Source organism: Nyctereutes procyonoides, unplaced genomic scaffold (genome assembly GCF_905146905.1).
Source record: "Nyctereutes procyonoides isolate TBG_1078 unplaced genomic scaffold, NYPRO_anot_genome, whole genome shotgun sequence".
NCBI lineage: Eukaryota > Metazoa > Chordata > Mammalia > Carnivora > Canidae > Nyctereutes > Nyctereutes procyonoides.
Window position 1 is genome coordinate 2113693 of NW_026575142.1, and position 288358 is coordinate 2402050.

Below are 288358 nucleotides of genomic sequence, written 5' to 3' on the forward strand. Positions count from 1 at the left end.
TTGATCTTTTTCTATGATTTTTAAAAAAATCCAGATATTTAAAACCACATAGACTAAGCATTCAAACATTTGAATATCCCTTCTTCATGTTACCTAAATGTTTTGACTCCTTAGAGCAGGAAAATTAGGAGGAAGAAATAATGGGACTAAAATGAACCAAGCAGAAATTTTTCCTTTGGGTAGATTTTGAGAAACAGCTGATAGGCATTTGAATGAATATTTGTACTTTTCAAAACAGTGGACAATCTCCAATATCCATTCTAAAATTGGAATAGTGATTTCCTACTACCTTGCCTCCAATCTTCCAATGTGGTTAATCTTGAGAGGTCATTCGGAGATCAAGAGTCCTCTGTTAGTGTAGCTGTAAAATGTACAGCAACTCCCACCAAATTTCCCAAGCTTGCTTTGGTGGGATGCGTGTTTCCTAGTTGCAGAATCCAACATAATACCCTTATAAACACAGCGGTTCTGCTGAGTAACCAAACTTAAACTCTCAAAACAAAGCATTTCTATTAAAATAACTTGTTTGGCACATCATTAGGGTTGTACTATTATTAGTTCCAGGCAAACAGATGTCTTCCTGGATGAAATCCAAGCCAGGCATCTTTTCTTTCTTTCTTTTTTTTTTTTTTTTTTCGGCAAGTGGATGATATGCTAAATTATACTTTTTCTAGCTCAATAAGCTTTTAGCATTAGGAAGAGCTACAATCTTGCAATTCCATTTGACTTGAATTTCTAATCTATTTTATAGTACGTATTATAGCAATTTGATTCCTTACAAAAGCAAGATAGTCAATTCCGTGTTTTCTAAAAATGTAGATACACTGGTCAATGACATAAAAACATCCAAGACCAAAATACTTGTAATTTTAAGAGCATCAACAATATCCATTCTTTTACAAAAGAAAAATATGTGTTAATATTATTACTGAAATATCCATAGTAAAAAATAAATAAAAATAAAAAATAAAAAAAAAAGAAATATCCATAGTAATGTCAAATATTAAAGCATCCTTCAATAGCACCACTATCTGAAAGGGACTTTAAAATGTACTAAACACTTATACCAGAATTCTTTCTTATACTATAAAAAATGAAAATTCCCTTTTTTCTTTTCCCATTTAAGTACATGTTTTAGCAATGTTTTCCATAGTAAAAGTAATTTAAAAATTTAAGAACCATTGCAGAGACAACTACTTTTCCCATTATACATTTTCACCTTCTTCCTTTTGGTAATAGAGTGCCCAGAACACCTTGTTACCCAGGTAGATCCCATAATTACCAGCTTCCCCTAACACCACAAATGGTCCTATGCCTGTGTTCTGGCCAAGGGGACATGATCAGAAGTGATGAGTGGTGCTTCCGGATCATTTCTTTAAATAGTAGTTGCTCTCTCTTTTCTTTTCTTCTTCAATATCCCCTTGCCCCCTTCCTGGGGACTGCTACCAATGAGCTAGCGTTGGCAGTTGGGAATAAGAGTCAACAAAATAGAAGGAACCTCAAATTCTGACTGACCTTAAAAGCCAAGTTCTTATATTTAATTCTTTATTATAGCTGTTTAGCCTATTTGGTGCATGAGTTTTTATGATGTGGTTGGTTAACCAGCACAATATAAAATGCAAAAAGATTTCAGATGTCACATCATCGTGTCTGGTGACATTCTGGGGGGGATTTTCAATCCGCGTGGTTCAGGAAGGGAACACCTCTTCACCGATCTTTTCTACAGAGACACAAAAACTCAAGATCTGATCACGCAGAGTACGGCGCTGTGCTAACCATTGAGCAGGCTTCATGACTGGATACGTGGCCTGTGTCAGGCCCATAAAACCCTCCCCAGCTTCTTTTGTTAAAACTATCAGCAGAAAGATCCATCTTCTCCTTCAGAGTTTAAAAGCACTAAGTACTAAGCAAGTTTGGATTATTGATGTGCTCTTGGCCACCCAAGTGGGAAAATCTGCTTAGAAATAAATGCAACACTAAGAAAACAAAGCCAAGAGCAGAAGAAAAAGGGGGAATCTTGATGATATTGTTTAAGTTCCTGCATCCGGCTGTGCTAAAGCTACATGCCTCCTGGGCCTCCCACTTTTCTGGGCCGATAAATTCCCACTTATCATTAAAACTAAAGTTGGATTTTTATAATTTGCAGTTAAACAACTCTAGTCATAGCTGTTAATTGTAGTCATTTTAATTGACAGAAAATATCAAGACTTTTAATCTAAAAGTAGTTCTTAAAAATAAATAAATAAATAAAAGTAGTTCTTAACTTCAAAGTCATTCCCACGTTCCCAAGAACACCAGTTGGAGGTTGTTGCTAGTCTTCTTATTTTACATGATCATTCTGGCTTTTTAAAAGCTAAATCTGTGACATTTTCAAACCGGTGACACCAGGTCTAATTTGCGGTTCTAGCCTGTTCTCTGTGCTGTCATCCAGACATATAAATACTCTTTAACACATATTGCCATAAACCAATAACGATGATATATATAAAATATAATTTAATAATGCTATCGTTTGAATCATATTTTTTTTGGTAACGTGCAGCCCCTCTATCCCTCATTTTAGGTAATGAAAGAGATAGGAGATTTATTTGGAAGAGAATTTTCAAACGGAATTATATAAAAAATATGTAACCGGAACCTATTTTTGCTCTCATCTATATGGAGTGAACAAATAATATATAAGTTCAAATCGGCTTTACTGCAAACTCGCAGCACCAATTAGCTCCACTAAGTCGAGGCTCAGGTCTTGGTTTCCTCCAATCACTGACAGCTCATTCAACAGAAAGTATGTGAGCTCCCTATGCCAGGCAGTTCTCCAGGCCTCAGAACACTGCGTGGAAGGAAAGTCAAGTTCTTATCTCTGAAGTGGTGAACTGAGTTCTCCTACCTGAGTGAATCTCCTTAGCCCTCCTGACGGGAGGGTTCTCTTCAGGATTCATCCAGTCACAGTCAACGTGGGCTTGAATGCCTTTCTAAATCATGAATCCTGAGGGAGAACTAGCGCTCAAGCGGGCAACACATTTATCAAAATAATGGGAACAACGCTGAGGAAGAACCAGAGTTACAGACAGTTGGCCTCATTGGACTACTCGGATCACCTGAGGTCTCTGCTGCTAGGGTCTACTTAAAACCTTCAAGCGTAGGGACGTTAACCCCATTATGTCACTATTTATCCAGTCCAGCATAACATTCACACCCTTTACTGACCTCTTCTTTCCTCTGATACTACCCAACGCTCCAATGCTCCTGTCTTTCTGAATGCTTTCCTTTATGCACTCCGGAATTCGCCTTTATTGTTTTGTTTTGTTTTTAATCAGTTTACGTACGTAACAACAAATACTATTTGTGGTGGAAGGCATTAATGAGCATGGATCTAATTCTTTGTTGTTGTTTCACTGAGCAAAATTGTTGCACAACTGTAAAATGGGACAGAAGGGAATGGGAAGTTTCGGTATTAGCAATATAAATCAACTATTTGTCCTCTTTTCAAGTTCGTGCCCAAAAATTACATGGTGACCTATTATCAAAAGTATATTTTAATGATCTGTTAGCTGCTTCAATTGTTTTGAAAGCAAAGAATTAGAAATGCCTTATCTTTCAAATGAATTTTTGAGCCATTAAAGACGTTCACTTTCTTATCATCAATACAACTTTTCCTTTAGTTTGGTGTCCCAGGGACTTTCACACCATGAGGGGAGGAACACCAGATTGGATGTGAGATATGATTTTGTTTTCTAAAATGAGAGAGGTATGGTTACAAAAGGAAAGTGGGGGAGGAAAAACAAGCATGGAGTTTTAACTGAAGGTCTCAGGCCAGTTAATATTAGGAAACAGTAAGTATGGGAGTTGAGTAGGTGGACATTGAATCTCTTAAAATTCTAAGCCCGTGAACTTTGCAAAGTCTTTGTGGACTTCAAGAGTGTATATATTAGTTTGAAGATTGTTGATCCACTGCCCCATAAAGTCCCACCCTTAAGTCAGATGACTTTAGCAAATACTGAGTGACATATTCTCTTCTTTTTTTTTTTAATATCAATAGTGCATCAAAATATAGTCCACAGTCTATATCCATTAACTTTACTTTCTTACCTCCTATTTATTTCTCAATCATACAATAAGTATAAATAGTAACTCATCCACATAACTCCACTGAACTAGCCCATGTAAGAGTCACAATTTCCTAATTTATAAATCCATCTCCTTCTTTTACTGCTCAAATGGCGGGACTTATTTGCAATATTTGACCTTGGTGACCACTCCATTTTTCTTGAAATTCACTACTCTCTGAGCCTGCTGCTTTATTTCTGCTTTTCCAGTCTGTTTTCCAAGACCCTGTTATATTGTTGGTCCTAAAATATTATTCAGCAATGTTTCTGTTCTTTCTCTCCTCATTGGAACAACTCCACCTGGATGGTCTAGGCCACCCCTCTGACCCCTCCTACATCATAACTTCTGTATCTCCAGCTCAATGTTTCCCACCACATGCATGCGTTTTACAGCCAGTGCTTGTCAGACAGCTTCGCTTTGCTATCTGCTACACTGTCTCGAAATGGTAAAACCTGAACTCATTGTCTTTCCAGCCAAACTTGTACTTCTTCCTGGAGTCTCAAATTTTAATGAACATCACCACTAAGCCTTCTAAAGGTATAGGAAACCCAGAGTCCTTCTCAGTTCTTCACACTTCACTTCCATGAGTGAACAAGTCTTATTGACCAAATCTCTTACACACATACCTTCTCAATTCACATCTGTTCATTGATCCTTTTAACAAATATTTAATATACACGTATTATGTTCCAGATACTATTCTAATCATAATGAGCAGAATGTAGAGCTAGACCTATTCCTTGTATTTTTAGATATGTGTGTGTGCATATACACATAAATATGCATATATGTGTACATATCCTCCACTTTAGATTTGTAACATAAAATTTCTTCATACTAAATTTCTAAAACATTATTTGCCAAAAAACAAATCATAAAAAAGATCAATGAAACCAGGAGCTGATTCTTTGAAAAAATTAATGAAATTGATAAACCCCTAGCCAGACTTATCAAAAGAGAAAGGACCCAAAGAAATAAAATCACAAATGAGAGAGGAGAAATCACAACCAACACCAGAGATATAAAAAATTATAAGAGAATATTATGAAAAACCATATATCAACAAATTGTACAATCTAGAAGAAATGGACAAATTTGGTGGTAAAAACCACCAAACCGAAATAGGAAGAAATAGAAAACTTAAGTAGATTGATAACCAGCAAAGAAATTGAGTCAGTTATCAAAAATCTCCCAACAAACAAAAGTCCAGGACCACATAGCTTCATAGAAGAATTCTAGCGAACATTTAAAGAAGAGTAAATACCTATTCTTCTCAAACTATTCCAAAAAAATAGAAATGGAGGGGAAACTTCCAAATTCATTCTGTGAGGCCAACATCACTGTAACTAACACCAAAGCCAGACAAAGACTCCACTAAAAAAGAGAATCACAGGCCAATATCCATGATGAACATGGATACAAAAATTCTCAAATACCAGCAAATCAAACCCAATAATACATTAAAAGAATCATTCAACACGACCAAGTGAGATTTATTTCTAGCCTGCAAGTGTGGTTAAATATTTGCAAATCGATCACCGTGATACACCACACTAATAAAAGACTGGACAAGAACCATATGATCCTTTTAATAGATGCAGAAAAAGCATTTGACAAAGTACAACATCCATTCAGGATAAAAGCTCTCAACAAAGAAGGGTTGGAGGGAACATACCTCAACATAATAAACACCATACATTAAAAAATACCCACAGTTAATATCATCCTCAATGGGGAAAAACAGAACTGTTCTTCTATGGTCAGGAATAAGATAGGAATGTTCACTCTCACCACTGTTACTTAACATGGAACTGGAAGTCCTTAGCCTCAGCCATCAGACAACAAAAAAGAAATAAAAGGCATCCAAATTGGCAAGGAAGAAGTCAAACTTTCACTATTTGCAGGTGACGTGATTCTCTATAAAGAAAATCTGAAAGAATCAGAGAAAGACAATCATCATATGGTTTCACTTATGGAATATAAGAAATATAAGGGATTATAAGGGGAAGGAGGGGAACTGAGTGGGAAAATTAGAGAGGGAGACAGACCATGAGAGACTCCTAACTCCGGGAAAACCCTAGAGACTCCACTAAAAAGTTGCTAGAACTGATACAGGAATTCAGTAAAGTCACAAGATACAAAATCGATATACAGAAACCTGTTGCATTTCTGTACACCAAAAATGAAGCAGGCGAAAAATCAAGGAATCAATCCCATTTATGACTGCACTAAAACCATAAAATACCTAGGAATAAACCTAACCAAAGAGGTAAAAGTTCTGTACTCTGAAAGCTATAAAACATGAAAGAAATTGAGGATGACACTAGGAAATGGAAAGATATTCCGTGCCCATTAATTAGAAGAACAAATATTGTTAAAATGTCTATACCATCCAAAACAATCTACACATTTAGGGCAATCCCTATCAAAATACCATCAGCATTTTTCGCAGAACTAGAACAAACAATCCTAAAATTTGTATAGAACCACAAAAGACCTTGAATACCCAAAACAACCTTGGAAGAAAAAAGCAAAGCTAGACACATTGCAATTCCAGACTTCAAGCTGTATTACAAAGGGATCAAGACAGTGTGGTACTGACCCAAAATCAGACACATAGATCAATGGAACAGAATAGAGAACCCAGAAACGGACCCGCAATTATATGGGCAATTAATTGTCAACAAAGCAGGAAAGAATATCCGATGGAAAAAGAGTGTTTTCAACAAACAATACTGGGAAAACTGGAGAGCAACATGCCAAAGAGTGAAACTAGCCCGCCTTCTTACACCACACATAAAATACATTCAAAATGGATGAAAGACCTAAGTGTGAGACAGGAAACCATCCAAATCCTAGAGGACAACCCAGGCAGTAACCTCTTTAATGTCAGTGTAGCCACTTCTCACTAGACAGGTCTCCTGAGGCAAGGGGAGCAAGAGCAAAAATAAACTACTGGGACTTCATCAAGATAAACACTTCTGCACGGGGAAAGAAACAGTCAACAAAACTAAAAGGCAACCTATGGAATGAGGGAAGATATTTGCAAATGAAATATCTGATAAAGGAATAGTATCCAAAATATAAAAAGAACTTATAAAACTCAATAAAACACATAACCCAGTTAAAAAAAAATGGGCCAAAGATGTGAATAGACATTTTTCCAAAGAAGAATCCGGATGGTGAACAGACAAATGAAAAGATGGTCCACATCACTCATCACCAGGGAAATACAAATCAGAACCACAGTGAGATATCCCCTCGCACCTGTCGGAATGGCTATAATTACCAACACCGGAAATAGCAGATGTTGTGGAGGATGTGGAGAAAAGAGAACTGTCCTACACTGGTTTGGGAAGGCAAACTGATGCAGCCACTCCAGAAAATAGTATGGAGTTTCCTCAAAAAGTTAAAAATAGAGCCACCCTCCAATCCAGCAATTGCCTTACTGAGTGTTTACTGATTTGAAGGGTTACAGTCGCCGTGATGTTTGTAGCAGCATTATCAGCAATAGTCAAATTATAGAAAGAGCCCAAATGTCCATCAACAGATGAATGGATAAAGGAGACGTGATATATATATATACATATTATACACACACACATATATATGCTTTATATATATATATATTTTACTCAGCCATAAAAAGAAAATGAAACCTTGCTATTTGCCACCATGTGGATGGAGCCAGGGCGTATTATGCAAGTGAAATAAGTCAGTCAGAGAAAGACAAATACCATATGATTTCACTCATATGTGGAATTTAAGAAACAAAACAGATGAATATGGAGGGAACAAAAGAGAGGCGAACTGAGAAACAGACTCTTACGAAGGGAGAACAAACTGATGGTTACTGGAGGGGAGGTGGGCGGGGGGGAGGCTAGATGGGTGACGGGGATCGAGGCGGGCACTGTGGGGGCACTGGGTGCTGTAGGTAAGTGATGAATCACTAAATCTACCCCCTGAAGCCACCATATCGCTATGTGGTAACCAACTGGAATTTAGGTAAACACTTCGGGAAAAAAAAAAAAAATTTGCCAAAAAACATTAACAGTTTTATTAAGCAAAAAGGTAAGATTTGGGCATCCTAAGGAAAACAGGAGTCATATTCACGAATGTTCACCTTTCTGGCCTGTGAAGCCCTCACCCACCACATGTTTTCACTGTTTAGTAGAAGGTGAAGCTGATGTCCTCATGAGCCAAGGTGGCGCCCACACAAGGCTAAAGCCTCTGACGCTTCGCTGGGCCGTCAGAGAGGGAGAAATAAGTTAAAAGAATCTAATTTATGAATTACCCAACGCGTTGTCTTAACAAGAAAGCTTAGCCGTCCACACGGCCTGAGCTGGGCCGTCATTGCTCATATTATCCTCCAAAGCCAGTTCATAACCCAGATAACTGGAGGGGGAGGCCCTATACTCTTGGTCTTTCTGTGGGCCCAGCATCTTCACTTAGTGAAGGCCAGAGACTGAAAACCCCAGATCAGGGCAGCAAACAGCCCCACTGCTGAGGCTCCCCCTGATGGTTTTCTCCTGTTCCCTCCCGAGCTCGGGGATTTCGGCAGCTGCTGACTGTGAGCAGGTCCTACAGGGAGCATTTGGGGGGACAGCGGCTCCTGTAAGGCCCCGGAGCTCCCAGGATGGAACCTGGGTCGCCGGGCCTCCTCCTAGGGGAGGTCAGAGGGCACAGGGCCAGCCGGGACCTAACCAGTCCACGTCGGCCAGCACCATCCAGTCCACGGGGTCGGCCTGACACCTAGTGGAGGGACCTGCGACCCGGGCTGCCAGGCTCTCCGGAGACTCAGCAACCCCCTGCAGGCTCCGAGGTCGCCCCAAGAAGCCACAGCCTGGGGGCCCCGTGCAGAGAGGTCTCCTGAGGGCCCTCCGAGGCTCTTAGATCTCAGGTAGGGAAACTTGAGCAAACTATGAAAATGAAATTGCTTAGACCTAAGCGCTGGAGTTTGTTTTTATTTGGCTCCAAGGTTTTTTGTTGTTTTTGTTTTGTTTTACATACCAAACACGTTTTAAACTTTTTATTTGCATATCTCGAGACTGCGTGTTCCTGTAATTTAAATTATATGAAGGAAACCACGGCCCCCTGACTGCCTGCCTGGTGCAGCCGCCCCCGGGGAGGGGTGCGGGGCGGGGGGGGGGGGGGTGGGCGGCTGGGTGTCGTCATCCCTCCCAGGCCCCGGGGGGCGGGGGGCAGCTGGGTGTCGTCATCCCTCCTAGGACCCGGGGGGGACAGCTGGGTGTCCGTCATCCCTCCCAGGCCCCGGGGGGGGGCAGCTGGGTGTCCGTCATCCCTCCTAGGACCCGGGGGGGACAGCTGGGTGTCCGTCATCCCTCCCAGGCCCCGGGACGGGGGCAGCTGGGTGTCGTCATCCCTCCTAGGACCCGGGGGTGGGGCAGCTGGGTGTCCGTCATCCCTCCCAGGCCCCGGGGGGGAAGGGGGGAGGGCGATGGGGGACCTTGGGGCCGCTGGAATAAGGGAAAGGCCGGAGGGCGGGAAACCCCGGGGGCAGGTCCGAGGGCGTCAGGACCTGGACGGGTCCCACTTGGTCGCAGGTGCCCCAGGCCCCCCCACGCCCCCCCACAGTCCTGGCCCCTCGGGAGCCCCCCCCTCCACAATGTGGCCCCCTGGAGTCTCTAAGGCCTGGCTGGAAGGGTTTGCCGGTGCGCTTCCCGGGTTTGGTGACCGGGCTTGCAGACACCTGCCCAGTCGTGGTCACCAGGAGGGCCCGCAGCAGAGGGACCAGAGAGCCCGAGGGGTGGGCGGCTCAGCTCCTGGCAGCCTGCACCTGCCTTAGGAAACAGGTGCCTGGGGCGGGGGGGGGGGGGGGAGCCTCCGCCTTTGACCCAGGGCGTGACCCCAGGATCCGGACCGAGTCCCACGTCGAGGTCCCTGCATGGAGCCTGCTTCTCCCTCTGCCTGGGTCTCTGCCTTTCTGTGTCTCTGTCTCTCTCTCCCTGTCTCTCTTTCTCTGTGTCTCATGAACAAATAAGTAAATCTTAAAAAAAAAAAAAGAGACAAATGCCCAACGGCCACCAAAAAGAGACTCACTGAAGCCAATTCAAGCAAGAAGATTTAGTGTAGTGACTGTTAAAAGAGAAACTGAGGCAGGCTACCTGAACCCAGCAGCACCAAGCCCGGGAGCTGGGGGCCTCTACTCCGGGCGCCAGGAGGACAGGCACTCCGAGGGCACAGAAGCAAGGACTGTGAGTGGCTATAGCTGGGCCAACCCTATTGGGCAAAGCCTCGTTGGCTCCGATGGGCTCCTCTGAGGCCTCCTTTTCTCCGAGCTGAAGGCACGGCCTTTGCCTGAGGTTCTGGTTGGTGTCTGGCCTTGTTGTCCAACTACTGTGACCTGAGTGGGCGGGGAGTGACAAGAACCTGGAAGAAGGGCCCCTAATGGGGGTGGCCCTCTGCGATGCTGGGGCTGGACAGTAAGAGACTCGACGTAGCTCTGAAGACTTGGCAGCAGGATTGCCCCAGGCCCTCCCCTCATTCCCTGCCGTCGGTGTGACCGTGCAGCACCTTGCAGATCTGCTTATTACCATCCTCTCCAGAAACTTCCCTCTGAGTATTAGCTCAGTTTCTAAAAAGGGGAAGAAGCCTGGACCACCTTCATGAGCCAGGCCAGTGTCCGCTCTGCCCAACAGCTGTAAATAAGGGTGCGGTGACCTATGCTCCCTCCATTCACTGGACACCCCAGTCACTGCAGGGTAGGCACGGATGTGCAGTAAAGCCCTCACTCCTTCTTTTTGCCTTACTTCTGCTAATACTGCCTAGAGATACCCAGAACTGCACGGTGGAGTTCTAGACCTAGTGGAGGAAACAACTTTGGAGACCAAAAGATGGGATAGTATCCACAGGACTATTTGCTCCAGGGCATCATCCCACATTGGGATTTTCCACATGGCTTAGGTCGAAGCACCATGGGGTTTTTTTGCTGACTATGAAAACATGCACACACACAACATTTTCATTCATTTTGCTTAGAAATGTAATATTTTTCTATTTTTTAATATTCTTATGGCTTTACTCTGAGAATGTCAGGTGTTGTCATTTGTTACAAAGGTAATTTCCAATAATATACTCATATTATAGATGAGATGAATTCAGTTCCTACTATGCAGTAAAGAATGGTGCCAAGATGACATCAGAAAAATTACCATCTGGAGGGTAAAGAGAAGAAACAGGCTGACTGTATTTTCCAAGTCAATAATGAAACAATTAAGACAAAACAACATACTTTTAAAATATTAATTTTTTTCATTTACATGGACCCTGTGAAATATTTAGCCTGGTGATATTACAGCCCATGAGGTCCACAAGAAATATTCTCTAATGAGTAAGATATTTATATTTACACATCAAATATTCAAAAGTTTTGTGTATGTTTACAGAACTCTCAAAATACTTTCATGTTGATTTTCTTTTAGTACGACAACTAAGGTAGTATTCCCATTCTCCTATTTATAGGAAAGATTCGTGCGCGCTACTGAAAATTGTATAAGAGATCTCATATTAGACATAGGTTCCATCAGCAAGTGAATAGTGAGAGGCAACTAGTTCAAATAAGCTTTAAAACAACATTAGTCTGCGTAATTACGGACTCTAAGAAAGGTAAAATGTCCCTCAGAGGATATTTAGGATAATCTTTCATTTCTGCAAGCAAACCTGCAGCGCTCGTAGAATGTGCCAATTCAGCATGCCTTTAAGCGTCTTCTGTGATGAGAATCTTCCAACATCACCAAAGATGCTTTCATTCTTGGACAGCGGAACTCGCCCAAATGTTCCTTCTTCATTGAGCCAGTGCGCCTAACGCATCAAGCCCCCTTGGATGGTGTAGATCAAAGTGATACCTTTTCACACGCGTGCCTTTTAAAAGTACTCCTTCTTAGTGTTCCAAGACCCTCTCCTAAGATGTGGTGCCTGCAGGCTTCCAGATGCAGCTAGTAACTGAAACTAAAGCAGCTAACGCTTTTGACCCCCTTACAGCATAAAGATTAAGTAAATGCAAAACGGTGCAAGAAAATCTGGAACACGGGTCTGCACTATTTGCAGAGAACTATACTAGAGGAGCCGGGGGGACGTACCACGTAGACTATACTGCTGACCAAGGACCTGGTCGATGGCTCTAACTCCGACTGCACGAGTTGCAGCAACAGCAGGGAGAACAAAACGATCTCAAAAACAGCTGCGTCGGAAGACCAGAAACAAGGAAAGCGCACCAGATATGTTATGAGTGGCATTGCCGTAGAGTTTCTTCCTTTAACATCAAGGTTCTTTGACGCCACGGGGAACAGACTTAGAAAGGAGCGTGGACCACACTGGGGAAAGCCCCTACACATTATTTTACAAAACATGAAGAAAAAAAAAGCCACAGAGAGAAGTGCCCAAGTGGTACTGACCACGGTTTTAGCTTCTTCCTTCACTGCTCCTGTATCATGGGACCATGACACCCCCCCCCCCACTGGCCTACAATGATAACAGGAGGATTCTAACAAATCCAAGCAGATACCGAGGCAAAACAAGACAATTCCATTTGTTCCCTGCTTGAGGCAAATACTAAGACTACAAGAAATTACCACCATCAAGGATGAATAAAAAGAAGAGGGCAACTTAGAAAAGATTCTGTAAGAACAGTAAAAAAAAAAGGCACACCTTTCAAGAGGTGGACAAAGGACACGCTTTTAAGAAAGACATTTAAACCTGGAGAGAGAAATGGACATCCACATCCATGAGGCCCAAAAGACCTCAAGTAGTTTGAATCAGATAGGGCTAACCTGAAGCACATTATAATTAAATTTTGACAGTTTTGACAATTCAAAGAAAGAATTTTAAGAGCAGTAAGAGAAAAGATAGAAGCTGTATACAAGAAAAACTCCCATAAAACTAGTGGATTTCTCAACAGAAAGTTTTCAGACCAGGAGAGAATGGGATGACATATTCAAAATACTGGAAGAAAATAGCTGTCAACCAAGATTTCCAAACCTGGTAAAGCTGTCCTTCAGAAGCAGGAATAAAGACTTGCCTGAGCAAACAAAAACTGAGGGAATTCATTACCACCAGACTGCCTTATGGAAAATGCTAAAGAGGGTTCTTCCTTACAGGAATGCTGAAGACAGTTCTTTGAGTGGAAGTAAAAGAATTCTAATTGACATCATAAAAACTCAAAAAAGTAGCATAAATCTCACCGATCATAGTAAATATACAGTCATAGCAATATGGTACCATATTGCGTATTACCATAGCAATATGGCAATAGTGATGCATAATTCATTTACAATTCTATTTTAAAAAGAAAACAAATCATAACTACAATAATCTGTTATTAGTTACACAATAAAAACATGTCGATTGTAATAGCAAAAACCTAAAATGTGTGGGGGAGGAGAGGTAAAACTATAGTTTACAGATTCTATTGAAGTTAAATTGTTACAGTTTAAAAATAAGGTGCTATAAGTTGAGATATGCTCTGTAAGCCTTATCAACCACAAGGAAAAAACCCTGTAGTAATTATACAAAAGAACACGATAAAGAAGTCACAGTATGCTAATACCAAAAGACATCAAAACACACCAAAAAAGACAGCAGAAACATGGAAAAATAGATCTACTGAACAAACAGAAAACGATTAACAAAATGGTAATAGTAAATTCCTACCTATCAATAATTAAAGACAAACTAATTAAATTCTCTAGTTAGAGGATAATAGAATGGCTGAATGGATAAAAAGAAAATACAACAAGATACTGCCCTTAAAAAACTCACTTTAGGTGTGGGTGGCTCAGTCAGTTAGGCATCTGACTCGATCTCAGCTCAGGTCTTGATGTCAGGGTCATGAGTTCAAGCCCAGCATTTATTAAAAAAAAATATATATATATATATATATATATATATATATATATATACACTCACTTAGCCTTAAAGACATATAGACTGAGAGTGAAGGATGGAAAAAGACACTTCAGACAAATGGTAATTTTTTTAAAAAAAGCAATGGAAGCTAGGTTTATAGCAGATAAAATAGAATTCAATCTAAAAATGGTAAAAAAAAAACAAAAACAAAACCAAGTCACTATATAATGATAAATGGGTAAATATATCAAAAAGATAAAACAGTTCAAAATATGCACCCAACATCAGAGCACCTAGATATATAAATAAAAAATTAACAGAGCTAGGGATGCCTGGGTGGCTCAGTAGTTGAGCTTCTGCCTTCGGCTCAGGGCGTGACCCCGGGGCCCTGGGATCGAGTCCCACATCGGGCTCCCTGCAAGGAGCCTGCTTCTCCCTCTGCCTGTGTCTCTGCCTCTCTCTCTGTATCTCTCTTGAATAAATAAATAAAATCTTTTTTAAAAAATTAACAGAACTAAAAGGAGTAATAAATAATAATACAATATAGGTGAGGATTTTGTATCCCATGCTCAACAATAGATAGTTCATCCAGAGAATCAATAAGGAAATAGTGGATTTGAACAACACCATAGACCAAATGGCCCTAACCAACATATACAGAGCACTCTAACCCAAAATGGCATAATACATATTCTTCTCAAGAGCACATGGAAGATTTTCTAGGATGCTAGGTCTGTTTTCTAGGATATTTCTAGGCTATGTTAGGCCACAAAACAAGTCTTGGAAAATTCAAGAAGATTGAAATCATACCAAGTGTCTTCTCTGAACACAATGGCATGAAACTAGAAATCAATAAGAAGAGGACAACTGGAAAATTCACGAACTCATGAAAATTAAAAAATAATCTCCTGAACAACCAAAGGATCAAAAAATAAAGAAGAAATATAAAAGTTTCTTGAAACAAAAATGAAAACACAACATACTAGGACTTATGGGATGTAGCAAAAGCAGTTCTAAGAGGGAGGCTCAAGGCAACAAATGACTATATTAAGAAGCAAGAGAGATTCTAAATAAACAACCTAATTGTTTGTCTTAATGAACTAGGAAAAGGAAAACGACATGAGTCCAAAGTTATCAGGAGAAAGGAAATAATAATAGAGAAAAAAATAAGTGAAATAGAGAACAGAAGAATAGAAAAGATTACCCAAACCAAGAGTTGGTTTTTCGAAAAGACAAACAAAATTGACAAACCGTTAGCTAGACTAAACAAGGCAAAAAGACAAAGGACCCAAGTGCCAAATCAGCAAAATTGTAAATGAAAAAGGGGACATTGCAATTGATACCACAGAAATTCAAAGGATCCCAAGAGGCCAACAAATCATACAACCCAGAATAAATGGAGAAGTTCTTAGAAACACAACTTACCAAGACTGACTCAGGAAGAAATAGAAAATCTGGGTAGAATTGGTACTATCACTACAGAAAATCCTCAGTCAGTACGGAGAATCCTCGAAAAATTAAAAGTAGAACTACCATGTGATTCAGCAATTCCACTTCTGGGAATACATCCAAAGGTGACAAAAACACTAAATTGAAAAATGCACTTTTGTGTTAATAGCATTATTTATAATAGCCAAGACATGGAAACAACCTGAGTATTCACTGATAGATGAATGAAAGAGGTTGAGGGATACAGATACAGACTATTATTCAGCCACAAACTAACAAAAAACACAAAGAAATCCTCTCATTTGTGACAACATGAATGGATGGAACTGGAAGGCATTACGCTAAGTGAAAAAGTCACACAAAAGGAAAAATACTGTATGATCTCACTTGTATGTGGAATCTTAAAAAATAAATATATATCAGACCTCAGACCTGTGGTTACCAGAAATGGGGAGGTAGGTGGATAGGAAATTGGAGGACGGTGGTCAAAAGGTACAAACTTCCAGCTGTCAGTCAGTACTAGGGATATGACGTACAACATGATGATGACAGCAAACACTGCTATATGATACATAGGACAGCTGTTGAGAGAGTAAACCCTAAGAACTCTCATCACAAAGAGAAAACATTTTTTCCCTTTTTTTCTTTTTTTTTCTTTTCCTTTTACTGTGTCTATTTAAGAAGATGGATGTTTGCTGAATTATTATTGTGGTTATTATTTCAGAGTGGACATAAATCAAATCATCATGCCATATGCCTTAAACTTATATAGTCAGGTATGTCAGTTATGCTTCAGTGAAACTTGGAAAAGTAGAGCTCTGCCAGAAAGAAAAAGAAAAATGTTGAGGGGGGTAAAAATGATGATGGGCAGCCCGGGTGGCTCAGCAGTTTAGCGCCTGCCTTCAGCCCAGGACGTGATCCTGGAGTCCCAGGATCGAGTCCCACGTCAGGCTCCCTGCGTGGAGCCTGCTTCTCCCTCGGCCTGTGTCTCTGCCTCTCTATCTGTGTCTGTCATGAATAAATAAATAAATAATGATGAAAGAGTAAATAATATATAAGAATGACCAAAATCAAGCAAATAAAACCAGATACAAAATGTAGATGATTGGTATTCTTTAAAAAGAATCTGAAGCGATGGAACAGAAACAGTAATGTCATGGACTAAGATACTGGGTTGATCAAGTGCCAAAAATATTAATGAAAAACAACTCACGAAATGGTCCTGGTTGAAGTCTTAACTACAAAGATTTGTTGTTGTTAATGTCACCAACACATAGAGAATAAAAATTTAAATTCAGGATTATGCCTTCGATATCACAGATCACCTACAGGATATATAGCAATATGTTTTTAAAAATATAGCAATATTGGGATCCCTGGGTGGCGCAGTGGTTTGGCGCCTGCCTTTGGCCCAGGGCGCGATCCTGGAGACCCGGGATCGAGTCCCACATCGGGCTCCCGGTGCATGGAGCCTGCTTCTCCCTCTGCCTATGTGTCTGCCTCTCTCTCTCTCTCTGTGACTATCATAAATAAATAAAAATTAAAAAAAAATAGCAATATTTTTAGAGTTAAAGAAGAAAGATTTTTATCTAAGTATTTTATAGCCAGCCAAACTGTCATTCACCTGTGAAAACAATTTTAAGATAATTAACGTTATTCAAGACTACATTTCATTCACATTGTCTTCCTGCAAAAAGTATTCAAGAAATTATTCAAACCAATCAAAGAATGAATCAACTACATAAAGAAAACAGAGAAGCTATGTTATAAAAGGACAGGTGTTGATTAATAGGAACCATTTAAGCATAAAATTAAACAAAAAAAATAATAACATAAAATTAAAATGACCCTGACTTTTCTGATACATGTCCTCTAGTTCCTCTCTCATTCATTAATCACGCATGAGCCATATGCCGAGTCCTACTTAGCTTGATATAAATGCAAACAAAAAATCGATGCTTACCTAATTTTTGCCTCTTTGTATCTATTTTTTTATTATTCTGCAAACAGCATTTCTCATTCTCTTTAGTATTCTGAAATTTATTAACTACATATCCAAGCATGGCAATAATTGCAATTAATTTCACCCTGTAACATCCGATAAGCTCTTTCCGCTTGAGGTACATATCCCTTTGTCGAGGGAACTTTTTTTGTTGACAATAATTTTTAAAAACAAGAAGCTCTTTCCAATTCTTTCTCCTTTTAGCTGGCCATCCATTTTGACCTCCCTCTCTTAGCCATTTTTCACCCGTCCAGTTTTTGGGTTTTTTTAACCATCTTTCCATAGTTCCCAGGTTTTTCTTTCTTTTGGCCTCTAGATTGTAACACATTACCAGCTTCTGCCCAGACCTGAAAAGCAAAAGCGGAGCTCTTGAGACCATGAAGCCCAGTTAAAAATTCCAGGTATGAAGTTCTTTGGTTTTCTGCAACCACAGTGGAGGCACTGAGGTCTGGTCCCTAGCTTCTTGGGTGACTCAGAGGTATTTCCACTGGAAAAAAAAAAAAATCTCATGGTATGAATGAGCAATTTTCCTGAGTGCCTCACCTTAGTACATGGTCAAAGCCTGGTTTCTGTGGTCTTAGTGAACATTCTGCAAGCCTCCTTATGTCCTGTAGTAGATGACTTTATATTTGGATCCAGCCAGAATGATTCTCTTGTCCAACCCTGTGCTAGCACATAACAAGGGATAAAACTTTCACGTTCATGTTTTTACTTATTCCCCCTAAGACGGTCAGTCAGCACTCTCCATTCATATTTGTTCCTCTAACAGTTTCTGGAAATTTGCCAATGGCCGCATATGCACCTGCTAGTGGCCCCGTATATTCATTTTCTATTGATATTTTAAAAATTCCCACAAACAGTGACTTAAGACAACACTCATTATGAGGGCACAGTTCCGTAGGTCAGAGGTCGAGGCGGGCCCAGCCGTGCTCTCTGGTCCAGGTATTACGAGACCCAAGTCCAGAAGTCAGCAGGACATACTCTTAGCCGGAAGCTCCAAGGAAGGATCAGATTTCAACCTGACTCGTGTTGCTGGCAACATCCGATTCCCTGCTTCAGGTGTACCCCATTACCTTTCTGGTGTCAGCCAGAGGCCACTTTGCTCCTCCCGAGGCCCCCAGCCTCCCTTACAGGTGGCCTCCTGCACCCTCAGTGCCAGCAAGGAAACTGTGTGCTTCGTTCTGGGTCTGTCCCCCTGCCCGAGCCAGAGACACTGCTGTGATCTTACAGGAGTCGTGTGTGTAGCTCAGGACGCCCCGACTGACCTCAACAGCGGGCCACGGCCTCAAGCACATCAGCAGAGACCCGGGGCCGCCCTTGGGTTTGCTTCTGTCGCCTGGACACTGCTGAGTCTCCGCGACCCCAGCCAGACTCCGGGGTGCGGCCTGCGGCCCTGGGCCGTGGACACACACTCCTCTCCGCAGAAGCAGCCCCCTGACCCGTGTGGTCCCTCTGTGCGCCTCCGGGAACACTGGGCCGAAGGCCGGGGCTCCCAGGAAGCTGCACCGCCCTGACGCCCTTCCCGAAGCAAACATCCGGAGCCACACGCCTTCCCTGGGTGCCCTCGGTCCTCCCAAACCCGCCTCAGTGTTTCAGTCCGTGCCTGCACCTGCTGCCACCCTCACGCGGCCCGGTGCACCCTGTTGTGAGCAGCGCGACTTCCTGCACCCACCTCTGTGCACCGTCTTCCCACACCCCGCAGCCTTGTCTCCCACAGTCCAGTGACCCGGCATTCCAGGCCCCACTTTTTCTCTCTTAACCTAGGAACTTAAGATTGATTGATAAAATGTATTGATTCCAGTCTTTTATGGCTAAACTGTCTTGCCGAAGGGACCACAACTTAGTTCATGAAACTCCAGGCTTAGCAATGACTCCTTTCCCGTGCTCACCGCCTCCCTCGTCTCTGGGGCAATATGCTTCCCACTGTGACTTGGAAGGGAGCACAACAAGCTGAAGGGAGAAATGTAATTCCCTGATTTAGTATTTGCAAATATTACTCATGTCACACAGTCTCAAGAGATGAAGCAAACATATGGGACAGTCACCTGGCTATAAAAACGTCTGAAAGTCTCAACTGACAGACATAAAAACAAACGTCTTACATCTAGACTGAAGTTCTGTCTAACAGTCTGTGCTTTCTCTTTTTAACCTCCGTGAACGCATGAATATTCCGACTTTTATCATCCCCCAAAACGGAATTTGTGAGCCTGCGTCTAGCTTCCATAAAGCCTCGTGTGCTTTAAACATGTGGCCTTCCCGGAAATGACGCCTCGCACTTACCCGGGAGCAAGCCTCGTCTAATGACAGTAAGTGAGCGTTAACAGGTCTAACAATTATTTGCTATTGTTCACCTCTTCAAGGCTGATTCTTTATATATGCTCCACATGTACAGAATGTATAGGGGAATATATATTTTTTATATATGCAGAGAGAGGGAATGACAGTTGAGTGAAATGCTTTACTCCGAAACCCAACTCGTGGTATAAAAAGTGGAGACTGTCAGTCATTTATCTGGATTTTTTTTACGATTCAAAGTATGGATGAACTAAGTGAATTCAGTTTATGATTTCTGTGGGTCTGAATATGAGGGTATCCGCGGATGTACGGTGTTTTGCTGCAACACCCGGTGCCGGAGAGCTCACGGTGGCCGGGTCGCGGCCCTAGTCCGCTCGGCGCCCGTCGTGGGCGCGGGAAGGTGGAGCCGGCAGGTAAGTGGGCGCCTTGGACCCCGCGGAAGGCGCCGGCCCGGTCCGCAGCCCCGTTGGCCGCCGCCCCCCCGCCCCCCCCCGCCTCCCCTGCCTCCCCATGTGGGCGCCCCTGGGGTCCAACCACGCTCGGCGGTGACCCGTCTCGGTTTCTCGGAAAGGCCGCGGGGGCCCCGGAGCGGCGCCCGACAGGCGTCCCCGAGGCCGCGGTCACAGGCCCTGGGCCGGCTCAGCCCCGCGGTCCGGGGCAGGTTGTTGCCCGCAGCGGAGGTCCGGGTGCGCACGACGCCCAACAGCCCCCGACACGCGGCCTAGATGCACCTCGCGCCGCAGCCTCGGACCCCGGGACCTGGGCTCCTGCGGGGGTGGGGCGGGGGGCAGGGGCACGCGGGCGGCACCGGGAGCACCTGGGCACGGCCCAGTGGGAGGGGTGCTGACGGCGGGGGCGGGGGGAGGCCGAGGGAGGGGTGCTGACGGCGGGGGCGGGGGGGAGGCCACGGGGGAGGGGGAGGCCGAGGGAGGGGTGCTGACGGCGGGGGCGGGGGGGAGGCCACGGGGGAGGGGGAGGCCGAGGGAGGGGTGCTGACGGCGGGGGCGGGGGGGAGGCCGAGGGAGGGGTGCTGACGGCGGGGGCGGGGGGGAGGCCACGGGGGAGGGGGAGGCCGAGGGAGGGGTGCTGACGGCGGGGGCGGGGGGGAGGCCACGGGGGAGGGGGAGGCCGAGGGAGGGGTGCTGACGGCGGGGGCGGGGGGGAGGCCGAGGGAGGGGTGCTGACGGCGGGGGCGGGGGGGAGGCCACGGGGGAGGGGGAGGCCGAGGGAGGGGTGCTGACGGCGGGGGCGGGGGGGAGGCCGAGGGAGGGGTGCTGACGGCGGGGGCGGGAGGGAGGCCGAGGGTGGGGTGCTGGCGGCGGGGGCAGGGGGGAGGCCGCGGGGCAGGGAGAGGCCGAGGGAGAGGTGCTGGCGGCGGGGGCGGGGGGGGGACGCCGATGCTGGCGGCGGGGGCGGGGGGGGGGAGGCCGAGGGTGGGGTGCTGGCGGCGGGGGCAGGGGGGAGGCCGCAGGGGAGAGAGAGGCCGAGGGAGGGGTGCTGACGGCGGGGGCAGGGGGGAGGCCGCGGGGGAGGGAGAGGCCGAGGGTGGGGTGCTGGCGGCGGGGGCGGGGGGGGAGGCCGCGGGGGGCGGGGGAGGCCGAGGGTGGGGTGCTGGCGGCGGGGGCGGGGGGGAGGTCGCGGGGGAGGGGGAGGCCGAGGGAGGGGTGCTGGCGGCGGGGGCGGGGGGGGAGGCCGCGGGGGGCGGGGGAGGCCGAGGGTCGGGTGCTGGCGGCGGGGGGCGGGGGGGAGGCCGAGGGTGGGGTGCTGGCGGCGGGGGCGGGGGGGAGTACGTGGGGGCGGGGGGAGGCCTCGGTGGGGGGAGGAGGGAGGCCGCGGCGTCCCGGGTCCCTAGAGACAGGTGTGGGGGGGAACCCTGACACGGTGGGGTGCGTTGGCCGCGGAGGGGAGGCGGCGGAGGGGGCGGCGTCGGCGGCGGTGGGGGCCTTGGCGTCCCGGCCCCTGGAGACAGGTGTGCGGCGCCCTGACGCGGGGGGGCGGGGACTCGGCTGCCCTCACCTGGCCGCGGGCGGTCGTCAGGGAGACGCGGGCCGCGGGCCGCGGGCAGCGGGCGGGGCCGTGTGGGCGGCGGGATGCTGCGGCCGCGGGGCTGCGGGGGCCGCTCCCGGGAGCTGGTGGGCGGGCGCCAGGACCTGGCCCTGCGCGGCGGCCTCTACCTCCTGCGGCAGATGGGCCCCACCGGCTTCCTGCTCCGGGAGGAGGAGCCCGAGCGCGGGGACTTCCGAGTAATCACCCCTCCTCCTCGCCTCCGGTCCCCCTGGCCCCCCGCGACCCTCCTGACCCCCCGACCCTCCTGGCTCCCAGATTCTCCCGACCCCTCGGAGCCCCCTGGCCCTTCTGACCCCCCTGCCGCCCTGGCCCTCTTGACCTACCCCCCACCCTCCTGACCTTCCTGACCCCGCTGACCCCCCTGGCCCCCCTTGCCCCCCGGCCGTCCTGGGCCCGCAGGGGACCCGACCACCCTCGGGATCCCTGCGGATTCTCGCTGCCACACGCACGCCCTGCGACTGCGAGCTCCAGCCTCTCAACACGCGCAGATGGCACAGGGATATAGTATGTGTTAGACAGGAACGAAAAGTTTCGTGTTTGGAGGTCAGGATTCCAAATTGCGTCAACTCTTGTAAGATCACGGCCCTCGCCTGATCTTTAGGCTTGAAAATATGAGACGTTTTATTTAAATATAGGGTTTGTGTTGGCCCGGTCTTGGGTCCTCACGTACCTGTGACTTACTAAATAAATAAAATGGGTTTTTCTTTCTCTTTAGTTACTCTAAAACTCCAAGAAGATCCTTTGAAAGTGCTGTTTAGATGACAATGCCTTGGGAAGGCCTTAATAAAAATCATTTTTAATTTTTCTGAAAGACAACAGATATTTTATATCTGCATATCCCACTCTTGCCCCTCAAATGTCAGCCAGGTGTTGACTTGAAAAATTTTAATTCAGTGTCCTGCATCTTAAGCACCGAATACAAATTACTAGCCTGTGCTTATTTAAGATATCCTTTTTTTTTTCCCTTTTACGTTGTCCTTCATAACACTTACTGTAGTTAGTAATTTGTTTTAGTCAATATACACTTGGTGAGTAAAATTATTCTTCTCAAGTAAAATTATATGCCGACTTAAATGTGGAAAACAAAAATCCAAGATGAGCTACTGTATGAAAGATCTTTAGCTCCCCTGCAAGGCAGAGGGAATTTTCAGTAAGAAATGTATAGATTTTTTTTTTTTTTTTTTTTTTAGCTTTCAAAAAGTGAGTGTAGGTCACCTAAAAACAGTCTTAGCTGATGATGTGGATCATTAACCCGGACAAAGAATATGAAGAGGCTGGTGTTAAGATGTCTCCATACACTATACACTATATGCAACTTTTGGAGTCACCTAAACTAAATTACCTCTTGAAAATCTCTTTTAATTCTATTATCTATTAAATTAGTTTTATTCTAACTCTAAAAATTAGCTCAAGAGGGTTTTTTTTAAGTATGCATTTTTCTTTTAAAGGTTTTTTTAGGAAATCCTCATGTTTGTAACTGTTCCACATTTCTGAAAGGAGGGGAACTTTGTAAGCATATATGCTGGTAAGTAACTGTTATAAAGGTCGGCCTCAAGGGGACTTCTTGCAATATTGCCTTTTTTGTGATTTGAGTACCAGATTAAAGAAATTTGACGTTGGGGGATCCCTGGGTGGCGCAGCGGTTTGGCGCCTGCATTTGGCCCAAGGCGCGATCCTGGAGACCCGGGATCGAATCCCACGTCGGGCTCCGGTGCATGGAGCCTGCTTCTCCCTCTGCCTGTGTCTCTGCCTCTCTCTCTCTCTCTGTGACTATCATAAAAAAAAAAAAAATTAAAAAGAAATTTGATGTTGGGAGAATATTAAGGTAAAATGGCTGTAGTTTTTCAGTATATTTTGCAGTATTTTATTTCATCTTGAAAATTAAGTAAGGTCTAACTTGAGAAACATACGACCACCTCTGCAACTTTTGAATGTTTATGTTTTTATTAAGAAAAAAAAATCACTTCTGAGGGTCTCATTATGTACATACAAATGTGAAATCTAACTAGAAAAAAGAAAAACCTCCCTGATTCACATCACTACTGATACTTATGTTCTGAATATAGGATTTCTATTTGCGGTCAGTTAAAAATAAATACCTTCATACATTTTAATTTTTATTCTAACTGATGCATTGTTTGTTTTCTTTGTAAATACAGTACAACAAATGACTTAAAACAAAAAATCCATTTTGATTTTTTCATTATGATGTATTTTAACGTATTATTTTTGTTTTCGATAAGCATTTACTATGATTCTTTCAAGATGGTAGTAGGACTCCACTGAAGATTACTTCCGACGAACCTGAAATTTCTCCTCTAGTCTGAGAGACTATTTGTAGAGGAATCCTAGGAATGGAAATTTAAAGACTCTTTCCACTTAGTGTTTGGAAATAATTTGGAATTTTCTCCACGTTTTTCATTCTTTCAACTCATTTTGTTTTATTCACCTATATGTACACAAACAAATCATGAAATATACTTCTATAGAAAGTCTGATTGATCTTTGAGAGTAAAACAAATCAAACAAAAAATTGAGAGGAAAGTGAATCCCACATTTGGAATGCTTTTTTTTATAGGTTAAAAAAAAAAAACAAAGCAAAAAGATGTGTATCTGTCATTTCCAAAACTTTTATTTACCTGGTTTTTGTTGTTTTGGTTTGATCAGTTTCTATCCAGCATTGCTAACATAATTTGCTTTAGTTAGCATAGAAGATATAAAATATGAGCCTTTCAAAACTTGCGGTTTGGTTTTATTATTAAAAATAATTACATTTCTTAAAATAGGTGTTTTTTTCTTTTGTTTCTTTTTTTTTTTTTTTTTTTTTTTTTTTTTTTTTTTTAGTGCTAGCTTCCTCAGGGCAAAGACCTTCTGTTCCCCTTTTTTATAATGTAACTCATTTTTTATAATACATTAATCAAACTAAATGGAAATATAATTCAAGTCCTTAATATACTAAATATATTTAATATATTTAATAATTTTAAATGTATTTCTCACTTTAAAAAAAAGCCATAGTCCATTTTAATTGGTGATATTTTAAGTATTTTTTTTGTCATATGTTAAAGTGCTATATGTAGGAAAGCAGTCACTTGGTACTCTCCAGAAAATTACTCCATTTTCGGGCATAAGAAACTTCTAGGGAAGTTGAAAGGAAGTACTATGAATACCTCAATTCCCTCACTAGCCTAACTCTGTGAACATCTGTATTTCCTAAAGAAATACATGGACTGACTGGCAAATCTCTTTATTATAAATGTTTTTTATGTTCATTCATCACACTTTTTTCACAATGCTTACTTTAAAACACATATTTAACTATTATTTTTGTCTGAGTTTTTTATTTTAATTTCAGTATAGTTAACATATTTGCCTACTATCATAACAAAATCGGTAAGTGTTAAGTTTATTTATAACACTGTCAGCAATATAAATTCTATAATGCTGTCCCTATCCTAAAATTAAAACAAAATACATCTTTTTAGGTTCTGTCAGAAATAAATGTTTTTGTTTGTTTGTTTTTTGCCTGTGAATATTAGGGTCTTGTTGAAAAAATTCAAGCTTCCAAGGAATCATGAATGTAAGTTGTGTTTTTTTCTTTTATTATTTTGAAGTTAACATTGTTAGTAATTTTTTGTTTGGACATATTCTAAATTTAAAAATTATTTTCCTAAACAATCTGACAAACTATCTATAGCTCAATTTGTTACATTTAAGACTTGGAACAATTTTCTTCCTTAACAAACAAATGTTAACTTTATCATTTCAAATTCAGTAGGACTTTTAAAAAGGGTGAAACAATGACTATTCAGAAGGCAAAATTTCCCTCATGCGTTCTAAGCAAAGATTCACAGTGGTTTCTATATTTTAAATTATTTTAATTACAGGAAAAATAAGAAATGTATTTTTTTAGGTCCCATCAATAGACAGTTGACATGGCACATAATTTCATTAAAAAAATGTCTACTGACTGAAACTTGTATGCAAATATATATATGTAAATCTTTTTAAAAATATATAGGTATACATATTTTAAGGATAAAATATTTTTATGACAGTACTTAAATTGAGTTTAGAGTCAGGCATATAGCTGTGTGACTTTAAGTTCTGGGGTCTATCAAAATTAAAAGAGAAAAATAATTTTGTTGCAGGTCATCTGGATTTGCAGATTTTATAAAAAAAGATATTGTCACGATGGAAGGGTTCCTCTAGTCATGTGGTTATTTGGCCTACAATAAACCCATCTAAAAATTGCAATGACATTTTAAAATTTATCAACAAATGTTTATGATATTCATAAAGATTAAAATGATAATAAGTGTTCAATTTTTTTTTAGTTCTAAGAGTATTGGTTTTATTTAGCCAAGTTCAATTCCCCTCAACTATCATATAAGAATAATTACAATAAACCTTTAAAAGTTGTACTAGATAATAAATTAATGTCAGTGTTTCACAGAACTTTATTTTTACTCTTCTCTCACTTGACACACTTTCTGAGGAATGTCTCCCATTTTCCACATCTGCTGTTTCCTTTGTACCAGTGATTTCAGCATCTTATCAACCGAGAGGTATTTCCAGCTGCCTTCGGGGCAGATCCATTTTAAAGGTTCTAAAGGTTGATATTTAAATATCAAATTTCTTCCCATTTGTGCTCCCATCTTGTACTCCCTACCCCATGTATTGGCTTTGCTGCTTCTTTAGTCTCCAAAACCAGAAAGGAGGGGACTTTTCCTGCCCCAGTTTCTTCCTTTGTATCTCTGGTCGTGCCACGAATCCCGTTCACGTTGTATCTCGCCTTCTTCCCCACGGGGCTCTCATCTCTCCATCCTCTTTCTTGCTTTTCTCCAACCCTCAGGAGCTCTTCATAGTGCTGCTAGCAGCCTCCTCCTCTTCAGGGCCTGCACTTCAGGGCTTCCTCCTTCACATTGTAGACAAAAGGTTCTTTCTGAAGTGTCCCTTCATTCTCTACTTCATCCTCTCTCCCAACCCCTTCATACACCATGATTAGGTTCTATGGTATATACATATTGTTTTCTTCTCTATTTCTTCATTTTATCCACCTGAAGTTAAATGTTTACATCCTCTCCAAGTCTTATTTGTTCTCCCCACTGTTGTACAAATCATTTCCGCAAGCGTCTATGCTAGTGCTGTCCAACAGAAACATCATGCAAGCCACATATGTAATTTCCTAGCAGCTGCATTAACAAAAAAAAATAGCAAGAAAAAGGGAAATTTAATTTCAATCATATATGTTAATTTAATTCAATACATCAGAACATTATCACATCAAGAGGTGATGAATATAAAAATTATGCAGTATTTTGTAGGCTGTCCTCAAAGTCTAGCAGGTATTTTATACTTACAGAGCATCTCATCTCAGACGCTACATTTTCATTGGAAATATTCAATCTGCACTTAGATTTCAAAAAATAATCAGTTGGTGAAAAGATTCATATGACACCCAAATTGTTGCAAGTATAAATTTTTTAGTGACTGTTATCAGTTGTCAGTTTCAATTTAATGAAGCAAAATTAAAAATTTAGTTTTTCAGCCACGTGAGCCACATGTCAAGTGCTCAGTAGCCACATGTGGCTGGTGGTTGGCCAGTTAGACAGTGCCCCTCTGTACCACCAAAGTCGATGAATATTCACTGTACTGTGCATTAACCAAGAGCCTCTGTTTGGTCCTTTATATAAATCAAAACCTATGAATACTAACATTTCTGGGTGTTACTATTTACAAAAACTAGCAATTTGATATGGATCAACATAATATTTAACATTGTGTTACCCTTTGTACTTCTTGAGGACAGAAACCATGTTTTGTTCCATAAATATGAGTCTATCATAGTAGGGAATTTTTTTTAATGTTCAATCCTTTATATTCATTTTGAAAAATGATGCTTCCTACTAAAATAAAAGATCTTCCATGTCTCCTATATTTTAAAGAAGTTTTAGTCAACTTTGAGAAAATCCTATTTGCACACCTTAAAATTTATCATGTAAATGAAAGCTAGAACAAACATCCATGAAAATTTAAAGAAAGCTATAAACAGTTATTCATTAGGATTATGTGATGTATGTACATAATGGAGGAGATGGTTACTAGTGATGAGGGAAGATTGTTCTGTTTTGTTTTGTTTTGTTTCGTTTGGGAAGAGTGTTTTGAATATCATTCCCAGATTCTTCTAAAACACATCAGAAAACAAATATTTGGACCCTAGTGTTGCGTATCAAAAATATGACTTATTTTTGAAGACTTACAAAGATGATTATGCAGGAATTGTATTACAAAGATACCAGGTTTTGAGCATTGGACATTTCTTTTTTCTTATCACCCAACAAATGTTTTTAAGGAAAACCTACATTTATCAACCTACTAGTTCCTTCTAAATACAATGTCTGCTTTTTGATAGTTTACTTTTTAACAGAGAGCTGAGGGACAAATAACTAAGAGCCAGAAACTTCTCCTCCTCTTCATTTTATAAATGTTGGCATAGAAAGACTTTTAGTTTATCCAGCTCCCCTCTCCCCTTTATAAGGGGAATTCTGAAAGGTCCACTGCTAACAGCAGACAGAATGCAACATATAAACCAGACTTTTTGAGCTCCTCTCTTCTCACTTTCCTTTATTTCTTGTCTAGTAAATACCATCTGTTCCTTTTTTAATAAAATATTTAGATAAAGTAAAAACCACATTTAAGGGAATTTTTTTAAATTCCCACTGCAAAGATACCATAAACTTTTATGCTTTCTTATTTCCTTTTTGAGTTTATATTTATGCAAACCCAATACTCCACGGGCACCTTGACTTCTGCTTTTTTATCAAACACTGTTACTTTGTAAACATTTTCAATGCTGTGTAATCTATGTAATTAAAGTCATCGATGGCTAACATTATTCCACAGAATATAGTAAATCATAATTAGCTAACATTCTTCTACCGCTAGTAATTTAGTTTATTTCTAACTACTGTTATATTCCTGGTACATGAAGCTGTCTCTTCCTTCAATTATTTCTTTAGCCCAAAATCTCATGAATTGGGTTTTAGAGTAGAAGTATTGATATTTTTAAGTCTGCCGCCCATATGTATTGCCAAATCGATCTTTAAAATACTTTTAGTAATTTGCAATTTGAGCAGTGTATCAATTTTCTGCTAGTTTTGCTTTGGAATTCATGTGTTAGGTACATATTATTACTTAACCATAGTGTGAAAGGCATGAAAAGAACACTTAAGTCCCCAAAGAAAATAACTTAAAAATACACAGAAATACTCTGAAACATTAATAATATTTCCATAGTTTTAGAAACAAAAAAAGAGGCTAGCTTACAAAACACGAAAAAATGCCAGATAGAAGGTCCATGATAATCGGTAAATTTGCATAAGAAAATAGTTTCCATTCTCCCTTGTATCTAACACACCCTTAGAAGATCTAGAATGCCGTCATATGACTTTTCTAAATATGAGAAACATAACATTTCATTTATTTGTCATTACTTATTCAGTAGCAATATTCATTCTGTGTCTGTGCCTCATTCTTATTTCAACTCACTTGTCTTTGATGTTTAATGAAATTGAACATCTTCCATAAGGTTAGCTGTCTTGCTCTTCTTTATAAAGGAATGTTCTTTCCTAGTCTCATACATTGATTTTTCCAAATTGATCTCCGAAGAGTTTGTTTCTCCCTTGTATCTTCCAATTCGTATTACACCACATAGGACAGCTTCTGGCCAGCTCCTTTTATGAACTCCTATATTCAGTAATTCTGCTGCCCTAGAAAATCTCTATTCCCAAAAGCACAATTTTTGTTCTTTTTCCTCCCCATGTTTTTTTTTTTTTTGTAGAGAGCAGATATTGCTCTGTCTGTGACAAATAGCCATCATCCCCCAACGTAATGGTTAATTACAGTATGTTACCCTCTTACATTCCACCTGCCACCCCACCGCATGCAAAGAACAGAGATTTCTGTACTGAAACGTATCTATGGTGTTTTCAGTATTTTTAGTGTCTAATCAGGAGTCTTTCCAGAAAAATGAAGCTTTTCATGACCTTGTGAATGTTTTAAAAATTTATTAAAGGATGTTCTAGATATAATACAGGGTGTATAACAGGAGTAAAATTCAGGGTACCAAAAACAGACGGCATTTAAATTATGGCATGTTACGGAGAGAGAAAAGGAAAAGAGCCTGGGATGGGCCAGGGAATGAAGAATCTAAGATGCCCTGGTCAAAACCATATGTATTATTAGAAAATAATTTCCTATAAGGACAGCAAGATGGAGAAAATTCATAACTCAAAGGATGCATATCCCCAGGTTATAAGCAACATAGTTCATAATAGATTGTCCTGAGGAATACTGACCCAATCTGTGAAAGATGTGGCTACCAAGATCCTCTGACAGACCCTCTCCCCTCTTAAACCAGGACGGGAGAGTCGGCACCACCAGCTGAGTCTTGCTCTCCCATTATCCATCTATTCTTTACTCATCCAGCAGATACTAATTGTACTGACTTCCCAAATATCCCTGTTTCCCCTTTCTGCATTTGTGCCTGTTTTTGTTTTTGTTTTTGTTTGTTTGTTTTGTTTTGTTTTTAATTCTATGTTGTAAGTATTTGTTTATGGAGAAGTTGAACAGGTCAGATTGTAAGATCATGACACCGATCCAAGGAGGAACACGATCATGTAATCAGTGTAAAACCTTTATAACCCTATATTTGCACTCTTTCCAGTCACAAGGGGAAAAAAAAGATAACTTTCATTCTTCTTACAAATGACTCTTTCCTGCCCTTTTGGTTCAGAATAAATACAAAAAGTGGTAAATGTAGGTATAAAAATTCAATCACAACTGTCTTTCTGATATTTGGACAAAAAGTTCTAACTTTCAGCATAATTTGTTACATTTCTGTATCTCCAGTTTCGCCACCGAATTTTAATACTTTGGAATTTTTCACTAGCTGCTTTGCGGTTAGGTCTCGTGGAGAGAGAAATCAGTGACTTGCTCCAAGGAATACATCGAGTTCAAACTCCCCAAAAAAGAACAAATGGCGAAGCTGTGCACATTGAGGAAGACGGGTACATCAAACAGAAGGAAATTGGCTCAGATGATATCTGCTCTATTTGTCAAGAGTTACTTTTAGAGAAAAAGCTTCCTGTCACATTTTGCAGGTGACATGTTTCTTTCTTTCTCTATTTTATTGAAGTATAATTAAAATACTGCGTTTATATTGGTTTCAGGTATACAATGTAACGATTCAGTAATTCTGTACATTACTTAGTGCTCATCAAGGTAAGTGTACTCCTAACCCTATTTCCCCCGTTCCGCCGCTCACGTCCCTTCTGACAGCAACCCTGACGATTTCTGATCTTGACCATCTCCCTGTCCCTGTGTGTCTGTCACCCATGTGTGTGACTGCTTTGGAAAAATGTCTATTCAGATCCTCTGACCATTTTTAATCAGATTATTTGGGGGCTTTTTGGTGTTGAATTGCATAAGTTCTTTATATATTTTGGATATTAACCCTTATCAGATAAAGCCCTTGCAGATATCTTCTCCCCTTCCGTAGGGCGCCTTTCGGTTTTGTTAATTGTTTCCTCTGCTGTGCAAAAAGCGTTTAATTTTTAGGTAACCTCAATAGCTTAATTTTGCTTTTGCTTCCCTTGGCTGAGGAGACAAATCTAGAAAAATGGTTCTATGGATGATGTCAAAGAAATTACTGTCTGTGTTTCTTTGGGGATTTTTATGGTTTCAAGATCTCACATTTAGGCCTTTAATCCATTTTGAGTTGATTTTTGTAAGAAAGGGGTCCAGTTTCATTCTCCTGCCTATAGCCGTCTAGTTTTCCCGGCACCATTCATTGAAAAACGGTCTTTTCCTCGTTGTCTATTGTTGCCTCTTTTGTCGTAGATTAATCGGTCATCTGTGTATGGGTTTCTCTCTGGGCCCTCTCTTCTGTTCTGCTGATCTGTGTGTCTGTTTCTGTGCCAGTGCCGCACTGTGCGGATTACTACAGCTTTAGTGTGTATCTTCAGATTTGCAATTGTGATACTCCCAGCTCTGTCTTACTTTCTCAAGTTTGCTTTGGCTATTTAGGATATTTTGTGGTTCCATACAAATTTTAGGATTATTTGTTCTAGTTCTGTGAAAAACGTTGCTTGTATTCTGATAGAAATTATATTCACTCTGTAGGTTGCTTGGAGTCGTCTGGACGTTTTAACAGTATTGATTTTTTTCAATCCTAGAACACGGACTCTCTTTCCACTTGTCGTGCCATCTTCAATTTCTTTCATCAGGGTTTTATAGTTTTCAGAGTACAAGTCTTTCACCTCCTTGGTTAAATTTATTCCTAAGTATTTTGTTCTTTTTGATGCCATTCTAAATGGGACTGTTTTCTTAATTTCTCTGTCTGCTACTTCGTTATCAGTGTAGAGAAATGCAGCAGATTTCCATATGTTGATCTTGTATCCCGTGACCTTACTGAATTTATTTATTAGCTCTAGTATTCTTTGCTGGAGTCTGTAAGGTTCTCTATGTATAGTATTATGTCATCTGCAAATACTGAATGTACTATTTCCTCCTTACCCACTTGAACGTCGTGTATTTATTTTTAGTCTGACGGCTGAGGCGAGGACTCTCAGTAATGTGTTGAATAAAATTGGTGAGAGTGGACATTCTTGTCTTGTTCCTGATCTTAGAGGAAAAGCGTTTAGTTTTTCACTATTGAGTATGATTTTAGTGTGAGTTTTTCATATATGGCCTTTAGCATATTGAGAAATTATTCCCTCTAAACCTATTCTGTTGAGAGTTTTTATCATGAATCGATGTTGTACTTTGTCAAATGCTTTTCCTGCATCTATTGAGATCACTTTCTTTGGTCCTAACTCTTGCTAATCTGATACGTCTTGTTGATTGATTTATGAATATTGAACCACACTTATATCCCTGGAATCAATCCCATTTGTTCATGGTGAGTCATTTTTTAATGTATTGTTTGATTTGGTTTGCTAATTATTTTTAAAAGATACTATTTATTTATTCATGAGAGGCACAGAGAGAGAGGCAGAGACACAGGCAGGGGGGAACCAGGCTCCATGCAGGGAGCCCGATGTGGGACTCGATCCCAGGACCCTGGGGTCACTCCTTGAGCCAAAGGCAGACGCTCAACCACTGAGCCACCCAGGCGTCCCAGGTTTGCTAATATTTTGATGAGAATTTTTACATCTATGTTCATCAGAAAGATTGGCCTATACATTTTGTTTTGTAGTATCTTTATCTGGTTTTGGTCCCAGGATAATGCTGGCCTAGTAGAATGAATTTGGAAGCTTCCCTTCCTCTTCTCTCTTTTGGAATAATTTGAGAAGAATAGATATTCTTTAATTATTTGGTAGAATTCACCTGTGAAGCCATCTGGTCCTGGACTTTTGTTGGGAGTTTTTTCATTACTGATTCAATTTCCTTGCTACTCATTGGTCTGTTCAAATTTTCTATTTCTTATTGGAAGTAGATTCAGTTTGGGAAAGTGTTATGTTTCTAGGAATTTATCCATTTCTTCTACATTGCCCAATTTGTTGGTATACAATTTTTCATAATATTATCTTTTAATTCTTTGTGTTTCTGTGGCATTGGTTGTTATTTTTCCTTCTCCATTTCTGATTTTATATATTCGAGGCCTCTCTCACTTTTTCTTGATGAGTCTGGTGAAAAGTTTATCAATTTTATTGATCCTTTCAAATAACCAGCTCCTGGTTTCATTGATCTATTATAATGTCTGAGGAGGGGGTTTTTTGTATCTTTTCCATTTATTTCTTCTTTAAATCTTTATTATTTCCTTCCCTTTACTAGATTTGGGTTTTGTTCTTTTTCTAGCCCCTTTAGCTATAAGGTTATGTTGTTTGTTAGAGATCTTCCTTGCTTCTTTTTTTTTTCTTCCTTGCTTCTTGAGGTATGTCTGTATTGCTATAAATTTCCCTCTTTGATCAGCTTTTGCTGCATCCCAAAGATTTTAGACCATTGTGATTTCATTTTCATTTGTCTTCACACATTTTTTATTTCTTCTTTTATATTTTGATTAACCCACCCATTGTTTAGTAGCATGTTATTTAGCCTCCATTTATTTGTGTTTTTTTTCTGATTTTTTTTCTTCTGTTTGATTTCTAATTTCATACCGTTATGGTCAGAAAACATGCATGATATGATTCCAATCTTTTTGAATTTATTGAGACGTGTTTGTGGCCTAACATGCAATCTATTCTGGAGATTATTCCATGTGTACTTGAAAAGATTGTATATTCTACTGTTTTGGGATGGAATGTTCTGAGTATCTATTAAGTCCATCTGACCCAACGTGTTGTTGAAAGCCACTATTTCCTTGTTGATTTTCCATCTGGCTGATTCATCCATTGATGTAAATGGGATATTAATATCCTCTACTATTATTGTATTACTGTCAATTTCTTCTTTTATGTCTGTTAATAGTTCCTCTATGTAGTTAGGTGCTCACATGTGAGTACACAAACATTTACAGCTGTTATATCCTCTTGTTGAATTGTTCCCTATATATATATGTAATGTCCTTGTTTTTCTCTTGTTACAGTCGTTGTTTTAAAGCCCATTTTGTCCAATGTAAGTATGGCTACTCTGACTTTCTTTTCACTTTCATTTGCATGGTAAGTGGTTTTCCGTCTCTTCATTTTCAATCTCCATATGTCTTTAAGTCTGAGGTGAGTCCCTTGAAGGTGGCATATAGATGAGTTGGTATTTTTTATCAATCCACTCACCCTGCCTTTTGATTGGAACATTTAGTTCATTTACATTTAAAGTAATTATTGATATTTAGGTACTCATTGTAATTTTGTTACTTGTTTTATGCTTGTTTTTGTAGTTCTTCTCCATTCCTTCCTTCTCTTGCTCTCTTCTGGTGTGGTTTGATGGCTTCCTTTTGTGTCATGCTTGGATTCCTTTCTCTTTATTTTTTTTATATAATTTAATAGCTTTTTTTAAATGTATGATTGCTATTAGGTTCATATATAACATCATGCATATAAAAGTCTATATAACGGGCACCTGGGTGGCTCAGTCGGTTAAGTGTCTGCCTTCAACTCAGGTCATGATCCCAGGGTCCTGGGATGGACCCCCTCTTTGGGTTTGCTGCTCAGGGGGGAATTTGCCTCTTCCTCTCCCTCTGCCTCTGCCCCAATCATGCTATCTCACTCACCCTCACTCATGCACTCTCTCTCATAAATAAAATAAGTAAATAAATAATATTTTTTTAAAGTCTATATAAAAGTATATATTAGGGCTTCCTGGGTGGCTCAACAGTTGAACGTCTGCCTTCAGCTCAGGGCATGATCCCAGGGTCCTGGGATCCAGTCCCACATTGGGCTCCCTGCATGGAGCCTGCTTCTCCCTCTGCCTGTGTCTCTGCCTCTGTCTCTTTCTGTCTCTCTCTGTCTCTGTCTCTCTCTCTGTCTCATGAATAAATTTTTAAAAATCTTAAAAAAATAAAAGTATATATAAGTTGGTCACTTAAGTTTGAACCCATCTAAAAGCACTACTAGGCTTGTAGTTGGGAAGTATTAGTGGTCACACTGGATGCCTGCCCTCATCCTATCTGTTGGGACTGCAGTCACACTGAACTCAGGGCACTCTCCTGTGTTGTCACTTGAAAGACTTTCATGGGTGGATGGGGCCAGAAGTCAGACCTCATGCCTGCCCCCAGTCTGCGAGCCAGCACTGCAGTTGCACTGACTGGCAGGGTGGTGTCTAAGCTGCCTGCTGTAAGGTTTGGCTGCTGAGACTGTGGGTACACTGGTGTGTGTAGTTAGCTGCCTCTCTCCCCAGGGTAGGCATCACTTTGCAATGGTGCTGGTCCCTGCTGGGACTGCTTGCAGAGTGTGTTAGACCAGGAGCTACTTTGGTGGGACACCTGCTAAGTGGGGCAAGTTGGTTGGTCTGATTCCACAGGATAATGTGGGGGCAGGAAGCACTGTGATAGCAAAATAGGTGGAGAGTGTGTATGCTGGTTCCTGCAGGCATCCAGCTATCTAGCCTCTGGGATGGGGGAAGATAGAAATGGTGCCCACTAGCTCTTTTGTTCTTGGAGAAGTCTCCTAGTGATCCTTACTCCTCTGAGGCACATTCTGAAATTAGTAAATCAATCTCCTTCATGATAACCCGGTGCTTTTCAAACTGCTGCTTTTTTGCTGTATTTTGGCGGAGGCTGGGTTTTTGTTATGCTGGCTCTTTAAGGGTGGAGGGTCAGTTTCCTATCACCCTGTTGCTCTCCTGGAGCTAAGCCCCGCTGATGTAAAAACTGGTAAGCCCTACTGGTTTTCAAAGCCAATTGTGGGGACTCCTCTTCCCCACAGGTTCCCTGTGCCTTGGGTGCCTAGGGTGGGGGCCCATCCTGCCAGTTGTCCATGCTTGTGGTGTCCCTCGTATTTGTAGTTAGTCTCCCCAGGGGTTTAGTTCCTGAGCCTATCTCTGCTCCTCTTACACTTTTCGATGTTAAATTCCCTCCGCAATTAACTGTGAAAAGCCCGTTCTGCCCATGTTCCAGGTGACAGTTAACTGCACTTAGGTGGCTCTTGTGTCTGTGAGTGTCTGTTAGTCAGGGCAAGGTGAGCTCAAGATTCTATTTTGCCATCTTCTCAACCTTCTACATGTTTTTCCTTTGGATATTTGAAGCTTATGAAAAAAATTCTAATTCAATAAGTTTGTAATTGATTCTTCTAAGACATGTTGATAAACAAAAGAAAGCTTTACCTATTGCTTATTATTTAATTGTCCTTCTTTTGTTTCCTAACATAGCCATTGTAGAAGGTCCTGTTCTTACTTGAAACATTTCTGGGCTACATTATAAAGGGTGAAAATTAAAGCCTAACTCCACTGCACTCCTCTCTCTACCTTAAGTTATTAAAGTAGGATAATTTTCACATTTTTGTTTTATACACATGAATAAATGTCATGGCTTAGACCAGTTACAAAGAGTTTTCTGTTAGTAAAGACAGTACTTTAATATTATAAAAATTCTTTTCGGTTTCTCAAAATTCTATCTTTAAATATAAATAATTGAAATTTTTACCTATACAAACATTTGTTAAGAGTGTCATATTCATACTATTCTTTGAGGCACTATAAAGTTGGACTTGGATATTTGGGTAACTATTTACTATTGAACTTTTCATTTTCTTACTCCTGATTATTTGTCAAAATTTTCATTCATGTAGTTTTTCACATGGCTGCTTCTACTGCATATTTTTAAGTTGCTGACTATTTTCCAAAATATTATTTCTCTCAGTAGATATTTGTCAGGTACTACTACATACTGTGTGATTTCTAGGAAAATAAGGTAATACCCCAATCTCAATGATGCTTTTTATTTAAAAAAACAATAATTATTGCTATAATTTTCCTTTTGTTAAGATTATATTTGTTGTCACTTTAAAAATGAAAAATATTGGGGTGCCTGGCTGGTTCAGTCAATGGAGCATGCAATTTTTGATCTTAGAGTTGTGGGTCCAAGCCCTGCAATGGGTGTAGAGATTACTTAAAGAATAAAATCTTAAAAAAAATGACAAATATTTTGATGATGCAGAATTGTTTACCACCATTTCATCAGAATGGGGGAGAGTTTGTTAGGAATCCTAATGCATTAAATTAAAGATGATAGATTGGGTAGGTAGATAAGATAGTGGTTATGTGTATAATCAAGCTTTATTTGGAAAATCGGTTCAGAATCTATTTTTATGGGAAATAATGATAGCACTGAAAGTTTTACTTATGTAAATATATATATATATATATATATATATATATATATATATATATAACTTTGATGTATACAAATGGTAAATTCAAATTCTATTTCTGACAGGTTTGGCTGTGGCAATAGCATCCATATAAAATGCATGAAGATCCTGGCTAACTATCAGGATCCAATTTCAGATACTTCCATGTTGAAATGTCCTCTGTGTAGGAAAGAGTTTGCACCATTAAAACTTGTTTTAGAAGAATTCAAAAACTCTAGCAACCTTGTGACTGCAGCTGAAAGAGAGCGACTGGATAAACACCTTGGAATTCCCTGTAATAACTGTAAACAATTTCCAATTGAGGGGAAATGTTACAAGTAAGTGTCATCAGTAAAATTATAAACATGTATTCTGACCTTTTTTTAACTTTAGGAAACTTGGAGCACCAGGGTATTAGTCATTGAGACGGCCTCTTTCCTTCAGTGTGTGTGTATATATATAGTATGTTTGCCTTACATGATGGTTACTTATTTAGGATTTCCAAACTGGTGATTTATGTCAGCCCAGTACCTCCAAAATTCTGATTGTTTTGTTTCTTCGCTTACCCAAAGACATTGGCTTTGTACTCCAGCGTAGATTGAGAGTCTGAAGTAGCATCCTGCCCTGGAAGCTCTGGACACAGGCCTGTTGCTGTGGCCTAAATGAGTTTCCAAATTCAGAAGCCTCAACTTCCAGACCTCTCAACTTCTATGACTTTCTTTGAACCATCAACTGCCAAAAGCTGGATTGAACTGGAGGGATATTGACTAGATGGACTGAATATTTAATCAAGTTTCACAAACTCAAAACTGCAATGAGTTCATGCTTTTTTCTTTAATCCTATGCCTCAACAACAATAAGATAAATATTAGAGAAAACAATTTTTGTTACTTTTTAAAGTAATCCCCAAACTTTCCCCCAGTTGCCATACTAAAACAGCAATTAATTGCTATGCTTGGGAGATTGCATTTTAATTAAAATTTTAGCTTAACTGTATGTTAAGAAAACATATTCTTTTTTTTTTCAGTCTTCCTAGAAAAATACATTAAGATGAGCCCAATAATATATTTTTTTAGAACCCTCTCATAAAACCAAAAAGCTGTTTTTATCACTCTCATCAGCAAATGATAACTCTTCTGCTCTGAAGTGTTTTAGTTCTCTGTTTTCTCTATGTGTCATGTGGGATAAAGTCAGCTGGACCACTATAAGTAAAAGTCTTTATTGGAAAATGAGTGCAAAGGAGCATTTTAAATTGAGGAAGAAAGGAAGAATTTTGTAGAGGTTTGGCAGATGTTCAGCTGAAGTCAGGAATGTTGGTTAAATAGAGTTCTTGACAAAGAAAGGACTTGATCTTCAGTTTTAGCAGCCATTGTTTTTAAGAGATATGGATTCCAACAGTAAGGAGCTAAGATAACATGTGGAAGAGGGATTGGGAGGAACAGCTGTGGGGGATAAGGGCAAGAAGTGGCCATGGTGCAAATTTCTCCAAATGGTGCAAATTTCGTCCTCATTGTTGCCTATTCCTCAAATGATCAGTGTGTGGCTTTAGTAGATTATTTCAAGTTTCTTTTAAGTCTTTTGTTGATGGCAGTGCACTCCACCATCACTCTGAGCTTTCTGACTGCCCTTTGTGTCTTAGTGGATGATTCTTCTTACTACCTCTTGCTCAGGAAGAAAAATTTTTCTGTAACTTTCTAGGCTCTTCTTGTTAGTCTGTTACTGTAACTGACATAAAACAGATTAATAGCAGAAAAAAATTAAATTTGTTCCTGTGGGAGCCTCCCATTGACAGGAGAGGTTCAGTTTAGGCTTATAAGCCATCCGGAGCTAGAAGGGGATAGAGGTCTGAGGCTTCAAAGGGAAAGAAGACTATGGGAAGATGGAAAGAGCCAATGTCTGCCATGCAGAAACAATGGAACACAGGGGAATTTGAACAAACAGGTCCTGCTGAGCTCCCTCCAGCTTTCTACAGCGAGCACACACTTTGCAGTTCTCTCTACTGAAAGCTCTCTTTCTGCTAAATTCATTTAGCAGTTGAAGGGGAGGCAAAAAAGCTCCTCCTGAGTCTTTTGGGCCTTGATTACTTCAGCTCAAAATAATCCACATGCCAAGTGGCACATTCTGGGGAGAATCGTTCCAAACTCAGGCTTTCTCCACTGTTTTGCTCTCTGCCCACTGCTCTACACCCTCCTTTGAGAATAACTTCTCCTCTCTAAGTTTAGCTCACAATTATTTACCTCTATATCAGTCTTTTTTACAAATTAAAGAGTGTATTTCAACATCTGTGACTTCACCCTCATTGCATTCCCTCAAATACTGACATTTAGTCATTAGACTGAAAAACTATTCCTAGTAGTTTTAGGAATGGATTGAGTAGGAGACAAACTAGAAAGCTTTTCAGTTCCTTCTTCATTAGAGTTTCACAATAGAGCTAGTTATCTTTTAAGTAGCTAATTTCACTATATATATATATATATATATATATATATATATATATAAAATATAGACACACTTAATTTTTTTTCTTGCCTAGCAAAATTTGGTGTATCAAATAAACTGCACCACTGCTATGATCAATTGATGAGGATTTCTAAGAACTTTCATGGACATATAAATAGTAATAATAAATAAATTCGTGCTTGTGCCTGTAAGATATCTGAAGGATATATTTTCCCAAATTTCTCATGGCAATAGTTTTCTAAATCTCTGATAACTTGAGTAAGAAAATAAGCTCATTTGATTACTGTTCAGAATATGATTTGTCTCATGAATATTGCTGCAAGTAAATTAAAATTATCTGCTTGTTGCAAAATATTTATAAATGTAAGTTCTAGATAGAGCTTTTGTGGAAAGTGACGTTTCTGTTTATCAGCTTAAGAACTTTTTATACATACACCTTTTTTACATGTTGTGAACAAAGAGAGGGAATTTAATTCCTGTTTTCAAGAAGTATTCTGCTAAGTATAATTCTTGCATCCATGAAACAATTGGAAAACACTGGATAATCAAATGATACAATATCTAATAGGTTACAAATCCTACAGGAATTTAGAGAAAGAAATAAAAGGAAAGCTGAGGTAATAGGGGGAACACATCCCAAAGGGGATGCATGGTAGGCAAAATAATGCCCTCCCAAATATGTCGTCTGCATTCTTATCCTCAGAACCTATATATTAGGTTACGTGTCATAGAGAAACTAAGATTGCAGGTGCAAATAAGGTTGCTAAACACTTGACCTTGAAATAAAGGGATTATTCTTGATTATCTGGGCCCCGTGTAATCACAAGGGTTCTTAAACGTGGAAAGGAGGCAGAAAGAGAGTCAGAGGGAAATGTGACTTTGGAAGAAAGGCCCGAGACCAAGCATTCCTTGCTTTGAAGATGGAGGAAAAGGCCACGAGCTGAGCCCAGGAAGGTAGATGGCCTCTAGAACATGGAAAAGGCGAGGGAACGGATCCCCTCTAGAGCCTCCAGAAATGAATACAATCCTGCAGACCCCTGGATTTTAGCCCCTTGAGACCCGTGTTAGACTTTTATCCTACAACTCTAAGATAATAAAGTTGTTTAAGCTGCTAAATGTGTTATGATTTGTTACTGTAGCAGTAGGAAGCCAAGATGGGTGAGATAAAATGGGCCTTGTCCTATTTGCCTAGTTCCCAGGAAATTCTGGCAGGAATTGTTCACCAAAACCACCAAAATGACTGGATTCTTTTTCTTGTCTATGTCTTGGTCTTCTGTGTTTGTAGGTGTACCAGATGCATAGAGTATCACTTATGCCAGGAATGTTTTAATGGCTGCTGCCACCTTTCTCACCCATTTGCATTTCGTGAGGTACCGTATCCATCTTGAATTTTATATGGCGCTTGTGTTTGTGCTGTCGGAAATCTAAGTAAAATCAATCTAAGAATAGGTAACACTTTCAGTAGAGCTGATTGTTTTTTTAATAAAAACCTAAGACCATATTTTTACAAGAATTCTTTTCCATAGGAATGTACAAGGCAACCAGTTCTCACATTGGTAGGTTATAAAACTAACACAGTAACAAAATCTGGTGATATTATACATAAATCAGGAATTATAGCCACTAAGCTGGAAAAGTCATCCAAAGAAAAAAAAAAACCTCAGTGTTTCAAATTGATATAACTTATTGACAACCACTTGTGGTTTTAAAATTTCTGACATCAACAACAATGAAATTTTATTACAATCATTTGAACTGTATACTTAGAAGTTAGTATCTCCTGTTGCTGAGATACTATCTATTTATTACACAAGATGAAACATCCACAATTACCATTGTTGATTAACATTTTTACCTTAAAAGTAAAGTTACAGTAGCTGTGCAATCGTATATTAGACTCACTAATAACTTGTAAATTTTTAATATTGAAAAAGGTATATTTTCAAATGAGTCTTTGTTATTTGCACTATGTTGTTGATTTGCAACTGATTTTAATGCACGAAATTAAAATTTCCGTGATTTGCAAAGTAACACCAATTTTTACCTATTACAGAAGAGAAATCAAAGATGGAGATCACTAGAAAAAAGATCAGATGAAATTGTAAAATGTGTCAATATTAAAAATGAGATAGAAGAAAAGATGCCACATTTTCAAGGAAAGGAAGGGTGAGATTCTCAGTCAAGCTTACATTTCATTTATGATATGAGGCATTTAAATAATTTTTCAGTTTGAATAAGTTTTATTCTTTCCTTTATTCAGTAAGTATGAATCATCTGCTGAGTAACATTATTATACAAGCAAAGATGAAAGCTCTAGAGTCAGATTGCCTGGATCCAGATCTTGTACAAATTGGCTACAAGTGACCTTTGGGCTCATTACTTCACTTCTCTCTGCCACATTTTTTTCATCTTTAAAATGTGAATAATTATAAAACCAGACTCATAGGAAGTTTGTGAATATAAAATGAGTTAATACACACAGCAAATATTCAAATAACGTTGTCTATTATTATTAATCCTATCAGAGATTCTACTAGGTGTTAGGGATATAGTAGTTCCCTCGGTAAATAAATGGTTGTCTAAATGAATGAAAATTCAAACTGACATAAGTTATTTTTAAAAAGTGCAGGGGGATCTGATATTTGCTCTGAAGTGATTGACCTCTAGGGGAAGGCAGTCTTGTTCCTCATGCCCCCACTGTTTCGCCCTCATGGAGGAAGAATGCTGAGCAGATTGGTTGTATTTCACGACACTGACGGGGCTGTTTATTAGTGGATAGGCCTCCAGATTCTTTTGTCATATTATTTATTAAAGAAAATTAAATATGCTGTGTATTATTAGCCTATTAGGTACACTATAAAACATATACAAAAAAGATCATTTTGAAAGGATGGGATAAAATTAATCTTTAAAAAAATAATTTCAGGGATCCCTGGGTGGCGCAGCGGTTTGGCGCCTGCCCTTGGCCCAGGGCGCGATCCTGGAGACCCGGGATCGAATCCCACATCGGGCTCCCGGTGCATGGAGCCTGCTTCTCTCTCTGCCTGTGTCTCTGCCTCTCTCTCTCTGTGACTATCATAAATAAATAAAAAATTTAAAAAAAAATAATTTCAGTGAGTTATCCAAATAAAAACTGTGCTTGTTCTCGGAGCATAAAATACATCGTGGGTGTATAATAAGCCTATGCCAAGGCTCTCCATCTCCATTTCTTCTGGCTCTGGCTAGGTATCACACCAACCCACGAGAGCGACAAACTCTGTATAACTAAAGGTTTTGAAGAATTTATAGGTGAAAGCGAGAGAACATTAGGGTAGAAGAGAAAAGCATTCTAGGCAGAGAAAGAATAAATAAAAGATAATTTCAAGATAAAGTATGGTTACCACCTTAAATAATAAAAATATACAGTTTTTTTTTGGGGGGGGGTCGACAATTAGACGACCTTGGTAAAAGCAACCGTTGTAGTGTGATGGAAGTATATCTGTAGAGTGATAAGAAATATAAACGTTTCTGAAAAATATAAGCATGCCTTGTTTTATTGTGCTTGACTTTATTATACTTTACAGATATGCATTTTTTTACAAACCAGGGGTTTGTGATAACCCATATCAAGCAGGTATATCGGTGCCATTTTTCCAACGGCATTTGCTCACTACATGTCTCTGTTAACATATTTTGGTAATTCTTGCAATATTTCAAACTTTCTCAGATAGTTATATTTGTTATGGCGATCTGGGATCCGTAATCCTTGACATTACTATTGTAATGTTGTTCTCGTGCCTGCGAATACAACATCCATTCTTCACCCTGTGAATTAATGAGTAATTTTGACTTCAAGTCTTATTATTTAAGAAATACATTTAAGTAAACCTTTAGTTCTGGGAGAGTTAACATACAGCGTTAGCTATGTTAGTTTCAGGTGTACAATAGTCTACGCTGAGCGCTGAGCCTTACGTGGGGCTGGATCTCATGACCCTGAGATCATGACCCAAGCAGAAAACCAAGAGTCTGAGGCTCAACCGACTGAGCCACCCAGGCACCTCCTACCCATTTTCTAATTAAATTATTTGATTTTGGAGGATCCCTGGGTGGCTCAGCAGTTTAGTGCCTGCCTTTGGCCCAGGGCGTGATCCTGGAGCCCCGAGATCAAGTCCCACGTTGGGCTCCCTGCATGGAGCCTGCTTCTCCTTCCACCTATGTCTCTGCCTCTCTCTCTCTTTCTATGTCTATCATGAATAAATAAATAAAATCTTTAAAAAAGTTATTTGTGTTGAGTTGTATAAGTTCTTTACATATTTTGGATACTAACCATTAATCAGATAAGTTATTTGCTTATAACTTGCAATATTTGCAATATTCTCTTCCATTCAGTAGGTTGTCTTTAGTTTTGTTGGTTGTTTACTTTGCTGTGTAGAAGCTTCCTACTTTGCTGTAGTCCTAATAGTTTATTCTTGCTTTTGTTTCTCTTGCTTTGAGAGACATATCTAGAGGGGCCCCTAAGTGGCTCAGGCAGTTAAGCATCCAGACTCTTGATTTTGGCTCAGGTCATGATCTCAAGGTCACAAGACTGAGCCCTGCAGTGGGCTCCACGCTGAGCACAAGTCTACTGGAAGTTCTCTCTCCCTCTCCCTCTGCTTCCCCCTCCCTTGTGCTCACTCTCCCTCAAATAAATAAATAAATCTTTAAAAAGAGAGAGAAACATATCTAGAAAAAATGTTGTTACAGCCAGTGTCTGAGAAATTACTGCTTATACTCTCTTCTAGCAGTTTTATGGTTTCAGGTCTCACATTTAGGTCTTTAATCCACTTTGAGTTGACTTTTGTGCATGGTGTAAGAGAGTGGTCCAGTTTCATTCTGTTGCATGTCGCTGTTCACTTACCCAAACACCGTTTATTGAACAGCCTTGTTTCCAGTGCATATTCTTGCCTCTTTTGTCGAAGATTAATTGGCCATATATGTGTCGGTTTATGTCCAGACTTTCTATTCTGTTCCATTGATCTAATATGTCTATTTTTCCGCCAGTACCATACTGTTTTGATTACCACAGCTTTGTAAGGCAGCTTGAAATCTGGAATTGTGATACCTTTAGCTCCTTTTTCAAGATTGCTTTTGCTATTCAGGGTCTTTTGTGGTTCCATTCCAATTTTAGGACTGTTTGTTCCAGTTCTGTGGAAAATGATGTAGGTATTTGTATAGCTCTATAAAAATCTAGAAAAATGCATTAAATCTGTAGATTGCTTTGAGTAGTGTGGACATTTTAACAATATTTGTTATTTCGTGAGCATAAAATGTCCTTCCATTTGTTGTGTCATCTTCAATATCTTTCATCAATGTTTTCTAGTTTTCACCCCCTGGTTAAGTTTATTCCTAGGTATTTTGTTCTTTTTGGTGCTGTTGTAAATGGGATTGTTCTTAATTTTTCTTTCTGCTGCTTGTTATTAGTATGTAGAAATACAATGGATTTCTAAATGATTTTATATCCTATAATCTTACTGAATTCATTTATCAGTTCTAGTAGTTTTTGGTGTAGACTTTAGGGTTTTCTGTATATAGTTATGTCATCCGCAAATAGTGAAACTTTTACTTCTTCCTTACTCATTTGGATGCCTTTTATTTGTTTTGCTTATCAGATTGCTGTGGCTGGGACCCTCAGTACTCTGGTGAATAAAGGTGGTGAGAGTGAACATCCCTGTCTTGTTCCTGACCTAAAGGGAAAAGTGCACAGTTTTTCACCATCGCGTTTGATGTTAGCTGTAGGTTTTTCATATATGACCTTTATTATGTTGAGATATGTTTCCTCTAAACCTACTTTGGTGAGAGTTTTTATCATAAATGGGTGTTGTACTTCGTCAAATGCTTTTTCTATATATATTGAAATGATCATATGATTCTTATCCTTCATCTTGTTGATGTGGTGTCTGATGTTGATTGACTTGCAAATACTGAACCACTCTTGCATCCCAGTAATAAATTCCACCTGATCATGTTGAATAATCTTTGTAATGTATTGTTGTAAGTGGTTTGCTAATATTTTGTTGAGGATTTTTGCATCCATGTTCATCAGGGATATTGGTCTGTAGTGTTTTTTTGTAGTGACACTGTCTGGTTTTGGTATGTGATTGATTCTGGAGAATGTTCCATGTGCACTTGAAAAGATGTGTATTCTGCTCTTTTAGGATGAAATGTTCTGATTATATCTATTAGATCCATGTGACTCAACGTGTTATTCAAAGCCACCGTTTCCTTGTTGATTTTCTGTTTGGATTATCTATCTGTTGATGTAAGTGAGATGTTAAAGTCCCCTACTATTGTATTACTACCAATTATTTCCTTTATGTTTGTTATTGGCTGCTCACGTTAGATTCATAAATGTTTATAATTGTCATATATATTTTTGGATTGTTCCCTTTATGATCATATAGTATCCTTTGTCTCTTGTCACAGTCTTTGTTTTAAAATCTATTTTGTCTGATAAAAGTGTTGCCTTCTTTTCACTTCCATTTGCATGATAAATGTTTTTCCATCCTTCATTTTCACTCTGCCTGTGTTTTAGGTCTGAAATGAGTCTCTAGTAGGCAGCACATAGTTCTTGCTTTATATTATCCATTCCATCACCTTATGTCTTGATTGGAGCATTGAGTCCATTTACATGGAAAGTAATTATTGAGAGTGTATATTGCTGTTTTTTAACTAGTTTTATGGTTGTTTTGTAGTCTTTCTCTGTTCCTTTGTAATCTTGCTCTCTCCTCTCACAGTTTGCTGGCTTTCTTTAGTGATATCCTTGGATTCCAACCCCTTTATTGTTTGCATATCTATTACCAGTGTTTGATTTGTGGTTACCATTAGGTTTATATATAACATCTTGTGCATGTAGCCGTCTATATTAAGGTGATGATTACTTAAGTTTCAACCTATTCTAAATGCACTAAATTTTTACCCCTCTCCCCTCTGCATTTTAGGTGTATGATGTCATACTTTACATCCTTTTATTTTGTGAATTCCTTGACTGATATTTATAGATATACTTAAATTTACTGCTTTTGTGCTTCCTACTTTTATTACTCCTGCTTATGGCCTTTCCTTTTTACTCAAGGAATTCCCTTAAGCATTTCCTGTAGATCTAGTTTAGTGATGATGAATTCTTTTAACTTTTGTTTGGGAAACTCTTTATCTCTCCTTCTATTCTGAATGATACCTTACTGGATGGAGTATTCTTGGCTATAGATTTTTTTCTTTTACCACTTTGAATACATTATGCCCCTCACTGCAGTGCCTGGTTTGGGACCTGGCCCTTCCCCTCCCCACACTAATGGCATTTCTTCCTCCTGCAGACAGTCTCACAGGTCAATTTGGCTCCCAACTTGCATCTCTGCCCTCCCTACCCTCTTTGATGTAGTCTTCTCTCATTTAGCTGTTGAGAATCTGTTCTGCAAGTCTTCAGGTCATTTTCTGGGTTATTTAATCTGCTGTCAGTGTACCTAGGTGTAGACATGGAATTCAGTGAGCCTGGGATACTCCTGCTCTGCCACGTTCCCTGGAAGTGGAAATACATTTTGTAAGGCTATGGTTGTCATAATGAATCTTCTAGTGGATCTGGGCAAAGTAAATTAAAACTCTTCTGGAAAAAACTTCACCATTCTAGATGCTATTAAGAACATTATTCAAGGGATCCCTGGGTGGCGCAGCGGTTTGGCGCCTGCCTTTGGCCCAGGGCGCGATCCTGGAGACCCGGGATCGAATCCCATGTCGGGCTCCCGGTGCATGGAGCCTGCTTCTCCCTCTGCCTGTGTCTCTGCCTCTCTCTCTCTCTGTATGACTATCGTAAATAAAATAAAAAATAAAAATAAATAAAAATAAAAAAAATTAAAAAAAAGAACATTATTCAAAAAAAACATTATTCATGGAACAGGTCATAATATTAATATTAACAAGAGTTAGGAAGAAGTTGATTCCAACCCTCAGGAATGAGGGATTCAATATTTCAGTGAAGGAAGTAACTGCAGATGTGTTGAAAACAGCAAAAAAAACTAGAATTAGAGGTGGGCCCTGAAGATTGACTGAATTGCTGTAATCTCATGATAAAACTTTAATGGATGAGGAGTTGCTGCTTATGAATCAGCAAAGAAAGTGGTTTCTTGAGATGGAATCTACTCCTGGTGGTGAAGATGATGTGAAGATTGTTGGAATGACAGCAATGGATTTAGAATATTACATCAACTTAGTTAATTAAAGTAGCCGCAGGGTCTAAGAGAATTGACAAATTTTGGGATGCCTGGGTGGCTCAGTCAGTTGAGTGCTTGATTTTGGCTCAGGTCATGATTTCAAGGTCATGAGATTAAACCCCATGTCAGGCTCTGAGCTCAGCCAGGAGTCTGCTTGAGATTTTCTCTCTCTCTTTCTCCTTGTGCCCCTCCCCCTACTCACACACACACAGACACACACACACACTCTCTCTCTCTCTTTCCCTCTCTCTCTCTGAAATAAATAAGTAAATCCTTTTCTTAGAAAAAGATTATTGACAAATTTGAAGGAAGTTCTTCTTTGGGTAAAATGCAACCAAAGAGCATCGCATCCTATAGAAAGGAAGCATCAATTGATGAGACAAGCTTTGTTGTTGTCTTATTTTAAGGAATTGCCACAGCCATCCCAGCCTTCACCAACCAATACCTTGATTAGTCAACAGTCATTAACATTAAGGCAAGACCAGCAAAATATTACAACTCACTGAAAGCTCAAGTAATGTTAGCATTTTTACTACCTGCATTTTTAACAATAAGGTATTTTTAGTTAAAGCATGTACATTGCTTTTTCAGACATAATGTTTTTGCATGCTTAATAGACTACAGTATAATGCAAATATGACTTTTATTTGCCCTGGGAAACCAAAACATTCACTTGACTAGCTTTATTGTGGTACTCACTTTATTGTGGTGGTCTGGAGCCAAGCCCACGATATCTCCGAGGTATTCCTGTATTTGAACTTTGCTCTCAATGACTTTTGAATGATAGGAATGTGTCTAAGCTTTAATCAAGTTTTGTTTTTTGTTTTTTGTTTTTTTCAAGTTTTGTTTTTAAATATTTGTTTTATCTGCTTTATTAGTTGTTAATGGCATCAAATAGCAGTTAATTTACATTAATCTCAATTTGGTTAGTTGCTACTTATGGTACAAAAATAGGGTTGGTAATTCTAGAGTAACATTAACATAGTCTAACAATACTCAAGTAGTAAGCATATACTCTAAGGGAAAATGAGTTTCCTCCTAGATTCTCATCTACCAATTTATCACAGTAGCCCGGAGTATCTAATGTGGCTTACCATGCACCAAATGGCATCATGAATTGGGTTGTATTTTTCTAAACACAAGGCGGAAGTGTTGGGTCAGACTGAAATAATTTGAGTATATGGTTCTCATTAAAATATTGTTCTTGTTTCATAGACATTAAAAACTACAAATAAAAAAATTTCAGTTTAGTATTTTTATTTGAAATGACTAAATTTTGTTATTTATGAAGTTGGTATTGAAATTGGATCCATCTTGTTCAGCATCAATACAATAGATTTTTTTAACTTCATAATGTATGAGATTTATTACCTTCAGTTCAAGAAAATATTGAATTCATTTACATTATTTATATGGCGGTTATTTACCTGTGCTATTGATTACTTCCTGATCGATAATCATGTATAAATATTCATGTCTTTCTGCTCATTTTCATTCAGCCCAGTTTACACACCAAAACAAGTGGTGAAGTCACTGCCTCTCTTACTAATTACAAAGAATAGTAAGATGCTTGCTCCAGGCTATCAGTGTCGACTCTGTTTGAAGGCATTTCGTCTCGGTCAACATACAAGATTACTACCATGTACTCACAAGGTAGCAGTCACATCATTTTAGTTTGACTTTCCTTGTAGGGCCAGTTTTTGTGAATTAATTGACAATTTAAGTGTCTCTTTTCACTTTTTATTTGTGTTATGTGCAGAGATGTTCATATTGAAGAGTGTGTATAGTAGAGCTGCAGCAGAGACCATTGAGAAGGCAGCTCTGTCCCTTATGGATGGATTTCTATGGATTAGGACTCATTTCTGTATACTCTATCCAGGAAAGACAAAATAGCGCTTCAGATTAGATTATCTACCTTATCTACTTTAGTTACCCACAGAAAGAAAAAGCTTGCAGAATAATAAGGTGTTTTTGTGACTCTTTGGATGAAACAGAAATGTTTAATTTGACATAATTATTATTTCAAGTGAATTCACTGAAATTAAAGTCTAATGTTGTTCAATGACTATTGGTAACCAGGTTTTTTCTGAAATAAAGTTACTTTAAATAAGTATTTATAGCTCTAGAGTCACCTTTACTTAAAATGTCTGATAGTTTGCTTTCTTCCCAAGAATGTGATTTGTTATTTTACACCTTACCATCATCAGATCCGTTTCCAACTCTAGTTGGTTGTGACTATTTTTGTCATTTAATAAATTTAATTCATTAGAAAGGAACAGTGAAATTAATGGCTTGAATAAGTAATGGGATTTAATGAGGTTACAAAAATGATGTCCATAAAAGCCTTTCCATTTTAAGGTTGAAAATGGAGATCAGTCCATAACCCATTCCATTTTTCTCTTCAAATTGTTTCCATAAAACTTGATAAATTATAATTATCTTCCATTCTTGCTAAATAGTTTTAATAGTAACACAATAATGAAACTGGGAGAAACTTGCATAGATAATACACATCATAAACAAGATAATTGTATCTCTGATTAATTTATAACCTTTTTTTAAGTTTCATAGGAAATGTATTGACAATTGGTTATTCTACAAGTGCAACTCATGCCCTATTGATGGACAAGTTATATATAACCCTTTAATCTGGAAAGATACAGCAGTAAATGGACACGCACATCAGTCCACTTCAAACGCAAGCATCACTCATCTGTCAAAACAGGAAGAACCAGAACTTTTTATTCCTGGTACTGGATTAGGCTTAAAACAAAATAGACTTGGAATTTTACCAAGCATACCTCAGTGTAATTCTGGAAAACTGGATACACCTGAAAGTTCAGCAAATACCTATCAGAATATAACAATAGATGATCAATTCTCTATCAAATCAGATGATTCAAACTCAAGGAAATTAATCTATGAATATAAAATTAGCCAACATTTTCCCAGGTATCTTCAAGATTTACCAACTAGAACTGTTGGAAAAATGTCATCTCAAACATTTCTTCCTTCTATTGCTCACAAGAATATGGTATGTTCCACTGGAATGGAAAGCCCATGTATCAGTGAAAAACACTACGCTGGTCAAAGCCAGAAGATGGCCAGAGACTGTAAACGTATTAACCACAATCCAAAGAAGACTCTTGGTACTAGAATAAAAGAAGAGAAGAAGAGATAAAGTACTTTCCTCCCAGAAGATTTAAATCTTGATGTCAGTTGGGGTACAACCAAGATTAGTTCGCCTAAAAGATACAATAATTGCATGGGAAAAATTAGACAAAAATGTAGTAATCTGTCAAGAAGGCCCGAATCTCATCCTTTAAAGACAAAAAGTCCTGAGCTATCTTTAATATTGGAAGGAATTCAGTTATGAAGATGTATTTTTATTAACATCAGAAAATATTTGAATATTGAACGTAAAAGTGCTTCATTTGTAGAATATAAATACTGTATACTCTTGACAAATGTACATAGACTTCTTTGTCATCATTTTACCTACTTGTCTATAAATTACTAACTACTCTAAAAGAAATGACCACATTCTTTATAAGCCTTTAAGCATTAGGTGTTTTGATGAGTATATTCAGGATGTTGTTAATTATGAATAATTTTTAGAAATTTTATTTCATATTGATTAAAATAATTATTTTTACTTAAATTAAGGAAATAGATTTTCCTTGCATTGAGCCACTGTTTTTAAATATTCCACTTGATAACATTTAATATAGAAGAATTCTTTTCAAGATCTTGTATATTTTTTGCATCTTCTTGTATTAATATTCACCATAAACCTATAAGAAAATCCAGAGGGTAGTTGTCTTTTTCACTTTATTTCTCTAAAGGTATTGCTTATACATGAAATGAAAATAAAGTATTTTATAATGCTATAAGTTATGCCACATTTAGAATGGTTTCGCTGATTTTAAAAAACATAGAAGTACCACCAAATTTCTACTATTTGTACTATTTTTGAAACCTGAATACAATTACTTAATCCCCCCCCTTAAAATATATTTGAGGGCAAGGACCTCATTGTCTAGTTCACTGCTGTATGGTCGACATACAGTGCTTGACAAACATGGGAATTCTATATTTGTTGAACTACTGAATCATGAAGACAAGTGGCCACATAGGAGGGAGGCAAAATGAAAAAAATACGTGGTATTAGTAGAAAACCAAAGAAAGAAAATGTCTTCAACTAGGTCAGGTGAGATCAAGACTGAAGAATGCAATTTTGCTTTAGCAATGAGGAGAATAGTCGTAACCTCAGCTAGGAGAGTTCAGTGGAGTGGTGGGAGCCAAGTCTAGGTCGATTGCATTGGAGAGAAAATGGCAGGTGAGCACATGGAAACAGGGAGTATGTACAACTCAGCACAAGAGATTACGAAGGAAAGAAAAGTAACTGGAAGACATTCAGGGTTTATTTTTTATTTTTTATTTTTTTTAAAGCTGAGACTTGAACCCTTTTATATGTCACTAAAAATACAGCCTGTGTGTGTGATAATTGATATCAGGCAGATAGTGCTGCTGATCATTGGTAATAACAGAAGGGCCAGAGCGTAGGTGTCAGGAGCCTACAGTAGGATGGAGGGACAGATCCACTATAACAAGGGAGGTCGCCGTCTAAGTCAGCAGACAGTGAGTAAAAAAGAAAGAGATTTGAGGTCACTGGAAAAGGACCCAAGACACTGTCTTCTGAAGGGAAATGGCAAGTTAAACTAGTGAAACATGATGGCAATTCAGGCCATTTTAAAGTCCTTTTAAGTTTGGGGGCTACGGATCTATGTAATGTTACCAATCTGACTCATTCGGATGATGTTTAGCTGCAAAAACAGACTCTTACGTGCCACAGTAGAGAAGATGGAGCATTACATTCATCATGGTTGCAGCTCTGGGGGGCAGTCACAATTAAAGGAAAATGAACATGCCAAGTTTGGAGCCTCAACAAGGGAGAGATCGAAGACTCAAAATAGACTCAAAATCTGAACAAATTAGAAAAGATTTATAGGAAAAGTCTGACTCTAAGGCAGGATGAAGGAGTAAATGAATCAGAAGACCAAGATTGGCCAAACAGGAGCAGCAGGCAGGCAAGCTGCAAAAATAGGAAGTTGGGGTCAGAGAAAGTAGTACCTGAATAAGAGATTTCAGAGGGGGGAGGCTTCAGAGAGGTTCCGGATAGGTGGGTGGAATGGCAGAGGGAACCGACGAGAATGAAACGTGAGGGGAAGCGAGAGGCGATGGAATAACTGGGTCAGACATGGACAGTAGCATCATTCTTCCTAAGAGGGCTGGGGAGGGAAGGAAGTGTGTAGGTCCATTGCCAAACATCCTCCACGGTGGTGTCTAGAAGGTCTAAGAGGAAGGGGAAGGAAAGGAGAGGCAACAAAGGAAAGGAGGTGACCAAAAAATGGAAATTAGAGGCGCAGTGAACAGGTCATTTCAAAGACTGAGTTTCGGCTGCTGCTTGGCTGTGGCCAGGTGGCTGCGGCCTCCAGCCGAGGCCGCTCCTCACCTCAGCCTCTCCGTGGCAGGGGGCCAGGGTCCTGGCAGCAAAGGCAGACAGTGAGGTGAGTCTTCGTCGCGGGGAGGCTGCCGGGCGGTGGGCTGCCCACTGGTGTAGGGTCACCACAGCTCGGGGGTCGGGGGACGTGGCTGGAGGCTTGAGCCAAAGGAGGCCGGAGGCTGGTGGGGCTTGAACCCTTTGTCCATGTCCCCCAGCGCTTCAGCAGAGGCACAGTGTGCAATAGCTGAATGCTTGGAAATCCTGGGTTTTATCTAAATGAGGAAAATAAAGTGTAAAGGGCTTGCACGTCTCACCCAAGGTGGGAAGCCAAAACAACAGAAATCCACATTTTCTTGCTCCTAGTCTGACGCGAGAACGCAGTGCTGCTCCTTCTGACTCTTTCCCTGAATTTCGCTCAGCTCCCCATTGAGGGAGTATTATATCATCCCATTTTAAGCCTTTTTTTTTTTTTTTTTTTTCTGATTCTGGCCAGAGAATGCCTTCTGGAGCTTGTAGAGGCAGAAGGTTGTTCTTACCAGTGGAGTGTAGCTGCAGAGCTGGTGTTACACTGAGCAAACACCTTCGTGAGTACGATGCTGACTAATCACCACTCATGTAATGTGTTGCTTGTACACATGGTAATAAATATTTTATTCAAAGCAGGCATTGTGATGAAATATTCAGAGGTAGGCATTTGCAGGAACATTTTCAAAGGCGATTAGAAGATTAAAAGCTGATGAACTGTTTTCTAAGTGATGTCTACTGGGAAACAAGTTCTACTTCTAACACGCTCCTTGAGGAGGAGGACCGATTTTCTTTAGGTTAAAAGGTCATGACGGTTGGATGAGTGAATGCTCTCTCTGGGGCAGAGGCAGCATTTTTCAAGTCGGAGATGGAAACATTGATTAGTGGAAGACAGTTTGGCCTATCAGAGGAGTGTAAGTCACTGGGGAGGCTCTCGTGCTTGAAAGTTGGATTTCAGCTCGTGAATAAATTGTACTGCTTTGCGGCCATCTGTTCCATCCTGGAGCACACGCGTCACACGTATGCTTGTTCAAACGTTTGAGATCCTGAGAGTAAGGATTTGTGCTTAAATAGTGCTTCAGACACAACTCTAACTTAGTAAAGATAGACTAGTATGTTATTCTTAGTACAAAGGAGCAAAGTAGCAAAGGACACTTAAATATTTTAAGCAGTTGCTTTTATTTAAAAAAATGTCACAATGGACCAGAAGTATGTTTCAGTGATATTTCAGTAATATCTGGATAAGACTAGCACAGTATTCTGACAAAATTTCCTCTTTCAAAAAATACCATCAGGAGCTCCCAGCTGGCTCAGACAGTAGCTCTTTGGGTTGTGAACAAGCCCCACGTTGGGTGTAGCGATTACTTAAAAAAAAAATTAAGATTAAAATTAAAAAATAAAGAAAAATAGATAATATGAATTGAAACTTTTGGAGAAATATGTGCAAGCTAGACATAATAAAATAGATCTTTTTTATACTTTATAAAACCACTAAAATACGGCAAAGTTAATTTTCCAAAGTTTCACACACCCATGTAACTGATTATTTAAAATAAGAATAACAATTTCCTCATTAGTTTTTCATTATTATGGATAATCGATGATTTTGAAATGCTTTAATTCTAGTGTTGGCTTCAGCAGCACGTATATAAAAGGCTAAAATTCTAGATGTTCATTACACAAGAAAAAATAAGACTCTAATGGTCATGGTTATTAACCACAAAATTTCTAAAAATAAGTTATTTTGAAGAAAAATCAAAATTATTAAAATACTTTGATCCTGATTATTTCAATATATTTCGTACTATTAAATATATAATTTTAAATAACATAATGAGGGGTGCCTGGGTGGTGTGGTTGGCTGAGAGCCGACTCCTAGTTTTGGCTCAGTTATCTCAGGGTCCTAATCTCAGGGTCGTAGGATCAAGCCCCAGGCAGCACTCCACACTCAGCACAGAGTCTGCTTAAGACTCTCTCCCTCTCCCTCTCCCCCTCACCTGCTTGCCAGCTCGCTCGCTCTCTCTCTCTCTCATATAAATAAGCCTAAATTAAAAAAGTAAAATAAAATAAATAAGGAAACCACATTAAATGTGGCGTAAATTTTGAAATTAAAAATACAGTACTAGCACTGATTTACATTATTTTCTTAATAAAAATTTTCTTTTAACCAATATAATTTTCAAAAATCCCTTTTCCTAATTTTACTATAGACTGTAGAGGGCTAAGAAATCATGTACGAGAAATAAGACAAGAATATAATAATGATAATTCTCAAATGTAATATGTATGACCTTCAATGTATTATTTTTGACAATAGGAAGCTTTAAAATATGTTATTTTATATTGTTACCAGGATTAAAATTCACTCAAATTCCTTCTGGATAATATTTTATATGATGTTAAAAGAATTTAACGGGCACCTGGGTGGCTCAGTGGGTGAGCATCTGCCTTTAGCTCAGGTCCTGATCCTGGGGTCCTGGGAGGGAGCCCCTCATTGGGCCCCCTGCTCCATGAGGAGCCTGCTTCTCCCTCTCCCTCTGCTCCTCCCCCTGCTTGTGCTCTCCCTCTGTCAAATGAATAAATACAATCTTAAAAAGTATTTCAAAATTAAATCTGAAGTGCATCATATCTACATGTATCCTTTAGCTTTCCAAATGCCTTTGTCATTTCAAAGGATGATATAAAAACCACAGTACCTTACTCCCTAGAAAATAGTCATAGAATTGAATGAGAGCATTACCTAATCTAATGAAAAAGAATATTTTCTAGAGAAAAAAAAATGACCAAAAGAATATGAAAGAATGTATCTTTAATGTTCTATATGAGAATTTATACAAGTTTTTAATAATTTTTTAAAAGAACCTATCTGAGAGAGAGAGAGCACACAAGCAGAGGGAAGGGGCAGCTGGAGAGGGAGACACATAGTCCCCACCAAGCAGGGAGCCCTGGGCAGGGCTCCACCCCAGGACCCTGGGATCATGACCCAAGCCAACAGCAGATGCTTAACCGACTGAGCCACCCCGATGCCCCCGGCTATATAATTCCCAGTAGATCTCCTCACAATGTACTAAAGACTGACTTTTTTTTTAGTTTTATTGAAGTATAATTAAATGAAACTGTACTTGAATGCGCACATCATGGGGATTTGATACATGCACACATGGTGAAAGGATCCCTCCTATCCAGTCTGCAAGTTCTAGTCTCTGAGCGAATTTCAGTTCCGTAAGACAGCGCTACCAACTAGAGTCGCCGTCCCATGTCATCCTTGACGAACCTCCACACTCTTTTCCATACTGGTTGCACCAACTTCCAAGCCCAGCGTGACCCAGTCTAGTGTTGGTCCCCACCCCCCATCCTCACCGATGCTTGTTATCTTTTGTCTTTTTTTCTTTTTCTTTTCTTTTTTCAGTGTAGCTGCACATGTTAAGTACGACTCAGTGACTTGACAAGTGTATTCATTATGCTGTGCTTGCCCCACGTCGAGCTACCGTCTGTCCCGTCCCATCGCTGTTACAATATCATTGACCGTTCCCCATATGCTCTGCTTGTTGTTCCTGTGACTTACTCATTCCATACCTGGAGGCCTGTGTCTCCCTTTCCTCTTCATTTCACCCAACTCGCCCCTGACCTTCCTCTCAGTTCATTCTCTGTATTTACAGTCCTGATTCTGCGTTTTCTGTGTTCATTTTAGATTCCATTGAGGAGTGGAATCACATGGTATTTGTCTTTCTCCGTCTGACTTACTTCTCTTGCCATGATACCCTCTAGGTCCACCCATGTTGTCCCAAATGGAATGATCTCACCCTTTTTGGTGGCGTGTATATTCCGTCGTGTACGTATACCACATTCCCTTCTCCATTCATCTATCGGTGGACATGTCAGCTGCTCTCCTGTCTTGGCGACAGCAAATCATACTACAATAAACATAAGGAAGGGTGTGTATATCCTTTCGAGTTACTGTTTTCACCTTCCTGACGCAAATACTCAAGAGTAGAATTATTGGATTATTCTTCTCCACAGTCGCTGTACCAACCCACGTTCCTACCGGCAGTGCACGTGGCTTCCTCTTCTCCACATCCTCACCGACACTTGTTGTTTGTCTTCTTGATTTTAGCCACTGTGACAGCTGTGAAGTGATATTGCAGTTTTGATTTGCATTTCCCTGATGATTAGGGATATTGAGCGTCTTTCCATGTGTGTCAACCATGACTTCTTTGAAGAAATGTCTATTCAGGTCTTCGGCCTGTTATTTAATCAATTATTTGATTGTTGGGGTTTTATTTTGGGGAAGGTTGGGGCTTTTTTTGGTGTTGAATTATATAAGTACCTTATATATTTTGGATATTAACCCCCTCTTTGGATATACTATTTGCAAATATCTCTCCCATTGAACAGGTTGCCTTTTGGTTTTGTTGATGGTTTTCTCCACGGTGCAAAAGCTTTTAGTTTTGGTATAGTCTCAATATTTTATTTTTGCTTTTCTTTCCATTGACAGAGAGGATATATCTAGAAAAAAGTTGCTAAGGTCAAAGTCAAAGAAATTACTGCCTATATTTTCTTCTGGGATTTTTATGTTTTCAGGTCTCACATTAAAGTCTTGAATCCATTTTGAATTTATTCCTGTATATGGTGTAAGAAAGTGATTCTGTTTTATTCTTTTGCAAGTAGATGTCCAGTTTTTCCAACACCTATTTGTTGAAGAGACTGTCTTTTCCCCATTGTATACCTTACCTCCTTTGTCACAGATTGACCATATAAATTTAGGTTTATTTCTGGGCTCTCTATTCTGTTCCACTGATTTGTATTTATTTATATTTATATTTTTTATTTTATTTTAGGGAGAAAAAGTGTGCACAAGCCGGGGGAGGGGCAGAGTGAGGGAAGAGGGGAGAAGCGGCCTCCCTGCTGTGGAACCTGATGCAAAACCTGATGCAAGCTCAATCTCATGACCCTGAGATCACAACCTGAACTGAAATCAAGAGTTAGATGCTTAGGAACACCTGGGTGGCTCAGAGATTAAGTGTCTGCCTTCAGCTCAGGGCATGATCCTGGAGTCCCAGGATCGAGTCCCACATCGGGCTCCCTGCAAGGAGCCTGTTTTTCCCTCTGCCTAGGTCTCTGCTTCTCTCTCTTTCTCTGTCTCTCATGAATAAATAAATAAAATCTTTAAAGAAAAAAAAAAGAGTTGGATGCTTAGCTGACTGAGCCACCCAGGGGCCTCCTTGTAGACTTTTTAATATTAATTCCTTCGATCCTAGAGTGTGGAATATCTTTCCATTTGTGTCATCTTCAATTTCCTTCACTGGTGTTTTAAGATTTTCAGAGTACATCTTTTTGCTGTTTACTCCTAGGTATTTTATTCTTTTGGGTTCAACTGTAAATGGACTTTTTTTTCTAATTTCTTTGCCATTTCATTATTAGCGTATAGAAAAACAGCTCATTTCTGTGTACTGATTTTGTATCCTGCAACTTTGCTGAATTTACTTATTACTTCAGAAGGGGTGTGTGTGTGTGTGTGTGTGTGTGTGTGTACTCTCTAGGGTTTTCTATGTATAGTACCATGCCGTCTGTGAATGGTGACAGCTTAACATCTTCCTTACCAGTGTGGATACCTTCATATTTCTTTTTCTTGTCTGATCAATGTGGCTAGGGGTTCTAATACGTTGAATAAGAGTTGCAAGAGTGGGCATTTTTGTCTTGTTCCTGATCTTAGAGGAAACACTCTCAGTTTTTCACCAATGACTATGATGTTAGCTGTGGCTTTTTTACATATGTTACCTTGAGGTATGTTCCTTCTAAACCCACTTTGTAGAGAGTTTTTATCCTAAACTGGTTATGAACTTCATCAAATGCTTTTTCTATATCTATTGAAAAAATATGATTTTTATCTTTTGTTCATGTGATGTATCACATTGACTTATTTGCAAATATTGAACCATTCTGGCATCCCCAGAATAATCCCCTTTTGATCACGGTGAATGACATTTTTAATGTATTTTTGAATGCAGTTTGCTAATATTTCATTGAGGATTTTTGCATCTATGTTCATCAGGGATAATCATATTTTTAAATAAATATTTACTAATATAGTACGATTAATACTATTAGGAATTACTGCAGGGCAATTAAGCAAATTGACCTGGATCAATTCACAAAAGAAGATGACATACCTAAGGTCACATGAATTGATTCTTGTCACCATTACATGTCAAACAGTTTTGACCTTTGTTACTAAAGGGAAACCAACTGACATTGAGTCGAGGTAGATCACGCACGACGTTAGGAAGTTCAATATGCTGGAGTCTGGGGAACAGGTTGGGAAAAAATACAAGAGGTGAGAACACCAGTGAGGAGAGTGTTGCCATAGCCCAGGTGAGGCGAGAGTCAAGGTACAACATGGCGCAATTAGCAAGCCCAGGCACTGGCTTCGGAGCAACTTTAGTTCCGATGCTGGCTCTACCACTTAGCAGCCATGTAGCTGTGAGGGGTTCGCTTCTATTTTCTCAGGGTCAATTTTCATTATTATAATGACCTTCTTTTCTGTTATCACTTTCTCCTAGAATCTCTAAGTATAACCCTCTCAGCTTCCTTCTAGTTTCCATTTGCATGAATAGCTATTTCCATCGTGATGCTTTTAGTCTGTGCGTTCCGTTGACCTATGTATTGGTGTCTGGGCCAGCACCTGCTGTTTTGATTACTCTAGCTCTATGATATAGCCGAAGTCAGGAAGTTGGTGCCTCCTGCTTTGGTTTTCTTTCTCAGGATTTTGTCGATTCTGTCTGGATGATCTTTCCATTATTGAGAATGAGCTGTTAAAATTCATATTGTGGTATCACTATTTACTTCTCCTTCCAGATGTGAGTTTTTGCTTTATATGCTTAGGTGCTTTGTTGTTGGGTGCATAAGTATTGACAATTGCCATTTCTTTTTGTTAGTTTGACCCTTTTATCATTATAAAATGATTTTGTCTCTTTTTACCACTTAAAGTCTATTTTGTCTGATGTAAGAGTACTACCCCTGCCTTTCACTGAATGTCATTTGCTTGAAATATCTTTTTCCATCCCTTTGCTCTCAGTCTATGAGTATCTTTAAGCCGAAAGTGAGTCTGTCGTTAAGCAGCATATGGTTGGATCTTATGTGTAATCCATTCTGCCGTTCTCTATCTTTTGGCTGGAAAATTAAATCTACTAAAGTATAAAGTATTTTATACTTTATATTAGCAAACTGATACATGTGGACTTGCTGTCGCCATTTTGTCAATTGTTTTCTGGTTGGTTTGTATATCCATTGTTATGTTATTGTTTTGGTCCTGCGGTCTCTTTTAGATCTGGTGTCTTTTACTGTTGGTATGCTTTAGCTTGTTTTGTTCTTTTGTGTAATTTTTACAGGTTCTTTCTTTGTGTTTTTTGTGAGGACTGTATGAAATAGCTTAAAATTGCAACACCCTATTTTAAACTGATAAATTCAGTATAATTCCTAAACTTTACACTTTTGCTTCTCTTCCAGCTCACATTTTAGGTTGTTGATGTTACAGTTTGCATTTTTTTTTAAGATTTTATTTATTTATTCATGAGAGACACACAGAGAGAGAGTGGCAGAGACACAGGCAGAGAGAGAACATGGGACTCGATCCCAGGCCTCCAGGATCACACCCTGGGCTGAAGGCGGCGCTAAACCACTGAGCCACCCGGGCTGCCCTAGAGTTTGCATATTTTTTATATCGTGTAATAACAGATTATTGTAGTTATGGTTCTTTTTACTACGTTTGTTCCTTCACTTTTAACCTAGTTTCAAGTGGACTGCATACCACCATTATAAATTATAGGATCCAGTTTTGACTATATATTTACCATTATCGTAAGTTTTACATTACTTAAGTTTTTGTGATGTGACTTAGCATACATACTTTTATTTCCATTCCAAGAAGTTCTTTTAGCATTTCTTATAAGGCAGGTCTAGTGATACAAACTTCAGCTTTTGTTTGTTCAAGAAAGTCTTTATCTCAGGGCACCTGACTGGCTCAGTTGGAGGAGTATGCAGTTCTTGATCCCAGGGTGGTAAGTGCAATCTCCATGTTGGGTATAGAGGTTACTAAAAACAAATTAAAAAATTTTTAAAAAAAGAAAGCCTTGACCTCTGGACAACTTTAATGTGTATAGAATCTATATTGATAGGTTTTTTTCTTTAATATTTTGAATATATCATCCCAATCTCTCCTGGACTGAAACATTTCTGTTGAGGAACACCCAATTGTCTTATGTGGGTTTCCTTGTATATAATTCCTTTTTTTCCTCTTCCTACTTTCAAAACCCTTTCTTTGTCTTTGTCTTGACAATTTAATTATAATGTCTCAGTGTAATCTTATGTGAGTAGAATGTATTTAGGGTCCTTTTTGCTTCATGAAACTAGATGTCCATTTCATTCCATGTTAGTGAGGTTTTCAGCTTTAAGTATATATTTCTGTTCCTTTCTCTTCTCCTGGAATTCACATAATGTGGTTATTCTTTTGATTTTGTGCCATACATCTTATAGGCTTTCTTCACTCTTTTTCGTTCTTCTTTCTTTCTGCTTCTCTGACTAGATAATTTCAAATGTCTTCTAGATTATTGATTCTTCTGCATGATGAGTCCTCATGTGAAGCTCTCTGTTTAATTTTTCTTTCCAATCATTGTATTTTTCAGCTCTAGGATGTTTGTGTTTCTTTGTTTTTGATCCTGTTTCTTTGTTGAAATCATTCTGTTCATGCATTGTTTTCCTAATTCTGTTTAGTAGTCTGATTGTTCTTATAGTTCAATAAACTTCTTTAAAAGGATTATTCTAAATCTTTTGGCAGTTCACAGATCTTCATTTCTTTAGGGTCAATTATTGGAGCTTTATTAGTTCCCTTTGGTGCTGTCATGTTTCCCAGATATTTCATGATCCTTGATTCCTTAAATTAGTATCTGCATATGTATGTAGTCTTCTCATCTAGACTTTACAAGTTCACCTTGGCAGAGACAGTTCATCAGTCAGTTCAGTGTGGGTTTCTGGGTAAGTCTGCTGATGATGTCCTTGGTCAGGTGGAGCTTGCTAATCTTGGTGTTTTGCAGACCAAGGTAACTGCCCAAGTTCTGAGGTTGGAGGAGTAATACTGGCCTAGAACAGTTGGCTAGGACCTGTAGCTTGGTTCCAGCCTATGTGAGGCTACAGCATGCGTTTGGTGGTTGCTTTGGTTCCTCGATCAGGCTTACTAGCTGGTTAGATTTGGTACTTTACTCAGCAGCAGGGTTCGGTTATGAATTGGTTTTCTCGCCTTGGCTGGGCAGCAGAATGTACCTCGGTCTGCACAAATCTGGGAAGGGTGACCCAAATCTGGCAAGACTGTCTACTGAATCCCTTGGCCATATGGGGCCATCAGTTTTGCTCAGAAGGGGAAAGCCATGGGCTGGGCTCTATTCAAGTACCACTTGAATGGAAGGCTAATATAGGCTACAATATAAGGCTGTTAGGGCGGCTGTACGGCTTCCCCAGGGCTCTGATGGGTTCCCTGGCCGAGGTACCGATAGCTATATTCAGCAATGGGTGGTGCTGTGAATTATTTTCGCTGCCTAAGCACAGTGGGAGGACCAGCTCCAAGGCCAGTAAGGCTATTTGTGGCCTTGACTCGTGCCACCCTGTGTCCTAAGTTCCCTGGCCAGAGTCACTGGTTTTGCTCTGCAGACAATCGTCTCTGCTTGCTGGACTCAATTCAAGCATTGCTGGCATTCTGGACGGGCTTTTTGGTTGGGTGGGGCTAAAAATTTCATTGAGCATTGGGTGGGAATATGAATTTTGTTTCCCACCTGGGTGGGGTTGGGGAATCCTCCATGCCTGCCACTGGCTTTATTGGTGATCAGCTCTGCCTACGCTGTTTGGGGTTTGCTTGGCTGTGCTGCTTCCAAATGTTCCTGCCAGACTTTCTGGTGGGTCAAGCTAGGAGCTTTCCTCAGCAATATGTGAAGGTTTGACACAGCTTCCCTGTGGGTGCTGGGGGACTAGGCTATGGGACCAGCAAAACCCTTTAGTTGAGGACCAGAATCAGAGGACGGTCCTCTTCTCCGACTGTGCTACTGACATGGGGCTGCCAACAAGCAAATCTGCTGGTTACAAGTACTGCATGGGTGCCGCAGGTAGGAACTCAGTCTACCAAGATCTGAGTGCTGGCTACTGCAAGCCCCTTCCCCTTCTCCATCACAATCATATTCCTAATTTTAAAGCCCTGTGGGTTCTTCTGTAATCCTTGTGGGGGAGACCAGAATCGGGGCTCCCAAGAAGTAAGCAACAATGCTGAAGGAGGTGGTTGTCCACCTGGACTCTCTTTTCTCAGGGGAGCTCTCTCAGGGTGTTGCTGCACCCTCCTGGGTAGAAGGCAATATAGTCAGCGTGTAGCCACTCCCCTTACCCTTCCAATGCAGGCTGCCTTGGTCTTTGTGCTACAGGGAGGTGCTTCAGCTTCACCCTGTGTTCTAGGATTCTCTTGGTGGTACCTTGTCTATGAATAGTTATTAGTTGTTCTTGTGAGGGTGGATGAAGCCAGGAACAACCCGTGTTCCCATCTTGGTGACAACACTTTCCTGTTGAGGATTTCTGTATCTATGTTCATTAGGGATATTGACCTGTATTTCCTTTCTCGTAGGATCCTTCTCTGTTTTTTGCATGAGGGTAATGCAGGCCTAGTAAAATGAGTTTGGAAGTATTTCTTCCTCTTCTATTTTTTTGTAAGAGTCTGAGATGGATTGGCTTTGTTTCTTCTTTGAATGTTTGGAAAAATTCACCTGTGAAACTGTCTGGTCCTGGACTTTTGTTTGTTCAGAGGTTTTCAATTATTGATTCAGTCTCATTACTGGAAATCAGTCTGTTCAGATTTTCTACTTTTTTCATGATTCAGTCTTAGTAGGTTTTATGTTTCTAATAATTTATCCATCTCTTTTAGGTGGCCCAGTTAGTTCAGTCTCTTATGCTCCATTGTATTTCTATGTTAGCAGCTATAAATTCTCTTCTTTGATTGCTAATTTTATTTATTTCAGTCATATCTCTTTTTTTATCTGGTAAGAGTAGCTAAAAATTTTTCTATTTTGTTTACCTATTGAAAAATCCAGCTCTTAGTTTTATTTATTGTTTCTAATGTCTTCTTAGTCTATTTCCTCTCTGATATTTGTTGATTCCTTCCTTCTACTAACATCAGGCTTAGTTTGGTCTTCTTCTAGTTCTTTGAGGTGTGAAGTTAAGTTGTTTATTTGAAATGTTTCTTGCTTCTTAAGGTAGGCATTTATCACTATGAACTTTGCTCTTAGAATCGCGTTTGCTGGATCTGCTAAGTTTTGGTATGTTGCTTTTCCATTTTCATTTCTCTCAAGATATTTTTTAAATTTCTCATTTGATTTTTCCTTGGCATATTGCTTGTTCAGTAGCATGTTGTTTAATAGCTACATATTTATGAGTTTTCCAGTTTTTTCATGTCATTTCTAGTTTCATACCACTATTGTCAGAAAAGATGATTGATATTATTTCAATCTTCTTAAATAACAAAATGCATGTGACCTAACATATGCTCTATCGTGGAGAATGTTCCATGTGTGTTTGAGAAGAATGTATGTCCTGCTCCTATTGAATAGAATGTTCTGTAAATGTCTGTTAAGTCCATCTAGTCTAATACGTCATTTAAGTCCAATGTTTTCTCACCAATCGTTTCTTTGGATGAAATCTTCATTGATAAAACTGAGATTGAAGTTCCCCACTATAATTGTATTGCCATTTTTCCCTCCCAGTGTATTAATATTTGTTTAATATATTTAGGTTTTCCTGTGTTGTTGCACAAATGTTTTTGAATATTATATACTCTTATTGGATTGGCATCTTTATCATTGTATATTGGCCTTCTTTGTCTCATAACAATTTCTGGCTGGTAGTATATTGTGGAGAGGTACAGAGATTTACCATATACCTCTTGCCCCCATGCATGCATAGCTCCTCCAATTATCAACATCACTCACCAGAATGGAACCTATTTTATCAAGATGATCCTATATTGACATATCATAATCGTCCAAAGTCCACAAATCACCAAAACCCATAAAAATGAAATTTAGGGCTAATTCTTGGTATTGTATATCTGTGGATTTGGACAAAATTAATAATATATATCCTTCATTATAACATCATATAGAATATTTTCACTGTACCAAATGTCTTCTGTGCTCTGCATTTTTACCCTCCTCACCATAACTGCTCTCCAAGGTTTTGCCTTTTCTAGAATGTCATATTTTTGGAATCACACAGTATGCAGCCTCTTCAGATTGACATCTCACTTAGTAATATGCACTTAAGGTCTTTTTATGGCTTGATAGGTCCTTCTTTTTAGCTTTAAATAATATCCCACTATCCATTTTATCCATTCACCTGCAGAAGCCATGTAGGACATCTTGGTTGCTTCCCAAACTTCCTCTTTATACAAGATGACATTTCCAAGAACTATTTTAATTATAAAATGGGTTATTTGTGGTTACTTTGTTTCTCTTAATTTTATAAATTTTTTGCCATGGTTAGACCCTTTCTATGGATTCTGAAGGGTTTTTTTTTTAGAGATTTTATTTATTCATGAGAAATACACAGAGAGAGAGGCAGAGACACAGGTGGAGGGAGAAACAGGCTCCCTTCCCGGAGCCCCATGAGGGACTCGATCCCGGGATCCCAGGATCACGACCTGAGCCAAAGGCAGATGCTCAGCCACTGAGCCACCCAGGTGCCCTAAATTCTGAAGGTTTAAAGAGTTTCTCTTCTACAAATATTATTCCATTGAAGATCTATTCTTTTTCTTTTGAAAAGGCACCTCAAATCAGACAAAATATTTTTTTTTCCAAAAATATTTTTATTCAATTTATCACACCTGGGTTCTAGGCTTTTGACACTTAGAGTCCAAGAGACTGTGTGTGTATATGTGCGTGTACACAGGTATGTATCTTTTGAAAACTTTACTTTGAGCTTTTAGGAAATTGTTAGTTTCAAGAAGTAAATGAGTAACTACAGAAACAATTCAAAGTTGATATAATTATTCAGAAAACTAATTACTCACTATGTTTTTGAATTTCTGCTCCAAGGGACAGAGAAGGTCCTCATCCTCCAGAAGCTTAATATCTAAGGTGGATAAGTAGACAACCTAGGTAATTTTAAACATGAAAATGAACAAAAAAATAGGATCAGAATCATAAGGTGGAAGCATCTAAGGATTAGGGTCAGAAGCCAACTCAGATGGGGTAAGAGAAGGTCTAAGGAATTCAGCAGAGACCTTTTTATAAGATTCATTTATTTATTTATTTCAGAGAGAGAGAAAGCACATGCATGGGTGTGCATGGGTGTGCAGAGGGAGAGGGAGAGAGCGAGCCCTCCAGCAGACTCCCCGCTGAGCACACAGCCGGAGCAGGGCCCCATCCCAGGCCCCTGCGACCATGACCTGAGCTGAAATCAAGAGTCGGCGGCTCAGTCGACGGAGCCACCCAGGCGCCCCTCTGCAGAGACCAATGTTCCAAAGAGAGAAAGGCAAATGCAATATTCCAAAGCCAGAAACATCTTAGAAATTTCAAGGAATTAGAAAGGGCGACGGGGGGGTGGGGAGTGTGGACAACCGTGAATTTAAAATACACTGTTCCGGCGTGAGGAGCAGTAGTAGGAAGAAAGGTTTTTACACGGGCAAAGGGGAGGACGGAGCACAGAAGCGCAGCACCTTTTCCAGGTAGTTGATGAGGTTCCCGTAACATGTAGTTCAGATCCTCAAAGATTTTACTTATCAGAGGTGAGTATTGGAGTTGTGCTTCTCAAGACGCCGGGGGGCTCGGGGGTTGAGCACCTGCCTTGGGCTCAGGGCGTGACCCCAGGGTCCCGGGATCGAGTCCCACGTCGGGCTCCCCGCAGGGAGCCTGCTTCTCCCTCTGCCTGGGTCTCTGCCTCTCTCTCTGGGTCTCTCATGAATAAGTAAATAAAATCTTAAAAAAAAAAAAGAGTTGTGCTTCTCAAACTGCATTGCTTACACATCACCTGGGAGATCTTATTAAAATGCAAAGAGGAAGTAAGTGTGTCTGGGAGCAGCACTGAAGGGCCTGCAGTTCACGGTCACAGGCGCTACTGATGCTGCAGGTCTGGGGGCCACATTACGTCGGAGGAGCGTGAGCTGTTCCGTCTCTGAACCCTGCTCATTGTCGAAATCACCCGTATCTGCTGGTAACTGTGTTTTGTTGTGGACATGGACTCGCCTACTTGGAATTTCCGATAAGGGGACCCAAGAATGTGACGACAAAGACAGAAGTCCCTGGGTGGGCCAGCCACAAAGCTTGCAGCGGACTGACGAGCTGCCACAGGCCGGGGAGCAGCGTCGGTGACAGGAAGGTGTGCTGCACAGACCAAGGCTAGAGGCGTCCGTGGGTGACGGGCTGCGTCGCCGTGTGGACTGGGCCGGATATCCTCCGGCAGCAGTCAGCCAAGGATTACTTTCCAACGGGACGCTACAAGGCCCTTCCAGCTGCACCAACAACCAGGTTGACGTGAGGCAGGTTCACGGGAGAAGACAAGATGTGATGGTGTGCGTGGGGGCCTGTGCACGCGTGGCAGCTCCAGGCAGTCAGGCAGAGCAGGGCGTACGGTCCTGGACTAAGGAGAGCGGCCTGGGGGCCTGGGGCTCAGGGGCAAGGGGTGCACCTCACAAGGTGACAAGAGCAGATGTCCGGTAGGGAGGTGTCCGTCCTGCCACACAGATGGATCACTCGGGGAAGAGGTGTTTCTGTGCCCAGCCCCCCTCCGGGGACAGCCCTCCAAACTAGCTGCCTCTGTGGGGTCAGGGGAGGGACACAAGTTTCTCTTGAGCCCACGAGGCCTCAACCGCCTTCAGCTCAGTATTTCTGTGAAGATGAAGGGCAGCCCGTTGGGGTCTTGCTGATGACAGTTACAACCCGATCCACCGTCCATGTCCTCCACTGCGGACATCCCCAAGCTTTGCCAGTGACCCTCCCATTCCCACCCAACGTACTGGAAGGAAAACCAGTCAAGTCTCCACCAGCACAGAAGGCGAGGTGGGGGGACGACTCGCTCCACAACCCCCACCCCCACCCCCACCCTTTCTGGGGTGTGCTTCCCGGTCCTCCTCTTATATTAACAGGATCCGGGGACTGGGGGGGGGAAGTCAGCACCAATTCTGCCAGAGGGCAGGGCCGCGGCTGAGCATGCTTAAGGCACGGACGGACTTGAGCTTCCGGGCTAGCAGGGAAGCTCCTATATTGCCATATATTCTCTTAGAAGTTTAGAAATATATGCAAAATATGAGTAAAGACATCAAGAAAAAAATTCTCAAGGAGTATTTTCTTTTTTTCTGAAGAAAATCATGTCATTAAAAATACTTTAAAATTGTATGACTTACACTTCAGATTAATAAAAATTTAGGAAAAAAAAAAAAGGACTGGGTTGAGGGAATGTCAAAAATTACCCGGGTCTCCCTGATTCCGGAGCCGCTGGATAACAGGCCCACAGAAGCATCCCCTGGATGCCTTCCTCACGGCTCTGGTCCAGCCGTCCTGGAGAGCGGAGCCATTCCTGGGGTTCTGGGAGGCTGAGCTGCTCCATCCCGGCAACCCCCCTGCATGAGATCCATCGATAGATAATGTGTAACTTGGACAGGCTGCGCTTAGGCCAACGGGCTTGAGCAGTGGGTCGCAGAAGGGGCCACGGAGCCCCCCTCAGGCGGCCTACCTCAATCCACCGGGGGCCCTAAGCAGCCAAAGGGCTACTGGGCAGGCTCCCCCAAAAAGGAGAGCTTCCACATGTAGCCCTATGTCCCCAGCTTCTCCCTTTAGGAACAGCCCTGGCCCCTGCCCCCCTGCACACAGCCTCTCCCCCACTGCCCGCCACTCCCCTGCAGGTTATCCCACTAAATTTTATCTCCTTTGGTCGGCCTGCGGTGAATTCCTTCAAGGCCTGTGCCACCCGTTCCCACTCGATGGTCACCCTCTATTTGGGGCCCCCCACCCGATCAAGAGACACCCCCCATTTGGGCACCACGTAATCGACTCACAGGATGATATCAGGCTGTGACAGGGGTCCAGGGGTCCCATAGCTTTGAGCACTGTGGAACCATCACCCCCGTGGTCCCATTCACCTCTACCACGTCGTTAGAATAGGGCTGGCTACCTGTGTTTCTACCTGGGACCCCTTCACCTGTTCCCCCCCTCCCAACCCCATGCCCTCTGGCTACCAGAACTTGATTCTCTGATCTGTCTCTGTTTTGTTTGTTTTTTAGGTTCCAAGTGGGAGTGCAACTGCACAGCCTTCGTCCTCCCCCCGCCCCGGGGTGAAAACTCAGCAGAACGCCCTGAGGGGTCCCACGTGTTGTCACAAACGGCAACACGTGCTTCTGTTTCGTGACTCATCTCCCTCCATGTGTGTACGGACGTCTCTAGCCATTCGTCTAGCGATGGACACGTTGCTCTCAAACCACGGCCGTTGGAAAAATGCTACGAAGAACATGGGCTCCATGTATGGGTTGAATTAGTGTTTTCATGTTCATTGAATAAATATCCAAAAGTAGATTTCCGGGATTATATGGTATAAGTATAAGGTTAGATTGGGATTTTTCTTGTTCCTTGAGGTAGGCCTCTATCACTATAAACTTCCCTTTTACGAACTGCTACTGTTGATTCTTTCAAGTGTTTTTTTTTTTTCATTTCAGTTGTGTTCAACTCTGATTGCTCCTTTTTAAATATATTTTCTCTTTGTTGAAGTTCTCACTGAATTCCTCCACTCTCCTCTCCAGTCCAGTGAGCCTAGTTATGATCATCACTTTAAACTATTTATCAGACATATTTCTTATCTCTATTTCATTTAGTTACTTTTCTCATGTTTTATCTTATTCTTTCATTTGTAGCATATTCCTCTGTCTCATTTTGCTTGTTGTTTCTATGAAATAAGTAAAATAGCTACTTCTCCTAAACTTGAAGGAATAGTTTTCTGGATAGTCATCCCCTGTGTATACTACATGCACCTGGTGACTTTGGCTGGCTGGCTGGAACTGTGGCTGGTGTGGACTGGGGCCCAGAGTACTTCATGCTGGGGGTGCCCTTGTAGGATGGCTGGAGCTGAAGTGGACATGCCTCAGGTGATCCTGAGGCTCTTCTCATAAAGAACGCCCCGTCAGGACAGCAAAAGCTGAATTGGGTATAAGCCAGAGGGTCCTGAGGTGATCCACACAGGGTATCCTGGCAGAGAGACTGGAGCCAAGCTGGCATGCAGGCCAGGGGGCCACAGAGTGCTCCGTGCAGGGGTTGCTCTGGCAGGGTAGCTGGAGCCTAGGTGGGACACCAGCCAGGGGGTCCTTGGGTGCCCTATGCAGGCAAGACAGCTGCAGTGGAAGTGGCTAGGGCAGGGCAGGGTGTTCCAGAGTGCTCTGTGCCAAGGGTGCCTCGGCACAGCAGCTAGAGCCAAGGTGGAGCGCAGGCCAGGGTATCCCAAAGTGCTCCATGCAGGGTGTGCGCTGGTGGGACAGCTGGACCAGAGAAGGGCACAGGTTGTGCAAGAAGCACCCTGGCAGGGTAGCTGGATCTGAAGCAGGCATGAGCTAGGTCTCAGAGCACTCTGCACTGGGGGTGCCCTACGAGCCGAAGTAGAGCGGGCCTGGAGTATTTCAGGTGCTTTGCCCGCGTCACCTTGGTAAGACGGCTGGAGCTACAGTGAGCACTGACCAAGGGCGTCCCAGGAAGTGTCCTGTTGAAGTACCTTGGTGGGATGGCTGGGGCTGGTACGGGCTGGTGCCCGGAGCTCACTGAGGCAGTAGGCCAGCCAGGGCCCCAGGCCCCTGCTCCTGTCCATGTCATCAAGGAGAAGAAATGTAAACTGTGGTGTCTCCAACCCCTCCAACCTGGAAAGAGTTCCAGCAGCTCCCTTATCGTTTGGGGGGGGGGGGGTTCTGGGACATGGTTCCCTTCCTTGCTGTGTCTTTGTCTCTCTTGCCGTCCTCTATCTCTGTGCGGTCTCTCTAGCTTTTGTTGTTCAGAAGCAGTCCAGTCAGCCCTCAGTCCTCCTTCAGGAGGATTTCTCTCCAAGTAAGTGTAGGTTTGGTGTGTTCATGGAGGAGGTGAGTTAATTTACCTTCCAAGATGGAAGCCCACTTCTATCTTGGAGGGGAACCCACATCTTCTATCTTTTATTTTTTTTTCTATCTTTTAATTTTGTGTGTCTCATGTATTCTTTAACTATCATACTTTTTAAACTTTACCAATTTGTCTCTTACCCTTCATACTGGTTTTATAAGTGGTTGATCTACTACCTTTGTTTATTTACCTTAATAAAACTTAATATATTTTATTATTAATCAGCGCCTTTTCTTTTTAGCTTAGCTTTATCATTTTTTGCAAAGCTTGTTTAGTGGTGAAGACCTCCTTTGGCTTTTGCTTGTCTGGAAAACTCTTAATCTCTCCTTCAATTCTGAATGATAGCCTTGCCTGGGTAGAGACTTTTCCGCTGGCAGTTGTTCCCTGTCAGCACTCTGAATATGTCATCTCTCCCTTCTGGCCTATACATTTTCTGCTGGGACATACACTGACACCCTTATGAAAATTCTCTTAGCCATATGTTGCTTACCTCTTATTCCTTTTAAGATTTCCTCTATCCTTTACTTTTACCATTTTAACTATAACGTGTTTCATCATGTTTCTCTTTGGGTCCATCTTGTTTGGAACTCTCTGGGCTTCCTGGACCTGGATGTCTGTCTCCTTCCCCAGATCAGGAGAGTTTCCAGGCATTATTTCTTCACATAATTTTGCTGGCCCTTTTTCTCTCTCCCTTTTGGGACATCTATAATGTGAATGTTATTTCCCCTTGATGTTGTCACAGAGGGTCTTTAATGCATCCTCACTTCTTTTAATTCTTTTTTTTTTTTTCAGTTTGCTGTTCTGTCTGGGTGTTTTCCATCGCTTTGCCTGCCAGTTTGTCGGTTTGTGCTTCTATTTCATCTGTTCTGCTGCCGTACCCCTCTACTGTATTTTTCAGTCCGGTTATGACTTCTGTTTGGTATTTTCTTATATTTTCTATCTCTTTGTTGAAGTTCTTGCTGTGTCCATCCAGTTCTTCTCCCAAGATCAGTGAGCATTTTTATGACCACTACTTTAAATCCTTTATCACACAGGTTGCTTATTTCCAATTCATTAAGATCTTTTTCTGGGGGTGTGTCATGTACTTTGGTTTGGAGCATATTCCTCTGTCTCCCCATTTTGCCTGTTTCTCTGTCTATACTATTCGGCAAAATGGCTACCCTCTCTTAGCCTTTAAAGAGTGGTCTTGTGCCAAAGCTGTCGCATGTGGGCCAGAAGTACAATCTCCCTTGGTCACCAGAGCCAGGCATCGCGTGGGCATCCCCATGTGTTGCATGGTGGGGCTCAGGATGCTCATCCAGCTCACTTAGGGCACAGGGTAGGCCGACCATGCCCTGGTGCTAGCAGGTTAGAGGGAGGAGAGCACCAAAAATTATGCCCTTTGGTTCTGTCACCAGCAGGTTAAAACAAGATTGTAAAAATGGTATCTTCCAGAACTTCTGTCCCTGGATAAAGTCCCTGAAGATTCCTGCCTCTCCAGCAGCTGTTTTAAAATTAGTAAGTGGGTCTCCCTTGCTTATGGCTTAGATACTTTTCAATCTGTTGCTTTTGTGGCTGGATCTCAGGGAAAATGAATTCATGTACCACCCTTACAAGGGTGGGATTTCTGTACCCTAGAGGTCTATGATTCTCCTGATTTTTATTGCCTGGATTTTCTTTTTTTTTTTTAAGATTTTATTTATTTATTCATGAGAATACACAGAGAGGAGAGAGAGAGAGAGAGAGAGAGAGAGAGAGGCAGAGACACAGGCAGAGGGAGAAGCAGGCTCCATGCAGGGAGCCTGACGTGGGACTCGATCCCAGGTCTCCAGGATCATGCCCTGGGCTGAAGGTGGTGCTAAACTGCTGAGCCACCCGAGGTGCCCTGCCTGGATTTTCAATACCAGACATTTTGGGGTCTCATCCTTCCAATACCAGCTCAGCGAGTTGGGTTGCCTAGTGTGGGAAATAGTCCCTTCACTCCTCAAAAGAGAACTACACATTTTGGGGATCCTTCCCAGTTGTGGGGTAGCTACGTCAGCAGTGGGGTCCAGAGCAAGGTCATGTCTTTGCCTCTTTTATTCTTCTTAGTGCATCTCTTGTCTTTTGTTGTGAATATATTGAATTGTTGTAAATACATTGTTCATCTAATTCTCTAGTTCCTCCTTTTCAGAGGAAAAGTATACTATCATTTCCTTACAAGCCGTTAAGTTTGTTGTGTTCCTGAGAAGAGGTAAGTTCAGGATCATCCTACACCACCATCTTGGATCCCTTCCTCCCTAATTTTACTGGTCCTCTTTTTTTATCCAAAACCTGGTGATCCTAATGAAAAAGCACAACAATAATGGCTGTAATAATTCAGTTATCAAAGGCAGCCTTCAAATGCCAGTTAGTTTGCAGTGCTGATCATGAGTTCTTAAATAGAGATACATTTGGTTAACAAGGTTGAAACATAAAAGCAACCCCTTATCACTTAAATTCATCAAATTTAGTGTCAAAAAACAATAATATTTGCCTAGCCTGTGTTTTTCCTCTATACCACCTTATTGAAGTTTTCCATCAGCCATGTAAGGGAGGTACATGAGAAATCTAGATGCCCCACTACTCCTTATAATTCAGAGTAGCTAAAAGAAAAGGACTGATCTCCCCCACTCATCCCAATAATCAGTAATAAACCTAAATGAAAACAAATAGTAACAATAAATTATCTATTAAAGTCCATGTTAATAATTAAGCATTTCTGTATCCAATGGACAAAAATATCTGGATATTGGGGTAAATTTAAGCTGAATAAGTATACTTTTTAAAAATGTTTTCCATGTAAAACAAAAACCTATTTTTCTAGACTAAAATATATAACTATGTAAAATAAAAATTATTCCGAGCTATTTATTCCATGTTGTTTAGCAGCCACAATTACGCTTTTCAACATTGTATGTAAGAAAGGTTTTTTAAGCTTTTCAAGTGGAATAAGCCCAGAGACTCCTGGGAATGTAATTATCTGGTTTGTTTTGAATCAGACTGTGTACAGTTAGTCTAGTGTTTTAATAAGGTCTCTAAGGATTAGAATCAGTCAACATATGAATTATGAAACTTCTAGTCAATCTGAAGTACAGAAAAAAAGGCTAAATAATGTAGGAAATTGGGTGTCCCTACAGGACTGTGATATGTTATTTACAAGTGAGTATAGGTTTGAAAACTAGGAAATGTAAAATTCAATCAGGAAAGGTCACTGAAGGGAAAAAAATATCATATACTTCTCAACTTGTAAACTTTCCCAACAGAAGCAGATAGGTATTTATCTACTAAAGTTGAAAGAAGTGTTATTGCAGTTTTGACAAACCCAGGTAACTTTAAAATGTGATCTCTAAGTTTATCTAATTTAAAAAGAAAATTATCACCATTCTCTGCCTAAGAAATTGGCCATATATATTTTAGTGAAAATTTTTTTCCATCATTTGCAACTTTTGGTATTTCACATTTTAAATTGATTATAATCAATGTATTTATTTCTAGATGACTTTTTTCTAATCAAACTCTGAAAATGTTTTTATTTTTAAAAAAAAACCCAGTTGGACAGAAGTCCACAGACCCAAAATAAAGGAAAAAGAGAAGAAAGTCAAGGAAATAATTTATTTTGATGGAGCAAACAAATCCAAATTTAAGATAATAGAAGAGTTCTCAAAAGAATTTAACCCCACAGTTGATTCAGAGAGAGCTTATGATAGAATTAATCTATCTCCCTGGAAACTGTACTAGAGAAATCTACCTATAAAAAGGCCAAAGTGATTTTGAGAATCCTTGATAAAGCAGCACTGTGGTATAGTTTTAACTAGTGCTATATCAACAGCATGTAGTTTAGGGAAAGGTCTTTAATTAGCTGATAAGTAAATCGCTTCTGATAAATTCATTTAAAAATCTAGCTCCATCCGACTATCTTTCCTATAGTTCTTACCTATTAGTCTTCCCCTATTAATTTCCCTTCTGAGATGAGAATGTGATGACTGGCTCATGAACATCATCTGTTTGGCAACCATGTTTCTGATCGTGATTTTTGAAACCTATTTTCTATTATAATCAGTTCCATGTGAGCTTGGATGAGTCCAGAAACTACATTATTTCTGTTAAGACTCTAGGCTATCCGAGTGGGAGACCAGGCCCTGGAACAGAAGTAGCCACGCAGCCTGGCTTCCATTCTACAGGGATCCAAATGGGAGTGTCTATCTCAAACAACAGTGCTGGGGTCATAATCTGCACTGTATCTGTAAGTGGATTCAGGGCCCAATTCCCATTAGAACTAACCACAGATATTTCTACTACCATATTAATTTATGTAAATTATACAAAATGTCTGAAAACACAGCAGCCAAGCTAATGGCTCTAAAAAGTATCCTAGGGGTGCTTGGCTGGCTCAGTCGGTAGAGCATGCAACTCTTGATCTCAGGGTTTTAAGTTCAAGTGCACATTGGGTATAGAGATTACTTGAAAATAAAAAAATATGGGCACGTGGGTGATTCTACTGGCTGTGTCTGACTCTTGATCTCGGCACAGGTCTTGATCTCAGGGTTGTGAGTTCAAGCCCTGTGTCTGGGCTCCACCTTGGGCATGGAGCTTACTTAAAAAATAAATAAAATTAAAGTAAATTAATAAGAGGTATTCTAAAAGCCCAAAATACAAACTGCCTGAACTTGAGTATGGTTCAATTAGGTGAGCAGAAGGGCTCTTGAAGGAGATCTAGCACTCTAAGTGTGAACAGCCTTTGTGTGATTATATTGTGTTAGGTTTAAAGTCCAAATACTTTAAGTGGAGGTGGGGAGAGGATATTGTATCATTTTCTCACTCAGGTATTTTGAGTACCACAATTTTATTTTACATTCTATCACATTATCTTAACAAGTCTTTTCATTGAATGGAAAAATAATTTGTCTATACTCAGCTTTAACAGTAAAAACGTGAACTTTGGAGAATATGAAATACAAAGAGAAATCAAGTTTATTATATAAACAAAGGGTATGCAAATAATATTTATTTTGCCACCGGGAGTGTAATAATGGAAAAAGTAATCATTGATTATTTATTAGATTAAATGACAGTTTAGGCAGGAATTTTTTTGTAGTTTACCCAAAATTAAAGAATATATTAAGGGGATGCCTGGGCGGCGGAGTTGGTTGAATGTCCGACTCTTGGTTTCCACTTGAGTTGTGTTCTCAGGGTCATGGAATCAAGACCGGAGTCAGGCTCCATGCTCAGCATGGGGTCTCCTTGGGATTGTCTCTCCCTCTCTCTATGCCCCTCCCTCCCCTCTAAAATAAGTAAAAAAAAAAAAAAAAAAGCATCAAGGACATTTTTAGATTTATTATCTTTAATGAACTATGTTTAACATTTTACAAATCTTCAGATTGTTACAGTTTTCAGCAGTGAATATAGTAATAATGGCAATAAATACAGTGAAATGTGAGATTCCTCTGTTGAAATACAAAAGATAGAAATACTTAAAAACAAGAGGGCAATACGTCAACTTAGGGTCTGAGATGGAAATCAGCATGGTCAAATTCTTTTCGGTGCCAATACATGGGTGAACGCGGGACTCATTCCCTACAAGTGAATACGAACTTTGAGCTTCACCTTTGTGGGAAGTTTTGAGGGACAGTATTTGACCCACGGATTCCTAAAATTCTGTATGTATTGATATCAGAGGATCCAAACACTGAAAGTGATCTGAAAATGATTGCCAAAGCAAAGAAGTGCTTTTATTCCTCAACATTTGTGACCTTCGTGGTATACTGCATATTATAAAAGGGTGTAAACCCTATTCAACTGCATAAATGCCATAAAAATTGATTTTATAAAGTCTCAAGATCATAATATGTATTCAAAAATACATATAGCTGTGCTTTAGTAAACGAATCCATCAGTTAATTGAGGGATAATTTTGCTTTTAAGATATATCCAAAGTATATACAAAGGATCCACAAATGTTAACAATTTGTGATCAAAATTCCCAAGAGTTACATTTGCAAAAAACTGTTGGTTTTCCATTTAAAAATTTAAGAAAGTTGTGAATACCGTAGGCTTATTATTACTTGGGTTAAGAAAAAGTAGATGGCTTCAGCTTTTTAACAGGAAATTTGTGAACTACTCACAAACGAGAAGTTACACATTTTTGATCATTAGAAAAGGTAAATTGCCGATACTTCCCCATTGAGAACAGAATGTGCAGCGTATAAAAGAAAGTAAGATTTTATCCTGAAACCAAAAAAATTTCTAGCAAAGACCCTGGGGATACATCTTCTCGTTTCCTTTATAGGAGAATGAGTACGTGGCATAGTTGAACGGTATACCCTTCTATCGTGTGTATTCCATTACCGAGCTAAAAGGTGGAACAGTTTTATTTAAAGGAAAATATAAACTTAATATATCGAAGTACAACATTTTACTCTATAGTTTCTAGCTTCATTCCACCATAATTCATCAATATAAACTGGATCCAAAAAAAAAAAAGCAACCCACAAGCGTTACCTGCATGCAAAATTCATTGTTCCAACATGAAATGCGAGGTCTGTATTTTTTAATGAACAAAAACTGCACATCCGCTTAATTTGGCCAACAGAAAGAAAACGCACATTAAAGAAAGATGCAATCATATCCTTCCGATAAAGCAAGTCTGTATCAAAGGCACTTCAGCAGAGCACTAACTCCATAACCTTTTCCAAGTCATCGTCGTGTATGCCTCTTTTAATGCCTCTTTCTGTACACAAATAAGAAACCTCCTCCTCAAAAAACTAAACCTAGGTATTACCCCAAATATTTCTCTCTTCTACGGATCGGGTAAAATATGGCAAACTTTTACCTAGGTTTTTAGGTTCTTTGGGTTAATACAGAAAGGAGTATGATCTGACAGATTTGGTGTTATAGGAAAAACTGAAGTAATTCTAGGAAAAAACTGGCTGAAGTCTACTATCCTGGGGGGGGGGGGAAGCTGTTGTCTTTCATGGACTATCCAGGTGTAATTTGACTAATGCTAATAGGACCGACGTTGATTCTCTCAACTTGTTGATGCGCCTTGGTTGTCTATGTTGAACGAACACGGGTTCCCATGTTGAATAGAAGAAGATGAGAAAGAAAGTCATTTAGTTTTACTTTTCCTCCCAAGGAAAGGGGAAGCTGCTTCAGATATTTGCCTTCATGGACATTTTAAGAAAAATGGGATGAGTTGATTTTAATTAACAAAGAGCTTTATTTTTAGGACGTATGAATGATGACTCAGAGTTGAAGACAATTATAATTAAAAACAGCTGTTGAGTGTGTATTCATTCTGAATCCTTTGCTACGATGAAAAGGACATGAATATATTACTTCTAAAACTAGAAAGAAATTTGCAAATGCTAAAAGTGATTTTAAAAAGACTTTTTTTAAAGATTTTATTTATTTATTCATGAGAGATGCAGCGGGGGAGGGAGAGAGAGAGAGAGAGAGAGAGAGAGAGAGAGAGAGAGGCAGAGACACAGGCAGAGGGAGAAGCAGGCTCCATGCCGGGAGCCCGACGCGGGACTCGATCCTGGGACTCCAGGATCACGCCCTGGGCCGAAGGCAGATGCTCAACTGCTGAGCCACCCGGGCATCCTTAAAAAAGACTTTTACTTCTCCATTAAACTGAAACATTTTCTAAAACATCTTTTATGAACGTCAAGAGAAAAACATCTGGATACATACCTAATATTCTGAAGGTGTTTTTGAGTCTCAGGGAAATAGAATTTCTTTTCCTGCTTGTCGACATTAAAAAAAATAATAAATGTTTATTTCCTTTAGTTTCACATATTTTGTTAATAAACTGAAAGGTCTTAATGAACACAAAAGTATTAACTTTTAAATGAAGTTTAAAAGTCTTTAAACAAGTGAACTGGGGGTGGGGGGAGGAATAGAAAAAAATATCTTAAAGCTAATTTTAGCCTACATGTACCAGTGACTGTTAAATTCAAAATTCAAGATACGGTGTTTGATTGTTTTTTTGTTTTTTGTTTTTTTCAGATTGATAAAAGTTTTCCTTGACGGCTAAGCTCATTTCACTATAGAAGCAGGGAAAAAAAGAAAATTCAGGATGACTTATATGTAACAAGTTAACCCCTTATCATTTATTCTGTGAAGTCATATCCCAAACAACCAAAGAGCTGGTATTTCCCTCTCTGACAACCGAGTTGCTTCTTGCCCATCTTGCAGGAGTTAAGATTCGTTTGGGGGGTGACACACATGCTGTTCACACAAAGGAGGGAATCGTGGTTGGCCTTTACATTCTAGGGCAACATCAATTCAAAACACGTGTGGTTACTTCCACCTGCAGGCAGAGGAGCACACGGGGCAGTGTTTTACGGCGACGCTGCCCGGAGCGCAGCTGCGGTCCCGAAGGGTCCGCGGGGGCAGCATCGAGGCAGAGGCCACCTTGGGAGTACACGCTTCACGGTTATTCTTAAGAGAGGGCTACGTTGGCTACGTAAGCAACATCTTCAGAGAACTAACGTCTTGAAACTATTTTACATTTTGAACTCCTGGATCCTTCCAATTCACCCCGCAAAAATAAACAAACAGGCCAGAAAAAGCATCCCTTGGTATCTCCGTCTGTCATCAGTGAACTGCCAGTTTAGTATTTACTCCCCTTGAGACGTGTCCAGGGCCCACGGGATGGCTCAGCCTCCACGTCCTCGGAGGCTCACCCAGCAATGTGCAGGAAGCGAGACCAAGCGAGGCGGCAGGGACACGGCCACCCTCGCGACGGGCTAATTTATGGGAATCAGGGGGCGTTCCTCTCGCCTCTTCCAGATGTTAGTCTTGCTGTCTCTTTTGGCTAGTGCTGGTCTGCCCCTTCTTCTGGTGGGAGATATACTGGCCTCAAGGTCTTCGACGGTGCTTCTCCTTCCCGGAGACTCCTCCCCGGGGTGTTCCAGGATGGCTCCACTCCCTGCATCGAGGATGTGCCTTAACGCTGGGTCCTCGGGGGAACACACGGTAGTCCCACTCTCACTACTGCTCAGGTCTAAATCTTCTAAGTAAAGGATCTTAGGCTGATGCATGCTCTTGATGAAAGTCTTCTCCCTCTCGAGCTTTCTGCTTGAGTGGTGCTCATTCATGTCCACCCCAGAGTCCAAACTCGTGTCGTTGCTCTGGGCTCTCTTGCCCTTTTTCAGGTCTATAAAGGAATGTCTCACTTGTGCGACCGGTTTTCCATCGAGAGACACAAACCACGCTCTGGGATGCGGGGACGGCTTTCCCCTGGACAGCTCCAGGAGGGTCTGCTCCGAGATCCCCTGCAGCTCTGATGAGAAGGGAGTCATCACAACAGCCTCGTTCAGCGTTCCAGGAACAGAAACAGATTCGAGTAAGCTGCTGGAATACCGGCTCCAGTCGGAAGTCTGGGATGGCAAGCTCTGCTGGCCTTCCAGGGGGATATTTTCTTCCCTGGCGTCTGGGGGCTGTGCATGAGAATGCACCGGCATTTTGGGTAACGTCTGTGTGAAACTCTCCCTACTGACCGGTTCCATCAACTGGCCATAGACCAGCTGTCCCTTTCGTGGCAAAGTGGCTGACTTGGCCGTAGGTAACTGCTCGGGAGTGGCGAAAAGGTCCGACGTTTGAAGGATGGCAATGGGTTGGCTGTAGATATGCATAAGCTGTTCGGGGATGTGGGAATGTCCATATCCCTCTTCCTTACCTGTGAGATACCGCTTTTCCTCTTGAGCCTCACCTAGAGATGAAGCCAGATTGCTGTTAATATGTCTTGGCTGTTTGGACCCTACGCTGGGCTCCAAAGACTGTGCTGGGCTCCTCGAGTAACTGTTTGGATTGGCGGATAGAAATGAAACATCCTCATTGTAGATCTTAAAATTGTCCCGAGTCTTTACCGTGGAAACTCTTTCTTCCGCTTCTGCCTTCGATGGTTCCTTTTTCTGAGGGCTATAGGAGTTGTTTTTGGCATTAAATAACTGTGACTTGTCCTCAGCTTTTAACGCGACTTTGACCGAACTGATGTGATTTATGTGTGTTGTTGAAGTTGTCTGGTCTCTCTTGAGTACTTCGAGTTTAGTGATATTTCTTTCTCTTTTCTGTGGAGTACCACACTTATCCCTAGAGTAGAAGAGGTGGCAAAAAGTGTTTAAAACTTATGATCTAGAAGATTCATTTTTTTTTTAAGAATGTCAAGATACGTGTGTATATAGGCAATGCCACTGTTGAGTCTATCCACTTTTATTTCAATCTACATATTGAAAAGATCCAAGTACTGACTTTCATAGACTTTGTGATTCCCAGAACACACAGACATGATGCTGTAATTGGATAGTTTTCTGTGTTTATACATATTAGTATTTTTCTTACCTGCAATAACAAAGAAGTACAGCAAAGAATCCAATGACAATGACGATTGTTCCTCCTAATATGGCTGTGAGAAACACCGTGTGGTAAGCAGTTATGTCCCTTGAGTCTCCATTTATACCTGAACCTAAATGGTTCAATATAAACAAATGGAGAAAATACATTATTTTAGATCAAATTTTCAACCGGGTCCTATTCTGGGAAAGGCGTATGTGTACGCAGTTGTGTTTGGTGGTTCCCATCCCAATGGCGGGCTTCCCTATGGGTGGAACTATGTTCCCTACGTTTTGGGCTTCATCAGTTGACTTGTGCTCAATGAAATGTGAGCACCTTAACTGAGGCTGCATGACACGGCCCTGCCATCTTGCTGAGATCCTCTAATTATGGACAGTGTATCCCAAAGTGCTGCTCCTCCATCAGCCTATACGTTCTGGAAGGAGAACAAATGATGCACAAAACCAGGCCAAGCCCAACAGTCTTCACATTGGCTTCCAGGCCAGACAGTGAGGGAATTTGCTTCAAGAGGCAGCAAAACTGACCCAAGTTGTACGGTAGCAAAATATCTGGTGGAATAAAGTAGGAGAAAATATTTCTGTGCAAAGAGGTTTTAGAATAGAATGTTAGTAGGGAGGGTCGACTCATTAGCTATATGCAATTTATTATTTTTTTAAAGATTTTATTTATTTATTCATGAGAGACACAGAGAGAGGGGCGGAGACACAAGCTGAGGGAGAAGCAGGCCCCATGCAGGGAGCCCGACGTGGGACTCAATCCTGGGTCTCCAAGGTCACGCCCTGGGCCGAAGGCAGGAGCTAAACCCTGGGCCACCCAGCCATCCCAGCTATATGCAATTTAAAAATAAGTTATTTTTAAAGATTTTATTTGAGAGAGAGAGAGAGACAGAGAGAGCACAAAGGGAGAGGGAGAAGCAGACTCCCCGCTGAGCAAAAAGTCTGACCTGGGGCTCGATCCCAGGACCCCAAGATCATGCTCGGAGCTGAAAGCAGACACTTAACCAACCGAGCCACCCGGGAGCCCCTAAAGAGATGTTTTAAAGATACATTCAAAACAATTTGCCAAGGTAAGTAGGTAAGAAAGAAAGAATCCAAATGTGGGGGACTTGAAGGATTCGGGGTTTGCTCTTCCTTCAGCCTGGCCTGCAGATGGAGAAGATGCCACGCAGAAGCACAAAGGACCGTCTACCTTCCCGTGTGAGAATTCGGATACCCGCTGCGGCCGTCGTCAGCCGAACCGCAGTAAAGGCAGGTTAGTGCACAGGGGCGATCAGCTGCAGGCTATTAAAGATTCTGCAGTAAATAAAGGCAACTAATGAGGAGGCAGCCAGTTTTAGCGTCACTAAGACGGCCCCCATGTACCACAAGGCTACCGATCGTTCTCAGCCCGAGCCTAGGACGTGCTCAGGACGATAAGATGACGAGAACGATGAGACAACTGGTTTTCTAGCAACCTCTGCCGTGAGAAATGTCCAGAATGAGGCTTTCAGCTTCACCAGGGACACCAGGAAAGACTGAGGATCACAAGGTCTTCAGATCCTTTAGCTTTTGCATCATCTAATTTGATAAAAATAAAGTACTAATGGAAGTCGTACGGGTTTGGGAGAAGCAGTGTTTGGTTATGCAACAAACTCTGGAGCCAGAATCCTAGGCTCACTCTTCTTTTTTAAGAGAAACTTAATAGTAAAGTTTAATTTTCTTTAAATTTATACCTTTCTCCCACCTTCCTCCCTCTCTGGGGAGGAACAGAAAGCTCCCCCCCCCCCCATGCAGGAGACTTCATGTATAAAGCCTGATGTGGTGGGGAGGAAGGAGGAAAATACTACCGACAGAGGGGAAGAAGGTATGTGCTGCTACCTTAGCCTTCAGATCCCCCGCCCCCATCCCCACGTGACCCTTTAGCGATGAGGAGCCTTTAGGAAACATCCCTGGGACTTCACGTGAGTGTAGAGCAAGCCCTTCCTCTAGAGAAGCACCCAAACCCCAACATCACCATTTATTTCTCTGTAACTTTCTCCTTTTTTTTTTTTTTCTTGGGCAAATGGTGTCTCGGTTCCTGTCAGGTCTCACCTACGGGGGTTGTTGCAAGGATTGAAAAGGTAGCACAGGTGCTCAGCACATGAGAAGCAGTCGGAAGGTGTCCGCTGTAGGAACACCACTGCTGCTGAATGAAACTGGAAGGTCATGCAAGAACAGGCCACACTTTCCTACACAGCCGGGAAGTGATAACAAAGGGCTCATCGTGTCTGATGGACAACCAGGGGCCGCGCTGAGCAACAGGGCATTCCTTCAAAGAGAAAAGAAAAAGGGGAACAGTTCTATCTGCAGATCCTTACTCAGGATCCAGAGCTGCAATGGAGTGAAGTTTGAGAATAACTGGGTGAAACTCAACTTCTCCTAAGGGCACATGAACATATGTTTCCCCAACAGAGTGGCGCTAACAGTTTTTCACTGCACAGGATTCCAATGGAACACTGTTTTGGAAATGTGATGCTGATACTGTTGGGTTTCCCCCAAAATTTTATATGTATGACAATAGCAAAAAGTACGCATCTGTGTTTGTGTGCATGTGCCTGCGTGCCTAAAAAGAGAAAGGCAGAGAATTATATTTTCACTTAAATATATTTGAAAATGTGTATTTAAAAACAGTCGCAAGTACCTGTTTATTAAACTCTACTATAGCAATCTATGAAAAACTACTTGATTTTAATTTCTTCTACTTATTTTCCAAGGAATTCTGGAATTCTGTTCAAGATAAATTTAAAAAAAACAGATTTAGTATATTATCAACCGAATTTTAAGTAAAGTAGCTCTAGCACAACAGACACTAGTCCATCAGAGGACCAATTTTGATTTTACAAAATGTGATTTTACTCACAATCTAAAATTGGGGGGGAGGGGGATATTAGAGATCATCATACGCAACTCCTCAATTTAGAAATAAGAAAACTAATATTAAGATGGGTAAGTACCTGTTTTCAAGCTCAGCCAGATATTTACTGGCAAAGCCAGAGCTACAATAAAGCTACCTATATTTCTAGTATAATGTTCATCTGACCGTGATGCACTTGCAGGTGGATTTTTCAAAAGCATCACCAGAAGCTACTTAATTCACACTAAATGGGAATCCCACACTTGCAGTTTAGTACTCTGATTCACACAAAAGCTCTTCTGACATATAAGCTAACACAAAACTTCCACCTGCTTTAGAAAATTATTTAGCTTTTATAATTCATAGTCATCTTTTATAAATTGGTTTCAGGCATATTTATATATATAAGAACTTTAATGTAATTTATATATATATATATAACGTAATTACATGTAATTTGATAAAATGTAATTATATATAATTACATTATATGTAATACTATTACAGTATATGTATATGCAATAGTATATGTAATACTATTATATGTAATACATTTACAATATATGTAATATGTAATAATGTAATTATATGTAATTTAACTTTAATGTAATTTATGTATATATATATAGATTATATATATATATATGAAATGAAAATGTTCCTTAGGTTATTTTATTAGAAGTGAAATCACTTGGATTTAGTTGAAGTATTAAATATTAATTGCTCTTATTCATCGATATTTCATTACAGTCGCAAATCTAGAATGAAATAAGGACAGACAGCTGGCACGACTGCAGGATATTTTGCATCATGAAGAACAAAAGTAAGCACCCTCTGGTTTCTGAATAAATAATCTCATAAGCACAAAGTTCAAACAAAAACCGGGACAACATCCCTGTTATGATCCTTGATCATAATGGTTAAGGGCTCATGTTTCTTCTATCAGAATACTAAATTTTGGGGATCGCTGGGTGGCGCAGCAGTTTGGCGCCTGCCTTTGGCCCAGGGCGTGATCCTGGAGACCCGGGATCGAATCCCACGTCGGGCTCCCGGTGCATGGAGCCTGCTTCTCCCTCTGCCTGTGTCTCTGCCTCTCTCTCTCTCTCTCTCTCTCTCTCTGTGACTATCATAAATAAATAAAAATTAAAAAAAAAAGAATACTAAATTTTGGTTTCACTAAAATAAGAAAACATCTCGTTACCTGGCATGGTTTAAAATTCAGAGGTTGCCAATATAAAATGAAAAAGAAAAGAAACTATTAAAAAAGACATTTTCAGAAAGAACTGAGACCCTTCAAATTATTAACAGGCAGCCATATAGTTAGAGGCTAGAATGCTGCAGAGGAACGAACGAACGTATGTAAAACGTCACCCACATCCTAGGTCAGGGGGTGCAGGGGGCTGTCCCCGACCAGCACAAAACAGCCAGGGTGCAGCTGCCTCTCAGCCAGGAGCCAAGACCCTCAATAAACCAAAGGAAATCTCTTGACACGTGATGAAAGATGTAGGAACTGGGCGGCCCGGGGGGCTCAGCGGTTTAGCACTGCCTTCAGCCCAGGGTGTGATCCTGGGGTCCCAGGATCAAGTCCCACGTCGGGCTCCAGGCATGGAGCCTGCTATTCCCTCTGCCTGTGTCTCTGCCTCTCTCTCTCTCTCTCTCTCTCTCTCTCTTTCTCTGTGTATTCTCATGAATAAATAAATAAAACATCTTTAAAAAAAAAAAAAGATGTAGGAACGACACACACATTCAACCCTCACGCTCCCCCAACGCTTCACTAAAGTGAAGGTTTTGCTTTGTTTTGTTTTGATAAATAAACCAACTCACAGGTTAAAGGAGAAAAGGAAAATGAGATAAAAGAGCAAGAAGATGCCGAAGGCTGCAAAGTGGGTTTAGCAAAGCCGGCAACAGGGAAAGCCAAGAAGCAACTCAGATGATGCCTTCGAGCGCCCAAAAGGCCCGTCAAGCGGTAGCAGGCCCATGCTGTCACCAGTCTGCACCAGCACAGGTTAGAAGACCTTATGGCATGTGACATCCAAGTATTTTGGGAGTTTGAGAGGTTTATATGACTCAAGATGCAAGTGTGATTTCCTTACAAAAAATCCTATAGATAATCTGACAGCGTGTTAAATCCAGGAAAAATAAAATACTCATTTGTCCTAGAATATGAACAGATCATTGCCAGTGGACAAGTCTTAGTCTTCGCCCACCTTCAGTTCCGATGTCACACCAAACTTCACGTGGGGTATCACATGTCCTATCTTAAAAACAGTACAGGATCACTATTTTTCAACAGCCCCTACCCCAGGGGAGAGCTCAAGACCCAAGTCTAGGCCAACCTAATTCTTCATCCCTAAAACAAGGGAACAGTGTTAGGAAAAGACTGCAAAACGTAGTCAGCCACATGCACAGCAGCAGTCTTCCAAAGACAGTCAAGGAGGCCTGCTGCCTTGGTTCCCTAGGATCCTTGCCTTTTAGAATCTAGTTCTTCAACCTTCCTTGGGATCCTATGAACTCTCTATATCCTAATACATTCCATGTAATTATCCAAGATCTGTTCCTGTTGCTCGCAACCCAAGGCTCTAACTGATGTGGGTTGAATCCTTGGAAAGTTAAGACATTTGACTTGAACAAAAATCTATACTTTACAGATTCATCAGACATCATAGGTATAAAGGACCTTAGAGTTCACTGAGCTTAATCTTTTCCTAAAGCTGAGATCAAGAGACTAGAAGCTTTTACTAGCATTATCTGGTTGGTAAGTGGCAATGTTTAGAATAAAATCAAGACCTGGTGATATCAATTCCAGTTTGACTATGTGGATTTTTTTTTCAAATTACTTTTGTTTCATCTTTACAATACCTCTAGTTCCTGGAAGTGGAGCTGCTATCCAATAACCCAAATGTGGGGCATCATACGTCCAAATTAAGTGATTATTATATGCCTTGACTGTTCCCCGGCCATGATTCACCCAAGCACCTAAAATGGCAAGTAAAAAATACCAATCAGTTAGATTATATATCTTCAGCACTGATAGATAGGAGTTTGCTGACGTTATGTATAGAATACTTTGTAGGACTCTTCCAAAAATCATGAAAACGCTGGAAATACATTATCATGGGATAATATACATTATATATTATATCATAATACAGTGCATATTGGGGCACCTGGGCGGCTCAGTTGGTTGAGCATCCAACTCTTGGCTTTGGCTCAGGGTATGATCTCAGGGTTTTAAGATAGATCCCCACGTCAGGCTCTGCACTCGGCGTGGAGTGTGCTTGAGCTTCTCTCTCTCTCCCTCTCCTACCTCTCCCCCATGTTCACACGTGTTCTCTCTCTCTAAATAAATAAGCAAAATCTTCAAAATATACGTATAGTGCATATTATAATACCTATAATAGAATGGTTTGAATGTTTGTTATGACTAAAGGAAATAAAATCATTATAAATAAACTAAGAAAGGACACATATTTGGGAAAATTATGATGCTCCAAATAATGTTTAAATTGGGCATATTGGGATAAGTCATAAGGATGTGAATAGTGAAATCCAAATTTATGAGTAAGTGATTATTTGTCACCTGTCCTGGAATTCTGATTAAACGCATAATGTTTGCTTTACGGTCTCATTAATTTTTTATTAAATACTCTTCCGGTCTATTACTGTGGGCATGGCTCTTTTAGAACCAGATTCTTAAGAGTATTTTTAAAGATGCGATCTGATCTGGGGTGCTTGGGTGTCTGGGTCGGTTAAATGTCCAACTCTTGATCTCAGCTCAGGTCTTGATCTCAGGGTTGTGAGATCAAGCCCTGCACTGGCCCAGGGTGGAGCCTACCTAAAAAAACAAAAATTAAAAAAATAAATTACATGCTATCTGATCTAATAAAATGCTATCCATAGAGAAAAGAATTCAGTAAAACCCAGATCTTTCATAAAGTTCAGCATGACAAAGCTTTTTAGAAGTTCAGTGTACATTTGTACACTGGTTTATCAATGCACAGTAAATCTACAACATGTAAAACAGTGTTTTTAATAAGGAAGACAAACTTGATGGAAATGGACCAACTTATTGGTTTTTAAACAGTCACATTAAAATTCAGCATTACCTATATCTGATAGATGAATGCAAAAAACTTGTTACTGGAAGGTACATTAGAGACAAAGGCCTTTGTCAGGATGAACAATCATAAATCAGAACTCAAAACAGATATTCTTTGAAGTGTTTTAAAACAACTCCTTTATTCAGCAAATTAGGAAACTCAGGCCCAAATAAATGATTTGTTCAGAATCACACTGCTGGTAAATGGACTAGACTCTGGGACTTAGAGCTTTTAATCTAATGATTATAATATACTATATGTGGTCGTAGACCCTAGTCCTGGCACAGAGCTTCTAAAATCATTGGAGTTTTCTTGTGATAAAAGATGGAAAGGGTGCTTCCTGTGGTTCCTAACAAGCCACTTTCAACCACACCTGAGTCTATATTAACCAGGTGATTTTTGGAAAGTCCCCTGGGAGGGAGGGGGGTGCTAGTTGCCAGGGAAACCCCGTGTGATTAGAGGGTTGGAACTTTCACTTTCAGCTCCACCCTACACACTCGGAGAGAGGAGATGGGCTGAAGATTAAGTTCAATCACCAATGGTCAATGACGATGGATCATGTCTATATAATGAATATATATAATATATATAATATATAGAATATATATATTTTATATATAAAATATGTATAAAAATCCCTGAACTACAGGGTTCAGAAAGCAGAGTTAGTCAACACGTGGAGGTGATGGGAGGGTGATGCACCCAGAGGAGAGGATATCCCTTTATATCCTTTAATAATAAACTGATAATCTAGTAAGTAAATTGTTTTCCTGTGAGCTGGTCTAGCAAATATCAAAGTTCAGGAGATGGTCATGGGGACCTCCAATTTCTAGCCACTTGGTCAGAAGCATGGATGACAAACTGGACTTGCAATTGGCCTCAGAGGTGGGGGGTAGGCGACAATCTTGTGGGACTGAGTCCTTAACGTGTGGGATCTGATGCTAATCCCCGGTAGATAGTATGTAAATGGAATAGAATTTTAGGGCACCCAGCTCTTGGAGAACTGCTCGGTGTGAGAAAAACACACCCTGCATTTGGTGACCGGCAATGAAGTACTGAGTGCAGAATTGCACGAAGAGGAGACTTTTTCCCCTACAACTATCTTTTTTACTCATAGTTTCCACTCTCTCTTAAAAACGTGTGTATATTATTATTATCACTTTTTATAGCGAACATTTATTTGGATTTTTTTTTTTTTTTTTGGTTTTGGGTTTGTTTTTTTTTTTCTGACTACCCTTCTAATTACAGTGAAATCTCATTCCAAATCTCCTTTAAAGGTTGATGGGCTCCCTATTTTCAATCCACATTAGACTGGGGCTCCAACATACAACCTTAAGCCTAAAAACCAATCTGTACCTTTTATTCTCTCTCTCTCTCTTTTTTTTAATGAATCTGTACATTCTGTTTGCAGAACACAATGGCTGGTTCTGAGATGGGCGTGAAAACTCCATTCTAAAACTGCAGTTAATCCAAGAGTTTGTGTAATCACTACTAGGAAAGGATCTTCCTTTCCACTGGGCCTTAACCCCGGTGGGTATAAAAGCCTGAGCACTTCCACCCTTCTTGCCACTCTGAAGGTAAATCCTATCCCAGAAAGGTATTAACACGGAGGAAACAGATGAGAGGAATCAAGTCCTATGAAACTGTCTGGGCTCTGTATCTTGACTCACCCAAAACATTTATGGAGCATATCCCTTTTTGGAGGGGGTTACGAGTAACTTAAAGACTCGCATCCTATTTATATAGAGACACAAGAACAATATCAAGAGAAGCAGAGGAGGAAAAAAGTACGTCTACTTAGGAGGCTAAACAACTCAGGGATCAATAACGGTATCTGGGTTTTTTTGTTTTGGGTTTTTTTTTTTTTTTTTTTTTTTTTGAAAATAACCACTCTGTATCTTAATAACATGATGTTATTTATTTTCATGAAATTAACATACGTTTCTCAGATTGCCTTAACCAACCTTGTAGATACAAGTTCATGTTGCCTATCAAGATCCTGAGGGATTATGAGCACTGGGTGTTATTCTGTACATTGGCAAATTGAACACCAATAAAAAATAAATTTAGTAAAAAAAAAAAAGATCCTGAGGGATGTTTAAAAAGGCATGGAGGGTGGGGAGGGGGGGCTGTCTGACTTAGTAGAGCACTTAACTCTTGATCTCAGGATTGTGAGTTTAAGCCCCATGTCCAGCATAGAGCTTTAAAAAAAAAAAAAAAAAAAAAGAAGGAAGGGAATGTGAGTAAATAATGCTATTTTTTAAATGTAATATAATTAATATCATTTTCCCCACAGTTACATTAATCAAAGCGGGGCCAACTTTAGTCATTTTAAAGTACTTAAAATTGCAACATTACTGATTTAATGCTCTACTGAATATAAAACATTTAAATATAAATGACATATTTTAATATATTTTAAATAAGACCCCTTACATTTTAAGGCTGTGATAAACATTAAAGGTTGCCAATTATACCTCAATAAAGCTGAAAAAAAATTTAACAGTAATACAGAAACATATTTCTTAGATCAAACATTCAAAAGGGAAATATTCAACACGTTTTCACGTAGCTTACATACCTATGTCCATATCAAACGTCCAGGCAGGTACGTGATCCCCTGCACTTACGCCATTTGTATGTAGAAGCGGGAGAGACACTTGAATAGAGCCATCTACCTTTAATTCTTTTCCTCCGGAATATATTTTCACACATACTGCAGCAAGAGGAGTCAATTCAAGGCTTTCAAAACCTAAAAAGGAAGACGGTTTATTAAAACCGTATGTACAACACAGGCTGTAGTTACATATTAATAACAAAGCAATACGGGCCTAAGATATCCAATTCCTTTAGTCACCTAGGGTCGCCCATTTCAGTATCAGATAGATACTGGATCCTTATTAAAGAATTTTACAATATATCCTAAGTATAGGTTATACAACCCGACAAATGAATATAAGCCTAGAGACCTAATTCTTTCAGAGTCATGTGATTTAAGGTCACTGGAATCTAATTCAACGTTTTAAAAACCAACAAAACAGGGGATCCCTGGGTGGCTCAGCAGTTTGGCGCCTGCCTTTGGCCCAGGGCGCGATCCTGGAGACCCGGGATCGAGTCCCGCATTGGGCTCCTGGCATGGAGCCTACTTCTCTCTCTGCCTGTGTCTCTGCCTCTCTCTCTCTCTCTCTATCATAAATCAATCAATCAATCAATCTTTAAAAAAAAAAAAAACGAGAACAAAAGCACATGTCACTAGTGTCCTACCCACAGGAAGGTTCTACTGTATTGTGTCCTCAAGGCAGACAGGAGCCTAAAACCCCGTCTCTCCTGCCTCCGAGAGTATCTGCTTCAAGTCCTAGAACCCCAGACCGGGCCCTACTCCTCAGAGTTACCTTGTGTAAAACACATTCTCACTCAAAATGCAAGTTTTCATAGGTCTGACAAACATTAAACAAAATCAGCGATATCGTCAGCTGGTGTAAAGGTAATAAGCTGTGATACACGTCTGATTAACAGCCTCACTGGAAGAATGAATGAAACTTGGACTCCTATGTGTTTACAGCATCACTTAGATTTCAGAGCTTGGAAATTGAGGAAAGTGGGATTAATAGACCTGGTCATACTGTTTGCCTAAGGTCTTATTTAAAGTATGATTATACAGGGATCCCTGGGTGGCGCAGTGGTTTAGCGCCTGCCTTTGGCCCAGGGTGCGATCCTGGAGACCCGGGATCGAATCCCACGTCGGGCTCCTGGTGCATGGAGCCTGCTTCTCCCTCTGCCTCTCTCTCTCTCTCTCTCTCTCATAAATTTAAAAAAATAATAAAAAAATTTTCAAAAAAAGTATGATTATACATATGATTTATAACATGCCTTTTTTTTTAAGATTTTATTTATTTATTCATGAGAGACACACAGAGAGAGAGAGAGAGAGAGAGAGAGAAGCAGAGACCCAGGCAGAGGGAGAAGCAGGCTCCATGCAGGGAGCCCGACGCAGGACTCGATCCTGGGACCCCGGGGTCACGCCCTGGGCTGAAGGCCGCGCTCAACCGCTGAGCCACCCAGGCTGCCCATGGCTTTCTGGGGTGACTGCTTGGACTCCACCCCGACCCCCAGCTCCACGCTGTCAGTGTCTTCATGGGGTCCACGCAGCCGAAGCTGATAAGAGCACCACCTCAACACCACTTGGGATGAGGCCAACTCAACGAGGAAGGAGAGGAGGAGGGTACAAGGGGAAAAGACGACAAGACCATGAGAAGGAGGCCGCTTTAACCACCACGTTCGTGCTCCCGGAACTCCAGGCCTAAGCCATCCAGGACAGGACCACCTGCACCATGTGCCGCCTTAAACTCCAAGGAAAGGAGTGTTTTTGCTCCTGGGTGCACTAGTCCCACTCCCGGAGCCCAACGGGCACGTGCGGCAGGAGCCGCCATATGACACCGTATGTCATATGACCTGATGGATAGAGCACAGGAACACTCCCATCCGACAGCACTGCTCCAGAACTTTTACAATGTCAGCGGAACGCTCGGGATAACGGAAACGTCCAACAAATAATCTCAAAAGCAGGTGGAATGCTGGAAGGGAGGGCATCTAAGGTTCCCTTTTCACTGAAGCGAGAGTCTCGTCCCTATGAAGCCTCCGGGGCAGCGTAAGCCTCCTCGGCCACACGGTCTGCGGGTCCCCCTCTCGCACACGGTTTTATTTGGAGCATCCTGTAACTCGCACCTGGAGAACTCCGGCAGGGATCTTCCATGGGCTTCCTCAAGAAGCTGACCCTGAGATGACAGCTTGGGGGGAAGTCCCCAGTGCTGAGGGGGTAGGGGAGCACAGCGAGCAAGAGGGAAGCCAGCAAAGGCTGTCCCAGGGAACAGACGTGCACTCTTTGTGCTACAATATTTACAATATTGTAAGAATACAGTACGTAGCACGTAGGACACCTCTAAGTGCTAATCGACTGTCACTGCTAAGGCTGCTGGTCCACAGGCTCTTAGCAGTTAAGTTTTTGGAGAATCAAAATTTAACACCATTTTTTAACGGGGTGGGGAGGCAACCCTTCATCATTCAAGGGTCAACTGTTCTAAAATACCTATGTATCATTTTACTCTCAGGAAATATCAAATACGTCAGAAAAACTTCAAATATCAAATACGAATAGAAAAACTTCAAATTGTTTGACCTATAAACTTTTTTATGTCCGACAATTATTCATTAATAATTGACCCGGTAAGACTGAATAGAAGGTCGGATTATAAAAACACGTATATGCTTCTTTCAATCAGATTTTCATTTTTTAGATACATCATTTAACTTGCAAAGTCATACAATGTATCACTATCGTCTATGCCTCCTTTACCTCCTTTGGAAAGAAACATCCTGCACATTAAATTTTCCATTCACCCGATATAAGGTATGCAGCGTATCCTGGTACGACTTTTCTTTCATTGGGTAAAAGGGAATTGCCTCCAAACATCTTAATAAGCAGCCCTACTACGTACTCTTCCTTATGAATACAGATCAGGTAAAAAATGAGATAATACCTGACTTATTGAGGGTAATTCCAGTTGTATACAGGAAATTGTCCACTTTCAAAAACTGTTGTAGGACTGTGAGATAGCCTGTTACGTTGTTAATGTGGTGGTTGTTGGGTAGTTTAATTAAGGCTTTTGAAAACTGAACACTTGGTTGAGATTTGGCATCTGGAAAAAAGGAAACTTCATGAACAAACAGACAAATGCGTATTAAGCAGAGCATCATTGCTTTAGGACGCTTTCACATCTCATAATTATCTTAGATTCAGAACGGAAATAAGTAAGAAATCCTCCTTCCTTTAGATCCCACAAGGAACCTCTACCCGGGAAACCGCTTCATGCTCCTGCACAGAACTTGCCCCTTTTTGGGGGTGTCCCAGTAGGAAACCACATACTGACGTCAGCCCAGATGGTTCACTGGGGTCTCATTTCTGTCACAGGAGTCGAGTTAACGGCGCCTGTCAGAAAGGACTGCAACCGACCAAAAACGGCAGGTATTCGATCCATGAATGTTATTTCATGTTAATAACGTCGACTATCCTTTAATTGAACTCGGTGAGAATACTGATGCTTCCATAATCAATGCATTCTGAACAATTCAGGGCCAACTCTCAAATCAATAAAACTTATCAAAAACATCAACTATCGCTTTGAACCTAAGGTCACTTACTGATAAAGACAGAAGCAAAAAAAAAAAAAAAAAAAGACAGAAGCAATCAGTTAAATCATTAGAATTTTAAATGTAAAGTTTCTAGTTACTTGACAATACATGATAGATGAAACATAAGAAAATTTCTCAAAATCAGTGTATAGTTTACATACGAAGCTAGAAAAATAATACCTGGGAAATAAGGGCTGTAAATAGAAACAACACATTTATATTTTTCTTGTCTGATTAAACTGTTTGAGGCTATAATCTTATACCTTCCAACCCATCGCTTTACAGTTACCAACTACACCTGATCCTTTTAAAATAGGTGTCCTGAGTTTCACATTAATAGAGGCTGAGACATGAAAACGGAATGTAATTCCTGACCCTTCACTGGAATGGGGAAAAAAAAAAAAAAAAAAAAAAAAACCACGTCCATGGACAAAACTGGAATTGGATGGTTAAATTATCCTAGCAACCTTAATTTTGCTGCCACGGCCTTTTAATATCCCTATTCTTAGGCATTGCTTGCTTAAGTCCTGAGAGGTAAAAGGCCACGACACGTGCAACTTCCCTCCAAATGGTTCAGGAAAAAAACAAACAGAGCCAAAGCACACCCAGAGCACGGATACACATGGTAAAGCAGATGGGATCCAGTGTTCTCAACGGGGGAATCGGAGTAGAGGGTCTACAGGGGTGACTTGTCTCTTATTCTTGCAACTTTTCTGTATTTTGAAATTATTTCTGTATTTGAAGTCATTTCAGATACAAAGTCAAAAACTTAAAAAAAATATATATATATATATAATGTGCCTTAATTGTGCCGAAGCCCCCGATTTCTTAACAACTGAAAACACGTACACTAAGTGAAATGTGTGGCTAAGTTTCCCTAAGGTTCTGTACGTTCCTGAGGTTTCTGATGTCTCCTGCTCACTTCACCACAAATACACACAAAACCTAACGCATTTTCCATCGTGCAAACCAGACACCTTTCTGGTCAAATCCTGGAAGAAAACATATAAACACTTTAGGGAAGATGAGGGATTGGGAAGGGGGTCTCCTGCGGGAAGACGGCCGTCCGCACAAACAGCCCGTCCGCGGCTTGGCTTCCTCCGGGCTCACCTCCCAGGGAGATGAGGCGGGAGAAGGAGGTGACTTGTGAGACCTCAAGAGAGCTCCGAGTCCCCACGGGGACGCGCCTCCCCGACAGGTGTCCTCTGTGGCCTCGCGAAATGCAGAGGGCGGCGCGTGCACACGTGCGTACCCGCCTGTTCCTTATATTCTGGGGGAAATTACAATTTGAAGTGGGCTTTGAAGAGGACAGCTCGGGAAGGGGAATGCCTCAAAACCGAAACAGACTGCGGGGGAGGGGGGTTCACCAAGGCCCAGCGGCGTAGCCCGCAGCCTCCCCTGCAGCCAGGGGCTGCCTCCTCCTCGGGGCTCCAGGCCCAGGCCCCAGCCCCGGCCCCGACGGCCACCGCCCAGCATGCCCAGCGGCTCCAGGTTCCGTTAAACGATTAGGCTTCTAGAGCAGGGGACTCGGTTCCTGTCTTCAGGAAATGACTCCAAAATTAATCATGCCCAAGTCTAATTTTTTCCATGGGATAAAGTATTTTAATACTTTTTTTTTTTTTTTACTTTTTTGATACTTTAGAAATAAACGAGATAGCTTCTGAACACGAGCCTTCCCAAGCAAGGTCTTTTTGCCACGACGCTTACTGGACTCTACTTCGAACATTTTCTGCCTCTACCGGTCATTCCTACTATGCTTTAGGCCTAACCTCTAATTCCCCAATACAAAAAAAAGAAAAGAAAAAAGAAAAAAGAAAAGAAAAGAAAAAAGAAAAGAAAAAAGAAAAGAAAAGAAAAGAAATCGTGGCCATCTGTAGAGTTTTTTTTTTTTTAATTTTTATTTATTTATGATAGTCACAGAGAGAGAGAGAGAGAGAGGCAGAGACAGAGGCAGAGGGAGAAGCAGGCTCCATGCACCGGGAGCCCGACGTGGGATTCGATCCCGGGTCTCCAGGATCGCGCCCTGGGCCAAAGGCAGGCGCTAAACCGCTGCGCCACCCAGGGATCCCACATCTGTAGAGGTTTTATGCAAAGTGCAATAAGAGTGACACGATGCTAGGGCCCCCCTAAGGACCACCGAGGGGGGCTGCGGCTCTTTCTCATGGCTCGTAAAGCCAAACGCGAGGCGCGGCCTGAGCCAGACCCCAGGTAAGGCCCCGCCACCCTCCCTGCAGGCTGTGCAGGGCTGTGCAAGGCAGGCAAGTCCCACCTGCTGAGCAAACACCACTCGGGCGGCAGGTCTAATGCCACAGGCAGGGACGTTGTGGCCGCAAATTCGAGCGCCCCAAAGTTTTCCCAACCTCGGTCGCCACTAGAGCCCTGGGAGCCGTGTGGTTGGGAAAGAAGCTGAAGCTGAGCATCTCTGCGACGTGTCCAAAAGCCAAACGTTCCCATTCAGGCAGGGGTGGGAGGTGGCGGCGCCCCAACGGCAATGAGCCATCCCCGCAACACAAGGCCCCGTCCCCATCCCTTCAGACCGGCTTACAGCAGGGCTACCCAGCCCTGACCACTTGGGGTTTTCTCGGCGTCCTACCCAACAGGACTGTTCCTGAAGCAGGACAGTCCCGTAACCGAGGGGGATCGCCACGGTCACCCGAAGGTCTTACATCCGCGCCGAGGAGTGTCGCACTTACCAGCTAGTTTTCCGGTGATTAAAACGGTGTCTTCAAACAGCCATATATTTGCTTGGCTTTGCGGGAACAGTGAAAGAGTCACTGACGAATATACTGCAAAACAGAGCGCAATTGGAGTATTTTACTAAGTGTGGGGGGCGCTGGGTTCAGAATGGTCTGTTCCAGCAGCCCGAGAAGTGGGGGCAGGGGAACCTACGGAAACAAGGAAAAACAGGTGTAAAGTATGACGGGGGGGGGGGGGAGAAAAGGGGGATACCACAAAGTGAGAACGAAAGGTCAGCCATCGCTCTTTTCTTCTACTAATTGTATTTCACTATTTTCTTTTACTAATTGCATTTTCCAGTAGTTTATAGCAAAGTGACTAACGATGTTCTCTAACCCCAGATATATATGGTCGGGTTAAATGCTCGAATAATCCTGAATAATCCTCTGTTTTCTCCATAGTATAGTATGTATAGTATAGTATGATGTAGAGAGTACCACATATACTATACTTGGTATTTCTTTCTAATGATTTAAAAAAATAATCTTGGGGGAAGCCTGGGTGGCTCAGCGGTTGAGCGCCTGCCTGCAGCCCAGGGTGTGACCCCGGGGTCCTGGGATCGAGTCCAGCGTCGGGCTCCCTGCATGGAGCCTGCTTCTCCCTCTGCCGCTGCCTCTGCCTCTCTCTCTCTGTGTGTGTGTCTCTCATGAATAAATAAATAAAATCTTTAATAATAATAATAATAATAATAATAATAATCTTGGCTCCACAATCCAAGGCTCCCTGAGATAGACACCACATCCCCGGTTGGCTCTGTCAAACGTCCTGCTGGAGGGTGCGCTGGTCTTCATCACGCAGCAGGTGTGCAGGCTCCGCATTGGCCCAGCGGGAAAACAGGTTAACCCAGAGCGGAACAAAGGGTCCCGGCGACCACGGGAGGCCAGATGTGCCCCCAGAAAGAGGCACCCTCCGGGACCGGGGAGCTGACCTGGAATCACGAAATTATTTCAAGATTCATGAGCAAGAACAGATCATATGAACTTACTACACGTGGGCTCTCGCTTGCTGGCTCTCCTCCATGCGACGGACGCCTTTATACTTATTAGCAAGAAATTAACAGAACAAGTGGGTCTTGACCTTAGGAGAGGGTAAGACCCACTTGCACGGGAATACTTTCCTGCTTCAAGATCCTGCAAAGGGCTGTGAAGGAAACGTGGAAGAGAGGACAAGACACAAAAAGATACGAAGGGACGTATAATGAAATACCCCTTTTCCCTTCAAGGGGCAAAGAGGGCTGCCGAAGCAAAGCGTAATTTCAATTCAGGATGCATTAGGGAGCCGGGAGGGAGGGAGGCAGTGGCTCGGGCCTCGGAAAGAGGGTCACGAGCGCCCTGTCCCATGCGCGGCCACTCTCTCCGTCACACGTAGCATAAAGGGGGGTAGCCCTGATGGCCTAAGGTTACTAACCCTACAGAGAATCTTCTGAACCCCAGTAAAATATACCCATAGATTTCCCCTCACTGACAAAATGTGCCTCATTATAAAGGGAATAAATGTCCACTCTGGAAAAGTTGAGACGTACAGACAAGAACGCGAAGAAAGGGATGGTCGTCACAACCCCAGCACAAAGACAATCTTTATTAAATACTTCAGTATATATTCTTCCTGGATTTTTTCCTGTGATTTTTTTTTGAATAGTCACACTATTATGTATAGATATTATCTTAAATGAAAACGGGTGAAAATATCTGCGTATGATATTGTGTCCCTCAATAGAAACTTTTCCTAACATTTGCATGGTCACATACTTCATTTTCTTAAGTATCAAGACTTACTGAACCACTATACTATATAACATATAAAGATTTTATTTACTTATTCATGAAAGACACACGAGAGAGAGAGGCAGAGATACAGGCAGAGGGAGAAGCAGGCTCCCTGCAGGGAGCCCGATGCGGGACTCGATCCCGGGTCTCCAGGATCATGCCCTGGGCCGAAGGCGGCGCCACCCGGGCCACCCTATACTAATACATATTTAGTGTTTTCATTTTCGCTGTTATGGCAAAAAAAAATAATATTTGAATCAACATCTTTGTGTACGAATATGTGTCAATTCTAATTATTTGTCGATCTGATTTTAGGACAGAGCCCCAGCAGTGGAATACTGGTCAAGGGTCATGAAGATTCTGAAGGCTTCGGACACACATATTTCTGAATTGTTCTCCAGGTGCTTTTGCTGACTTGTACTCCCACCAATCCGGCTTGAGAATGCCCATCATACCTCACTTTATCAATACCGAGCATGTTCAACTTTTCTTAAACTTTTCTAAGGTGAAAAAAATCTAACAAATACATATGTCGGGCAGCCCCAGTGGCTCAGTGGTTTAGCACTGCCTTCAGCCCAGGGCGTGATCCTGGAGACCCAGGATCAAGTCCCACGTCGGGCTCCCTGCACGGAGCCTGCTTCTCCCTCTGCCTGTGTCTCTGCCTCTCTCTCTCTCTGTGTCTCTATGAATAAATAAAAAAAAATCTTTAAAAAAAAAAAAGAAATAGGTATGTCTTTGGTGTACAAATCTGAGACTGTTAGGAAAATAAGACATTTTATCACGTTTAGTGACAAATCATTAGTTTTTTCTTGTTTTGAACATCGCCAGGCCGATTTTGTCCATTTATCTCATTTAGCCAGGGCGTTGTTATTTTTTCACTAATTTGTATGAATTATTTGCCTGTTAAGAATATTACTCCAAGGGGGGCCTGGGTGGCTCAGTCGGTGAGGCATTCAACTCTTGGTGTGGCTCAGGTCGTGACCTCCGGGTCCTGAGATCGGGCCCCACATTGGACACCAAGGTCAGCATGGAACCTGCTTACATTCTCTGTCTCTCTCTGCCCCTCCCCCTCCTCCTGTGTTCTCACTCTCAAATAAATAAATACAAAAATAAATAAATAAATAAATAAAATCTTTAGAAATATGTTACTCCTTATTGTTTCATATTTTTCCTTAGACATATTTCCTGAGATATAATTGACATATAACTTATTAGCTTCAGGTGTACAACATAACGATTCAATATTTGTATATATGGCAACATGATCGCCACAGCGTCTAGTTAACATCCACCACTATACGCAGGCACATTTCCCCCCCGTGATAAGAACCTCTAAGATCTACTCTCTTAGCAATTTCCAAATATACAGTACGGTATTATTAACTATAGTCACCATGCTACACTGTACCTTTTTTTAAAAAGTAGTGAAATCTACTTTTTTTTTTAATTTATTTATGATAGTCACACACACAGAGAGAGAGAGAGAGAGGCAGAGACACAGGCAGAGGGAGAAGCAGGCTCCATGCCAGGAGCCCGACGTGGGACTCGATCCCGGGTCTCCAGGATCGCGCCCTGGGCCAAAGGCAGGTGCCAAACCGCTGCACTACCCAGGGATCCCGAAATCTACTTTTTATGATCTCTTACATTGCTTTAAAGTTTAAGTAGACCATCCTAATAAAAAAAAAAATAGTTTTTATTTTTCTTGTATTTAATATGATTTGATTTTCCACATTTGAACTCTATGAGCAATATATTTAGAATATAAATCCAAATTAATTTACTCCAAATAGTTAACCAAAATATCCTAACACTACTTACTGAATACTGAATTCAGCCTTTTCTCTCTGATTAATAATGGTACCTTATCATAGATTACATTTTCTAAATATATATATATATTACATTTTCTTCTACATGCTACCATCTGATTTGTACCACAGTATCACAGAGTTTTAGTTGTGTAGCTATATAACATTTTAATTACTTGAAATGGTAATCTAATCACCTCTAATAAATATTTTTTTAATTATTTCCAGGCATTTTTACACATTTATTCTCCAAGGATTATCCTGCTAGGTTTTTTTTTTAATGCATTATCTATAAATTAGGAAGAATTGAAACTTTTACAATATTCGGGTTTTCTAAAGAACTATAATGTTTTGCCATTTATTCAGATTTTTAGTTTTGTTAAGGTTTATCAGTAACATTTGGTCGCTTTATTTTCCCTAACACTTGGTTATTTCACACTTTTTAAAGATTTCCCTGCATATTTTGTTTGTTCTTGTTGTTCTGAGAGGCATTTCATGTCCCATAACTGGTAACTACTTCTGGCATACAAGAATGTGTACTGATTTGTACCAATGCTTATCCCACACTCAGTAATTTTGTCAAATTCCATTAATTTCGGGAGTTTTAAGATTCATGCTTTGTAATTCTCCAGGGATGTGATGATAACGGAAAATAGTAATGGTCTTGATTCTTTCTTTCTCATAGCCATTCCCCTTTTTTGGTCTGTTGATCTATTTTTGCTGATAAGAACTTGTATAATGTAAGATTATACGGACATCTGTGTTCAGCTTATTTTAGTAGGATCATCTCTAACATTTTACAGTTAAGTACGATTTTGAGATATTCGCATGTCAAGGAGATCTTTGTGGTCCTAGTTTTCAGAGCTTTTTCTTAGGCACAGATGATGAACTTACAAGATGCACTTCAGACAGTTGTCGATGTTACCATCTGGCAGTTCCAACGGGATCTAATAGGGTGTGTAAAGTTAATAGAGTGACACATTTGGCATCCTTATAGTCCTACAAAGAAGAAAGATCCTACTTGGTCTTAACAGAAAGCTATATTTAAATGTGGTGAAATTCTTTTTTTATTTTTTTTATTTTTTATTTTTAAATTCTGTTAAGGATTTTTGTACTTAGATACATGTTAGATAGATTGGCCTACAGAGGAGCATTTGTGTATATGACAGAGAGAGAGCACATGAGAGCATTTAATTTTGCACTACCTTTGTTAGGTCTCAGAATCAAGGCTGCACTGGTTTTATAAAATGATTTGGAGTAACTTTTTTTTTTTAATAGCCTTTGAATCAAGCTATTTTTACTCACAACATTTTATCCATGGCTATTGGCCTACCTCATCTAAAAACAACATAATCATTTATATTATTGCAAAATTGTTTACTAGGTTTTTTAAGATTATTACCATCCAATTTGATAAGGAACATTACTATGGTTTAAAAGATTTTATAGGATGGCCCAAGTGGCTCAGCAGTTTAGTGCCTGCCTTCAGCCTGGTCCCAGGATCGAGTCCCGCGTTGGGCTCCCTGCATGGAACCTGCTCTCCCTCTGCCTGTGTCTCTGCCTCTCTCTGTGTCTCTCATGAATAAATAAATAAAATCTTAAAAAAAAAAAAAAGTTTAAAAAAATAAATAAAAGATTTTATATTTTTTCTTCTTGTACTTCCCTATTTTAGATTAATCAGATACACACGTAATTTATTTTATCTCAAAGAACTAGCATTTTGTCAATGATCTCTTCTTTATATTTTCTAATTAATGCTCATCTGCTTTTATCTTTATTTCCTTTTTCCCATCTTACTTTTGGTTTCTTTCATTATTCTTCTAACTTTCATTTAATGAATAATTGTGCTTGATGTCTGGCTTTAAAAAAAAAAAAAAAACTAAAGCATGGAAGACCACAAATTCACCTCAGACATATCCCTACTAGATTTCTGAGTCATGATTTTATTAAATCTTATTCACATGAAGCTTGGTTTACCTAGTTCACTTTTTCATTTTCTTTCTCATTCTAAACTTGAACAATGTCTCAAAAACTCAAATGTTTCCAATATGAAACCAAATAAAGCATCTAAATTCTAATTTAAAAATAAATTAACATAACTAAACATAATTTAAAAAAATTAAGCATCACAATTTTTAAAAAAAGCAAGCAAGGGATCCCTGGGCGGCGCAGCGGTTTAGCGCCTGCCTTTGGCCCAGGGCGCGATCCTGGAGACCCGGGATCGAATCCTGCATCAGGCTCTGCAGGGAGCCTGCTTCTCCCTCTGCCTGCGTCTCTGCCTCTCTCTCTCCGTGTCTCTCATGAATAAATAAATAAAATCTCTTTTAAAAAATCATGTTTTCTTCAAACTGGCTCTCCTTCCAACCTCTCTGTATTGACTTCACATAGGTTTTCTCAGTTTCCGTTTACCAGAATGGATGTTTGCCATTACATCTACCAGAACGTAAACTCCATTTACATTTAGTAAAGGCAAGACCCTACGTTAAGTGCTTACTTGGCATTTTTCCAGTCTTCCAAGGCAGGGGAGTCAACACGTAGCCATCTTTGTGAGCGATAATGGTTAAGCTGAGCCCTAATTTGTAGGGTACTTTTATCAACACTGCTCCATTGTCCGTAGTTACTGCGGAGTTTGTTTTCGTGTAGTTCACGAACACTTCTACGACCGCCTGACTCAGGTACTGACGGCTGATGATGTCATTCACCTGCACTTTCAGCATAAAGACAGACACTGGAAGAGGAAAACAAGCCAGAAATGGCAGCGTGTTAGATCCCAGAATGCTGTGTGCTATCACTCAAGACATCCGAATAACAGCCCCAAACTGCTGATAAAATCTGGAAATCCATATATGTATGGATGGATTGCTAGGACGAGGTATAAAAACATCCCGACAAATTCATTATTCCTCCTAAAACTGAATAAAATTTGAATTTATTGTTAATAAGACAGTATTCCAATTTTTTTCTACCAATAAAAATTATAAAAATAAAAGGAAGCAGTGAATAAGGGGACGGCAGAGGTTCCCTCTTCAGAAAAACACACTTTGACTTGGCCTCACTAATTTTAATGCTATCCACTAACGAACTCAAACTATAGTCCACGGTTCTAGAATAAAATGCAATCTCCCCAAACCTAGTGCGTGGCTAGCTCCTTTATTTTGTGCTGTTGCCTGGAAAGCAAAGGGACGCGTTTCAAATGACAAGATATCAAAACAACATCGTTAAAATATCAAGAAGCATTATCTGTTAAATAAACATAACAAAGCGTAGTAAGGTAAGGAATTGAGAAAAATCAAAATCGGCTCGTTTCTAACTTAAACCTCCAGCTTCACAGATCTTGATAACACGCTCATGAGTTTCCCAACACTGAGGTCTTGTTATAAAAGAACTTAGTCACCACGGAGATGCCTTTGCAGAGCCTGTATCACAACACCTTTGCCAAAGATGCCTTCTCTTGCACCATTAATGGTGCAAAGCCATCCCTAGAGACGTGACTTGGGGGCAGTTACTTCTCAAAGGCCCTTTGCTCCTCTGTAAAATCAGAACAGTCAACTACTTTGAGGTAGTAAAATGAAGTCATGCAAATAATGTGCTCAGCACAGTGGTTGGTTGTCACTTAATATCATTATTAATAATAATAATCAGTCCGTAACTGGAGACCCTCTCACACACATCAGAGGCATCAGTAAGGAATCACGAGGGCAGCCCGAGTGGCTCAGTGGTTTAGCACCGCCTTCGGCCCAGGGTGTGATCCCGGAGTCCCAGGATCGAGTCCCGCATCGGGCTCCCTGCATGGAGCCTGCTTCTCCCTCTGCCTGTGTCTCTGCCTCTCTCTGTGTCTTTCATGAATAAATAAATAAAATCTTTTAAAAAATAAAAATAAAAATAAGGAATCACTGGGGGGGGGGCACCTGGGTGGCTCAGTTGGTTAAGGGTCCGACTCTTGGTTTCCGCCCAGGTCACGACCTCAGGGTCCTGAGATGGAGCCCTGCATCATTACTATTATTACTTTTTATTGATAAATTCAGGAGTATCAGGTATGCTGAGGTCAACTAAGCCTTGGGCTTTAGCACCTGCTGTTCCTTAAATTATTTAACTATTTTCTCATCATTTTGTAAGTTTAGCCCATAGCTCAAAAAAAAAAAAAACAAAACAAAACAAAAAATATGTTTGTAACACTTAAAATCAAAATATGAAGAAGGACTGGGGATAAAGGCGTTCCTGATGCCAAGCCTCACAAGTCTTTTAATCACAAAAATCTCACTTTGCCAGTGAAAGCATGAGAATCCAGACGGGTCAAACGGACCCACCCAAGCCTCACACATGGTCGAGGCCTTGTCAGCCCTCAGTGTCCCGCGAACGACTGCAAAGCCATCTTCACGCCCTGCAACAGGGAGTCCTGGGGTCCCACTACTAAAGTCCATTCACAGAATATAGTGTTGCAGCTGCTGAGCAAGGCTTGCGTAACACCAAGTACACAGGACAAAAGGGCACTTGCTCCCCAAGACACAGACTCAGGCTAACCCGCGGCCTCACACTCCAGTGGGAAACGCAACTGGGGTGAGTGCATTGGTAAATGAGAGGTGGTACCCCATGCCGCGCGACGGCCCGCCCACGGCCCAGCCGTGCAGTGGGATGGCCAGCAGCCACCCCTTCAAAACCAGTCTCCCGGCCGTCCAGCCCCTGCCCCAGGATAAGGCCAGCGAAGGGGTCCGGGAGCCGCCAGGAGGTACTCCTGTCCCTGGGCACCCCGGCTGGTGCCTTCGCATGCCTGCCCGTGGGCTCCAGGGCTGCGGCCCGGCCTCTGCCGTTGAGGTCGCCGTCGGGGTCACAATCAGGGTCACGGTCAGGGTCACCATCCAGGTCCCTCCCCTCACCGCAGGCCCCAGCCCCCGCAGCAAGAGTCACACAGGGTGAGCACCTGTACCTGCACCCGCACCTGTACCGGCACCAGCACCCGCACCTGCACCCTCATCTGCACCTGCACCCGCACCCGCACCCACACCCGCACCTGCAGCTCCGCGGGGCTGCCGCAGCCACCAAAAGCTGCTTCCTGGCCCCGTCCTTTCCGCCGGAGGCTGCGGAGGGAAGGGTGGGCTTGGCACCAGGACAGGACCCGCGGGAGGCGGCGCCCGAGGGCGCGGGCTTCATGTGGGCACCCCCCACCCCCCCCGCAGCCCAGCCGCCCGGCTCCACAGCGCGCAGCAGCGGGAATCCTGAGCTACTCGTCTGCTCCGAACACCCATTCCAGAAGTTCTCAGAGCCTCGCAGCCCAACCCCGAGCGCAGCAAGACCCGGAGCTAAGTGCCTGTGGCCACCCCTGCGTACCCGCGGCCCCGTCCTGCAGGCGGGTGGTCAGCCGAGGCCTCCCGAGGGCGGCTGCTCCCGGAATGTTCTCGGCGCCTTGTAAGCCCCAGTGGACGCTTCTGCTGCTCCTCGGCAGGACCTATGTGCGGGTCTCAAGAGGATGAGGAGATGGCTGGTCAAACCCGGGGGGCAAGTGCTCTGCAGAGGCCCACCCCGGTCCGCACAGCCCGGCGGCCCCGAAGTGACGTCGCTGGCCGAGCGCAGGTCCCCCCACAGCGTCAGGCCTCGGGGCGGCCAGGAAGCAGAGGCCGCCCTGGCTCCAAGCGGGCAGACGAGGTGTCATGCTCACGCAAGCACCCCCAGGCCCGGTGCTGAAACATGACGCGTGTTATCCAAGGTCACCCCAAGACAGGCCCGCACCCCCGTCCCCGTTTTACAGCCGGGAAACTGGCTAATGCACAACTCAGGAAGCGTCGGGGCAGGTCACAGGCTCCTGCGACTCCAGGGCCCAAGCACTCCAGGGCCACAGCCCGGGTGGAAAAGCCTCAGGCTGGGGTGCCGCAGGCTGTCCGGTCCCAGCATGAGCAACAGCAGCAAACCAGCACTTAGGACAACAGACACAGGGGCGCCCGGTGGCCCAGCGGTTGAGCACCTGCCCCAGGCCCAGGGCGTGACCCCGGGGTCTCGGGATCGAGTCCCGCGTCAGGCTCCCTGCCTGGAGCCTGCTTCCCCCCCCTGCCTGGGTCTCTGCCTCTCTCTCTCTCTCTCTCTCTCTCTCTCTCTGTGCCTTTCATGCATAAATAAATAAAATCTTTAAAAAACAACAACAACAGAGACAAAAAGCCTCAGCGGGAGGCCTGCCCACTGCAATTCAAGGAGCAGGAACACTTCCCTTTCCTCCAAATGAAGGGAAAAGTCGTCCAGAACCGCCTACCCGTGACTTAAAGAGGAGGCTGCTGAGTCCAGGAGGCCGACAGGGCTGGCGGCCAGAAGGTATCCACGTACACCCACCTCTTACCTCTCTGCCTCCGTGACGACCGCCCCCCCCCAAGCCTCTCCTCCAACAGAAACACTTCGGCGTTTAGATGGGGCAGATTCTGTGATTAAATATATAATCCTCAGCCACAGGGGCCTCGGCCTCCAAGAGCCACCCACTCTCCACTGCACTCTGCAGCTTTCCGCGCACTTGGTATTTTCCCTGTCACTTAATTATAATCATTATGTCTCGCCCACATAATCTTCTTCTCAATATGTCACGTTACTTTTTTTTTTAAAGGTTTTATTTATTTATTCATGAGAGACACAGAGAGAGAGGCAGGGACACAGGCAGAGGGAGAAGCAGGCTCCATGCGGGGAGTCTGATGCGGAACTTGAACCCGGGACCCCGGGGTCACGACTTGAGCCAAAGGCAGATGCTCCACCGCTGAGCCCCCGAGGGCTTTTTTTTTAAGATTTCATTTATTCATTCATGAGAGACACAGAGAGAGAGACAGAGAGACAGAGAGACAGAGAGAGACAGAGAGGCAGAGACACAGGCAGATGGAGAAGCAGGCTCCATGCAGGAAGCCTGACATGGGACTCGATCCCGAGTCTCCAGGATTGCGCCCTGGGCCGAAGGCAGGTGCTAGATTGCTGAGCCACCCGGGCTGCCCCCCCCCCCCAGGGCTTTTAGGAGCGGTTCAGTATCAAATGATTCCAGCTGAACGCCCAGCAAACACATGATCTAGATGCTGAGAGAAACAAAGGAAAGCTAAAGTACCCACGGATGAGCACGGTGCTCGGGCCGCCGGGGAAAATCTAACCCTCACACGCTCCAAACGCCCGTTAGGTAGTGAGAACCACAAAATCCAAGAGGCTGCTCCACATGTAACGGAGTGCTCCTGGAAAAGCACGTTAGAACCAAGCCTGTATCATGAATCTGCTTTAGGGTGGACACGGGTAACTCACAGCCCAGGAAGGGTCTTAGAAAAGTGAAGCCAGCCCTTGTTTGGCGACCACCTAGAGCTTGCAGCGGGGCAGGCTGATAAATTATGACCCTACTGGGGACCCCTGGGGGGCTCAGCGGTTTAGCACCTGCCTTCGGCCCAGGGTGTGACCCCGGGATCGAGTCCCACGTCGGGCTCCCTGCATGGAGCCTGCTTCTCCCTCTGCCTGTGTCTCGGCCTCTCTCTCTCTCTCTCTCTCTCATGAATAAATAAATAAAATCTTTAAAAAAAAATTATGACCCTACTTCTTCTCCAGACAACTTGACATCATCCTATTATGTTGTTACTGGCACATCGGTTACAGCTGTGCCCACGGAGAAGCCACCTTATTTTCACGTCTCTCCAGGACAAAACAAGCCCTGCTTCTTTTCCATTATATTTCAAGCATCTACAACGACTTCGTATGGAACGATCTTTTTTTTTTTCCTTTAAGGAATATCATGCTAAAAACCTGCTAGCTTTATGAAGAAGCTTTTGTAGACAGATCGCAGATCAAATTTTATCTAGAAGATACTCTAACGAATTTTAAGATTTCAGTGAGGTTTATTATGCACGCTCATGAGAACTAGGCTAGAAATGAAAAGCATAAAAATATAGTGGGATGAAGTGGTTGGTGGGGGACGAGTGGAAATATTCACCTACGGGGTCACCTGGGGGCTCAGTCTGTTAGGCATCTGCTTTGGGCACGGGTCATGATCTCAGGGTCCTGGGATCGAGTCCTGCATCGGGCTCCCTGCTTCTCCCTCTGTCCCTCCTCACCCAGCTCATCATGTTCTCTCTCTCTCAAATAAATAAAATCTTTAAAAAACACAAAATATTCACCTACATTATCTCATCCATCAAATATTTATAGCCCACTTCAGGCTAGATCTGCACTAGCGGGTATTGGGGATACAAACATTAAAAAGACACAGTGTTGGGACGCCTGGGGGGCTCAAGGGTTGAGCATCTGCCTTCGGCTCAGGTCGTGACCCCGGGGTCCTGGGATTGAGTCCCACATTGGGTTCCCTGGGTGGAGCCTGCTTCTCCCTCTGCCTGTGTCTCTGCCTCTCTTTGTGCCTCTCAGATAAACCTCTTTAGAGAAAATCTAAAAGAAAATAATAATAATATATCCATCCTGAAAAGAGGTACCTGTACCCCCAGGTTCACTGCAGCATTATTCAGAATAGCCAAGATATGGGAATAACCTAAATGCACAACAGTGGATGAATGAATCAAGAAAATATCTATACGTACAGTGGACTATTACTCGACCTTAAAAAAAGAAGGAAATCCTGCCGGTTGCTACAATATGGATGGACCTGGAGGATGTTATGCTAAGGCAAATAAGGCGGACACCGAAAGATAAATAACATTACGATCTCGCGTATACGTGGAATCCAGAATAATGAAACTGATAGAAGCAGAGAGTAGGATGGTGATTGCCAGGCCTGAGGGGAGGTGGACGTGACGCCCAAAGTACAGTAAGTTCCAGTTTTATAAGATAAATAAGTTCTCAGGATTCGCTATCCAGCATAGTGCCTACTGCTAATGATGCTGTATTACATATTTAAAATCTGCCAAAAGGGTGAATCTCTAAGTGCTCTTACCACAAAAAAAAAAAAAAAAGAAAAGAAAATTGACAATAATACTAATAATAGGGATTGAAAATGGGAAGAAACTTTGCAAGGTGATGAATATGCGTATGGCCTTGACGCTGGGGGTGGATTCACGGGCGTAAGCCCAAACGCATGGAGTGTGTACATGGAACATACACAGCTTTTAACGTGTCAGTCATACCTTGATAAAGGTGGTTTTTAAAAATATCCAAAAACGTGAATTTAATATTTACTTTAAAATCAGTTTGCACCATTATTTCTGAATGGGGACTATGTCAAACATTTTTAGTCCAGTGCCTGCCCATTCACTCTCTCCGGTTTTCCATAATCTGACTTTTTTGGTCCATTACAGTAGAGACTTTGTGGTGAGAACCCAAAAGATGACAAAATTCTGGCCACGGCCCAAGTCAGGCTTTATTCATTCTTCACCGTTTCCCTACAAGATACCTAGTCACAGAAATCTTAATTTAGAGCTGACCATGCAAATACCTTTAAGACATAAATGGAAAACATCCGGGCCCAAACTTAAAGGCCTGTGTATTTAAGACCTTCAGTAGAGACAGACGCAGTCGTCACAGTTGCCCGCGGAGGAGTCTGAGGCCACAGTTCCCAGTGAGAGATACATGATCACACCAATTACAACCACAAATAACTACTAAAATTCCTTTTTCCTTTTGGAAATTAATACTTTGCCTTCCTCTTCGTAAGAATATTTAACTTGGAGATTTGGACTAGAGGATAATGCTGACGACGACAACAACGTAGCAAAACTTGCTAAATAAATATAAGGCAACTGTATTACAGCAAAGATCAAATGTAGAATTTTTACTCTTACTGTTACAAAGCGATAGCGACTCTTTCTCCCAGGGTCCCCAGCACCATTTCCCTATTTTAATTGGAAGGATCGAAAGTTGAGGAAAAAAGCAAGGACGACAAAAAAGCTTATAAAGACAAAGGACCATCTTGTTCCATATTCTATAAAGCGGAGCGGAAGGGGCCAGGGCTGCAACGGTTTGGTCTTTACAGCTCTTCAAATATGGACACACGGCCTTCTTCCTTTAAAGGAACAAAAGAGGATCCCCGGGTGGCTCAGTGGTTTAGCACCAGCCTTCAGCCCAGGGCGTGATCCTGGAGACCCGGGATCGAGTCCCACGTCGGGCTTCCTGCGGGGAACCTGCTTCTCCCTCTGCCTGTGTCTCTGCCTCTCTTTGTCTCTCATGAATAAATATATAAAACCTTTAAAATTTTTTTTAAGAAAATAAAGGAACAAAAGACGGCTGAATTAAAACAAAACAAGCAAACCTCGCTAAAATAGAAAAGCCTCCTTTTCATCGCTTAAGTACCAGACTGGATCCACGATTCTCAGTGGCTCTGGAATTGAACAGAAAAAAACAAAAACAAAAACAAAAACTGTTCCTGCTTGAAGCAGAAACAAATTAATTTGCAGTAAATTAATATTACAGAGAAAATGTCGAATCTAAGAAGGAATCAAAGAAAGAGAATAAGGACATTATCTCCAAAGGTGACACATGTTACAAACCAAATAAAAAACACATTTTCTCCATTACGACCAGAGGCTTATTAAGTGAGTAGGAATCTCCAAAACGAGTGGGAAACAGAAAAGAGTCCTTCTGGCTGAAGAAGAAGCACATAGCGGGGGCGCCTGGGTGGCTCAGTCGGTTAAGCAGCCGACTCTTGATTTAGGGGCTAAGGTCCTGATCTCAGACTTGTGAGTCCAAACCCACTTTGAGCTTCATGCTGGGCAAGGGGCCTACTTAAAAAATAAAAAATAAGGGCAGCCCCGGGGGCTCAGTGGGTTAGCGCCGCCTTCAGCCCAGGGCGTGACCCTGGGGTCCCCGGATCGAGTCCCACATCGGGCTCCCTGCATGGAGCCTGCTTCTCCCTCCTCCTGTGTCTCTGCCTCTCTCTCTATGTCTATCATGAATAAATAAATAAATTCTACGGGCACCTGGACGGCTCAGTTAGTTCAACATCTGACTCTTGAGACGGGCTCAGGATATGACCTCGGGGCCCTGGGACCAAGCCCCCCTTGGACTCCAGGGTCAGCAGGGAGTCTACGTGTGGAGTCTCGCTCTCTGCCCCTTCCTCCCTCGTGTGCATGCTCACGCTCACTCTCTCAAACAAATAAATCTTAAAAAACAAAGAAAAAAAAGGGAAAAAAAGAAAAGAAAAGCAATTATATAAAGATTAGGTTCCACCAATTATTACTCAACTTTACATCATCTGTTGGATAATACTCTAGTAATTAATCACCAAGAAATCAAAATTGGAGTTGGAAATAAGACTGGAAACACGTAACATAGATGAAAACAAAGCAAAAACTGCTATCAGGGGGAGAAAAAAAACCCATTTGGGAAAATAAAGAAACATTTTTAATATAAATAGTATTCTGTGAAATCCATTGCACAAAGACTTGTGTGTCTTGGTAAATCACTATTAAAAGGAATAAATAACCATGAGGAATCTTTGACTAGTTCGTGTTTTCCCCCGGGTGTGTCAAATATATTGACGAAGGCACGTGGGAGAAAGGGGACCTCTGGAGAGCCATCGCTGCTGCCTGTCACCGACGTGGCGCCGGGAAGTGTGCGGGGCGTGCGGGGTGTGCGAGGCGGGGCTCCGCAGCCGCTGGACGCACAGAGCCACAGCCTCCTCTGCAATTTAGCGGCTCAGCGTCAAGAACCCCAGGTGGTGTGATCTACGAAGCCTGGAGGGGACCAGCCGTCCAGGGAGAAAGGGAACCCACTCGGTGCTATATATAAGCCGCCCGGAAAAGGATTCAGCCTACCAAACTAAGGATATCCCTGAAACTCACCCCCCAGAAGTCCCTTCCCTCCAGGCTCCCAGCCAGGATGCAGAAGCTGCAGAGGGCCCAGGACCGCCCCCTGGGCTGCCCAGTGCCAAGCCGGGGGGCCTGCAGCAGGAGAGAACACACACGGCGTCCACGGCGCGGGCCCCCAGCCTGGGCTCCGGGTCCCCACCCGGCCCTGCCAACCGCCCGCGACGGGCCCTGGTCCTCGCTCCCACAGGCCAGGTCTCCCGAGTGCGGCACCTGCGGGGCACCAGCGGGGCACCAGCGAGGCACCTGCGGGGCACCTGCAGGGACATGTGGGACACCTGTGGGGTACCTGTGGAGCACCTGCGGGGCACCTGCAGAGCACCCGCGGAGTACCAGTGGGGCACCTGTGGAGCACCTGCAGGCTGCCGTGCACCCAGCTGCCCCCCCGGAGCACCTGTCTCTGCCGCTGCCCAGGGCTGCGGGGAGGAGCGCGCACGTGGGCCAGGCCCCAGCAGGGGACCCCGCCTTCCAGGGCCACCATCGCCCCGGGGTGGCCCCTGGCACGGCCTGACGCAGGAGGCACCAAACACCAGGATGTGGGCCCTCAGGTCCCGAAGTGCTCCCCGGGCCCCAACAGGTCCTCACTTCTCACGCGGGCACCACAGTGGCATCTGCGGACCTGGCACGGCCCGGGGCCCGGAAGGTGCACGGTGCTCCCCTCCAGTCACCGGCAGGACATCACCGGGCGCGGGGGGCAGCGACTGCCCGACACCAAGCACAGGTGTGAAAACGGAGGAGCCCCGGGTCACTGCGGGCAGCACGAGCGAGTCACACGGGGGCTCCGAAGGCACGCCCTCCTACCAAGGGCCCGCTCCCTGAGTTGTCTTAGTCTCAACACTCCCAGAAACCACTGGTTTTCAAAGCACAAGGGTGGCAAGGCCCCCGTGTCCTCTTGCCCCTCCCTGAGCGCGTGGCTGTCGGAACGAACATTGGGTGAAATAGTAAACGAGCAGCCCAAGAAGCCTCAGCAGGGTCGGCTGGGGCCGTGCTCCTGCTGTCGGCCTTCCCAGCACCCGGCTCCCCGGGCCTAGGGCAGTGGCTCGCAACCTGGGTAAACATGAAATCATGTGGGGAAACCTTTGCTAGAGCCCAGCCCCTACCCCAGTCCAATTAAATCAGAATCAGCACAGATGGGGTCCGGGGAATCACATTTTTTAAAAGGTCCCAGATGATGCTAATTCACAGTCAAGCTGCGAACCACTGACCCAGGATAAAAAAAGCAAGCATGTCCCAGGGGGAGAGGGAGACGACCTAAGGCCATCCTCTTTGGCTCCACTGTCCTGTGTCTTTTAATATAAAAGGATTTAAATTACTTATGTTGGGGCAGCCCCAGTGGCACAGCAGTTTAGCGCCGCCTGCAGCCCAGGGAATGATCCTGGAGTCCCGAGATGGAGTCCCACATCGGGGTCCCTGCATGGAGCCTGCTTCTCCCTCTGCCTGTGTCTCTGCCTCTCTCTCTCTCTCTGCATCTCTATGAATAAATAAATAAAATCTTAAAAAATAATAAATAAATAAATAAAAATTACTTATGTTGGATGGCAGTGGGCTCGGTGGCAGTCCCCCCTTTGCTGGCCCCACAGGCACAAGCACCCCAGGGAATCAGAGACGCAGGACCCGGGCACGAAAGAGCCCCCACCTCAGGCTGCATCTCCTGATAGTCGTTGCCACTGGGTCTGTCTGCGTCCTGCTATTTAAAAGAGTTTGAAAAAAATAAAAAATAAAAAATAAATAAAAGGGTTTGGCTTCACTCAATATTTTTTAGTAGTTTTTATTTTCTAACATATATAGAAAATTTAGAAAATAGAGGGGAAAAAATAGAAGAAAAATAAAAGTTATTTCCTAATTCAATGTCTCAGAAGTAACTCGGATTCCATGTGGTCCTTTTTTTTTTTGGTTTTTTTTTTTTATAAATTTATTTTTTATTGGTGTTCAATTTGCCAACATGTGAGACATGTGGTCCTTTGGAAAGCATATTGGGAAAAGGAATAGATTCACCAAATTCAGATTCTATTGCGTGTACGTGTCACTACGTATATGGTGATGCAAGCGTGACGTTAGGCGGGAAGGAAGGTCAGCAAACTGATATTGGCCCTATCACCTGGGTCGGGGGTCAGGGGTCAGGGCAGCAACAGGACGCGCTCGCTCGCGTTGCAGGTGGGAGAGAAGCGGCCGACGGAGCCGGTCACGAGCTGCGTGAGACCACGGGTCTGTGGTATTAAATACTCGTGAAAACTGCCACATTTTATTACTGAACAACCTTCTCTGGGTTACTGTTCGTTGGACCTTCTCCCATGAGCGTTTGCTCAGTCGCTTCTATTTCTCACATTTGCCAGCGATGCTCTACTTAGAAACCCAGGCACCTGCACGCTCCTCTGAAGTGTCGACTATTTCCTTGGGAGGAGAAATAACAGGTCAAGAGTATAAACGGTTGAAAGCGTCTCGACTTGTGTCACTGAAACGCCTTCCAGAAAGCGATTCCGGTTTAGACGGTGAATGGGGCAGCCACGGTGGGCAGATGAGCAGGTGTGTTCCCACCTGCCCAGGGAGCTTGTGCGGGAAAAACCAACCTTCAGCAAAGCTCCCAAGTCATCCCAGTTTCCCTTAAAACAACCTTCAGCAAAGCTCCCAAGTCATCCCGATTTCCTCCCTGCTCCCGCAGATTCCCGACTCAGGCGCTGCCCCGTCCAGCCCACATCGCAGGCGGGAGGGCCCTGGGGAGGCCACCAGGCCCCGCAGCGCCCGACCTCGCCCTCTCCTCCCGGCGCCCTCCTGGCAGCAAGGGGGCACGGAGTGGCCGCAGCCCCTGCCCGCCCGGCCCAGGCGGCCCTCCCGGGCTCCGAGGCCAGCCGTCACAGCCGCGACCCGCATCTGCCCCACGCTTCTCGCCCCCCGTGGTGGATGCAGCCTCCGTCCTGCAGCCACACACCTGAGAGGGCGCGGCTGGCAGCCAGGAGCTCAGGGGCCCAAGCCGCAGGACACGCAGCCGCCGCAGGCCGGGGAAGTGTAAGCACCACCAGCCTCTCATTAAGTTATGTCGGGGGGGGGGGGGTGGGCGGTGAAAAAGCAGCAGGAAATGGGGCGATGGAAAGCTTCTAGAAGACCTACCGTATGGGACGATGCGCAGGCAGCCGGGCCCGTAGGAGAGGAAGGTCCGCGGGTGGCGCTGCCGTGGTTCCCAGACGTCAGGGATCAATTCCTTCACTTGAGGAAGCCTCCCCTGAGCACAGGTCACTGATCTGACCTTTCTGGGAATTCTCTTCTTTTACTCTAAGACGCTTAGAAGAAGTCTGTTTGTATGAAACTAAACCGCCTCAATAAGATATTTTCACGTGAAAGGCAAATTATATAAACATGATGGAATAGAGTAAGTGATACCGGCCAAAAAGTCTTAGAGCAGATTTTGATGAATGATCCACACTTGTGAGTTGCCAATTAGGAAAAAAGACTTCGTTTGTTTTTATCACTGCTGTTCGGCAAGGGTACGTATCACACATTTTAACCTCCACTTAATGGATCTGGAATGACGTGGGTAGAAAAGGAAGCCCAGTGCAAAGAAGAGACTTTCCGTGTTCAATAAACTGAGCAAAACACGGTCGGCACTGGGCGCCTGCGGGGCTGCCCCGTTCTGAGCTCTTGTCTCTCTCGACTCATCTCAAGTCCCACAAACCCATTTAAAGTATTACTCTTCCCATTTTAAGAATGAGGAAACCGGATTTTTAAAAAAGGAAACTGGGGGTCCCTGGGGGGCTCTGCAGTTTAGCACCTGCCTTTGGCCCAGGGCGTGATCCTGGAGTCCTGAGATCGAATCCCGCATCGGGCTCCCTGCATGGAGCCTGCTTCTCCCTCTGCCTGTGTCTCTGCCTCTCTCTCTCTCTATGTCTATCATGAATAAATAAATAAATCTTTTAAAAAATAGAATAAAATAAAATAAAATAAAATAAAATAAAATAAAATAAAATAAAATAAAATAAAGGAAACTACCCAACCCTTCGTGGTGAGGAAGTAGTGAAGACAGTGTGGGGCTCATTAAAGATATTATCCTTTCTCAAGCAGAAAGTTGAGGCATCCAAGAGGTGATATCAGCCATCATGGAAGATTCCAAAACGTTAGATGAGCTCATTTGGCCTTCTCTTCCCTACCTCTGCCATGCCAAAGCCGTACAGAGGAAGATTTTTTTTTTTATGATAGTCACACAGAGAGAGAGAGAGAGAGGCAGAGACACAGGCAGAGGGAGAAGCAGGCTCCATGCACCGGGAGCCCGACGTGGGATTCGATCCCGGGTCTCCAGGATCGCGCCCTGGGCCAAAGGCAGGCGCCAAACCGCTGCGCCACCCAGGGATCCCCAGAGGAAGATTAATGACCAAACTCGGCACACTGCTTTTTGCCACCCCCAAATCTGAATACACGTTTCCCCGAAGAAGCTACATAACCCAATTTCTGAAGCAGTCAGCGCTAAAAACAAAGCGTACATGCAAGAATAAAAGGGATAGCCTCATTCCTAGGACAGGCTGCTCTGTAACCAGGGTAACAGGTAGACACGACAAGAATTAAATAAACATGCTTAATCGACATCCAGCTCTACGGCCTTAGAACCATAAAACGGGTTCAAACCTCCTAAAAACAAACAAAACAAAAAAAAAAACAAAAAAAAAAACCTCCTTTGACCCATGAATCCCTGACAACCTGCTCACTGCTCTCCTCTCCATGGGGCAACCACTCAGCGTCAAACATCAGTCGCCAGGCGGGTTCCCTGGGCTCACAGCGCCTGCAGCAGCCACCCAGGAGGGTCCCCTGAGCTCACAGGGCCTCTAGCAACTGCCAGGCAGGTCCCCTGGACTCACAGCACCTGCAGCAGCCACCCAGGCAGGTGACCTGGGCTCATAGGGCCTCCAATAGCCACCCAGGAGGGTCCCCTGAGCTCACAGGGCCTCCAGCAGCTGCCAGGCAGGTCGCCTAGGCTCACAGGGCCTCCAGCAGCCACCCAGGTGGGTCCCCTGGACTCACAGCACATGCAGCAGCCACCCAGGCAGGTGGCCTGGGGTTGCAGGGTCTATAGCAGCTGCCAGTCGGGTCCCTGGGACTCATAGGGCCAACAGCAGCCACCCAGGCAGGTGGCCTGGGCTCACAGGGCCTCCAATAGCCACCCAGGCAGGTCCCCTGGGCTCACAGGGCCTCCAATAGCCACCCAGGAGGGTGCCCTGAGCTCACAGGGCCTCCAGCAGCCACCCGGGTAGGTCCCCTGGACTCACAGCACTGGCAGCAGCCACCCAGGCAGGTGGCCTGGGGTTGCAGGGTCTACAGCAGCTGCCAGTCGGATCCCCGGGACTCATAGGGCGTCCAGCAGCCACACAGGCAGGTGGTCTGGGCTCAAAGGGCCTCCAATAGCCACCCAGGAGGGTCCCCTGAGCTCACAGGGCCTCCAGCAGCTGCCAGGCAGGTCGCCTGGGCTCACAGGGCCTCCAGCAGCCACCAGGCAGGTCCCCTGGGCTCACAGCACCTGCAGCAGACATCCAGGTGGGTCCCCTATACTCACAGCACTTGCAGCAGCCGCCCAGGCAGGTCCCCTGGGCTCACAGCGCCTGCAGCAGCCACCCAGGCGGGTCCCCTGGGCTCACAGCGTCTGCAGCAGCCACCAGGGGGGTCCCCTAGACTCACAGCACTTGCAGCAGCCACCCAGGCAGGTGGCCTGGGCTCACAGGGCCTCTAGTAGCCACCAGGCGGGAGGTCTGGGCCACCAGGTGGGTCCCCTGGGCTCACAGGGCCTCCAGCAGCCACCCGGGTGGCAGAAATCCCAGGAGGCCAGCTCTGACCCTCAGGTCCCCATCACCTCCGCTGAGAGCTCGCTCCCCAGGCTCTGAGCTCAGGTCTCAGCTGGAAAAACTCTCTAAAAGTTCAGCCTCCGGCTCTGCCGGGAAACCTGTACCTGCCAGCCAGGCTGTCCCTACTGGTCAGCAAAGGAGCCCGCACTCGGTCCTTCGTTTCCGAGGTGAACTGGTAGTGTTCCCCCGACACCCCGCACACCCCGTCAGCCTCAGCAGACCCGGAGCACATCATCACCCACAGTAGAATGATTCGCTGACATCCTTCTAGGCTAGTCCTACAGCGTCCTTCACACCTGTATTACATCAGCAAGGTCCATTTTCTTTTCTTTTTCTTTTTCTTTTTTTTTTTTTAGGACCATTTTCATCTTAAAAGCTTTGAAAGCAGTATTACTGTATAAATAAATAATTCAGGAGAAAACACATATTTAAACACCAATATGATGCATCCAATACAAATTCCTGTACATCCTGCATTAAAGTATAGCTACTTTTTAAATGTTCTAATAGTTCTTGAAGCCCACAGTGAACTAAAAACAGAATAAAGAATGTAATGTGTATAGGTATTGAAGGACTTTTGAAAAATTGATATTATTTCGCCTATGTCTATACCTCACTCCTTACACAAAAATAAATTCCAGATGGATTAAACACTTAAATATGAACAGGAAAACTTTTAGAATTAAACTCAGAGGATTTTTAAAATAACATTAGATTAGGGAAAGAACTCGTAAGCTGGATACATAAATGCGACAAATAAAAAATTTCACTATATCAAAATATTGAAAATTTTCCACAAAAGACTCTAAATACTCTAAAAAATATTGGTAAAAGACAAGGCAGACACTGGGGAAAGGAATCCGCAAAAAATATAAACTACAAAGATTGCTGTTCTAAAGATATGGGAAAAGTACAAAATCTAAGAAATCTAAGAAAGAAAAGGGAGAAAAAAAAGAAAAGAGAAGAAAAGGGAGAAAAACAGACCATGCCTACACAAAAGACAACTCACAGAGAAGAAAAGTAGAAGAAAAATTTGAAAAAAAGAAAAATGTTAGGCGCCTATATCATCAGGAAAATGCAAACCCTCCAGCTACATTCGAGAAGCACTTGGACGGACCTGGAAACAGGGAAGTGCACGCCCATCCCATGTGGCGATTCGATTTCTCTGCACGAAGAACATATAAATTCTTAGACTCGTGTGCAAGCAGACACCCGCTAGCCTGAGCCCCGAGCGCTGCGGAGACAGCCTCGCCGGGCGCCAGCGTGCTCTTCTGCTACCGCCAGGTACGACACAGTAGGTGAGCCGGCCTAATGGTGTTCATGTGCCAACAAGTCCCCCCAACCTGCCGTCACATGAAAAAGAAAAAATCAAACTGCAAAAAGATACGTATGTACCTATGCCTGTTCCGGTTTTCCGAACAGATGGACACTTCAGAATAATGATGATAGGACATATAAAGAAGTGATCATAATTCTGGATAATGTGGATAAAAGGAGGAAAGTGGGGCTTGATTCACGCTCAATTTTTATTCCTTAGAGAGGGAGAGGAAAATCCGAAGCAAGTGCAGCCCAAGGCTAATACCCGGTGAGCTCGGAGGGGAGCGGGACGGGACGTGCATCGTACACAACGGCGCGGCTGCGTATGAAATGGTCCATGATTAAGATGAAAGTGTCTTAAACCAAAGCGGAAGCAGGAGAACCTATTTGTATCGTGAAGATGCGAGTCACTTCAAAGGCACCAACCCCAAATCCTAGGTTGTGTGTCCCGCCCCGGGTTCCAGGAGCTGAGCCTCCTCACAGGTGCACGGGGGACGGCGGCCACGCCTGCCCGGGCCCATCTCCGGGGACCCCACACCGGGGCCCGGGGCCACTAGGAAGGAGCCCGTGTCCTCCCCTCTGGGCCCAGCCCCTCCAGGGTCCCGGGGGTGCCTCGCGCTGCGCTGCACACGGGGCCAGGCCCAGAGCAGCACCTGCCGCGCAGCCTGGGGGCCTCGGGGGGCCTGGGAGAGCCCGTCGCTCCCCGCCCCCCGCATCGGGCTGCACCGCATTCAGGCTCCCGGACGTCCTGGACCCAGGAACACCTCGTGTAAAGGCCTGTTCACGCCTGCGGCGGAGCCTGCGAGGCTGGCCCAGGCCACCGGGCCGAGGCGGGTCCCAGCTGCCAGCCGACGCCACCACTCCCGCCCGCCACCGCTGCCCACGGAGGACGGAGGATGCAATGCCCACCTGCTCACTCCCATCGGCCCTTGTCCTCCCAACCGCCCGCCGCCGGCATCGCCGGAGTCTGCACACGGGCCGCCCGTGGCCAGGAGTCTTGGCAAGGCCCCGCCACGCTCCACCTGCCTACCTTGCCCAGGACTCCCCGGGCCCCCACCGACACGGCGAGGGGCACGGCGAGGACTGCGGAGACTCGCTCCTGGCCTGCGCTCTGCAGCTCCGGCCCAGGGCCCCCGGGTCTCAGGCATGAACAGCTGCCTTCACGACCCCAGGGTCCTGGGTTCGAGGTCCGCATCGGGCTCCCCGCGTGCAGCCTGCTTCGCCCTCTGCCTGGGTCTCTGCCTCTCTCTCTGGGTCTCTCATGAAGGAATAAATAAAATGTTTAAAATAAAATAAAATAAAATTCTAGTCCAATTTTTCATCCATCTTTTAAGGATAGATGCTTAAATCTGTTTTATTCGTGAATGTGGCTGACAGCAGAAGATTCTGAACTTGTGCGGTGCAACTGCCCTACCAACTCCAGAATTCAGTCAGCCTCGGGTTTCACAGAATGCGATCCTCTAAAACCAATCAATAAGTTAATCAATCAGCTGTTTCCATTAGGATGTGAATGACCCTCTGTGCTGTGGAGGAGCACCTGACCTGAGGAGCACCTGACCTGAGGAGCACCTGACCTGAGGAGCACCTGACCTGAGGAGTACCTGACCTGGGGAGTACCTGGCTGGAGGAGTACCTGGCCAGGGGAGTACCTAGCCGGGGGAGTACCTGGCTAGAGGAGTACCTGGCTGGAGCAGTACCTGGCCAGAGGAGTACCTGGCCAGAAGAATACCTGGCCGGGAAGTACCTGGCCGGCGGAGTACCTGGCGCTACTAGAGGAAACACGATTTACGCCTCCTCTCTATAATCAAAAATACATAAGATTTTGCCTGCCTCGTAGCAGAGGCCTTTTCTGAGAACGTTTCCGGACACCGTTCAACCAAACACTCCTCCCCGACACCCGCAAAACATTCTCGTTCTTTCCATAGAGAAAAAACACTATCCATTGAATACAAAGTTTTCCGAAGAACCAGAGCCAGTATCATTGGCCTGTTGCACCTGAGAATATTCTCGCTCAGGGTAAGTTCTCTGGACGGGAAAAAATAATAATAAAGACTAGTGTTTGAGTTCAGTCTTAAAAGCCAGTTTGTCTTCTCAGTGGAACGAAAGGAGCAGTGGAATGGCGACAATTCGGAGTCGCGGCTGAACCGCTCGCCAGGCTTTGCCCACTTGCTCGAGGCCCTTCCGAGGACACTTGTCGCTCGGCAGGTGTAACAGGAAAGCGGTGACCTTACTCCACGGTAGGCTGCAGGACTTCCGATGACAGAAACACTTACGCGCCTTGAGAGGCGGACTGACCAAGGAACACGAAAGCCCATCCTGCCTCAGTCGCTAGGCGGGTCGTGAGGGCGGCAGGTCGCCGTCCCCGCGGAGCTGCGCCCACAGGAGCACAAACCAAGCAGGTACCCCGACGTCCCAGCGCTGCCTCTACGACAAGCGTCCTCCGGGAATCACGCTGCCTGACGGGCACCCGCGGGCCTCCAGGAACATCGCACGTGTCACCGGATACTTGGCAACAGCTCTGAGGGCGCACCTGCAGCCCGGGGCCATGCACACGGCGGCACAGCGGATCTCGGGCCGGGCTCGGGGGCCACACGCGCCCTCTGCCCCAACCAGGGACGCGGGGCCCGGGCGCAGACCCATCCTGCCCCAGCCTCATCACTCCCCGGTCCCAAGGCCGCCCCACCGGCTCTCCGTGCCCGGAATTTTCCAGGGCAGCCCCCCTCCCACCCTACAGCCATGAACTAATATTCAGCTCGTCACCTGGCTCTTTAGTGCCGACAAGCGGGTTTGGTGTCGGCTCCACCAGGCCCCCTGGGACAGACGGCTTCCGCTGGATGGTCTTCGGGGCCACAATCACCGAGGGCTCTTGTTTGCCAGGGCGACTTAGAAACCTGTTTATCATCAGTGGCCGCGGGGCAGTATTTTGAGGAGATGAGAAGGTCCCTTCTGCAAACCAGCGCCTGAGCGAGGGACACGAAGGTGGGAAGAGGAGCGGGGGAGGGAGTGAGAGGCATGAGGCTCTCATCATGGTACAAACTGTGACAAAACAAAGTGTGAGGGACAAAAAAAAAAAAAAAAAGTAAAAATGGAAGGAAACAGAAATATAGGGCAGGACAGGCCGGCCTCTATAGAGGGCTCAGGTGTAAGCATTCCACTTCAGTAGGTCAGTAGCTTGACTGCGCGACGGCTCTCCATCCTAAAGCATCACAGCGTTTCTCAATTCGTGCGCTTCATATTCATTTTAATACCATCAGCATTTACCCTAAACTCCTAAGTCTAAGAACAAACACACATTTTTTTTTTTTTAATGACCATACGTTTTGGGAGTGCCGACTACATGTTGAGCCCTGTGATGGGCATGAGGAGTAGATACACGAATAACGAAAGATACTCGGATTTCCTTCAAGGCTCCTGTCAATAGGTACAGTCAAAATGACGCTATGGATCAACACACTTCCCCTGAGCGCTTCCTGAGCATGAGGATTCCAGGGCAGGAAATGGTGAATGCACACATCTGTGCCCAAAGGGAGTTCAGAAGCTCAAGAGAAGGACAAAATAAGCGCACCGGGAACAAGGACAGACTAAAGCACCAGGTTATCAAATACTGTGTCTCCAAATAGAGGCCCTAAGTGATCTAGAAGGAGGAAAAATAAGCAAGGCCTGGAAGCTCTGTGGAGCAAGTGGAGCTCAGCCAGCTGGGCCTGGGGGTAGTTAGAGGTGACAGAGGGAGGCAGGACAGTGCCCCTGGGGTGAGAGATGCCAACAGATTTAACATCTGTGTGGAGCTGGGACTCAGGGCAGGAAACAACATTCGGGGCCTGCTCTGGCTTCTTGGTGATCAGAAACCCAACCAGAGCCTGCTGAGGCAAAAATGGGAATTTATCAACTTACACAAGGAAAGGCAGTGCAAGCCAAACACGAGGGTAACAGCTATGTGGCCGGGCGCGGGGAACGCCTGGACCCAGGAGCTCCACCTCCGTGTACGGCTTCTTCTCTCCGTGCACATGGCGAGGCGCAAGGCGGACGAGAACGCTTGGGCCTCACGTCTTCTCATGCCCACCACCAAACGTGGACGGATGTGGGCAGCGGAAGAAACGGGAAGAGATGTGCCAGAGAATTCTACATTATGACCTCGCCGAAGCTACTCGTAAACAATCGACTCTAACTGGGAAGACATGACCAAAGAACAAAATGAACTGGAAGCCTCGCAGAACATATTCCGGGGAGTCATGGACGACAATGCTACCTTCCCGCGAGGCACAGTCGCATGGTGCACCTGTAGTGTAAATAGAGTGTGACCTGCACAGATGTAACAAGCCAACCATACAGAGCCCTTAAAACTTTGCCACATACGGTCTATAAGATTCACTCATTCGTTACTTGAAGCCCTACCTTCTCCTCGTTAATTTTTATACAGTTCACTAAAAAGCTGTTACCTATTTTATCATTTCCAAAGGATTACTGCTTGTCCAGTGACAGTCACCTAGATGTTAAGAGAGGCAGGCTGACACTTGCAGGGATCAAAAGTCAAGAGCCACACGGCTACAGTTTTTTATTTTATTTTATTTTATTTTATGTTATTTTATTTTTTTACGGCTATGGTTTAATTGGCTCCTCAACACCCAGTGCGTGCACATGCATGTGGGTGCATGTGCGTGTGAGCGTGTGTGTGCGTGCGGAGATAAAGCAAATTGTAACAGAGATAAAGCAAATACGACAAAATTTTGACAACCGTTGCATCGTGGTGAAGGATACGCAGATATTCATCCTACTATTTCAATTCTTCAGTACATTTCAAAATATTCATTACAAAAAGTTGGAGGGAAGTCGAAGCCTGTCAGAAGACTTCACATTTGCATGACAATACAATGAAAAGCTTAAGACAAGAAAGCAATGCTGCAGGAAGAGGCCCAGCAGTAAGGGATGGTCTGAGTGAGAGGGAGGAAAAGAAGAGGGAGCCCTAATGAGTCACTACCACAGACCCAACATATGGGGGCAGGGGTGCGGTGGCGCTGGGCAAAGCAAGCAGCTGTGAACAAAACGGAAGCAATGGATATTAAAGACACCGTGGTGCGTACTTGAAAGACCTCACAGAGTGACAGGTGAGTGTAAGGGGGGATGCCAGCTTCTCCAGGTCAGGTGATTACAAAAAGGACTGAAGAGATTCAATGGGCGCCATGGGGGTGGGAGGGTGGATCTGCTGGGTTAAGACCATGTCTTTCATTTAGTAAATTTATAAGTTGCCTCTTCCATGTAAATATAGTTCACATTCTGAATGGCAAGGCATGTGGCACGATGGGTAAACGAGAGCCGCGAGAGACAACACACCACACAAGAGCCCCAGGAGGCAAGCAGGCTGGGGCTCTAGCCCAAGGGAGAACAGCCGCGGGAGGCCCATATGGTGGCCCTGGTGAGCCACCTGTTCCAGCGTCTCAATTCCCCCAGCCTGGAAGAGTGACAAAATTTCAGGAGTTTAAAAAAATCATAAACTGCATTACAGAAGGCTTCAGTGGTAAGAGCAAATTTCAATGATATCCACAAAAATACATCAGTGCCTATGGCTTAAGTCATGGCGAGGCCCTTCCTACTGCTTCAGTAAACTTCAGCTAAATGGCCTCTTGCTATGAGCACATCTCTAGATTAACCTTAACGGAGAAAAACTCCCTGAACACATAAAATTCCTATCTATTAGGGTTTCATAAACTTTCTAATTTAGCAAGACAATAAGCAGCGGCTTCGTGTAATTACATTTTGTAAAAGTCTCAGTTTGGATGGTCAACCGTCGTTAACAAGATATGGGTTAAGTCGCTTTTTTCGGTGGGGTGTGGAAATGGAATTTGGGGTCACTGGAGGGGGAGGAAGAGGAGCCAGGGTGTCTTCATGACAGATTTGGGGAATGGCCACCAGGCTGGCACAGATGGGAGAGAAAGACGTTACAGGAGGCGTCAAGACACACCGGGCCTGGGACGCCTGGGTGGCGCAGCGGTTTGGCGTCTGCCTTCGGCTCAGGGCGTGACCCCGGGGTCCCGGGATCGAGTCCCGCGTTGGGCTCCCTGCATGGAGCCTGCTTCTCCCTCTGCCTGTGTCTCTGCCTCTCTCTCTCTCTCTGTGTGTCTCTCATGAATAAATAAATTAAAAATCTTAAAAGAAAAAAAAGAAAAAGACACATCTGGCCTACACTCTCTTCATGTTGAGGACAGACATATTAAGAAAACAGCACAATTTGGCCAAGGTGGTGACATGCCATCTGTTTTAATGGCAAAGTATTTCTGTTGTCTATCAACATAAATGCAAAAAGTACTGATTCCTAGGTCACGGCAAATCTACACTGGAAGAAACGGGCTTAGGCTTGAATTCTGAATTCCATTCCTCTATTTAAGAGAGAAGAGTGTGTCATCAGTCTGGTGTCTTCAAGAAATTCATGCACACTGTGGAAGAACCTGCATTATTTTTTTTTCTCTTTTCTAAAAAATCTCAAAATGATGAGTCATAAAAGCAGGAAATAAAATTCCAGAGAATACCAAAGATAAAAGGGAACAGAGGGATCCCTGGGTGGCGCAGTGGTTTGGCGCCTGCCTTTGGCCCAGGGCGCGATCCTGGAGACCCGGGATCGAATCCCACGTCGGGCTCCCGGTGCATGGAGCCTGCTTCTCCCTCTGCCTGTGTCTCTGCCTCTCTCTCTCTCTCTCTCTCTCTCTCTCTCTGTGTGTGTAACTATCATAAATAAATAAAAATTTTAAAAAAAAGATTTAAAAAAAAAGGGAACAGAATTACATTGTTATCACAGAAAGAAATGGGAAAAAAAATCTAAATCAGATGTAAGAAAATCATCTCCTTCATTTGCCTTTTTACATCACTTTGAAATGCACTTGCAGAGTGCTTTCTTCCAGGAAACAGACCAAACGATTTCCCCTAATCCTGTGTCTCCGCGGTATCCTCTCCACGCCCGCAACACAGCACTTACCACGCTCTATTCTCATTTATGGTCTCTTGATCTATTCCCCACTGGGTGTCCTGTGCAATCAGTGGTGAGGGAGCACCTGGCAAATAGTAGGTACTTGGTGAGCTTTATTTTAAAAAAAAAAAAGGATGAATGAAATCAGTCACTGTAGGAATCCCATATATTACCTCTGGCCCCATATATAAACCAATATACATTGTACTGAATTGGAGCATACACATTTCCTTTTCCCATATATATACTTTCCAAAGAGGCATTCTCCTGATCCCAAACGTGTAAACCTTGGCCTGTTCATTCCAAAAGCCCTACAGCCTCTTCCCTACATGATGCCCTTTCCCTTTATATCCTCTGTAGAGAAGCTACCTCAAGCATGGGAATCGAAGAAGGAATCTAATTAAATATTTCTCTACATGGGGTCAATCCACTTATTCCATAAATATTTACGCAAGACTACAACCCCAACCAAAACAATTATTGCACCTGGTCTCATCCAGCTTCTAATCTGGGGAAGGCAAATATGGAAATCCGGGGTGGGTGCCTGGCTACAAATCAACCACCTACATTGAACAAGCTTACGAGAGCACATCACCGAGGAACCCAGCTCAGTTTGGAAAGTCTAAGGAAACCTGTTTAGAAGAAGTAGCATTTAAGCTGACATCTGGACTTTGGGTGAATTAGCCAGGTGAACCCCGTGCGTGTGTGTGTGTGTGTGTGTGTGTGTGTGTGTGTGTGTGTCAGAGGCCCCGAGGTCTCACTCAAGGGGGGGCGGAGAACTAGAGCTGAGACTGGAATAGTAAATCCTGCAAAGCCTCGTAGGGCACGTCCAGACCTTTGACTTGGTTCTCAATGTCCTGGGAAGCTTGATCAGATTTGTATTTAAAAATAAAATGACCCCTACGGGGTGGGGAGCAGATGATCCCCGTGGTTGCTCTGGGGAACGTGGATTTAGAGCATCAAGAATGGACACTGGAAGGCCATCCGTATGCCGATCTGAAGTACAGCTAAAGAATAAACGGAAGCAGGGCAGGGGCAGTGAGGACAGGGAACGGACCAGGGGAGGAGGACTCAGGAGACAGGCAGATGAAGGGGGAGGTGCAGGCGACGGCAGGACGGTACCCCCGGCTCTCCCACACGGCCCAGCGAGGCGCTGCATGGGTTTTTAATAACAAGAAGGAAGGAAGGAAGGAAGGAAGGAAGGAAGGAAGGAAGGAAGGAAGGAAGGAAGGTTGAAGAATGTGGTCAAAGTCAAAAACTCCCACTTCTAAGAAACGTAAATTCCAAGGGATTATAATTAAAGAAAAAAATAAAGGAGGAGATTTTTCTATTCTGGAAGGTGTGGGGGGAAAATCCAAGTGTCTAGTTTTAGACACGCTTACACGGAAACACCTGTGATATACCCACAGAAAGGTCAAAATAAGTGGCCGATATATACGGGGTGAGCTCTGGGGAGTCTCAGCACGGAAATGGCACCTAAAGCAACGTAAGGGGTGAGACCACCTCGTGAGACGGGAGTGAGAAGACCGTGAGAAAGTGTTAAATGAAATGAAACCATGAACTATCTTTTCCTATTGTTGTGTCTTGGGATATAAAGATATTTTAGCGACCTATATATTATGGCATCAAACACTTCATGATTGCAATATTAGTACTCGAGCATTACTTCTTAAAAACAGCATAATTATTGCCTAGCAAATCAGCCAAAGCCATAGACGTGATGCTGTATTACTGCTAAGAGAGGCTGACGGAGGGAAGGGCAGTACACAGGGTCAGTACATCTTCATCTGCCTCCGTCAGGTCGACCTTTAAGCTGCTGGATCCGTGATGCCTCCCCCCTGCCCTCCCGCCCCCCCAGCAGCCCCTGCAGAGCTCCGGACCCTGAGCCGGTCTTTATGTCCACGGAGTGGAGCGGTCACAGGGAGACCTGCGTTGGCCAGCGGTGCCTATTTCTTTTTTGCAACACATGCTGCTGTCTTACCTTTGGAACATCAGAATGTGTTGAAACACAAATCCCTCCAATCGGATTTTCAAATGGAAGGAAAAAATTCTGCAATATAAAGTCATCCCTCAAAACAAACTCCGCACTCTGCTGACCCACTCTCCGCAGCATCTAAACTTGCCCAATGTAACCAGTTATTCGTGAAAACCAGGGGAGGCATGCGTCAAAAGGGTGAGTAGGAAAACCAGACAGGTTTCCGCGGGTTTACAAACACTATTAACTCAGAAAGCCCAGAGCAGCTCTGGTAACGAAAGCAGCAAGTCCAACTGCCGGCGGACTTAAGGCATTATAAGCCGAAATGACTATTTTGACCCCAAAGGTGTTTAAAAACCAAAGATTAATTCATGTTTTTTCGGTGGGTGGGGAAAGGCTTAGGATTTTATAAATGCCTTCTTGGGGAATTACGAACCACCAGGGTAGGTCCTCCTCTGCTAAAACTGATTGAGGTTTAGAATCAGGCCTAGAGGGATTAGATGACTCACAGAATCATCAGAGGCCTTATTAAGACTATTGACTTAATCTCAGTGACCCCATCCCTCGGTGGAAAGGCCAAAAGCCAAGATGTAGAGGGTTTCGGGGCTGACAGCCAAAGACTCGTGAGCGGAGGATTTTTTCAGGTATAAGGCATCCCACCAGTTGACCATACAATGGAACGTGGACATAAAGCAACGCGGAGCCCAATGCGACTCAGCCCAAGGTGTCTGCTGCACATGGGTGGCCGTTCCCCAAATGGGATGGAGAAGCCAAAGGATGAAAGGGGACTGCCCAAGGCACGTGCATCCGAAGGCACCAGCTGTTTTAAGGGGTAAGGCCTCCTGGCAGGACCAGTCACGCGGCCGTCCCACTCACTAATCGGACCGGGTACGGAGGGCAGTGAGCCCCCCCACCCCCCCGTACACCCAGGAGGAGGGACAGCCACAGCCACAGCCCGTGAGCACCTTCCACTCCCTGGGCCTCACTCCCCGGACCCTCCCTCGTTCTCGTCCTGGGGAGTCAGATCACTCCGGACTCCTTTGTCTCCAGACCCCAGGTTCACACCCCGCACTCACCCAAGCTCGGGCAATCACGACCCCTTCCCTGGTGGAAAGACAGTGGCCCGGAAGCAGCTGTAAACCACACATTCTCTTGATTCTCCTCACTCAACTCACAAACGTGAATCCGTTGATGGGGAAATTAGAGGATTTAAAAATCACTCATCTTGGTCATATTTTTCAAGGAAATCATCAAATTATCCTTGCTTATCAGCTTTATCAGACTTTGTACCTGCCGGGAGGCACCTCGACGTCTGTTCTAGCTCCCATCATATAGACGTGGGTGGCCGTTCCATCCCCGCCGGGCAAAGCACTGAGGGCCCAGTCATCTCTACCTCGTCCTAGTTCCAAGAGCAGAGGATTTCTAAAGGGCTTATTATAATCTGCAGAGTGAAAAATTCGTATTCTTAACTATCACATATATATATATTTTTTAAGATGTTATTTATTTATGCATGAGAGACACAGAGAGAGAGGCAGAGACACAGGCAGAGGGAGAAGCAGGCCCAATGCAGGACGCGATCCCAGCACCCCAGGGTCACGGCCTGAGCTGAAGGCGGCACTAAACGGGCCACCCTGGGATCCCCTACTATCACGTATTTTAATTGATATTAAACACTGCTCCACTCTAAATAGCACTGGAAGTTCAGATTAGCTGCTTCATACGTTAGTATTAAACAATTTCCTAAATAAATAAATAAATAAATAAATAAATAAATAAAATAATTTTCTTGCTCGTGATTATTAATGAGAGTTAAACTGATTAATTTGGGGAGTAGTAAATCATAGCTTTGCTGCTCAAAGTCCAAAAACTAATGCACAAATACATTAGAAATTATACTCTGACAAGTACTTATTTTACGAAGAGATGTCCCTAAATGCAAATATCTGGAACACACCAATTCATTTAAATACAGAAAGCAGATAGATACTTTGCAGTATGTTCAAAGTGTTGAAGAAATAGAACCCCCTTAACGATACTGAGCATATTTTGATAAGTTAATTTCTATCATTTCCAAAAACAGGAGAGCAAGCAAGGGTGGAACAGGTCACCGGATCCAGTTAGCCGGTGATTCCAAGACACCTGCGACTTCTCATCAACTCCTGGGCATAGTTAGTCCATCAGGAAAAACAAACCATCCACGCGTCCATCCTGCTTCTGTGTCTGTTATAGAGCAGCGGACAAGGTGGGTGGGAATAAAACCATGGATGCTGGATGTATTTTATCTCAGAAAATCCAAAGGATATGGAATTCGACAACATCCCTGGAGTTCTTGCCCCAGGGATGAGCCAGGGCCCTCACGGCGGGAGCTCCGCTTTGAGTCTGGGCATTTCCCCAGCTTCCAACTAACTGGTCCCCTAAAGCCAGCGAACATTCAGGTCCATACACACGAACTGGTATTGCCGTCGCTGAGTAAGCGTCCTAAAGGTCGGCAGAGCTAACAAGTCAATGAAAATGACGTCGTTCTTGATTCCTATTTCTTTACTGAACGGAAACAAACCTGAACCAAGTACAATCACTGATCGTGCTAATGCATACTGGCCTCTCAATTATTTTGGTTAGAAAAGCTCCTTTGGAAAAGAAGTACACGAGATAGAAATCAAGTTCTACTCCCGTAGATTTAAGATTTCATAAATTAAGATTTAAATCTTAATCTGTTTAAGACATAGAACCTTAACATGGAGATCTCTATTTAAGGTTTTTGTATTTATTTATTTGACAGAGAGCGCGAGCACAGCAGCAAGGGGAGCAGTAGGTGCAGAGGGAGGGGAGGCAGCCCCCCCCCAAGCAGGGCGCGTGATGCAGGACTGGACCCCAGGGCCCAGGATCCTGCCCTGAGCGCTGCAATGCTACCAGGCCTCAGCAAGCCTGGGCGTGGGTGCAGCGGGACCCACCAGGCCTGGGACACTCTGGGTGCCTGGATCCCAGTGGCATGAGACATGGTGGCAGGGACACAAAGCGATTACCTCATCCTGACACAGGTGACCCGATGTGGAAGGAATCCCCTCCCGGGAATCACAGGGCGCCCAGGAGCTCTGCAGGCCTGGGACCTGGGACCTGGGACGCCAAGGCGTGGGGATGCTGCTCACGGGGATATTGCTCGCAGGGTGCTGCCTTCAAGAGGCATCTCCCACGCTCTTTGAAGCCCACAGCAGCCCTGAGAGCTTCCGACGCACTGCCATACAACACCTAGCTTTCAAAGTTCCAGAATTTTCCAGGTAAATACTATGAGGCATACCTCTCCCCGAGCTGATGGAAAGCACCGTACCCACTTCCCAGGCAAGGCCACAGGGCGCAAAGGAAATTAAGACGCATGACACTAAGCCACAGGGATGGGCACGACAGGGCAGCTGACCCAGTTCGCCGGTTGCTGGAGGAGAACCCAGGTCAGTATTCTGAAGGTAAACCTAGGTCAGTACTCTGAAGGAGCAGCCAGGTCAGTACTCTGAAGTAGCACCCAGGTCAGTACTCTGGAGGTGCACCCAGGTCAGTACTCTGTAGTAGCACCCAGGTCAGTACTCTGGAGGAGCACCCAGGTCAGTACTCTGGAGGAGCACTCAGGTCAGTACTCTGAAGTAGCACCCAGGTCAGTACTCTGGAGGAGCACTCAGGTCAGTACTCTGAAGTAGCACCCAGGTCAGTACTCTGGAGGAGCACCCAGGTCAGTACTCTGGAGGAGAACCCAGGTCAGTACTCACACACAGAGCTTTGTTCCAAAAACCCTACTGGGTCGTTCCTCCTCGGCCACATTAGAAACATTACAAAACCTGCACCGACGCAAACTGAGCTCCAATTCAGCACAGAGGCACGTGCTTCGCAACCAGTAGCCAAGACCAAGCAAGAGCTCCCTTGGGAAACCCTTGGGTCACTAAGGTCCTGGAAGGAGTCGGGATTGCCCCGCCCCGGGTGATTAGGGGAATTCGAGCAGTAGCTGTCTCTCCCTGCGGGCCAGGGCTGGCCCGGGAAGGCGGCCGGCTGGAACCTTCCACGGCCACATGCAGGGGATGGTCACGGAGCCGATTCGCGTGCCAAAAACACAAAGTAGTACAGTTAGGGTGCGTCCACCTCAAGGCCGTCAGTCCTCCCCACCCCGGCCCCCCATTGCCTGCACAGTGGGGCTGGCTGCACGTGCGGGGAGACAGCGGCGCGGGGGCTCCCAGGCGGCACTTCTAAAGGCTCCTCTGCTGACCCGTACATCCGACGGCCTCCAAACCCGGAAGGCCACAACATGGGTCAGTGAAGTGTACAAACATTTCACACCACGAATCTCTCTCTCTCCAGAAGCTTCTTCTGCATGCAGAAGACATTCACAAAGATTCGAGGAGGTGCCCTGTGTCTGTGCCTCACGCGGAGAATTGGAAACGGGGCTCGTTATTTTCTCCAGCTCCCCTCGCCCCCCCAGCAGGCCGCCTGCCTCAGGGGCCGTCGGAGTGGGCAGGATACGGTTTCCAGCTACCACCGGCGCCCAAGTTAATCCTCCCCCCTGGTCTCTCGGTATTTATTTCTAACAAACGCTGGTTCCGGTGGGGAGATCCGAGCTGCCACGTGCACCGGCGGAGCCACCGGGCGGCCCCCAGCCCTGGTCCCTCTGCCCACCGCTCTCCAAAGACGGCGTTGTACAAGGTAATGAGAAAATAGACACTTTTTTTTAACACGGTGATTATTTTAATCCCATATTCAACTCCCTCTCCCCCACCTCTAACTGCTCAGCAACACGGACATACAGAGCACAGGAACCTTGAGACTGAGGGTACCCAGGATACGCAGCCCTGTCAACGCTCAGCTCCTCTACGACGCCCCGACGAGGCTGTCACACACCGGTCACTTTTCTGAGTTTTCCCCTTGACAAGGCCCGTCGTTCTTCACGTAACACGTCCAGAGTATCAGAAGCACCAAAAGGAGTCGAGGAATTAACTCAAGCTCCCTGCCAGGTATTTGGAGGTGTGTTAATACCTCCTGGGTCAGAGGAGGATTGGAAGTGCCCTCGGGTGGACTGGCGACAGGACGCACTCAGAGGAGGATAAACAGGAAAGTAGCTAAAGATCTAAACCTCATGACGTCTCCTTACACATATTTCTGTCTAACATTTCTTTACTTTTACGTCATCCCCCGCTGACCCCCGGGACGGAATTTCACAAGCTAACCCAGCAGCACACACTTGATGCCGGCAGTTGTGTGTGTTCACTTTACTCACTTGTTCAGCCAACTGAGCCGAGCCTTGGCACAACCCGCGCTCTTCCAAGCACTTGGAACACAGATAACCGGACGGACCGTGAGCAGGGCGCAGGCCCCGAGGGGCTCCCAATGTTCCAGGAGGAGGAGGCGGGCCCGCAGGACAGGCTGCAGGTAGCGAGGGCCCCGGGAAAGAAGCCACGCAAAGGGGCGGGCGGGCTCCTAGGTAGCGGCGCTGCTCAGGAAGGGCGACTTCGCCACAGTGACACCCAGCACGCCCGGGGACGTCAAGCCTCGGAATTCCAGGCAGAGAAAATGGCAGGTGCAAAGGCCCCGCTCGCAAATGGACCACACGGAGCCCGTGTGCTGTGGCTGTTCCGGACTGAGACCAGGTCAGAGACGGAGGGGGGTGCACAGGGAGGGTCTACACCTCGGGGCCTGGCATCTGGTGTGAAGGGAAAGGGCAGCCCCTGGAGGGCCGTGAGTGATCCTATGTCCCGTTTCTCAAAAGGTCATCAGCTGTGAGGGAACCACGGGACAAAGGTTGCAGAGGAACATCTTCACTCGTTTATTGGTCGTATCTCCCTATAGGACTCATCGATGGACACCGCAGGGACCAGAACCCCAATCAACTGAATGGCTCCCTTGTCTGCCCCTGGCTCTGGGGAGTTCGTGGTTCAGGGAAGAGCCCAAGTCACAGTAGGTCACTCCGCAGGCTCTAATGGGATCTACTAGAGAGTGATCCCTTTATTCGGGTTGAGCTAATACGTAAATAAGACAAACACTGGGACGCCTGGGTGGCTCGCGGTTGAGCGTCTGCCTTGGGCCCAGGGCGTGACCCTGGAGACCCAGAATCGGGTCCCCCATCCGGCTCCCTGCATGGAGCCTTCTTCTCCCTCTGCCTGTGTCTCTGCCTCTTTCTCTCTCTTCCTCTGCCTCTTTTATGAATAAATACATCTTTAAAAAATAAAAATAAAAATAAGACAAACATTGCCAGGCTGTGGAACAAGAACGTTTTCCAGAAACATTTTCACAGGTGTTTTGATCTGCAGCTCGGTGCCACGGTTCTCCCGCGGTCGCAGTTTCTCATGACTCGCATCTGCACACAGGCCCACGGGGTCAGACCCGGGGTCACGGATTACAGTTCCTGGGGGAGGCCGGGTCAACACGGGGTCGCTCGGGGGCGCGGGTGCCCGGCTGGGGCGCCCCACGCTGGGGCTGGGCCTCCTGAGCACGCTCTGGGGTCCTGGGGTCGGGGTGGGCATCCCCGGGGGGGCTCCGGGCCTGCAGCCCGCGGGGGGGGGGGAGGCTGGGTCACCTGGGGGTCACCTGGGGGGGCTGAGCTCGACCCTGCAGGCGGACGGGCGGACTCCATCCCCTCCAGCCCACTACCAGCACCTTGCGCAGGGCCAGGCAGCAGGATGTTTGCACGAAAAGACACGTGGGAGCGCGGGTCACCGTGCGGGAGCCGGGCGCACGCGCACCTGCCCAGCCTGCTGCAGCCCTGATGCTCCCTCTTCCTCCTCCCTCCGCGGGCAGGCGGCCTGGGCGGGCCCCTGCTGCCCCGCAGCCCGCCCCCGCCCCAGAGCCCCGGCACCTGCGCGCTCCGCGCCGCCAGCAGGGGACCAGCAGGGGACCAGCAGGGGACGGCCCGCGGGGCCCCGACCGCACTGAGGGACGCGGCCTCGCCCCCGCCCCGCCCCGCCCCCGCCCTCCATCACCCGGGCTGTTCCACCGTGTCTCACGGCGTGTCCGTGGAAGGAGGCCTGCGAACCGACGTGCAGCCTCCCGGGAGGGAAGGAGGATGCCAACGGCCCCGCGGGGGGCGCGCACCGGGCGGGCCGTGCAGGGGGGGCGCGGGGGGGCGAGGCGAGGCGAGGCGGGCCGGGATCCCCCCTCCCCTCCCCCCTCCCCCCTCCCCCGGAGGCGCCTACCTGCGGCGGGCGCGGTGGGCGAGGGCGCCGGGGGCCCCGGCCGGTCCCGCGCGGCCTCCTCCCGCTGCCGCTGCCGCTGCCGCTGCTGCTGGATGAGGCTGAGGTCGGAGCGGCCGAGCTCGGCGCGGGCGGCCGCGGGGACCAGGCGCGCGCTCAGCAGCACCGCGGCCAGGCCCAGCAGCACCGCCCCGGGCACGCGCCGGCCGAGCCCCGCCATGGCCGACAGCCCGCGGGCCGCGGGGGCATATTGCGGGCTCCGGCGGCGGGGCCCGGGCTGCGCGCTCCCGCTCCCGCTCCCGCTCCCGCCCCAGCTCCCGCTCCCCGCTCCCCGCTCCCCGCTCCCCGCTCCCCGCTGCCTCGCTCCCTCGCGCTCGCGCTCGCGCAGCCTGCGGCACACAGCCTCGCTGGGAGGAGGAGGAGGAGGAGGAGGAGGAGGAGGGGCGAGGAGGGGCGAGGAGGGGCGAGGAGGGCGGGGAGGGGACGGGAGAAGACAGACGAGGGGTGGAGGGGAGGGTCTGCAAGAAGACGGACGGGTCCCAGGAAGGAGGGGCGGGGCCCGCGGGAGGAGGGGAGAAGGGGGGGTCTGGGAGGAGGGGAGAGGAGGGAGGGGCGCTGGAGAAGAGGGTCTGCAGGAAGAGGGAGGGGCCCGCGGGAGGAGGGGCGGGGCCCGCGGGAGGCGGAGGAGCCCGCGGGAGGGGGGGAGGGGTCCGCAGGAGGAGGGGAGAGGAGGGGTCTGGGAGGAGGGGAGAGGAGGGCGGGGCGCTGAAGGAGATGGTCTGCAGGTAGAGGGAGGGGTCCGGGGAGGAGGGGGCGGGGCTTGCGGGAGGAGGGGCGGGGCCCGCGGGAGGAGGGGAGAGGTCCGCGGGAAGGGGGGAGGTGTCCGCAGGAGGAGGGGAGAGGAGGGCGGGGCGCTGAAGGAGATGGTCTGCAGGTAGAGGGAGGGGTCCGGGGAGGAGGGGGCGGGGCCCGCGGGAGGAGGGGAGAGGTCCGCGGGAAGGGGGGAGGTGTCCGCAGGAGGAGGGGAGAGGAGGGCGGGGCGCTGAAGGAGATGGTCTGCAGGTAGAGGGAGGGAGGGGTCCGGGGAGGAGGGGCGGGGCTTGCGGGAGGAGCGGCGGGGCCCGGGGCGAAGGGCGGGGCCCGCGGGGGAGGGGAGGGGTCGGGTCCGCAGCGCGGCCCAGGGGTGCGCGGGTGGGGCGGGGCGGGGCGCTGAGAAGGGAGAGCCCCGGGGGAGGGGGAGGGGAGGGGGAGGGGGCCGCCCCGGGGGCGCGGACGCGAGCGGGGCCGCGGGGCCCCGGGGCCGGGCAGGTGGCGGCGGCGGCGGCGGCGGCGGCGGCGGCGGAGGGCGGGCGCCCGGGCGAGCGGCGAGCGGCGAGCGGCGAGTGGCGAGCTCGGCTGCAGGCGGCAGGTGCCTCCACGGGAGCGGCACGTCGGGAAGGGAAGACGGACGAAGGCGCGCGGGGCGACGGCGCGGAGTTGCCGGGGGAGACGGGAGGCGGGAGGGCCCGCGAGGCGGCTCCAGGCCGCGGGCGCACAGGTGCTGGGGCGCCGGCGGCCACCCCGGGGTCAGGTGGGCGCGCTTGTGCAGCCGGGCGCGGGGGGGGGTCGCCTGGACGCTGCCCCGCCCCCCGTAAGGTCAGCCGTGGTCGGTGACAGCTCGTCGTGCACCCTCGGGGCTCAGGTGGCCCATTTCCCTGATTGGATCGTCCCTTTGAACGCTCAGCGTCTTTCTGCAGGTAGCTCCGGATACTGACTCCCTGGGAAAAAACCCAAACAGTTGTCAGTAGTGACCATGTCCGCTGTGCTGCAGGGTATGAACCTACAGGACCGCAAAGGAAGCAACACCAGCTGCGGGAGCCACGGGCATCTGCGTCCCCCCACCCACCCCCCTGTACCCTCAGAGCAGACCCCACGGGGAGCTCGCAGCGTCCTACCACGTGGGCCCCGAGGAGCAGAGCGGCTGCGGCCTGCCGGACCCTGCCGCAAGTGCCGCCACCTCACCTCTCTGCACCGCTGGAAACGTTTACGTGAGTTTGCATTGCTTGTTAGTGATTTTTAGACAAAAAGGAATTACGTGAGCTTCATAGGTTTGGGGAAATATGCCCAGGTGAGGCCCCTCACACTGAACAGCACTGCAGGCCCCTGGCTCCGCCTCGCTTCTGTGGCCAAGAGCTCGCGGGTGGGAGGCTGAGTGCACAGGGCCCTCGTGGGCCCACCAAGCTGTTTCCGTTGCATTTTCTTCCCCGTTGCCTCTGCTCCTGGAGGGAGGAAGGGGGAATGGAGACCGCTCCAGGAACCTGCGGGGCAGACCAGAAGGAAGGGAATGCGGCCAGGATTTCTGTCCTCTGCCTCCGAGTCTTCTGGAGTATGTTAGAAACTGACCTTCTGATTCCATGGCCCCAGTCGAGGGTGGACATCAAGTCTTTCGACACTATGGACCGCTGATTCCATGGCCCCAGTCGAGGGTGGACATCAAGTCTTTCGACACTATGGACCGTTTAAACAAATAAGCTTTATTTATCAAGATGGTTTTCAGATGATTTTTAAATGCAACATTACTCATAGAGCTTAGGCCTAATTTCAGTGCAATATGCAAAAGCCGTATTATCTGATGCAACCAGAGCCAGTAGTGAATCCAAAATAAGAGACCAAAGAAATAAATATATATTAAATATGTTTTTTTTAAGATTTTATTTATTTATCCATGATAGAGAGAGAGAGAAAGAGAGAAAGAGACACAGGCAGAGGGAGAAACAGGTTCCATGCTGGGACTTGATCCCGGGTCACCAGGATCAGGGCCTGGGCCGAAGGCAGGCGCTTAAACCAATGAGCCACCTAGGCTGCCCCTTAAATATGTTTTAAACTGCTTATTTCACCTTAAAGTAGGCAAATGGACATTTATTTACCAAACTTCTAATGTAGGACCAAGGTTTATTTTTAAGTATCTAGCCACAGCCTAGGGTTTGAAGTCATAAAGCACAATCATAATACACCTCTGCGATTTGCAGTTTAATAGAAAGAGTTCTTAAAGCCTCTTGACAAGCAATCCGAGGGCTGAATCTATTGAAAGTTTTTCCCAAAATTTTACAATTTTCTCACCCACTTAATATTAAACTTTGCTTTCATAGAAAAATACACTGTTCAAATTTATATTTCATCCATTCCTTAAAATACATAGAACTGGCAAAAACGACGGACTTTCGGCACACACACAAAGCGACCGGGGCGAGCAAAACCGAGCAAGCATTCAGGAAGGTGTGTCCTGCTAACCGCCTGTGCGTTACCCGCCAGCCAGCGTGTTTTACAAAGGAATGGCGGGTGCCAGCACCATCACGCAGCAAAGCACACCACCGTGTATATATTATGTAATCGTTCTGCCCTCCCTGAGATCTACTGGTACCTCCCAACTGCTCTTGGCACTAGGTCCATAATCCCTGATAGACTTAGAAAGCCATTTGCAATCTGTCCACTAACTACCCAGGCTCACACACACACACACACACACACACACACACACACACAGAGCTCGAGAGAGAGCTCGAGAGAGAGAGATAGAGGAATTGTTTTATCACCTTAAACTAGACTTATATGATTTGCCCCTGGACCTTCACATATTGGCTTTTTGTGCCTGAAACTCCAGTCCTCACCTCTTTAATTGATAAACTCCCAGAGAGCCTGAAGGATTAGTTTACACCACATTAACAAAATGAAGAACAAAAATCATACAATCATCTTAGTAGATGCTTTAGAAAAAGCATCTGACAAAATTCAACATCCTTTCATAATAAGAAAAAAACCTCTCAACAAATTAGATATTGAAGAAATGGACCTCGATATGATAAGGGCATATATGACAAGCCCACAGCTAATATCATATTCAATAGTGAAAGCTATTTTCCTCCAAGATTAGGAACAAAACAAATATGCCCAATCTCACCATTTTTAATAAATATAGTACTGGGGGGGATCCCTGGGTGGCTCAGCGGTTTAGTGCCTGGATCAGCCCAGGGTGTGATCCTGGAGTCCCGGGATCGAGTCCCGCATCAGGCTCCCTACATGGAGCCTGCTTCTCCCTCTGCCTATGTCTCTGTCTCTCTCTGTCTCTGTATGTGTGTCTCATGAATAAATAAATAAAATCTTTTAAAAAATTAAAAATAAAATAAATAAATATAGTTCTGGAAGTTCTAGCCAAAGCAATTAGATAAGAAAAGGAAATAAAAACCAAGCCAGAGAGGAAGAATAAAGTTATTTGCAGATGACATGAACTTACATATAGAAAGTCCTGAAGACTCCATTAAAACTGTTTGAACTATTAAATAAATTTAGGAAAGTTGTAGGATACAAGATTAACATAACAAAAATCAGTTGCACTTCTATACACTAATAATGCACTATTCAAAAAAAGAAATCAAGAAAACAATTACATTTACAATAGCCTCAAAAACAAAAGCAAACAAACAAACAAAAAACCTTAGGAATAAATTTAACCAATGAGGGGAAAGATCTGTACACTGAAAACAGTAAAACATTGGTGAAAAAAAATTAAGACACAAAACTGATGGCTAGATATCCATTGTTCATGGATTGAAAAAAAATAATATTGTTTAAATGTCCATACTCCCTTCAGCCATCTGCAGATTCAATGCAATACCTAATGAAAATTCTAGTGGCATTTTTCACAGAAATAGAAAAAATAATCCTATAATTCATATGGAACCCCAAAAGAATATGAATTAGCCAAAGCAATCTTGAGAAGAAAAAAAAAAAAAAACCTGGAGACATCACACTACTGGATTTCAAAATATGCTATGAAGCTATAGTAGACCAAACAGTGTGGTTCTGGTGTGAAAACACACTGGGCAAAGGCAACAGAATAAGGAGCCCATAAATAAATCCAAACATTCTTCAATAAATGGTAATGGGAAAACCAGTTATCCACATACAGAATAATGAAATTAGACCCTATCTCAGTCTATAAACAAACAAACAAACAACTCAAAATGGGTTAAAGACAGGGCACCTGGGTAGTTCAGTCAATTAAGCATCTGCCTTCAGCTCAGGTCATGATCCTGGGGTCCTGGGATGGAGCCCCGCATTGGGCTTCCTGCTCAGCGGGGAGTCTGCTGGTCCCTCTCCCTCTGCTCCTCCCTGCCATTCATGCTCACTCTCTCTGTCTCCCTCTCTCTCTCTCAAATAAATAAATAAATAAATAAATAGCCAAAATGTGTTAAAGACTTAATTACACTACTGAAACTATAAGACTACTGGAAGAAAACATAGGGGACGACTTCTTGATATCACTTTTGTCAATGGTTTATTGGACATGACACCAAAAGCACCAGCATTAGAAGCAAAAAACAAGTGAGACTACATCAAACCAAAAATCTTCTCCATGGCAAAGAAAACAATCACTGGAGTGAAGAGACAACCTATAGCATGGGAGAAAATATTTGCAAACCACACATCTTCTAAAGGGCTAATATCCAAAATGTGTGAGGAATTTAAACAATAGCAAGAAAATAATCCAATTTAAAAATGGGCAAATAAAATAGCCCAAAAATTGACTATGCAGAAATTGTCAATTAATTTATGACAAGAGACAGGAATATGCAATGAGGAAAGGACAGTCTCTTTAATAAATGGTGCTGGAAAGGCTGAACAGCCACATACAAAATAATGAAATGACTGTTATTTGACACTATATAAAAAAAACTAAAAATGGATTAAAGAGAGGAGGGGCAAGTGGCTGGCTCAGTTGGTGGAGCATGCGACTCTTGATCTCACGGTTGTGATTTTGAGCCCCATGGTTCGTGTAGAGAGTACTTAAAAATAAAACATATATATATAAAAAAAAAGATTGAAGACTTGAGTATAAGACTAAAACTCCTAGAAGAAAACCTAGGCAATAAGTTCCTTGACATGCACCTTGACAGTGAGTTTTTGACTTCTGAAAATCAAAAGTCTTGTGAAGTTTTGCTTCTGACTCCAAAAGCAAAGGCAACAAAAGCAAAAATTACAAAAAATGTAAGTACATCAAATTATAAAGCTTCCACACAGCAAAGGAAACCATCAGCAAAATGAAAAGGCAATCTACGGAACAGGAGAAAATATTCATGAATAACATATCCAATAAGGAGTTAATACCCAAAATATATAAAGAACTCACACAAATCAGTAGCAAAAAAATCCAAACAGTACGATTTAAACGTGGGCAGAGGCTGTGAACATTTTACAAAGAAGACAGGCTGACGGCCAACGGGCGCGTGAAGAGGCTCACCGTCACTGATCATCAGGGAGACGAGAGCCAAAACCATGGCGAGCCGTCACTTCATACCTGGTAGAATGGCTTTTCCCAAAAAGACAAGAAATAATACGTGTTGGCAGGATGTGGAGAAAAGGGAACCCTTGGGCACCGTTGGTGGGAATGTAAATTGGTGCAGCCACTCTGGAAAACAGTGTGGAGGGTCCTCGAAAAACAAGACAAAACAAAACAAAAATAGAAATACCATAAGAATCTAGCAATTCTTCTTCTGGATATTTACCCAAAGAAAATGAAAACACAAATTGGAAAAGACGACCGCACTTCCAGGTTCTTCGCAGCACTGTTTCAATCGCTAAGATACGGAAACAATGTAAGTGTCCTTCAATAGATGGATGGACAAAGAAAATGTGTTACACACACACATACACATGAAGTACAATACTATTTAACCATAAAAAAAGAATGAAATCTTGCCGTTAGTGACAACATGGATGGACTTTGAGGGTGTTATGCTAAACGAAAGAAGTCAGACAGGAAGTCGTGTTTATGTGGAATTATGCAGGAACAACAACAGGGCGAGCTCCTCGGTACAGGGAGTGGGTTGGTGGTTGCCTGAGTCAGGGGATGGAGGTGGGAAGAATGGGTGAAGGGGCCAAAAGTTCCAAACTTCCAGTTACAGCATAAATAAGCTGTGGGAGTGTGCTGTAGCATGGTGCCCGTAGCGCAATTCTGCGTTGCGTATCTGAAGGTTGCTAAGGGAGTCGATCTTTACATGCATACGTGTATATGAAACGTATATAGCGACTGCTCATGCTGACGGCCACTACCTAGACCTAGTGAGATGATCATTTTGCAATATATGCAAATATCCAATCATTATGTCGTACATCTGCAGCTAATAAATATAATGCTAAATGTCAAGTATACCTTAATTAAAAAAAAAAAAGAAAACACAGAACTCTCCAGATTGATCTACAGAATCAACGCCATCCTTATCAGAACCCAAGATGACTTCTCTGGAGAGACTGGCAAGCCGATTCTAAAGTTCCCGGGAGATTGCAGGGGACCCCCTTACAGCTGCGACGACAAGCAGCGGCTGGGCTCACCGGCATCCCTGCTGCCCGCAGAAGGCCCAGATGGGCCCAGCTGCAAAGCGTTTGCCTGAACCGAGGAGACGCGTCTTCCAGGACCAGCCCCGCAGGACGTCTGACCCGAGAGTGCGCGCCTAGGAGAGAGGAGCAGGGCAAGGCTGGGGGGCCCTGAGAGGCCTGAGCGGGCGATGGGCAGCGCAGCCCCCACCTGCCAGGAGCCTCACTCGGGCTTTGGGATCCAACCGGTGCCTTTCAGGGTTGGGGTTTATGGAATTCACGGATGGATGAAGAGCAGCCAAGCCCGAGGCAACACCTGGGAGCAGTGGGACGGGGTCCCCAGCAGTGCTCTGAGCGAGGCAGTGAGCAGGGGTGGGGGGCACAGTGCATGAGCAGGTATGCTACAGCCCCCTGGGGCACCAGCTACAGCAGCTGCGGTGGCTCACAGAGCACTCCAAGCACCCGGAGCACCCTGAGCACCATGAGCACCACCAGCACCCTCAGCACCCCGAGCACCACAAGCACCGTGAGCACCACGAGCTCCACAAGTACCATGAGCACCCTGAGCACCACCAGCACCCTCAGCACCCTGAGCACCACCAGCACCACGAGCACCCCAAGCCCCACGAGCACCACAAGCACCCCGAGCACCATGAGCAACACCAGCACCCCATGCACCCTGAGCACCACAAGCACCCTGAGCACCCCGAGTACCATGAGCTCCACAAGCACCCTGAACTCCATTAGCACTCTGAGCACCCCGAGCACCATGAGCACCATGAGCCCCACGAGCACCCCAAGCACTCCAAGCTCTATGAGCACCCCAAGCACCACGAGCACCACCAGCACCCAAGCACCCCGAGCACCATGAGCACCACGAGCTCCACGAGTACCATGAGCACCCTGAGCACCACAAGCACCCCAAGCACCACACAGACGTGACGAGACAGGATAGCGCACCCAGTGACCCAGTGCCACAGTCGCCTGGGCTCGGGGGCTGCCAGATGCCCTGGGGTGGGGGGCATTAAACTGACGACGCTGGTAATCAGCCATCCCTGAAACTCTGGCTGTCTCTGCTCTGCTGCGGCCGCTCGTCTGACCGTGAGCCAGCCCATCCGAGTTCGAGAACCGACCGACCGACCGCTGGCGAGCATCGGCCAAGGTGGTCGGTTGCTTGCCCAGTTAGGACCATCCACATCCTGGACACAGGGACGGTTTAGGATTATTAGCTGAAGGGGATCGTGTGATTGGAGCAATTACTGAATCTGAGGTGTAGAGGCTTCGTCAGGGAACGGGCCAGCAAGTCCTTGGGTGGCCGCCCGCGCCTGGGTGACCTGCTGTGCACGGGAGAGCGGGCGCCGTCTCCACGGCATCGCGGGTGGCCCTGTGCGTGCAGGCCTGCCCAAGCCACTCCTGTGTTTCTGGGCCTAAATTACATACATTCATTAAATAAGTATAAATTTTAAAAGAGAGAGAGAGAGAACTCGGCAGACCGGGGCTTTACGACCTGGGAAATTCTCAGCATCTCCGGGGTGAGAGGACACCAGAGTGAAGAGGTTCCCCGTCAGGAAGTCGGCTGTGGAGGGGACACGGAGAGCCCAGAAAATTTTCTTTGAAGAGACTTAAATGTGTGACTCGCAGATCCCCTCACACATCCCAAAGGAAGCCCCAGGTAGAGACGGGATGGTTGCGGCAAGGCCCGCGGGGCAGCCTCCGGGGTGGTGGGTGAATCTGCCCGACACACGCGGGACGCCCACAAGGTTCCTGCAGGTCCGTTACCAGCAGAAGCACCGTCTAAGAAGGACAGGGCACAACCTGGAAGAGCACCCCGGCCCCCACACCGGCCGAAATAAGTCAGAAACACCCCTTAACTGCAGACATGTGCTACGTGTCATGGTGGGAGCTGGGGGGGCAGGTAAGGAAAACTCAGATGGTGGAACCCGGAACCCTGAGCCACAGGGAGTTGTCGCGGTCTCTGAAACCAGGTGGAGTTTCCCCAGCTGGACTCTGAAGGTGCTTGGGGCCAGTGACTTCTTTTTTTTTTTCCCCCCTTCTACTTTTTTATTCCTTTTTTTGAACCAGAACATCTAAAATTATCATATGCCCCCCTCCCCCACCAAGGTGGTATGTTGGGAGCAGAGGACCCTGTTTCTTTAGTTTCAGGGTCCCCACAGAGAGCGAATCCCAGGAAGGCCTCGCTCACACCTAACTCAGACGATGATGAGATTTGGGGCATTGGCCCTGATGAGTCGAGGAGGGATTGGGGACCTTGAGTCGATGCTGTGATGGCTTGACTTTTGGGGACTTTGGCGCGAGTTTCCTGAATTTTATATGAGACTGAAGTGAATCTCTGAGGGCCAGAGGGGACTGTGGACCTAATGCAGCACCCCCCCACCCCCCCACACACGGAAAGGTGTCCTTGACCTCAGCCCCTGGCTCCCGAGGTCACGTTACCCTTCACCACAAAAGGACCTCACGGTAACGGAAGACTAATGTATCATCTAGGCCGCGATAAAATAATGGGGCTCATGCAGTGACCGAGCCTGAAGGGATCTAGGAGAGGGTGTGGAGCGGATACGGTGAAGAACTGGATTTGGGGGATTGAGGGTGAGAAGAGGAGACCATGTCTGCAGGCTGGGCCCACCGCGTTCCCAAGCCTGTGGCTGAATCACGGCTGCTTGTCGTGCAGGCACTTTCGGGCTCCCCTTGAGTGGCCAGGGCTGTCTGGTGGGAATGGGGTGAAATTAGTTACCACTGTGTCACCTCTGTCACCTGGGGGTCACCGAGTACCTGTGAGCTGAGGAAGGGCTCCCGAGGTCGCTTGGTGCTAGTAATGTACCAGCACAGGTGGCAAGTACTTGGCTTTGGTGTAAGCGGTAAAGGTTCAAGTCGAAGCCGATGCTGATGTCACCGTGAAGGACGTTTGCTTGTTCTTTAATAACCTCTTCCCTTTCATTTCCTCACTGACGTGTCCTGAGAAACTCAAAACCATCCACCTGCCTGCCAGCTACGCGATGATATTCCTGAATCTTGAAGGCCACCGCATGGTTCCCGCTGGACCCCAGTGGTGCTCAGGGGGTCCCCTGTTGCCGCGGCTGCTGCTCAGGCCCCGCGGCCCCCCTACGAGGGCATGTCCAGGGCCAGGGGGACGGAAGTGAGCTTAGGACACTGGCCCGGGCCTGGGGGTGGCACAGACCCTGGCTCCAGAGGCCCTTGGAGGTGGGGGGAGGGGGGCGAGTGTCCTGTCCAGGCTCCGCTGAGCCTCCAGAATGGCTCGGTTGCTGCATTTACGGCCCCCAGCCCCCTTCCGGTCTGCAGTCACCCCATTTCTCTCTCCTGCCTCCTTTCTTTCCCGCCCAGACTGACCCATGGTTGAGGCTGTTCATCCCGTGACCCGCACCTGCTGCAGGGAATCCGGGGTTCCTGAGACTCACGGGCTCTTCCTTGTCTTCTGTGCACTTGGAACCCCCTCCCATGAGTGTGATGCCAGACTTTGCATGTTTTTGAGTCCTAAGGTTCCCACCAGAGTCCTTTACTCCCTTCCAGTCTCTCCTGAAGTGCCCATCATTTTCCATCTTCCTAGAGTCACCAACATAGTGGTCACGGTGACGTGAAGCCACGTGTGCTACGGTGTGTGCGGGGCCCTACTGACTCCCCGTCGAGCTCAGAGTACGGTCGCCCAGTCTCCCCATGTGCACCGACACCCATGTGCACTGTGAGTGGCCGTGGCCGCCCATGGCAGCAAGGGGCTCCCACAGCAGGACCCGGCGTTACGGCCTGCTCTCCGGCCCGGGGCGGACACGGTGGTGGCAGCGCTTGCCCTCGGCGCGGCCTCCCCGCGGCCTCCCGGGTGACCCTCTGTCCCCGGCCTGTCCCCCGGCGGCCACTAGCTGGACGCCCCGCTCTGCTCCCCCACCTCCCACAGCCGGTTCCTCCGGGGCTCCTTGGAGTCTCGCTGCAGGACCAGGGTCAGAACAGGGTCGGCGGAGGCGTCCCTCCCGCCCACAGGGCGGCCCCTTCCCTTCGTCGTTCCCACCGGGCGGCAGGCCCGTCACTCCAGGACACCAGGGCCCCTGGGCCCGTGCCCTCCAGCGACACCAAGCAACTCCGGGCGAGAGGGCGCTGCCCTCGCAGTAAGGCTCACATCCCCTCCAGTTTCTGCCAGCTTTGGGTGACCTGTTTCCGAAAAGGCTTTCTGTCCTCCCTTATTTTGTTCATCGCTCGCCACTGTCACCTGATAAAAGCGGCCCTGCCATTGTCGGAACTGGAAACCCCTTTTAAATCTTAACAGGTCTAGGATTCTGGGATTTGTGACCGGTGTATTTTAACATTAGCTTCCTTTTGCTCTTTTTGTGTTACTTTTTTTTCAAATAACTATCACTCGTATTTCAAGAACTCAGACATCCAGAGGTACCTCTTTGAGGGCATCCTCTGGGCGCATTACTGAGGGCTCGTGTGATCAAAAAGACGACGTCACGGGGGAAGATACGAGGTCCACACACGAGAGTGGCACCATATGCTCAAGTTTATTGAACAGACACAAGCTACACAGTGGAAACGAAGCCGTACCGGTTTTCACTAACTCCAGTCAAGTCAGCAAATGACAAGTTTTAGAAGACACACGTTTTATGTCTCACCCAATGTGGGTGACCATAAGAGAAGCTAAACAAAATCACTTTCTATGTTATTAGGCAGCAAGTTAATTCCATATATATATATATATAGCGTCCAGGCCACTTCAAGATATTTCAAAAGTGTTTCAAAACTAGTAGAGAATAGTTCATGCCCAGCCTGGAATAAAACGTAGAATGCACCTCTTAGGGGTAAGTAACTTCATTCGTTCATCCATAGCAGAATCACTCCTTCCTACGAACCAAAATTTTAATGAGTCTGTTTAGGTTTACTACATTAACAGCGACTCTGAAAATGCACAAGGTTTGGTTATATTGTTATATTGCACTTGAGAACAATGACAACAGAAATCAAGGCGTCAAGTACGCCTCCCCCAAGAAGTTCATTACAAATCAGAAATCGCAATGAAATACAAGCATACAGGCCTGGGGTGTGTTGTTCAAGCTAGCCTACCGACAAGGTAAAAGGGCTGGTCTCCAAAACACTGAGCATTAGGTTATTTATTTATTAATTTATTAATTTATTTATTTATTTATTTATGCCCCTTTTGAGCCTATAATCAATTTTTGAATTTCACATTTGTTGTTGACCAAACTAACCGCACATACAAACCACCCAAGGGTACAAAGTGACATTAAGATCAGCGAGGGTCGTACCTGTGTTTCAAGAAGGCCTTCCTCTTCTCCGAGGTTGGCACGCGACACGGGACCGTCTACCAACTTGGAGGTCGCCTTATAAAAAGTAGCTGATCTCTTATACGCTCTACTTTGCCACTTAACTCTCCCTCGGGGCCATCACTAACCGTCACAAACCTTCCGTGGCCCTCTTAGGAAGCCAGTAGAAGGACAGTCTCTTCTACAAATGCTTACATTTTCACTTTATATGAAGTATTGGTGAAAATTCGCTACGAAGCAGTAGTTCCAGAACACAGGTAAGACTGTGGGACGCAAGTTTTAACTGTTTTACACTTTGGAATTATGAAGACCTATACAACAATTATAATAACGATTCATTACAAGAGAAAGATAAAGGGGAAAAGAGGGAAAGAGTATCCCTCACACATGTTTCTCAAGCTATCAATTCTGGAATAAATGCCTACGTGAGAAATTGACAAGAGTATATTTCTTACCGATATTAAGTGCTTTAAATACTGTTTTTTAAGACTCATCAGGTTAGTCAAATTTTACACAAAATGCATTTTAAATCTCAATGAATCACAAACACAGTAGTATTTAAAAAATGTTAAAAATGTTTGAAAATTGTAAGTTTTCATAGAACTGTTGCTTGACGTTTTTAACCAAATACATTCACAAGCTGCTTTGGGGTAAAAATGATCCCAACATTTTTCCCAAACATTTTCCTTGAAGTGTAAGCTTCCAAATCATACTTCTACCATAGTTCTGTAGAGATACATGTTTTCATTTTGTAAAAGAAAATACTATTGCTCAAAACTACATTTCATAAAAGGGAACTTAAAACATCACGCTTCCAACACCAATATCCTTCAGTCTCCCACACACGATTATACCTTGAGCTACAGGCCACAGGAGGAACAGACCGTGCAAAAGCAAACTAACATTTCTTGTAAAGAGTGGATTTCTACCCAACATCTACTTTCAGGGATGACTACCATTCGGTGGGGAAACAGGTATAAAGTGAAAGTCGTCAACTTAGTGACTGTTTGGTGGAAGATCCTAGGATAAAAATATTTTTTCTTAAAAAACTTTAGACTTACTGGTAATAAAAATACTTATTGCATATGAGTAAGATCTTTTGAGCTACTAGCAAAACCTATGCTACAAAATCTATTAATTTTGAAATTCATCTAAGCTGAATACAGTGTCTTGTCATGTTCTAGTGTATATAACTCACGTTCCTCTGTTTTACAAATATATTCTAGCTTAGCCCCTTGTGTGAGGAACTCGAACACAAGACATGGCACGATAAATTTCAATTATTTTTAAATCATAGAAAAATATTCAATTATTTAAGGGAAATATTTATCCTTGCCTAATGAGGACAGCAGTTAAAAACCTATTAAACTCTCAATTTCTAAAGCACAACATGATGTAATTGCACAAAAATAGGTATAATTAATAGTCGTTCCCAGACCTTGAGGAACTGTGACTAAATCACATTATTCCTCTAGAAGAATCATCACCCTCCAGGCAGATAAAATTACAATGTGCTACCTGTGCAGCTTTTATATAAAAATTCTAAAAAAGTAATTTATGTTAATAAAACTATAAAAGTTTTAAAAGGCTCCCAATAACTTGTATTGCTTATAAAAGTAACTACTCTACATTATTTTGGTAGCTGAGACTGGTTTTACACATGATACCCTTGCTTAAGCTAAGGTAATGTCCGTGTGAGCATCATGCTATTTATTGCCGGAAGCAAACCAGCAAGCTACTTTAAGAATTTCAATTCCACGCATTTCTCATGGGGTTGGAGGTCGGGTGCAGGTTCCTGCACATTATAAAGATTCTTCATTGATCTTAACCCATTCTCAGTAAAGTTTTAGAGATATAAGGAAGATTACATATATAGGAAGAAAATAAATTAATCTAGACTCAAAATTCTTCCTCTAAGAGCGTACTATTAATAAGCAAGTCTATCAAAGAACTACAGTCTTTTAACTTAAATGATATATATTTTTTTTGTATTGCAGATAGCCAGAGTAATACAATGGAATATCTGTACTTCAGAAATGATTTCCAAATGCATATGGCTTTAAGCATGATGATGAATAGCGGAAATTAAAACTACTACACAAAAGAGGCATTTTTGATCATAGAATTTTTAGTATAGGTTGGCTTAAAGGATTTGAAATAGAAACTAAACGTATACAAACTGAAATGTAAGGAAATGGAGTGGATTAAACAAAAATAAAAACACAATAGCATGTACCCAACTTTCATATTAAAATACTATACCTTTGCTATTACAGGAAAGAATCTGGATGGATCATGTTTTTTTTTTTTTTAAAGTTCTACAACACAGGTAATATTAAAATCCAAGTTCATGCAGTTATAAAGTTAGTAGCTTAAAAACTCAACTGTAGTGTAATGTGTATTAACAGTAAGCTCCTGTACAAAAGATGTGGATCCTAAGGTCCAAATATGGATTGCCTTAAAACCACAAAAGCAACAACAAACAAAATCACACAAAATCAGAAATAATCATCGTAGGAGGTCCTATCTTATAGAAAGTGGTAACTCAGGTGCTCCTTGTCTTATGTACATTGAAGAACAACTGTTGCTTAAAATTTCATTATTTAAATACCTAAAAACACAAGTCAGTGGTGTGTATTACACGTACGTTTGAACTTAGTAATGACAAAAAAGTTGACACCCACTGCCCTTGTTGTGTGGTTAATACCAATGGGCACCGTCAGCAGTACAGTCTTGGAATTTTTATTCCTCGCAAAGGAAACTGAAACCTATGATGAAGTCGGAACCTCTGACGGGTCAGAGCGTCGCATGACTTAAAAATGACGGTTAAGTTTCTGAGTTTCCTTCGCCATTTTCATGAGGTTGAAGCTGTTCCCTTTCTTGCTCTTCCTGCGGTGGCCGGACACGTTTAAAAAAGCCCATCTGAAAAAAAAATAAATAAATAAAAAAGCCCACCTGTCAGTCGAAGAAAAACAAAAACCAACATTACTGAAGCAGATTACAAGCACTGAGGGCCTGTACGACCACCGGGGGAATGTCAGTGCACCGCGTACAACTCTTCTTCCTTCAGATACGTGATGCTCATCACGCACTATTAAAACTGCCCCCTTCCCTTCTTTTCTGTTCCTCCTCCCTTCCCATCCTCCCTCACCCTCTTCCTCGGCTTCGCCTTCCCCCGCCTCCCAAGCCTGCCACTTACCCTGTGCATCACAAACACCAGGACAGCCAGCAACAGCAATCCCGCCAGCACCGCTAAAATGATCACCCACACGGGCACGGGCATGGGTGCGGGCTGGATGCCCCAGGTGACGTTAGTGGTAACCTGGTGGGGGGAGGTTCCGAGTTTTAAAAGCAGGTCGCTGAATTACCCGGCAAATGTCTGAATGCCCATTACATTTTGTTTTAACAGTATTCACGTTTTCTTTTCTTACGTGTGGTCATTTGTGATGATACACTTGGTACCGACAGCATGCAGCTGCCCAACGGCAGGTGAACGTCAAGGTACCTCTGAGGTGATTTTTAAATAATCAAATCCAACTGCGATGTGTCGGTCCCATTTTTTAATCCTCAAATTATACATCTTTAAAATCTTTAGCCTTCATCTATGATAGCTCATTTCCAACTTTCTAAACTTTGTGAAGAAAAATTCCCCAAGCTCCCTCCCCTGGAATCTCTTCCATAGGGATGCTAAAGCAAAGGTCTACCTTTCCTAATTGTAGGGCGAGGGAGTAAAATGATATTAAACTAGGTTATGAGCCTGGTAGGTACTAAATTATCAAAATAGTTAAGGTGTCATTATTTAAAGTAAATTTTTTAAAATATCTGCAGCATGGTACTGGGTGTATTTATTCAATTTCCCCAAATCGGTGACTTACTAATGTGGAGTTGAAGATATCCTCAATTGGAAGGTTCTTATAAGGAAATTCAATGACATTAAAAGAAGCAGATGACTTCAGAGAATATGAATGGTTCTGGTTTTCTTTCTGTATGGAAATAACAGTAAAACGATTTCCTAGATGTGAGGCCTTGTTCATGTCTTGGAGAAAATGGATAGACTGGCAAATGCTCTATCCGTCTATCTACTTACGTTCATAAAGGTCTCCGTCCACAGCAGGGACTTCACATACAAGATGGCACTCTTTCCTCGGTCCAGCCGTCCAACCTGGCAGACGATCTTCAGGCACTCAGCAATGCCACAACCCTGCCGAAACAAGTTCTTTGCTTGTAAGAAAAGATCTATCATCTCCTGAACACAGGAAAATTAGGCATTTTAGATGTTTTATGGGAAGGCTGAAGAGATGACAGAGATCCCTTTGCCTTCTAAGAATAATGAATAGGCTAACCATGGAATCTATGAATGTTTTGTTAAAAGGGGTTGCTTTCAGGGGCGTCTGGGTGGCTTAGTCAGTTAGGGCGCCTGACTCTTGATCTCAGGCTTGTGTGAGGTCAAGCCCCATGTCGGGCTCCAGGCTGGGCATGGAGCCTACTTAAAAAAATAAAGTCAAAATAAAGGGGTTGGTTTTAACGTGATTTGTTAGATAAGGATAAGATCTATAATATTAAAAGATGTTATTTTTGTGGCCAGAAGTCAATTCTCTTGGAACATTCTAGGATTCTAGAAGTCAACATTCTTCTAGAAGTTGACATTCTTAGGTAAACCCAGAGCATGATGCTATAGTAGGACAGAAAAAACAGATCACAATATACCTGTGAAAAAGAAAAAGAAACAGGATGAATCTTGAATAGCCAATCCAAGTCAGACCTATAGAAATCGAGGGGCATGCTGATGGTCTTTGCCACACTCCGTGTTTTTATCAGTAATTTGAAGGCAGGCGGGTAAAGATAGGAGATAATAGCCACCTTGTATGTGTTGGTCAAACCGTATTAGACATGTCAGTGCTATCTAGTAAGTGGCACTTCCAGTCAATGACAAGGAATAGCCAAGCTTTCTTGACCTAAGGAAGGGCATCTGTGAATAGCCTGTGACAGACATCATACTTAATGGTGAAAGGACAAAAGCTAAGCTAAGATCAGAAACAAGACAACAGTGCCCACTCATCATGCTATTTATTTTTTAAGATTTTATTTATTTACTCATGAGAGATGGAGAGAGAGAGAGAGAGGCAGAGACACAGGCAGAGGGAGAAGCAGGCTCCATGCAGGGAGCCCGATGTGGGACTCGATCCTGAGACCCCAGGATCACGCCCTGTGCCAAAGACAGGAGCTAAACCGCTGAGCCACCTGGGCTGCCCCACTCATCACACTTTAATTCAGATTGTTTAGAAGGTTCTAGGCAGTACAATTAAGCAAGGAAAAAGATAAATAAATAAAAAGTATCCCAGTTGGAAAGGAAGAACTAAAACTGTCTGTATTCACAGATGACAGGCCCTTATATACGGAAAACACTAAAGAATCCACAATAATACTAATAGAGCTAATAAGTACAGAAAAGGTACAGAATACAAGATTGATATATAACTTGTGATTATTTAAATATATTTAAAGTTATATATATTATATTTAAAGCTATATATATTACACATTTATATATATATAGTTACATACATTACTTTATACCAGTAATGAAGATTCTGATAATGAAATTAAGAAAACAATTCTATTTAAAAGAGCATCCCAAGAGAATACATAGAAGTAATTTAAACAAGAAAGTGCAAGACCCGCATACAGTTTAAAGTACAAAATATTTTTGAACAAAATCAAAGAAGACCTAAATAAATAGAAAGATATCTCATGTTCAAGAACTGAAAGACTGGGGATCCCTGGGTGGCGCAGCGGTTTGGCACCTGCCTTTGGCCCAGGGCGCGATCCTGGAGACCCGGGATCGAATCCCACGTCAGGCTCCCGGTGCATGGAGCCTGCTTCTCCCTCTGCCTGTGTCTCTGCCTCTCTCTCTCATTCTGTGTGACTATCATAAATTAAAAAAAAAAAAAAAAACTGAAAGACTTAATGTTTAGACAATACTCCTAAATTGTTACAGATCCAACAAAACTGCTACCAAAATTCCAACTACGTTTTCTGTAGAAATGATCACGCTGATCCTAAAATTCGTATGGAATTGCAAAGAACCCCAAACACCTAAGATAATCTTGAAAAGGAAGAAAATATTGGAGGACTCCCACTTCTCAATTTAAAGACTTACTGCCAAGCTATAATAAAACAATTTGGTACTGGAACAAGGATACATGTATAGATCAATAGAAGAGTCAAAAGTATAAAATTTAGGAAACCAAAAAACTCAGGTGTAAATTTTCAGGATCTCAGGTTCGGCAATGGTTTCTTAACCGTGACAGCAAAAGTAGAAGCAACAAAAGAAGAAAAAGACTGACAATCTGAACTTCTTCAAATTTGACAACTTTTTGCATCAAAGGGATACTATCAAGAAAGTGAAAAGACAACTTACAGAATGAGAGAAAATATGTGCAATCACAGCTCTGAAAAGGGAAGTATCCAGAATATATAAGGAACTCTTTAGGAATTAACGACAAAGGCAAACAACCCAATTTAAAAATGGGGCCCTTGGGTGGCCCAGTTGGTTGAGTGACTGACTCTTGGTTTCAGCTCAGGTCATGATCTCAGGGTCATGGCATCAAACCCCCAGGTGGGCCGAGTGCTCAGTGTGGAGTCTTCTTAGGATTCTTTCCCTCTCTTTCTCCCTTTCCCACTTCCCCCTGCTTTCTCTCTCTTTCTCAAATAAAAAAATAACATTTAAATAAACAACAAAAAATAAAACTGGGCAGAGAATTTGAAGAGACGTTTCTCAAAAAAAGCTGTAACTCAGAAGATGCTCAACACCATTAGTCATCAGGGAAATACAAGTAAAATCACAATGAGACAGCACTTCACACTGACAAGGATGACCATAAAACAAAGAGAATTTTCTTTAAAGGTGAGAGCAAGTGACGGCGAACCCGGAAGAACTGGAAGACTCATCCAGGGATGGCTGAGAATGTAGAAGGATGCAACCACTTTGGAAAAGTTTGGCAGTTCCTCAAAAGTTAAACAGAGTTCCCATATGACCCAGCAATTGCACTCCTAGGTTTGTTCCCAAGAGAACTGAAAACATGTCCCCATAAAAACATGTACGTGAAGAGTCCCAGCGGCACTATTCAAAAGAAACAGAAAGTAGAAACGATCTAAATGTTTGACAACCAACAAATAGACAAATTATCACATATCCATAGAATGGAATATTATTCAGCCATAAAAATGACTGAAGTACTATGACGTGCTATGACACCGTGACGCTGAAAAATCACCGCACTGAGTCAAAGAAGCCAAACACGAAAGCCATGCACGTATTGTATGACTTCATTACATGAAGTGTCCAGGACAGACAAATCCTTAGAGACAGAAAGCAGACTGGTGGTTGCCAGGGCCTGGAGGCAGGGAAGGATGGGCAGCGACTGCCTAACGGGTACAGTATTTCTTTTTAAAATAATATATAAAATAAATAAATAAAATAAATAAAATAAAATAAAATAAAATAAAATAAAATAAAATAATAAAATGTTTTGGAATCAGAATGGTGGTGGTTGCACAATGTTGTGAATATACTAAAAATCACTCAATTGCATGCTTTAAAATGAATTTTATATTATGTAAAAGTTTTATCTCAATTGTTCTTTAAATGTAGGTTCTGTAGGAGGATAGAGAAGAAGGTCAAAAGGGGGGCGAGGGCTAAAAGTAACTTCAATTTCACACGGGTGGGTTAGGGGAAGTCCTGTCATAATCTGCCATTTAAGGACACTGGCAGGAGATGGGGACATAAGCCACAGGGATATCCGGACCAACAGCATTTCACCTAAAGAGCACATTCCAGGCAGACAGACAATTTTTGAGGCCTAGATGTAGAAGCATGTATGGGAATGTCCATTCAATGAAAAGTAAGGTAGCCAAAACACAAGGAGCAGGGTAAGGAGAGGAAATGCAGTCAGTAAGCTGCAAGGGCCTAGATGCTGTTGGGCTTCGAGGCTTTGCATGCTCTGGTTTCCTGTGACTTAGACGGGAAGGCCCTGGAGCAACATGACCCGTTCTCTATTTGAAAGGATTACCGTGGCTCCCATGTGCCAAATAAACCAGTGGCCACAAAGGCAGGTATGGAAGCCAAGTGAGAGAGGAAGGTGGCCTGGGTGAGGCTGTAGCAGTGCTACAGCTGCTGAGAAGGGGCCAGATTCAGGGTGTTCTGAAAGTGGAAATCGACAGAATTAGCTAATATAGAGGACGTGAGGTTTAAGGGAGAAAGAGGAGTCCACTCCAGCACAGTTACCAAGTTTGGGACAGAGAATGGGACTGGTTATTTGCTAAACTGGGGAACACTGCAGAAGGAGCAGGGCTGGGAAAACTCAGGGGTACCTTCTTGGGATTAAGGTTAAGACTCCTATTAAATATTTAGGAGGAGTTCCAGGAGGCAGCTGGATAATGGAGTCCAGAGCTCAATGCGTAGGATCAGGTTGGAAATCAAATAAATCAAAGCCATCTCCACAGAGAGAGTATTTACAGCCCGGAGAGTGGAAAATGTCCTCTAGTGCAGCAGCGTCTGATTACAGCTTCCTACAAGGATACGACTCACGAGTACGGAGCTAGCTCTGCTGCCCCAGGTAGCAGCCACCAGCCCCAGGTGGCTCCTGAACACTTGAATGTGTCCGGTGTCTCTAGTATTGGACAGCACAGATCTGATGAACGACTGTTCGTGGAGCAGCTAAGAAACCTGAGATGTGAGCCCGGCAACACTCTACAGAATTAAAGGTCTGCGAATGGAGATTAAGAAGTAGCCGGTCGTGGGAGGTGAAAAACCAAGAGAATAGTGTCTTTAAGAAAGAGAATGAGGGGTGTTCCACAGAGGAGGATGTGATTAATCGTGCCTGACGTCCCTGGGGGTTGAGGTGGATGGAAACTAAGAAGCCCTATGGAATCTGGTGACGGGAATGTAACTGGCATTTGCTAATGAGCATAAACACGACGCCGGGTTCTCCACCAGCTGATGGGTTGCAGATCTGTTAAATTTCAAAAACTTATTTTTTTTAAAGATTTTATTTATTTATCTGTAAGAGACACACAGAGAGAGGTAGAGACACAGGCAGAAGGAAAAGCAGGCTCCATGCAGGGAGCCCCGATGTGGGACTCGATCCCGGGACTCCAGGATCACGCCCTGGTCCGAAGGAGCGTGCCCAACTGCTGAGCCACCCGGGTGTCCCAAATTTCAAAAACTTAAATGATAAGCCGCTTGATAAAACTATAGTCATTACACAGGCTGCCTCAACCAAGGTTGATCATAATGCTAATTATTCTTGTAATATATTTTTATAGTGGCCTCCTGGGTTTATCTTGCAAGAGTGCACTAAGGCCTCCAGGATTAGGATGAGGTCAGTTAGAGTCCAGCCGGAGAAATGAGTTGGAACATAAATATTTTTATTAGCAATCTATAAAGATAGACCATTTAAAGAAACTCTGGTGTTAATTTGACTAAGAACAAGGAAAGTAAGAGGAGTGAAAAATAGTGTAAAAATATATGTAGCTCTTCCAGGCACAGCTGTTGTTATTTTTGAAATGTTCTTTGGCATCAGTTCTATAATCACATATTTTTAAATGTTGAAAGTGTTTGTTGTCGAGGTGGCGCTTACCAAAGTGTGAACGTCTCCTTCACGGAGGGTGAGATCCCGCTTGGTGATGACATGGTTCCGGTCACCTTGCCCAGCAACGGTGTCATTCTTTTCGGTTTGCGAATCTGAGATCTGGGGAACCGAGAAACGGGTGGGGAACGGTGACGGAAAACATCCTGCCTTGACATTTTGGCATCGACTGCTATCTCTGATTAACACAGGGTGACTGAAAACGTGTTGTGACAAATTCACCACTTAATACATGGTGGAAAGTAAGCACAGAGAATAAAGATTCGAGTCTTTAATATGTGGAAAAGGGTCACGTCTGCCTAGCCATGATTTTCTCCCTCGCACAGCCAGAGAGGAATCTGATAAAACACAGGGAAACAGCCTGAACTCTCCCGGCACACAGCTGTGACGAGTGTCAGTCAGGACTATACACTTTTTGTTCTGTTTTCTTAACTTTCCTTAGTCCACATTGGGCAATAGCTTCTTATCCAAATACATGCGCTAGGATGGAGAGGACTTAGGTCCAAAAGCACAAAATTCCACAAAATGACCTTTTTCTAAGTCGCGGAAGTCAAAAGAGCCAGATTAAGTAAAATGTTAGATCTTTAACCCAGGACAAAAATTTCAACAACTGAACACGCCTGACACAACGTCGTAGGTGGGTAAGCCACAATGCAACAGAACCAACGTCAAACTGGGTCACCCCATAAATACATGCTTCAGTAGGACTTTGCGGAGTGAAGAATTAATCCTCAGTCATCATACAAACAAACGATTTAATCCTTAGTGTAGTGGGTTAGGAAGTAGAATATTTTCGTAGAGTGGATTTGTACCTTAATTGTTTTAACTTCATGCATTTCTCTCATAGATTTAGAAAGAAAAGAAAGAAATATCATCATAATAAAGAGTTGCTGTGGAGCACCTCACCTTAATTCTCAAAGGGTTGATCTCCATATCTGAAGTGCAGTTCATTGGCCCATCAATATCATATTGAAGGATGTATAACAAAGTGTTATTGTTATATTTGTAAGGCCACTGAAGATTTAGCATTGCCTTGCTGAATGAACTTGGGCCGTTGTTTCTCAGCTAAGGGGGAAAAGAAAATGTAAATACTCTGAGCAAAAATCTATTCCATAATCCTCCTCCTACATCAACGTTAGGAATCACCAGCAAGAGGATGTGAGTTTCCATAGTTACTCTGACATTACAACATGATCATTACTAGGTAAAGGAGCTCAAACTCAACATCTGTCTCTAGCGTAGGGCCATATATGTGTCAGGATGAAATGTGAACAGGAGGGAAATATGAAAAGTTTTCAGTGAAAGATGGCAGAGACAGAAAATTGGGAAGATCTGCTACAAGCACGTTCCATTTTCAGTCAGAACTGCAAAATGTCCCTAGGAAAATACTCAATGATGGCCTATTGCATTTATGCAAGTAGAACTCAGTGGTTTTAAGCCAACAATTCGTATAAAGTGCATTCTTTAACCACTTGAAGCTACTCGTCTTAAAAAAAAAAAAAAGGAACTTTTGAATAGGGAAAAAATTCAAAGACATCTCTGATACATCTTGAAACTATGCAGAGTTTTCATAATCACTGATCAGACTTGTTTTCTTTTAAGTCGCCTAGCTGTTCTCCCCTTTAGAGGCTCTCTACCGTGCATCGGTTAAGCTAACAACTGCAAACCTCATAGATGTGCTGAACAACTGGCCCAACATCTTCTTCAGTCTCAGGGTTCTCCTTATGCTCCCAGTTTGGAATTGGAAGAAAGATATGATCAGGACTGGAGACTCTATAAACAATGACCAAAGAAAATCTACCATGAATACCAAAATGATATGGTCAGTTCATTTTCAAAAGTACCTGTAACTAAATAAATAAAATCAAAACTATTAAAAAAAATATATATATATATATATATTATATATATATAATTTAAAAGAAAAAGCCACCTGTATACATGAACAGGCACATACACCTACACGCAAACTACTCTTTATTGAATCTCATGCCACAGGGAAGGGGTAAATGAATTTGCGTAAGAGTTCAACGCACTTATTTTGTGCCTGCCGTTGCCACGTCTGGTTCATTTCCAGAGGGTTACCAAGTAAAGATCTGGGGGCTCTGGAATGCAGCTAGGAGCTTCTTTCCACAGAAGCTATAGCTCTAGCAAAATTACCGTGAAACTCAGAAGGGATACTCCCCAAAAACAAGTGACTGGGCCCAGTAGTTGCTTTTAAAAAGTAATTGCATTTTAAAGTAGTTTAAAACTCACAAGAATGAGACACTCAACTCATAATCATACTGACCCTCTTATCTCAACAGCAGCTAAGACAGCGAGGTCAACTTTGTAAGACACAACTGGGCTTACTTTGTCAAAGAGATTGGAGCTGAAAAAGAGAAATACATATTTAGGCCTGAACGGAGCATGCTCATCATCAAAGACATACAGAGGCAAGTGCAGCGAAACTAAAAATGAACGAATTAAAAGCGACAAAGGACAAACTTTCTAAATTAACTTTCATTAGCACTTCATTCCAAGAAGATGACCAAATACAATGTAATACCTCTTTACTTTTGTTTTACAAGCATGAAACTAACAAATTTTTCTTATGATAGAAATACTGATTCTAAAAACAGTATAATGAAAAACATATTTTCTACAAAGATATTCATCACAGTTTGAAAAAAAAATTAGAGGCAGGGGCGCCTGGGTGGGTCGGTGGCTTAAGCGTCCGACTCGATTTCACCTCAGGTCATGATCTCATGGTCACGAGGTCAAGCCCCACGTTGGGCTCTGTGCTGAGCACGTTGTCTGCTTGACAGTCTCTCTCTCTTCCTCTCTCTCTGACCCCCTCCTGCTCATCTGCTCACTCCCTCTCTCAAAATAAATAAAGTCTTAAAAAAAAAAATTAGAGGCAACTTAAATGTCCACCGATAAGGAAATGGTTAAACATAACAGAGATGTGTTCAGGTAAAAAAAGAATTTTATTCTGTAAAAGAAATTGATATAATAAACAACAAAATGTTCACAAGAGTATGGGTAATTATTACTTTCTGTATGTTTCTAGATTTCCCATATTTTAAGCATTTACTACATTAATATTTATACAGAACAATGAATATTGTTTTATTTTAAAAAATGGTATAATCATGGGGCAGCCCGAGTGGCTCAGCGGTTTGGCACCACCTACAGCCCAGGGTATGGTCCTGGGGACACGGGATCAAGTCCCACGTCGGGCTGTCTGCATGGAGCCTGCTTCTCCCTCTGCCTCTCTCTCTACCTGTGTCTATCATGAATAAATAAATAAAATATTTAAAAAATAAAAAAATTAAAAATGGTATAATAAAATACCGAAATTTTAGTCTATTCTCTTCCATAACATTCAGATTATATTACATTGTATGTTTATGAACAAACAGTATTTCCTCAATAGTTACTACAAGCCAAGAAAAGTTGTTTTCAAACCTTTGGATTTGTAAGTCGAATTTCACAGAAGTATCCATCTCTGATTGCTGGTGCACACTGAAACGAAGCCCAGCTAGGAGCTGCAGGGGGAGGAAGAAATAGTGATGTTCATTAAAACAATGTCAAATCAGTGAAATCTAAATTCCATGTTCAAATTAAAAAAAAAAATTGTTCCAAAATCAGGTTTTTTTGAGTTTGTAATAAAACTGAAAGCACTCCAACAAAGAATTAAATCCGATCTTCTATTGCATCTCTTTAAGATACGTGGGCCAATCCATAAAGGGGCCTATTTAACAATTATTAACAGATTGTAAGTTTATCTCCCCATATTAATTCTATTTAAAAAATGCCAAAGTAAATATTTTTTGATTTAGTGAAAAGTACAGCAATTCTGCAGACTGATTTGGTGACAGGAACTTAACAACTTAATGGAGCAGGAAGGAATAAGTGATTGGGTTTAAAGAGTGAGAGAACCTGGCTACACATGGCAGGAGAGGAAGGGCTACCACCCGAATCTCTCCACGCCCATCACAACTCTTCTGACCACAACCATCCTAACTCCAGCAGGGGAGAACTGTTCTTAAAGGAAATCACTGAACTAACAGGGTAAGAGAAGGCAGGGCTTCTGGAGGTCATTTAGGATACAGGATACTTGTCCTTAGTTTAACCCATGTTCCCAACCCCTTTGGCAAGTTGAAGACCGTGTAACGGCACAAGCCATTGCTGTATCATCTTAGTCAAAACCAAACAAACTGCAAATCATCACATTCTAAACCAAAATCAACTTAACAAAGACATGTTCTGAAGTATTTATAAAAATAATTCCTCTGGACAAACCTATAGAAAAATATGTGGTTTTTTTCTTTAAAAGAAAAATGAAATCCATTTAGTCTAAATGTCTTACTTGAGTTCCAGCCTTCATTGGGTTTCCAAGGTCACATACTACCTGGCGGGTTTGGTTTTCTGTTTTAAATGCGCAGGAAAGTCTTGCTAAGGCCTTTGATAGACCAAAAAAAAAAAAAAAAAGACAAAACAAACAAAAGATTGAAAGGAAAATAAATTAATGACCAAAAAAAAAAAAAAGAAGCCACACACTATAAAATTCCTAGATAATATCATGCAACTTTATAGTTCAGTTTCTTGTTTTATAACTTCATCCATCTATTAGGGCAAATGGGGGGCAGGTTTGAGAGAAGCCTGAACTGTGTACAACGCCACAGATAAGGATATTTCTGAGAGATTCCTAGGGGATTTAGATAAATAACCTTATTACCCCTAACAAATTATTTGATGGAGAGGCACAGGCACTTTATCTATCTGACCTCGTTTCAGGCACTTAGCTGGCAATTCTAAAAATGTCCTCTCAATGCATTATGCAAAGTATTAGGCTTGAGAGGAATTATGCAAGACAGCCACTGCTGCCCAGCATTCAGCCTTGAGGAGACCGGCCAAGCCCGTCCTCCGCTAACAGTGGGCTGACTCATTAGGGCTGACTCATTAACATTAACGAGGCCCGTGAGTGCATTTCGATTTTTAGAGAGGCAGCCTGCTTACTTCGCTATTGCGGACGACCCCGATGAAATCAGCCTGCGGGGGGATGGACACGATGAGCTCAGCTTCGTAGGCACCTTCTCCTTGATTCTGGGCCTTGATGATCAGGGTCAGAGGATTGTCGTCCCCGATGTAGATCTTCTTTTGATCACTACGAGTGAACACGAATCGAGACAATGAAAGAGGGCTGCGCGGGGAGGGCACGGTTGTTCAAAGAAACAAGAGAAATGCACAGACAGCACTGACATGTTCAAGATATTTTAAGACCATTTCGCAGCTCAACAGAAAACTGGAAACAGCACGCTGGGTGCAAATCCAACGCTCCTCTCAGTAACAGAAAGCTCTCACGCCACTAATAGAGCACCCCCAGTCATAGCTATTACTGAAGTGATTTTGTATTTCTTGGTAGGTGCTGATTAATTCTCTCATTTTTTTTTTCTAAAAGCTGAACTAATCCCTGCCATAATTCTCACAATGGTCATGGAGATTTATATATCATAAAATACTAATCGGATTCCTGTAGTTCACAATGAAATAGGCCTTTAAGAGGATACGACATTTACTATGTTAACACTACTCATCCCGCATGGAAATGGATCTGTCCACCCAGGCAACTAGTGAAAACAGCATTTATTTTTCTAAAGTCCAACACTGATAGTTTTACTACTACAGACGTCATGAATCATCCTCCAATAGAACTAGTTCACATTAAAATATACTATTGCTTCGCATAGAAGAGTGTGTTCCTCCATTTAAATCTGTTGGGAGTGTTTACTGCTTGGAGTAAGGCTTACCTATCTACGGAAACCTCCAATTTGGGTTTGCAGATGTTGTCCTCACCGCAGTCAAGCAGAATATGGGCCTTAAAAAAAAAAGAAAAGAAGAAGAAGAAGAGCATTTGTTTGCATCCCTGAATATAAAAAGTATCATGGCTGCTTTAAAAAAAATTATTTTAAAGAAAGTGTGAGCCACGTGTGGGTTAGTGGGGGACGGGGGAGGGAAGGACAGAATCCTCCAGCAGACTCCCCACTAGGCACAGAGCCCAACGCAGGGCTCCATCCCAGGACCCTACGATCATGACCTGAACCAAAATCGGGAGCCAGACGCTCAACTAACTGAACCACCCAGGAGCCCCATGGCTGCTTACTTTTGAACAGGCCAGTGCAGCTAGTCAAGAATGGATAAATAAGATGTGTTTTATGTATACAATGGAATATTCCTCAGCCATTAGAAATGACAAATACCCACCATGTGCTTTGACGTGGATGGACCTGGAGGGTATGATGCTGAGTGAAATAAGTCAATAGCAGAAGAACAGACATTATAAGGTCTTATTCATTTGGGGAATATAAAAAATAGTGAAAGGGAATAAAGGGGAAAGGAGAAAAAATAAGTGGGAAATATCAGAAAGGGAGACAGAACATGAGAGACTCCTAACTCTGGGAAACAAACTAGGGGTGGTGGAAGGGGAGGTGGGCGGGGGGTGGGGGTGAGTGGGTGACGGGCACTGAGGGGGGTACTTGACGGGGTGAGCACTGGGTGTTATTCTGTATGTTGACAAATTGAACGCCAATAAAAAAATAAATTTATTAAAAAAAAAGAATGTAAAAGAAGAAAAACATTCATAGGCTATAATGCAATTAGTTGGAACCTTTTAGTTCTATCTCAAATTAAGGCGCCATGATTTTAGAATGAAGTGCCCTACAGACGGGAAACAAAGTCAAAAAATGAGGGTTCAAAAGAAAAAAGAAGAGAAGTGAGGAGTCAGCCTGAACCTGCAGGGGCTAAGTTGTGTGATCTTGGGCAAAACAAATTTCCCTTGTAGAATTTCCTGTTACATACGATGCCTCTGCCAACATCATGGAAATATAGCTGCAGAGTGTAAAAGAATAAGGAGCAACAGGTGGGTACCCGGCAGCAATTGTGCAGGAGGACCAAAGGGAATGGAAACGGCATGAGCCCGGCATATGCAAGGCCATGAGGAAGGCAATGAAGGAAAAGGAATGAGAAGCACTGCAGTCAACCAACCCAGGGCAGGGGAAGTAGGCAAAAACCTGAATTTTCTCCCTTTAGATCTGGAGGCTGGGGCAGCATGGAAAACCCAAAAGAGAAATAGTGGGAAGTAGCAGAAGATGTTGGGCGGAATGTTAGAGAAAGAATCTAAAAATTTTCTAAAGAAGAAAGAAAAAGGGATGCCTGGGGAGCTCAGCAGTTGAGCATCTCCCTTTGGCTCAGGTCATGACCCCAGGGTCCCGGGATCGAGTCCCACGTCGGGCTCCCTGCATGGAGCCTGCTTCTCCCTCTGCCTGTGTCTCTGCCTCTCTCTCTGGGTCTCTCATGAATAAATAAATAAATAAATAAATAATAAATAAATAAATAAATAAATCTTTATTTAAAAAAAAAGAAGAAAGGAAAAAAAAAAGATGAGGCCATTCTTGGTTTGCCTATTGTTAATATTCAAAAAGCTTCAAGGCCAGGGGCAGAAAGAGAGAACATGATTTAAAGGGGGAAAATAAAGAAAGGTTTAATTTACTCTTCCAAATCACAAGGTATATGCAGCTACACTGAATAAAATTACAGGATACAGATCTTAAATGTCAATTTAATTAGAATGAAATGACGATATACACGAATCGGTTAAATAACACAGATTAAGCAGCTGTGTATGTGTACGCACACAGCGTTCTCTACAATTAAAATGTAAATCAGAGAAAACAGATATAAAGCTTGTTCATCAAAATACTAAAATACTAGGTAAATTCACTGGCACTTTGTTCTCCTTCAACTATTTTACTGTTTCATGTGTGTGAAATACGACTCTCTCTTCCTCTGCATTTAACTGAGTGGCTTCAAATAACTCTGATGTGAAAATTCGGATTCCCTCCCTGCGGACGTCTTTGACTGGAAACCCAACATTGTAAAAGCAATCCCTGATGATACATAAAAAGATGAACTTTAAGACTTTCAAAAATTAAAACATAAAAGCAGCGGTACGTGGGAGGTAGTAGAGTACCTGTCGACTGATGTTGGCGGGAGTGAACTGGTTAAGAATGGGTTGCAAGCCTGTCGCATCAGCAGCCGTTCTGTAATCCAACCGGTACTCCATAAAAACAGTAATCGGGGTGAGTTTGTCTCTGAATTCAGATTCATCCTAAGAAACAGAAAAGCTTCCCATCAACGAGGACCTCAATCTATGACATCAAACCACCCAGAGAAATCTGTGAGCGCACCACACAAAGCCAGCCGCGTTCCGGCCTGGCCCAATTCTACTGAAACCCTGAAACGCTGTACTTATGTAAGAGTAAGAAGAGCATCTGGAAACGCTTGTTTCTCAGTGAGAACCCTTAATCCATTTTGGTTTATAATAAAATACTTGATTCATACAAAAGTACACAAGGCACGTCAATAAGACAGGCACGCCGCGCTCAAAATAACTAGAACATTCCCAATAATGCTTAAGCTCCCCGTGTTCCCTTCTCGTCTCTTGCCCTGGCCTTCCTTCTCAGGCAATCACCGTCCTAAATTTTAAGTACATCAGTGCCTTGTTTGTTTTCGGTAGTTTTACTACATCCTAAATTTTTCCTTAAACAATATATTTTTCAGTTTGCTCTTCCTTTTCCGTGTCCTTCAGAGTGAGGTCCTATGTATTCTTCTGTGATTTGCTTTCCGGTCAACACTCTTGTTAAGATCTGTCCATGATGTTGCAAGCAACTGATGTTTCTACTGTGGAGAAATATTTCATTATATATTGAACCCACAGTGTATTTATTTATCCGTCCTCCTGTCAAAGGTTATTTGGCTTGCTTGGGGATTGATAGTTGTTTTTACTATTATTAAAAAAATAAGAGAAAGATTATTCTACATACTGGTAAATAGCTTTCTGAGGTCTGGAAGATCGCAGTCTTCACGACATACACTGCCACCAGCAATGTGGAAGAACTCCATTGATTCACATCTTGACCAACCAACAGGTATTGGCGAGCTTTGTTTGAATGTAAGAGGATGGTGTTTGTTCACAGTTACAACTTGAAGCTTGTTTATTTTTTTAAACATTTTTTAGAATTTAAATTCAATTAATTTAACATTAGTGTATTATTAGTTTCAGAGGTAGAGTTGGAGGACTCATCAGTCTTATATAACCCAGGGCTCATCACATCACAACCCCTCCTTAATGTCCACGACGCAGTTACCCCATCCCCCCCACCCCACTGGAGGGCCAGGAACCCACATTTGATTCCTATGATTAAGAGTTTCTTATGGTTTGTCTCCCTCTCTGATTTCATTATGTTTTATTTTTTTCTCCCTTCCCCTATGGTCCTGCTTTCTCAAATTCCACATATGAGTGAGATCATATGATAACTGTCTTTCTCTGATGGATTTATTTCAATTAGCATGATACCATTTAGTTCCATCCATGTTGCAAATGGTAAGATTTCATTTTTTTTGCGGGCTGGTAGTAGTACATGGTGTAACACATCTCCTTTACCCATTCATCTGTCTGTCGATGGACACCGAGGCTCCTTCCACAGTGTGGCCATTATGGACACTGCCACTGTGAACATCGGGGTGCAGGTGTCCCGGCGTTTCACTGCATCTGTATCTTTGGGGTAAATCCCCAGCAGTGCAATTGTTGGGTCATAGGTCAGGTCTATTTTTAACTCTTTGAGGAACCTCCACACAGTTTTCCAGAGTGGCTGCACCAGTTCACATTCCCACCGAGAATGCAGAAGGTTCCCCTTTCTCCACATACTCTCCAACATTTGTGGTTTCCTGCCTTGTTAAATTTCCCCATTCTCACTGGTGTGAGGTGGGATCCCATGGTGGTCTTGATCTGTATCTCCCTGATGGCCAGTGATGCGGAGCATGTTCTCATGTGCTTGTTGGCCATGTGTAGGTCTTCTCTGGAGAAATGCCTGTTCATGTCTTCTGCTCATTTCATGGCTGAATTGTTTGTTTCTTGGGTGTTGAGTTTAATAAGTTCTTTATAGATCTTGGACACTAGCCCTTTATCTATCTGATGGGTCATCTGCAAATATCATCTCCCATTCTGTAGGTTGTCTTTTAGTTTTGTTGACTGTTTATTTTGCTGTGCAGAAGCTTTGTATCTTAAGTCCCAGTAGTTCATTTTTGCCTTTGTTTCCCTTGCCTTTGGAGATCTGTCTAGGAAGAGGTCTTCCTAGACCTACAGCTGAGGTCACAGAGATTGCTGCCTGTGTTCTCCTCTAGGATTTTGATGGATTCCTGTCTCATATTTAGGTTTTTCATTCATTTTGAGTCTATTTTTGGGTATGGAGTGAGGAAACAGTCCAGTTTCCTTTTACATGGGGCTGTTCCATTTTCCCAACACCACTTGTTGAAGAGACTTTTTTCCATTGGAAAAAGTCTTTCCTGCTTTGTTGAAGATGAGTTAACCATAAAGTTGTGAGTCCATTTCTGGGTTCTCTGTTCTGTTCCATTGATCTCTGCGTCTGTTTTTGTGCCAGTGCCACAGTGTCTTGATGATCACAGCTTTGTAATAAAGCCTGAGGTCTGGAATTATGATGCCGCTAGCTTTGGTTTTCTTTTTCAACATTCCTTTGGCTATTCAGGGTCTTTTCTGGTTCATACAAATTTTAGGATTTTTTTGTTCCAGCTCTGTGAAATGAGTTAACGGTATTTTGACAGGGCTTGCATTGAATGTGTAGATTGTTCTGGGTAGCACTGACATCTTAACAATATTTATTCTTCCAATCGGTGATCATGGAACGTTTTTCCATCTCTTCGTGTCTTCCTTAATGTCTCTCATAAGTGTTGTATAGTTTTCTGAGTACAGGTCCTTTGCCTCTTTGGTTAGCTTTATTTCTAGGTATCTTATGCTTTTGGGTGCAGTTGTAAGTGGGATTAACTCCTTAATTACTTTCTTCAGTCTCATTGTTAGTGTATAGAAATGCCACTGGTTTCTGGCCATTGATTTTGTATCCTGTCACTTTGCTGAATTCTTGTATGGTTCTAGTAATTTTGGGGTGGTGTCTTTTGGATTTTACACATATACAGGATCATTTCATCTGTGAAGAGTGAGTGTTTGACTACTACTTTGCAAACTGGGATGCTTTTTGTTGTTGTTGTTGTTGTCTGTCTGATTGCTGAGGCTAGGACTTCTAGGACTGGGCTGAACAGCAGCAGTGAGATGAGAGTGGACATCCCTACCTTGTTCCTGACCTTAGGGGAAAAACTCTGTTTTTCCCCATTGAAAATGATATTCACTATGGGCTTTTCATAAATGGCTTTTATCATATTGAGGTATGTTTGCTCTACACTGTGAAGAGTTTTAATCAAGAATGGCTGCTGTATTTTGTCAAGTGTTTTTTCTGCTTCTATTGAGAGGATCATACAGTTCTTGTCCTTTCTTTTGTTAATGTCCGTGTATCACATTTATTGATTTGCAGATGTTGGACCACCCTTGCAGCCCAGGAATAAATCCCACTTGGTTGTGGTGAAGAATAATCCATTTAATGTACTCTTAGATCCTACTTGTTAGTATCTTTTTTTTTTTTAGATTTTATTTATTTATTCATGAGAGACAGAGAGAGAGAGAGGCAGAGACACAGGCAAAGGGAGAAGCAGGCTCCACGAAGGGAGCCCGACATGGGACTTGATCCTGGGTCTCCAGGATCATGCCCTGGGCCAAAGGTGGCGCTAAACCGCTGAGCCACCAGGGCTGCCCCTGGTTAGTATCTTGATGAAAATTTTGGCATCCGTGTTCATCAGGGATATTGGTCTGTAATTCTTCCTTTTGGTGAGGTCTTTGGTTAGGGGATCAAAGTAATGCTGGCCTCATAGAAAAGAGTTTGCAAGTTTTCCTTCCATTTCTATTTTTTGAAATAGCTTCAGAAGAAAAGGTATTAATTCTTCCTTAAATGTTTGGCAGAATTCCCCTGGAAAACCGTCTGACCTTGGACTCTTGTTTGCTGGTAGATTTTTTTATTATTACTACAATTTTCTTACTGGTTATGGCTCTATTCAGGTTTTCTATCTTCCTGCTTCAGTTTTGGTGGTTTATACATCTCTAGGAATGCATCTATTTCTTCCAGATTACCTAATTTGTTCCCTATGTTGCTCAGAATATGTTCTTACAATAGTTTGGGAAGTTTGGCCAGGGGTTTATCCATCTTACTAATTCTTTCAAAAAACCAGCTCCTAGTTTCATCCATCTGTTCTACTTTTCTTTTGGTTTCTATTTCATTGATTTCTGCTCTCATCTTTATTACTTCTCTCTCCTGCTGGGTTTAAGCTCTATTGGCTGTTCTTTTTCCAGCTTCTTTAGTATAAGATTAGGTCATGTATTTGAGATCTTTCTTTTCTCTTGACAAAGGCTTATATTGCTACATGCTTGCCTCTTAGGGCCAACTTTGCTGCATCCCAAAGGTTTAGAATAGTTTTATTTTCATTTGTTTCCATTATGTTTTTTTTAAATTATTCTTTAATTTCCTGGTTGACCCATTCATTCTTTAGTAGGATGCTCTTTAACCTCCATGTATTTGAGTTCTTTCCAAACTTCCTCTTGCAGTTGAGTTCCAGTTTCAAAACATCGTGGTCTGAAAATATTCAGGGAACGATCCCAATCTTTTGGTCCTGGGTGAGACCTGATCTGTGACCCAGTATGTGATCTATTCTGGAGAAAGTTCCACTTGCACTTGAGAGGAATGTGCATTCTGCTGATTTAGGATGGAATGCTCTGAGTTTATCTGTGAAGTCCATCTGGTGCAGTGTGTCATTCAAAGCCCCCCGTTTCCTTGTTGTTCTGCTCAGATGATCTGTCCACTGCAGTGAGTGGGGTGTTAAAGTCCCTTACCATTCCTGTATTATTATCAGCGTGTTTAATTTTGTTACTAATTGGGTTATATAATTGGCGGCTCCCATGTCAGGCGCATAAATATTTACAATTGTTAGACCTTCTTGTTGGATAGACCCTTCAATTATGACATAGAGTCCTTCCTCATCTCTTAGTAGAGTCTCTGGTTTAAAATCTAATTTGTCTGATAGAACCACTGCCACCTCAGCTTTCTCTTGATGTCCATTAGCATGATAAATGGTTTTCCACTCTACTTTAAATCTGGAGGTGTCTTTGGGTCTAAAATGAGTCTCTTGCAGAAAGCATATCGATGGATGTGGTGTTTTTATCCAATCTGATACGCTGTCTCTTTTGATTGGAGCATTTAGGCCATTTATATTCAGAGTAACTATGGAAAGATATGAATTTAGTGCCATCACATTACCTGTAAAGTCACTTTCTGTATGTTGTCTCTGTTCCTTTCGGGTCTGTTACTTTTGGGCTTTCTGTTCGCTAAAGGATCCCTTTTAATATTTTTTGTAGGGCTGGTTTAGTGATCACAAGTTCTTGTAGTTTTGTTTGTCCTGGAAGCTTTTTATCTCTCCTTCTATCTGGAATAAGAGCCTTGCTGGATAAAGTATTCTTGGGTGCGTATTTTTCTCATGTAGCACCTGAATATATCAGGACAGTGTTTCCTGGCCTACTGGACAGTGTTTCCTGGCCTACTCAATCTGAGTGGACAGGGCTGCTGCCAGTCTAATGTTTTTACTCTTTTACGTTATGGGCCTCTTTTTCCCCTGAGCTGCTTTCAAGATTTTCTCTTTGTCTCTGAGATTTGCAAGTTTCACTATTCTGTGTTGGTGCATTGTCCTATTTTTACTGATTTTTGAGGGGAATTCTCTGTGCCTCCTAGACTTGGATGCCTGTTTCCTTCCCCAGATTAGGGAAGTTCTCCAGTATAATCTGCCTCTCTCTCCCCTTACTCTTCTGGGATCCCAATTTTTTGTTTTATGGCATCACTTATCTCTCGAATTCTCCCCTTGTGATCCAGTAGTTGTTTATCTTGTCTTTTTCTCAGCTTCTTTATTCTCCATCATTTTGTCTTCTAGATCATTATTCTCTCTTCTGCCTCATTTATCCTAACAGCTAGATTATATATTATTGCATCTCAATAATAGCCTTTTGATTTCAACTTAATTCGATTTTAGTTCATTTATCCCGAAAAGGATTCTCTAGTTCTTCTGCTTTTTTCAAGCCCAGCTAGTATCTTATAACTGTTATTCTGAACTCTAGTTCCTACTCTTACTTATGTCCATACTGATTAGGTAGGTCCCTGGCAGTCAGTATTGCCTCTTGCTGTCTTTTCTGAGGTTAAGTTTTCCTATCTTGTCATTCTGTTCAAAGAACAGGTGAATGAGAACAAAATACTAAAATGGCAACAAAGACCGTAGAGAAATATACACTAAACAAATGAGAAAAGACCTGAAATCAAAAATAAATGAATAAATAAATAATTTTTTTTAAAAGAGAAAGAGAAAATATAGATAGGGGAATGGAACAGAGCAATACACTGGATCCTGTGTGTATTTTGGTCTCTTTGTTAGAAAACTAGATCCCAAAACTGTAAAGAAATGAAAACTTAATATACGTATGAAAGTAAAATCAAATACAATGAAAGGATAGAATGTAAGTGTAAAAATGAAAATTAAAAAAGACTTAAAAAAGAGTTAGTAAAATACGAAATTGGTTGTAAAGGAAAGAGAAAAAAAAAAAGAAATTGAAAGTCTACAGAATCATGAGAGTAAAACCCATGGCTTTTACATGCAATCTTCCCTTAGGGCTGGAGTTTTGCAGTTCTGTGGGATCAGTACACTGAGGCTTAGCCAGACGCCCTTGGTGATCTCCTGGGGAGGGGCCCGCTGCGCTGGTTCTCAGACGTCTTTGCCCCGGGGCAGAACTGCACCAACTTTGCCAGGAAGGGCTAAGTAAGAGGCCCCAGATTGCTCTAGGTGGCTTTAGAGGATGAGAGTGAAAATGGCGGCCTCCCAATCTGCAGCCCCAGGAGCCCCAACTCCTCAGTGCACCCTCGGGGAAAAGCAGTCAATCACTCCTGTCTCCTTGGTCTCCTTCTGCACATCACGCTCACCCAGCCTGTGACCAAGCATTTCTGTCTCAGGTCTCCAAACCCTACAGACTCCTGCAGCCTGCACCTGTGCCGTTCCTCTCTGGGGAGGAATGGGCCTCACCAAGGTTCTATGCTTTCTGGGCCTCAGCTCAGAGAGTGGTCACCTGCCTGTGCTTCAGTTCATGGCTCATGGCCACACTGAGCTGAGGGCCCCCTCCTGGGCTCGCTGATTGCAGCTGCCTTCCCCGCTCCAATTCCTGGGAACTCTGCTGCCCCCAGGCACCCCTGTTCTTTTTGTGACCCCAGGGATCCCGATACCACACTGTCCCACCTAATATGCCATCCCACTTCGCCACCTGGGCAACTTTCAGGCAGCATGTCCCTCATAGAGCAGACTTCTGAAAGTTCTGGTTTTGTGCTCCGCTGCTCTACCACTTTCTAGGAGCTGGCTTATACAGGCTCCCTCCCCCTGCAGTTTATCTTCCCATATATCACCTCAGATTCCCTTCTCCTACTCCTACTCCTCCTCCATCTACTCTCCTCCATCTACTCTCCTACTCCTCCGCCATCTTGGAAAACTACCAACTTGAAGCTTGCTGAAATCATGAAGAGTGATTTAAATCAAATTAATCAAAAGCTTTTCCTTTATTTAAGACGTTCCTGTTTTTTTCTTCAGTGTATTCATGTGTTAAGTCATATTTCTATATTTTTAAAGTTTACCCACCCTAGAACAAACCGAAATTGGTCTACTTATTTTATCTTTTGTTTATGAACTCTTAAGATTTAGTTTGCCTATATTTGATTTACTAATTTTACGTCTATGTCTTTCTGAAAGACTGGCATGAAATTCCACTTAGACTATCCTCCACCAGTCTGGGTATCAATTACACTGGCTTCATAGGAACAGTATTAAGTTGGACACATTTTCTATTCTTCTATTGCTTCCAAGAGCTTAATATCGGAATATCTCATTCTTCATAGTTTGGTAGATATCACCTATAACACCCCCTGGGACTTGTGTTTCCTTTGTGTAAAGATTCCTGTCAACTTTATTTTAAAATGGTTTATATGGTTAAATGGTTTATTCACATTTTCTATTTCTTATGGCAGTTGTGTTATGATTTTCTAAGAATATCCTTGCTTTTAAGTTTTTCTACATCTTAGCACAAGGTTATTAGAATATTCTATTACTGTAATCTCTTCTTTATGTTGCTATGTCCCTTTCAATTCCTTATTTTATGGAGTTAAATTTGTTTTGTTTTCCTTCAATTTTTTTTTCTTGATCTATCTTTCATTTAAGCTAAACGGCACTTAAGGTTATACATTTACTTTACTTTCTGCTTCTGTGATAGTCCACACATTTTAGTAAACAGAATTTTCATTGTGAGTCATTTCTAAGTAAATTTCCATTATGATCTCTTTTTAGATCCATGTTATTTAAAATCACAATTCCTACTTCCCAATTTATCTTTTTGTTATTGCCTTCTGAAAACTGCACGATGATCAAACAATGTATTTTCTAAGATTCCAACTTTTTGAAATTTGTTTACAATTCCTTTATGATCTATATATGGCCAATTTTTGTATTCTATACAGGTCTATCAAATTGAGGTTGTTATTTTTGTTGTATTCTAAATCTTCACTGATGTTTCTGTATTTTCTTTAAAACGGTTTATTCTCTCTTTAAACATTTTATAAAAATTCATATTTGCAACTGATAATTCAAACATCTAATGCCTCTGCAGGTTTAAAATTTGTTGTTTCTTCTAATGGCTTATTTCCTTGTGTGTTTAGTGCTATTTTTCCCTCATAATGCTTTTTTTTTTAATGAATTCATATTTCACTTAAGTTAACCAGTGGAAATCATGAGGGGCCCATACTAGATTATTCCATATAGGCGTAGCATTTTGCTTTTGCTGGAGTTAGGAGACACCTTTTTCCTGGGGCCATTTTAGCCTCAAACAAGTGTCTAGACCTATGTAGCCATCAAGTCAGACCCCCCCCCCCCAGCTTGCAAAAGTCCCCGAGGGAGACCGAATCCCTGTGTGGAGGTTGGCAATTACTGCTCATCCTTTTCCCTGCTGCTCTGGCTCACATCTTTGTATACAACTCATAAGTCAAATTTTGCCAATGTAGTTTTTTAACTTTTCACTTATTTTCTTGGGCCCTGGAGATTCCTTTTATGTCTTTAGAATCTAGCAATATTTAAGAAATGTATTTGTTACAATTATTCAATAGCACCATTTTAGAACAGTCATTTGGAAAATCCAGTTTGCCAGGAACAAAAATCCATTACTCAGGTCTGATACTTTAAAAAGCCAGATTTCCTCAAGTGTATTCTTCCGTGTTTTCTTTGTGATTTGATTCCAAAATATTTATACAAAGTGAAAATCACACAGATTTTCAAGAACATAGTAAAAAGTAAAAGATAATGAAGCAGAAAAGTATCTCTTACCCGCAGATATGCTACTAGTTCCTCACACTGCATCTGTCCTCCCCTTGAAATAGTCATGTTCTTAGAGTGACCTGGAGACCGGTTATGGAGAAATAGTGCTCGTCGAATTGCTCCTTTTTGCTTGAGTTTATCCAAAAGAAGCTCCACCTGGAAGTCTATACAAACCAAAGGATATATAACAACCTTTATGGACACCTATCTGTCCTAGACACCTAGAGTTTTCATGTAAACAGAGATGTTTATTGCTTAAGAAGTAATTTCCTTGCAATTCACTAAAAATGTCTATATAATGTAGTAAGACTACAACATATTAATTATGGATAAATATTTAAGAATAATCAACGATCCCCAAAGTAATGCCATATATTAAGGCAGACAATAGAGAATATAGTAGTAAAATAACTACCAGATAAAAGGGAATTTTTTTTTCTTTTAATTTAAGCTGAGAGGAAGAAGTTTGGGGCATGAAGTGTACATGAATTAGGACTTCCACGGTTAACCTGAGTAGCAGCAATTTCTCGCTAATATGCACCCATGCCATTTTATTAAACACAAGGATGAATAAACAGTTTGTATCACCTGCAACTACTACTTATAATGAAGCCACCATATCAGATGGTCAGATAAATATATATGTCCCTCATGAAGCAAAGTTGACTGGATCAAGAACGATCTTAAAAGGAATGTGCAATCCACAGGCTGACGCACATCTGTTAGGGTGAGTTCCTTCTAAGACTCAGTTCTTCTCTAAGTAGTTTCTTCCAAGTGGGTAAGAGTGCAGACCTTAAAACCAAGTTTCTCTAAATGTTGGACTTCACGTCAACGTGGGTGAGAATGCAGGGTGATTTTGCTTCCAGCTGTAGTCCACGCCCCCACTCTGCCCTCCTTGTGTTTCTCAAACACACTAAGCACACACCTGCCTCAGGCCCCCTGAACTTGTCATTTTCTCCGTGCAAAATACCCTCCAGACATCCCCTCGCTCCTTCATCTCCTTCAGGTCTTTCCTGAAAAGTCACCTTCCAGTGACACCTTGCCTTGCTCCTCTCTCTGATATTCCACGCACAAACACTTACCCAACAAGACGCAGTCCTCTTCCCCTGCTCTACCGTTACCTCTCAGCACTTGTCACGGACATAATGACAAATCTTGGCGACAGTCACTTAGCTCTCCCACCCTGCTCTCTGGACCACATAAACCGGGTTTTGGAAAGGAGGAGTCAAGTCAGGAGTTTGCCAAGTGGTTTAAATTTAGTGGCCCAAACGTCTTCCACTGTGTCTAGAGCACCCCTCCCTACTCCTGAGATTGCTGGGGACTTCTCCAAGGAAGAAAATACCAACTCTTCAGTAGGGCATCTATTTATAAACAATGATACTCATTTACCCTAGAGTTCATTTATCTCTCATTGTAATTGTTTAACGTTCTGAAGGCCGCATTTACCATTCCGTGGGGGCTGTTCTGTTCACATTGTCAGTAAATATGTATTGTATCTGAATTAACTTAAGAGTCAACAAGGTAATTATGTTGCAATGTTAAGTGTCTTTAAGCACAAATATCAAAATAAAAAACAACAATAACAACTATTTGACTATTCAGGTATCTTAAAACACTTTGAGTGCTATATATGCAAAATCATTACAGGATTTTTCCACAGAATACTTACTAAGTTTCGTGGGAAGTGCTCCTTTGCCATCTGCCTTTAAACAGAACTTGACATTAAAACTGTAGGAAAATAAAAATATATTAACAAATCCTATAATCCAGTTTAGACAAAGTTTTGAATATCACCCCTAAATCTCACATTTCTAATACATAGTTTACATAGTGAAGCCTTCTATATCTCTCATGTCTTAATATTATTCATGAAATATGAAACTACACAGAATAACCTAACTCATGCTTCAGTAATTTAAGCACATTTCCTTTCATGGTACCTTGATGGTAAAAAAAAAAAAAAAAGAAAAAGAAATCTTCTAACCTCTTCTCATGTTTAGAGAACCTACTGATAAATCTCAAGGAGGAAAAGGGCAGACCAGGTTCAAAATAACATCTCATTGGGACGTCTGGGTGGCTCAGTGGTTGAGCATCTGTTCAGGGCGTGACCCCGGGGTCCTGGGATCGAGTCCCACATAGGGCTCCCTGCATGGAGCCTGCTTCTCCCTCTGCCTGTGTCTCTGCCTCGCTCTGTTGTCTCTCATGAATAAATAAAATCTTTAATAACATCTCATTTACTAAAAAGCCCCATCAAAGCTTCCTTTAATTAGAAAGTTCCTCTAGAAGAGTGTTTTTCACATTTTATTAATGGGTCATGAAATTAGTTTAATGGGTTGGGTTAGCCACTATCTTAAAAATAAACCAAATAAATAAAATTGACTGAAGCGTAGGATTTCATGGAACTTTTAATTACATACATGTTTTTACTGGCTCATGATGCAAAATGTATTTCATACTACGTGCCATAATCAAAAACATATGAAAGCTACTGCTCAGTGTCTTCGAAACCTTTGAATTATTAGCAAAATTTTAAATTATTATTAGCAACTTCACAAGGGTATGCAAAGTAAAGGGAAGAAAGACAGTAAAACTTAAAGCCGAAATCTGAAAACAACCTCACTGCCAATCAATATAAATTAGGATAAAATGTTAGTAAGTTTTTAATGCAAGCCAATGAAAGAAATAAAATTGTGAAAAACGTTTTTAGTAACTATGTAATTCAAAAACAAAATCAGGAAAAATATTTTTTCATTAGTTCCTCTGAAGTAAAATCTCCCCAGCTTCCAATCATTCCACCCTGCATTTGTCAGAAGATCCCTGATTTCTCCATGTAACCAGGAACATAAAGAACCATGTTCCCCAGAGTGAGGTACTCATGGCATTTTTAGTAATAAATGGGTCAAGATTTTTCTTAATCTTATCCTTATTTTGACATGTATGAGAAAGATGCTGGGTTTCTCTAGCTTATTTTAAAATGTTTTTAAGTAAAATATTAATCAATTTAAAGAAAAAATACTGTAAGGGTGCCTGGGTAGTTTTAGTCAGTTAAGTGTCCAACTCTCCATCTCAACTCAGGTCTTGATCTTAGGGTCATGAGTTCAAGCCCCATGATGGGCTTAAAAAAAAAAAAAAGAAGAGGAAGAAAAAAACTTTAAAAAATTATACATATAGGTAGGATGAAAATATACTAAAAATCATATAATGTAGCAAAAAATAGCATGCAAATAATGGAGAATTGAGAAATACTGGGCTAGGAAAGAATTCAGACATTAAACTTACCAAAAACTTTATATTTTTCTTTAGAAATTAATAAAGGAATAATTAGAAGAATAAGTATATTATACTAGTAATATATTACTTATAATATATATTTAATATATGTAATATTTTTCAGACAGCTAGCTATTCACAGATACTAAATCAGGAAAAGATCATATATTTTTTAAAAGGTTTTATTTATTTATTCATGAGAGATACAGAGAGAGGCAGAGACACAGGCAGAGGGAGAAGCAGGCTCTCTGCAGGGAGCCCGATGCGGGACTCGATCCCAGGACCCCGGGATCACTCCCTGAGCCCAAGGCAGACGCTAAACCGCTGAGCCACCCAGGAGTCCCAACATATCTTTTAAAAATTAATATGTTCATAGGCCTGTTTAGACTTAAATATAAATGAGTTATCAGATCTTATGAGCTTTTTCTTCTTTTTGAATATATTCACTGAGCATGCATCATTTTTTAAAAATGAAGTTCATACTAGTTTGCAGCATATTTCTAGAGACTTCTACTTATCTACTTTGCAATAATATTTCCATAATCCAACCTACAAAAAGAGAGGATACTCACAGAAACTGTTTTAGTAATATGTCAGGTCCCCCCCCACCCCATTTTCAATTGTTTTCAAAATGACTGCAACAATAATCACAATAATAACTATTATTAGCCCAATGCCCTTACCAGGAAACTTTGAGCTCTGTCCCAGGGAGTGGGCAGGTTTTATTGTCTTGATTTAAAATGCTAGGGTATACTTCAAGGCCAGCATTGACGGTTATAACTGGTCTGGCTCTGGTGTAAAAAAAGAAAAGAAAAAAAGTTATTTGAAATGTCTGTTGACCTAAACACCTTAGGTTTACATTCACCACATATGCAAGTGCAATGTCCACGAAAGCACTCTTTATCGTAGCAAAAATAAAAACCAGCTGCACAGAGAGTGGCCCAGTACTCCTGTCTGCCGGGGCCTGTGGCTTAGCACTGGAAATCCCATGACCTGGCAAATCCCTCAGTTCCAGGCAAACCCGGACAACCGGCCACCGGATCTGCGGTCAGTCCACCCGAGCAGGATGGCCCAACGTGTTGTGGGGCTCTCCGTGATGCAACACAATCCGGGAGAGGAGAGGAGTGACATATGTCCACCGTGGGGAAGTCAGTTCATCTCTAAGATACATCCAACATGTAATTTTTATATGAGAGAAAATATAAACCGTGATGTACAAAGGATGCACACCCCCACACATCTACTTTTTGAGTGCACGGACTGTTTCTGGTGGTGTATATACCCGTAAACCAGTGACCGGCATGAGATAAAGCGTGTTGTTTTGTTTATGCCCTTTCTGTACTATTTGAGTATTTACAACACGCATGATTAATTCTTTGATGACCATTTTGAAAACCCGAAATAATAAATTAAAATAGTCTTCCAAAGTTCAGATGCAAAGATTTAAACCCTGTATAAGAAATATACTATTTTCTTCCCAGGATCAATCCTGGAATCTATATGGACACACAGGTGGTCTCGAGCTGACCAATACAAATTCCATTACACAGAACGAATGTTGGTTATCCTGGCACAATATAAACACAGCCCATGGAAGTGTAACCTACTTGGGATTCCAGATGATAGCCTAAAGCATGAGGAATTGGTTAAATATAAATAATCGGGAACATGGATGAAGCTGAGAAATACAGGTATGTGGATTTATACATATTGCTCTAATAATAAAAATAGGGATTTGGGGAGTCATTACATACTGCCCCTGTGGTCACAGAATGCTGGGGCATAAACACCAAGTTTATTTCTTGCCTCTTTAGAAGAGAATGTAAACTCATGTAAATTTTAAAGAGAGATTTAAAACAGGAGAATATATTGAACATAATTTAAAGAACCAAGAGGGAAAAATCTGAATGCTTTTCCAAATTAAAAAAAAAAAATCTCTCCATCTCTCTTCTTTGAGATTTCCCTGTCAAATAATTCAGAATATTCCTATATTACCGAGTATAGAATCATGCTCACCTGTATAACACAGCTTTATCTACACCAAAAGCGCCTACAATTAAGTCTTAAAAGAGAGGAGAAAAACATGTTATTAATAATCAATAATGCTTTTTTAAATTCACACACCATTCTATGAAACTTTCAGTGCATGCAAGAAAGACTTAGACATAGTTTCAAAACTATTCTTCATTAAGTGGTTGTAAGATAATATCTATAAGGCAAAAGCCTATATGAAAACTCTAAGAGGTCATCAAATGGCAAACACTCATCATAAAGCTAATCGTTCATCTGGTAGACAAGTACCTTTTTAACGAAAACTTTATAAACATAAGCAACAATAAGGAAATGCATAGAACTCAAATACGTATGCCCCTCAAAGGAAGAAGTTTTATAGAGGTGCCTGGGGATTTTACAGTCTCATTGTAAAATTCATTATAAATTTAAATTTCATTATAAATATTTTTCACTTTGTTTCAAAAACAAAACAGAACCAAAAAAGCACATTACATATATGCACAATACTTAGAATGATAGCTGGCAGCATTCAAATGAACAATGCATTAATTTTTAAATGTAGCTGGTACAACGGGTTTGCAATCAAGAAAAAAATGAAAGAAGAGCTCCATCTCGTAGCATACCCAGGGTAAGTCTGAGGAAACCCTTTCTAAGCAGAAAAGTACATGAGAAATCATAAAGATCCATAGATTGGGTTCCATAAAAATTAAGAATTCCTTTATGCGCAAAAAGCAAACATTACAAACAGAAATGTATATGTATATTTATATATATAATATATATATGTTAAGGAGTTAGAATCTTCAATATTTAAGGCACTGCCACAAGTTTAAAGAAAAAAATAAGAAAAATAACATTCCAATAGAAATAAGCAAAAAAAAAAAGTAAAAAGAAATTCACGGAATATATATATATATATATATATAAAATTATATATATATTATATATATAAATGCTTTTATATATACATATAAAATAAAAATGCTTACCCTCCCTGATTAAAACTATGAAGTAGAACAAAGTAACATTTTCCACCTATCATATAATTTAAAGTTATTTTAAAAGAAACAACAGATGACCCTCACTATAGGCACAAATGTCTGGGTGATGATCACTCTGGTGAGTGCTTTAAAAAGTTGCAAAATCTTTTGGAAGTAGCGGGATTGTAACTTGACCATACATTTCAACAGACTTTTTAAAAAAGTGCCTATCTTTGACTCAGGATTCTAGAACTCTGTCCTAAGGAAATAATCAGAGGTATGCACTGGAATTACATGCAAGGATATAAATGCCCCAAAATAAAGTTAAATAAGACACAGATACAGACATTTGATAGAAGGGAAAATATAAAACTCATGTTTAGAAGAATCATGAATAATACAGGGGAAGATTCTTGACTTTAAGTGAATAAAATATGCTATTATTGGTGCCTAAAGCATACCTCTATTTTGCTAAAAAAAAAAAAATACTGTGTGGATGCATTGGAAAAATGATTGGAAGATATACTTTGTTGTATTTTCTAAAATTTCTTTTTTTTATTTTCTAAAATTTCTAAGACAACTATACTGCATTAATAACCAAAAGATCTCTTGAAATAACACTAACAGGTAAGAATCAACTTTCTGTCCTATTTCCCAAAGCATTTCAACACATTTGGATATTGGGCTCAAATGAGCGGTTTCAACAATAAACGTAACCCAAATCTTCCGCATTATATTTCGTTGAAAGAATGGACCCGTTCTGATCCAGATCCATCATAATGTGCCAAAGTATATAAGCGCTAGGAAAAGGCCTCCCTTCCTGTGCTGGTTCAAACCAACCGGCAACCACCTCGGACAAATCCCCTTCTTCGGTTTCTTTTCTCATCCGTCACAGGATGCAATAAGGAGCTGGGCTGGCCTAGAGTCCTCACCGGCCTTCCCGGGAGAATCACATGCGATAATGCATTTTTTTTTTTTTGTTTAAATCACTATGATTCATCAAGCCCGTGAAAATGCTAGACCATTAAAAACAAACCAACAAAAAAGACACTTTAAAAAGTTAGAATGACTATTCAGCGTTTGTTTCGAGCTCATTTTTCAACATTTCGAGCTCATTTTGCAACATTTTTCTCTGACGGCGCAGCGCGTTACAGACTTCAGGACAAAAGGCGAAACGTAGAGGGCGTGGGTCACACTGGAAATTCCCAACAAGTAGACTGGTCTTTGCTTCAGTGATAAGAGCTGGGCCTTCAGCACAGCAGGTATAAACAACACCTGAACTATGTCCCCGAAATGACTCATAACCTCCATCAGGTGAGCGGTAACTACAACTATGTGCTTCGGGCCTGGAAAACCTAAGGAACGTTTATGTTTCCCTAGCAAAGCACCTGGATATCCATTTCTGTCTATGTCCGTGGCTCCTTTCATTGAGTAGCCGAAGCTGGGCGGCATGCTCCGGGCAGCCCACTTCCCTTCCAGGATTTGGGATGGAACTGCGTTCAAGCCTGTTAGTCTTCCATTGAAAATATAAACAAGTCCCTTCTGATCTTCACCCCCATACGGTGCGGCAATCGCAATATCTGTGGGGGGAAGAAAAGGAGGAGAGGGGGGGTTTGGAGAGAAATGAGGAGGAGAAGGGGAAGGAGGAGGAAAAGTAAGGAGGAGGGGGGGCAAGAACAGAAAGTGGTGTTAGTACTTATCTACACGGCAAAGGCCTAAATGCAGGGATCTTCTGCTTTCCTAAGGTCTCCCCCCTACACCCAGTCGCTGTTAGGTAAGACCTGCATTAGGACCTGTCCTTGCTGCCTGAAAGAAATCTGAAGAGGATCCGCTTTTACCAAGAAAAGCAGAATTAGCGCTCAGCATCTGTTTTTGCAAAAAATGAACCCCGGTGGAGGCTGTGCGCACCCAAAAGGGCAAGAGTGGCGCCCACAGGCTCCGTTCCCCAGAACTGCACCCAGCATCTCAGCCCAAACCAGCACAGAACTGGCGGCGTGAGCATCTGCGCTTTATCTCATTTTGTGCAAGACGTGTCCGAGGTATCACAAGAGCCTGAGAGTTGCTTCTTCACTTTACATCACTTCTACTTATGAATGTTTTCTCTCTCTCTCTTTTTTTTTTAAGTTTTTATCTATTTTTTTTGAGAGAGAGAGAGAGAGAGAGAATGCATGTGCGAGGCGGAGGCGGAGGGGCCGGGGCGAGGGGGAAGCAGGCTCCCTGCGGAGCAGGGGGCCTGATGACGCGGGCTCCATCCCCTGGGGGATCCCCAGCTTGTGAGGTTTCACAGGAAGGCTCTATGTCCGGATAGCAGGGGGAAACCTATATCCATACGGCCCACTCACCGCAATAAACACTGGTTCAAAGCGTAGTAGCATATTCTTTATTCAAAAGCAACAACCTAATTCAAGGAGATTCAAACAAAACTGTGTGGAGAGGACATGAACCTGGAAGGCAGACAGGTATTCTGGGTCTGACTCTGGGCAAATCACTTAACCTTTCAGGACACCTCAAAATGCCTCATCCTTGAAGTGGAAAGACGGGGATGAGTCCCAAGATTCACCCAAGGTTCACTCCAGCTCTCAGAATTCTAGTTCATTTAGAGGTGCATGGTTTTTTGTTTCTTGAAGCAGAAGCCAGCCTGGCTTGGAAAGTTATGACTTCATCTCGATCTTGCTCCACTTTGTATTAAAATAACACAAACAAATAAGAAGTTTGAAATTTAAAAAAAAAAAGGAAAAGATCACTATGACTTTTCCTAATTCTGAAGTATATTATAAATATGTCCCTTCGCCTATCTGTGGATGCCGTCCTAGCCAGGCCAGTGTCCTCCTTCCTCTGGGACCCTAAAGCCACCTAAGTGGCTCCAAGTGGCTCCCACTTCTGTTCTTGCCCCTAAAATCCACTCTGCTCACAGCTGCCGACCGTTAGGGTCCTGTCACCTGCTTTCTGCAGACCCGCCCATTACTACCTGACTCTGCTGCTCCCCCGCTGCTCCCTGCCGCCCCCCACCCCCCATTCTAGCCTCAATCGCCCTTCCTATCATCAGTCCCAGTCTCCTCCTCTGCTCCGTGACCACGCCAAGCTACCTCCCATCTTCGGGTTCCTACCTGCTGCTCCCTCTGCTGTAGCAGCCCTTGCCCCAGGGCTTCTCAACAAGCTTTGCTCCCAAACCGAGATGAAATGTCATCTAATGGGAGGGGCCTTTCCCTTGACCATGACCCCAAGCGCTCTCACTTGCGGGGTCTCCACACTCTCACACTAACCTGCCCTTTTTTTTGTTTTGTTTTTTGTTTCTTTTTTTTTGGAGGGGCTTTGTTTTAACCTACAGCTTTTATCACCGTCTCAATGTCCCCCATTAAATGCTTACTCTCTGACTTCTCCACAGAGCGTAGCTTTCCCAAGAGCAGGGAAGCGTGGCACCCTGGGACAGTCCCTATGTGCGCAGCCGTTCCAAACTGCCTCGGTTACACTCATCTAGCCTCCTCCGTGCTGTATCCCCTGGGCCGTCGGCGACACCCGGATCACCTCTTAGTGGGACGATTGTCCATCATGCCCAGGAGCCTCTCAAACACTGCGAGGACTGCATTCTAACATGCACTTGCTTACGTGAAAGTGGCCCCTAGTGATGCTGAACTCCCAGGGGACACGGATGGGCTCTAACGTATCCTCCCATCTGCATCCCTCAGAATGGCCTACAGCAAGCACCAACGAACGTGCTACTCTTTAAAAAAAAAATAGTATTTAAATCATGTAAGAGTTCTTCTTTTAAGTGTCAAAGGTAAGCATGACTTCTAGCTTGACATAAGCATGAAGAATCTATTTATACGATAATATAAATTTATATATTTTATATATATATAGATTAATTTCCTAAGAGAAGGCAACCCCTGTGCTGAGAAACCGTCTAACAAAAATCATCTTTGACTTTTCTAGACTTCTCATTATTTTACACATTCTAATCACCTTCTCTCTTGGCTGGCATGTGTCCAGTCCGGAAAGTCCTACCTTTTCACTCAACTGATTGCTTCCTTTGATTATTTCAGGTTTTATTTTCGGTGCTTCTTCCCTCTTTCTGAGTTGTGGGGAGAGGGGTGCTGACAAAAACTGCACGTGATTGTAGGACATAGCGTGACTGTTTTTGGTGTCCCTCGTGGTGACCCCCAGGGATTCCTAGTGGGTGTGGGTAGGAAGGGGGGCCTAGAGGACGATGGCAATCCAAAGGGTGAACGTCAGCCAGTTTCAACTAACGTCATGGTCTGGACTGTAATGAACAGTCCGCTCTACGTGTGTCAACTGTACATACATATAACCTGCAAGTGCATATGAATAGTTCCATAAAGACGGCTCAGATCGTTCACAACCAGCATCTGGGCCAGTAAGACTCCAGGAGAAACTCGGGAAGAAAGAAAAAAAAATCATCCTCTCTGCTCTCCATTTCTAGAAGTAGAATCTGTTCGTAAAAATCTTTGTAAGACTTCAGTATTTTTTAATCTGCTGGTGACATAATCACTGCGCTCACAGATTGCACGTTTTGATGGAAATACAGGGAGCAGAGAGGGACACAGGCCGGATCATGGCACTGAGGAGACTTCCTTTAAATAAGTGGCTGAAACACCCTTAAGACAAAGCAACGGCAAACATGCCCAACATCTCCCGGAAAACCCACAGATGGACGGACGCGAGGAATTTGGTGTGTTTACTCAAGACAGAACCTGAAACTTGGCCCTAAGTTTTCTGCATGGTCTTGTGACCAACAAGTAACAGCTCAGCCTGTTCTCGGCTGTTTTCCTTTCTTTCTTTCTTTCTTTCTTTCTTTCTTTCTTTCTTTCTTTCTTTCTTTCTTTTTTTTTTTTTTTTTTAAGAATTTATTTATTCATGAGACACAGAGAGAGGCAGAGACACAGGCAGAGGGAGAAGCAGGCTCCCTGCAAGGAGCCCCATGCGGGACTCGATCCCAAGACCCTGGGGTCACAACCTGGGCCAAAGGCAGACGCTCGACCCCTGAGCCACTCAGGTGCCCCCATACTGTTGTTTTCAAGTTCTATTTTAAACTTTACATCTGATTCATGTTCTCTTGGAGGTAAAAGTCCTCAGGGCTCTACTTGAGGGGGCATGATGTCCTTGTAGGTGGTTTTCACCCTAGATGCATCCAGGGTCAGTCTCAGAAATGACCCTTCCGGCGCATGACATAAAACGACCCTGCAGGCGGGAGTGCAGTGGTCTCGAAGCCTAAAACATGTTTTCCTTCTCTACTGCTGCTTGGAAGGCTCACGAGTCAGCCATATTTTTGAAGTTTTCTCTTTAATTTATAGCTTTCTTTATATCCTAAGGGGCGCACCTATGTATTATCGATTATCTGAAAACCCAACAGTCCAGCTCTCTACTCTGATCTCCAGCGGGTTTTGTAACAGGTATTTCTTCTAAAAAGTCTTGATAAGTGTGCCTCTCCTGCTCTGTCTCTCATGAATAAATAAGTAAAATCTTTAAAAAATAAAATAAAAATAAACTGTTAGGGACGGCCGGGTGGCTCAGCGGTTGAGCACCTGCCTTTGGCCCAGGGCGTGATCCTGGAGTCCCGGGATCGAGTCCCACATCGGGCTCCCTGCGTGGAGCCTGCGTCTCCCTCTGCCTGTGTCTCTGCCTCTCTCTCTCTCTCTCTCTCTCTCTCTCTCTCTCTCGTAAATAAATATCTTAAAAAAAATAAAAATAAAAATAACTTGTTAAATAGGGCTATTATAAAACAATGAACTCATATTTTTTACTTGCCCCCCAGAAGGGAAGTTATGGCCTCCTTCTGAATTTCTTAGATGTCACAACAAAGTCAGGGCTTTAAAAGTAGGAACGACAAATCAACAAATCAGCAAATCGTACCTGTAAGGGATGCAATTAGGGTCACATGGCCTCCACGGGGTGCCTGGGTGCATTTTTTTACATTTGCATCCAAATGGGACAGTAGAGGGTGCTGCTGCTACACAGGATGGAGAGAAAAATCCCCACCTGACCCCGGCTCCCTGGGAAAGCAGATTTCCCTGTAGAAATTAACCACTGCAAGACTCTTAAGTTGAGGCTATATGAATAACGATTCATCAGAATCCCTTTTCCTTTTTAAATTTGTTCTGACTTTAAAAAATAAAAATTAAAAAAAAAAAAAACTTGTTCTGACTTGTAAGGAAAAAGAGCAACTGTCGTTTGACCTGGTGTGTCGCTGCCAATCAAATGCTTCCTCCCGTCGAGGAGGGTGGATCGAGGAGGGTGGACACGAAATCAGGAACCCACTGCTGTCGAACCTGGATCTTACCATTGAAGCCATCCTGGTCCAGGTCGCCCAGAGGGGCAATGGCACTGCCGAACCTGGCAAAGACCTCAAACCCGTTCAGCTTGGTCGTCTGGAAGTCTCCCGAAGCTCTCTGCAGAGACACGGAAACCTGCCCCACCTCTTGGAGTTTGCCGTCAGAACCACGATCCATGAAGAGAGGCGCTCCGATGAACACATCTGCGTAACTACAAGAACGGGATGCTCGTCACTACGGCAAGATCACGTTCCATCTATGAGCAATGACTTTTCTTATGGAAACTCAGTCTCTCTCTCTCTCTCTCTCTCGTAATCAGATTGAAGCATAAAGTCATTTCTGATTGAAAACTTCCTCCAACTCCTTTAAGAAACCACGAGTGGTTCACAAACATGACCTTATCCCTTCTTATCGCTTAAAAGCTACTGGAATCATGAACAACGCAGAGGTTTTCTCGTATTCATGATAAGGTTGGTTCAAATGGTTTCTTTGAATAGAAAGATCAGCAGGAAGGGGACAAAGAAACAAAAGAAAGACTGTTTAGTTTTAGCAACGCATTTATAAACCGTTCCCGGAAACATTGTTTTGGACTTACTCATCCCCATTAATATCAGTGGCAGCAACAGAAAATCCAAAATATGCAGCCATCTGGATAAAAAAGAAGAAAATGAAATATTTACTTTTCATTCAACTAGTGTGGACAGTTAATATTCATGGTGTATTCATCACACAGAAAGGGTCTTTTTTTTTTTCTTCTCTCTCTCTGTACAGAGTGTTTCAATCTTGATTTCTTCTCTTAGGTTTCTTCTCCCAACACAATCCGATGATGATGCTTTTGTATTTTCCTGGATTTACGGGCAAAATACGTCCCTGCATATCAGGTCAGTGTCTCGCTCGCATCCCACTCGGGCCCAAGTGTGATCAATACTCCTTCCCAGGCCTAACCTATCACCTCCCTTCCTCTCCACCGCCCAGCACGCGCCAGACGCAGACACACCACCAGAAGGACAGAGTCACAGAAAGAAGTTTTCCACGAGCCCAAGAAGCCATCAGTGGGGGTCTATGCAGTGAAGATAACAGACGATAATCATTATCAGGTGATAGCTGGCTCTCCCGAAGATAACGGGACGATTGTTAATAGGTCCTCACTGGCCCTCCCTAAGTGAACACGCTGCTACTCTCAAGAAGTCACTGCTTAGAAAGACCTCGGAATGACTCTGTTCTTGTCTCACATCTCAGCTGGTTGGTTGCCCAGGGGCGTTGCTTTTGGATCATACACAGGACAAATGTTTCTGGACGTATTACAGGATTACGTGGAAGGAGAGAGACGGCCTTTTCCTCCAAGACGCGGGACCGCCCCGGACTGAGCAGTCTGGCTGGAAATGAGCGTGAAAAGGAAAGTTCTACAGGTGGCGTGTATGGCGTGTGTGTCTGCAATTTCTGTATTTCCTTAAAAAACGAGCCACGTGCAACGAAAAATGAGCATGCAGAAGCGAAACTGAGAGAGGGGACAGTTTAAGGATGGACCGAGGTAAGGAATGGGTCAACACACCAGAAAGGGGAACGTCTGCAAAGCTTCCACAATGCGATCAGTGGAGCCGCCAGGAGAGAGTTACGGGGAGGCCTGCGCCATCTGGTTTGGGGTGAATGAGCGTGAGGGAAGACAGCGAGAGGGGCCCCTGCGTGCCAGGGCCGGGTCCGAGCAGGCGTCCGCCGTGCAAGCACAGCCTTCGGGCCTGGTCTCGCAGGCCCTCTGCCCCAACATGCAGAGAGAAGCCAGGCATTTATGGAGACAAGTTTTATCCTGGGCACCAGGACGGAAGTGCCTTCCTGTGGTCGTTGCTACGACCCCATAAGGAAGCCACCTCTGTCCCTATTCTTTATGAGTGACCCACCACATTCACGGTGGCACGTACCTTGTATTATGCAGTAGGACCGCGAACCCAGAGCCTAGGTCTGTCCTCAAGCAAAGACCGCCCGGCCCCCCTGACCCCCAAACAAATGGCAGTGGAGGAGGAAGAAAGACAGCAGCATGCACTGTGTGCGACAAGATCCAGGGACACACTGGGCGTCCCCCAGGACAGGCTGCATGAGATGCGCACCCCCTGCAGCCACTCTGCCGCCACTCTGACCACCTGTCGGCTGCAGGCCACTCCATGCCACACACCTGCCCCGACTCTTACGCTTGGGGAGTCTATGCCGTGAGCCTGCCGATCCTCCTGCAAAGCCATGCACAGCATCTCCTGAGCAGGACGTGGGCTCGAGTCCCCGGCCCGCAAACCACGAGATGCTTCTTTTTCCCGGGCCGCCTAACTTCCCCTTTGTCGTCCCTAAATTCTCTGATGCAAAGAGTAGGAAAGGCCGTGAAATGCCTGCACCTGCAGAGAATGTCTGGTACCTGAGAGCACTACCTCCCACCTGAAGAACACGTTCACGTCCTCGTGCGAAGTGCGCTCACGACACCCGTATCGTAGGCATCGGCGCCACGCTCCGTTTTGCATCTGATAGGACTACAAGGCACGGAGGACGCCTTTACGGGGAGTTCAGTGTCATCAGCAAAGATAGAAGAAGTTTCTGTGCTTTGGCATGTATGGCGTGTGTGTCTGCAATTTCTGTATTTCCTTAAGAAACGAGCCATGTGCAACGAAAAATGAGTGCGAAAAACGTGCAATTACAGAAGCCCTTCCTTACACAGAGGACTTTGGCGGGAGGTGAACCCTCTGAAGCCTGCTTTATATTCACCACAGTGACTATCAAACCAATATATCCATCTCACAGTCAATGCAAACCATTACATCATCTGTAAGTCTACGATGTTAGGAATGCAGATGCTACAATACCAAACGAACAAAGCAGTCTAAGAGCATACCTGGTCACCGGTGAAGTTGTGCAAGGAGGACATGTTTTTCCCATCATAAATATAAACCTGTGGAGGAAAAACAAAAGCATATGAAATACGGTCATAAAACAGAAGATAACCCAGAATTTTTTTTTTTTTTAAAGATTCCTTTTAATTTTCCTACCATTCCCAAAGTCCTCGCCGCTCTCGGAACGCCTGAAACAAAGTCTGAAAGGAAAAACATAATGACTCATTTTCTTTCTTTTTGTTTTTTAAGATAGATTTTTTATTTATTTATTTATTTATTTATTTATTTATTTATTTATTTATTATATAATAGAGAGAGAGAGAGGCAGAGACACAGGCAGAGGGAGAAGCAGGCTCCATGCCAGGAGCCCGACGTGGGACTCGATCCCGGGTCTCCAGGACTGTGTCCTGGGCCAAAGGCAGGCGCTAAGCCGCTGCACCACCCAGGGATCCCCATAATGACTCATATTCAAGACCAAGTATTGAGAACTGCAGGAAGAAATGGATTTACGGGAGGAGCGTTAGGTCCTGTTTTGTTATTTCAGCAGAAAACGAAGGTAAAAAAAAAAAATCTTTGAAAATGGTACTCCAGAATAAAGGGCCAGAACATTTTGTTTTGAACCAAAAATATCAAATGTTCACAAAATAGAGAAAGATTCTTGAGAACCTTCAGATAAATGCACGTGCGCCCTCAGGCATTTGTCATCTTATTAAAAAGAGAACGGTCAGGATCAAGGGACCCCAGAACAAAACTAAGTTTTATCTACAGTGATGAAAAATAATACACAGTGAGATGGGGCGGAGGCGGCAGGGACACAGGAATGGGGTCAAGATCAGGGGAGTGTCTGGTTCCTAGACTGAGCTCGGAAGGCAGGGGGAGCGAGCAGAGGACGGAGAAAATCGCAGGGCGAGGGCCCAGAAGTCACAGGCGGTGCCTACGAGCCCTCCGCCCTCCGACAGGACCCGCTCCACCAGAGCAAGAAGAAACTGAAGAAAAACTAAAACATCATGGGCTGGAGGGGGGCGGACGGGAAGACGCAGGGCCCCAGCCAGGGCCGCGCCGACCCCTCGTCCCATCCCGGCCACGCTCCACGCCACCGGTCCAGACCCCGTACCTGCTCGGGCTTTGCAGTGTCACCTGTCTCAAACTGTTAGGCTGTATCTTTTCAGGACGATCACACAGGGGGGCACCGGGGACTCCGGCCAAGCGGCTGCCAGGGCCCAGCTCGCCACCCCGGGGCCGGCAGCAAGCCCCCCCCCCCCGGGCCCTGCTCCTCCCTCTCCTCCCGGCGGGGGCCCCCTGAGGCTACCTCTCACTCTGTCTCTAAAAAAATGGAAAAAACTCTTGGAAAGGAAGAAGAAAGAAGAAAGAAGAAAGAAGAAAGAAGAAAGAAGAAGAAGAAGAAGAAGAAGAAGAAAGAAGAAGAAAGAAGAAGAAAGAAGAAGAAGAAGAAGAAGAAGAAGAAAGAAGAAGAAAGAAGAAGAAGAAGAAGAAGAAGAAGAAGAAGAAGAAGAAGAAGAAGAAGAAGAAGAAGAAGAAGAAGAATTAAATACAATTTACGCGCATCATACCATCTACGCCATCGCCGTTAAAATCTCCGACAGCCACGGAATAACCTAAAGGGGGAACAAAACGGGAACCGCCATCAGGGCACAGTCAGTCCCCTGGCGCGCACCTGCCGAGCAGGCTTCCCTCGAGCGTACTTGCAGGTAGAACGGACTCTTGAACGGGGGTCCGAACTGCACGGCGGGTGTTTTTCAATAAATACAGTATCGCACTGTAAATGCATGTTCTTGATGGTTTCTTGACATTTTCTTTCCTCCAGCTTGCTTCATTGTAAGAGTACAGCACATGATACACACGCGCAAAATGTGTGTCTCTCCCACCCTCTGCCTCACCCCGCCCCACCTTTCTCATGCACTCTTTCAAAAAAAAATTAAAGACTTAAAAATTAATTAATTTTAAAAGTTATTATTAGTCGTTGTATAAATAACCACTCTTAAATTTCAACCACTGAAATGTAACCTAAGTACCCAATAATAACCTGAAATTATGTGCCTATTCTTTAGATTCAAAAAAAATTGTTTTTAATCTCTTTCAACATCAATTATTTTCCTGCTCAAAGTAGCATATACAAATACAGGACAAGTAACACTGCAACTCCATAAAATGAATCCATATTTTGGTTTAACTCACCCAAATAACTGTCATCAAAAATAGCTTGAGCCGTCCGAGTTGCTAACTGGTTATTATACTTGATGCTGTAAACTTTGGGGTCGTATTTAGATACGATTTCTGCCACTTGATCTGAAATGAGCTGACCTAAAAAATATATATAAAATCACTTTGTAATGGGAATTTATGATGCAGAGGATAGACGGCACCTGCACACACACATAAGGATAGCACTAGAGATTAGTGTTTGTAATTATTAGCCTTAAACAACTCTCCATAATAGTAAATCTGAAATTTAATATTTTTGTAGTCACAAATACTTCTCTTCAAGCTAGTTCTTACAATTAGTCACAGCTACGAGACAAAAGTTTTATAAATGCAAGATCTGTCTTAATGCACAAAAGAAATTGATGCTAAATAACTGGAGTAATAAAATCAAGAGCTGTTTCCCAAATAAATCCATTAGAATTTGAAAAACCTACTGAAATAACTAAATATTTTTTACCTTTACTAATTCTTTTCCACCACAAATCATTTGGATACCTTTATGGAAAGGCCTGAATGGGTGAGTTTAATTCTTTTTTTTTTTTTCCCCACAACCTTAAAGTTATCAGGTAGACAAGAAATCCTGAGCAGTACACAAAAATCAGATTGTGTTTCCTACCCCGAGAAAGGCTGGCTAATTTATCAAACATCACCTCCCTACATGAAGAAAATAATCTCTTCATTTCTGCCGTTTCAGAGAGAAGCTCATAGCTAATGTTTCTCAGTCTGTCCCAATGGTCCAGTCACAAAGGTTGAGTCCACAGGGTAGGAACACGTTCTGCTGGGGCCACTGCTTCATCCCCTGGGCCTAAACAGTACCTAACATGCAGCAGGAATCCAAGAAATATTTCTTGAATCAAAGAACATGGGAAAATCCCGTCATCTCTTTTGAATAAAACATAACTTTTAACTATTTGTACAGAGATAACTCTGAGATCTATGGAAAAGATTCACTCTGACATACTTACTCATTTAGGGTAAAAATCTGCTGATTTTAATATTATTAGAACAAAATATTCTCTGCCCAACCAGTGAGTCTTTCAGTTACATACCCTAGACTATTTATAGGAAAATTCCAATCAACACAGTATCGATTGTCTGCATCTGTCCTAATTTTTAAAGAGAAATGAACAGACACTGTGTAATACTCCAGGTGTTAAAAGAACTAGTGATCTAGGGGCGCCTGGGTGGCTCAGTCCATCAAGCGTCTGCCTTCGGGTCGGGTCATGATCCCCGGGGTCCTGGATCGAACCCGTCTTGAGCTCCCACTCAGCACGGAGAGTGCTTCTCCCTCTCCCTCTGCTGCTCCCCCTACTTGTGATCTCACTCTCTCTCTTTTCTCTCTCACAAATAAATAAATAAAATCTAAAAAAAAAAAAAAAAGAGGAAGAGGAGGAACTAGTCCTCTAAACATGTCCACAGCTGTGTCTCTGAAAAAGGCAGAGGTACCGAGTGGTCCTGACTGAGGTCACAGAATCCACCTCGGGCTCCCAGGCATTCTCAGCAGACATCTCCCACCCCCCCACTGAATGACATAACTAGCACCAAAGGAAAAAAAAAATCCGTGTTTTCTATCTTACTAGAAAATATTAATATCTTCTATTTTAATCCTGGATGCAATTAGAACCACTATTTTTGCTTTCATTTTAAAACTGTGAAACCCAACACACTTTTCCTAGATCATTCCATTTTCCAATAGATGTATATTATTTGTAGAAATTCAAATTCTTGTTTCGGTTACTATGCTGATCCACCTTTCCCTTAGTTTTCCCTTTTCTTTACTCTCTCCCCTTTGTCATCCCTTTCACATTTCCATTTATTCCCATTTCTCATCCCTTCTTATTTTCTTTACTATTTTTCTCCCATAAATCTCTTTCTTTATTTAGTTTCCCTTTCTACGAAGAAAAAGCAAGCACGGGTTTTCCTACAAAAAAGCAAGTAAGGGAAAGCATAGTGTAGAATTCAGAAGTAAAATTCGGAATTAGAAAGTACTTGCACATCAACAGGGTCATAGGTTTTTCCAGCTCCTCCAGATACTGGTAATGCTTAAATATCAGAATAACAAGGAGCAAAAGTTCTGACCTTGTAAACAGCACATTTTTAGCAGGAATCTAACAGGTGAATATACCGACTAAAGAAAATGTGTCTACCAAGTGATAAATGAAGCATACATAGAGCAAGTTAGCACATTGATTCTCCTGTTTCCAACTGTCCGCAAATAATGATGTTACGCATTTGTACAAATGGTTATTTTGTTGGGCCTCCCAGGATGACCCAGGAACAGGTTTTATTTTTAGATTGATGCCAGTTTAACTACATTCTTCTGAATGTATCCTCTGTTTTTAAAACTCCCCAAACACAAAGAAATCATTCTTGATGGCAGTGATTAACAAGAAAATAACCATTTAGCTATTCTAATGTGTAAATTTGAAAAACTTTAAAACCCCGAGCTTTCAGAATACCACAATTTGTGGTATTCCTGTCACTTCCGAATGCTTACATAAAAATAAATCGTCTTCAATTACTTTATACATTTACTTTATAATTTACTTTAAAAGCATTATTTTTCTACTAGGAATATATATTAGATGTATTTCAACACGCCACCTATTTTATTTTCTATACATATTACATATAGGAGACTACAGTCCTTTTTAAAAAAGAAAACTGTGTAACAGACAGTGATTATACATCGAAATTGTATTTTTTGATGTATTTCTTTACAATAGTTTGAAAAATCTCATAGGCACAGAAGCTAAGTGAGCATGAAATACAATCATTACTGAGTGATTTAAAAACTCTATTAACCTACCTTGCCAATAAAAACTACCAGGACCACCAAGAAGTACTCTGTCAGCCTAGATTAAATCAAACAAAAAGATACGTATTTAAAAACAGGTGATTTAGAAACTGAAAGCAATGCAATACACAGACAGCTAACATTCAATACACATGAAAGCTATACACACACACACATATATGTACATCGAAGTCTTAAATCTCACAAACTCTAACTTATTTTCAGTAAATTTTCATTGCATCCTTTTCTAAAAGGCAAAAAAAAAAACCCACAACACAAATTAAAAAAGTTATAATGCATGTAATATATGAAAATACACACATTGATTCTACAGATGAGGCTGCTGCGCATGCTTGTTATGAAGCATTACTGCGAAATATTTTTGAGGCACAATGAAGACAAAAAACCATTGATTTTGTGTATTCCATTTGTGACTACATAGGCAACTTTCCTTTCTAATAATCATTAAAAATTAACTTTCTAATAATCATTAAAAATTATTTGGCTAATGAAAAATTATTTTTTTAGTGTCTTGCAGATCTAAACAAATGAAATTAGTGGGTAAAATGAAATTTCAGGGTAAGTTAGATGCACAAATTACACTTGACTAGCACTTCTTGTATCTGTGACAAACTAATTCGAGGTAACTGTATTTAGTGTTTGAGCACATTTTGGAAATTTCTTCCTGCTGGATAGAAAAAAAAAAAAGTTTTCCCCCTTCAAACATACAGATAGCCTTTTCCAGCTTTCAACGATGTCCTTCCCTGATCATGTAAAAGACACTTGTAAGCTGTCTGCTTTAAAGGGAGAGCTTTTTTTTTTTTTCAGAAATGAGTTGAAGAAAGTAAACAGTTAACTTAGCAATGAGTATTCATCGTATGAGAGTATTTCTGGGGCTACAGTGCACAGGCATAGGGACAAAAAACTTATTTAACACAACACCTATTTGAAAATATGACATGAAAGTTTAAAGCCCAATATTTATTAATATACTTTACCAATTTTGCCTCAAGGTCTGAATTATGAGAAATTATGAGTAAATTCTGAATTATCAATTTCAAACTGAGTGATTTAAATCAATGACGTAGGAAAGAAAGTTAACGAGAACCATAGTCCTAGAAAAAGTTTTTTAGTAAAATAAAGATAAAATACAAATTTTTAAAAAGAAAAGGCTTTACTGGGATCCCTGGGTGGCGCAGCGGTTTGGCGCCTGCCTTTGGCCCAGGGCGCGATCCTGGAGACCCGGGATCGAATCCCACGTCAGGTTCCCGGTGCATGGAGCCTGCTTCTCCCTCTGCCTGTGTCTCTGCCTCTCTCTCTCTCTCTCTCTCTCTCTGTATGACTATCGTTAATAAAAAAATTAAAAAATAAAAATAAAAAAAAAGAAAAGGCTTTACTGATTTTTTGAATCACATAATTATACAGATTCTATTGTTTTAATAAATTTAAGGCATTTTCTAAGAAAGTCATATTAAGCTTTCTAAGGAAGCTTCACTTTTAATCAATATATATAAGATTTCTCTAGGAGTAATTAATATTCTCAATTTGAATTCAAAATGTTCACAGATGCTATCCAAAAAAATGCATACACACACACAAAAATAATACAAAGAAAAGTACTTTAGAAAATTCTCCTTTGAAAACACCGAATTGTTATTTTAGAAAAACAGATTAAAAACTATCCACTCTGGAGGGCATATTAGCTCTGTTAAAACTACACAGAGCTGTAGATATGAGGTTTTTTTCTTTTTTTTTTTTTTTGAGATTTTTTACAATAATTAAGTTGCTTCAGCTTTACTTGGTGCCTGTAGGCACATACAGGTGGCAACATGCATGTTTCTCAGCTTTTATGTAACTGAACTAAGATTTTGTAACAAAGCTCCCATTGAAAATCACTTTTAGTCAAAAAGAGAAAATTTTAATGCTGTATAAATCTATCTAGCTGGAAATTTTACTTAAGTCATAATGGCTATCTACATCTACTGAGGAGACTGTCCACTGTCCTCCCTTCCCATTCTGATGTCTTTGTGATGTCTAAGCAACACCTGCTAGGGAGAGAATACAAGGCAAAGAATATCAAAATGCATGGGTCATTTTTATTAGCTGTTTTCATAAAACAGGTAATAGTTACAGAGAAGCAATTAACTTTTAACAATGGTTTAGATAATGAGGTAGATCTGAATCTCATTCAGTCTTAAATGAGAACTTACTTTGGTAAAATCAATGCTGAATCCTCCTTGACAAAATCCCTGTCCATCAGCATCAATATTTTCTAAAATAAAAAGATTGGAAATATACACAAACCCAAACATAAACAAATAACATAAAACAAAACATGAGAAAAATCTGTATCACTATAATCATAAGGCAACGTACTACGAATTGGGAATGTTCATTCACTCAGGCACTTAATGAGCTATTACCATATTCTAAAAAAAATGAGTATGCATTTTTATCAGCACCATTTTCTCAGATATGGCAAGAGAGATCAAAGTTCCTGGGATGGTCACCAGGAAACAGAAACATCACCTGAAACAGTAGATTCAAAACTTATTTTTAACCACAACCCACAGGCAAGATTATTATCATAATCCATACAACCCAACACATACATAGTATATGTGTGTATATCACAGATATATAAGTAAGATAAAATGTCACAAAACAGTATCACTATTACCGTGTATGGTATATTCTGATACTTTCCATTTTATTTCGCTCCATTTTTAAAAAATGACTGGTTACGAGCCACTATCCTGATTTTATAAAACGAAGATGGGTTGTGATCTACAAGTCAAAAATTCCATTATCAGGGATGCCTCAGTGGCTCAGCAGTTAAGTGTCTGCCTTCGGTCCAGGATATGATCCTGGAAACCCGGGACTGAGTCCCACATCAGGCTCCCTGCAGGGAGGCTGCTTCTCCCTCTGCCTGTGTGTGTCTCTGCCTCTCTCTCTCACGAATAAATAAACAAAATCTTAAAAAAAAATTCCAGTATCAAATTGCTATTATTACCACACAGTTGCCAGCCTACGGTCTTCACGAATTTATTACGAATACTAGTAAAGAGAAACATATATTCCTAATACATATTTACTACACATACATTCTGTAGCCAACAACAACAAAACGTCTATTAAAAACATACTTCAAAATCTGGGGAGAGAGCTAAAAACCCTGACTTGATGTTTAGCACAGAGCAAAATATGAAACCATCTTCATGATATATTTAGAACCGCACGCAGTCTAATGAACACGAACATCTCCAAACAGGACACTTTCAATTATTTTCCAAATGATCACAGACTCAGACTCTCTTGTAGTCCCCTCTTATTTTGTAGTTCTCACAAAAGGGGACAATTTCTGGACAACTAGCCAATTAACTTAAATTAACTCTAATCATGAGTGATCCTGGACCTAGAACACAGGTTAAGGATGAACCTGAAGACTCTCCCTTGATTTATCTCCAGGGTAACAAGGAACAATGAAACGCTCCTCTTCAGTTACCAAGGAATTCTTGTAGCCAATGTTACAATATGTAAATAATTATGCTGCAGTATTACTGAACCGGCCACCTACACACAGCAACCAAAAATACCTATTTTCAGTACAACTGAAAGGACAACTTCCAAAAAATTTTTTGTCAAATACTCCCATCAAAAATTCCGAAAAAAAAAATTTTTTTTTGGAACATATTTTAAAAACCTGGGAACTGCCCCAAGATGACACACTTAATAACTAAATTTAGAATTTTAGAAAACAGCCTCAAGAGTGTATTGCTAACCCAATGTAAATTCTCCTTGACCAAGAGGGAATGGGAAAATGTGGGCTGGGGTTTCCAGTGCCTCGTGCATCATACTGAGCAAATCTGCTCTGACCTCAAGTCAGCTGGTTTTTTCCTGCATTCCAGTTGCATTCAGGGGAACTCTTTCAGGCTATTTATAAAGACATCCCTTTTTCGATCATCATACTCTATCTGCTTTATCAGGTTTCCCAAAATGTCCAGCCAGAAAACACGATCGTCCTGTAAAATTCTCTCAACAGGCATGTAGTAAGCCGAATTAAACTTTACGTTTATGCCGACGTCAAGAATTGTACGCTAACGACAAGCTATTTTGGGGAAGGCTTTGGTTTTTATTGCTACAGATGAATACCATTCCTCCCACTGGCCAAGTGACAGCGTTATTAGTAATGTTGCCGATTACAGCCACGGGCGAACCACCAAGCCCCCCCTCCTCCGTGAGCCGCGTCCTGCACGGAAACGTTGGTTATCTTTTTAAATCTTTTTTTTTTTAAGATTTTATTTATTTATTCACAGAGACACAGAGAGAGGCAGAGACAGAGGCAGAGGGAGAAGCAGGCTCCATGCAGGGAGCCCTACATGGGACTGGATCCCGGGACCCCGGGGTCACACCCCAGGCTGCATGCAGGAGGTGCGCCGCTGGGGCTGCTCTATCTTTTTAAATCTTAGACGCGATCCTACCAAAGACACTACTGGTATTCACAAGTTACAGGTAAGGAGCTAAGGCTCAGAGGAATTAAGCAACGAGCCAACCAACTAGTGAAGAGGAGAGCGCGGATCTGAGCCGCGTGTCCACACCGCCCACCGCGCAGGCACATGGACGCCGCACCTTAACGTCTGAGCAGCGGTCAAGGGGAAAGGGAAGGCAACGAGCTTGCACAACTGAGAAGGATCTCAGTGTGAATAAGGCCAGTCAGGAGGTAGGTGGAGCAAAGGACTCAGCCTGAGCACGGACCTGGGAGTGCGTGAGCTCTAGGATGTGCGGCTCCGGCACTTCTAGAACAGGACACCCGGGGGATCCCTGGAGGCCCAGCGGTTAGCGTCCGCCTTCGGCCCAGGGCGTGACCCCAGGGTCCGGGGAGCGCATCCCGCATCGGGCTCCCCGCCGGGAGCCTGCTTCTTCCTCTGCCCGTGTCTCATGAATAAATGAAATCTTGAAAAAAAAAAAAAAAAGAACAGGACACCTGCCCCTGTGGAAAGCCATCAGGTGGCAGAGGGTTATGAAAACGCCAAAAGCAAATGTAACCGACGGCGAGGGTTCAGGCCCAGGGTGGCCCCACGGGTCACGCCGAGAGCAAAAGCAACTAAGCAACGGATCCCACGAACCGCCACGAGCCCACGAGCCGAGGGACCGAATGAGCAGCGCTTCGGAGCCCGCACCCCGTGCACGATGCGTCGCTGGCGGCCAGGGACACAGCGCACGCCCCCCGGGCCTCGGCTGCTTTCATGCAAGTCAGCGTGTCACCAACAGCGGAGCAGAGCCCGGGCGGGCGACACGGGGCCCACGCCGGCTGGCACGTCCTGCCCCGGCCACGCCGCCCTGGCCTTCGGGCAAAGGCCGAGCGAGGAGCCCGTCCCTCGATCAAGGGCCGTGACGCCAGACGGAGAAGGGCGTCCGCGTCGGTTCCTGCTGCCAAGTCCTCGGCTTCTTCTGAGGCTTGAGGGTCTGGACCTGATCAGGGGTCAGCGCACGGTTTCCATCAAGGACCAGACGGTCAATACTTTAGGCCTCGGGGCCGTGGTCCCGGTGGCGACCACTCAGCCTCCCGGAAGAAGCAACCTGTCGACACACGGGGGGGGGGCCGGGGGGCTGCGTTCTACTGAGACCTCAGTTACAAGAAGCAGCACCAGCGGCACCTGATCAGAGGCCACGTACCCCAGAAGACCAGATCTGAAGGGACCGTAGGGCTTCTGTGCCTAAGCAAGCACACGAGCAGCCCGCGACAGGTGGGCCGGCCCGGACGCGACAAACTGGACACAAGTGCCCCGCAGCCTGCCGGAGGGTGCCCGGTGGTGGCCCGCGTGCTGCGCGAGGTCCCCAAGGGCCCCTACACCTCCGGGCCCGCCCAGACTCGGATTTGTGTGGCTGACAGAGAAGCCGTGGGGAACACCGAGGCGACCGAGGCGCAAGGCCCTGCGAGGAGGGAGGCCTGGGTTCAAATCCTCCTTCGACGCTCACTGCTCTGAGAGGGAAGAAACCCCTCGGGCTCCGCTGTCCGTCCCACAGGCGTCGGTGGCGGCGGCCCTGGGGAGCCAGCTCCCGCCTCCACCCTCCCGCACGCACCCCCGGCCACCCAGGGCAGCGCCAGGTGGCCTGACCCACCCGTGGACGCCGCCCCTCCCTCGCACGGCGCACAGCGCCAAGCTGGTGGCTTCAGAAGTAAGGGTCAGGGAAACCATTCGGGATTTCCTGGGGGCTCAACCACTGAGAGTCTGGAAGACCGAACACTTCCTCCGGTCTGGTGTCCTAAGTCGCCCGGCGCAGAGGAGACCCCAGCGGCAAAGGTCCCCCACGCTCCACTTCTGCTACTAGCTCCCTCCCCCAAGCTAACTGGCGAGCAAAGGAAGATGAAAAGCAACCGCCCCAGGGGCGCTGGGGGCTCAGCGGGGGAGCACCTGCCTTCAGCTCAGGCTGTGATCTCAGGGTCCCACGGTCAAGCCCCGTGTCAGCAGGGTGTCAGCTTCTCCCTCTGCCCCCCACCCCCTCTCGCTCTCAAATAAATAAAATCTTAAAAAAAAAGTAATAGTCTGAAAAATGCTTTATTCTTTTATTTTTATAATTGTATTTTTTTATTCATGAGAGACGCAGAGAGGCAGAGGGAGAAGCAGGCTCCCTGCAGGGACCCGATGTGGGACTCGACCCCAGGACCCCGGGGTCACGCCCTGGGCTGAAGGCAGATGCTCAACCACTGAGCCACTCGGGCTGCCCCTGAAAGGTGCTTTAGATATAAATACCACAACACGTTTCAATAAGCGAGGTTTCTTGTATAAAGAGAATCTCAAGTGGTGGCCATTTAACCACAAAGGAGGGTAAAAGCACTGGTGTCTCCCAGGGCACCCGGGTGGCTCTGTCGGCTACGAGTCTGCTTTAGGCTCCGGGATCTCAGGGTCCTGGGATCGAGCCCCGCATCCGACTCCCTGTCAATTCCCCTGCTGCTCCCACTCTCTCTGTCCCTCTCTGTCTCTCAAATAAATAAAATCTTCAAAACACAAAGCAAAACAGACTGGAATCGCCTTTGGAAAAGCATCACCCAAACTGTAAGGGCTGAAAATCAGCTTTGGCCACAATATGAATTTCATCTGAAATTTCAGATAATATGAAGTCAACCGAGTGAGCCTCTGGACCATCAGAAGAAGGGTGAGCTTGTAACAGACTCACAGGGAAACTCTGATCTAAAAGAAGGAAAATTCAGGAGAAGCTGGCTGGCTCGGTCGGTAGAGCATGCGACTCCTGATCTTGGGGTTATGAGTTCAAGCCTCAGGCTGGGTATAGACGTTACTTAAGAGTATCTTTAAAATTTAAAAAAAAAAAAAATTTTTTTTTTTTTTATTTCAAAAAAATTAAAGGAGGAACATTCTGACTCAGAGTCCTCAGCTCAATGTTTCACCTTCTTAGGTAAACTCTGGCTCTTTAAGACACATTTTTTCTCCTTTTACATTTAGCATCAATATTAATACAAAGCTCTGGTTCTTACGCTCTGGTATCCGTTAAATCGCCTTGTAGAGTTTCCTAAAAAACGCAGGTACCCAGGCCTGACACGGACCTACTGCGTCAGAAGCTTCTGTTTTAGGAAGTTCCCACATTTATGTGAGAGATGCTCCCTTGAGCATCTTCTGACTGACACACAGGCGTGCCTACACACACACACACACACACACACACACACACACACAATTCTGAACAAACTAGACTCTCCAACCGTCTTTTAAAAGCTGGCACAACTCCCTGCACATACTTGATCTGCACGGAGCATACTCCACAGTCTTCGCTCCGTCCTGAAGAAAGCAGGTTCCCACGGGCTCTCTCTCCTGTTTCATTTCAGTCCTCCAGTGGTACAGCGGGGCACAGGCCTGCAACCAGAGGGGGCGGGCCACAGCGTGAAAATCCCCGCGAAACGCAGCATTTCGGACCATCTATACGACTCCAGAATCCAAAAACATGTTGTGAGCATGAATAAAGACTAAACCGATCTAATACCAAGAATTCCCCATCACGACAGTGGATACAGATAAAGAGTACTTTTCTCACATCCTTTTTTCCTTCAAAAATAGCAAAATTATTTCACATGGCAAAGGTCTCACACGTTCCACTAATTCTGAAAATTATTGTGAAAATTATTTTCACTCTTCTTGATGTTGCGACCGTGAGAGATAGAATCGGCCTTTTAACAAAGTAACATTCTCCTGCGTATAGGACACAGGCTACTATGATCCATCATTTATTATTAAGCATATCATAAATGTGTATTTAAATATAAACAGATTCATATTTACTATTAAGCATATAATTTACTACTAAAAGACTTGGCAGGGCTTGTTTTTATCTACTTTCTAGGTAAGTTGATGACCTTTTTGTTTTCAGAGTTCTAGATTTCAACACCAGGTATAAGTAGCAGAGGGAGGCATATTTTAGTGACACAGTAATTTAGCAAAATGTGACAATTTAATTTGCTGCAAAACAGTTCAGTGCATTTTCTGTCAGGCTTTTTTTGAAAAAAAAAAAAAAAACACATGGACACAAACCCCGCAGACATCAACGGGAGGTTATTTTACATTTTCCCTGAAAAAAGTGGAAGGAGAGGATGATGTCCACTTGTCCGCAGCTGCTGGGTGCTCCAGGCACGAGGGTCCCTTGCTCTTCTGCAGGTTCGTGCCCCCACCTCCCGCCTCCCGTGACCCCCACTCTCAACCTCGTCCTCCACTTCCAGTCGGAGTGGAAGCTCCTCTGAAATTCCAGCTCCCCCACAGATTCTTCCCGGACGGCCCTGTCAGATCATCAGACGACAGCAGCGGACAGGGAAGGGCCCCCAAGGACATGAAATCAGAGCCACAGTCAGGGTGACAAGGAGCTGACCAAGTGACCCCGAGCACGGCGGAGGCAGAGGGGCCAGGGATGCGGAGGTGCCGACTGCAGTGGCCGGTCACAGGGGGAGGAAGGACCCGTCGCTAGAGCACGTGGGGCGGGGTGACAGGGGGCCAAGGGGACCAGGCCAGCGGCCCACTCACCGTGACACCAAGGAGCCGGCGGCAGCAGGGCTGTCCCCAAGGCAGAGGGACACCCCAGGGTACGGGATGCTCGCTTCAGGCCGGCCCCCCACAGACACGGGTCGCTGTCGGGGTAGGAGTGGGGGACGGGGAGACCACTGCAGTCGCCCGGCTGGCAACTCCCCTACATGGGCTCCCAGGCGGGCTCGCGGGGGACAGGATGGGCCAGACCAGAGGGCCGGATCCCCGCAACAACCGCGGTCCCTGGGCCCAGACTCCCTGCCCGACGGGGGGCACCGCGGGCCCAGGCCCACCCACGGGGTACGGGAGGTGCCTCGCGGCCGGCTCTCCAACACAGCATCTCCCGGTGCCACATAAAGCGCCTCAACTCACCTACGAGAGGAAATATGCAGAAGACTTACCAAGATCTTATCCTGTTTTGATCTCACAGATGCTCCAAACCACTGGTGAGACTTGAACTCCAATGGATCATCCTTGGCATAATCTCTATTGCCTAAGAAAAATATTGTGAGGGGTGAGAAACAAAATATATATTCTACATATAACAGAGTTTATTACAATCCAGCCAAGGTCTAAAAACAGCGTGCTGTTAATTAATCAAATACCACATTAGCTGTTTACCTCGTGTACTTTATAAATGTCAGGAACTTTCAACCAACAAAAACAAACAAAAAAAACCACACAGGATGACGAGAAGTGTCTCAGGGTTGTTGTGAAGCCCTGTTAACTATAATAATGCAGATGTGAAAAAGTACTAAGTTTCCCAACTGCTAAACTGTAAAGATCGTTAACTATCAAACAAATACTTATAATTACCTACTGTACTCCCAGAAGTTCCAGGATATAAAGATATTTATGAAAACAAAAGGCCACTGCCTTCATAAAACACCAGTAGTAAGAGACCACAATAAAACACACCAACACAGGGTGAACGACATAAAACAGGAGTTGGAATCTAGCCGGAGGGAGAAAGAATCAGATTTAGCGCAGTACGTGCAAATATTTGTTTTCAGTTTATATCATTAAGAAAATCATTCCCAATATGCCAGCCACTCAGGTAAAGTACTGGAAAGGAAGAAAAGAAAAGAAAAGAAAAGAAAAGAAAAGAAAAGAAAAGAAAAGAAAAGAAAAGAAAAGAAAAGAAAAGAAAAGAAAAGAAAAGAAAAGAAAAGAAGAAGAGAAGAGAAGAGAAGAGAAGAGAAGAGAAGAGAAGAGAAGAGAAAAAAGAAAGGAGAAAAAAGAAAAGAGAAGAAAAAAGAAAAGAAAAGAAAAAAGAGGAAGGAAGAAAGAAGAGAGAGAAGGAAAGGAAGAAAAGGAAGGGAAGGAAGGGAAAGAAAGAAGAAAAAGAAAAAATTAAGAAAAAAGGGAAGAGAACAAAAAGAAGGAAGGAAGGAAGGAAGGAAGGAAGGAAGGAAGGAAGGAAGGAAGGAAGGAATCCTTTCCATTGAAAGCTATTAAATTGGTCAAGGAAAAAATTATGGAAACATAACCATAAAGCATTTGGGGAAAGAGAGACTATTTTTTGAGAGAAATACACTAATTATTTTTAAAGTCTAGTCCGTTCCTCTCAACCTATTTATAATGATCATCCCCTATAAACCTACATCCAAGGGGAAGGAAGTCACTATCCTCCGAGGGGCATCTGTATTCCCATCTCCCTGCAGCGCTCCTCATAACGGCCAAGAGAGCAACCGAAATATCTGCTGACAGGTGAACAGGAAATGCGGTGATACATCCAACAGAAGAGTATTTAGACCCGAAAAGAAGAAAATCCTGCCAGCGGAGAGGACACTGATGGATCTAGAAAATATTCTATTAAGTGAAAGAAGTCAGACACAAATACTTCATTCTATCCCTCACATATGGACTCTAAAATAACCTACTCGTTAAAAAATAAAACAAAAAAAAAGTAGACGTGAATCCTCCGTGTGATTATTTCCCCCCATCCGTGAGGCCGAACAGATGGGGAATCGCATGAATCAAGCAGCTCAGCCCAAGCTTTGAGTCTACAGAAACAGCAGAACGACCCACATTTAACGACAATGAGCAAGAAATGGCCATTTTCTTTTTTCTCTAAGTGAGATTTGGGGTTTTGTTTGTAAACAGAGCATTACCCACTAGGGCCTCGCACAGCCTAACACACTCTGCTTTTTCCAGAGGGGCCCGACCAGCAAAGCAGCGTAGCTTCTGGGCCGACTGGGTTCAAATGATAACTCTTCAATGATTTAAACCATAAAACTTCATGGTTGCAAGGGACTGAATAGAATCTTTGTATTTCACTGCAAGCGACTTAGGCTCCCACTGTGCGACAGGGTTTCCAACCTATTCCTTCCTACGAAGGAAGCGAAGGCCTCTGCTCCTTACGTTGAATACAGTAGGACCATGAAGCAGCTGGTGCCCCGGAGGACTCGCTCCCACTCGCCGTCCCCGACACCCACAGATAAACCCAGGTAATCTCAGCCCCGGGAACCGAGTGTACGAGCTAATACTGCATGTAATCAAAAACTGCCACACTCGAACCCCTGCTTCCTGCTTCTGCTTTCATTTAAAAAGAAGCCTTTTCAGCAACTCTGAAGATGTCCAAGCAGAACCGAAGCTCTTCTCTATTAGGGGAAATATTTGGCTGTTCCGCATCAGAAAGGTTCAAATTAAGCCTCCATATATTTCCTCCTAAGCTCTAAAACTGACCATGTGGCAAACAAAATGGCACAGAATCAAAAAGTCACTATATTCTTGCCAATTATTCCTGCCCTACAAGACCTGATACAGATTCTGCAAGAATGGCAATGTCGAGAAAGACAACACAGTAGGGAAGACTCAAGGTTAAAAGAGAAGGAGACACAGGAACCCGATGCAAGATACGATTTTTGAATCTTGTGTCTAAAATTCTTCCAAAAGTTATAAAGGACTTTGTTAGGATAATTGTGGACATTTAACATTTAAATCTAGACCCTATGGTCACCAATAATGTTGTCATAATGACATGCTTCTCGACCGTGATAATAGTGTCGGGGTGATGTAAGGGAAGAGCCTGGTTCTTGGGAGGTACCTGCTCTGGTACTTGGGGGTAACGGGGTACCACACCTGCAACACTGGCTGAATCTAAGTAAAGGGTATAATGTTCATCGTATTACAGTTCCAAATTTTCTGTAAGTTTACAAATGTCTAAAAAAAAATGTATAGCGATTGACAAGTTACACACTCTATGTGGCACAAGGCCCCCACAGGGTATCTTCTATTTCTCGTTATTTGAACTCTTTATGGTATTTACTTTGATGATAAAACATCACAAAACAAGCTAAGACATAAAACATATAATAAAGCCGCACGTGAGGATGAATCTAAATTCTACAATCCCTCACAAAGAAATGATGTCTGCTAACATTTTGGAGTCGATCCTAAAGACTTGTCTCATGAATACGTGCGTATCCTTTTATTTGTAGAATAGATATATTCTATATAGATATATATTTTATAAATATTTATGAAACATTAAAATTGTGACTATACATAAATGTACAAACCATTTCCCCCTTAACAATACATCAAATAAAGTTTGACCTAATGCATCGTAGCCATTGTGTAGAACATCACGATGTAGCCATACAGCGGCTTATTTAACCGATTTTATCTCCCTCAGGTTCAGATTTAGGAATATTTCTATTTTGATTTAAGAGACCTACACATTCCCTCCAAGTCTTCTATCCTCTCTCTTCCAATATACATAAGCAGCACAGCATGGCACTATTGTTGGGGTCAGAGACATGGAATAACCGCTAGATTAACCCAATAAACCCTCCAGAAAATGGTATGTAATGTGTAATATCATCCTAATGGATGAAATTTTTTTTCAAGGTCTCAAGATATACTTACTTTTATTTTTATTTTTTATTTTTTTATACTTACTTTTATACGTAAGACTTTCCTGACCCTCAACCACCAGTTCCTGAAACAAGTTCCTGAAACCCACTCCCACCTGCAGCCCTTTGTAACCATGTCCTTCTGGCCCGGGAAACCTCATTCCTTCCATTCTTGATTCAAACCCTTAAGTCGCAGTTGTCCATTCACGACCCTAACGCAAGACGAAACCGGAGTTTGACCCTGAAGGAAATACCCAACAAGGAACCGTGGCAGACCCATGGCAGAGAAATGTGTGAAATGGTCTGGGAAGTGGGGGGCAGAGGAAAAGAAAGGGAAGCTTTCTAGGTCAAGGGGAACATCCTGAGGCAAGAAATGCAAGAGCAGATATGCTTGAATTTTTTTAGAAGCCTGAGTTGTTGGCCATGACTAGAGAGATGGGTCACGAGGAGCGTGGTCGTCAAGAGTTTTGCTGCTAAACTTCGCCAAGACTGCGTTTTGTGGAGTCTTTGAATTGCTCTCTATGCGAAGCAATTTTTCTTTAATTCTATTCCTGGAAGGTGGAAGACGGGGTTTCCTCTTTTCTGTAGTATTATCCAGGTCTCCACTGAAAAACTATCTCCATGACCTTTTTTTTTTTTTTTTTGAAGAAATAGACTTTTCTCTAAATCCGCATGTGTTGGCAACAGGACACTGCTCTGCGCTGTCAGGTGGCATCTGCGTCTCCGTCACTACCATGTTCTAGTTCCTGCTTTCAGCAGGCATCAAGAACATTCGCTGCCATGGTGATTAGGACACCTGCCTTTGAGGATAACAGGCTCAGCCTAAGCTAGAAAATGTCATGGAAACAAATTACAAATTTCACAATTTTTTTTATTTTATTTTCACCGTCAAGTATTGCAGAGTGCAAAAATCCACAGTTGCTTCCACGTGGCAAGCGACTTCCGATAGTTTTTAATAAGAAGGAAGGACGACCAGTCAAATGTGAAAAAAACATCAAGCTGTGTGGTTCTTCTGGATTAAAGCAAGTACATTTGAAAAACCTGGAGCTTTACAAAAACTTTGACATGCCCCCCCCCCCAAAACACAGTCATGTCTTAAGTAGCACGTGATTAAATGTGTTTTCAATTACGTCACCAAACAAAAAAGTAAACTCTATTGGGCCTACAAGGCATTGCCACACACCGGCATCCACAACTGAGGCAAGAGTCTTCAAGGAAACACCTACTGCCCATTGCTTAGAACGCCTTCAGTTTCCACAAGGTCACAACCTCAGATTACCGAATTTTCAAGAAGTTTCCTCAACAGGAAGTTTTCCTTTACCAACCAGAACTTTTTTCCCAGTGACTAAGCCTTAGAAAAGTACTTGATTCAAGCAGAAGTTTCACTCAGAGGAAGGGCGAGCAGCGGGGTGGGTGGGGAGAAAGAAGGAAAGCGTGCTCTCGGAACAAAGTGAGAAGACGCTCATTCGTGCCCTGGCTGACCCTGGCCGCCATGCTGGGGCCTGCGTGCTGTGAGTATGTGGGGTCATGGCCCCGCAGTCGCCGTCTCAAGCGATGGGGGAACCCACAGGCTGCTCACGCCGTGCCCCCAACCTTGAGAATTAGACCCAGGCAATGGCAAGAATTGTAGCCCAGAGAAAGGCCTCCTCAGGCAACAGTCAAGAAGGAGCAACAATTTCATTTTCTTTTTTTTCTTTTTTTAAAGATTTGTTTATTTTAAAGGCTGCAGAGGGGCAGAGGGATGAAGAGTCCTGAAGCTGAGTCCCGGCTGAGCATGGAGCCTGACACAGGGCTTGATCCCAGGGCCCCGACGTCATGACTTGAGCCGGAACCAAGAGCCAGATGCCTAACCCACTGAGCCACCCAGGCACCCCAACAACAAAGACTTCTTTTCCTTTTTAATTTAAGTTCAATTCGTCTACATGTAGCTTAACACCCCGTGCTCATCACATCACAAAGGTTTCTACCCATCGTTCCGTAAAACACTCTGGAAGACTCGCTCTCATCTTCCACGTGAATCAAAGGGTCTCACAATTGTAAAAACCGAGAAGAAACTGCCCCGCGTCCCATAAAGGAACATAAAACTCTGTACTGTCACTTTGACAAATTCCTAGAGGAAAATGTTGCTAGAGAAAGTTGATGTTGGTTAGCAAGTAAGTCACTGGAGGGTCGAAAATTTAATGTCATTTTTTTTTTTTTGCCTTTGCTTTTAATTTGTAAGCTGCCAGTGACATGCCATCACCCTCCCACGACTGAAGACTTCAGGCCCGAAGCCTACGGAACGGAGCAAAGTGCCACAGCTTTAGACTCTGCCCCCGACGAACAGCCACTCTTCTCGTTTCTTCTCATTTCCTCGGAGCATTTCCAAAGACACCGTCAAATATTCAACTTGCTCTACGGGAGATTATTTTTTTTTTAAGACAAGTTACCTTATTACCCTAAAGCTAATATTTTTGTTTCTTCTTTTCATAGCCTTTGGAGCAGCAAGGCTATGTTATCTTTTTTGGAAAAGCCAAAGTCATGAAGAATGCCGAAACACGAGAAAACCAAGGTAGGAAACCTCTATTTGGAGGATACCTGTGTTTTTACTCACTTGGTTCCTATTCATGATTATATGATGCTGTGGATAAAGACGTGAGGTCCGCAGAGCGCTTACCCCTTGTTCAAGTAAGTGACGACTTAAACGGTGTGACCTACGGCATCAGGGTGGCTACAGTTCATGATACTGGACTTCAGTGTACATTCAAGCTGCTAAGATGGTGGCTCTTCAAAGTTCTCATAACAAGAAAAAAAAGTTCTGGAACCACGTATAGTGACAGATGCCAACTAATCCTATTGCGATCATTGCGCGACATAAACAAATACCAAATCGTTATGTTGTGCATCTGACGCAAACGTCGTATGTCAACTGTACCTCGATAAAAACAAAACAAAACAGGGCGGCCCGGGTGGCTCAAGCGGTTTAGCACCGCCTTCGGCCCAGGGCCTGATCCTGGAGACCCGGGATCGAGTCCCATGTCAGGCTCCTTGCATGGCGCCTGCTTCTCCCTCTACCTGTGTCTCTGCTTCTCTCTCTCCTCTCTGTGTATTCTCAGAAATAAATAAATAAAATCTTTAAAAGAAACAAAACAAAACAAAACAAAACCAACTCCAGGGTCATCCTTTAATAAAGCAAGACCATTCAGGAGCGTCTGTAAGCAGCTTTTTACGTGAAACATAACTTGTGCTCAGTCACACTTCATACAACGAATTTGCCTCAAAGAAAAATCTCCCAATAGCGCTTATTTATTTACGTGAAAATTAATAGTCCAGAGGAAGAGATTTCTTCGATCATTCAGTTGGGTACCTCCCATGTCTAAATGCAGGGAGCATATTGCAGTAAATGAGGCAGATAGGGTCCCTGGCTTTGAAGAGAGAGAAATAATAAGCAAATAATTATATAAGATATTTTCAGAGAGTCACGAATGTTATAAAATCCTACACTTGAGCGAAAACAATGAAGACGCGGTCAAAGTGCTAGTATTTGTAACCTAATGCTATTGTGAAATGACGCATTTCACTGATTCGGAGCTGCAAGTATTAAGATGCTGTTAACATCTTTGAAATCTGAGTATTACAGTCAATGGTTACTTAAAATCAGCATGTTTCAGTAATACTTAGGGTACATTTCAACGTCAATGGCACAATTACGTTCACAGCCAATTGAGTTTTGGAAAAGGTGCCAAGAAAATCCAACGGGAAAGAAATAGTGCTTTTCAACAAATGGTGCTGGGACAATTGGATATCGTTACACGGGCAAAAAGACCAATGAGGAACCCTATCTCAAACCATACAAGATAAAAAAGATCACAGACTTAAATGTAAGAGCTACAAAACTATAAAAATGCTTGTAAGAAAATAGCAGTAAACCTTCAACTCTAGATTAGACAAGATTCATGAAACCAAAGCCCAAGATAAAAGATTGATAAACTGGACTTAATCAAAATTTAAAACTTTTGAGCTTCAAAAAGCATCATAAAGAAAAGTGAAAAGAAAACCCACAGCATGGGAGAAAATATTTGCAAAGCTCATATTCAGTAAGAGATCTGTATCCACAATGAACACACACACACACACACACACACACACACACACACACACACACCGACTCAAGAATGAAGACACCCAATAAAAACCAGGCAGAAAATTTGAATAGATCTCATTCTGGGGATACACAGGTGGCCAGTAAGTACATGCAAAGATGCTCAACATCACCGGCCACGACGTCTACACAAATCGAAACCACGATGAAGAATCACACACTAGGATAAAAGAAGATAAAATAACGCATGTCCGCTAGGGTGTGAAGAACTGGAATCCTCAACGTTACTTGCTGGTAGGAATGTAAATGGTGCGGCCAGGTTTCAAGACGGTCTTGCAGCTCCTTAAGAAGCTAAACACAGAGCGACTCCCCTCCTAGGTATCCCTCCAAGAGACACGAGAACATACGTCTAGACAAAGACGTGCCCATGAATGCTCACAGCAACGTTATATACAATGACCCAAAACTAGAAACCAGCCAAAAGTACGTGTACCGGCGAAGGGATAAACAAGGGCTCAAGGGATGCTGCTGGACGAGAGGAACGGAGCACGGGCACACGTACAGCGCAGCGAACTGCCAGACGCAGAGGGCGACACGGTGTGCAATTCTATTTCTGCGCGATATCCAGAGAAGGGGAGCACAGAGACGCAGAGAATGGATTTGTGGTTGTTGAGGGTTAGGCAGACAAATGGGAGAGTGACTGACCATGAACAAGAGGATTTTCTTTTTAAGGTGAGGGAAATGCTCTGGAATTACATTATAGTACCTGTAAAACCATACTTATTATGGTAAAATTCACTGAATTACACACTTAAAAGTTGCACACAGGTGAATTTTATGGCAAATTATGTCTCAAGAAAGCTGTTTTAAAAAACAAATGATGGGACGCCTGGGTGGCTCAGCGGTTGAGAGTCTGCCTTCAACTCAGGATGTGATTCTGAGGTCCCTGGATCGAGTCCCACATCGGGCTCTCAGCATGGAGCCTGCTTCTCCCTCTGCCTGTGTCTCTGCCTCTCTCTGTGTCTCTCATGAATAAATAAAATCTTTTAAAAAATAAATAAAAACTTAAAAAAATAAAAAACAAATGACAAACCTGTCAAGTGCAAAGGTAACTACAATACTGAGTAAGACTGTATGTAGATAGTAAAGACAGCTTTTCAAAATGAATAGAAAAAAAAAAACAGGGGAGCCCGGGTGGCTCAGTGGTTTAAGATCGCCTTCAGCCCAGGGCATGACCCCGGGATCCCAGGATCGAGTCCCACGTCAGGCTCCCTGCTTGGAGCCTGCTCTCCCTCTGCCTGTGTCTCTGCCTCTCTCTGTGTCTCTCATGGATAAATAAATAAAATCTTTAAAAAACAGAAACAGAAAAAAACAGATGCATTAGTAGGGTAACAGATCAAGTATAAGAACAAGTAATACCAAAGGAGCAAAGTAAACATATGAGAAAGTAAAAGAAGTACAAATAAAACAAGATAAATGCTTCACCCACGGGACAAAGCAAGACTAAGGTGAGTTTGGTTCAGGGTCAGGTTATATCATTTTTTTTCCTAGTTAGCAAATGTATATTAGAAGTATGTCAAAAAACACATCTTGTTGGCTTCTAATTTGCATTTTTAGGCATCCTAAATAAATAAAAATATGAACAATGACTGAATAAGCATGATCCAACCTTTGTTACAATAGCTTTAAAAAAAAAGCGCAAAATGCCCAACAGAATAGGAGATGGACTGAGTGAATTATGATTCTACACACACACACACACACACACACACACACACACAAAGAAATATATACACCAGGTACATATGAAAACATACTATACCCACGCATACAAATATATCCTATGGCCACTAGCTTTCCCAGTGGTTGGGATTCAGAAGATTTCTTTCTTTCTTTCTTTCTTTCTTTCTTTCTTTCTTTCTTTCTTTCTTTCTTTCTTTCTTTTTTTCTTCTTGATGTTTTCTTATTTGTTCAATCAATGAATATTTGTATATTTTAAAAGATGAGGAAAAAAACTAGTGTGGATATGTTATCAGCCTTTATATATAAAGGCTTTGGTTAGAAGCTTCTATATCTCCTCCTCCTTTTTTTTTAGAGAGAGAGAACCCAGGCTGGGTAGGGGCAGAGGGAGAGGAAGCGAGAGGCCCCAGGCTGTTAATTCAAGAAACTCTGATAGATAATATGGAGCAGTTAGGTATCCATATTAAAAGGTGATTTGCTCTATAAACTTCAAAATGCCTTTAAAAGTCACTAGAAGCATGAGTTGCATAGACTTGAAATGACACAAGATAAAAATCCCTAAGCTCAGAGCGTCTGGAGTTGCGGAGACACGAAAAACTAATTATTTGTGACTGTAAAAGTGAGTTCTGAAATCACAATCTATGAACATGAGCAAGTGTCACCAAACCACATGGGGTGTTGAGAAACATCTCTCATGTAAAATTAGATTGTTTTCCAGAAGTAAACAAGGGTCCAAAGCAGAGCCAAAAGGAAATACGATGAAGCTTGTTCCACTGTGATTTTTTAAATTTATTTACTGAGTTCCGACTGCCACAGGGAACAGAGAATGGAAACCTCCTCCTTCCTCCATGAGCAAGTCTGGTGGTTCTGTGGGAGCCGCACAGAGAACACAGGCCCAGTGAAAACACCCACTGCTTTATCAACGCTGGTTTGTTTCCTCCTAGCAATGAGAAGGAAATGACCCTGAACACATCTCACAGTTTCAGACAAGAACTCTTTACTGAAGATTCAAAGAGGGGTGGAAAAAAAAAAAAAAGAAAAAAAGCCAAGTCAAAGTTAAGCCTTAAAATACTGGGTATGAATCAGGTCAAAACGGGCCAGGAAAAAGATGGGTTTTAAAGGAACATATACATGCAGTTCTGATGAAACATTTGAAGTGTTAAGATCACAACTACCTGCATGTGGATTAATTGGCTAGTCATAGAGAAACTGGATTAATTGGATTTACTAATTTCTAGGTTGCTTCCTAGCTCTCCAGCTATAGAAAGCAATGAACCAAAAAAAATTTCAAAAAAATAATAAACGAATAAATAAATAAATAAAAGAAAGCAATGCACCAAGAAATGATGGGTTGTAGCAAAAGAAACAATTTCATTTAAAAAACAAAACTTCCTGGGGCACCTGGGTAGCTTAGATGGTTAAAAGCATCCAACAACCGACTTGATTTCAGCTCAGGTCACGATCAGGGTCGTGAGATCAAGCCCCATTTGGGGCTCTGTGCCGGGCGTGGAGCCTCCTTAGGATTCTCTCTCTCCCTCTGCCTCTGCCCCTCTACCCGGACCCCCCCTTGCACCCACACATGTGTGATTTCTCTCTCAAAATAAAAAAATAAATGTCAAAAATAAAAAAAATTCCTGGGGGGGTGGGGAAGGGCATCAGGCTGGCTCAGTAGTCAGAGCACGCAACTCAAGGTCATCAGCTTAAGCCCACGTTGGGCCTAGAGACACTTAAAAAAAAACAAAAACAAAAACAAAACAAAACAAAAAAAACACCTTAAAATACATTTATTTTGTATTAACCGGGGAAGAGAGACTGTTTTTGTCATTTTCACTTCCCGATCCGCAGTCGTGTCACAGTGGCAGACACACCGGGCACAACTCTGGAAGGGCCGCGGGAGGGCCAGGTCGGACACCGGCTTCGGGGCGGCCGGGCCAGCGCCGTAAGCGCAGTGAGGTAGGCGCTGGGCAGCAGCACGGAGGCAGAGCGGCCAGGGGTCTTCCACATCCATGAATACAAGATGCGGGGCGTCTGGGCGAACACCCCGCGGCGCCTCCGGGGCCCAGGGGGCGGCCCCCAGCCCCAGCAGAGCCTGTGGGCAGCGGGGGGCAGGCCCGGAGGGGCCCGCTTCTCTGGCCGCGGCCTCACAGACCGACCAGCCGTCCCACAGACCTGAAAATCACGCCAGAAAGCCCGTGTTGCCCCCCAAGCTTCAAGCAGGTGCTCCAAGTTCCCCGCCCTCGGGGCAGGTCCCCAGTCGGATCTTTTTGGGAAAGACTCATCCCTGAGAAGAGCGGGCAGCCGTCGGGGTGTCGCCACGCCTGCTCTACGGGCGGAGAGACCACGCTGCAGGGACAGAATGCTCCCGAAGGTCACCACCGGTCACTGCCAGGGTTACAGCGCGAACGCAGGCGTGAGCCGCTTGACAACGTGCACGATCAGCTCCATTTCTCTGGCTCCTGAGCTACTCGCCACGCTGCAGCTGTGCCCGCCGCCTCCTCCACGGAATACCTCAGGGCGTCATCCCGCGTGAGCCCCACAGAAAGTCTGCCTCCGGGGAATGGGCCCCGTCGACCTAACAAATGGGAAAATCGGACGCTGGCAAACCAGCCACTGGCCGGGGTCCTACCCAGCCCGGTGAGCCATGTCGTCTCCGTGGCTCCGCACCCCTCACACTCACAGGACCAACACGAGAGCGGGGGAGGGAACAGCTCGCTGTCGCGTAGAGTCACTCGCAGTGCTGCCCCCACCCGACAACAGATACAGAGAAGGGTAATGGAGAAGCGTCCCTGTGCACAGAGCGCCATGGCCTCACCCCCAGAACCTGTGACCAGGCCCCTCCATGGCAGAAGGAAGCCTCCAGCTGTGACCAGATGAAGGGTCTTAAGGTGGAAGGTTACTCTGGGTTATCTGAGCAGTAGTCACAGGAGGGAGAAGACTTGGCGTCGGATGATGCAGGGTGACAAAAACCAGCGAAGCCACCGCCAGCTTCTAGAATGGAAGGAGGAGCCGCGAGCCCAGGAAGCGGGTGGCCCCCAGCAGCTGGAAAAGGGCCGAAAATGGGTTCTTCCATGGAGCCTCCAGAAGGAAGGCAGCACTGCCAAAACCCTGATTCGAGCCCAAATCACATTCTGGACATCTGCCCTCCAAACTGAAGATAATCAATCTGTGCCACTTCTAAGCCTCCAAGTTCAAAGTGACCTGTTACAACAAGAAGAAACTAATCCGGGAATGGAGACAAGACCAAGCAACATACGACATGTACTGGGCTACACGAATATTCTCGATACTGTTTTCCATCCCAATACATTTTAGAATATTTTTATTTCCTAAAATACGCTCGTCTTCAGTTAAAGCACCTGTTAATCTTAAGTCCTACTTTCCCACCTCCGCATTCAGATAAGTTAACTATGCTTTTTTCATACCGATCATCGTCACGTCTGGCAAACAAATCACACGCCAAGATAATGTTTTCATTCTCACTGAGTCCATAGTTGCTTAAGTTCCTATTATTCTGTCAATTGACGGAAAAATCCATTTCAGCCATTATGTGGGCCTTGGCTACAACCTACCAATGCTGTGCGGTCATTAGATCAAGGGGTTTTAAAATCCAAGAGGACAGCTACGATTTCAAAGCAAGTTGAACTATTAGAGTCATTTTCCAAATATGTAAACTAAGTCACTAGGTTTTCCCTTTGACATCCCAGCTCTGGCTCTGCTTACATCTAACATCACGGAAATCTGCAGGGAAAGGAAGAATGGAGAAGTCGCACAAAGGGACACAAGTAGAAATGCGATAAAGGTCGTGTTTAGAAGTTAGTAACGACAAAAAAAAAAAAAAAAAGATGGAAAACAGGAGTCAGTCGCCTGAAAGAAAAATATCACGTGTTTGAGAGCTGAGTTTCACGACTGCAGAAGACAAGAAATTTTAGACTGAGGTCCTCTCCTTCTGCTCCTGCAGGCTTAGCGGGAAACACCCTTCAGAAATCACAGCAATTAAGCTTCCATCTCACACCGAACTTCCTACCCCATTAAACTTTTAATCACAGAACCCTTTATTTTCCCTTATCGTACAGTATTTTGAAGCTGAATCCGTGATGATCTCCAGTATTTCATCATGTGTACACGCTTCCGCTCAAAGTAACGACCAGTAAAATTAATAAATCGGGAGCTGAAAGCGTCATTTTCTCTGTGACGTTCGTGTCGAATCTGAATCTACGTGGTACGGAAAGGACCAAGGTGCATCCACGTAGCCCTAGACTCATTTATCTCAACGCAGTGCTCCCTGGGGGTTGGGGTCAGTGACCCCGGGTTTGGGTAGGCTGCTAGTGTATGGTACCTTTCTCAAATTCACTTAAGACGTTTCTTCTGCTTATTTCCAGCTTCGTTTCTTTCTTTCTTTCTTTCTTTAATGTTATTTATTCACGAGAGACACAGAGAGAGGCGGAGCCACAGGCCGAGGGAGACGCAGGCTGCCCGCGGGGAGCCTAATGCAGGACTCGATCCCGGGCCCGGGTCTCAGCCTGACCCCCAGGCGCCCTGCCACATCACGCCAGGCCCGTGGTGCCCTCCTTGCTCGTGTGTGCAGACGCGTGGTGCTCACACAGTCCACGCCTGCGGGTCACACGGAGTGACCTGGCCCTGGCCGACCGGGGCGCGCACTGCGTGTCCACCTGGGCCCCCTCCGCGCGGCCTTCCAGGGGCTTGGGCAGCTGCCACCTGCCTGCACGGCCTTCCCCACGGGCACCGCCTGACTCCCGAAGCCGCGCGTTCAGCCTTCTGGGGGCCGCACCCACACATCTGTGTCTCCTACACGGAAGTACAGTGACGCAGATGCAGGCGTTTCCTAGACATTCTCGAAATCTTCCCTCCTCCCCCAGGACACCAAGTCGTACCTCGGGGAGGAAGGAGCACATGCGAAGCACGCTCGGCTTCCTCAAGAGCTTCCTTAGCTTCTTAAATTCCACGTTAAGCCGCCTTCAAGTCAGCGCTGACTTCTTGCTTAGCTACTGGCAGCGTCCATGCCCAGAGCCAGCGCCGGGAACTCGTCCTCCATGGTCTACACAGCCTGACGCCCTCCGTCCCGGGCCAACACCGGCGGCGCAATCAGCCCGATCATGTACGGATCAGTAAGGGGCGCACCGCGTACCTGTAGACTGCTTTCTCCCTGTTACCTCATTTTCTGGCCCAAAAAGAGAAAGATGCACCCTCTTGCTCCTCTACGTTTCTTTCTTCTGAAGGGCCCTCCAAGTTTTATTTCTGTACGCAAGCTGGCCATCTCTCGTTCCTCCGTTGGGCGACATAAGCTGGGCTTCTCCCAACGGGCATGGGGACAGGCACGACACTCAGACTCAGCCCATTGGAAACCGCCACACGGCCCCGGATCCCTGCAGGGGACGCCGAGGCCAGCAGGCATGGAATCCTGCGCCCGGTGCCCCGCAGATGGTCGGCAACGCCAGCAGCGGTGGGACACGGGCCAGGGTTCCTCTGCGGCCTTCTATGGCCCAGTTCTCAGAACACCAGAGAGTTGCCGATACCCTCCTAGTAAATTCCTGTTCAGCTAAATAAAGTTAGCCAAAGTCCGTTTTTATCGCTTTTCACAAAGAACCCAACACCTACGTGGAAAATACACGCCTATGGTGGGTGCCTGTCCACGCACTAGCAGGCAACGGGAAGCAGGAACACATTCAGCCCCCGGCTTGGAGAGCTGGGTTAGCCAGGAAAAGGGAAAACAAGCCTAATATGACGTAACCAGAAGGGAGGCAGGAGGGAGCGAGGGATGAAGGGAGGGAGGGAAGGAGGAGGGAGGAAGGGACGGAGAAGGGAGAGAGGAGGGAGGGAGGGAGGGAGAAGGGAGGGAGGAGGGAGGGAGGGAGGGAGAAGGGAGGGAGGAAGGGAGGATGGAGGAGGGATGGAACAAACGTCCTAAACGGATTCCTCAGAACGAACCAAGAGCTGGTCTGTCCGTCTCCCGCAGGTCAGCATCCATGCTCTGTCCTCGCTCGGGGGCCGGGCTCATGGAGGCTGTCACCTTGCGCGTGGCCCCCGGTACCCGGTACGGGGCGGGCGGTGCCACCCACCCCAGCCTTCCTCTCCCGTGTTACTGGCACAGAAGGCACAAAGCGGACCTACCTTTGAAGGTTTCCCAGTTCTAGAAACGGGACAGTGAAGAACGTAATGTCTACGGCCTCGTATGAACCAGCGCTAAGTCAAATAAAATGACTTTAGGGATGATGTTATTAAAAGCACAAGGCGAGAGCCCTTTCAAGCACGAAGTCTCTTGTGCAGCCACAAACAACAAAGTAGCCCACCGGCCGCCTGACTGCGGTGCTTGAGGCCCTCCCAGGAACGCACCCCAGGAGGGCGCAGGGGACCCCCCCAGCAGCGCCCGAGGGCCCGTCCTCCTTTCAGGACCATCACAGCAAATATAAAGGACGAGAAAAGAGCCACGGGAGCATCAGGAACGTCAGGGAGAGGAGCAAATGTGACGGCTCAGGGAGCTGACACTGTTTATTTTAAAGATTTTATTTATTCATGAGAGACGCAGAGAGGCAGAGGGAGAAGCAGGCTCCATGCAGAGAGCCTGATGTGGGACTCGATCCTGGGACCCTGGGGTCACGCCCTGGGCCGAGGGCAGGTGCTAAACCGCTGAGCCCCCCAGGCATCCCCAAGACAGAGACTTTAAAACCAGGGAGGAACGGTCAGTGGGGCGAAGCGTGGAAGGTCCAGTGATGCGAGGGGCCCACAGGATCCACCGAGCAGCAGCCACCGCCAGACGAGGTGGCTGGACCCGGGCACGAAGCCCTGGATGTGAAGGCAAAGGGAAGGATAATGACCAAGAGGAGATCGTGTCCAAGGGGAGGCTGCTCTGGTTCGTTTCTCAGGTAGAAACAAGTCAAACTTGATTGAAAGTGAAAAAAAAAAGGAGGGGGACGAATATAAAGCAGAGCCAGAGAGACGGGAGGGTCGAGGGGAGGCGGAGGGAGCAGGTGCTGACGCAAAGCAGCTCATATGTCCAGAGCCGCTGCCCTGTACCCAGCACCAAGCACCCAGCACCGAGCACCCAGCAGCAGGCACCCAGCACTGAGCACCCAGCAGCAGGCACCCAGCACTAAGTCCCCAGCACCCAGCAGCAGGCACCCAGCACCCAGGACCGAGCACCCAGCAGCAGGCACCCAGCACCCAGCACCCCCATGCTGAACCTCCCCCCGTGGGACGCACACTCAGGTCTGAGGGGACGCGGCCCCAGGGACAAGGCAGGAACCTGCGCAAATGCGAGCCCAGCCGGAGCCTCCTGAGGACGCCCTCACCCCCGGGGCTACGGTCTCCGTGGGCAGGTGCCCCAGATGGCAGACGCCTGTGGGCAGGGAGGCCTCAGCGTCGGCCAGGACGGCAGGGCGGCCTCGGGGAAGCTGTGTAGGCCAGGAGGGAGGGGCCTCCATCACAGGCATCGCTTCCTCGGTCAACACGCAGCCTCATGTGCTCCTCCTGGACACGTGGCACCTTGACGGGCTCTGCAGACGACCCCGGCCTCCCTCCTGCATGGACGGGACTCTAACGTAAAACTGACATCTTCGTTCCTGTGCTCTTGGCACGAGAAGTCTCGGAACTTTCATGAACGATCACAGAAATATCACAGTGAGACAAAGGAATCGGACCGAGAACACGTCCCTGTAGACACGTCCCCGAAGACCTTGGTCCCTAACTGGGACAGGCTGCTCCGAGCCCCGGTCCCCTCGGTGGCCGGCTGCGGGCCTGCTCCAGGCCTGGGCTCGGCGGGGGCCCGCTCACCGCGCCGCATGGAACACGCACCCTTACGGGCAGGCGTTGACCGCACAGGGGACCCCACGCAGCGACGTGCCTACTCCAGGGAAGCAGTAAAGCAACGAGGGGATGGGGCACAGGGCAAACAGCGACGGCGACCACCAGCCAGATGGGCAGGAGGAGATAAAGACCGGAGGAGATAGATACTGGCCAGTCGGCGGCGAAGCATGTGCCCCGCGGGCGCCCCAACCTGAGGCCACAGCACGGGAGACAGAAGCTACCAGCGGGCCGAGAGCAGGGTACCAGTGGCCACCGGGGTCCACGCATGGCCTTCCAGCGCCCCAGCTTCCTGCGGCCCTGCCCTCCGTGCAGGGCGCCCTGGGGCTGTAGTGCCCTCCCGGGCCAGCTGTCCCCGGCGGGGCGACGGCTCCTGGCCTGCGGCTCTCCCCACCGAGCCCTCTACCCGGCCCCACTAAGCGCTCCCTCTCCAACCCCCGCAGGCCCCACGAGGCCTCGCACACATCGCTTCGTGAACGGTCCCTTTCCTAAAAGCCCCTGGCGCTGCCCCGATATAAGCTGTGTCACCTGTTCCCTGGCAGCGCCCTGCGAGCCCAGGAGTCCAGGCAACAGTCCAGGGGGAGCAACGGTGGCATGGACCAGGGCAAGCAGCAGTCAGGTGTCCGTTTGCTGACAGATACGAGGTCAGGCATAAATCCAGATGTGGGCCCAAGAACCCAAGGGGTGGGAGGCCATCAACCCAGATTGATTTCTTAAAAATCACAAATCGACGGAAAATGTGCACAAATGCATTAAAAGTGGCACGCAAGGAAAGGGATACCATGGCTTGCAAACACAGGCAAAGGTGCAGGCTCTCACCGTTAAAGGACCGCAAATCAATACGACCACACAGCACGATACGATATATATGACACATGACATATAAAATAACATGCAAGGGGATCCCCAGGTGGCGCAGCAGTTAGCGCCTGCCTTCAGCCCGGGGTGTGACCCTGGAGACCCGGGGTCGAGTCCCCCGTCGGGCTCCCTGCATGGAGCCTGCTTCTCCCTCTGCCTGTGTCTCTGCCTCTCTATGTCTATCATGAATAAATAAATAAAATCTTAAAAAAAAAGGGACATACATGTGTGTAGGGATAAAAAAATTCTAGAAACATCTGCACAACTGCTCGCAGCGAGTGCCTCTAAGCAGCCTGAGGTCACAGACTCCCGATGTGCGTACAGACCCTCTGTGGACTGCTGGAGACTTTCCGACCAAGCACATGTGGTATCTCCTCAATAAACAAAATAGCATCTGAAGATCAAGCTCAAGAACACAGCGGACCATCTCATGCTGCATGCAGACCTGGGCGCCGAGCCCGGGAAGTTCCTGAGCGGGACGACCCACCAACACTGACCTACGGTTCCATGTCACTGTCGTTTCTATTTTGTGAGAAAGACCTAAAAGCCCTGACGGTGGTCAGCGTGGCGAGTCCCCGGGCCTCCTTGGCGCGGGGACGGAGCCAGCCTGCGCGCCCTGGGCGCCTTCCGAGCGCCAGCCACACGGGGACGGTGGCGACGGGCTGCGTGCGGCTGGCTTCGGATGGGAAAGGCCAAACACGACCCGACTTTCTACCACGAGTCAGGTTAGTGCTGGACCGTCGGGCGGGCACGGGTCCAGACGCCGGGGCACGGTCCACACCGCAACTCCTGGGCCGCCGCCACCACTAGCAGAACCAACGCCGCTGGCAGCTGGCGGGACGCAACAATCTGGGGGAGACCGGTGACCTCCAGGCTCGCCTTAAATAGTCTGTCAAAGCCCCGTAAACCCAAATCCGCCTCAAAAATTTGGTAAGACTCTTTCGCCAGAACAATGCTGCGTTCTTTCTTTCGGGAATTCTCCTAAGTTCTCTCAACGTGGGCAGACACGCGCATACGACCGCGGACGGGGCCACACGCGCGTCCCCTCGTGGACTCAAAGTCAAGCACCTTAGGTCTTCCCATCCGGCTCACGGGAGCCCTCTGCGCCCCGCAACTCGGACCCACACAACATTCCCCGCAGGTAAGCCCCGACGGTCACCCAAGCCACAACGCAGGGCTCACTCGATAAACGCAGGCCTAGAAGCTTCCTTCCTTCAGCCCACCCCTGCTCCCGGGACAGGACAGACCCCTCGACTGGCGCTGGCAGCGCGGCTCAAGGCTTAGATTATTTCACCACCGGGGATGTGATCTACCACAAAAACACCGCGGCAGATTTTCCCCGGATTTTCCCCGGATTTCTACGGACTGGTACGAGGAGTCGGAAATGGAAGCCATCCCAAACGGAGAACACAATGGATTTCTGAGGCTTTTATGCAGCACAAAGCTGCTGGGAGAAAGGAACAGAAGCCTTTTGTTTTCATGGAACATTCCCCGGGATCTGAGCTGCTCATACACATTGTTTTTATTAAGCAGTTCTGTTTAAGTTAAAAGTTGTTTCAAAAATTACATGATCACGGGGCACCTGGGGGGGCTCAGCGCTGGAGCATCTGCCGTGGGGGTCCGCCCAGGGCATGACCCCGGGGTCCCGGGATCGAGTCCGGCGTCAGGCTCCCTGCATGGAGCCTGCTTCTCCCTCTGCCTGGGTCTCTCTCTCTCTCTCTCTTCTCATGAATAAATAAAATCTTTTTTAAAAATTACATGGTATTAAAAAAATATCAAATGGGGGGAATGAAGGGATTCAGAACAGCCCCCACCCCCAACCAACCAACAAATTACCACTTTGGCATATGGATTATTTTGAGATCCTGCGGGCCGAAGAAAAACGTTTATCCTTCCCTTAACCACACCGAGGCAGCTAAATTGAGGGTCTTTCCCAGAATAACAGTTATTAACAGAAATAAGTTTTAGCTGAGTGACCCATCTCTAGGGTAGGGCAAACATCTAATTATCTAACATCTGCTTTTTTTTTTTTTTTAGGGTGTAATTTGTTTGAGAGAGAAACAGAGAGCACAAGCCTGAGGAGTGGGGAAGGGCAGAGAGAGAGGGAGAAGCAGAGTCCCCAGCTCTGGGCTGGACCCCAGGACCCTGGGTCACGACCTCAGCTGACTGAGCCGCCCGGCACCTCAAACATCTGCTTGTCTTATGACCCCATGAAGCGCGTTCCTTTCCCCTGAAACCCCAGACCCTCAGCCCCTTTCTCCTTGGCTCACATGGAGCATCTTCGGAATCTCCACGTCTCTGTGGTTTCCCGGTATCCACACCTATTAAACCTGATGCTCGGGGGATCCCTGGGTGGCTCGGCGGTTTGGCGCCTGCCTTTGGCCCAGGGCGCGATCCTGGAGACCTGGGATCGAGTCCCGCATCAGGCTCCCAGCATGGAGCCTGCTTCTCCCTCCGCCTGTGTCTCTGCCTCTCTCTCTCTCTCTATGTCTATCATAAATAAATAAAAATAAATAAATCTTTAAAAAAAAAAAAACAACCTGATGCTCTCTTGTTAATCGGTCTCAGATCAGTTTGATCCTTAGCAGCCAGAAAGATCTTCGGAGGAGATAAGCACTCTTGCTCCCCACACCCCCGCGACCAACAGGATGGAAGGGAAGAAGGGAGAAAATATCAACTAATGTAAATTGAGGAATGGGACCCGCGCTCTGACCTTTACCTGTTGCATCAAATTCAATTGGCTGGCACCCGCGGTGAGCAGACCAGTCACACTTGAGGACTTGTCCTCCTTCCACAATCCCAGGCTGGGTGGTGTTCGCTTTGGGCGCTCCCACCAGGAGAAACATCCTGCTAAAAGACAGGACGGAGGAGGAGACTTTAAAATGATGCAAAAGCAAAAAAATAAAAAATAAAAAAATAAAATGATGCAAAAGCATAAACGACGACGTATGACCTGGGCGGGTCATCACTCTCTCGCTTTATCCACGGCGATGTTTGAGGCCGCTCACCGCGGCACGATCGGTGTCCTCCGCCCGCTGCGGACACGCGCCCCTCATCGCGGGCGACTCATCCTAGTGACGTGAGGCAACCTCAGCATCACGACTCATCTAAGTGCGGGTCGGAGTGCACACTCCGAATATAAACCGTTCGCCGAGTGTCAATCACATCTCAAAAATGCTGTGAAAACGTACGCCGGCCAGAGTCCGGGGCCTGGCGCTGTGATGCTCGGTTTCGTATTTTGCATTTTGCGGAGGTTTCTGTTCGCTGGTCTGTTTGTCGTCTGCTGTGGACTTCCTAGATCTTGCATGCCAACCCAAAAAATGCACACGTACCTGGTTCTAAAGTACGGGGATGCTAAACATGAACGTTTCTCCTTTGGGGCAACTTATCTTGTTTCAGAACTATTACGTTTCACTTTAAGCGACTGACAGATTTCTCTGTTCAGAGGGCTAATGTCATCAACCCCCAGCCAAACCCCCAGCATCGGTCTTCGACCTCTCATCAGAGTAAAACGAGCAGAAGACAAAGCAATCAAGTTTTTAAGCAAAAGAGACTTTTTTCCTCAGGGTTTGTTTTTTCTACTCATTCAGAAGAAAGAAGTGGCTCGAGTGTGTCCCGCACAGAGAGCGCAGCGCTGGGCACCGGAGACGCCAAGACGAGCAGCGCAGCCTGGTTCCTGCCTCAGAGGGGTCACCTGCTGACCCCGAAAATCAGGCTCGGTTCCCGGGGCCGTGGAGGAAACCCACAACCGCTGGGAGAGGGTGTTCGGAAATAGGGACAGGAAGTCCTCTTTGCATAAGGAAGCGAGCTGTAAGGAACGGAGGGGAAAGGCCTCCCCGGATCAAGGGAAATCGCAGGAGGTTTGCTCTGTAGAGAATGCACAGCGATCTCAGTTAAAGTAGCAGGGGCGCCTCCATCTAAGTAAACGGAGGGACACACGGGGCTGGAGGGTGACCTCGGGGGTTGGCGTGCCGGGGGCGGGGGAGCAGGTGCAGGAGCTCAGCCTCCAGGAACCTCAAGGAAGGAGGCTCAGCGGAGGCCAGAAAGCCCGCTGAGCGCGACGGAACGAACGTGGGAGCTCGCGGCGCTGAACGGGGGGCCCTGGGCCATGGTAATAAGGTCCGTGGGAAGCCTTGGAATTTTTTTTTTTTTAAGCAGAAGAATGACACAATCCAATAAAGAAAACTAGATGTGGTGCCTTTGGGGGATCATATCAAGGAGGGAGGGGAGCACAGTGGAACAAGGAGAGCGAGAGACGGTCGCGGCTGGGAGGGCAGACGGTGGGCGGCTGGGAGGGCGGCGGGCAGCAGGGCGGGTGGTGGGTCGCCGCAGGTCACCACGGGTCACCACAGGCAGGGGTGAAGACCGAGAAAGCCAGCGGCCTTTCATTCGGGGGCGCACGGGTGGGAGAAGCGGCCACTGCACCTGAGGGCCCTCGGGAGTGGGGAGGCAGGCGGCAGCGGTGCTCACGGGAGGAGCAGGGGCTGCACGCTGGCCCGGGACACCTGCGCGGCTCCTCGGGTAGCCGGGGGCCCCCAGGACAGGTGCCGGGGTGTCCTGGAGGTCGGTGCTGAGCCCAGGTGGGTCCAGAGGGGCGCCGAGAGGACTCGGAGAGAGGAGGGCCCAGGAGCGAGCCCCGAGGAGCCAGGACACTCAGGGGTCGGACAGGGCGCATGAAACGCAGGCAGGAACGAGGGAAACACTGAGGTCTGAAGGGCACCGGCGCAGTCGGACGCACAAGGCCTGCAGCAAACGCCGTCCCGTTATTTCGTTTCCCCGTTAAACACCTGGTCGCTTACGTCCTCGCAAAGGACAGTCTTCGTTGCCTTTCACGGGTCTGCACAGTCGTGAGCAGCCCCGCTCTGGAGCGTGGAAGGCACCCTTGAGCTCCTGCACCCCGTGTGCGCTGCACGCGTCCTGCGTGGCACCCGCTGAATCGCTCCAGAGCCAGCCGCCCGGACGGCCGCCTGACCGGGCCCCGCTTCCCAGGGTTGATCGCAAGACCCCGGCTCGCGGGCAAGACTCCCAGGCAGAGCACTCGTGTACATACGCACATGCATGTAGGCACATACGTGTATATATACAATTTTCCACTTCAAGTCAAAACTTTGGCCCCCAAAATCACACCGCTTCCCCCTCCACCAAGATGAAGTGATTTTTGCGTGCACAACAGAGAAGAGAGTATCTCGGACTCCGAAGCACACTCTCCAAGGTCTACACCTGTAAAAGGCCCCGGATCCGTTCCTGCAACAGTCCTAAGACGCGCAACAGGAGCCCAGGTCCACATGGGATCCCGCACTGCGGATCACAGCCGGGGTCCCGGTGAGGACGGGTCGCCTCTGGGGCTGTGGCTCGCAGCAACCCCAGGGTACCACTTGCAGGGGCTTTCGGAGCCCGCCCTCCTGCGCAGCGGCCAACGGCTTCCTTCAAAGCAGGGGGTCTCAATTCATCTTTGCCGACACAACCAGCATTCAAGGAAAGTCACTTAAGTTGACAGGTTAAAAAAAAAAAGAGAGAAAGACAAAAAAATAAAAATAAATAAATAAATAAAAATTGACAGGTAAAGGGCAGCCCAGGGGGCTCAGCAGTTTAGCGCTGCCTGCAGCCCAGGGCGTGATCCTGGGGTCCCGGGATCGAGTCCCGCATCGGGCTCCCAGTGCATGGAGCCTGCTCTCCCTCGCTGTGTCTCTGCCTCTCTCTCTGTGTCTCTCATGAATAAATAAATAAAATCTTAAAAAAAGGGGCGGGGCTTCTTCCCCCCCCCCCCCCGTTCCTCAAAAGACCACTAATTAACTTAAATGCAAGATCTCAACAGACCAAAAAAAAAGGAAGAAGAGCACCAAATAGGGAACTTGCAACATTTGCTGACACCAGTGAGGAGCTGCAGAAGGTACCTGGGGGAGTGGAGACTCGCAGAGATTTTTTTCACTGCCAAGCAGTGAACACGTGACGCTGGACAACTCGGGCCCGCAAGCCTGTAGCCTTCTCCGGACTCAGTCCCTCTCCCTCCAAACCGTCGACCCAAGAACGGCATCAGGATCCCCATCCTCACCATTCTCCTCAAATGAGACATTTCCATTACCTGACCTCGACCTGATGGTCTACGCACACAAGCGCACTGTTGATGAACATCACGCCAATAAACTCTAAAAGCTAAAGGGCGGGGGGGGGGGTAGCAGAAAAGGGTAGAGGGAGGGGGTGGAGGGTGGAAAAGCAGGAGCGGGGAGAGGACAGAAAGGGGAGACGGGGTGGGGGAAGGAAGAGGACGGAGCGAGATGACCCAGAGGACGCCCGCGGGCCGGTCCCAGCAAGGTGTGCTTTCTGGAAGGGCAGGTGCTTCGGAGCGTGACCTCACGGCCAAGAGGATGCAACCAGCCAAACAACGGCCAGGGCGTTTTTTAAAACCGTCCAAATGAACTAAGTTATTTGGCTGCTTTGGGCACCGACTCCTCCAACATAAAGCAGGTTTTGTGCAGTTGGCGGACCGCGGGCTGAGCAATGAATGAGCCTCCAGCAACGTCAACCTTTGAAAAACTATCACATACATCTGTACACAACAGTGTGTTTACGCAGCACCAGCGTGTTTCCTTGGCTCTAATTCCAGTCTCAGGTTGGCTTTTCATTAAAAAAAAAAAAAAAAAGAGTGCTACAGAGTCAACAGTTCTATGATATAAAACAGGCACCGTAACCGTGACCTCTGCACGTTCTCTCTTTTCGAACGTCTTATAAAGCCCGGGCGTCATCAGGCGTAAGCCACATGGAGCCTGCTTTTCCGACGAGAAGGCCGTAGCGTCCACCTGCCGGTCACTCACGGTAAGAGCCAAGGGCCACAGGGCCAGAGCCCCCGGGCGCGGGAATGAGCGGGAGTCACTGCCCTGGAGGTGGCCGGGGCGGAAACAGCGCGCAATGGCCGGGAGCTCGCGGGCCTCAGTGGGCCTCAGTGGACCTCAGTGGGCCTCGGTGGGCCTCACTGGGCACAGTGGGTCTCGTGTGCATCGTGCTTGTGGCCTCATGGCATCGGTGGCACGCACCTCGTGGATCGCGGCCTGGGGCCTCAGTGCCTGGGCATCCGGCTCAGGGCATCGCGGCACAGCGGCCTCGGTGGGCCCAGGAGGCCGCGGGCAGCATCGGGAGGCATCGGAGAAGACGAGCCCCACGAGATGCTTCAGAAAGATGCAGCCAGAGGGCCCGCAGCTCGGAGGCCCGATGAGGCCCCACAGAAGGAAGGGGGCCCATGGCGAAGTGGGGCGCAGAGGGGAACGCAAGGCCTAGGGACGAGGGAAACTTCTGGGACCTTCTGTCCAGTGACTAATCACTGACGAGGATCGGGGAGCACAGCAGAGGCCCAGAGAAACAGAAGACGAGAGGGAGGACGGCGAAACTACTCCCCGGGCGACGGAGAGCAGGCTGCTAGCAGGGCAGTCGGCCTGGCAGGCAGGAGCAGGCCGCGGGCCTGAGGCGCAGCGCTAGCTTCCCGCGGAGCCGCTGCCAGGGCGGCTGGGTCATGGGTCATGGAGAGCCGCGCCAGTGCCGAGCGGGAGGCGGGGGGGGGGGGTTCCCGACTGTCCTGCCAGGCCCCTGGCGTCCAGGCCGCACCCGCCCCCTCGTCCCTGCTCAAGGGAGCACGAAGAAACTGCAAATAAGGCTCCACTAGCACCTGTTTTTCTAAAGGATTCATTTAAAAAAATAAAATAAAATAAAATAATAAAAGATTCATCTATTTATTAGAGCAAGAGAGCGGGGGGGGGGGAGCAGAGGGAGGAGAGACGCCGCCTGACCTCCAGGCTGCAGCCCCCGAGACCCCACCCGAGCAGGAACCACGAGTGGGTGCTCCAGGGACGCGCCCGGGGGTTACCTAACCCCGTGGGGGGGTGGGGGGCAAGAATCCCAACCCCGCGCTGGTCAGCAGGGAGAGGATGAGACGTAAAACGGGACCGAGACCGCGAGAACTGTGTGTGAAGAACGAACAAGAAAATCGCCCCAGTACTTTCTTCCTAAAAATTCAAAACTTGAATAGGAAAATTAAATGGAATTTGAATTTCATGCCCGGTCTTTGGATCCCACCCTGCCCCTGACCCCACACCAATCCACCCTAACAAAGAAAGCCTGAAAATCCCTGTGGCCTCAGTGACCTTAATCCTAAAACAGAGTTGATCATGTCCCTGCTCCCCCCGGGGCTTTGCGCTCCAGAGCCAAGTGTCCTGAGTAAAAGTGATCGAGGGTTACGGGAGAGCGCGGCACGCCAACGCCAGACGGCATTCACACTTAAAGCGAGGGCGCAATTTTTAATTTCTCCAATTATTCCCCATAAGAAAAACGCTGACTTCACTTCATGGCCTATACGTGATCTTTAAATTTTATGTAAGTTTGGCGATCTAATCATTGGAAATCAATGTATACAAGACAAAAAATTATGGAACGCTTATTTTTCAGAATTTTTAAATCGCAATTTTTGTGACTTTTCCTTTTAAACCTAGGACTCCTTACTGGAGGAATTTTCTTGAGGAGTCACCTTAATGTTTTTCCTTAGTAATTCACTTTCCGTTTTCTTTAATAAGCAGTGATTCAGGGATGCCTGGGGGAGCTCAGTGGTTCAGCACCTGCCTCCCACCCAGGCGTGATCCCAGAGTGCCGGGATCGAGTCCCGCATCGGGCTCCCTGCATGGAGCCTGCTCTTCCCTCTGCCTGTGTCTCTGCCTCTCTCTCTGGGTCTCTCAGGAATAAATAAATAAATAATTTTTTAAAGAAACACACACACACACACAAAAAAAACAGTCATTCTTTACTTTTCACAGCAATATGGAAATAATATCGATTTTTTTGAACAAAAATGAACCTAAAATAATACCTGTGGGAACTTAAATTTTTTAAAGATTTTATCTTATCTTAGAAAAAGTTGGCATGCAAGCAAGCAGGGGAGGGGAAAAGGAAAGGGAGAGAGCGAATCCCAAGCAGAGTCCCGCACCGAGCACGGGGCCCAACAGCGCCGGATTTCACAACCCGGAGATCACGGCAGGAGCAGGAAGCCAGAGCCTGGGCGCTCGGGACACAGCCGCCCCAGCGGGCACCAAGGGAAATGAGAAGCCATAGAAATCTCTGTTACTGTTGCTTCCTCATTAATCCAGGAATTCTTCCTTTGGAAGAAAGGAATCTTTTTTTTTTTTCCTTAAGATTTTATTTATTTATTCATGAAACAGAGAGAGAGCGAGGCAGGGACACAGGCAGAGGGAGAAGCAGGCCCTGCGCAGGGAGCCCGACACAGGACTCGATCCCAGGACCCCGGGGTCACGCCCTGGGCCGAAGGCAAGCACGAAACCGCTGAGCCACCCGGGCTGCCCAAGAAAAAAATCTCTAATTAGCAAATACTTTTTTTTATGATGTGGATATTTTTTCTTTTAGAAGTTTATCATCACACCAAATAACAGCAACAATAAATGCAGCTGCTAATATAAATGGATGCTTAAGTTTAAAAGTATCTTTTACAAATATCAACATAATTTTACATGAATCTTTGCTAAAATCTGAAAAGCTCAGTAAGCAGAAGTCTTTGTTTATATATACTTTAAAAAAAAACCTTCAAAATCGATGTGTATTTTTTTAAGGTAGGCTACATCTAGAGCTCAGCTGTCCATCAGTTACAAAGTCACGGGTAAACATTTCAAAATATTATATGGGATCAAACCAAGTTCAAGATTAACCTTACCCCTGAAGGCCACCCAGAGGTCATGAAACCTGTGGGTTCCTAATATATTCAAGGGCCAGAGTGACTAGTCAAAGATTAGGCATCCAGCCTTGTAATCAAAAACAACACAGGGCAGCCTGGGTGGCTCAATGGTTTGGCGCCTGCCTTTGGCCCAGGGCCTGATCCTAGAGACCCAGGATCGAGTTCCACGTCAGGCTCCCTGCGTGGAGCCTGCTTCTCCCTCTGCCCGTGTCTCTGCCTCTCTCTCTCTCTCTCTGTCTCTCATGAATAAATAAGTAAAAAAAAAAAATTTATCAAAAAAAAAAAAAAAACCCAGCACACATCTCACCAACAGTGCAACACTACTGCGTTTTCCTTAGGGACCACACTTGACCTTTATCGTGTCCTTATCTTTACACTACTGAGCCCAGAGGGCTGCCCAGGATCACTCCCACCATTTGCAAAACATTCCATCCATTCTAAAGCATTTAAGTGCTAACTCTTGCTAATTTAAGTACCGACTCTTGATGAAACACAAAGCGTATTTTCAAACCTGTAGAATTTCTGTACAAAGTACAAATAAGGGAGCCTGTACCATGCGGGCACACACCTAAAAATAGCTGGAAACAAAAAGACTTTCAGGTACCAGATACGGCTGACAAAAATGATCAAATCGAAAGATGAAGGCACAAAAATGCTGCCCAAGTTGATTGTTTTTTTCCCCCGTTCTGGAACATGTGTGCTCAACGGAAAGCCCTGAGAATGGAGACAACAAACAAAACAACTGGGTTCGCTACAGAAAACAAGGTCTGGTTTCCAGTAACCGCTTCCAGCCTCCTCCCTGTTGCGGGGGTCGTCACCGAAACCGAAGGACAATGAACAACAACGAGTCCTGCTGGACGTTCCAACAGGCCCGAGAAGTGTTTAGATCGTCCTCAAATCAGGCAGGAATGGGTTGGGGGCCGGTCCCCTGCAAGTGCTGAGCATCCGAGCATCCGAGCATCCGAGCATCCGCCCTCTTCTCTTCCCCGGAAAAGCGCTGCCTCCCACCCGGGGCGCACGCGGGGAAGGAGGCGGGCGGGACTCGGCACCTCGGAGGCCGGAGCAGCTCTGCCTGTTGAGGTGCAGACCTCACGGGGCGGCCACGGGCAGGGACCGGTGTTCCCCGGGCTCCTGGGGCGGGTGTGACGTCAGCGCCCGCCAGGTGGGGGCCAGGTGGGGGCCAGGTGGGGGCCAGGTGGGGGCCGCTCGGGCCAACGCGACTGCAGGACGGAGCTGAACTCTCAACCCCGCAAGGTCCCGGCGACCTGGGGCGCGGGACACTCCGCAGCAGCCGCTCTCCCCCCACGACGACCCCATCACGAATCACTATAAAGAACACCTGGCAAATTCCCTTCATCCGCTCGGCACCCCCCCAGGTGTGCAAAGGTCCCAGGTCCCGGGCAGAGAAGTTACTACGGCAGGTGGGGGGTGGGAGGGGAGGGCTGGGGGGACGCGAGGGGAGTGGGGGTGGGGGCTCAGAGGTGGGGATGGCAGGGGTAGGGTGCTGGAGGTGGGGGGAGGGATGGGGGGAGGGAGGTGGGTGGGGAGCTCAGAGGTGGGGGGATGGCAGGGGATAGGGTGCTGGAGGTGGGGGGAGGGCTGGGGACGGGAGGGGAGTGGGGTGGGGGGCTCAGAGGTGGGGGATGGCAGGGGTAGGGTGCTGGAGGTGGGGAGGTGGGGACGGGAGGGAGTGGGGGTGGGGGCTCAGAGGTGGGGTGATGGCAGGGGATAGGGTGCTGGAGGTGGGGGGAGGGCTGGGGGACGGGAGGGAGTGGGTGGGAGGCTCAGAGGTGGGGGGATGGCAGGGGTAGGGTGCTGGAGGTGGAGGGAGGGCTGAGGGGACGGGAGGGGAGTGGGTGGGGCTCAGAGGTGGGGATGGCAGGGGTAGGGCCTGAGGTGGGGGGAGGGCTGGGGACGGGAGGGGAGTGGGGTGGGAGCTCAGAGGTGGGGGATGGCAGGGGTAGGTGCTGGAGGTGGAGGAGGGCTGAGGGATGGAGGGGAGTGGGGTGGGGGCTCGGGTGGAGGGATGGCAGGGGTAGGGCGCTGAGTTGGGGGGAGGGCTGGGGGGCGGGAGGGGGGTGAGGGGCTCGGAGGTGGGGGCAGGGAGGGGAGTGAAGGTGGGGGGAGGAGGTGGGGGGTTGGACGAGAGGGGAGAGGCTGGGGGGGACGGGAGGGGGTGGGGGTGGGGGCTCAGAGTTGGGGGGATGGCAAGGGTAGGGCGCTAGAGGTGGGGGGAGGGCTGGGGGCGGGAGGGAGAGTGGGGTGGGGGCTCGGAGGTGGGGGAAGGGAGGGGAGTGAAGGTGGGGGGCTCGGACGGGAGGGGAGGGGCTGGAGGTAGGGAGAGGAGGTGGGGGCTCGGACGGGACGGGAAGGGGCTGGAGGCGGGGGCCTGTTCCTGGCCGGCACCGGGCACCGGGATGCAGCCGCGGGGCGCCCCGAGCGGCGGGGCGGAGGGAGGCAGGCCGGGCGGCCGCATCCGCATCCGCATCCGCATCCGCATCCGCACCCGGACCCGCACCCGCGCCCGCACCCGCACCCGCGCCCCAGGTCGGGCAGCAGCGGAGGCGGCGCGGGGTCCCGCGGGCCCAGGCCCAGGTGGCTGCAGCCGCGGGCACGGGGCCCGGCGGGGGGGGGGGGCACGGCCCGAGGCGCGGACGGACGGACGGACGGACGGCGGGCCCCGACGCGGCCCCGGCGGCCACTCACGAGGACGCGCTGGGCACGAAGAAGTCGACCGCGAAGCCGAAGTAGCTGCCGCGGGGCCCGGCGAACTCGGCGGCGCCGTCCGCGTCCAGGTTGAAGGCGCGGCCCGGGCGCGGCAGGAGGCCGAGCGGCGGCAGCAGCAGCAGCAGCAGCAGGCGGGGGCGCAGCGGCGGCCGGGACATGGCCCGAGGGCGCGGGGCCCCGAGGCGGGACGCCCTCCCGGAGCGCGGGGCAGGCGGGCGCGGGGCGGGCGGGGACTGCGGCGTCGGGCCCGCCGGCCTCCCGCTCGGCCGCTCGGCGTCTGGGCTCCGGCTCCCGACTGCGCGGGGCGGGGGGCGCCGGGCCGGCCTCGGGGCGCGGGCGGGGAGGGGCGGGGCCGGGAGGGCCGGCGAGGGGCGGGGCGGGGCGGGCGGGGCGGGCGGGCCGGCGGAAGGGGGCGGGCAGGGGGAGGGCCGGCCGGGACGCGAAGGACGGGGCACTCGGGCCACCGGGCGCAGGGAGGGGGCGGGGCCTGAGCGCGGAGGGGAGGGGAGGGCTGGGGAGGGGAGGGAGGGCCCGGAGGGCGGGCAGGGGAGGCCGGCCGGGAGAGGAGGCGGGGGGGGGGGGAGGGAAGGGCTGGCGGAAGGGGCGGGCAGGGGAGGGCCGCCGGGACCGAAGACGGGGCACTCGGCAACCGGGGCAGGGAGGGGCGGGCCTGAGCGCGGGGGGAGGGAGGGCTGGGGGGGGGGGGAGGGCCGGCGGAAGGGGCGGGCAGGGGGAGGGCCGCCGGGAGAGGCGGGGGGGGGGGGGGAGGGAAGGGCTGGCGGAAGGGGCGGGCAGGGAGGGCCGCCGGACCGATGGACGGGCACTCGGGCCACCGGCGCAGGAGGGGGCGGGCCTGAGCGCGGAGGGGAGGGGGGCTGGGGAGGGGAGGAGAGGCCGGCGGAAGGGGCGGCAGGGGGGGCCGGCGGGGGGAGGCGGGGGAGGTGGGGAGGGAAGGGCTGGCGGAAGGGGGCGGGCAGGGGGAGGGCCGGCGCGGAGGGCGGGCACTCGGGCCCGGAGGCGCCGGGAGGCGGGGCGGGGCCTGAGAGCGGCGGGGAGGGGAGGGCTGGGGACGGGAGGGCCGGCGGGCAGGGGGAAGGGGGGAGGGTCGGGGGGGCGGGGGGCAGGGGGAGGGCAGGGGAGGGGAGGGGAGGGCCGACGCGGAGGACGCGACGGACGGGGCGCTCCGGCCCCGGGGCGCAGGGAGGGGGGCGGGGCCTGAGCGGGGAGGGGAGGAGAAGGGAGGGGAGGGCCGGCGGGAGGGGGGCGGGCCCGTCCGGAGGAAGCGGAGGAGGAGAGCGCTCCGGCCCCCCGGGCGGAGGGGGGGCGGGGGGCGGGGCCTGAGCGCGGGAGGGGGAGGGGGCGGCGGGCGGCGGGAGGAAGTGGAGGGGGCGGAGCGCCCGTGGGATCCCGGCGGTCCGGGGCGGCGCGGAGGTGCGGCTGCTCACGGCCCAGCGCCCGGAGTCCCGGCAGCGGCCCGCGCGGTCGGACGGGCCCCGAGCCAGGTCCGGGCGCTCGCGGGGGCGGAGGGGGCCCCCAGCACTCCCCCCGCCCGACCCCGCGCCCCCGCCCCCCCTGCACACCCCCCCCCGCGCTCCCCTCCACTCCCCCCTACACAACCCACCTCGCACTCTGCCCGCCCCTCGCACTCCCTCCCGCACTCCACCCGCACTCCCCCCCCACACTCCCCCCTACACAAACCCCCCCGCATTCCCCCCTACACAAACCTCCCCCCGCACTCCCCCATACACAACCCCCCGCGCTCCACCCCCCCGCACTCCCTCCTACACAACCCTCTCCCCCCCACACTCCCTCTCTCACTCCCCCTTCACAACCCCCCACCCGCACTGCCTCCCCGCACTCCTCCCTACACAACCCCCGCACTCCCCCCCCGCACTCCTCCCTACACACCCCCGCCCCCCCCCGCACTCCCCCTGCACTTCCCCCCACTCCCCCCGCGCTCCCGCACTGCCCCCCCGCATTCTCCCCCCCTCCCCCCCCACCCCCCGCTCAATGAAATGCCCAATCCGAACTCCTACTACTTAATTGCATTAAGTTTGACTGAATCTATTAAATTCAACTGCCTTGAATTCGACTGAAAGCTGTGCCGCGAAACCCTCGGCCGCGTGTCACAGAGCAGGGCCCGGCAGGTCCCTAAAGGGAGTGGCCGCGTGGCGCCCTGACCCTGCCCCATACCCGGGAATGGGGACGCCCCTTCCCGCCACCGCGTTGCAGGTGCACCGGGACGCATCACCCCGCGGGGCTTCTGGTCCTTGAGAGCGGGGTCAGCGCCCCTTGGAAGTCGGCCCACACAGGAGGGGCCTCACCGCCACCCCGGCAGGCAGGCCTCGCACCCAGGGATTTCTCTGGTCCGCGTGGGCCCCGGCAGCAGGGATGTGCCGGAGAGAGGGAAACCCGGGTTACATTCCATGGGGATGGAGCTGGGCCTCTCCCTCCATCCTGTGACACCCCTTAACTACTTTGTCACACTTTCCCCTCTTACCAGACCCGGATAACAATACATCTGCTACCTTCAGTGTAATCACTTTCTTACAGAACCCAATAAAGTATCCGTAGAAAAGGATCCTGACTTGAGGTTTTACCCCCTACCAATGCCATCCTTTACTTAGAAGCTTGATTCCCTTCCTTTCTGTAAATGCAAATGCCTGAATTCAATTCCTGGGTTCGTTCAGTACTAACTCTGTGAGCCCGAACGCTCTGTGCCTCGGTGGCCTTGTCTCTAAAATGGGACGGATGATGGCCCCTACCCCTGGGATTGAGCGCTACTCTGCTACTCGTTGCCATCCGTACCCCTAGGACTTAGTAGGGCCATGGTAGTGAATGTGCAGGACACTAGGCCTGTATTCTCACTCTTGGAGGCCTAGGACCTACCCAGCAGTTCCTTCACCAAGCACAGCCCAGCTGGGCCCCCCGGGGCTTTGTCTCTGCGCACCCCAAAGCACACTCCCGTTACTCCAAAATAATGTTAAGGGGAATTTCAAATGTTTATCTCCCAGCACCAAGGGGGACTCAGTTCATGACTTGGGAAGCCCGTCTGCAATCCTGGCTTCCTACTCCTCCATCACCCCAGAGGCTCGAACCCACTGAACTCAACTGGGGAGGGTCCCCCCTGCCTTTGTTGGCTGACTCCTGCCACTCCTCCCCCAGCTATTAATGAGGGACATTTACTTGGCTTCTCTGGCTTCCATCCTCACTCCCCCCACCCCGTGCTGCATTATCCTATCTGAAAAGATAAGAAAAGATGCCCAGCCAGCTGCGGGGAAACTGGAAGTTTCCCCGAGATTGACATCTTGGTTCACAGGGCTCTAGCTTCCTAGAAAACACTGGCCCTCCTCTTGGACCACTTCCCCAGCCTTCTTCCGCCTGCCACATCCAAACCTACACGAGGTCCTCCATCGAGCTATTTCCTACTTTTTCTTTCTAGATGTGTGTCAGGCGTCCTTAGGTCCCCCAGGAAGCCCATAAAGAACCATGCTTTGCTGTTTTTGTATCCTTAGCATTCAACGCTGAACTTAACAATGGCATTAATCCTACTGTCCAGAGACTTAACAATTGCGTCAAGCTTACTCATGTGCTGGGCACTGTGCTAAGCATTTTGATACGTATTAAATCACTTCTTAGTCATAAAATCCTATCAGATAGGTTCTATTAGTAGTAGCCCAAGTGGAAAGACAAAGAAACTGATTCTCTAGGAGACGGAATAATTTTTCCAACATCACGAATCCTTGTGGACAAGGAAGGGAATTAGTGATGGTCGCCAAGGCCTTCCCCGTGCCTGAGAACCTTGGGCATCTGGGACCTCCTCAGGCCAGCTGGCGTGGGAGTTCATAGCCCCAGGAAATGAAGTCACCTGGGCCTCATTCAGGTATCTTTCCCCGACGTGGGGCAGAATGAAGATGCCCCCTGAGGATGCACTGGCTCATATCCATGAACATTGGAAATGAAAAGGGGAAAATGGTCCCGGTCCTCATTTATGGGTCTAATCCTCCTCATAACATTTTCATATCAGCAGGAATCAATCATCTGTTGCCTTCAGATCAGACCTCCCTTCCCTATACTAGCAAAAGTTAGCCACAAACTTCGGGTTCAGATAAATGGTGGGGAAAATGTGGAAGTATCTTAGTTCTCCTGTTGAAAGAGCAAGACAAAGGTGACGAATCTTTCAAGGTGTCAAAAACAAATACGCAACTCTCCTCCTGTCTTGTATTTGGTTTTCTCTTTAAATGATTTAACCTGAAAAAAAAATAAATAAATGGTTTAACCTGTATAGCTTATTGCTTAACAGAAATATTTGTTATCCAAGAAGCTTCTTTTGATTTTTTTATCCCCAGAAGACTGAAAATACTCACTGTCTCGTCTCTAGCTTAATGAATAGAAAACATTTCACTATCTTTCCTCTCCAACGTGCTTTCAGTTTACCCATTTCACTTGGTCCTGACATGTTCATCTCTTCCTTTTAATACCATGGTTTACTTTTACCAATAGTAAAACTGAAATAACCATATTGATTGCTTTTGTTTAAAAATCCTGAGAATGTAATATGTATAAACACACATATAAAAAATTCATATCACTCCATAACCTCAAATGTAAAGAGAAGTGGATTAACAAATTATGCATAAAATATATTGTTTCCACTAGAGTCAAACTTACATTATAAATATCCAGCCACGGGCAACCCGGGTGGCTCAGCGGTTTAGTGCCGCCTTAGGCCCAGGGCGTGATCCTGGAGACTCCGGATCAAGTCCCACATCGGGGTCCCCGCATGGAGCCTGCTTCTCCCTCTGCCTGTGTCTCTGCCTCTATCTCTGTGTCTCTCATGAATAAATAAATAAATTAAATAATAAATAAATAAATAAATAAATAAATAAATAAATAAATATCCAGCCACATTTCCTCCCAAGGATGTGCAATGACCGAGTACCTTCCTCTGGTTCCATCCACGTCATTGCAAATGGCCCCAGTTCATTCTTTTTGATGGCCGAGTGATATTCCGTTGCAGACACCACATCTTCTCTATCCAGTCATCGTCAGTGGCCATCTGGGCTCTTTCCACAGTTTGGCCAGTGTGGACACTGCTGCTGTGAACATTGGGGTGCAAGCGTTTAACTACATCAGTCTCTTTGGGGTGAGTACCCGTAGTACGATTGCGGGACCGCAGGGCAGCTCCACGCTCAGCTCCTTGAGGAGCCCCCATGCTGTTCCCCGAGTGGCTGCAGCAGCCTGCGTCCCCACCAGCAGAGCGAGAGGCTCCCCTTCTCCACATCTCGCCAACACCTGTCATGTCCTGACCCTTCTGACCGGTGTGAGGGGGGATCTCACTGTGGTTTGGGCCTGTATTTCCCTGATGCTGAGTGACGTGAAGCACTTTTCCACGTGTCTGTTGCCCACCCGTGTGTGTCTGGGGAAATGTCTGTTCATGCCTAAGGGTCCTTTTTCAGACAATCTTTCACGGTTTGAATAACCTATGATAGAAGATGTCCTAGAAAACTGAGACTCGGGCAGCCCCGGTGGCTCAGCAGTTTAGCGCCGCTTACAGCCGGGGACGTGATCCTGGAGACCCGGGATCGAGCCCCACATCGGGCTCCCTGCATGGAGCCTGCTTCTCCCTCAGCCTATGTCTCTGCCTCTGTCTCTCTCTCTCTCTCTCTGTGTGTGTATTCTCATGAATAAATAAATAAAATCTTAAAAATAAAAGAAAGAAAGAAAACTGAGACTCAAAACACCAAATCAGAAGTCCCAACACACAAAGTAACTTTAAACCTTGGAAATAGAAAAACAAGCCCTTTGGAATTCTGTGTTCGGAGGGAGCAGAGCTTGGGGGGCAGGAAGCTTGGGTCAGGTAAGGACCCGGCAGGTTTCCTCGGATGCACCATGCGCACCCCTTCCTCTGTGCCTCAGGTTCTGGGGTGCTTTTTATTTTTGTCGGGTTTTTTTGTTTTTTGTTTTTTGTTTTTCAGTCTGGAATATCTTCTTTCACCTTCTCTCCCACCCCAGTTCCACCCAGACCTCGGCGTTCACCTCAAGGCTCATCCTTTCTGGGAAGCGTTACATAGCTTCAGTTCCTCCTTTCTTTTTATTTATTATTTTTTTTAAAGATTTTACTTATTTATTCATGAGAGACCCAGAGAGGGAGGCAGAGACCCAGGCAGAGGTTGAGGCAGGCTCCACGCAGGGAGCCCGACGTGGGACTCGATTCCAGGACCCCGGGGTTACTCCCTGAGCCCAAGGCAAGTGCTCAACCACTGAGCCACCCAGTGATCCCCCCCCCTTTCTTTTTAAAATAACTTGTACTTCCAAGTCTAATCCACTCACAACTTAGCATTTAATTATTCTTGTACTTATTTCCTGGTGTTTCTGACAGCATTTGAATGAAATCCTACTGAATATTAATTCTTGATGTTTTCAGGCATCTCAGTATTTTTTTTCTCAGTGAAATGATCAGTTCCTTAAAAATAACAGCTGTGCCTTCTTAATTTATATAACCTCCCATAATGTTGGCATTTCAAAGAAACCACTAAGACCCTTGCTGAAGAACTGTCTGTAAAATCCCGCGGGGGACGCAGCGTGCTGCCCCCTCAGCCTTACTGAGGCATGCCCCACAAACCTGTAGGGAGCTTGCTGATCTTACCTGCACCCCTAACTGTTCAGAGCCCAGCAGGTTCCTACTGAGCTGCAAGAAACCAAGAAGTATTTGCTGAAGGAGAGATAAATGAAGGTGAGAGCAAAAAGGCCACGGTCGCCTTGACAAACTGAACACGTGAAGGTAATAAGTGGGTAAGTATTCTTGCGTAAATGAATGAATGCGTGCGCTTTTCAACAAGTAGAAAAGCCCAAGAATATCTGGTACGGTCATTGCATGGATAGGGAAAGAAAAGGATTTTAAAAGGATTTTGACTTTATCTAGAATTTTGTTTCTGAGATTCGTAGCTGCTTTTCATTCCCGGTTGCATTTTGGGATTAGGATTTGGGGTTTATGAAGGAGATAAAAATTAATCACAAATGACAAGAAATGTCCTCTGCGTTCCTGGAGTTCTCTGCATCTCGTTGTGAAGAACCACTGTGCCCTCAAGATAGGCATTTTTTTTAAGTTCATTTATTTAAACAATCTCTACACCCAATGGGGACTCATGCTCACCACCCCAAGAGCAAGAGTCTCTCGCTCTTATAACTGAGCCAACCAAGCGGCCCTTGGCATTTTCTACTTCTGGTGGTTTTCAGAATTTCCCCTCAAATAATCAACGTGTTATAAAAAATGTAGAAGGAAAGCTGTGTGTGTTATTTTATTTAAATTAAAGATTACAGTGTCCTAAAAAAAAAAGATTACAGTGTCCTTTTACATTATAACCACCAAAAAGGATTTCACTTGTTTTAGAGGCTTGAGGGTGTTGATGTGTGCTGAGGGACAGGCCACATTTCTCAGTAAAGCACTTGTCATACAAAAAAAATCCATGTTTTGAAAAGGGTAATGCTGTCTAAAATACTCTTCTATCGCTGAAAAGTCAAATTGGAGGCTTAGCTATAGAAAGCAGAGTGTCTGTGATATGTTCAGAATTAGCAGACACATTTCTAAAGATAATACACCGAAAAAACACAGTTTCAAAAGAACACTCTGCTTTATTTATATCATGAGTCATAAAAGGAATCATGGTACAATCTTAAATGTCTCTGGCACCTGATAAATGATTGCTAATACTTTCCTCCTACTAATCATTTTGTGTAAATGTAGCCTTGCCTTGACTGGAGATTATAACTCAAAACTTCTAATTCTTTTTCCCCTCAGATGAATGATAAATATAAACAGTCATAATCAGAAGACCTTTAAGAACTACAGTCTACACACTTGGGCATGTATTTATTTTTTCCTTGGAAAAAAATGGCAAGAAAATGTCATTAATGACAAAGCACACCATTTTTAGACTGTGTATGTATATTCTGGGTGTATAGTTCCTGGAATTCTCCTTAGATACATGCTCTGGCCTTACTGTTATTTAGTAATATGTCACCCTAGGATCATCGAAATTTTTTTAGTAAGTAAAAATAAATTCCATATATCGAAAAGACATAGCTAGACATATGTCTACAAAACACGAGTTTTCAGGAGAAATTTTAATATCAAGAACATAACAAAGTGATATTATCATACCCACGTAATACTATTAAAGTATGATACTGTATAATGCGATCATAGAATCCTATACCAGTGAATGTTACTGAAGTTACAGAACTTAGTATACACCGGTATTCACCCTTTCGTGCCCTATTATATAAAGAGCTATGTAAATCTGATTTTTAACACAAATAAAACATAAATTTATTCCCATGACTATTGCATTGGTTTTCTTTCGACTCACTCCATTTACACTAGTCTTATCAAAAATCATGTTATTTGGGGGCACCCAGGTGGCTCAGCGTTTGAGCATCTGCCTTCAGCCCAGGTCATGACCCCAGGGTCCCGGGATCGAGTTCCCTGCAAGGAGCCTGCTGCTCCCTCTGCCTGTGTCTCTGCCTCTCTCTCTCTGGGTCCCTCATGAATAAATAAGTAAAATCTTTAAAAAATATATGCTATGTGTTCATTTATTCATTGGATCCCCTATATGCCCCACGCTGCCATCAGAGCTTGAATTACCAAGACGAATTAGGTATGACACCTGCCAGGAACTTAGAGTTTAATGAAACACATACTTAAGTCAATAATAGCAGCTTCAATTTATTTATTTATTTATTTATTTATCTATCTATCTATCTATTTATTTATTTATTTTTCAGCTTCAATTTATTAAGGGACATACTTTACTATGTGCCAAGTGCTCTATTAAAATGCTGTATATGGATGATGCCTCTTCATAAAATGCAATTTCTGCACGTGGGTGACTTTACCTCATTTTACAGATGAGAACATAAGTATGGTGATGTTAAAATACTCTCCCTTGGGGAGCACCGGGCTGACTCAGTTGGTAGAGCAGCAACTCTAGATCTCAGGATCGCGCGCGTTCAAACCCCACATCGAGCCTGAAGCCTACTTAAAAAAAAAAAAAAAGTTTTAAAAGTTTAAAGTATCCTCCCCTCAGGTCACCCCCAGGTGACTCTGTGGGTTAAGCCTCTAACTCTGCATCTGGGCCCAGGTCAGGATCTCAGGGTCCTGCACTAGGCCTGGAGTCGGCTTGGGATGCTCTGTCCCTCCACCTCTACGCTGCTCCCCAGCTCGTCTCACTCTTTCTCTGTCTCTCACCCTCTCTTTCTCAATCCCAAATAAATAAATAACATCTTAAAAATAAAATAAAATAAAATACGATCCCTTCAAGATGTGGAACAAAACTTCCCATCTCTGGAGCGTGGGCTGGATTTCGTGAAGGGCGTTTAATGCCAAGGGTGACGAGGCGACCGCGCTCCTGTGGACTAGGTCATAGGCGGCACGCGGCTTCCTTTCCCCTCTCTCCGCTGGACAGCCGATGCCCTCTGGGAGGGACATCCGAGCCCAGGGAGAGGCCCACATGGCTCCCAACAGCCACCTAAGGGAGTCGTCTTCAAAGCGGGTCCCTCTCCCCAGTCTGGCCTTCCTTTGATCGCACCCCTGCCCCCTTTAAGCTCAAGAGCGCCGGAGCTAGACGTTATCCATTGAAGCTGCTCTTCAATGACTGATGCACAGAAACCGGGGACTTCCTCCTAGGAGGGAACTTCCTCCAGTCCTTCCAGAATGACAATTCTTCTCCAAGCATGACGCTGAGCGTGTGATCCCCTCCTCCTCTCCCTCCTCCTCTCCGGGACGCTGACAGAGCCAGCATTGCAGGCAGGAAGATGCCAGAAATTATGCAACAAGAAGTGAGGTGTCATTGACCAGGAGCCGAGGGAGGGGCAGCCCCCTCCTCCAGCCGCCCCCCCGCACCTGTCCCAATTCTAATTTCATGCAATAAAAAGGCCGAACTTTTTATTCCATAAAACACGAAGGACAAAACTCAAGATAAAAATATATTTCAAGTCCAAAAATAAAAAAAAAAGGCGTTTCAGAGGATAATCTGTTGCTGAGTGACATATAACTAACAGGATGAGCTTAGCGAGGTTATGCCGTTAGCCACCATCTGCCATGAGGGTCACAGAGCCGGCAAGTGTGACATACGTCCCCGACGGTCTACATAGCCAAGGTGACCACATGATTTATTACCCAACTGGGACACTGTAGAGAGTAACAGGAATACGGATAAGGATTGTGTCGATAGGACAGTTCTGTCCCAGAAACGTCTGGGAGCAACAGGCCATAGGGTCAGCCCCGTCCCAGCCCTTGCTCCTGACGGTCACCCGCCCACTTTCCCATGTGAAGGAGGGGACGTGACGCGACAGGCCAGCCGCAGGCGGAGCGCCCGTGCGGGCAGCCGGACTCCCCAGGACGCTTGGGCCCTCCTGTTGCTCATCAAATCCTTGCGGCGTGTGGCGGCCACAGTGTGTAGCTGGAAACAGAAATGAGCCACTGAAGCCAAAAGCATTGCCCAGCTTCCTTAGAGGTGACAGGAAGACATCGGGGAGTCGTGGGCTGGCGGGGCGCCTGGGGCTCAGGGGGCTCCTGGTTTGGCTCAGGCCGTGGGCTCCTGGGCCCTGGGATCGGGCCCCACCGTCGTTGGGCTTTGCCCTTGGGTCCGCATGGAGATTCTCGCCCTCCGTCCCTCCCCCCACTTTTTCTCGCCCTCCGTCCCTCCCCCCACTTTCTCTCTCGCTTCTGAATACAGAAACACATCTTAAAAAAAAAAAAAAAAGACAGACCAACAGACGGAAGCGTGGTGGCGCTCCCAGCTCTTAGAACAGGCCCGCGACCGTCGGGCCAGCACTCCTTCCCTGCAGTTTCTGTACAGTTGATGCGGGGACAAGGATGGGCTGCCCGAAGCGACCGGGGCCTCCATGACACGAGGATGCACACCTGGCAGCTCAGGGCACAGGCCGAGCCTCCCAGCACGTCCGGCTTGCTGACGACCCTGAACCCACCAAACATGCACAGTATCCTCGATGGCACAAAACTACGCCTCCCCTTAGTCTAAGCAGGTGCTCCAGGGGCTCCTGGGGGCTTCAGGGACACCCGGACTAACCTAACCCCAGTGGATATTCCCACCTTAATGCCTCAAGGAATAAATTTAAATTTTGAGCACCAAATATTTGTGTTTTTACCCAATTTGATAGAAATGATTCTAGATATATTGGCCACTCCTCCTTTTTGTTCAAGTAGCTAAAACAGAAGCGTTGTCTGACAGTTTTCTTTTTTCTTCTTTTTTTTTAGAGAGAGAGAGCCTGAGGGGGGCGGGGCTGGGCGACAGAGGAAGAGAGAGAGAGAGAGGGAGAGGGAGGGACTCCCAAGCAGGCTCCGTCCCACTGCAGAGCCCGGTGTGGGGCTCGATCGCATGACCCTGAGATACTTACCTGAGCCAAGGTCCAGAGTTGGACGCACAACCCAGGGAGCCACCCGGGCGCCCAACAGATTTCCTGGTGATCCAAATCAGTTCACTTTTTAGTGTCTAATAGGGTCTTCTAAATTCTCAGAAGCTCTGTCAAGTGTGGGTGTTAATAAAACAAATGTGAGTTAAGGTCTTGTGAGCAATTCTCTCGGATCAGCCGGTGTCTTTACCAATTTGGTTCCTTTTAAATGATTCATTTGGGGGGTTTTCTAAACTCTCCACTCTTACTTCCTCTCTAAAAGCTTAAACACTAATGAAGGATTTCCACCTTTCAGTCATTATTGAAAGGTCTGCCAGGGGATTTTCACCAAATGTTGACTATTTAGATTTAATAGGAAACGATTACATTCACTAAGCAGTCACACACAGAGCTCTTAATCACATAATTGCATTAGGCCTCGCTCGCAGAAACGTAGGAGAATTAAATAAAAGGCTTAGTGCATGTTCAGCATTGTTGGGAAGCCTAAAGGTATTTCTAGAGGTAGTTGTAGTTGTTTTATTATTTTTTTTTCCTTTTCGGTCTTAGAAATCATTAGTCTTAGTAATTGGTCTTAGTAATCATTTTACCCTTATGGAGGTGGTTACATTAATGGTGCTCTGAGCCGAACGAGATTCTTTAGGAAACTGGGCTAACTTTGTTTTATCCTATTTCCAGCCACTTAATCTATTGCAGTTTAGGATTCCCTTATCATCTACCAAATCTTCAAACAGTTATTGTAGGGGTGCCCGGGGGGCCTGTGGGGTGAGCATTAGCCTTGGGCTCAGGTTGGGATCCAGGGTCCTGGGACCCGAGCTCAGCGGGGAGCCTGCTTCTCCCTCTCCTCTCCACTCCTGTTCTCCCCTCTCTCCCTCTCCTTTTCCCTCTTCCTCAAATAAACAAAATCTTTAAAAACTGTGAGCTAGGGTGGAGGGGGCGGGGAATGGCTTCCCAGGGAGGCCGTGGACGTGTGCAGGGATGGGCACCTCCACTGCTGGAGCATCTCCGAGTGCTCCAACCTGCACCAGCTGCATGTGGCTGTGGGGCCCTGGGCTGGGGCTGGGTCCTGGGAAGGCAGGTGCACAGGCCCACTTCGCAGTCCCCAGCCTCACCTGCCACAGCCCCAGAGGGAGCGGATAGACCCCGCTTCTAACCGCGTCTGCGCCCGCCACCCGCTCTGAGGTCTACACTCCATCCCCGAGGGCATCAAAGAGCTGCAGGCGCCCAGACCACTGGGAAGGACAGATTCCCAGCGCGCTGACCCTCGTGGGTGCCACCCCCTTCCTTCCTGCCCCTGCACGAGGCCTCCCTCTATTTTAATTTTTACAAATTGTTTTAAAAATATTTTATTTATTTATTCATGAGAGACACATAGAGAGGGAGAGACCCAGGCAGAGGGAGAAGCAGGCTCCCTGCAGGGAGCCCGATGCAGGACTCGATCCCGGGACCCCGGGGTCACGACCTGGGCCAAAAGCAGATGCTCGACCACTGAGACACCCGGGCGTCCCCTTATTTATTCATTTTTAGAAAGCGTGTACACACGCTAAAGGTGGGGGCTGGGGAGCGGGGCTGAAGGAGAGAGAGAACCCCAGCAGGCTTCACGGCCAGGATGGAGCCTGCCGGAGCTCGATCTCACAACCCTGAGACCATGACCAGAGCTGAAATCAAGAGTCGGGTCCATAAGTGACGGAGCCACCCTGTTGTCATTGTGCCCTAAATTCTTAAATTTTGGTATCAGTTACCTAGATTAAAAACCATTGTAATACCCCTTGGTCCTTCCTACAGTTCTGTAAATCTGGTTTCGTTAGTCTTAGACCAGTTTGAAAATTATTTGATCATTAGCGTAATTTTTTTGTGTAGTCACGATGGGATGTTGGCTCAAAAGGTTTTCTCTGGATGGTACGTGATAAACTTGTCTTTAGATATTGTGGAAACTATGTCTTTTTTTTAATAAATTTTTTAAAATAGTTTTTTATTTATTTATGATAGTCACACAGAAAGAGAGGCAGAGACACAGGCAGAGGGAGAAGCAGGCTCCATGCACCAGGAGCCCGACGTGGGATTTGATCCCTGGTCTCCAGGATCACACCCTGGGCCAAAGGCAGGCGCCAAACTGCTGTGCCACCCAGGGATCCCTGGAAGCTATGTCAAATGTAACAAGTCATTTCCTCGTTTATGTGACTGCAATGGTCCGAAAATTGCTTCTTGGTTTAACCATGCTTCGGTTGCTACTATATTTAGAGACAACTTATTCTAGTCCCCACCCCGCCCCGCACAGAAACTTACTAGTTTTATAGGAATTTCATGGGCTAGAAAACATAATTTGTGTTATTTTCTGCTCATGCTGTCATGGTATATAGAGAAAGAAAGAAAAAAAAAAACCTTATGTTTGCTTTTTTTTTTTGCTAAATTTAGCTCACATGCCAGAAAGTGAAATACAAGCTTTCGTTGGGTCAAGCCACTGAGATTTTTGAGTTAATTTAATACATCCTAGGCCATCCTGACAGATATGGATGTGAACACGAGTAATCCTAATTTATAAGCAAAAATACTCTCGCCTTCAGGCTGTAAATATTGTATCTTCTCCTGTTACAATGTGTATGATTTACATTCTGTGCCAAAACACAGATATATTTGCACGATTTCCCTAACAATGAGCTCATTCCACTGCTTTTCCCAAGAGAAGGGATACAAGCAGGACTCGGGGTGTCCGAGGGCCCTGAAGCCCATAAAGCCCGGGTGACCCCTGGGCCCCCCTCTGCATGCACCTGCGATTTTTTTCTCTTTACCCAACAGCTCAAACCCCATGAGCTGCAGCCACAACGTCTCCAGGTGGGAGGTGGCGCTGCAGAGGCTCCGCACAGGCCGGGCCCCTGCCCTCGCCCTGGGTCCTCAGGCCCCTCAGGCCCGGGGCACCTGTATCTGGGGCCCTGGTGACGCCTGCCACCCGGTGGCCCAGGCCCATCAACCCAGCACGATGGATCCACCGGGGACCTAACATCTGCTTTTCTGAAACAACAGTAACAACTTTGCGGAGATTTAGTTCCTGCTGCTCGAGATGGTCCTCGGCCTCGACATGGAGGCTGGGGGAGGCCGTGGTTCTCCGGGGCCAGGGAGGCTGTTCTTGGGGCCTCTGTGCCTGACACCTGGGGCCGCTGTCCCCGGGGCCTCCGGGCCTGTCACCTGGGCCACTGTCCCCAGGCCTCCACATCTGTCACCTGGGCTGCTGTCCCCGGGGCCTCCTGGCCTCCGCGCTCCTCCTCGCTCCTCCTTGCATGGCCCCTCGGCCTCCCCCGCACCCGCTCCCAGCGGGGGAAGCCGTGGGGTCCCCTGAGGCCGAGGCTTTGTAGGCACAACGTCCCTTGTCCCGGTGTAGAGCGAGAGGCAGCTGCCTGGCCGGAGCAGGGTGGAAGCCTGGGAAGAGACTCTCCCTCTGGCAGTGGTGGCGGCCGCGGCTGTGTCCTCCACCCCCCACAGGGGCAGCTCCGTGCACAGGAGGCGCCTAATACTTGCAGCCCCGCCACCACGTCTGCAGACACTGGAGCACTCACGGAGCTCCCCGAATGTGGCATTTGTGCACTTTGGCTTCTTTTTCCTTTCCACGCGCCCCCGGGCCTCGCGCTCCTGCCCCCAGGCCGAGGTGGCGGAGCCCGTGTCCGCTCCCACGTTTGACCAATTCAACATCGGCCCTGGCGTCATTTAAAGAAGGTCATTATGCACAAAATCGCTAAACGTTCACGGCTGTTTTATCTGGATTTTTCTGATAAAAGGTTTCCAGATTTAAAAAACAACAGCAACAACCAACCTGCGCGTGGCCTTCCTGGAGCTGCGGCCTAGCGGTGTTCCTGGCGGCGAGAGGCCTCACCCGAAGCCTGGACGGTGCGAGGGCGGGGGCGGCCCGAGGACTCAGGCCCCAGAGTCTGAGACTAGAGGACGGCGGCGTCCCCACCTCGGTGGGTCAGGGCAAGGGGAGCCGCCCAGGCCACGGCACCCGGCCGCCCGGAACCGCGCCGCTTGCTCGCAAGCTGGGCCAGTGCGGGGAGCGGCCGGACGCCTGCCTGGGAGGAGGCCTCGGCGGGCCCAGGCAGCAGCGACCCTTAGGGACCCCCCAGTGGCTGAGGCAGGCGGCAACAAAGCACTGAACCCCACCAAACCGTCCTTCGTCCTCTCACAGGCAACGGGGGCCACGAGCCCTCGCCTTTGGCTGTGGCCCAGGGTGCGCGTCTTGTAGGCCGTAGCCTAGGATTTGCCCTGGAGGCTTCTCCCCTTTGGCTTAGACCCAAGGAAGCGTTTGCCAAGGCTGCTGTCGCCCTGAGTCAGCAAGTCCGCTCCCCAGTTCTCCCCTGGCGCTGAGTCACAGGCCCGGCTGTCTGGGCGGCATGACAAACCCCAGAGTCCCTCCGTCTAGACAGCGCAGGGGCAGCCTCTGGGCCATCTATGGTTTCGTTTCCTCTCCCTCCCTGGGGCAGCCCGGGAATGTACGTGGGGCTACCAGACGGCGCCGACGATGGTCCCGGGTGCTTGGTTACGTTTGGATTTGAGACACTGAACGACTATTTTTAGTATACATCTGTCCCCGCAACACTTCTACTTTTTTTAAAAAAAATCGCCCAAAACACCACTTGTCTGAAATTCACGTTTAGCTGAGGCATCCCGGAGCCCCCGTGGGAACCCCGAGCGCACAAAGCTCCCTTGGCTCCCTCCACCGTGGCTCACCATGGCTCAGGCTATCAGGGAAAGGAAAGTCTGTTTCCTGAGTTTTAGCGACCAAAAGCCGAGCTGTGTTTTTCTTTCATCTTCTATTGATCACGTAATTACCGCGTAACACCGAAGAAAGAAACGTTACCGGGGACCCGCCTTCTGCAGAGCCGCGTGCCCCACACGTGAGCGTGCACAGGAGATCCTCTGGGATCTTGGCCAAGGGGAGACTCGGCTGCAGCAGCCTGCAGGGGGCTTTCCGGACAAGCTCCCAGCTGAGCTGAGAGCAGGGGTGCCGCTCCGTGCACCCCCCTTTCCGCAGCCAGGCTTTCAGGGGTTCTCACCCTTGGCTGCATATTAGAATAATTCGAAAGCTCTTGATGCCCAAACCCCACGCGATCCGGATGAAAGCCGAGTTGCTGCAGGTGGGGAGCCAGGCTCGGTAGCTTTAAAAGCTCCTCCGTGGCTTCGGTGGCCAGGTCACACCGGGAGCCACCGTCTCGGGCGAACCCCCTTCACGCAGGCTACTCCTGAGGATCACTGGGCTGGGAAGCAGAGCCTTTCAGAAAAAAAAGATCAGCCTGGTGATGGCCACACCTCACCTATCGTCCCGAGAGACTGAAATGTGGAGGATTGTCTTTTCACCGGGGCCACTTTCAGTTGTGCTCCCGACGCGACTGAGAAAAGCACTAGGGTTTTATTATGTGAACTGTTCGACCACTAAATATTTTCCAGATTTGGAAATCTCATGTCTGTGACACGCATTTTTCTGTGGGCCTAGAATAATTTACTTCTCTTCACGTTTCTAATAGAAACCAAACAGCCACCCCCTCAGAGTCAGTCTGGCTTGGAAAACACGGGAATTTATCACCTGTGACTCCGTGCGAGGCTTGGCTGGAGTCAAGGAATGTGACTTAAGGAAGGAAAAACATATCTTCACATTCTTGTTGTTTACCACCCAAAGACATGTCAACAGAAATAAAAGACCATGCCTTCAAAGCTACTGGTCACAATATAGCGTGTCTCTAGCAGATGTACACAGAACAGGCGCGAACAAAACGTCAGCTATGGGAAATTTCTACAAAAACCTTCATAGCCAGATACCTCCCTCTTTTTTCTTCTAGTTCTGTCACTTTCGTGTCATCCGTTTTTAGCCCGTCTTCCCCTAAATCACAATCTTTTCTGCAGTATCGCTTAGCTTGAAGAATGCTTTTGGGGTACCCTGTATTTTACACCGAGCATTGTCCTATGGCTTTTTGTTTTTGGGGGTTTTCTTGTTGCTTCTTTTTTTTTTTTTTTACTTTATCCTATTTTTGTTTTGTTTTGTTTTGTTTTCCTCTGTGTCATTCATTGTGCATCTTTTTCTCGTGTCGCTGCCCAGCCTACACCCTCCATCGCGTTCTCTGCTTAATTTCCTACCTTGTGTCCAAACAGTTGAGTCTGTGACTAGACTTTGCACTTTACCGGGCTCCCTCACCAGCTCCATAAGCTACCATGCCCGTGGGGCCAAGAAGCTCACACACACCCTTGGCCCGGGGTGGCCCCAGCAGTAGGTTGAACGGCTGCCAACACGGACAGTTGGCTCCGAAGAGGCACAACAAGACCACTGGGGGGTGAATGGCAGATTGTTCTGCAGACTGTTAGCTGTGGGTTGTCTCCTGAGGGTGCCCTTTCAGGGAACCTAGGGGAGAGCAGCTCTTGGGCAACAGGCCTCCCCTGAGGGGGACGTCAACCCGACCCGTCCTGCGTACAGAGTAGCCACCTGAAAATGGCTCTGTTCTAAATCCTGGTAGTTTATGCTGCTGTCACGAGAGGCTCATAGACATTTTTGATGTCTAACTGAGCTAGTATCCATGAAGCACGTGTTTCTATACGCATTAGACCATTTATTTATTTATTTATTTATTTATTTATTTATTTATTTATTGAGATGGAGGGAGGGGGAGGAGGGGCAGCGGGAGAGGGCGCAAGAAGCCGAGGCAGGCTCCCTGCCCAGTGCGGAGCCCTCTCCATCTCACCACCCTGAGGTCATGACCTGAGCCGGAATCAGGAGTCAGAAGCGTAGTGGGCTGAGCCACCCCGGCGCCCCTGCCCTAGGCCGTTACACGTGTCCAACAGCCGCAGTGCTACCGCTCCTCTGACTTTAAAGATAAACCCAAGGAGTGCGAGGCTGCCTCAGGCAGGGACGGACCCTGGATCCCAGGTCGCCAGTGCAGGCCCCGCGTTGGGCATGGAGCCTACTGTAAATATACGGAACCGCAGAAGGCCCCCAATCGCCAAAGCGTTCTTGAAAAAGAAAAGCAGGGATCCCTGGGTGGCGCAGCGGTTTGGCGCCTGCCTTTGGCACAGGGCGCGATCCTGGAGACCCGGATCGAATCCCACGTCGGGCTCCCGGTGCATGGAGCCTGCTTCTCCCTCTGCCTGTGTCTCTGCCTCTCTTTCTCTCTCTCTGTGACTATCATAAATCAAAAAAAAAAAAAAAAAAAAAGAAAGAAAGAAAAGCAAAGCTGAAGGCATCCCGAAGAAACAAGTAATGAGGAAACCGACACCTGCCCACAGCCCCATAGATGACGGGTCGGGAGGCCAGGACGTGAATCCCAAGGCAAGTCAAGGCGGAGGTGAAACCCGGGGCCTGCTGCCTGTGTTTGAGCACACCCGGGCCTCTGACAGTCCTTGCAGGGACTGCCTGGAGCCTAAAGGACTTCAGGGGTAAGCACCAATGACAACGGGGATGCCCGGGCGGGGGGGCGCAGCGGTGGAGGCCGCTTCGGCCCAGGGCGTGGCCCCGGGGTCCCGGGATCGAGTCCCTCGTCGGGCTCCCTACGCGGGGCCTGCTCCTCCCTCTGCCTGGGCCTCTGCCTCTCTCTCTCCTTCTCCCCGTGTCTCTCATGAGTAAATAAAATCTTAATAAAAAGAAGCATCAGTGATAATCCATGCGGGAAGTGTAGCAGCAGAAGCTCCTCACTGAGCTCAGAGCCCTGTGCAGGGACTTCAGCCCCGGACCCCGAGCCGCGGCCTGAGCCCAAGGCAGATGCTTATCCCCCTGAGCCCCCCGGGTGCCCCACTAACCTTCCTTTCTAACAAAGAAGGGCCGGCCTTGTATTAGGGATATTGAGTGGATGACGGACGGTATCAACTAAAAATCCAGTGACATTATTTTATATTCATTCCAAGGGTACCTTCTTTTTATAGCCAATGATTCTGTTTTTCTCTTGTTTTCCATTTATGGCAGGAACGTACATGCTCTTATAATAAAACTTATATCCCCCTTTTTAAAAAAGTACATAATAGAGTGGATGTGCACACGTGCTATGAATCACACCACGGGGCCCTCGAGGGCTAAAGTCTGGAAGCTTTGAACAAAGTAAGAAAAAAGCAACACCGAACAGACCGCAGGACGGTGCTTGCTGGTTCCCGGCCCTGAAGAAGACAGGACGAGGCTGCTCCTGGATCCCCCTCCTTTCTAGACGGAAATAAACTGCGGGAAGGGAATTATCCCACATTCCCTGTGGGGAGCTGCACTGTCCCCTGGAAAGAGCTTTGGCTCCCGGCCAGACCTTCCACTTGGGTCAAAGTCCACTGCCGACCTTAGGCAGCTTCTAGTACCGCCCTTGAATTTGGGGCCTTCAGCAGGAAATACAGGGCCGCATTAAATGGTTCCTTCTAGCATTATTATTATTATTATTATTATTTCAAGTTTTTATTGAAGCTCATGAGTTAACACCTAGGGCAAAGCTGTCCCCTGGGCTCTGGGCCTGCCCCGTGCAGGCCTTTGCCCCCACACGGTGACCCTGCACACAGGGAGGTCCCTGGGGGGTGGGGGGCTGCTGTCCATCCCACGGGGTCGGGGGTGGGGGGCCCTGCTGGGGGCCAACAGGCCAACGTCCCGGTCCCTGGAGGGAGCGGCCTCCGAGCAGCTGACCCTGAGCTCTCGCACCCCTGCTCCCTCGTCCCCTCTGGGTCGGGCTTGCTCAGCTTTGCACAGCCCCGAGGTCCCACGTTGCCATTCTGTGCTCTTCCCAGAGAAGACCTGGTTTTTGGTTTTGTTTTGTTTTGTTTTGTTTTGTTTTGTTTGTTTGTTTTCTGCCAAAATGGCTCTTGCATTTCTCAGGTCAACCCTTCCACGGTGCTGGTCCAGTGGGTCCTTGCACAGGTCACCTCTGGGTCTGTGGACGGTGCCTCGGGTTCTAGCAAACGTCACCGAATGTGAAGGCTGCTCTGGGTGTCGCCCGCGGGGGGCCAGGTCCCACCCACTGTCACCTGCGGGGTGGGGGGTCTTCAGGGCCAGAGCCACCCGTGTGTCCCAGTCCGTCCGTCTGTCCCGCAGCCCCCGGGTGCCGACCCTTCCAGGCCAGGCTGGCTCGGGGCGGGAGGCACCCCAGGATCCGCACGGGATTCTTGTGACCTCCGCGGGGAGCAGCTCCCCAAGGCCCTGTGGACCCAGGACACCCCGGCTTTGCCCCAGCTCCGCCCCGATCTGCAGGCCTGCACTTGCCCCCCAACCCCGGCCCGGAGTGGGGGTGCAGGGAGCTGGGGCCTCAGTGCTCCTCCACCTGGCCCCACAGCCCTCCTCCCCCTGGCCCTGGCCCTCCTCCACCTGGTCCCTAGTCCTCCTCCCCCTGGCCCTGCCCTCCTCCACCCGGCCCCACAGCCCTCCTCCACCTGGGCCCTGCCCTCCTCCCCCTGGCCCTGGCCCTTCTCCACCCGGCCCACGGGAGTGCTCGGCCAGCAGGGGCGGTGGGGGAGGCACAGGAAGAGGGTTTCCAGGCAGCCCCACGACTGGTGGACCGGGAGGCGGGGGGTGGGGGAGGCCGATGGAGTCCCACCCGCGCTGGCCTCTGCGGAACTTCCAGGCTCAGGGGGACGGAGGAGGAAATCTGGCTTAAAATGTCCTCAGGGCGGGAGCAACAGGCTGGAGCCGGTGAGTCATGGGTTCTGGGGAAGAGACTGCTCTGACTCAGTGAGTCGGGGCCACAGGGAGTTTCCCCCAGGACTCGCTCCTGAATCAGCCTGGTCGGGCTAAGATCCCATACAGACGGTGGGCGGGTGGCGGGCGGTGGGGGGCAGGTGTGTGTGGGGGGAGTCGGTGTGGGGGACCCGGTGGGGGCGCAGGTGTGTGTGTGGGGGGGAGTCAGTGTGTGGGGACCCAGTGTGTGTGGGGAGTCGGTGTGGGGGTCCACTGCACCTGCGCCTGCCCTGGGTGTGTGGTGGCTCCACCCTGGTGCTGGAGGGTCACCCCTGCAGCCAGTTCACCACCTACTGCTCCTCCTCCCCCCACCCCGGGCCCCACTCCTCTTCCCCCTTGGGCCCGCTCCTCCTCCCCGGGGGCCATGCTGCTGGTGGAGGCTGCCGGGCTCCGACCTGGGGCACCCACCGTCAGGGGGTGTCTGCAGCTGTGTTCCCGTAGCAGCCATGGAGGCCACTGGCCCCTCATAACCGGGGGTGGTGGGTCCCGACCTGCTGTGACACGTGGCTCTCCAGCCGGGCCAACTGGGCAGGCCGCGTTGGTCAGCAAGCCGTTTTTCTGGCATTTTCTCAGCTAAGCAGAGTGTCCTGGTAGCACACTGAACCTGTTAAGGGAAATACCACGAATGGGGTGGGTGAGAGGAAAGAGGCACCTCTAGACCAGACGCTATCACTTACATGCATGTTTAAGGGAATATCCAGGCACCCCTAGGATTTCACGACTGATGCAGCCGTGAAGGAGCCTGGGGACACAGTCCCAGGAGTTCCCACTCACTCACTACCAAACCCATAACAACCTATTTGTGACACAGAGAATCCCTGAGCTGTTGAAATCTCTAGGGGTTGGGAGGTGCGGTGTGAGCTGGGGAGGTTTCAATAGTAAAGCAATGTGAAAAGGGTCATGAATACTTTTTGCCTTATGAATAGTTGGGTTCCAGGACCCCTGGGGGCCTCAGCTCATGATCCCTGGGTCGGGGTGGGGCCCTGTATCGGGCTCCCTGCTCAGCGGGAAGCCTGCCTCTCCGGCTCCCTCTGCCTGCCACTCCTGCTTGTGCTCTCTCTCTCAAATAAATACATACAATATTTAAAAAATAAAATAATAAAAATCTTTTTAAAAAACTGAACACTTGGGTTCTAGAGGGAGCCTGTAGCTCTCCTACTTATTAGCTGTGTGAGTTTGGGTGAATTTTAAAAATTCTCCATGTTCCAGTTTCTTTATTAAGTGGAGATAACATTACTTCATGCCTCATAGACTTATTGCGATGGTAACTGAACGAATACAATGGAAAAGTTTGGAACCATGCCCCAACTCAGGGTAACTTCAGTGAATATTGCCACGAGCACTGTTGTTATTGCTGCACGCGTGTACACCCCTGAACTCCTCTAGGTCGGTCACTTTTTCCTCTATTCCTGGTTTCGTGAATTTGGGTGTTAATTGAAGATAGACTGTCTTTTTAGGTTTCATCATTTTCATCTAGGCCGATTGTCACGTGACCAATTGGGGGGACTTCAGCTGGTCTCCAACACCCCAGGCCTCTGCCTTATCACTCAATTGTCTCCCTGGAGGGTTTGGGAGAAGGGCCTGTGTGTCCATGCATCTGTCCCAAGCGGGATCGGTCCATTCTGACCCAACTCTCCACCCAACAGTCAGGCTCGGCCTTGAGGGGAAGACGAACCGGGCCAGCTCTTCTGCGAGAGGGTAGATGACAAGCTTACTATTTTAGAGGCATATTATCAGGTCATTTGGTCATATTTTCTAATCTAGTTTTTACCAATAACAAAGCTCATATTTCTCCACCAATATAACCTCAGGGCCTTTTTCTCAGTTGGTTTTGACTCAGAGAAAATAAAACGTTATTTATTAGATCCCTGAATTCTCAAAACCTATTATGTAGAAGGTTCCAGAAGGTTACTGTAGGTGATACATTGATGACTAAGATACCGTCTGTTCCTTGGGAAGCTTGAAATCTAGTAAAAGGAATGATGACTTTTCATAAATACCTATCACACAAGATTAATTCTTTAAATAACAAAAGGAAATTTTACAGGTGACTCAAAGGAGGGAGAAACCTCTTTCATCTGGACATATCAAAAAAAAAAAAGAAGATCGTATTTAATGTGGTTCTTACTTTGGCGGGGGAAAGAATTTTGAGCAAACAGCAATGCTATGAAGGCAGAAGACGGTGAGTGTGTGTCAAGAGAGGGAGGGTGGTGAGGAGAGATCTGTGGAGAAGCAACGAATAGTTTATTTTGGCCAAAATAGAGTGTAAGGAAGGAAGTGGGCGAGGAGGCTGGGCACACATGGGCCGTATAGTGAAACCCGCGGGAGGGTTTTCAACGGGACACTAACTCTGCAGATGCATTTATTTTTTTATTTTTATTTTTTTTTTCTGCAGATGCATTTAACGGAGATTAATCAGGCAGTGATACTTAAGGCAGGTTTGGGTCAAAGGTTGAAGAATGGGAGTAATTGGGGTTGCGTTGATTCCTTTTTTGTTTGAACCTAAGCCTTGGTTTCACAAAATAAAGCCTATAACATAGATTTACGTTAGAGGGATAAGACAATTGGCTCAGACCCGGACGTGGAGTTTGAGATACCACAGAACCAGGCAACTGAAGAGCTAGTCACTTCTTGCTCCGTTCTATCCTCTAGGTGGTAGGAAAATAGATGCCCCCCCTCCACCCCGGTGGGGACTGTGAAGAATTTGTTGCCCCTTTTAATCAGTTACACCGATTCTGCAATTTATTAGCCTTGTAAACTAGGGTTTTTCAAACTTTCTCAGCTCTAGTCTCCTAATAGTCACAAGGAAAACCTCACGGACTTCTGGAAGTCAGAGGAGACCACACGCGGGCCTACCTCACACAGGTCCTGGCCTGGGAAGGGTGCTAGGAAATGATGGCTATAGCCGTCGTCATCACCCTTCTGCTCAGGCTCAGCTACTGGCTCTGTCGTTGACTAGCTGTGTGGTTAGTTAGCCTCGTAAACCCTGGTTTGCTCATCTTTAAAATGGAGATCATAAGTAACTACGGTCGTAAAAATTTACAAGGTGATCTATACCCAGGATTTCTCAAGATGACAGTACTAGCAGCTCCCAGCATTGCTGTGAAGGTGTCATAGTTCTTGGAGGTAAAGCATTCAGCATGACAGTGGTCATATAGTCCAGGCTCTACATGTCAGCTACCATTATTATAGGCACTACTGCTACTACTGCTACTACTACTACTACTACTACCACCACCACTACTTCTCTAATCACAGCAGGTAGATATCACCTGTACATCAAATGTGGGTTCTTTAAACATTTTTCTTAATACTTATCTCACTTAGAAAATTAGGTAGGTAGATAGGAGGATATTTTAAGTTATGCACTGAAGATATCTCGCAGACAGTTTACCCTGTTTACGAGGGATTCAGGGGTGTTGGGCTAAAGGTACGAATTTTAGAATAATATGCACAGAGATAATACCTAGAGGGAGTATGGGGGGAACACAGAGGGAGTATAAGAAGAAAGGGGGGCTGTTGATCCACACTAGGGGTTTGCTTATAGCGCGCAGAGGAAGAAGAGAAGCCGGAAGACGGTGCGTAAGGAAGGATTAATGATCCAGAAGCAGAACAACGTGACCGGTCACAGGCCCAAGGACGGAGGAGGTTGCACAAAGCGAGGGATGTTCGAGGCTGCTAGATGCACATAAAGGCTTGAGCAAAATGGCAGGTTTGCTACCTGAGGTGCTTGGTGATGTTGATGGGACAGTTGTAGAGAATCAAGGGCGGAATCCAAATTCCAAGGAACTGAAGGGTGACTGGGTAGTGGGGAAAACGGGAAGACAATGCAGCCTATTTTGAAAGATGTTTTGCAAAGAAAAGAAGGAAAACATGGGGTAGCAGCCTGGGCAGTAGTAAAGTTAAGGGAATGATTTTTTTTTTAAGATTTTATTTATTCATTCACGAGAGACACAGAGAGAAAGGCAGAGACCCAGGCAGAGGGAGAAGCAGGCTCCCTGCAGGGAGCCTGATGCAGGACTCGATCCCAGGACCCCCGGGTCACGCCCTGGGCCGAGGGCAGGTGCCCCACCGCCGAGCCCCCTGGGAGTCCCATGGGAAAGATCTTTATAAGGAGGATAAAAGGACAAATATATATATGAATGTTTGTGGGAATTCAAGCAGGGAAAGTGGGTGCAATCACCATGCAGAGAGGCCCGGGGGAGGTGAGGACACGGGCGGGCCACACAGTGGGCCACGTGGAGCCCCGGGAGGGCGGCGGCAGGTTCTGACACGTGGGAGCTGAAGGGCGCTTTGGGGGGCTGGCCGCAGCCGAGCCAAGGCCTCTGGGCTTAGCCAGGTGGGACACGTGAGCTGCTGGACACCCGGCCCGCTGACCGGCCCCAGGCACGTCTCTGGCTGTGGAGCGCGATGCTGCTGAGGCAGGAGTGGGGGGAGGAGAGGGGCGAGGGCCACTGGGCACTAGTGCCATTCCCGGCCCAGCTTGGGGGGCCATCGCCACGACAAGTGAGACCAGAAACGGGAGGAGGAACCCGAAAGTGAGGGAGAGTTCGGGACACGCGGGGGTACCACCGGCCTTGAAGCCAAGGGGGCTCATGGACAAAGGCAAGGACCTGCCTTAGGGTCACAACGTGGCATCTCAGGGTTCAAGGTCAAGTAAGGTGAGGTGCAGGGAGGCTTCGGGAGCGGCACCCCGCAGGCAGACGAGCAGCTGCTCCCGCCCCTCCTCCTCCCTACTTAGGACCCGATCAAGTTACTAGGCCTTTCCACGTGGTTTCTCACTGGAAAGTGGGGGTCCTGTTGGTGCCCACTTTTAGAATTGTTGTCACGACTAAGTGGAATAATATATATATATATATATATATATATATATATATATATATATAAAGTGTCTCGGGGCACCCGGGGGGCTCAGTGGTTGAGTGTCTGCCTTGGGTCCAGGTCATGATCCAGGGGTCCCCGGATCGAGTCCCACGTCGGGCTCCCTGCATGGAGCCTGCTTCTCCCTCTGCCTGTGTCTCTGCCTCTCTCTGGGCCTCTCAGGAATAAACAAATGGAATCTTAAAAAAAAGAAAAAAAGTAAAACTTCCCATACTTCTCATCCAAATTCTGATAAAATCAGACTTAAATACTGGCTAATGTAGCTGATGAAAAAAAAATGTATTTCATGGCTCCATCAGTGTGCATTTTCCCGGTTACAAATGAAGTTGACCATCCTTTCAAATGTTTCTGGGTCATCTGCACCTACTTTTCTAGGAGTTTCCTGCTCATGACTTTTGCTTGCTTTTTTTGTTGGGTTGTTCATGTTTTCTCAATTTATAGAAAATTCTTTATATGGTCTGGGTACCACATAGCAATCTTTTAATTGCTCTTTTTCTTTTTAAAGTAGGCTCCACACCCAGCCATGCAGCCCAGCGTGAAGCCCAACGTGGGGCTTGAACTCACAACTCCAAGGTCACGACCTGAACTGGGATCAGGAGTCCGGATGCTTAACCAAGTGAGCGGCCCCGGTGCCCGACGGCTCTTTCCATCCTTGGTCTCCTAGCTCTGTGGAGGGCATCTGCGGTAGGGAGCAGCTTTCCATTTGCACGGACCTCTTTGCACGCGGGGTTCCCCGCCTGTCTTGCAGGCAGAAATTAGTTGGTGCATCCTGAGGGTCAGGGCTGCCCAGGTCCATATGGCAGGCCCCACGCACGGTTGCTTGGAGGGGAAGGTCTCAACTGTGCAAACACACTTCAGCACCTGAGTCTGATCCCCCAGACTCCCTGCAGCTCTGCCGAGTCACCCCCCGCCCCAGACTTTCTGGGAACTTGGATTGTAGCGGAGCCGAGGATGTTACTATCCGGCTCACACAGGCCAACCTCCCACCACGTTGACCACGAGCGCAGGTTCTGATTACGTGCTCTTGTCATTCTTCACTGGAGGGGGCGAGGACGACGTTGATTATTCTCTTACTAAAGCAAACTTAAGTAGGCGGTTCCACGGCCATGGTTCAGCAGAGCCCCCCGAATGTTCCTCACAAGCCTTCCACCGTGGAGACAATCCCTTGACGTCGAAAATGAGGAGACGGAACAGAAAGGGGCCGAGAAGGCTGGTCCTCGGCCAGGCGCCAGGCTGCGGGAGCGCCTCCCTTCCGTCCTCGTCCTCGGGAGCGGGGTTCGTGTCCGAGAGAAGAAAGTACTCAGAGGAGCAGATGCTGAAGCGCCACGGCCCAGCCCGTGTGGTTTGAAGCCCGGTGTCCCTGTCCCCAGAGCGGGGCCTGCCGCCTCACTTGGGCCTCAGCAGGGTCCCGGCGGCTCCTCCGACAGCCCAGGCCTGACTGGGGGGGGGGGGTCGGGGCAGCTCTCCATCCTGGGGCCCGACGGGGGGCCCAGTGCTCCATCCTGGACCTGACGGGGAGCCCAGGTCTCCATCCGGGACCCGACGGGGGGCCCAGCTCTGAACCCGCACACCCTTTCCACTGTCCCCGCACCTAGTGGCCCCCGCGGGTTGCCCTGGGGCCCCTCGGCCTCCTGCTGCCTCCTTATTCCCGGTTCTGACGGTGGCAGGGCCTCGGGCAGGGAGGTGGCAGAGACACAGGCTGTCGGAGGAGCAGGGACTCGACCCCAGGACCCCCGAGCTCCCGGGGTACCCCTGTTCTAGGCCCTTTGTATGAATCAGCTGGACGAGAAGCCGGTGAGCATGAGCGTGAGCTGCAGTCCCGACCCCGGGCCCTCCCGACCCCGCCGCTGCGCCCCGGGCCCTGCAGGCAGCCCGGGACCCTGACGGGACCCATTTCTGTGGGACAGGCCCAGGCTCCCCGTGAGCAGAGACAAGCAAACAAGAAGATGGGGCGGGGGGTGCAACTTCGCTCTCGGGGAGCCCCGAGGCAGGGACGTGGGGAGAAAGCTGCTGGAACCACCGGGGTTCGCCTGCTCCTTGTGTAATTGGGTGCCGGGGTGCCTGTCGCCCCGGGTACTGCTCTGAACACTTCCAAATATTAATTTGGTCTTCACGCCGAACGCTACATTTATGGCCCTTTTCCCAGTGGGAGAACCCAGGAGATCGGGCTCTGCAGGCCTCGGCCCGCCCGCCCACTTGGGGCCACCAGGCCGTTGGTCCCTCTGCTTTCTGCGGAACCCTCCCCTCTGGGGCCGCCTGGCGCCTCCGCCCAGCTCACGACTGGCCTGGGGTGCAGCCCTATGGGGCCCCTGCCCAGCGGGGTGTTCCCTCCCCTCGCCCCCTCCCCAGCTCCTGCCCTCCCTCTCCCTCTCTCTGTCTCAAATAAAAAGAAATCCTTAAAAAAAAAGAGACTCCCTTATTTACATTAGGAAAGAAAGCCCCTCCAGACAAACCTAATACAGCCCCTAACCTACCAGGAAGGCGGGGGCGCCGGCCGGGCCCTGGGCGGGAGCGCAGGCCTCTCCCTCCCTCTGTTGCTCCCCGCTCCTGCCCGCGCTCGCACGTGCTCTCGCTCGCTCCCTCTCTGCTAAATAAATAAATAAATAAATAAATAAATAAATAAATAAATAAAATCTTAAAAAAAAAATTAACCGGGGGACGCTGGTGGAGCCCTGTGTGAAGACAACGAAAGCCGCCTTTTCTTCAACAAACGAGAATGTGCGAGCCCGTTCATGGCCACTGAGCACGGGACACTGAGGACGAGCACCGGGCCATCGGCCCCTGGACACCCCCCCCCCCATGGGCGCGTGAACACAGCCCCAGAGCTGCTCCCGCGGGGACAGGGGGACCGGCACCGCCACTGACGACATAATCACAGTAGAACCACGAAGGAGCAGTTTCAGGAAAGGCGCAGAATTTCTCTGCTTTGCACGAAGCGCGTGTCATTTTGTTGGCACCCGGTTGTGCTTTCACCGTGGGCGCTAGGCGAGATGGCCTCACTCTCATCTGGGTTCAAGCCCAGCTCCACAGTGTTCTTCTGGAAGAAGGGGTTGCCCCGAAGTCGAAGGGTTTTCTCGGTTTTAGTCGAGATCTAGAGAGGCAGGATTCTGTCCCCCTCGCCCCCCTTAGCAGGCAGCGGGCGCTTCTCTTGAGTCTTCTGCACGCCAGTCGTAAGCTCGTCCACTACCCCATGGCACTTTGTACGGCACGGGGCCTGGGCCCGAGTACGGGGAGGCGGGCAGACCGCGGCCAAAGCCTGGGGAAGTCTAGTCTAAGTACTTCCTGTCTCCCTCTAAGGGACAAGTAGGCTACACCCGCCTCGCAGGTGAGGAGCCTAAAGCCCAGAGAGGGTAGGCGGTTGGCTCATGAGCCCGTAGCCCATGGACCAAACCGAGCAGCCCGCCCGCAGGGAGCAAACGCCTGGCCTCGGGCCCCGTGCAAGACTCCCCCTTGGTTAAATCCGGAGTGTCCTGGTGATCCCGCTGATTGTGCTCCCCTCGCACGCGGGCCGAGCCGGAGCCCCGAAGGCTGACTTCACCTCCCAGCCAGTGCACTCGTGGATTGGTCCCTGCTTTCTCTTTCTGCAAAGTTTTGCTGCCACTTCTTCCATCTTTGCTCTGCTGGGGACTTACTTCCCATTTCACTGAGAGCATGAAAACAAGCAGCGGAGAACTCCGTGCTGCCACCAAGGCATCTACTGACCTACAGCCTCGGCCCCGTGTACCTGCCTGCGCTGGCGGGGGCTGAGTGTCCATGCTCCCGCCCAAACCTGAACGCTCCTTGTAGTGCACGGCACCCCATTCCTTCCTTACCTTCTCCACAATGGCTTCTTTCAAATTCATCCTCTTTACTGTATCCTCAATTTTCCTACCACTACTCAATCATTGCCCTCAGTATACAGGTTATCCTGGAATATCTCCTATATTAAAAGCAAAACCAGACTTCCTGGGTTCCTGATCTGGCATTAGAGACGTGGGTGACTGGGGCGCCCGGGTGGCCCAGTGGGTTAGGCATCTGCCCTCAGCTCTGGTTGTGATCTCAGGGTCCTGAGAACCGAGCTCCGTTGAGCCTGCTTCCCCTCCCCGCTGTTCGTGGGCATGTGCGTGTGCGCGTGTGCGTGTGTGTGTGCATGCATGCTCTCTCCAATAAATCAAATCTTTAAAAAAAAAAAAGAGGTAGGTAATTGTCAGTCTGTCCTAACCAGGAGTAAAAAGCTGAACAAATTGAGAAATCAACTTTTCTAAGATCCATCAGAGATGCAAGGTCGCAGGCAAACCACTACCTCTGAACCTGAGAGACAGGCCGATGGAGAGAGTGAGTGACAACGTACTGAAGCAGAAACCAGCATAAGGGCTCTTGTCGCCATAGGAGAACCTGAATGTAAGTGATGGATTACTGGGGGCTGAGGACGGACAAGTCTGAGAGTTGACGCTCCTGGGAGACTCAGTCCTCAGAGGCCCCCCACGATGTTGTGGATTTTATCTCTAGAATCTTGCCTTGGTTCTTACAGTGAATATTGGAGAAAATTCTGCTCGTGCTTCCCATAGGAGGAAGAGAAAAGTATCGATAGTTTTCGAGAGAAAACTATCTCGAAATATGCAAGAGCACCTTAACAAGAAGGTGCCCGACCTAAACGACCGAGATTTTATCAGAAGGGAAACACCCAATTCCAATTCCGGGCAGTTCTAGCCTTCCACACGGGAGGAGGGAAACACCCCACCCTGATCCTTCTGGCCTTCCACACCGGGGAAGGGGAGGAGCCCACTCCAGCCCCCACTAGCCATCTCGTCCCACCTGGGGGGCAAACACAGATGCGACCGTGGCGTTCACAGTTCCGAGGGACTTACTAAAAGACCCAGACTTAGTCATGGGACTATAGACTGCTTTCCCTCCCTGACACGTTACTGCCACATTGCTAACGGCCCATTTGCCATGGTTAATTTTACCTGGTATATCATGTCTGGCTATCAAGGAAAAATTCAGAAGCACACTAAAAGGCAAACAATACAATCTGAATACGCTGAAGAGACAGCGTGCATTAGAACTAGACTCGGGGCAGCCCGGGTGGCTCAGCGGTTTAGCGCCTGCCTTTGGCCCAGGGCGTGATCCTGGAGACCCTGGATCGAGTCCCACATCGGGCTCCCTGCATGGAGCCTGCTTCTCCCTCTGCCTGTGTCTCTGCCTCTCTCTCTCTCTCTCTTTCTCTCAAGAATAAATAAATAAAATCTAATCTAAAAAAAAAAAAAGAACTAGACTCGGGTATTGTAGGAATGTTGGAACTATCAGACCAGGGACTTAACACAATTATGTTTAACACGCTAAGGGCTGTAACGGATTAAAGCAGGTCGCATGCAGGAAGAGATGGGAAATGTAAGCAGAGAGGTGGAGATTTTGAGAAAGAATAAAAAAGAAATACTAGAGATCAAAAAATCTGTAACGGAAATGAGGAATGCCTTCAACGTGCTTGTTGGTAGACTGGACACAGCTGAGAAAAGAATCGCTGAGCTTGAGATCTTAACGGAAACTCCTAACAGTGAAAAACGAAGAGAAAAAAAGATTCGGTGCAAGACAACACACAGAGAACTGGGGGACAACTGTAGAGGGTGGGATACGTACATAACGGGAATACTAGAAGGCCGAGAAAGAGGGAAATGGAAGAGGGAATGTCGCTCCAGCTCCCAAGGACATTTGAAAGACAGCTGCACCCTTCACAAAAACTAACTCAAAATGGATTATAGACCAAAATGTAAAATACAAAATTGTAAAACTCCTAGAAGACAACATAGGAGAAAACCTGGGTGACCTTAGGTAACACGATGATTTCTTTTTTCTTTCTTTCTTTCCTTTTTTTTTTTTTTTTTGCACAATGATTTCTTTAGGTACAACACCATGGGCGTGACCCGTGAAAGAAAAACTTGGTAAAGTGAACTTCATTAAAATCTTCTACTTTGTGGGGATCCCCGGGTGGCTCAGTGGTTTGGCACCTGCCTTTGGCCCAGGGCCTGATCCTGGGGTCCCGGGATCGAGTCCCAGGTCGGGCTCCCGGCATGGGGCCTGCTTCTCCCTCTGCCTCTCTCTGCGTGTCTCTCATGAATAAATAAACAAAATCCTTAAAAAAAAATCTACTTTGCAAAAGATGTTATCAAGAGAATGAACAAACGAGCCTCAGGGTAGGAGAAGATATTTCCAAGATATATCTGATAAAGGAGTGTTTTCCAAAACACACAGAGGACAACTTACAACTCAGAAATAGGAAAATCAACAACCGCCTTAAACACGGAGTCAAAGGCCTGCACAGACCCTCAATCCAGGAAAATGTAAGCGGCAAGTAAGCGCATAAATGATGACCAAGATCGTACGTCATTGGGGGATTATAAATGGAAACAGTGAGGAAGCACTATAGGCGTCTTAGAGCGGTCGGTCAAAATCCAGAACACTGGCCATCCCACAAGCTGGCGAGGACGTGGAGGACGGGGAGCTGTCGCTGCTGGCGGGAACGGAGACGGTACTTTGGAAGACAGCTTGCTAGTTTCTCACCAAACCAGACGTATCTTATCATAAAATCCAGCAGTTGTTCTCCTTGGTACTTAAATGAGTTGCAAAGTCACGTCCGCGCAAAAACTTACCCGCAGCGATGAGTGTAGCCGCTGTATCCGTGAGGGCCCGGACGTGGAAGCAGCCGAGCACGGAAACGGCACGTCCAGACGCTGGAATAGCGCGCGGGGCTGCAAAGAAATGAGCTGTTGAGCCGTGGACAGTTGTGGGGAGGCTCGTGGACGCACTGCTACGTGGAAGAGGCCCCCCGGGAAAGGCCGTGGACTGGCCGGCTCGACCGTGTGGCCCTCCAGGAGAAGGCAACACTATGGAGACGATGGAAAGGCCGGTTGTTCCGAGGGTTGTGGGCCTATGCAGAGGCCGAGGCCCAGGAGTTTTTTTAGAGAATTTGGTTCTGGAAAAGCCAGACTATGGAGAAAGTAAAGGGATCAACGGCTGTTGGTTTTGGGGGTGCAGATGAGGAACAGTGGGGTGCAGGAGGTGTATGTAGGTCAGTGACCCTATACGCAGCATGTGTGCCCGAGTCCGTGAGGTACAGCCCCTATGGTTACCCCCCAGGTGGGCCCGAGCTTGAGCGACCTGGAATGTGGCCACAGGTCCACACACACGCACCAGCTGGTGTGGCCACCGACCGTGGGGGGCTCTACGGCGGGCTCGGCGGCATCTGGGAAGCCTCTATTTTGCTATAAACTGGGACTCATCTAAAAAAACAAAGTCGATTTAAAAGCAAAGCAAAAACCAAAAACCAAAAACCAAAAACCAGAAATAAGACAAAGAGCCTCCCTGGACCTCACATTCCCTTGCAGCCTCCGGCTCGCTTACCTGCTCCCTTTAGGAGGAAAATGCCTCCAAGAGCTGCCGGGCTCTCCGTCTCCCCTCTTCCTCCCTCTTGAATCCCGTTCGCACAACGTGGTCGATTCGGTCCTCGCCCTACTGGAAACCGGAGCGGCGTCGGGCACGCGATCATTTGTGTTTCCGGATGGACTTAGGGCCCGTGGACCCCGGGTGCCCCGGCCGGCCCCGTCGGGCCCCCTCCTCCTCCCTGGGCCGCCCCCTCTCCTCTCCTTTGCTACTTTCCCCTCACGCTCCCCCGGACTGATCACGGGAGGACTGAGCTCAGCCCTTGGTCTTCCCTTCCGTATCGACTCTTGCTCGCTTGGTGATTCCATCAAGACTCCGGGTGTTTGTTACTGTTGGTAACCGAGGATGCCCCAGATCAGAACACCCAGTTTATGGGGCCGTGGGGAGGCCGGGGTGAGTGGACGCGCGTCAGGCATTAGGTCTGTGTCTGGAGCCTCGTGTGATCAGCGAGGAACTCGCCAGCGCCTACAGGCATCACACATGGTACGTGTCCGAACCCAAAAGTCCGGTTTTTCTCCTGTGGACCTTTCCAAACACCCCTTACTTCCTATCATACTTGTCGTCTAGCCTACGAGAAAATCCTGGTGGTTCTACCTTCAAAATATACTCAGGACCCTACTCCCGCCACGCCCCCCTGCACCCTCGGCCACGGCACCATCATCCCCTTCCATCTGCTCCATCGCGGACCTGCCGGCCGGTCTCCCTGCCTTCTCTTGCCTCCCTTGGCTCTAGTTCAGGGCAGTGACCACGGCGACCCCCTTAGGACCTAAGTCACGTCGCGTCCCCCTTCCGCCCTGAATCCTCCGAGGGCCGTGCGTCTCACTGAGGGCTGAAGCCAGCACCTGGGCAGTGGCCACCAGTGGCCCTGAGCTCCTGTGGCTTCCTCTCTTGTCCCCTCTGGGGAGTCCTTTCCCGGTGACGCCAACTAGCCTCCTCCCTGCTACTTGGGCACTTGGTTCCTGGCCGCCGGGTGCGTCCTTCCTCCCTATAACCTGCTCACACCCTCCTGCCTTCTGTGGTAGCTCCCTTGCAGAACTTTGCTGTGTCTCACGGCATCACGGGCACCAGGTGAGGACCCGGCCTGTTGGTCCAGGTGACACCTCCAGAGCAGGCCTCTGAGGACACCCGTTGGGCCTGTGGCCCAAGCCTGACCTAGTGTGGCCGAACCCTCGGGCCGTCCTCTGCGGCGATCCCGCCCGTACAGCGTATTCCCGTATCTGGCAAACGACGCAGGACGCACGGGCTGGGAAAACCAGCCCTGTGTATTTTGATCACAGTTTGTCATCGCTCACACTTTAATGCCGTAGAGATGCCTAAGGATGAGCATCAGCAGAGACGAGACCGTCATTCGTGTAAATGAAGGTTGGACAGATGTATTGCTTGATCTCTTCTCCTAAAGACACGATGATGTTGTCCAACCTGATGAGGAAAGAGAAAAGACGGGGGAAGGGGACAAAGGGACGGGAGCCGTGCTGGGCCTTCACGTGCATTTGCTTCTTCAAAACTCAGCGTCCCCAGGGCCAACGGGTTCCTCCACTTTTCACAGATGAGGGAGGGCGGCAGGTTAAGGTCATCCAGCCGTTAAGGGGGTCGTCGGCACTTGTGAGTTGGGCCGTGTTTCTCCAAAACCCATCGTTTTGCCATTTTCGCACCTGGGTTTGCTCTTCAAATTTTTATACAATAAGTAAGATTTATTTATTTATTTATTATTTATTTATTTATTTATTTATTTATTTATTTAATTTATCTTTTAAAAGATTTTATTTATTCATGAGAGACCCAGAGAGAGAGAGAGAGAGAGGCAGAGACACAGGCAGAGGGAGAAGCAGGCTCCACACAGGGAGCCCGACGCAGGACTCGATTCCAGGACCCTGGGATCACGCCCTGGGCTGAAGGCAGAGGCTGAACTGCTGAGCCCCCCGGGCACCCCATAACTACTATTTATTGAGTCAGTGAGTGAAGCCAGAGACCGAGTGGAAAAGAAAAAAATTCCTTCCAGCCTGCAAGCGTCAAGGGTGACAATCCGTGGCTGTGCTCTTCTCAGGGGCTCTGGATCCTGGAACTCGGGCTTCGGGACAACCATGGGGCACAGAGGAAATCTTCCTTGTAATGAAGTAAGGTTGGGCAGACGTCAGTGCCCGCGGGGCAGCAGCGCACCGGCCTGGGCGCCCGCCCGACGGAGGGGCCTCGGACCAGCCGGGGGTGGAAACAGCGCCCCTCTGTGTTCAAGAGAGTGGGACCGAGCTCTCCCTGGCCCACGGTCGGCGTGCACTGCTCCACGTGTGACCTCACCGGCCGGCACACGAGCTGCCCTCGTTGCCGTTCTGAGCCTTTGCCAACATACTTCACGTTTCCAGTCCTGGGACACGGACAAGTGGATGCAAACGTTTCCCAATAATTCTTAGAAAAATATGTGTGTTTTTTTTTTTTTAATAGCCTCCCCTGGGGTCTTCACCGGGAGGGCCGCCCCAGCCGACTGACCGTCGATGCTCTAGCCACGGGGTCTGCGCCTACCTTTCGGGTGGATCCCAGGGGGGCTTGCATGTTGCTGGACACGTGCTCACGCCCGGGGACGTTCAGGCCACGCCGAGCAGAGGTGCTCTCCCGTGTCTGCAATGTCCCCGCCTGGCCGCCGGCATCGCCCTGCTGCCCCTCGCACCCCAGGGAGGCCTTCACCTGTCGCGCCCACAGCTCAGAGGCTCCAGGGAGAAGCGGGTCCGGGCCCGGAGAGCCACACGCGTGCAGCTCACGCAGCCCACGGGGCAGCCACCGGGCAAACAGGAGGACAGAGTGACCCGCCGGCCGCGCACTGTGCTCCTGCACCCGGGAGGGCCCTTACGTCTGTACGGCCGTGCCCTTCGGTCCACTCTGGGCCCTTCGGACCCACTCTGGGCTTCTGAGGACTCTGGGCTTCAAGGAGCCCGTACCGGGTGCTTCCAGCGCCTCCTTGCACGGCTCCGGGAGACCGGGAAGCCAAGGGAGCGGGCAAGCACGGCCACCAGCCATCCCATCCTTCCCTCTTGGTCCCGCTTGGACTCCACGGCCTGGCAGCCCGTGGCGGTGCCAAGGGACGGGGGCAGGTGGAGCCGCGGGAGGAGGGGACCGTCCTCCTGGGCTCAAGCGCGGGACTCCAGAACACACCGATGGCAACGCCTTCCCTGCAGTGAGAGGTACGAGCTCTGACGTGACCCGTCACGATTTTTTAGAAAGAAAAACCTACAGCAATGAAGTCCTGTACAGTTGCTAGAAATGACTTGAAATTGGGAGTTAACGCGGAAAATAAGATTGTTTTTTTCATTTCGATGTTGGATATATGAAATAACGCAAGAATAAATCTTGCATTTTCACACCAGACACGTACAACAACGTAAGACAATCCATTGTTTTAAGATGTTCGTTTATCTATCAAGTTAATTGGACGGCACTGCTTCTTTTTTTCTGGGTTATCTCATTCAATAAATATAAGAGAACTTGACCAGTGTAGTTAAATCTAATTTACGCTCTATCAATGGGCCAGTGTCTACGGAAGTATGACGTATTAGACTGAAATATTAGTAACAACTATGTTTAAGAGTTATGGCTGAGAGATTCATTATGGATTGGATGAAGCTGGACGGTTGGGATTTGCAAGTGAGGGGGAAAATGCACATTTTGGAGATCAAAACCGATCCTTTTTGACGGTGTAACAGGTCAGCAGAATTAACTTGGCGTCTGCTGAAGGAGCGCACCGTCTCTGCTAACATTCGGGACTCGGGACTCGGTAGGCAGCCGGACCTTTATGGCCATTTCAAGAAACAGGAGCTGATTAACCCTTTGCCGTGTGGGCTCTTTCTCGAACCGTCTCAGGAATAAACCTTTGTGTTGTCTTCATTCTCCTGCACAAGCCGCCTCGGGGCTTCAACTCAAATCATACTTTCTGGCCTTATCTAAAGGCCAGCGGTACTAGAGTGACCTAAGTCATCAAAAGTTTTGGAAGAAGCCAAGAATTTGATCATTTTGGAAAAAACACCAAGCCTAGTATTTTCCTTTACTTTTAGCAATATCATCTGACTGTCAAAACTCACTTTTGGATTTTTTAAGACCCTGGATCTTAACTATTTTTTTTTTTTCCTTTTTTCTTTTTCTCTTAAACTATGGTTTTCTTATGCCCGGGATGTTTTCAACCATGAAATCAGAAATTTCTCATGACTCCCCCTCTCCTCTGATTATACTGAACTATGAGCCCCACTTGCTCACGTTTCTGTCCCTTCGTGCTGCAAGACTTAAAGTATTATTTTCTGTGGGATACTTTCTTGATCCTCCCTGTTTGAGTTAGGTGCTCCTTTCATAAGCTTTCATAGCACACATGCACATCTCTATGACATTATATTAAACTCATCCACTTATTTTTTCATCTTCCCCAGTGGACTGGGGCCTTGCGAAAAGTTTTGTTTTGTTTGACCTCTGCTATCCCCAATACCTAGGAGAGTGCTTGCATGTGGTACCTCCACAGGTGTTTGTGGAAAGAATGAATAAGTTGAGATGCTTAACAAGGGAACAAAATCATGGGGATTTCACTATTTTTTTTTTCTTCATGCTTGACGGAATTAGTCATAACTAAGTAAACACAGCACCCAGATGGTCAGTTGCTATACTGATTCCTTCTCCCCTGATGGTTTCAGGTGAGTTACTGTGTGGTTAGTGCCACATATAACAATAGCACGTTATTACTGGGGACGTTTTGGTTATTCTAATTGAAAAGTTCTAGTTACAAAGAGGATTGAGAGGATAATGTTACACTGAAAAGAAGGGAATGAGTAGATTAAAAAAAAAAATGGAATGAAAGGATTCATGAAGTGACCAAATTTTTGCCTCAGCAGTTCGCTGGTATCATTGCATAATCATCTGGGCCCCCAGGTTCAGTGTTCATTCTGAATGAGTCTGCTGTGCCTTGGCCCAATTAATTCATCTTGCAGATCCACTGCCCAGAAATGAGTAGTTGAACAGATTCAGATATTCTTCTAATTAAATCATAGTAATGTTGATTTTTATATTGATAATCACAATAGGCCCACAGTATACTAGCTGAGGTTAAAAATAAAGAACTATTCATAAAATAATGCCCCAAAGACTGACTGAGATTTGATTCTGCTTCTAACACTTAGTGACTATTTGACCTTGGAGTATTTTCTTCTTCTTCTTCTTCTTCTTCTTCTTCTTCTTCTTCTTCTTCTTCTTCTTCTTCTTTTTTTCTTAAGATTTATTTATTTGAGAGAGAGAGAGAGAGAGAGAGAGAGAGAGAAAGAGAGAGAGAGAATGACCGGGAGGAGCAGAGGGACAGGGAGAGAGAATCTCAAGCAGACTCCCTAAAGAGTGCAGAGCCCAATGCGGGGCTCAATCTCATGACCCTGAGGTCATGACCTCAGCTGAAACCAAGAGTTGGGTGCTTGACTGACTCTGCTGCCCAGGTGCCCCAGGGACATTTTCCTAACCTCTCTGGAACTCATTTGCTTTTTATGGAAGAGAGAGGGATGAGTGCTGAGCTCACAGAGTTCTTGTGGGGAATACGTGAGATCAGCACGCAAAGAATTCAGCATGATGCCTAGTACACAGCAAGTGCTCAAGATATAAAGTGCCATCCTCACTATTCCTACTGCTGCTTTTCCATGTGAATGTTATCATATGAGTGTTATTCCTCCTCCACTCTATAGGGTTTGAGCCCCAAGTAGAGGAAACTCAAATCTAAATTTAGTAATCAAATAGGTTTTAAAAAATCTTTCACAGTATTTTTAAGTATCCAGTAAACAATTCTAATATCTTGCTTTTATAATTATAATGTATTTATAATAAAATATAAATCTAAATATTTATTCACTTATACACATGCTATGTAAATATTATAGGAATTTAGGCATAGTCTCATGAAAAGGAAACTTTGTGCTGTGCCACTCAACCTATTAAAATGATCTGAAAACAGATTTTTTTTTTTAAGTTTATTTTTTTAAGTAATCTCTACACCCAAACTCATGACCCCAGGATCAAGCATTGCACACTTTTCTGATTGAGCCAGCCAAACACCTTAAAAACAGGTTTTTAGACGAGAAAATACTTATTTCAATTGATGGAGAATAAAAATTTGACATAATTCAATACGCTTTCATGATAAAAATGAGGAACAAAAGGAAAGTATTTCAACATAATAAAAGCCATATATGAAAAGTCCACGGTCAACATTATACTCAAATGTAAAAGACTGAAAACTTTTCCTCTAAGATCCAGAACAAGACAAAGATGCTTACTCTCACCACTACTAGCCAGGGCAATTAGACAAGAAAAATAAATAAAAGGTGCCCAAATTGGAAAGCAAGAAGTAAAATAATTATCTCTGTCCTCAGAATGAAGTGTACAAATGCATGTACATATAGAGAATTCTAAATGTTACACACACCCAAACTGTTAAAACTAAAAAATTACTTCAGCAAAGTTGTAAGGACACAAGATCAACATGCAAAATTCAGTCACATTTCTATACACTAATAATGATCAGGATGAAGAGGAGATTAAGAAAACAATCCCATGTATAGGAGCACCAAAAAGGATAAAATCTTAGGAGTAAACTTAATGAAGGGGGTCATCAAAGACCTAGATACTGAAAACTATTAAACATTGCTAAAATAAATTGAAGGAGATACCAAAAAAGAGGAAAACTTTGGAAGACTTGACATTGTTAAAATATCCATACCGCCCAAAGAATCTACAGATTTAGGGAATCCGTATCAAAATCCCAACAATATCCTTTGAAGACAGAAAAAATCCTAAAATTCATATGTAATCTCAAGGGATCCTCAGTAGCCAAAACAATCTAAAGGACCAAAGTGGGGGCTCTCACATCTCCTTACTTCAAAGTAGACTACACAGCAACAGTAATGCAGTGTGTACATACAATGGGCTGCAGCCTTAAAAGTGGTGCAGTGTGCAGCCTTAAAAAGAAGAAAAATTGTCACATGCTACCTTCAGGTGACGACCTGGAGGACATTAAGGTAAGAGAAATAAGCCAGTCATAAAAGGACATCTACCGTATGATTCAATTCATATGAAGTATCTGAAGTAGCCAAAATCATAGAAACAGAAAGTAGAAGGGTGGCTGCCTGGGGCTGAGGTCAGGGGAAGGAGGAAGGGGGAATTACTGTTTCAGTTTTTCGAGATGAAAACGTTCCAGAGATCTGTTGGACAACGAAGGGAATATACCACACTACTGAGCTGTTACACTTGAGAATAGTTATGATGGTAAGTTTGATGTTATGTGGGATTTTTGTGCTACACACACACACACACACACACACACACCCAAATCTGAAAGTCAAGGTTCTTTGACTCTCTCCCTACTATGTTTATCCTACATAAACACTGTGATACAAAGACAACTACTGTTAACAGTTATATAGCTTCAACAACTTTTCTTTCTTTCTTTCTTTCTTTTTTTTTTTTAAGGTAACCTCTACATCCAACATGGGATTGAACTCACAACTCCATGATCAAGAGTTGCAGTCTCTATTGACTGAGTCAGCCAGGTGCCTTTCTACTTCATTTTTTTAAAAAAAGATTTTATATATTTATTTGTCAGAGAGAGAAGGAGCACAAGAGGGGGAACAGCAGGCTCCCTGCTGAGCAAGGAGCTCAACGTGGAACTCGATCCCAGGACCCTGGGATCATGACTTGAGCCAAAGGCAGATGTTTAACCAACTGAGCCACCCAGGCGCCCCTCTGTACTTTATTCTTTTAAAGAGCTGTAGAGTACTTCATCATATGGATGTACCATACTTGACATATGTAGAACCAGAGGTCTTAGAGACTTAATATTTCCAAAGGAATGAGCCCTTTAATGACAAAAAATTTAATAATGAACAAATATTTATTGCTTAAAAGCATAGCACTGGGGGAAGCACTGAAATTAATGACAGAGTTCCTGTCCTCAAGCAAATACTACTCTATGATGGGAGCAAAGACATATACATTAATAAACAAGTTAGAAAGATTGCAATGTGAATTCCAGACCACCAGTTTGGGGGAATCAAATGTGATTTCAAGGGAATGCATCCTCAGAATATTCAAGGATAGGGAGGATTTAGGAATGTGGCCATTGGGAGACTAGGGAAGAGCGAGAGACTACTTCACAAAGTAGAAACAAGTAGGTAAGACATACCAAATGACAGTATATACAGTAATTATTATGTTATAACATAACAGCTACCAATTCCTCAGCAGTAAGTCCTAAGTACTTGGTAGCAAGTACTAAGTACCTATGTGCCAAGATACATTCTTTACATATAAAACCGTATTTTAGCTTCACAACCGAGGAGTGTTGTATTCCCATTTTATTAGCGAGGTAACTCAGGATCAGGAAAGTTAAGCATTAACATTTTGAGTCATTTGACTAAAGAAATGATAATGTTGTGACAACACAGATGGATCTTGAAGGCATTATGCTAAGAGAAGTAAGCCAGAGAAGACAAACACCGTATGATCTCATTTATATGTGGTATTAAAAACAAAAAAAAATTCATAGAAAAAGAGATCAGATCTCTTGTTACAAACTGTGAGGGTGGGGACGGGGAAATTGAATAAAAGTGGTCAAAAGGTACAAATTTCCAGTTAGAAGATAAATAGGTACTAGGGATTTAATGTACAACATGGTACCTATAGTTAACACTGCTGTATATTTTATTTGAAAGTTTTAAGATGGACAGCCACATGCAAAAGAATGAAATTGGACAGCTTTCTTACACCAGTCACAAAAATAAATTCAAAATGTCTGAAAGATCCAAATGTGAGACAGGAAACCATAAATATCCTAGGAGAACATAGGCAGTGACATCTGTGGCATCAGCCATAGCAACTTCCTTCTAGATAGGTCTCCCAAGGCAAAGGAAACAAAAGCAAAAATAAACTATTGGGACTACACCAAAATAAAAAGCTGCTGCAACAGTGAAGGAAAGAATCCACAAAACTAAAAGGCAACCTACAGAATGGGAGAAGATATTTGCAAATGACATAAAGGGTTAGTATCCAAAATCTATAAAGAACTTAATAAAACTAAAATGAGTAATAATAAAATAATAATAATAAAACCCCCAAAATGAATAATTCACACAGGCAGAAGACACAAGTAGACATTTTTCCAAAGGAGACATATGGATGGCCAACAGACACATGAAAAATGCGCCATATCACCCATCATCAGGGAAATACAAATCAGAACTACAATGAGATGTCACCTCATACCTGTCGGAATGGCTACAATCAACAACTCAGGAAACAACAGATGTGGAGAAAGGGGAACTTCCTGCACTGTGGGTGGAAACCCAGGCTGGTGCAGCCGCTCCGGAGAACAGTGTGGAGGCTCCTCAAGAAGTTAAAAACAGAGCTACCCTACGACCCAGCAATTGCACTACTGGGGATTTACCCAAAGGATACAAAATGCTAATTCGAAGGGATCGATGCATCCTACTTTTTATAGCAGCAATGTCGACGACAGCCAAAGTGTGGAAAGAGTCCAAGTATCCATCAACTGATGACTGGATAAAGAAGTAAGGTATACATATACATATATACATATAATATATACATATACATATATGTATATATATATATATAAACACACACACACACACACACACACACACACACCCTGGAATATTAGCCATAAAAAAGAACAAAGTCTTGCTGTTTGCAATGACGTGGTTGGAGATAGTATTACGCTAAGTGAAATAAATCAGAGAAAGACAAAGATATGATTCCACTCATATGTGGAATTTAAGAAACAAAACAGATGAGCAAAAGGAAATAGAAAGAGAGACACAAACAAAGAAACAGACTCTTAGCTAGAGAGAACAAACTGATGGTTACCAGAGTTGGGGGGGGGGTTAAGTAGATGATAGTAGATGATAGGGATTAAGGCGTGTTCTTGTTCTGATGAACACCGGGTATTATACTGCTGAATCACTAAATTATACACCTGCAACTAATATTATACTGTATGTTAACTACTGGAATTTAAATGAAAACTTAGAATAGATCCTAAGAGTTCTCATTACAAAAAAAAATTGAAAATTTTTAAATCTATGTAAGATGATGGATGTTAACTTACTGTGGCAATCATTTCACACTATATTTAAGTGAAGTCGTTATGTGGCACCCCCTAAGCTGAGACAGTGCTGGGTGTCAGTTACGCCTCAATAAAACAGGGGGGATAAAAGAAATGACAATATAGGTGAGGGAAGCTGGACCCAGACCAAAGACTTTGGAAGATCATGTCCAAATGTTTAGATTTCTTTTGTTAGACAATGTAGAGCCGCTGAAGAATTAGGGAGGTGGAAATCTCATGATTAAAGCAATGCCTCAAGAAGGTAAGCCTGGTAATGCTTCGGATGATTAGTTCTAGGAAGAAAAGGAGGGGAGTAGGATTTAATTAGAGCACAGCGACCGAACGCCCAGGTCTGTAAGGGGCGGTTCCAATGTATAGTCAGTGGTCCCAGCCTAAGCACTGAAAGAGTTCTTCAGCGTCCGAGATGTCTCTTTTACACTCAAAAATGTCCTAGTTTGGAAGATAAATAATATGATGATTATGAAGGAATTTGAGGGCCTGAGTCATATACGTTAGTAAGAGGGGCCAGTGGCTAGAGAGGAGGATGGATGTGCAAGAGGTCTCCGTGGGGTAGGAATAACCAACAGGCACTTTTTAGTTCAAGTAGATGGATGATAAGTCTCAGTAAGGAGGGGAAAAAAGAGAGAAAGAAGAAAAGATTTAGGAGAGAAAAATGATGACTTTAGCTTCGAATCTGATGGCTGGCAGGGTAGTCCCCTCCTGTTACCACTTTGTGACGCTGGCTTCCACATTTTCCCTGTGAATGTGAATTCCTCCCGGGGGTTATGTTACAACCGTAACCCATATGCTTGGCCCAGGACTAGGGTGATCGATACGTAGCTGAAGAACCTTCCACCCTTCTAGGTTCTCTGGCTAGCCTCATAATTAAATTAGCATAAAACAGATGAACAGGAGAAAAACAAATTTAATTTCATACTCACGGGAGCTCCAAAGATGAGAGACTTCAGAGTGACCAAAGCAGACAGCTTTTATAGTTTTCAGACAGTAAACAATACTTGTGAAGATTTGACAAAGCAAAGAAGTTTGGGCTCGAGGCAACAAATGAAAGAAGCAGCAACAAAGTTTGCTTATATGAGCAGCCTTCTCAGTCTTGAATCCCCGACTTCTGGTGATAAAGGACACTGTCACCTGGGACATTTGTCTCCTGCTTTCAGGCAGGCAAGTAGGATCAGGACATCCGTCTTAAGTACGGTTCAGGGACTCAATCTGCCGAAGGGGCGTGTTTTGGGGTGGCAGGTGTTGCTCCCCTTCAGATGTAAGAAGGCAAATACTGCAGTAGGTGATGTGGGCCTTGAGCGTCTACATCCTGTCACTCACTTTCGGGGACACGACTAAACAGCAGAATCTAGCTCTGTGCGGTCAGTACCTTCAGAACTAAAGGGTGTATGACAGGGGCGCCTGGTGGCTCAGCGGTGGAGCATCTGCCTTCTGCTCAGGTCATGATTCTGGGGTTCCAGGATGGAGTCCCACGTCGGGCTCCCTGCAGGGAGCCTGCTTCTCCCTCTGCCTGTGTCTCTGCCTCTCTCATGAATAAATAAATAAAATCTTAAAAAAAATAAAGTGTATATGACAAATCCTTTAGCATTCACATTGTGAAAGCCCATGATTTATTGTTGACTTATATAGAGAGATGTAAATCTCATCCAGGAATGGGTGCGGGACACCTTAAAATTACTATTAGAATTCATAAACACATTAAAAAAAAGGCATTTAATTAAATTTTAAGGCTGTTTTTTTAAAAACTGAGAAAAAAGTGCACTAAGTTTTTTTACATCGAGTAAGGCAAATTCATATTCTTTTGCTCTTGAAACAAAGCCATATGAAAGCTCTTCAAATGCGAAACTTGATTTACCTGTGCAGGAAGTGGAAATTAAACACGAGTACCCCTATGGTTTTTAAGTTTGTCTTTTTTTTTTTTTTTTAAAAGACCACACAAACTTTAATGTCTTAGCAAGTACCAATGACATTTATGATTAACCACAAATCTAATTGAAAACAGTGACTTTGCAACCGCTATGGTATCTTCTCCTTCATTTAACAACATTCACTTTTTGGAGTAAAAAGAGTTTTAAAGCAGACCATCTATTTTCCCACGTGTCTGGAAACAAATGGCACAGTCAACTGGAGTTAATTTATGAAGGAGAAAGCTGAGGCGTATAATGAATCTTTCCAAGCAGTTTCAATACGTTCCAAACTTTAACCTACTGTCAAGAAGACAAATAGTGTAGCAACTCTGCTAAGACTCTCTGAAAAGCAATGTGTTTTTAATACCTGCTTGGAGGAAAAAAAAAAATATGGATCCAGTTAAGAATTCAGATTCTTTGCCAATATTGTGAAACAAGTGGAGGCAGTATGGTAATCTGCGGTACGCAGAGTTCAGTACTCATTAGTGCAACCAATTTTTCCAGGTTGGTGTTAGGACTTTCACATGTAAAGCTGAAAATTTTCAATAAGGGTCATCATGGGAAGCTGTGCCCGATGGGAAAACACATGGAGTAGAAAGTTGTAAACAGTCAGTTGATGTCTCGAATCTAGCCGGACGCTATGTTGTTAGACATCACTAATGGCCTCATCTTTTTCTTGGAAAAAGAACATTATTCATAATGAGACAAATTCTGTAAACCTCTTTTGGCTAATGAAGGATAGCCTGTGCAGAGGCTGAGAAGTTTTCTCTTTCCCAGAATCACACAGCTAAACGATTATGTCCGTATGTTCAGAGGAGGAGGCAACATGGGCTGTTGTCTGCTATGTCCCCTGAATTTCCAGAGCCTGAACGTTAAAGTGGAGACCGCGAACAGATGAGTACTGTCCCTGCAAACGTTGTCCCGGCTTTGAGGATGGTGCGAGCTTCAGTCTTTATCATTAATATAAAAGCAAGCAAAGGAACCAAGAAACCAAAAGTGGTCAAATGTGTCAAACTATTTCTTGAGATCCAATTTAAACATATGGAAATAAAAACAGAGCGTAAAGATACACATGTATCTTCTCCAAGAAGATAAGCCACCAAATATTTTAGCTTCTAGAAATTCCAATAGTTTTAAATAATTTGTTAGTTATTGTGGGTTTTACTTAAAAAGTGTTAGGGAAGAGAAAGCAGTAATTTGGGGGAAACTTTTTTCCCCACCACATAATTATTTAAATACAGATACATCTTTTTAATAGTGAATTCAAAAGAATTATGTACTATGCCAAGATCATTCTTTTAGCTACGCAGATCTTTTGTTAATTTCCCCTGAAGTTCTTGACATTTACTTATATCATACCAGTTTCCATGAGATTTTAATATTTCATACTACAGTCACAGGGAGTAATTTCTACTCAAATGTTTAACCGTTCAAAAGAATCTTAATAGAATAAAGCAAATTGTTGTTTCCTGAATATGAACATTCTTAGTATTCACAGAGCTATTTCTGTCAAGTGGATTTTACAAGTAGTATTGACTAAAAATGTAAGCTACCCAGGTACACACAAGGATCTGATGGGGCCTGGTGCTTTGTGAACCCCTGCACGTCTGCACGATTCTGAGAGATCAGTATATTTTCTGTATCAAAGAAGTAGTGCAAATCTGGATTTAGGCTTCCCTTCCACTTTTGGCCAAGACGTCACAGTAAATCAGATGTACCTCCTGCTTAAACAGCAAGATGAAATATATAAGATAATAGTTTTCAAGACAGTGAACATGACACGATAGATAGTGACCCGAATAGAGAGCAGAGGTGAGCCCTGTGATGGCTGCCCCTTACTGTGTGGCGTTCGCAGGCGGAAGGAAGGAGGGGAAACCGAGGCGGCGGCCAAGGCAACTACAATTTGCGAGACGTACCAGAGAGAAGACAGCCAGACACGGAGCCACTCTAGACGTATTCAGGGAGCGCCTCCACCCAGCACTACTGACAAGCCCAAGCATTTCAGGCAACTACCCAAGGCTGGAGGAAAAACCCACCTAAAAGTGTGAGAGAGAATACTACTCAGAGCTCGGACAGAGGCGGAATAGATCCTGCTCTCACCAATCAGAGGACAAGCTCTCAATTCATAAGGCATCTGGACCCAGTACTCAGAAACGTCTTGCCTCTTTTTTTTTTGTTTTGCTTTGTTAACGTCTTATTAAATGTTCATCTTTAGAGTGGCAGACTATGCTTTCGATGTATTTAATTTTATTTTTGTATATATGTTTTTCTTTCTTTACAATTTTGAGATGCAGTCTCTTCTAACAAACTGACCAAAATACAATCAGGATATAGTGTATTACTCTGTTCTGTTCATCAGTTTATATTCCTTTTGTCTTATAATTATCATTTTTACGATTACATTCTACCCTTTCATAGTATTTAAGTTTTTTGTACATATATAAATATAAATTTTTTCTTTTGTTACAATTTTGGGATCTAGCTTTCTAACAAATGGACCAAAATATACACAGGATCCAGTGTGCTGCTCTACTCTGCTCACCTGTCCAATTATATATTTTTTTTTCTAAATTTTTTTTCACTTTCAGATCTCTTCTCATTTGTTTAGTATCTCTGGGGTCCTTGTTGCTATTTTAGTATTTTGTTCTCTCGTTCATCTATTCTTCTCTGGACTGAATGACAAGATGGAAAAACTCACCTCAAAAGAGAGAGCAAGAGGCAGTACTGACTGCCAGGAACCTAATCAGTATGGACATAAGTAAGACATCTGAATTAGAGTTCAAATAACAGTTATAAAGATACTAGCTGGGCTTGAAAAAAGCATAGAAGACATTAGAGAATCCCTTTCTGGAGAAATAGAAGAACTAAAATCTAATTGAGTTGAAATAAAAAAGGCAATTATTGAGATGCAATCAAATATAGAGACTCTAGCTGTTAGGATAAATGAGGCAAAAGAGAGAATAATGATCTAGAAGACAAAGTGATGGAGAATAAAGAAGCTGAGAAAAAGATAAACAACTACTGGATCATGAGGGGGAGAATTCGAGAGATAAGTGATACCATAAAGCAAAATAATTGGGATCCCAGAAGAGCAAGGAGAGAGAGAGAGAGAGAGAGAGAGAGAGAGAGAGAGGGGCAGCTTATACTGGAGAACTTCCCTAATCTGGGGAAGGAAACAGGCATCCAAGTCTAGGAGGCACAGAAAACTCCCCTCAAAAATCAATAAAAATAGGTAAATGCACCAACACAGAATAGTGAAATTTACAAATCTCAGAGACAAAGAGAATATCTTGAAAGCAGCTCAGGGGAAAAAGAGGTCCATAACCTAAAAGGGTGGAAACATTAGACTGGCAACAGCCCTGTCCACTCAGACCAGGCAGGCCAGGAAACACTGTCCTGATATATTCAGGTGCTATATGAGAAAAATACACACCCAAGAATACTTTATCCAGAAAGGCTCTTATTCCAGATAGGAGAGATGAGAAGCTTCCAGAACAAACAGAAAACTACACGAATTTGTGATCACTAAACCAGCCCTACAAGAAATATTAAAAGGGATTCTTTAAGCAAACAGAAAGCCCAAAAGTAACATAGACCAGAAAGGAACAGAGCAACATACAGAAAGTGACTTTACAGGTAATGTGATGGCACTAAATTCATATCTTTCCATAGTTACTCTGAATATAAATGGCCTAAATGCTCCAATCAAAAGAGACAGTGTATCAGATTGGATAAAAACACCACATCCATCGATATGCTGACTGCAAGAGACTCATTTAGACCCAGAGACACCTCCAGATTTAAAGTAGAGTGGAAAACCATTTATCATCTTAATGGACATCAAGAGAAAGCTGAGGTGCCAATGGTTTTATCAGACAAATTAGATTTTAAACCAGAGACTCAGCTAAGAGATGAGGAAGGACACTATGTCATAATTGAAGGGTCTATCCAACAAGAAGGTCTAACAATTGTAAATATTTATGCCCCTGACATGGGAGCCACTGATTATATTAGCCAGTTAATAACAAAATTAAACACGCTGATAATAATACAGGAATAGTAAGGGACTTTAACACCCCACTCACTGCAGTGGACAGATCATCTGAGCAGAACAAGGAAACAGGGGGCTTTGAATGACACACTGCACCAGATGGACTTCACAGATAAACTCAGAGCATTCCATCCTAAATCAGCAGAATGCACATTCCTCTTGAGAGCATGTGGAACATTCTCCAGAATAGATCACATACTGGGTCACAGATCAGGTCTCACCCAGGACCAAAAGACTGGGATTGTTTCCTGAATATTTTCAGACCACAATGCTTTGAAACTGGAACTCAACTGCAAGAGGAAGTATGGAAAGAACTCAAATACATGGAGGTTAAAGAGCATCCTACTAAAGAATGAATGGGTCAACCAGGAAATTAAAGAATAATTAAAAAAAAACATAATGGAAACAAATGAAAATAAAACTATTCAAAACCTTTGGGATGCAGCATAGGTGGCCCTAAGAGGGAAGTAAATAGCAATACAAGCCTTGCTCAAGAAAGAAGAAAGGTCTCAAATACACAACCTAACCTTACACCTAAAGGAGCTGGAGAAAGAACAGCCAATAAAGCCTAAACACAGTAGCAAAAGAGAATTAATAAACATGAGAGCAGAAATCAATGAAATAGAAACCAAAAGAATAGAACATATCAACAAAACTAAAAGCTGGGTCTTTGAAAGAATGAACGACTTTGATAAACTCTACACAGACTTATCAAAAAAAAAAAGAGAAAGGATCCAAATGAATAAAATCATGAAAGAGGAGAGATCACCAACATGACACAAATAACAAACAATTAGAAGAATATATTATGAGCAACTATATGCCAACTATACGCCAACAAATTCGGCAATCTAGAAAAAATGGATGCATTCCTAGACATGTATAAACCACCAAAACTGAAACAGGAAGAAGTAGAAAACCTGAACAGACTCATAACCAGTAAGGAAACTGAAACATCAAAAATCTCCCAACAAGAGTTCAGGGTCAGATGGCTTCCCAGGGGAATTCTACCGAACATTTAAGGAAAATTAATACCTATTCTACTGAAGCGGTTTCAAAAAGTTGAAATGGAAGAAAAACTTCCAAACTCTTTGTATGAGGTCACCATTCTCTTGATCCCAAAACCAGACAAAGACCTCACCAAAAAGGAGAATTACAGACCAATATCCTTGATGAACATGGATGCAAAAATTCTCAATGAAATACTAGCCAATAAGATCCAACAGTTCATTAAAAGGATTCTTCACCACAACCAAGTGGGATTTATTCCTGGGTTGCAAGTGTGGTTCAATATCTGCAAATCAATTAGCACAATACATGACATTAATAAAAGAAGGGACAAGAACCATAGGATCCTCTCAACAGATGCAGAAAAAGCATTTGACAAAGTTCAGCTTCCTTTATTTTTATTTTTAAAAGATTTTATTTATTTATTCCTGAGAGACACAAAGAGAGAGGCAGAGACACAGGCAGAGGGAGAAGCAGGCTCCTTGTGGGAGCCTAAGCCAAAGGCAGATGCTCAACCACTGAGCCACTCAGGTGTTCCTCAGCATCTTTTGATTAAAACTCTCCAGTGTAGGGATAGCAGGAACATATCTTGATATCACAAAAGCCATATATGAAAAGCCCACAGCAAGTATCATTCTCAAGGGGGATAAAGTGAGAACTTTTCCCATAAGGTCAGTAACACGGTAGGGATGTCCACTCTCACCACTGCTGTTCAATATAGTACTGGGAGTCCTAGCCTCAGCCATCAGACAACAAGAAAGAAAAGACATCCAAATTAGCAAAGAAGTCAAACTCTCACTCTTCACAGATGACGTAATACTTTATGTGGAAACTCAAAAGACTCCACCCAAAAATTGCCAGAACTCACAAAGGAATTCAGCAACAAAGTGGCAGGAAATACAGCCAATGCAGAGAAATCAGTTACATTTCTATACACTAACATGAGATGGAAAAAAGAGAAATTAAGGAGTCAATCCCATTTACAACTGAACCCAGAACCATGATACCTAGGAATAAACCTAACCAAAGAGGCAAAGGATCTGTACTCAGAAAACTACACAACACTCATGAAAGAAACTGAAAAAGATACAAAAAAATGGAAAAATGTTCTATGATCATGGATTGGAAGAACAAGTATTGTTAAGATGTCAATGCTACCCAGGGCAATCTACACA

The 288358-nt window shown here is 45.3% G+C and overlaps 3 protein-coding genes across 4 annotated transcripts; 1 reads left to right on the plus strand and 2 right to left on the minus strand.

Annotated features, from left to right (window-relative positions):
- Positions 1-21807: 21807 nt before the first annotated feature.
- Positions 21808-51624, plus strand: ZSWIM2 (zinc finger SWIM-type containing 2). Its single transcript, XM_055308323.1, is given in 9 exon segments — positions 21808-21960; positions 23233-23309; positions 25324-25364; positions 30738-30948; positions 37656-37907; positions 41315-41399; positions 42083-42195; positions 49748-49901; positions 50812-51624. Coding segments are annotated over 9 exon segments (1899 nt in total).
- A 25618-nt stretch (positions 51625-77242) lies between these two features.
- On the minus strand, positions 77243-136940 carry FAM171B (family with sequence similarity 171 member B). The gene is made up of 8 exons (XM_055308550.1): positions 136724-136940; positions 104242-104475; positions 98131-98223; positions 94786-94944; positions 91830-92000; positions 88008-88124; positions 82266-82389; positions 77243-82016 (listed from the first exon to the last, which is right to left on the minus strand). Exons 1-8 carry the CDS (start codon positions 136938-136940, stop codon positions 80672-80674), a joined length of 2460 nt encoding a protein of 819 aa, XP_055164525.1. The 3' UTR covers positions 77243-80671.
- An 11637-nt stretch (positions 136941-148577) lies between these two features.
- On the minus strand, positions 148578-236947 carry ITGAV (integrin subunit alpha V). Of its 2 annotated transcripts, none has more exons than XM_055307863.1 (30): positions 236662-236947; positions 226951-227078; positions 206276-206367; positions 204605-204719; positions 199059-199120; positions 196861-196906; positions 194025-194150; positions 193400-193444; positions 191985-192028; positions 191831-191887; positions 189557-189609; positions 188970-189172; positions 184060-184251; positions 181695-181740; positions 180362-180469; positions 178078-178136; positions 176418-176572; positions 167041-167178; positions 164822-164889; positions 164031-164178; positions 163381-163473; positions 162477-162556; positions 161317-161397; positions 160694-160799; positions 159933-160091; positions 159018-159128; positions 153464-153577; positions 153252-153359; positions 152576-152698; positions 148578-152298 (listed from the first exon to the last, which is right to left on the minus strand). In XM_055307863.1, exons 1-30 carry the CDS (start codon positions 236838-236840, stop codon positions 152203-152205), a joined length of 3135 nt encoding a protein of 1044 aa, XP_055163838.1. In that variant the 5' UTR covers positions 236841-236947; the 3' UTR covers positions 148578-152202. The 2 variants fall into 2 exon arrangements, with proteins under 2 accessions (XP_055163838.1, XP_055163837.1); XM_055307862.1 differs by having other exon boundaries at positions 226951-227081.
- Between the last annotated feature and the right edge of the window lie 51411 nt (positions 236948-288358).

Coding starts and splice junctions, on each gene's coding strand:
- ITGAV (XM_055307862.1), bottom strand. CDS start 236,840: ATGTCCCGGCCGCCGCTGCGCCCCCGCCTGCTGCTGCTGCTGCTGCTG. Junction 161,398..162,476: donor TTCGACTTACAAATCCAAAG/GTTTGAAAACAA, acceptor TCTCTTTTTCAG/CTCCAATCTCTTTGACAAAG. Junction 152,699..153,251: donor ATATCTTCAACTCCACATTA/GTAAGTCACCGA, acceptor TCCCCCCACCAG/GTTACCACTAACGTCACCTG.
- FAM171B (XM_055308550.1), bottom strand. CDS start 136,940: ATGGCGGGGCTCGGCCGGCGCGTGCCCGGGGCGGTGCTGCTGGGCCTG. Junction 104,476..136,723: donor GCCCACCGCGCCCGCCGCAG/GTAGGCGCCTCC, acceptor TTCCTCTTCCAG/TGTCTGTCTTTATGCTGAAA. Junction 94,945..98,130: donor AATCACCGGAAAACTAGCTG/GTAAGTGCGACA, acceptor CCTTTTTTCCAG/ATGCCAAATCTCAACCAAGT.